General features: G+C 38.4%; 5 long non-coding RNA genes across 8 annotated transcripts; 2 read left to right on the plus strand and 3 right to left on the minus strand.

Moving 5' to 3' along the window:
• The first annotated feature begins 26,856 nt into the window (after positions 1-26,856).
• LOC143694872 (uncharacterized) lies at positions 26,857-63,829 on the plus strand. 2 transcript variants are annotated; one of them, XR_013183606.1, is made up of 3 exons: positions 26,857-27,004; positions 27,802-27,927; positions 63,589-63,829. It is a non-coding gene; the product is annotated as an uncharacterized LOC143694872 (long non-coding RNA). The 2 variants fall into 2 exon arrangements; XR_013183607.1 differs by lacking the exon at positions 63,589-63,829 and adding an exon at positions 50,976-51,090.
• A 6,672-nt stretch (positions 63,830-70,501) lies between these two features.
• On the minus strand, positions 70,502-167,949 carry LOC143694884 (uncharacterized). The gene is made up of 15 exons (XR_013183628.1): positions 167,786-167,949; positions 164,925-165,106; positions 159,078-159,189; positions 155,815-155,875; positions 155,577-155,705; positions 153,099-153,190; positions 147,456-147,543; positions 146,888-146,982; positions 146,194-146,288; positions 121,406-121,750; positions 120,848-120,888; positions 118,954-119,105; positions 94,729-94,814; positions 70,953-71,024; positions 70,502-70,579 (listed from the first exon to the last, which is right to left on the minus strand). It is a non-coding gene; the product is annotated as an uncharacterized LOC143694884 (long non-coding RNA).
• Positions 167,950-177,743: 9,794 nt separating this feature from the next.
• On the minus strand, positions 177,744-200,614 carry LOC143694886 (uncharacterized). 3 transcript variants are annotated; one of them, XR_013183632.1, is made up of 7 exons: positions 200,446-200,614; positions 197,450-197,620; positions 190,517-190,667; positions 189,073-189,156; positions 185,543-185,636; positions 183,145-183,326; positions 177,744-179,976 (listed from the first exon to the last, which is right to left on the minus strand). It is a non-coding gene; the product is annotated as an uncharacterized LOC143694886 (long non-coding RNA). The 3 variants fall into 3 exon arrangements; XR_013183630.1 differs by lacking the exon at positions 185,543-185,636; XR_013183631.1 differs by lacking the exons at positions 177,744-179,976; positions 185,543-185,636 and adding an exon at positions 181,529-181,658.
• Positions 200,615-203,954: 3,340 nt separating this feature from the next.
• On the minus strand, positions 203,955-211,325 carry LOC143694846 (uncharacterized). Its single transcript, XR_013183571.1, has 3 exons — positions 211,157-211,325; positions 205,010-205,107; positions 203,955-204,054 (listed from the first exon to the last, which is right to left on the minus strand). It is a non-coding gene; the product is annotated as an uncharacterized LOC143694846 (long non-coding RNA).
• LOC143694847 (uncharacterized) lies at positions 208,620-213,912 on the plus strand. The gene is made up of 3 exons (XR_013183572.1): positions 208,620-208,946; positions 211,633-211,703; positions 213,817-213,912. It is a non-coding gene; the product is annotated as an uncharacterized LOC143694847 (long non-coding RNA).
• Positions 213,913-288,358: the final 74,446 nt, after the last annotated feature.

The raw sequence follows: 288,358 nt of genomic DNA on the forward strand, positions 1-288,358 counted from the left end.
TTGGTGACTGATTTGATTAGTCCATTTGAGTGAGAATAGGGCAACACAGGGGCTATGTTAATGGAACTTAAACAATAGGCCATCACTAATCAGAGACCTCAAGGTTGAAGTGAGGTTAATTGTTATGCGGGTGGTATTTGAAAAGAAGTGTTGACTGGTGTAATGCACTATGGGACTGTAGCATTTGAACATGCAGCCCTAAGGCCAGAGGTTTTGTTTAGTTTCCCAATGAAAATTTAAAGCTACATTATGTACATCTCTAAACAACAGCCTATATGCTACTGCCTTTTGATACATCACAAGAGCAACAGCTAATTGATAACAGAAATGAGCCCCCAGGCACAAAATTCAGATCCAAATCTGGTACTGGATTTTAATCCCTTTCTAAACTCGGTGAGGTGGGAATTGATTGAGTTTTGATTAAGCCCTTCATGAAATGCACATGAAAGATTCAAATGGCTGCCCCGCCCCCCAAAAGTTTAGAATATTCTAAATTCAGTTTCAGTTTAGTCCTAGAGTGCACATTTGGTGGAAACATATGAGCTGACAACTACAATGTCAATGCAAAAACATTTTGGCATAATTGGGAAGAACTGTTATTGGTATTGCTGTGCAGACAGGGATTTTATATCTCAACATGAGTGGCACGAGTTCTAGCTAGATTTCTGAAGGGATGCAGCTTGTATGAAAATATTGGTATTTCATCCTCCAGAAACTGTGAACCTGTAGAGATGAAGTCCCAATCTTTGTGAAAATAATCTTAAAGGGAACAGAGATTCTTAGTGATCCCACTGAAAGGGAGGCTGCAGACTTGGCAGACATTACATGTACTATAGACATTAAATTAGCCTGCAATTTACTGCAATAGAAACAGATCTTGTAAACTGGATTGATACGTGCTTAGGCTCCTTACAACTCCATTTCATGTGGCTCACAGGACTTATTTTTAATTAAATGGAGTTTGGACCTCTGGCTTGAATGCCTCCACTGCACATGTGATGTAAAATTTTCTGTAAGGAATGTATTAGCTGTGCACTGGAAGACTGGCTGGTGGTGCAGCCCTCCTGGTTGTGACTCCAGTACCACTTTGGTGCTGGCATATGGCTTTAGGCTTAGTTTCCTCCAAAGGAATCTGGTTTGCAACCACAGACTAGTGGATGGAACTGCTCTGGTGTGAATGCTTTCAAGGAAATTAATGAGATGAAAAAGAAAAAGAAAACCAAACCAAGTGAGGGAAGGGGAACAGCTCCAAAATAATCAACAGTAAATATGACTATTGTTTCTTACAAAATGTGGAAAATAATGACAAAGACAAGAGATGGTATAGGTGGAAAAAAGAGACTTCTTCCTTCTTTTGCTGTAAATCAACCTATCATTTTTTTTTCAGAATGCAATTTTTTTAGGAAAACAAATTTCCCATTTTTGTGCATGTAAAGTGGCACTGGAGGAGGGGCAGGGAGAATGTGCCAGCACACATAAAACTCTAGTATGAGCATGGGAAATTAAGGACATTTTAACACAATCACATAAGGAATTTACAAGGTCCTAAGTCATGAATAAGTGCCTTATTCACAGGAAGCCAATATTTTGATGTATTCCCATGGCAGAAACAAAATGATGGGCAAGAAATGGACAGACACATAATACACACTCCAGTTGTCCTTTGCAGTCAGTGCCTTTCCCTAAAAAGAATCCTTTCTCTATTTTCATTTCTTCTATCTAAATAATCACTCTTCCCAAGCATACCCAACATTAGCAAAGTCTTTCCAATGTGATCAGAAGAGTTACTGGGTGCTGTAGACAGAGCAGCTGGGGGCCTTACAAAAACCACTGATTCAAAGTATTTTAGCACAGTATCCCACACACCAAATAACTACTTAAATGAAAGTTTAATTGCAGCCCCTAGGGAAGGATGGAGGAAGGGTCAAACTGTTAGACACATGTGCTTTGTTCTTTGTAACAAAAGCCTTTGAGCGTAAGTAAATGAACTCTGAAAAATAAAACGAAATTGTGTTTTGATGTTTTGGATATCGACTATATGGGAGGAGAACACACAAAAGGAAATGAGGAGCAAGTTAAAAAAAAAAAAGCAGTTTGTTATCTACTGCACCATTTTAATTTGCTTTAAAAATCCCAGTAGTGTTCAAAGTACCTGCTTATATTGTACTCTGGGCAAATTCAGGACTCAGGGTTAATCTGGCAGGGATTTGTTCACTTGCCTGTGTATTACTGCATCTATTGCAATATTTAGAAAAAATCATCTCTTTTGGGTAGTGTCTGAAGTTCCACACTTCCACGAGGACAGAATGTGCTGGGAGCTGTACAGATGCAGAAATGGGCTCCTATTCTCAAAGAGCTGAATGTTCACAAAAGGACCCAGCAGCCGACAGGTGGTTGCAGACTGGTTTTCTCAACAAGCATCCAGCCCAGCCAAGCGTGCCCTACTGAAGATTTGTCCCATTGAAGTCAGATGAGAGTATTTTCAAGTTCAATTGAGCTTGAAAATTTTAAGGGACATTTCTCACTGTGGAAGCACTTTTTTGCTGAAAAAAAAGAGAGCAGAACTGTGCCTCCTGAAGACATGAAATCCTTCTCCCCTGCATAAGGCAGGTGGTATGAAGAATGGGGAGGAAATGCATTTAGCAGAACAGGTGGCTTGTTCTCATTGAGATTAAATCTTTCAGGTCTGCCTTTTGCTTTGGAAACTACCCTTGCTTTCCATTCACATGGCCTCAGGGTGAGTCTGTCTTCTGTTTCTCTGTGATGCTGTGAATTATCATTCTAAATATCATTAATGTCTGAATTTCTTCCACACCTTTTTGCTCTGCCCACCAGTCACTGAGCTGACTTTCACAGGGACACTCAGGAGAACTTAGACTGCCTTGGTTATCTGATCAAGTGCCACTAATTCAACAACTATGGAGATGCCAATTATATCTCTTTGGAATGTATTCTGAATTCCGCTCCCTCTATTTATGCAATTCCACTCCTTTGGCTTTAAAGATGTATACAAACAAGTGTTATCCATGGCAACTGATGGAATAAATAGACTTTATTTTAGAACTTGGAGCCTTTTCAACTTCATAACATACAACAACCCCAATGCCAGAGCCTGAATTCAGAAAGCTTCCTGAGCATAAGATATTTTTATGGCTGGCCTCTGTAGGGCTCTCTTATTTTAAGGACAAAATTTGGGTTCTAAGTTTGTGTTCCAGCAGTTTTACCACTGGTCACCTGGCAATGAGTGAGGGGGGGACAAACCATCTGCCATTGTTATGTACTGTGGGTGTTCTCACGCCAGCCGTGCCACTCCAGCCTTTAACCTCACTCAGCTTTCAGATGTGGGGATACCACAGGAAAGGTTCTTGCCAGTTCTTGGAGCTGTCATTCACTATCTAGATCCATCTCATTACACTGGGAACTGCAGCCTCAGCCAGAACTCCCACAGGATTCAGGGGGGGATCTGATAGTGCTGAATAACTGCATGGCTTGGCCCACGTGTTCATGCTGAAAGGGCGACAAGAGAGGCACTACATTCAACATCCGCACATGAAAGAAGAATTCTGTAGTGTATATGAGCCATCCTGAAAGTTATGGTCCCCTTTCTACCTTACTTTCTTTTGCAAAAAGCTTCAAAATAGAATAATTTAAATGTAACAGGCATCAGAAGTTTATTTAAAGATTTATTTTAATTTGGGGATAATAAAAAATTTCAGTAGTGTAACATCTTTTAAAAAAACAACAGTAACTTAAGAGAGATCCTTCTGATTCACAGCTGAACTCTCAGTTTCCTCAGTGCACACTCACCAGATCTTTGATTCATTGTCCAATGTCAGTAAAAGCTTTCAGATGTTTTAACTAACTAAATATAAAAATTCTTCTTTCAGATCTAGATAGCCTTCTTGAGGCTGGTTTTGGCTGAATCATCTTATTTTTATACCACAATCAACATAAGCCCAGTAATGAAATAATTTTTAGCTGCTGAACTGCACTTGTTGTTACTTATGTCTCATATGTCTGTGTTCCCAGGTAGTACAAAACCCCTCACTAAGCAAGCCAAGTTTAAAATTCCCCCATGGTTTTCAAATCTGCCTTCAAAGATACCATTTTTATCCCCAAATTGCAATCTAAAAGCTAAACAAACTTTTCCCCGAGGTGAAGTAAGCTCACACTGGACAGCAGACATTGCTAAACACGCCAGTGTGCCTGCTATATGGCCAAAGTGTTTATTCAACAGAAGCTTGGACGACAGCCACCACATCAATGTCACAGCCTCTCAGCACATGCGAAGGAAATACATGTGATACATAGCAAATTAGGTGTCCTGCTCTAGAAGGAGTGGAATGGGATTGATTTGCCACTTTTAGCAATGCTCTTTTACTGTCAGCTTGGCTTTGAGAAAAGCATTAAAGATTCTTGTCACAGATGTTTCTTTCATAAACTGTTGTGGGAGAATGACATTCTGCAAAAATGGTTTACTACTCTGCTTTCTTCTCCTGGGAAAACAAAGTGCGCTAGTCAGCCCAGCCAAATGGGCTCAAGGAACGCTCTTCAGTTATACCACAATAGCATTAAGGATCATGACATTTACAGAGCTGATCTTAGAAGCTCTCTTGGCAAATGTACAGTGTAGAGGTATTTATCCAAAGTGTGTGCCATTGAGGTTTTTTTTTTTTTCCCCGTCTTGCATTAGTTCAGTGGGGTAAAACTGGCCGGTTGGGTGTTCAAAACAGGGCAGATAAAAAGGACTGAGCTTACACACTGTGTATTAAGTGAATGGTTCACACTGCATTTGAGTAATTAATCACCTTTAAACAAAGAAAAAAAAAAAGGGGAAAGGGAAAAAAGAGGGAAATCTACTACAGTAGTTAACATATGAAGCCTCACTAGAATTTACTCAAAGTTACCGGATTGCATAAAATATAGCTGTGAGATGAAATCACTTTTTAGATCACAGGGTAAGTCTTTGACCAAAGAAGCATAATTTTAATTGCTTATATCTAGCTGAGAGAGATGGGAGAAGGAAAGACAATGAATCTATTATTTTTAGGTCATAAAGTTTACTTGAAAACATTTCGAGAATGCAAATTTTCTTACTAAAAGTCAAAAGGTTTTGTAGGAGTATTTGCTATGCTGTAAAAAAGAGTTACTATAGCAACAGCAACATCATATAGAATCTATGACTTGTAAAGCACCTTCTGGAGGGAACAAGTTATCCACATGTCACATTAATTTTCATACTTTATATAAAGTTAAATAAGCAAAAAAATCCCATAATGTCCAGGTTTGTCTCCTTTTGCAATGTTTACTTAAAGGAATGTTTTTTCTCTATGAAGGCCTAGATTTGCACAATAATTTAAATTCTAAGGTTTTGGTACCTCAAATGCACCCCTTGTTCTCCATACAGCTCTCTGAGTTACTGAACTAATTCCTGCTAGAATAAAACACCACTAGGAGAACATGAAAGAAATTCCAAGTTTGCTGTGATTATAAGCAGGATGACTGCTTTGCAGAAAGGAGCATCCCTTTGTGTTTGCACAGCCTCAGCACAAACCTCAAGATGTGATCCTGGGCTGCCCAGAATTGCTGCTGCTGAGCCGGGGCTGTTGCTGGAGTGAGAGTGCAGAGGGAGAGGGAGCAGAGGTTTGCAGCTTCTCCCTTTCTTTTTTTTCCTGGGGCAGTGTTTAAATAACATCATCATTAATGGTGCCAAACTGCATGAGGCTTGATATAGAAAGAAATGTTTGCTAAAAGAGGAGTGCTTTGGGCAATAGCAAAAGAAGGCTATAGTAACTGCAGACCAAGCAGCAGCTGAATACTTAGAGGTGGGGTGTTAATTAGGAAGTTGTTGTACAGGTTTAGTGCAGTGTTGCACAGGTATGTGATAAGTTGATGAGACTTGGTTTTGCCAGTAATACAGTCTAGCACACATCCATTTAAAAATTAGTGGTTAAGAAAAGGTGATTCAAAGTTTTCAAAAGAGAAAAATTGTTGGAAGTCATTCTTTCCCTGCCCAACCAGGTGGAAATCCCAAAGGGACCTCACTGTACTCCAACTTCCAGCACTGTACAGTTCTCTATCACCAGCTCTCTAAGAGAGTATCTTTCTTTCTGCAAGCAGATGTGGTTTGCCTTGTTTTTAAATGTACTGCCTGGTGTCCTAGAAAAAGGGACAGTAATAGACAGATTTTGTTTAATTTGAAGCTGTGACCATGTGGTCCTGTCATTATGAACACAGTTATACTGAAAATATATGTTTTAGTTTCTTAGCTGGCCTGATTTCCAGATTGCAATGTGGTAAGGCTTTTGATTTGAGATATTAATCAAATGACAAGGATTTCATGCAAGATTTGCTTCTATAGAGGGCCCGTGTAATCTATATCTTTCTTTTCTACACCATTAATGTATTCAGGGGAGCCACTTTTTTTCTCCATCTAAATGTCAACAAGTCTGATTAAGTGTAAGCAAGAAATCAGTGTTCCTTCTTCAGCAGTATCTCAGCGCAAAGAGGACTTTCCAGAGGAGACAGTGTCATCACTTTTAGACAGACTCTTCCCCAAAACCAGCACTTCTGGAATTCTGTGACAACTCAAGACTGGCTTTCAGACTGGGGTAAGGATGACTCCCTGGCTGCAGCCCACAAAACCCAGCCTTGGTGAAGAATGCCCCAGCCTGAAAATCAGTCTATAAACGCCTATGAAATGGTTGCAGTGCACACTGCCCCAGCTCCTGGGGAGCAGAAGCAAACAATAGCCCCAGTCCTGCCTGTGCCTGCGCCGGGGGCAGAGAGAGCAAAGGGAGCATGTGCATTCCTCCTCCCCAGGCATCATGAGATAACAGCTGACAGTATCTGACATCTGCAGTCACAAGTAACCCCCAGCACATTGATTGGCTCCACACTGGGTGACTCTGCCACGAGAGGCCGGGCGCCACGGCTCCGTGTGTGTCCCGAGCCGGGTGCGCCTGCTGTCACCCCTGGCAGTGAGCTGCCCTGGCACCATGCACCCCAGCATGGGCACTGGGCCCTTCACAAAAATACTGCCAAGGAAGTGCTCAATGCTTAAAACATGTTATGTGTGTTTGTGTGGAGAGAAGAAAAAGAGAGAGAGAAGAGGATAAGAGTAGAGGCTTGGTTACTGAGCAGACCTATCTGGTGACATGAAAGCTGTTAAAGCTGGATTTCTCCATGAATGTCAGTGATAACACCAGGCTCTAAAAACCAAGGAAACTAAATGCTAGCATACTGCTCCTGACAAACCTGGAAGGAACTGGATCACTATTCAGAAATAATTTTTCCTGCCCCATATTTTGATTTTTCTTTTAGTCTTCCCTTATCTATATAGTAATGTTTCAGCAAAAAAGCAAATTAAGTGGGATTGTCTGTCTTAAAAAGTGCTTGAAATGATTTTGTTAAATTAGTGATACAAAGCAGACACTGCTTGTCTGAAATTCCTTTCCTGGTGTGGCTATTTTGTCAGGTAACAGAAAGGGGAGAAGATAGCTATTTGAAGGCTCTTGAATGATATCACCAGTGAAAATAGTGCAGGAGCATCTAAAATAATCTTGGTAATAACATCTGTCTGGTTGCTTTTCTTTTATTAGTTTATTCCATATCACCATTTTGTCTTCAGATTTATAGTTCGTTAACACTTAACATAACATATGATGTTGATAGAAAATTTTGATCCTTCATGTAGAAGAATGGTGTCTATTTTTAAATAAAGTAAAATGAATTCTGCAAAAACACTGAAAATATCCACAGATGTTGTAAATTGTCTTTAATGAAGTTCATAAACTTGAATTAAAGTCCCAAGTGGCTGTGTAGTTTGTCTACAGTCATCTCTCTTTTTGCCTGTGAATGCTTATTCAGGAGGGACTTTCCTGAAGGTAGTATAACATCAGGAACAAATATTCTTTAGCTGAAGGCCCAAATTCTCACATAGTGGCCTGAAGATCATTCCTCCGAACAAATTACTCATTATTAGGCATTAATTATTTATTCATTTTTACAAGTTCCGCTCTTGCAGTCTGTCTGTGCAAACAGCTGAATGTGAATTAGAAAACCCCACGATGAAACAGATACAAATACCCAGCGGTTGAACTTTGAGAGCTCTGCACTTGTTTACAGATTTACCGCTGACTCAGAGAAGAATAGACTGGGGCAAAAATTGCCTGTGCATAAATTTTCTTTCAAAACAGAAAGAATAAGGGATAAATGCAGCAGATAAATTGTTCCCAATGAATGATGTAAATATACATCTACCTCAACTGTATTATCTTCATAGTTAATGAAACCAGATTTCAGGGTTTTGTGTCACTATGTGTGCCTTTTGCTTTCCATGAAGCACACACTGTTCAGTCTAATGCTAGCTGGAAAACCAGCATAAAGTCATAAATGATAGACATCTATATTGAAATGAAAAAGTCCAACCAATTGATGAGTGGGCATAATGCCATTCAAGCAGATGGGTCTGAACAGCAGCAGCCAAACATCAAGCAAGTCCATCAAATGGAGATGTTGAGGCTGGGTACATTTCACAGCCAGCAACATTGAATGTTAAGACTGTGTAATTAGCAGAATATGACACTATTAAACCAGCTCTGGGCTGGATTAATTTGCAAAAATCTAATAAATACCTTCCACATTATAGGAGGGAGGGCCTGAAAAGATGCTCGCCTTTACTAGGCTATGACAGATGGGAGTCAGGATTTCCAAGCTGGGAGTTTGAGGTTTCCCTTTCAAGCAGATTCATAGCACAGTGCTGTATTTAGGTATTTCCAAGGCCATATAAGGGCAAAACCTTGCTTGCCTAAAATGCATGGCAAGATACTTTATGGCAGAGGCTTCTTCCTACAGGAAGGACTCACCTAACAAGAACAAAGCTCTTGCTCCTGGCTAACATTTGCAGAGTAGCAAAGTGTCCAAACACAGCTTTTAGTGATTAAAGGTTAACTTAATATACATGTTAATTTAGTCATCCAATAAGAGAGTTAAAATAAGAAAATGTGACTTTAGCTAAATGAATTGTGAAAATTATATCTGTTAACCCTACAGGAATTCAAATTATATTTCAATTTCATAAATTTGCTGCCCCGGAAACTGTGAATTACTCTGCTTTTCTAACACAAAACATATTTTCTATGAGATTAATGGGAAATGTGCATTGTTTATAATAACTCAGATTTCATAAATTAGCAGTGATCATATTCTGGTTTCCATTTGCACGCTTAGTTTTTTATGCCTCCCAGGGACACAGGGAAAACTACTGCTCAGATACCAGCCAAAATGGCAAAGACATGCACAGTTACTTTGAAATTGCCCCCCTGCCAGGGTTGTTTCTTGGAATGGGAGCTTTGGACTTTGCTGTGACTTTCTTGGAGGAGCACTCAGAAGAACAGACTCAGTGATATCTCCCCCTGCTGCACTGTCCAGCAGAAAGTCCCAAAACCTTAATGAGCGAGTTACAGTGAAACCCTATGGAAAAATCACGAGTGGTCCCCTAAAGAGTGCTTTTAGGAAGAAATTGAGTGCCCAGAGTGTATTGGTCAAATGGGAGGAACCAGATCACAGAACCTCACTGTTGCTGGAATAACTGTGGCGTGAGGGGAGGTTTTGCAGGTGGAGTGATGTGATGGATGCATAAAAACTCTCCAGGAGGAGCAGCAGGCCAGGGAGTGCCTTGATGAGGAGCAATGTGTCGGATGGAAGGATATCCTCTGTGGGATGGGCAACACACTGGGTGGGAGCTGGAGGGTCAGGAGGAGAAGGAAGGGAGTCAGTGACCTGTCATCTTGGTGGGAGTGCATTGCAGACTGACCAGGCTTGGCAAATGCTCAAGTGCAGATCAGAATCCAACATTTTCCACTAGCCCAGGACATCTGTGTGGTGCTACATGGAAAGTAAAGAGGTCTTGGGCACTCTGAGGCGTAAAGCAGGCCTCTGTTTCCCCAGTTCCTGACAGAACTTGGTCCTCTGGCCAGAGTGCAGCCAGACCATCAGACAAGGTCTGTTGCAAGGGATGCTTGTTCTCTCTGCCCTGAGAAGCTGCTGAAGAGTGAGGGACATGAGCTACTCTGAGAACTAAAAAGGCATCGTTACTAAGAACAGCAGCAAAAACCAAAGAAGCAAAGAAGTTTATTCCTCTTTATGTTTTAATGCTTTCCTCCTCCACCCCCAACATTTATGTATATCCTTAGTCATTTAATAGGCTTATAATGTCACCATGGGAAAGCAAGATGATATAGCCACAGTGCACATTAATAGACCACTAATCACAAAGCAGCAAGAGTTTGGTTGACCTGAGGATATTCCAGCAAATGGTGAATATTTACATTTTTCATTATTTGTATGGCATTATGTTCACATGTAATTTTCAGAAGCAAAAGCCAAATCCCGCTTTGGCCCTAAAATGACCTGTTGAAAATGAATTAGCAAGGCTACTCTCAAAGGTGGTTTTACAATATAAGGTGGGAAGTGACAAAAACAAACCTAGCACAGCATGGTGCAGTCTTTATGGATGATGCCATGTTAATATTAGTTTTTGCTAGAAACTGGAAGCTTGAGAAACCAGAGAAAAAAATTGTATTTTTTAAAATTTATACTACATTGTTTAATTTGCACTACATTGTAGGTGGAGGTGAGGTGGGGAGAGTAAATCTCTCTTTATTTTTTCATCCATTAAACCAACCTAAAACATTCTGAAAAAAGCATAATATCGTTACTGTAACCATACTGAAGGATATTTAACCTTTGGCTTTCTATTTCCTAAACTACTTTAGGCGTAGTGATATTTTCTTAGTGTTGTTACCCAAATTTATCTTCTTAATAGCTGTAAAGCTTCATCCCATCCATTGTAGGTTATGCTAATTGTGTGGTTTCTTCAAGAGATGTTTCTCCTGAGTTGTGTGAAGGAGACAGAATAAGGCAGAAGGCTAATTTAGAGAAATTTGAAGAAAAGGGAAAGCTAATACTCAAAGTTAAAATGATGTAACTTATTCAAGATTGCTTTAACAAATATATTTGGAATGACTTTGGGTTTTGTTAGGATGATACCTGTTTTAAACTGAAATGTTGAGAAAGTCAGCTTTTATTTTGAATAATCAAGATGCAAGAGTAAAACCTACAATTTCTATCTTCTCAAGACCTGAAACACACTGTTTTCAAAAGGTGGCCTAAGGGCTTCTCTGATTTGCTGCCACGTTTCTCTTGAAATCATTAGTGGAGCTTTTATACAGGCTGTTTAATATCTGCCATGTGAAAAAGCAGCACCACCCTTCATTTTTTCATTAAGAAAATACCCAGCTGCAGTGTGTGAGCAGCGTTGCTTGTTGATCTTTGTGGGTTTGGGAGAATTACCTTGCCAGCTGTAGTCCTGGCACCTGGCTGCATTCCTGGGAGCCATCCCAGGGTCAAAGTCTCTGTCCTGCTCTGGTTTGCTCAGCCCTGCCTTTGCCTCCCTAAGGCAAACCTGCCTTGTCCAAGTGTATTCTTCAGGGTGCAACTCCTTCTAATGCCACAGTAAAATCTCATCAGAGACTGTCTTTTGAAAATGTTTAGCCACAAGCACACATAGCTGCTCCATCACTTCAATCTTTAACACAAAAAGTGCCTGATTTGTATTAATGGACCTATAACAAGTAAGAAGTATTGTGTGAGCAGACAAACAGTTTTCTGTGTGTCTGCCTTATTATTTCATTTGTGCTAAATAAAATAGGGCTAGCAGATGAGTTATTCATATGAAGGTTGGAAGAAATATCACTTTTAGTTCCAGAACCCCTGCAGATATTCACAAATTTTACCAAAATATTTTTGTAGATTCCTATTGTTTTTTTACTTAAAAATATGGCAGAACTGAACGAAATGGATAGGTTTCTTTCAAGAATAAAAAAAATTCAATTTCATTGCCCAGCATGTAACATTTTTCTCTGTGTTTCAAATATGCTGTAAAACTAGATCTCCATGTCTTTCTAATAGAGAAACTTAGCACTTTGAAAAATCACAATAAAATATGAGAACACTGTTGATGATTCAGCTCTCCATAGCTATACTACTATGATATTTTTCTACTTTGTTTGCATTGTTTTGTTTTCAGCAAGTTTTGCTTTAACTGCAGAGAAAATACAGGCTCTCCAGAATTAACTTGTGCTTTAAATCAAATATGGAATAAAAGCCACATATACAAGGATGTAGGTATAAATGGCTGTTTAGCAGATAAATCCCTTCTGCCTTATGTGGTCCAGAGCTGGAGGCCCAGATGACTTTACATTTCCTGTAAAGGTTATTTAGGCTTACTAACACTTTTATCTAAGATCTGATATATCTCCTAACAGGAAACAGCAACAAGTAAGAAGAAAAAGTCCTGAAATTACTGATTTCCTTTGTTGGATACTCCACTATAGGAACACCCTGATAAGACCTTGTCTATCAGAATCTGCTGTGAATTCTCCAGTGATCTGTGCTAGGAGTTGCACTTGGACTTTATCCTAGGTCAGCTTATTATGGCCTTTCTGTCTAAAGCACAAACTCTGTATAGTACAGGAGTCTGAGGAGTGGGAAAACATGCTGCTCATATCAAGAAGCAGCAGCTATTAAGTTTGAATTACCTGGAATCAGGAATACCTTCAGGTCCATAATCTAGTATCTACAGAAAATTGAGAGTAATCATATTCTAAAAAGCATTTTAGAAAGTAAAACCAGTTTCTCTATAAACACTATGTTTTTCCAACCACATTTGAACTTGTTCTCCTTAATCCATGACCTGTTTTATTTAGTGGGGGATACTTATTATCTGCTGCATTTTGATCTAAAATTTGGTAAGTGACCTTAAAATAAAAACATCTGCCTTCACACTTCTCATGAAGTTTCTTTGATTATGAACTCTGCTCGCAAGGGGTAAAGACAAGACGACATTCACTGAATTTTTTATGCAAAGCATAAAAACTCCCCTCAAAACATATTTAGTGCTTCATGCAGCCATGTCCTCTTTAAAAATAAAACAAAATGCAAAATCTGTTTTGGGTTTGTGCTTTTAAAAGGGGCAGCTAAAGCAATTGCCTGCATGTTGTAGTCCTGCCTTAACTGAGGCTGGGCAACAGTAAGTACAAATCCCACTTCATTATCCCTGCAGTGTCCTCTGAGCTAAGAAAATATTATCCAGCAAAATGTGGGCAACCTCCAGACCCACTCTGTCCTCGCCTGGTCTGTGGCTGCCAAGGAGAAAGGCAGCTCTTGCCAGCAGTGGCATGAGAGGCCCTTTGGGAAATGATCTGAGACTGCTGAACTTGTTTTCTTTTGGCTGTTCCAACCTGTACAGCCATACCAAAGCACAGATTCTTAACTCGTCTGGCCTCTCAGTCCAACAGGGATTAAAGGACAAATAAGATGCTCCATTTCTTGTTTTTTTTTGAGGTGAATCTTGTGGTGGGTGCTTAGTTAAGAGTTTGTTTTGCTTGAACAGCTGTGGATACTTAGCTGACTTTCTAGTTGTTTTTTTCAGCAGTCTGCCTGAGGGTTTACTGTAGGCTATGTGTTTGTTTTTGGTGGGCTTTGGGATACCTGCCCATCCCAGCACTGGATGATGCCAGTCTCTCCAGCCCTGGATGCCTGAGCTGGCCCTCTGTGAGCTGCCTGCTTGGCTTTGTGCTGCTTTTCATAGGACTGCCTGGGCTTAGGTTGCTCTGACTGACCATCTGCTCCATCTCCCTCCATCAGCAGCTAATTTATTCAAGTCTCTTGTTTTGCTTGTATTTTCTCTTCCATTGTTTCCATCTCCTCTCATTCCTGCACTGATTATTACCAAGCACTGCACTAACAATTGAGAAAACTGGAAGATGCTGCTCTTTCAGTGCCCAGTGAGAAGCAGAGATTGGGTCCCACTGCTTTAAAGAAGGAACACACAGGACATTTCCTAGAAAACATCAGACATTGTCTAATGCCCCAGCATCTCTGCTTGGTTAGGGTGTAGTAGCTCCAAAAGGCACAGAGCTTGGATTAGATTCCTGTACCAGCAGCCAATAGGAAAAGGTCAATGGGACAAAAGAATAACAAGAGTCAAACTCCATATGGTCTTTTGAAGAGTTTAAAAATCTACTGGTAGTTTCTAAGATATAATGCTCCATGATGCATCTAACTTATTACCCTGCTGGTTTACAGAGAAAACCACACTGGTGTGTAAACCTGGGAAATGATGAACCTGCTCTTGATTCAAGCCTCCAGTCTGAGCAGAGGTGGTGACTCAGGCAGTGTATGTACACATCAGTCCTTGACTTGCTCTGGAGAACATGACAACTCAACGGCATGAATTTTAGAGTGACTGGATGCCAGTTCTCATTGCTAGGACCAATGATTGCCAGGGTGGCAAAATGTTCCTTGGAAGGCAGTGACAGTGAGAGACCTGAGCCCCAGATAACCATGTCCCCATGACATTCAGTGCCATGTACCTCAGCCATGGCCTGAGCTATATAGGTCAAACTAAATGACTGCAATTCTTCTCTTTGTCTCTTTGCTACTAAGAATGTGAATCTGTTATTGAAATCAGAGGACATTGCATGTTAACAGGAATGAATAGAGAGAGGGGGCAGAACTGTGAAATTTTAGTGGGAAAGGAAAAAAGAACATTTTCCAAATTTTAATTGAGAGGTCTCTATAATGAAGGACCATATATTTTTTAATGTGCAGATCAACTTCCTTCTCTTTTTCCAATAAATTTCCAACATCTTACAGATACAGAAAACTCATACTGTTTATGTGTAAGGATTGTCTCCCTGGATACCGTTTTATTTTATCTACCATTGATCAGGTGGCTAAGATTACATGAAGCTCCACAATGGTAACATAGAGATATGAATGTTGCATCCTAGACCTGAAATAGACTACAATAGTTTTTTCTTATTCCCTGTTTTCCTGTATTTTTACTTCCCCACAGGAAGTGGTTTTACTTGAAGCTGAGTATTTTTTATATGACCTTATTTGAAAATTTGATGACAGTGATAAATTTGGAGACAAAAGGAATTTTTGAACAAAGGTGCTCAGCAATTTTGTTGATTGTTTGAACTATGCATGAGTGCACAGACCTTCCCCTCATTTTAAATCAGATAATATTCTTATAGTGCGTGCAGCAACCACTTCCATTGCACTGCAAAACTGTGTAAGGAAGGATCTGGATATATGTTTATTTCCAGCTCCTAAATGCCGTGCAACCTAAAGAAACAACCATGACAAGGAAGTCTTTTTGTGGACAGACAGTGGCCCCAGACTGCAAACAGAGGAAGCTTTTACAGTATACATTTAGTTTTGTGTGTAAACTTTTCAAGACCATTTCAGCCTAATAGTCTGAGTTGCATTACCTCGGAGGGTATTGTCATTAAGACTTAACGCGTTCAGCTAATAAATTACAGTGATGTAGCAGCTTTTTGTCAAAAGATCCTGAAGTGCTTTACAAACTTTACAGTCCATAGATGCATGAATCACTTCACCCACTATTGAAGTATGGCCAGGCCAGGGATGAATTGTGGCAGCTGTTTAACAGCACACAGCAGTTCAACACAATGGGTTTAGGAGAGCAAAGACAACATGCTCTCCCAGCGCCAGTCCAAGTAATTCAGAGGGACGGTGGAGAACACCTTGGGAGAGAAAGGGAGGGATTTCTCCCTTTTGGAATAGTGCTAGGCATTGTTACTTGACTTTAGTGTCTGGGGTTGTGTCTCTCATCTTGTACCAAACCTGTTGCGAGAAAGTCCCCCATTGGAGCTATAAAGTCTGTAAACACACGTGTAAGCATGTAGGGTCTTGAAGCCATCAAGGAAATTTGTGTAGGTAGAGTCTTCCCTGCCAGACTGGAGCTAATCAGGATTTAGTGCTGCCTCAGTATGGAACATACTAAAAATATGCACTCTTGGTTTAGGCTGTTAGGACTGGGAATCTGAAAGAAAAGCATCAGTTGCTCTCTGTACGTATCTGTACATCTACTTGAACAGAACCCAGATCTTTAAAGAGTTAGATAGGAAATTAATTTAATTCCCACTCCCTTTCTGGTTACCAGCTGTCTTCTAACATAAAGTGATGGTCCCCATAAAGGCCTTCTGAAGAAACAAGCAATTTCCTGAATAAATCAAGTTATCCTTTCCTCCTACTCTTTTTTCTCCCTTTCAGTGAATAGTATCTTTAGTGACGATCCTGAGCAGTCTTGTTACCAGCTGCTCTAATCTAGGGGGTTGTGTCATTTCACCTTGATATTTCTTTCCCCATTGTTTTGCCTAAGTGCACAAAACAAAGCCTATGAGTGCTGCGTGCAGGGCTCAGAGCAGAGGGAGAATTGTTTGCAGTGACACACATCAAACTAAGGTTGGCTTCTTCCATAGGAATAGATTTGTTTTTCCCTTGGAAAAAATACCTTTGGTTTTTAACTTCTGCAAAAGAGTGTTATTTGAAGAATTTATTGTTTCATTTTCCCTTTTCTGTATGGATCCAGGGACACTAGAGAAAGTCAGTGTGAATGTGTGGGGTAAAAATAGTAGTGACTATTGACTTATACAGAGTTGTTTACATTGGGTACTTAAAAGATTGCTAATTCCTCCTGCTTAATAATGTAATATTTACATGATTGGAGACCCTAAAAGTATAGCATTGTGAATTTCTATCCAACAGTTCACTTCAGAAATAGTAATTAAGAGGCCTCTACCTTCACTCTTAGTGCCTCATTGTAAACCTTCCTCTTCCCTCGTGTATGCTACTCACAACCACAGAGCTGAACCCTTGCAGCCCTAAAAACACTGTTATAAGCAGGAAGAAAAGACTTAAGAGAAGAAAATCCACTGATTTCTTTAAGCTGTGAATCCCACCCACAAAGAGTTAAAAATAAATAAGAATCATAGAGTATTATCCTACTTATTTTCTAAAGATTGCCAGAACTAATTCTAAAACTGAATATCTAACCAGGATTTTACATATAAAATTCTCTAGGTATTGAAACTAATTTTTGTGCATCAACCCTGTGCTGAATAGAATCTTTTGCTTGTAAACACACTGAGTCTTAAAAGCAATTTCTATCATATTGCCCTTCATATTCCTATCTCTTTCATCACCATGCAAAAGGAAACACTTTAACTTCAGGCAATGAAAAGCTTTTAATTTAGACATAAGTTTATATGAGCTATCTTCATTACAGTGTACAATGTAAAAAATGAGAAAATTTTAAATCATATTAAAAAATTTAATTAGATAATTTCTTCTGTTTTGCCTGTTTTAAAATATATAATAAAACTTCAATAAATTATATTCTGGGTCATATCAGCTTCTTCTCAAGAAAATGAAGTTAAATCTTTGTAGTAACCAGCAGCTTAATTTTCATTAGGCTAGCTATTTGATAATTAGTCATGCACCATAAATCAAGTCCCCAAGTCTTCTCCAGGTTTCTTAATTGAAAATTATTGTTTCTTGGCTCTGTGGCTAAATGTGCAGCAAGTCTGAGGAGTGATAGATGCTGAATCTAGCACAAACAGTTTGAAACAGTCAGAACTTGATAGATCATTGCCCTGAAGGGGCTTGTAATGGTGGAGAGACTGTGAATTTCAAAATTAAAGGTTTGTTCTTAAAAATCACAAGTGTAAAAGCTAGCTGTAGTTTACCAAATAGCTCCTAACCTTCAGCCACTTTTCCTTTCATTGCTAGCTGGATTTCAGTTGCTTTTCTAGTGACAATTGTCATGGGTTTGTGTGGTTATATTTGAAAAGTTAAAATGTTGGCTTGGAAAGATACAGACCAAGAGTATTTGTGTTCTCTTTTGTTGGTGGTATTCTTTTTCTGGTAAATCTCAGGAACAAATATGGAAGTTGTTTCATTTATGGCATTTTTAAACACTGAATGAAATGGTGGCAGTCCTCTCAGAGCCACTATGAGAGAACAGATGGGCCTGCTACGCATGCCTCAGGTCATAAAATAATTTCAGATATGATGCAATTGCAGCTAAGTAAAATACTTTTGCAAAGTCAGAAATATATTACTTCACTGAAAGAAGGGAACCCTTTGTAATTTTTCTTTGACAGCCCAGCAGACTTTGCACAGAGCTCAGCTTGGGTTTGCCATTCTCTAGATAAGGACAGCCACAGGGTTTTCTGCCATTCATGCCTTGCTTCCTCATGATCCGGTGGCCAAGACCTGATGATGACCACAGCAGGAAACAGTGTGAAATGGTCCATAAATTTAAAAGCAGGAATCAATTGATACTAAAAAAACCCCAACAAACCAGCAAGAAAAAAAAAAAAAACAGGCCTAAGATTCTTAGGTGAAAATCTCCAAACCGCATTGGTAAATTCATGCTGAAAACCTTCTCACACCTTATTTAACTTGATGAACAAGAACAGACTTGGAGCTGATGAGGGCATTTATTTGTTGTCAGGTACACCAAGACTTGCACTGCAGTTGTTCTACCCCGTAGCCCATGACAAAACAAAGCAGCACACTGGGCTCATGGGCAGAGGCTGCAGCCTAAACCAAGTGTGTCTGTCCTGCCCAGACCCTTCTGGGGCTCACAGGGTGCCAGAACGAGCTGCTGAGCTGAAGGTGCAGCACTCGGCAGCTGCTCCCCATGGATGTCCTGCATGGATGTCCTGCACTGTGCACTGTGGTGCATTACAGATGCATTTCTGCTCTTCTAGGTTCATCTCCTTCCAAGGTCAGCTTTGCACTGCCAGTTCCAGGAATTTGGTGTGTGCATAATAGCTTTCTCCATGTGCTACTCACAGCAAAGTCAGGGGTGAATGGTGAGTAGTTAAACTCTGAGGAGGGAGGGATTTAAAAGGCCACATTGTCAACTGGAAGAGAGTTTATTAAAATATATAATCAAGTAATTATTGTATTTGTGGATCATGTTCTTTTTGGGGCCCTGAAGTGACTATGCGTAATCTTATTTTTGTAGAGATTTATTCTCGGAAGGGAAAGTCATTTGCCTAAAGGATATATTGATTTCATTCAGCTGTCACCATTCCTTTGTAAGATGTTACAGACAGAAAGCCAAATTCAGGCCCAACTTTGTTTTATTTTTGCATTATACCAAATCTAAATATGGTGCTGCTAATACAAATGAGAATTGTTTTCCAATTGATTGTTCCAGTTTCACACTGGACAAAATTGCATCACCAGCTGGGTGAGGAGCAGTTGAGGATGGAGACAGGAGAGGACAAGGGAGGGAGAGTGCCAGAGGGCATTTTTGGAGCCTGTCTCCAGAGAGGAGCTCCCTCCTGGTGGGCAGTGTTGGTGGGGGGCTTCACACAGCCCACGTGGGAGCAATGGAAGGCGGCCAAATCCAGTGTGGAATGAGCTTTCCATGAGCAGCCCCCTCACCTGCAGGCTGGCTGGGATGCAGGGAGCAGGCTTTGCACTGGGCTGTGTTCTGGTACACAGAGACACGAGCTGCAGCTCCCCACAATGCAGGGATTATGGTCTTGTAGAGTAAGAAACCAGGAGAGAATATCCAGTGCAGCTGCTGTGTAAACAGGAACTTGCCTCACTAATGGATGGGAATGGCTGATCTGCAGCCTCCACCAGCTCCCAGAGGTGTGGGTGTGCACTGAAGCCATGTGCTCTGGCCTGGCCATGGCTGCTCCTTAATCAGGACCACTTTGGGTGGCTTCCTGCTCACAGTCTTTGCGGGCTGCAGGCCCTTTGTGCCCCTCTAGTCTGGCAGGAGCAACAAAATATTTTACCTGAGGTGTGACAGACCAGAATTTTCTCTGTTGACACCTGGAATGAGCTGAAAGTGTGAAGATCAGTGTAGGGATCACCCTGATTCCACTGAATTTTATGAGAGATCAGCAGATTTTTTTTTTTTTTTAACACAGAATCATGGGAAGAGTTTGTGTTTGGATTCATTGCAAAATAAAATCAGGCAAACTTTTAAAATCAGATTCTGAGGCAAAATTGTAGCAGCATCAAACTATCAGTTCTTGGCATGTTTTGCATTTGCATTAATGAAAACAGTTTTTCTAGCTAGTATGATTTTCACCTGTTAAAACATTAAAATACTAGTATTATCAGTTTTGTCCATCTTTTAGACTGGTACAAATAGACCCAAATTCAGAGTTGAAATGCCTCCTACTATCCCATCCTTATCACAAACACACACACAAATAAAATGGAATAACTGGTTGATTATATTTTAGTTGATTCTCAATTGCTGTGAACTTCATTATGAGACTTCAGGACTACCAATAATATTTTCTTAAGGCACAAAGAACAAACACGCTGTAATTTTTATTGTGGGGTTTGTTTTCAGGATGCAGAGTGTGTATATTCTATTTCACTAACATTTTACAGAACTATCTATAGATACAAATAAGATAAAATCTTTTTCTCCCTCATACTTCAGTCAGAATCAGAGCTGGTGTACACAAGCCAGAGAGGCGTGTGACTGAAATGGTAACCGTACGCCATTAAAATGAGAAAGATCGTAAAATGAAAGTCCTGTAGCTATTGTTTCTCACAAGATGTGAGCTCATTGTCAATCTGTACATCTAGGTAGAATTAGTGTAATATATATGATGCAACAGCAACTAGTGGATAGATGAATTTGAGTGGGGCTGTGTTCTCCGTGTAAGAAAGAGGCAGTGCTTACTCAAATGCTGTTAAAACTCCCTCATTTACAGCTCCTGGAGATGAAACATACAGCAGATTGCCTGTAACCATAGCAATTGGCTCTGACATGAAAGATCTCCAGCATAGAGGTAGTGGTAATGGCAGAAGCAGTGTGGAAGATAAAGGTGTACAGATAGAGACAGTACCAGGTGGAAGTGAACTACAAAATAAGAGAAGACGAGGTGCCCTAGATGGATTTGGGCAGATGTGTGAGTTTGATGGGAAGGTTTGGGCTGGCGAGGTGTTGGGGGAGGGCAGGCACAGCTGAAGAGAAAGGTGAGGTTTTGGAGCTCGTCTGGTGTAGAGGACAAAATCAGAATAGGGCTGGCACAGAATATGGGGAAGATTATGCTGCTGGATCTACCCCTTCAGCAAGGGTAGATGGATTTCAGGGATCCCAGTCAGCTCATGGAAGGACTCCACACAAGTTGTTGGTTCTTGATGATGGGCTGTGTGTGATTCCTGCTGTCAAGGTGCAGCACTCAGAAAGATGTAGATATTCCATATCCCAAAGCAGTGCCAGAGTTGTAGACCTGCACTTTGGAGATGTGGAAGGAAAACGCCCAGAAGAAAAACTTATGCTAAGAGGTGGGGGAGTTGAATTGCCTTGAGTTATAAGCACTGGTGTAAATAAAACATCTAAGATATTTACTTTAATATTTTGATATTTTGCTTGATGTCCATTTTTGGAGCTTTTGTTTTGGGAAATATATAAAAGTTGTTTCCTCTTACTATTTCTGACAAACTTAAAGGGAATTAGTTCTAAGATCAAAGGCCCTTGTACAGTGATCCATAGAATCATGGATGTGAGCAGCTTTTAAATAATAATAATAATAATAATAATAATAATAATAATAATAATAATAATAATAATAATAGAATTGGCCTATGAATTCCAGAGAAGAAGAATCCATTTACAGGAAGAAAACCATATCAATGAACTAAGGACTGCAGGTCAGAACTCTTTAGCTTCATATATACAATTTACATCTATCCAAAATTAATTTATGGAATCATCACAGAGATTGGGACCAAACCTCTCAAAATCCATTCAGGTAATTTTTCACAAAGACTTTTTCAGTTTTTACTGGGAAGAAAAAAGAAAAATCTCACTAAAAGGTCTTCAGTGTGATTATGGTTTAAATCTCTCTGATTAGGGATAACTTCATTTGAGCAACTGAAATGACATGTGGGTAAGAGCACAGAATCCAGCAGTGAGAGTTGCAGGACTGTTCTCCAGGACTGAGCTGCCTTCCTGAGGGAGAGACTGAGCTCCCACACCACAGCCTGTAAATCTACCACATTGTTCACAGCACATAACCCCCTTGGTCTCCCTCACTCTGCCTTTTCACTACTTTTTCTTGGCTTATAAAAGTTATTTTTGGTCAGCCAGGCACATCTTTACAGAAGGCATAGTAAATATTAGATTTATACAGCTATGTGTCATTTTAAATCCACTCAACTCCCCAGGTAAAAAACAGGATCACAGCAGTGAACATTTTAATAAACAAGCAAAGACATTGTACAAAAAAAGGAGAACAGATAGAAAAAAAGAAGTTACAGTTCAACACCTCCTATCTAGGCTGGAGAAATGAGGCTGAGGCTTGCATTCACGTCCCCATTCTGGAGTATTTACTGCCAGTGTTTGGTCCTGAATTAGAGCTGTAGGTGATCAGCTCTAATTCATTGTTTCACTCTCTGATTTTGAAGCAATCAGGAACTCGTGAAACCAGCTGACTTTGCAGGATTTGAAGGCTAAAATCTGATTAAACAAGGTTGCTGGATATTACCCACGGTCAAATCACTGGTTCATCTTTTCAGTGTATCTTTAGGAATGTATGATTGCCTGAGATATCTGCTGAGAGAGAGATTCTTTTATGTGTAAGAATTAGCTGGCACTGTTATTGCTAGTATCTGGCAGAGTTTCACTTTCTGCTATGATTTGTGCTTCTAAATTAAATTTGGAGTGGTGCTAGCAGCTTGGGATAAGCACCAATTATAAGTTTTGATAAAAAAAATCAAACTATAAATATAAACCTGTCTGGACTACTAGCTAAAGATTTATTCCAAAGTTTATCTACACCCACAATGTACCTCAGGCCTAGAAAATTCCTTTTTACATGATCACTTTGCAAATCTAGATACTCTTCAGGTGCTTAAATTTTAACATCTGCTAAATAGGGTTAGCATCACTGTCAAATTGGAATGAGTCTTCAGTGACTGGGTCCAAGTCTGCAATCATCAACTGTCTAATTTGGTAATGGCAACTTCGGCAGAAGCAGAATCAAGACAGATAATTTCTTCCCTATCAAATTTATGTATGTTGTAACGTAATGAAAACATTCCCCAAGGGGATTTCCTTTGCTGTGCATAGCACATGATATCAGTTGAACACTTTTCTTACCCCTTTTTGTATCTTACCTACTGATATTAAAGTGTCCTTGAAAAATACCCTGGCTTACATAGGTGCAAGGTGCTTTAAAGGTTTTTCGCGACCTTGTAAAATGTAAATATGTATTTAATCTTAATTATTTGAAACACTACGGCAATCTTCCCTCCTCCACCTTTGCTATAAAAATTCATTCTACCTGGAAAACACTATAAACTAATCCAAAAATTTTCATTTAAATGCTGTGAATCCAGATATATCTGAAAGGTATTCCAATTCCTTTCAGGTGTTTAGAAAGTCAGTATTTAGAGATTAGGCTTCTGCTGGAAACTGCAGCTCTCTGGTAGAAGAGGTAAATTCCAATAGGGAAAAAAACCCTAAGCTTTTCTGCAAGATGGGGTTACTTCTGAAATCTGTGGGGGCATCAATTTTCCACTCTCGGGTCAAACTGTAGTCAACACTGATGTCAGCCCACGCAAGCACATCCCAATAATGACAGTGTGGCTCAGCCAGCAGTGCTCTTACCTCTTGGCTAGAAGGTCACGAGTTTAAGTCTCCCACCAGGACTTGGGCTGTTTCTTAACGCTGACATGGCAGCGCAGCGCCGGGAGGTGTTGAACTGTTTGAGGTGCCGTCCTTCATGAGATGAGATGTTAATCCAAAATCCCTTTCTCCTGTCCCTGCTGCCTGTCTAGGCAATATTGGCGTGGCTCTTTTGTGAAAAGAGGCTGGCTAAGCCTCCTTCCCAGCCAAAACTGGCTGTCACACGCCAGGCTCGGCCGTCCAAGGCAGAGCACAGGCCATTGTGTTGTTGCACCACCATTACTGTATTTAGTTAAGTACAATGGAAACATTGTTAAGCATTTTAGGATGCACAGGATATGAAGGGCCTAATGCAAAAGCCAAAATCTAACGCAGTTTTCTAAATTCTATTGTTTATCATGTCTCTGTACACAGGCACACAAACACATTATATGTATATTTAGAAAGTGGGGCTCTGTTAAAAATTATATTCAGCTTGCACCCATTCCATTTATATTATGTTGAGTAATTATATTCCTTCCCTCAAACTGATTTTTTACCATTTCGAAATAAGAACTCTGCATTTAATATCGCACATTCTTTATTAAAGAGCCATATTGTTTAGCTTGTCATGATATAGAGTTGCTTTTCCATAAGTACATTAAGCATGGGTACTCAGGGGATATTTTCTTCAAAGCATGTGGAAATTCTGGGAAGAAACGTGTTATAACAACTGTCTATGGTTAAGAATGAGAAATAGTAGAAAGCTTGGATGTTCCCTGAGGAATAGGGTGCTATATGTAGCATTGTGGAAATGCCATCTGAGGATGGTTATGAAGTAAAAGACTGCATGCTCCAATTTATTTAATTTCATTTTATCTTATTTTACTTTATTTCCCCTGACACATTGGCTAGAACTAGAGCGTTAAGTGTTCATTTTATTTACAGTACAACACTATTGATGAATACATGTATACGTGAGCTAAACCTCAGGAACTACATGTAAAGAATTAATGTCGAAAAGATTATTAGGTAGGTACAAGTTTGGAAACATATCATAATAATGTAAGAATTTTCCTCCCCCTCAAATTAGAAGCTCTATGATCTTCTGAAATGAAAGTACCTATTTAGATAAAAAAAAAAAAAATCAGGGAGTAAAACTTCAAAATAATGGAATCTCCTTTTTTTTAACCCCCTTTGCATAATATAAAGTCCTTAAACTCTTTCTGCAGCAGTCCTGCTGGCTTTCTGTTGCTTGATATTCTGACCATTTTTGAACCCTTGAACTCTGACAGAGAGGAGGGACTTGGAGAGGTTGTCATCTGATCTATGTAAGAAGGCAAAAGGAATAGCTTTCTCTTTAATAGCACTCTTTTCTGCTTAACAGTTGGTGGGAGATTAAAATGATCTAGGTGGATAAGGCAGGTTAAAGGTCAAGGGACACCACGACTCCCCCTCTTCCCCACATGTCAAAATATAGACAGGTCATTAGAAGTTAAAATTTTGTGCCCCTTTCCAAAATATTTCCGTTTATATATTATAATTTCTATTATTTATGCACTCATTTTTATTGTAAATTCAAATTCTTGAGGGGGACTGGACCCCTACCAGGCTACTGTCCAGCCTGTATAGTCATCAGGTGCTGACATTCTGAGTTTCAGCCATATTAATTGCTGGATAAAGGCTATAATCCCCTCTCTTTGAAGCCCAAGACTGATTTTTAGGCAGTACTTCAAAAGCAGCACACAACTGAAGAGGCATATTTCCTACTAGCACTGAATCAACATGATTTACTCTGTTTGCATTCGTCTACATACGCCGTGCATATTTGGCTGCACAACAAAAAGGTGTGAGTTGGCTATAATGTAGTCTAAGGAGAGGTTTTTACTCTCCTGAAGTTGATGCATGACCTCATCTGAGACATACCGTTCCAGATCTTTGCTTTAAGCATCATTAGGAAAGTATAAACTCCTATATCATGCTTTTGTTACCAATGAAAAATCTTGCCTTACATTGCTAGAATTTTTTTCTCCCTGCAACATCATATTAAAACTATAATTTAGAGTGAGCCTGCTTCTTAAGCTGTGAATAAATAAGGCCTGTGTTTTGTAAAAGCAAACCTTTTTCGAAACATGGATTTTAATATCTTAAATACTGCAGCTTCTTAATTAAATGTAGCTGTGATCCAGCAGCAAATATCCATTATTAAGAATAAATAAACATATTGTTTAGCTTGTTTTCGGGAAAAGGAAATGGGTGAAGAGGCCTTTGAATTGTAAACAAATTTGTCGCAATTGCAGAGCTCGTGGCTGAGTGTGGTGTGCTCCTCTCTCGTGGCTGTGCCTCTTTTTGTGGCAGGGTGTGCTTGGCTCCTGGCTGGCTGTCCACAGAGCCACACTACGGGGACTTTCTCATCCAGGATTTGCCAAGTATACTTAGTGTTATGTTTGAGAAAGATTAACAATATTTCAGATCAAAGGAGAATCCTGCTGCACGGTCTTACAAGATTGTCATTCACTTCCATTATGGCTCATTTGCACAAGATTTTCCTGTAATGTGCGCCATTGTTTTGATGGCAGTGATTTGACATAAAGACAGGGCCAAAATGCATCTCGGAGCCCCACTCCACCGGGCTCGGGGGTAGCTGGGGCGCAAAGAACTTGCCAATCATAAAATGCAACTTTGTCTCAGTTATATTAAAGCCTTTATCAGGTGGGAAACTTTTGAATGAGCGTCGATTCAAGGAGAAAAACTATCAATGGCTGGTTTTTATTAGAATGTAGGCGCTGTTTTAACCAGGTAAAGTTTTGGTTAACGGGGAGCACAAACCTCACGCAAAGAGTTTCAGTCAGCCACGTATTCTGATGGGTTTTTGTTTCTTTGAAATGTGGAATTTGTTTTGCAAATGTTGGAGAGCCCCATGGCAGGAGTGACACATGAAAAATTTATTTCTCCCAAAATTTATTGTTAAACTAGTAGCTTCATTTTAAAAATCAGATTTCCCAGGTGGATGCTTTCAGACACTTTAAAATGCAGATGCATTAGACTGTACTGCAATACAGGAGTCAATAAAATTTATTAGAGAAGAAAAGTACACTATATCGCATAGTCTTCTTCAATTCCTTTCTTTCAAGTAATAACTTTTTAGATAAGGTCAGATTTTATAGGTAAATAAATGCTGAACTTAATAAAATTGCTTGAGCAGTTTAGTTTGATTTAAAGTCACAGCCTGGAACTGGACAAAGCCTGTTGCTTTGGCTTTAATACACCCTGTTGGGCTTAGGTAACACAGGAAAATCAGTACAGGAGCTGATCCAGTATGTCTGATGCCTGAATCTGTAATTCCCACTGAGATCAAACTTCCAGTGACTCCAGAAAAGGACTGCAGCATGACCATCCTTTCCTGTCCAGCCAAACACCTTAGCTAGAATTATTCAAGTTTAAACCAAAATTTCAGCGGTAACTGTAAGTTTCCTGGCTTTCTGTGGGTCTAAATTGTCATTAAGTTTTCTACCTTTTTTTTTTCCACTTTTCCACTCTTTTTTTTAGGCATGGTAGTTTTTTTTTCCAGCAGTGGGGGGAAAAGAGAAAATGTGAATGCATGAGAATATGTAGTATGTTTATAGGGATTTAGAAAACAATTTACTTCAAAGAGCTATTAATGTCTTTAAAGCTGTTAGTTATATGTGCGGAGGTATAATGCTAAGAAATGCATAGGTAAAACTCAAAAGAAAAGTTATTGTGCAGAAGATTATTTCAAGATGGAAATGGTATATTCTACTGGTTTTTGTGGGTATAGGTAGTTAATAATTTGTTATGGGCAAAACACCTGAAACAACTAGGTATGAACTGCAAAGAATATTTCAGAAAGAAAGAAATGCTGAAGAATGCCACTAAAGTGATGTGTTTCAAATTGTTTTCACACTTTGCAATGCAAGTTACACTTAAACACATCTGGTGTGCTTTCAAAATGAAATAACTGAAATATCCTTATATGAAAATGTGTCATGGAAGGAACCTTGTGGCTGGGTTATGAAATCTTGGTAAATGGACTGTAAAGTGGAAACAGTGAAAAACATTTCACTTTGGCGACGATAGCTGGCATCCCCCTTCTAGACTGCCACGAAAAGGATTTATTTCAGGAAACTCATCACATACTGTGGAAGGTAGCATCTATATGTCAGCAATTCCACTGACATTTTATGGAAACCTTAAAAATACAAACATTAAACTGGTGGATCCCTGTTTTTCTCCCTGCTCAGGAAATGCTTGCAGAATACACGAACAACAGCGCCCTCTGCACCTGAAACCCCTCCGGTTATTAAACCCAGACGTTCCTACGTGCTGGAGGAGCCTTTAATTTCAATTACTGCTTTTTTCAGCTGCTGGTAGGTATAGCTGGGCAGCGGGGGAGGGGTGAGAATATTCAGCTATGTTTTTAAGTGCTATGTAACTTTATAATATTACCTGAAAGCTTAGGCACCCTCAAGTACAAAATTTACAGCAATACATAATTTAAAGTTACGTAGAAAAAAAAAAACAAGCGCAAAATAGCAGCAGAGATGTTGCACTTTTGCATTCCCCACAGCATAATTTAAATTCCTAGTGCTGCACTTTTGCATTCCCTACAGCATAATTTAGTTCCCCAGTGTGTCATTAACAGTGAAGTACATCACAGTCTGGAGTTTTGTTTTAGTACAGGCTGGCTGTATTGTTTTAATAATTTTTGAGTCTTCAAATATTACATAGAGAATAAGAATTATCTGTTTCTTGTAGTGCTAAAAGATTTGTTCTGAGGAGTTTCCAGAAACCAGTAGTAAAGCCAGAGACTGATATGACAGGATTTCAGGATTTTTAGCCATAATGATGAATTTAAAATTGGAAAACTAGCTATTTTTGCAAGGCTCAAATAGAATTATGCAAGGAAATAATTATTACAAAAATGTATTAATTTGAAATAAGTATTTAATTTTCCTACAATAATACATGTAAGAAAAAGGTCCTGTGTGAAAAGTTCTTGCATAATGTTTCTTGATGATCAAAAAGAACAAAAATGAATTTCTATGTGCTATTTATATAAGCAATTAGTACAGCTGAGATGCTAATTAAGCCCATAATATACTTTGCTTATTTCTATAAAAGGCATTAGATGAGCTGTCTAAAAAACTCCCAGCAGAAACATTATATTTCTCTTAAATTAAAGCAGCAGTTTTTAGATACTTTCCACCACAATTTATTTCTTCAAACCAGAGGCAGTGAAATATTAGAATTACTTATATATTTATTATATATATCGATGAAGTATAGGAATGTATCAGGATACTTTGAATTTTTTAAAAATAAATTATCTTTTTTTTCCAGTTTTTCACTGGGAATAATTTAATTCTTTGCTTTTTCTCATCCCCTCCTTAGTCAATAATTCCTTATCTTTAATATGAAAGAAACTCCTAATCACAAGTATTGTGCCTGAAATATGAGTTTTAGAAATGTTCAGGGTTATTTCTACACGGATTACAGTTTAAAAAAAATGGGTGGATTGTATGGAAACTATTATAAAGGACTTTTTTATAAAATTAAAGTAGCAAAGTTAACACCAAAGAGTGGTAATCTCTTGCTTAAATAAAATGGAAGTAGATCTACATCTGCAACAAAATATTAATGTGACAAAATTTGTTTTTAAAATTTACTCATTTAAGAAAGGCAAACTGTCTTTGTCACAGCAATTAGAAGGAGAAAAGTAGAAAGGTTAAAATCATATTGCTTCTGCATATGAAACAAATACTTTCTAAGAAAATTCAAAGACATATCTGAATGCTAATGTAAGCTTAGATTATTGATGTGAAAGGGATTTAACAATCAGAAAACAATAGTTCTTTGTTACATTTATACTTTTAAGCAATTTAAGATGCTGCTTGGAAAGATATGAAGTCTCAGGAAATTTTCAAAGACAAAGCACTAATGGCTCTTAATATCACTATGTTCATTTTAAGAGCAAATTAAAAAAGAACGGTGCAAATAATTGTTTCATATGTTCTTTGCTTGTGACTGCTGTAATCATCCAGGCTGATTTACAAATGTAGACTTGAAGGTTTCTCAGCTTCCTGCAGTGTAGAAGACTGTTACTTTGGCACTCACACTCATGCCCTTGTAATCACCACTCAAAACTGTGCCCTGGTACTTCCAATTCCCAGTGTCTTGATTGAACACCTCATTCTGTGCTAACAAGGTGTCCAAGGTATTTGAACAGGGGCTGCAGTCAGAAAATTGTTAATGGTTTCACTCATTAAGAGTTGCTGCACTAGTTTTGGTAATTTGGTAACTGTCTAAATTGCAAGTTGATTTTTTTCCTTCATTTTAAATAATGATGCTAAAATTTGAGACCAGGAACACTAACAGCTAAAAAACCCCAGAAGGGTGCTTAAATCACTGTATTTGTATTAAAGCAAAAGGTTTTCATAGCAGAAAAGCTACGATTTTATTTTTGAGGTTATGTTTTAAAATTATTGAGAAATGCATAAACAAGTATTAAATAGAAATCTAAGGACAGAAAATGCATAAAAAGGTAACAGTAAAGTGTAAAACAGCCTGAAGATCTTGAAGAAATTATTTAAGAAGCAAAGCTAATATTAAAATTACAAACAAAAAAGTAAGAAAGAATTTGCCTTGAGCTTGGATGTACATTTTTGGTAATTAGGATGAAATTCTTTAAACCAAAAGGATTTATAGCTGCAGGAAACTGTAGTATATGTACCTGAGAAAGGCCTTAGGAGTCTTTAATATTTTTTTGCTGTATTGCAAGCTAAGCAGAAAGTAAGCCAAGATCAATGGGCCTGATCCTGCAATCCATACTCAAATAAGAGCCTTTTTCTTTTTCACTTTTCTATCTTGCCGAGAGCAGCATTTAGAAAGAAATGCATTTCCTGGAAAAAAAAAGCAGTAAAGTATTATTAAAATTCATTAAACAAATGATGTGAAAGAGATTTTTCTGTTTGTATCCTCACTGTCATCTGGGATCAGTAAGTTACTTTCTTGAAATAGGAATATTAAAGCAGGGAGTAGGTTTCGTTTCAGGAAACATTTTACACCTGAAGAAAATTTTCCCCATGGAGATTTAATATTTGAAGTGGAAAGAAAACTTTTCTGAAAAAAAGAAATATCACAGTTTGCAGGTTTTTATGTAGTAAAAGTTTAAGCAACCCCTAAAAAATTGCAAACTACTCCTTTAAAAACAGGATTAAAATTCAGTGAGTTGGCCTCCGCTGCATCTTTTGGCCAGGTTTTGTGGTTTTTCAATTACACATATATATATCTTTACAAATAATCTCTCTGTGGCTGTGAAAGTTCCACACACACACGAAGGGAAACGAAAGGCAACGCTAACACTGGCCACACAGAAAGCTCTGTCAAAAGCACACTATAAACAAACTGAGGAGATATTTTTTTCCCCTGTTGTTTTTCTTCTATTAATTTCAAATATTCTTTGTAACTTTAGAAAGCAAACTACTTTCCAGCACAAGTGTGGATAATATCTTTGTGGTAGGTGGTTTGAGCTTGTTCTTTACTGAACAAGTATACACTTTAATAAAAATCATACCGGAAAATGTAAAAATAATATTGTAAATATTCTGCCAGATTTGAAATATGATATGATTTGGCCTTCACAGGAATATTCTAACCAGCAGGAAATACTCATCTGATTTTGTTTGAGCAGAATCTCTCATACAGCTCCTTTAACCACTGCACTTTTATAAAGTTATGCTACCCACATCATTTGTCCCTCAGCTGGCTGGGATATCTCTCCAAGGTACACAGCTCTTGCTCACGATAGAAAAAAAGATTGCAAGCAAAGGAGCAAAATGAAAGCGGTGTTTACAAGGCTGCCACAGTTTGCTGAGATGTGCTGTGAGCAAACAAGCAAACAGGAGCTGTTGAACACTGCTTGTACATTAGAGAAGTGCAACACGTCTCTGAGTTTTACTTTAATTCCTATCTTTATTCAGATTGATGTTTATAAAAATTTTTGGCATTTCTATTTATTTACTAATGGGAATTATACTGATGCCTAAAGGCAAACGGTCTGTTTATATATCAATGTATCAGATCTCTTCTGTCTGCCTATTTTACTCTTTGATTGCAGCTTGAGTGGGTGTGTATAAATAAATAGATTTTAGAAGAAAATTTTTTTGAGTTTTGTTGTGTGATCGATGTATATTTGAGCTAGACAGTGGAGGGGTTTTTCCTTTTAGTAGTTAGGTCATCCCTCTGGAGCTGATTGTGAAGATAAAATCCTATCTGTATAAATTGAAAACTTGTCTTTTTGAGCTGGAAGTTGAATACAGACCATGACTTTTGCATGGAAAAATTACAGAAATAATGGCCCCTGGCTGTGGAGGCATTTTTTTGTTTTTCATGAATCAGGCACAAAGTTATTTAAATTAATTCTGGTCTCATCACCCTAATAGAATATCATTACTGATCTTTAGAAAAAATATTAGAAATCAGCAGTGTGTGGATGCAATAGCAATAGCTATTTGACCAATTTCCCCAAACAATTTTTTCTTTATTGAAAAGCAAGACTGCTGATGACAATACTCACTCATGATGCACATGCTTCATGCATTTCACACATTATCTTTTTATGTCAATTACATGGATCAAAAGTACTAACTACTCTTTTGCTTCATGATTAATAAGGGCTAATTTATTTACTATCTTTTGAAAGCAGTCATTAAAGAAAAAATCAGAAGAAGAAACTCTGTTAATATTTCCATGTAATTTAAAAAATATATGAAAAAGTAAAAATTCTACTACCCAGACTTAGTCTATGGCTATGCACCACCTAAAGTGTTCTGCTCTTCTGATTGGATCCACTAATACTTGTACTCAGGTATGATTACATGGACTGCAAGAGAACAGATTTAATTTCTCTGTGGCTGCTGCCTAACAGAATGCAGGATATCAGATATCACAGCTACAGCTATTTAAGTTCTAATACTTCCTTAAATGTGAATATTTAGTTATTTTTTCCCTTCCCCCTTCTGACACTGACACTTCTGTACAAAGACTTCTGTACTTCACCAATTCCTGTTTCAAATGTGTGAAATGTCCCTGAAATGAGAGCCCTTCCCCTGAGTGTTCTGGGTTGGTCCCTTTGCCAAGGCACGAGGAAGCCTGAGGTGGTGTGAGGCAGTGGATCCATCCCAGAGCTGGCAGGCTCTCCAGTGGCCCATTTCTGCCTAGTAGTTACTGAGCATGGCCTTCCTACATAGCTCCTCTGCTCCTTGATTAGGTGGGAGTCAGACTTTGCTGGTCCCAGGTGTATCCTGCCTGAGAAAAAGGGCATTCTCTGATTCAAAGTAGGGGCAGAATCCACACTTTTAAGACACTCCTGAATGAAAAAGGCTGATGCCTTATCTTAACAATGAATGCAGCAGCTGAAAGATAGCCAGTGTGCTATCTTAGCACTGCCAAAAGACAGGACATTCTTTCTGACAATCATCAATTCTATAGAAATTTGTCACTAACCAGAGCAGAAAGAGAACTGAGGTCTTCTTCAGAGGCTCCACTCATCTGCTCATCCCACAGCTCAGCACCATGCTCCTCCCATCCAACTCTGCCAGCCATGAGAGTGCTGAGAAGGGCTGAATTTCCCAGGCACAGGCACAATGAAGGAGCAGGGACAATGGGTGATGATGAGAAAGCTTCTTGACACTAAGAGGAAGCACCTTTCAAAACTTCCTCATGCCTCCTCTGCAGCACAAGACTAAAAGGGCTGAGGAGAATAGCAAGAGGGAGGGTTTCAGTGGTGAGTAGGTGGCTCTAATGTGGCTAAGCCCAATCCTTAGTGAGGAAGTGCAGCAAGCGTTTAAGTTCAGCATTATCCTCACTGGTAGCTTCAGCTCTCTCTTTATTCCAGTATCAGATTTCTCTGCACTTCCTGTCTTACTTACGACTACGTTGGTTCATACACAGCACTCAGCATGTGCTTTGTAAAAATGGATCACACAAGATGATGTGGATTTAAATAGGTGCAGTGACTTTTTCAATTGCTGATGGATTCTTCTTGACTGTGCTCAAAACCTCTATTTTCCAGCTGGAATTAATGGTGGCAATGGAATTCATTACTGGGAAAATTCTTACTGGAGTCAGAATGTTGTTCAAATCCATCTGCATTTTCCGTGTTGATTGTTCATTTCTCATAGGGTTTATTTTCCTCCCCCATGTAATATCAAAGATGTGGGCATGATATTTCAGCACAGGAACATCTAGTCCATCAAAAGTGTCCATAAAAACCTTTGCAGCAACTTGTTGAGCCATGGCAATTTCTTTGATCCATACCACAATGACTAACAAGTTCAATATAATAAGTAAACAATGGGTTATCCATCCTGAAAAAACACCATTTGGATACATAGGAAGTAGTTCAGCACTGTCATGGTCGATTGCTTTTCCCCTCCATGCAATTCTTAAATTATATTCATTTTACACAAGCAACTCCTTCCCAATCCCTGATGAGTCCATCTTCCACTAGGGAAAAAAGAGCTGTGGGTCATGAAGTTTTTGGGGAGTCAGGACCACTTCAGCTTCACTGGCAGGTTTCATTTTCTCTCAGGGGGGTGCATATCACTCTAATGATTTGCTATAATCAGAGGAAATGAGGTTCTGGGTGATGTGGGCAGTGGTGTAATTCATGAGGTGCCATTCATGAGGTGAATGAGTATGTGTATATCTTTGTTTACTAAGTTTTTCACCATCATTGCTGATTATATCCTGCTTTGCACCACCTTGTGCTCTGTCTCTCCCTAGTGAATACACCCTTCAAGTTCATTCTATTACTTGCCAGTCTATCTTTGGCCAACATGTACCTAAGATTTTTTTAAAACAAGTTTTCTCACTATTGTGAAATAGAATGGTAGAAAACTTCCATAGAATGATTTCTTTCTATCTGAAATCAATGACAGAGCTCCCAGTTGAAGCTAGTTGAGACCTATTGTTGATTTCCTCTTCTGGTAATATAAGTGATGTGTTTTTTCACCAGCAGATTCTTTTTTTCATGTGGATGGTTTTGTATGTTATATCTGAAACGAATAAAAAGGAAAGACAATATCATTTAGAAAAAGTGTGACTATGTGGATACAGAAAATATTTGAATTTTTTCAATCTTGATAATAAACTTGGAATATATTTATTAATGCATCCCAGATAAGCAATTTCTATTGTGATGTGTTCTCTGAGAGAACTGTACTATGGAAAATTGAGAATAATGGGCCGTGTCATGCCTTCAGTCCATGTGCAGAACTCACACTGATGTCAATAGGAGCTCCCTTCACAAACCAAGGCCTATATATGACCCATGGAGTCACTAGTAGAAGTTTCCCATACATAACTACAAAATTAATGGAGCATTGTAATCCATTTTGAGACCTAATGAAATACACCATGATTTAAATTGCAATTAAACAGAGAGATGTCAATAGGCATTGATGAGTTTCCACATGAAGATAGCAACATTCCTGCTACAAACCTACAGCTTTTGATGGGTAGTGGCTCACAGACTCTAAAAACACATTTTCTCAGAGCATTATTGATTAAGCATCTCAGGAGCCTTAAACATCTGAATTATATCTTTTGTTGTAAGACATAATTTGTAAATCTAAGACTTGATCCATTCTGGAAAGATTACAGATTCCCATGTCATGGAATTCAGCATTTCTTAATTGCCATACATTTAGAAATTGAAAATCATAACATTAAATTATGCTTTTGTAGCAGGGGGAGGTTGGAAGGTTGTAGAGTTCAGGTGATTCAAAAAGATGTTGTTTAAAGTTCATATACTTGATGGTGTTTCATCTGTCCATGACTTTTTAAATTATTTAATGTGATAAAATATTCTGCGTTTGTGTTTGTGTGAGAAATGTCATGAAATAATTAGGGTGTGTGTATTTCACAGCACAGAGAGACCAAGTTTCATTACAATAGTGTTTAAACTGCACCAGAACTTTTGAATCCCACAGTAATATTAATCTTCTAGTGCTCTGAAATATTTCATTCCCTGCTTCCTACCCTCATAAAAATACACAGAGAGCTGTGGCTTATCTTTGAAATTACCCATTGACATAAAATATGAGGAGTATTATTTTCAACTGTGTTTCAAGGAAGTGTTTCTCAGGATGCTTACTAGGCAGAGCAGTTCTGGTCTTTAGCAGGAGCTCCCGTGATCCTTCCCAGAAATCGACCTCCCTGCTTGCCCTTGCCCCACAGACTGGTGCCTTCTGACAGCACCTGGCTGCTGGGAACTGACTTTCTTATTACCTCAAACAATAGTTCATCTCCTATTTTGCAGAATTATGCAAAATAGGATGCCATTATCTGTTGTAATGTAATTATCTCTCACTTAAATGAGACAAGTCTTGGCCAGAATGCTAGAGACTCAAGACACAGCAAATCCACAGTGTCCTGAAGACATGCAATTTTCCAGTGAAGAAAGAGCAGAGTTTGCTGGACTCCAAATGAACTAAATGAGGAATCCATTCCCCTAAGACCATCTGCAAACCCTGTCAAAATTTCATTTGCTTTTCAGAATTTTTTTTGGTGTAATTATATGGACTAGACATTACATATGTTCCTTTTATAAATAAAGTAGGGTGTGTTAGAGTGATATTACTAAGTATGAAGTATGAAATACATTTCTTATTACAAAACCCCCAACAATTATTTTAAAAAATTCAAATGACATAGAAAGGCCCAAGAGAATTTACAGTAGAATTTTTGAGGAATTTGGAGATTGACCAAATGATTTTGCATTTGGGAGTTTTTGACATCTGCTGGTTGTTTTGTTTAGTTGTTTTTTGGGGGTTTTTCTTCTGTGGCTTCTCTACCAGTTATCTGGCCAGAAGGTTTATCAAGGAGAAGGCTGGGCAGCTATTTTGTGATGTTTTCACAAAGCAGCAGGTCTCATTTACTCCATGAAAACACCTCCATTTAATATCCCACTTTAGCAGGGAGATGAATACTTTGCAACTGCATCACTCTGGGTTGAAGTTTATCTCTACACAACATATAAATGCTCCCTGGAAACTATTTATACCTGGAGTACTTATAAAAGCTGTTTTTTCTTATTGTTTCCTGACTTTCTGGACACTAACCAAGACCAGCAAATTCTTAAATCCTATGAATGATTTCAGCCATCTGTAAGTTATAAAAGAACTCTGTTCAACCTCAAATACCTGAGCTGATTTCTGTTCTATTGCAGGTTGTTCGACTGTTGAGCCTTCTTTGGTCTGAAACAGGCTTTGGGTTTTTTTTTTTTCCTTCTTCCTTTGTCTGCTTTTTCAGCTTACACCTTCCCTATGAGAATGGTATGAGATGACAAGAAAAGGTTTCTGACCTCACTATCCTCTACTTCCTCCACACTGCATTTTGAAGGGAAATTTATAAAACTCCACCAGTGTAGCCTGGACACTGCTGTCCCAGTAAGGACTACAGGGAGAAAGAACCAGGATCTTGGGTTTGTTGCTTACAATTTCTTTTTTTAACCCTTTCCCCCTGCCACCTAACAGACAGGTGATCTTTCATCTTATCTTTTTCCTTTGATCAAGTTGCAGTCATCTGCATAATAGAACAAAATTTTGGTCTAGTAAAATGTGAAGCTTGACTTTGGAAGAACTTCTGATTTCTATTAAATAAAGCAATAGTTCTTTGTCACCACAATCAGCGGATTTTTTTCCATAATCAAGCTTGCTAAGAACATTTTAAATAATATTTTTCTGGACTGAAGCTCTCAGCTCCCAGACTCTTCTTCCTTTTACTCCTGTGAACACAGTGCTATACTGTGTGTCAATTTGGTCTTGTTTGTGGGTTCATTTTCCCCTCCATTAGAACAGCATTTCTCTCTTTTTTTTTCCTTCTTCTGATATTGTTCAAAGGCTTCTTGTGATGCCTTGAAAAAAGTTATTGATTGTTAGATCATTTCTCTCATTCATTCAGATGTTTTCTGGTCCCCAGATGGAAACATCACAGCTGCTGCTCTGGAATTCACTATCGACTTCTGTCTCTGGATTATCAGAGCCCCTAGCAAAAAAGCCTGATTCCAGGCACCCTCTTTCCCTCTGTTGAGACTTAAAGCTGTTATTCTTCCAGCTCAAAGGAAGTCCTAGTGCCTTTATATGGCCAGAGTCTGGAGCAGCAAGGTCCTATGATTACTTTTTTGAGCTATTTTTCTAGTGCACCTTTTTTTTCTATATAATTTTTCAGCTCTTCAGTAGGAGCACCAGATCTCAAGCACCAGTCTGATTTCCTGCCTCCCTCTGCTGCTATTTCTGTGCTGGTCATTGTTGTATATTTGAGGGCCAGAATCAACCTGACAAATTAATATTTTTCAAATTCAGCCTTTTTTGACCAGCAGCCATCTGCTCAGACAAAGAAGAAAGTGGGAAGGATTGCTGTGTTTTAAATGCTTTTCACCCAATCTCTCAAGGAAAGCCTCTTTTTTAAATTCAAAGAGTTGTTGTGATTCAAAGAAAATGCTTATTCTACAGACTGTTTCCTTTCCATTAAAGTTTATTTATACCGCCCTCCTTGTCTGAGGGTATAATTATGAATGATCTAAGCCTGTACTGAAAATCCTAAATTAAAAAATACATCTGTTGCAAGGATTCTCTCACCAGAAACCTTGAAAATGTTATTCTGTCTATGCATCCATATATCTGTCTGTCTCTCTGTAGGTTATGGCTATCCTTTATATGTTCCAGAAGTAAGTGAGATTAGATCACTTGCTTCATACTTTAACTGCTGTAGACATTCATGAAAAGAATAAAACAATGTGGAAAACTGAATACATTTTATATTTATTTATAGTCTTCTTTCAATCACATTTTCACTTGTTAACAGCTAAAGGGATTAGATTGTATTATTCCTCTCCTTCTAGATTTAGAAATAATCATAAGTGTAAGAAAACATTATTGAAATGGAAAAAGTTATGTTTAGAAAAAAAAGAGAATTATAGCATGAATGATGTGAAGTGCAGCAGTGTTCAGCCACAGCAAGGTGTTTTCCTGACAACAAAGGGCAATTGCTTCAGCCCAACTTTTCAGCATACCTCAGGAAGCATCGGTGAAACACATTTATTTTTAATTAAGGCCAATTCTGTCCCAACATTTGCTTTAAATATGAGGACCAAAGAGGATCAGAAAAGGACATTATTTCTGCAGTTCTTTGAAGCTGCTGCCTCCTGATATGTAGCACCAGGGAGGGCAACACCACACGGACAGTGGATTCATAACAAAATCTCCACTTTGCAGAAGATATCCAGACAGCACTTTTCTCAGTTGGATTTCACCTGACTAATAATCTTATTTTTCATTTTTTAAACATTACAATGAAATGAGTCCATTAAGATGCCATAATGTTAATTAACATTGTCATAAGTTCTTTCATTTCACTTGCATGCATTTTTCAAAGCTACATTGTGGAAATGATTCTTTTACCCTGCCATTTGCCTATATATCATCTCATGCTAGTACTGAAAGGTTAAATGTTATAATTTATGCTAATTTTAATTTTCCCTACTGCCATAGGCAGTACAAATCAAGCAGCAGCAATTGATTATACATCACTGACAGTATAAAACAGAGCAAACATACAGTTCTGTCAATAAAAGGCCTGTGCCAGGTTAGTCAGAGTTAGGTTGTTATGGCCTCCTGAGAACAGCAGTCAAAGCCAAGCAACAACTATGATATGAATATTTATTTTGTGCATAATTTTGGATCCAAGCCATATCAATAAATAATTTTCCATGGTACTTTTGTGCCTCAAGAATTTTGATGGAAAGGCTCTGTGCCTCTTGAAGAATTTTGTGCAATAAATACCAGATATTTGTTTGGGCTTTGGCTTTTCAGGGAAGGGCTTGATGTTGTAAAGGTCAGACAGAGTTTCACTGAGGTATGTTCCTGTATGACAATATGTAGGTTACAATTACAGGAGAAGGAAGAAACCAAGGCCTGGCTTAGGCCATCAAAAGGCAGAAATTATCACTAGCTTGATATCATCTGGCAGCTAATTTGTTCCCTTGTCACTGCCATAAAGAGTATCTTTGGAGCTGAGGAATGATAGTCAGAGATTTTCAAAGAACCAGGATAAACACCCAAATTGTTCATTTACTTGGGTCTTAAACCCTTCCCTCCTTGCAGCACAAAGAAAGCTACACAGCACCCTGGCTTAGAACCCTTCAGGGCTCATCTTTGCTGTTGCTCTGCTGCTCCAAAAGTATCATTTTCTCCACAAATGTAGCTTCTCCCTAGATAGCAGACACTTATTTTCATGGATAGATGGTTCATTCCTTGCTCTGCAACCTACCTTGTAAGATAATGAAACAGAAGAGAGAAATGATGTCACAGAAGTAAGAAGCAGTGGCTAGCAACTGGTACTTCAACATCATGGGACAGAGGCTTAATTCCCATGAAAGACAGGCTGAGATGACTCCAAGCTCTTGGGCACAGAAGAAAATGCCATTTGGAGGAAAACAGAAGTGATCCCTGTGGCTGTTGGCAGTACAGGAGACACAGCCTGGGCTGGGAAATGTGGTCGGGAGCTTTTCTACTCCTGAACATTCCCCAGCCTGGGTAAAAGGCACTGTGGGCACCTTGCTGGAAAGATCCTGAGAAGTGCAGAGAGGATTGCAGCCTTGCTGGTACATGCAAGAGGATGGTCAATGCCATGTTGCTTATGGTAGAAGGAAATGGAGCATTGACAACGGGGTTAGGGAATTATTGCCTGACTTGAGGCCAAGTGGGTAACCCTATGAGACAAAGACAATTACACAGATCACAGAAGATGGGAAGGAGATTCTTGCAACAAGGCAACAACAACTGAAAGGCAAATGTTGCAATACATTTTTTTCAAAAAATAATTGATAAATTTCAGCATAAAAATCCTGTTGACTTTTAATTGGAAGTCAGTTTGAGTGGTTTCAGCACTTTAAGTACAATAGCCATTCTTGCTGATTTTTATGGGTCCAAAACTTATTCAATGTTTGTGTGACAAAGCTTAAAATAGAAATAGGGATTTAGCTTGTCCACACATCAGCTTTGCATTACAACATGATTTCTGTTAGAGACATATTTGTGAATAAAGCCTTTGTACCAAAAGATAGAATGCTGCTTTTCAAATTCAGTGCTTTAATTTAAAGAAGACACCATTATTTTTTTTTCATTAAGCTGTTGCTTCTTGATTTAGAATTAGTGAAACACTGGTTACTTTAACCCAGATGGTTTCTTCCCCACCCATAAGGATTAGTTACTTTAGCACAGATGTCTCTTTTTCTTCCATAAGGCATATTAGAAGGAAAACAAAGATTCACATTTAAGCAATAAATAATAACAAATACCACCCCTATTGGCTTAGATATGTCCAAATCCAAAACCACAGCTTAAAGTTACTTTAAAGTGTGGTGGGCCACAGCGTACAGTTCTTTCATTTTGCTTTCTTTTTAAAAGATTTTACTTTGTTGACATTTTTTTGCACAGTTTCAATTGATCTTTATTGAAAAAGAATAAGGATGGAGCAGACTGACAATTTTATTTGACAGATGATTAATAACTTTGCTTAGATCTGGCCTGAAGTGTAACCACAAAGTGTTTGATAAGGGATGGATAAAATATGGTTTGCAGGCAGTAGAAAGTTTAAGGGACATAAAATGGCTGAATGGCAATCTTAAAAATGCAAGGTAGAGAGCCATGAGGTCATGTTAGCAGCACTCTAGTGCCCTTTCATCCCAGGATTACTCCAATTTTCTTCTGATTGCTCTTGGCTCATGGTGGAAGAGTCTCCCTTGGTGCATGTGTGGAAATGTCTGTTTATGAACAGATATTGTCTGTTGTCAGTTTATGGACAGATGTCTTCCCTTGTCCACAGGACAGTGGCTCAGCCTCATCTCCCAAAGGCTCCATGTTGGGCTCAAAGCACCTGGGCTGAGTCTGAGATCAGCACAGGCTCTGTGGGGCCTGCCTGGGGCCCTTTGGGCCAGCCTGCTTTCCCCTGCCACAAGGAACTCTTCTCCCCTTCCCTGACGAGCACCACATCAAAATGTTTTCCTTGAAACTCCCCTAAAGTTTCAGCTTCTTGCTTTTCTCCAAAAGGAGGGTGATCTGGCCCAAAGTTAGCTTGAATAAGCAATTGAACACAAAATTCTTTTACGATAACAATTTTTCTCAGGCTTTTTAGCCCAGTCCAGATTTTGTTACTGTGGGGAAAATTTAGTTGTAAGGATTTATATTATGTTTATTTAATTAATAATTTCTGTAAATGAAAAATTAATTCTGTTACTTGTGGTGATGTGTCATGCCAGGAATAATATTTTGCATCTATGGCTTAACACAATACACCATTTTAAAGGACCTTTTCCTAAAATTTAATTTTAGATTTGGGACTATGGAGCATTTAACTTACCTTCAGGAGGATATTTTGAATAAAAATAACAAGAAACTGCTTTACTAGAATATCAACCATGCTTGACTGATATTAACCATATGAAAAAATGTATGGGACATATAGAATTCACATAAGAACTACAGTTAAGCCTACTCATATTTTTCTTTTAAAATGGATGTCCAAACTTTAAAAGTCTGTATGTTATTCTTCTTAAGATCCAAATATATTTTTGGAGACTGAGTTCCTACTGTTTGCAATAATGAACACCTCATGGATGGCAGGGGAAAAAAAATCAACTTTCCTTGATGCTACTGTTGGCCAAAGGGAGAGTGAAAAAATTATAACAAGATATCCCCTGTAGTAGAACTACACTTTTTCTCCCTATCTCTGGATGGAGAATGGAGAGTTTCAGCGAAGTCTTCTCACCTCCCTCTCCTGTTTTCTTGCCTTGTACTCTGGAGGTTTGCCCCAGAGCAAACCCCAAGACACCCCCTGGGGTGCAAAGGCTGAGGAAGATGAAGTAGCTGCTTTCTCCCGGAGTGCCAGGGAGCAAGGACTCAATGACAAGGATCCTTCGTGACTTCACTGAGTACTGGATGCTGCCCAAGCAGTCAGCCCAGGGCATTCTGCCTGCTGGAGCCTGTGGAAACTGGGGACAGCGCACGGAACTGGTCTGATACTGGTGTGACAGCCCCTCACAGCACAGTGTACTGGCACCCCAGGATATACTCTGCCTTGTTAGCTGTCCTGTATTGTCTTCTGTAAATATAGTGAGTAATGCAAAAAGCATTTACTAATGAGGCTTAAAATTTTCCTTCAAATGATACTCTCGCATATTTACATGCTTGTGGTTTGCTGCCATTATATGCACCAAGCTTTGGCCTATCCCCTTCATTCACGCTCTCTGGGAAACATGCTCCTTTGAGAGTCGTGGATAATTTTGTTCTCCTCGTTTTAGCAGGATGCTTCACTAGCTGTGTGCCAGTTGTCTTAGAAATGCTGGTTTAACTGGCTGAGAGGGATTTTTGGAGCTGGGGCCTCTAACAGCGGCACATGCACCTCGTGTGCATCTGAGGGCGAGCATGACGCCTGAAGACAGCCTGTGTCAGGCCTCGGTGAGCGGCACCCTGCCCCCAAAAGTCAGAGGTTACATTTCAAGGACCGGCTCCACTCCTTGGGTTGCCAACCCCTGGTGATAAGAAGTCTGCTTGGAGCAAGGTCACAGCAGCACAAACCACCTGCCCATCGCCCGGTGCCAGGGGCTGGGAGCCAGGTGAGCCCGTGCCAAGAGCGCAGGAGCCAGGAGGGGAGCAGGAGGGGAGAGGCCCGGGCAGAGGCTGCTGCAGCCCTGCCCCTGGCCAGCGTCCACTGGCAGCAGTCCTGGGGAGCCAGGAGGAGTTTTGCAGAGCTGCCTTTCCTGGGGAGCCAGGAGGAGTTTTGCAGGACTCCCTGCACAAGGCTGAGGGCATCAGGACTGCAGCTGCTTTCCCAGATGAACTTGGTGTTTCCAGAGGCCTGGCTGCAGTGAGGTATCTAACATGTCATAAACACAGGCTTAAGTTCTTAAAGATTAAAGCTAAAGTTAGATAATCTGAGTCTCCAAACAGCAGTAGAGGATGGAGTGAACAGCTGTCTGAAGCTGCTGTGGCATGGCACAATGGGCTGGGAGGTGCTAAAGATGGAGCTGGAGGGGCTGACTTGCAGCATGCCTTGAGGTGACCATCAATAAACCAAAGGGTACCATATCTCCTCCTCCTCCTCCTCCTCAGTATTTTGAGGACCAAGCTGTGACCTAACACAGGAGCTACAGTTTCTGCAAAGTACACAACTGCTGCTTCTCCTTGTTTTGTTTCTGCTTTGTTCTTGGTCCTCAAGAAAGGACAAGGACTCTATGACAAATAACACAGATGGAGTGTAAACATTGAAAGAATTAACTGTAACAAATATAGCTAAGGGTCAAACATTTAGTTTTCCTCCATACCTAATTTTTATAAATATATAGTTGCCAAATCTAAATTATTTGATCTGAAATGGCAGTGGACATTCAGAATGACGCAACAAGGCAAATATCATATAAATGCAAGTTCCAGATGAAATTGCCAGAGGAATCATTCTTCAGAAATCCTAGCTGTAAAATATTGCCTCCCAGTTCATGAGACAGCTGCAAGAAGCATTCATGACTTTAATTTAAGAATAAGTTTCCTCAAGGAACTTTAGCCTTTATTTAAGATCTGGAAATCTGTGTATCTGTAAGAAGCTATATGTAAAATGCATTTTACTCTTTGAAGCAGAAGGCTTTTAAGGGACTTAATTAATTCTGGTTTTAACATGGATGATGATATCCGTACGTTAGTTTCATGTTCTCCAGGTGACGCACTGACTTTATTTAGAAGCCTCTGAGTTTATGTGAGCCAAGACAGTCACATAGATGTGCTGATATAACTCTGCTGAGATACCACATGCAGATTGCTTTTTTTATGACTTTGAATATTTATTTGAAGTTTTCATTTCAAGAGATTTAGGTGGAGTCATTCTGCTTGATGAATATAGCTGTGGATTTTTTTTTTTTCATAATGTAAAAGGGTTTGCTTCCCCCATCTGGTCATGTATCCATTGTGTCAATTTCTGCAGTTCTGTTGTTCCAAAAAAAGCACATAGACTCATGTGGTTGAAGTAATCTGACTTCCAGCCATCTATTGACACAGCTTTAGTCACCCAAATACAAACCTACCTCAGACTCTTTCATACTCAATCCCCAAAACCCAATTTTGCTGCCTGCCCTTTCCCAGAGCCATTCCCAGTTTAGACCTGTAAGTGCCTTTCCCACATTGTTCCCCCTGTATCTGCCATCCACAGTCCTTTCCACGACCCCATGGTTCTTTTGCCTGCCCCTTGTAGAAGCATCTCCCACAGCTCTTCCTAAGTCCAGGGAAAGCCAAGAAGCACATCTGATCATCAGTCCTGCCTTCAACACCTTCTTACGTTTATAGCCTTTGAACCTGAATGACCTTTAAACAAAGGTTTTCGGAAGAACTATAAAAGACTGTGAGAGGAAAGCAACAAAATAAATACATTTAGAATTAATATCTCCAAGAGAAACATCTGTTTGTTCCTTTGAGTAACCAAAGGCAAATACATGTGTTCAGAACATGCTACAGCTAATGCCTACAGCTGACAAAATGAACTTTCTGTTCAGTGTCATTAATAATGGATTCAAAACTATTTTTTTGTAGTGCTAATACAGTGCTTTTAGTTTTATTAAATAAGTAATAACACTTTTTTTTTTTGTGGTACATATTGTAGCATTTAGACTGCCTGTATCTTCAAATTTTAGAAGCTTCAGCAGATGACTATTCAAAATGACTTTTCTCACAGGGAGTTCACTTGTAGGACTTCACTTAATTGGAGCAGACTTCTAATTAGTAACAAAATTAATATTTAAAAAAGAATCAGGAAAAATATACACACTGGAGTGTGCAAGAGTATCAAATACCAGCAGTAGAAGACAGCACTGATCAAAACATTACTGGGGTGAGACTTGGCCTACTCTGAGTGCTGCAGCTTGGGAACATGGCCAGGCTGCACCCTGTTTCCCAGAGAGGAGAGAAAGTCCTAAACACTTCTCCTTTTGCCCAGGAGAAGAGAAAATGAAGGGCCAGCAGGGAGCTGCTAGGACTCCAGTGCAGTGCTTGGTTTGGGTTCCCAGATGAGCCATGGAGAGGGGACTGAAATCCTCAAGTCCTCCCAGAAAGCCTCACTGCACGTTAGGACACTTCTCTCTCACCTTGCTGGATGCTTATGAGAAACCTGGCCCCAGGGCTCAAACTGAATTGATGGGGACTGGGAGACTGGGGGAGTGTTTAGAATACTTGAAAGAAATATTCTGTTCCTGCAATCAGCTTTTGCTTCTTGCACTGTGTGTGGCCACACACGTGCAAGCATCTCACCTAGAAGAGGTATGTTTGTGCACTTTGTGACGGTAAACACCTTTTCACAGTGAAACACTTGTGCTCCTCACATACTGCCCTTCTGTGTGCTTCAGGAATTTTTCACTCATCTAGACAGCAATGCAATTTTGAACTTTCCCAGGGTAGCAGTAACCTCCAGTCTTCACTTTTTGTAATATGTTCCATATGTTTCTTGATGATCCCACACATGAAAAATCATAGAGTATGTATCAGAGTATATATGTATGGATTCATCATCCATCCCCTTCTGCATGATAGCTCTCCTTGGAGGGGGGAGGTAAGTTCAGTACATTAGCCACTCAGGGAATGCAAACACCCATTTAATGAGTGTCAGAAAAACCCAGCGTGGGTGAAATCATCCCACACTTCCCATTATTAAAGACAATGTGAATGGGAAAGAAAATTCCTCCACAGGTTCAGTTTTCTGAGGTGTGGGTGAAGCTCCAAACAAGATCTCCCACATCCACAGGCAATGCTTCAACATGCAGTTTAAGTGAGATCTGGCATTCCTGCAGTTAATGATTTGTTGATTAAATACCACATTAGAATTTATTTATACAATAGGAAACATATTTTGCAATTTTTTTCTCAGATTTAAATTTCTAACCTCTCCTTCTGGCAACAAATCTAGTTTAGATCTATTGAAGTTATCTTTCTGTGATGATACAAATAGAGGCAAGGAATATTGATTTCAGTGGGATGTTGAGATATAGCCATCTGTTTGCCAAGCATGATTACTTTCAGTTAATTTCCAATAAAGCCCAGAAAAGCCACCAAAAATAGTCACTTTTGGATGTTACAGACAGCTTAGACTACTGGAGACATTTTAAAAGAACATAGTTTCAAGTTGTTCTCTACTTGGTTTCTGAATAGTTGGCCCTGTGACATTTGGCCAACCAAAAAAATGAGCATAATTTTGAATGGCCTCCTTGCACCATCTACAGGATTTGGTAGGACATTTTGGAGGTCATGATTTTAAAAACAGAAGTCCTTACCTCAGAAGTAGTGCCAACAGAGGCAGCAAGCAGAGAAGAAAGGTCCCTGTCCTAGTTGGGAAGTTGAGTGCAGCAAAAAGGAAATTTGTGTATATGAAACAGTAACAAGTCACAAGTGCCCATCTCCTGTAGTCTCTAGCAAGAGGACTCTACTCTACACCCTGGAAATTGGGCAGTTACTAAGAAAAGACATCAAAGTTAGCAGAAATTACTCCTACATACTCTAGAAAATGAACTGCAAGGCAGCCAGGCAGCTTCTGCAACTTAAATCACTGTGAGTAATCTGGAACTGTGATTTGAAAATAAAAATTTGATCAGTCACAGAAACATTTAAGAAAAAGTCCTTTGCAATTTTGTTTCACAAATGCTTCATATTGCTGTTCATATTTTAAAAAAGGTATTTAAATTTCTTTTGCCCCCTGGAAGTGTTGTCAACTTCTATTTTATGTCATTCTCCTGAGTGAGGAAGGTGCATCTTTTCAATGTATAGCAAAGCAAAACAGCCAATGGAAGATGTAGGGTAATATAAAACTCTACAGCATATGCTCCTTCACCAGGGAAAGGAAGCTTGTCACTCTACTCAATAAAAGACATAGAAATACCATGGGAATTTTCCCCCTCCAATTGGGCCCCAAATGTTCTCATGCTATACTTGTAATGTGCATTACTAGCTGATTAGAAGTGACATCAATTAGTCACATGTCTGTGTTTCTGATGGAAATAAAAATGAGCTTCTGTACACAAAATCTCAAATTCATCTCTACATTGCCTAGGGATTTTTCCTTCTGCAATATCAGTTATCGGTTTAATATAATATTGTTGACTTAACAATGATATATTTCAGGCTGAAGGCAGAAATGCATTTTGCATTAATAAATTGTTTTGAGATGGGCTTAAAGAATATTTCATTATATAAGAGAGGCAGCTATAAAACCTATTTGGTGGTCTTTCAATCATTGCTACCTGTGGCCTATTTGTGTGGATGGCATTCATCAGTATGGCAGGAAATATTAAGCAAGTGCTAGACAGTTATTAGCTCTCCTCAAGCAGAAGTCCTCATACCCTCTATTCATATACCATGGGAAAAATTCACTTGGTATTTTCTTTCTTGCAACTGTTCTGCTGTTCATAATTTGATGGAAAATTGATTAATCACACATTTAACTCAATGCAAGATCTTCTGCACTGTAATAAATTATGGCCATTAATCAATAAGTACAAAGTAATTCCAGGAGTCTGGAGACATGCTGATTTCTAATAGAAAAACTTGTGCTTAGGCCTTCTTGCCAGTGACCACTTCATCTGAGGTATTTTGCACCTGCCTCAATCCAATTAGATGACATAATTAATGAATCTCGGTGCAGTTGATAATTTGTTATACAAAAGAAAGAATGTTTTGGCACATCTATTAAGTCCTGATATACAAATCTTTGCAAAGGGGGGAATACTAGGAAGCCAAGAGGGGAACCTACAGCCTCTGCTACAGCAGAAGAAATCTCTGTTTATTCCAGGGCACTGAGTAGGCAAATTTTACTGAACTTAAAAATCTGCACGTTTCCTTCTGCCATATTTAAAGGGAGCCTGTGCAGAAGCCTTCCATGCCCTCTTGCTTCTTTTGTGACAAATTAAATGGTATGATTCGAGCAAGCATTCAGGAAGTTTTGTTTCCCAGGCAATCTAATCAATGTGTCCCTGGCCGCGTATCGGTTACAGTTTTACATATCGCAATCCATTTGCACCTGTTATGTCCAGCTAACATCGAGACACTCAATAGATTTTGGTGAGAGAAAGAGTGTGAAGATAAAAAGAACCAGTCTGCTGCTAATTCTGTCACTAGGAGACGCCATGAGCAGATTTTATTTAGAGACTTTGAAAAACAATTAGCTGAGGATTATAGGACTAAAAGGCCTTTACTAGCTGTACCTGGAAAATACTTTGCCCATTTAATGCCTTCTAAGCTGTCATTGTGCTTGAACTTCAGTCCTAGTGATTAATGAAAAGCTGCAGGGCACAGCTAGAAGCTAAAGTCTCAATTATGGAAAAGCAGTAACTAGTTTAATGTGCTGATGCTTTTATACTTAAACTGACAGCTGTGAAAAATGGCAATATTTCCAATCACGCTTTAATAATTTATCATTAATTTATTGGCATGTCCAACACACTTTAGTCCTACTGTTCTTTTTCTCCTTTTAGGCTCATGGCATTTCAATACTGGAGAGCAAAATCTGTTGCAAATCTCTAAGGACAAACCTTATGGTGCCTGAGTGATTACTGTTTGCAGGCAGTCAGTATTACCAAGGAGTCCACAGTTTATTGGCACAGATACAGCACGAACATTTTCGTGGGCTATGATATGTGAATGTGTTTCATTAGCTGCTGCTAAATTGCTCCAACTCCATCCACTTCAGTGGAGTTAGAGCAACTGAAGAACATAGATGGCTTTGTGGGACTGGGGGCAGTCAGGCTCACGCAGGCAGTTTTCGTTCGTCAGCCCAGCAAGCTCCCTGGATGGAGAACAGGAGCTGTCTAACTGCTCTAAATCAAAAATTAAATTTGGAAAGTGTCCCTTTTGAAGAGCACAGGCAGAGTGTCACCTGCTATGAAATCTGCAGAAACATTATTATGTTTAATACTTAACAACTGAATCAGTGCAGCTAAGTCAATTTAAACCAGCTGAAGATCTACAGTCCGTTTAGTTTTGAAATATTTTGAATTTTTTCTTTGCTGTTTTGGTTCTTCCTGCTTATTCAGTTTCTCCTGACAAGGTGTATGAACAAAGGGAGAGGAACAAAGTGAAATAATAAAACCTTGTTTTAGTACAATTTCAATGCTGCATTTCCAATTTAGTATGTCATGTTTCATGGCTGTTCCCAGGTCTGCTGTGGACTGGACAAACACTCATGAAAATTAGCAAATATTATTTTCAGTGTTCATTACTGGTTTTTTTGACAGCAGAAGTTGACCCTATTTTATCTTTCATCTGATACTCCTGTCATTTATAAAATATTAGTCATCCAAGTAGGAGTGCCTCTCAATACTTTATTTTTTATGCAAAACCTACATTTCTCTTTGTGTAATGGTTGACGCAGTCTGGGAGAAACTCACTGCAATTTTGGGGGGAACTTGATAGTTCTTGAGCTTTTTGCCAAGCTCATGCAGCCCTAAATGGCAGCTGAGCTCTCCCTGACAGCGTGGTTGTGCTGATGGTTGTCAGTTCCTGGACTGAAAACCAGGCTGACCAAACAGTGGGGAAAGTTATTCTGGACTGTTTGATGTAAACTACTACAAAATTGTAACTGGCTGTCATTCATGACCTGGTTGAATAGGACAGACATGGCTATGAGAGAATATTAACACCAATTGATGTAATGGTCTAACAAGTATAACATATTATATTGCTGGACTGTTCACAAAAAGCTGCAGTGTGTCCAATTTGGATTGATGTGATGGAAAAGACCTGTCAAGTGGGTTGTTCCATACGTTGAGAATTTGCTGTTTCCTATTAAAAAAAAAGAAAGATTTTTTGCCTTTGTTTGTATTTGCTTTTGAGATTTTTGGCTTGACATTTGGATAATTTTGATCATTCTTTTCCACACAGACAGAGTTTATACTAATTAGTTAACAGTTCAATTATTATCAAAGGGAGTTTTGAATGAAAAGAACCAAGTTCCCAGCCCTGCTCTAACAACGTGTTTGAGCACTGAGTGTAGCCCTTCATTAGGAGCCCTGGAAATGGGCAAAGGGATGTGAAGCATTAGAAATACTTATGTCTACTACCGTTTCTTAAGGGAATTGAGCACCTCTTTTGGGAATTTCTGCCTGGAAAAAGGCAGTTTATTCTAATCCATATTATCTGTCATGCTGTAGACCTAATATTGTATGTTAGCAGCATGTGAAAGAGTGGAGGAATACAACAAAACATATACAGGTGACTGGGATGTCTGGAGGTATGTCTGGATTTGTGAGATTCATGTCTGGCTATTGCTGGTTGTACAGTCAGTCACCAGCAATCCCTCTATTACCACTCTGCCACCCTCTATTTTTCAGGCTCCTACTTTGAGGCTTGATTACAGCAATTTGGAGGATGTATGCAAACCAATTCCAGCTACTAATTGAAGGAACTCTACTAATTAGAAAAGGCTATGGAACAAATAACAATTGGCAAGTATGGGGTCTTTTTCTGTATGGAACACCCTTCATACAGTGACTTCTGTCTTGAACAAATTAATTATTACATTTTCTGGATAGGAGACAGACTTTGAAAATCATTATGCATATTGATACTATTGCAAATCTAAAAATATTTGGTATTTTCCCTAAAGCCCCAACTGCTGAAGCTATGTGATTGTGTAAGGGTCTTTGTTTCTATTAAGAAAACTGAAAATAAAATTTCGGTGATTCTTGATAGAGGGAAAGTCCTGAAAGTATGTATCCTAAAGGCCCAACTTGAAAAGGCAAATAAAAAGAGATTTTTTTTAAAATTTAAATTTTAAAATCATCTTTCTCAAAAGTGTCAGTATCTATTGGAAATGACAACAATTTTTTACTTTCTGTAGTTAGTACAGATATGACTGTAACTGCTACCATAGATTAGGTTTCTTTTTAGTGTGACTAAATGCAAAATTTGCAAGATCCAACTCCTATCTCTACCTCTATTGCAATTTTTAGTTGAGATATGTTCCCTAAAGAATGGTTCACATCTTTGCTGAGACAAACATTTAAAACATGTAGAAATGAGTTTTGCAGGACATTTCTTATGGCACCTTATCAGAAACAGTCAATTCTTTCTTAAATTGATTTTTAAATGGGGCTATGTGTCATTGGGTAAACACTGATTATCTAGTCATTGGCTGAACATCTCTTCTCTCTCTCTGAAAGCAAGGCTGGTAGCTGGCTGCTGCAGGACCACATCTCAGGATCTTATCTGGGAGATGCATGGCTGCAATGGAGGTTTATCCCATGCTACTTCCAGATGAGGCTGTAACCTTTTCTGCTAGAGCAATCTTCTGTTTGTGCTAATGTGGGCAGGTTTACAAGAATGCATGCGTGCATTTTTACAGGAACACATCTAATTTATATATGATATTCCATGCATTTGCATTAGTCTTCAAGTAATAAAATAAAAAAGCATTAATTTCATGTTTGTCATCTTAAATGCACTCTCTTAATAAGCTTAAACCTCTTACACTTATACCTGTGCTTTATCTCTTCACAAGCGGCCCCATGCTTCCTAAAAATAGTTCTTTTCCACTATGAGAGAGTATCTCTTCCTCTGCTGCTGAATTGGATAAGAATATTGTCCATTCTGCACTAGAGGGATTTGTCTCACTTTCCCACTGCCTCAATGAGGTATTTTTAGCAGCTATTAATGTTAGCTTAATCCAAATATTATTTACAGTAGAAGCACCAGATATTTTAGTAATGTCATTTAATACATATAAGTCCAGAAAATGCTGAAAATTCAGTCCTATTGACACTTTGATAAAGTCAAGTATTTTCTATTGAAATTCTATGGCTCTGGAATTCAGTATCAGGTGATGAGTGTCTCAGGTGCAGTGCAGGTATTTATTTGGTGTGGTCCTTCACAAAGTGCGTGTGACAAAAATCAGAAAAAACTAGCACACAGTCAAGGCTTCTCAGCATCTTCACTGACACAGACTGCTTTAGGACCTGGTTTGACCATGATCTTTGTCAAAGCCAACACTCAGTGTTTCTGTGGGCATTGCTGCCTGAGTGCAATATTCCCATGAGGAAGCTTTCATGCTACTGAAAACGTTGTCTTGATGGACTTTATAGATTGCCCTAAACTATCATGACAAAATACCACTAACTTCTGAATTTGCCTAAGTACCTTAAAACACAAATAATACACTCTGTGTCTTATGCCAAATGCTGCCAGATTTCCTAGCGACCTACTTTCACTGAAGGTCAAAGCCAGACTTACATCACAGTGGGGTTAGACAGACACCTCTTATTGTGCTAGGGGATCCTGCTTTGCACTTGCCAGAGAAAATATTACAGAGTGGACTTATTCCAATTGATTTCAACAGGTCAAGCTCAACTGTGCTACAAGAGATGTGAGACAGATTCAACAAACGAGAGAAAACAATGGGCTCTGTGCCACCTTGGTAGTGAGTAACGGGTGCTGTGGGTGGGAGTCAGCATGTTGAAAATCTCCAGCCCATAAATGCATGTTACAGTTTAGCTTTGTGTCACACACAGCTTGGTTTGGAACATCACTCACACAGTGGTAAAGCCAGAATACCACTTCTAAGGAAAACCAAGTCTTCCATTTTTCTCCAGCTGGGTCCTTCCTTATTCATTACATTGTTTGCCCAAACTGTCTCTAGAGCTCAGGTAGAAGTTGGGCTTTCCTGCCCAGCTAGAAAGTGACACCTAATGTTTTCTAACTCCAGGAGACATTCTTTGGTTTGGACTGTGTTGGTAAAAATAACTGGGCACTCTTCTTCTGACTGCCAGTCCTGGACTTCCCAGCTTCCTCTTTGTAGCCCAAGAGCTTGTCCCTCCTGTAGTGATTGCACCACCTGCACATTGCCTTGGTGTAACCATAACACAACTTTGCTCTCCCCTGCGGGGGATGGTGGAGACTGCTTTCTCCTGAGCCCAGGCACACGTATCTTACACAAATACTGTTTTGTGGTAGGAAATGAAAGAGTAGCCAATTATTCTTCACCTTTTCTTGCCCCTTTGCCCTTCCCTTAAAAGTGGATCTAGCCTGGAATAGTTCACTAAAAGTCACATTTCATATAACAGTTTTTCAGAGAACCTTTTCTTTTTCTTTTGTGCAAGCTGAAGTCATGCTTGGCCACGCTGTGACACTGAAGCCCATCCCAGATGAATAGAAGTGATTGTGTCCCTGGCCCAACTTGGGGTGTTATGTGCTGGCTCTACAAGGAGGGGTGTTGCATGGCTTACATTACCAGGAAACAGATAGAAGAAAGAATTCTTTTTTGTTTTAAATTTAAAAGAGGGCATCAAATCTGCACAATGAGTCAGAGGGGCTCACTGGTAGGCCCGGCAGTGGGGGGATGCTCTATTAATTGAAATATCAGTGGTGGAAAGTGAGAAATTGTCTTCAATGGTGACTACCTAAATACTCAGAAGTCTGGAGATAATATGTGCTCTGATTGATGTATTGTGAGTGAAGGCACACTCACAGTACCAGGGTAGTGCAATGGGAAAGTTCAATTTCAGATGTCTAGGGCAGGAGCAGATCGTTTGATAGACCCTCTTTAGGAGTATAACAACTTGGAAAGTTATCTCTAAGTTTTGATAATCACTTTGCCTTCTGAGACTGCCAATCTATTTCTTAACTGTTCTTTTTAGTGTGAAAAAGTCTCCCATTTCTATTCTCTGCCCTACATACTTGGGTCAGGAAGCGAACATCCTATTTTTATAGCTTTGAAGCAAAATGGATATATAAGCAGCTGATTTCTTCACAGAATCCTTCTCAGACATTCTTTTATTTTTTTTTTTACAAGAGGAGTCCTCACTCTTTCACCAGTCTTTACCTTAAAAGAAATAGGGCAACACAACTAAAGAAGATTCACAATTTTACCTGCTGAAGGGCACTGTAGTCAATGGTATTCAGCCCTGCAAGGACCTGCTAATGTTATTTAAACTGTGGCCCAATTAGAAAAAAAGGCTCTTTAAAAAAATATTTTTGAATTGCATACAACAGAATAAAAAGATATTTTAAAGGAATGTTCTAAATTTTCCACTAACTGAATTTAGCATTTTTTTGTTTGATAGATGAATAAGGTTTTGTTTGTTTTGAACACTCCTGCATCAAGAACTCATGGAAAGCACATTCAAATCTGTATTACTGCAATTTCAGGCTCAGTTTTGGTTTGGGAAGAGTTCTGGAGAAACAAGATTATAGGAACTAACTCCTATCTGGGACAAAGGCTTTTGATGCACATTTTGCTTTTACAAGACCTTATTAGCAGGCATTCTGTTTCTTTGGTAAAATGAGTCACTTATTCAGCTTCAAGGTACCTTTTTATAAATATCAAAACAGATGATTTCTTGCAAGCAATTATTCTGGAGAAAGAACAGTGAGGGATCATTTTAGGAAGGAAATTAGGGGAGACACTTTAATGTACGCAAACACAACATATGACAGTAGCATTGCATTGCTATGTAAAACAAGTCATTCAGATTTATATATTGAAGTCTCTGTTAGTAGTTAATCTGCTGCTGGCCACCTGCAGAGGAGGAATGGAAAAGGTTCCTTTTGATCTCTTTTGTGAAATGACCTTTAAGGGTGAAAAAATATAAAAAGAAAATAAATGTGAATGAACCTTAAAAGGTTTGGTACAAATATTCTGTTGGGAACTGTTTGGTCCTTTAAAAAGATGTCCACATAGGATATAAAATGTATGAAAGAGAGTAACATCTGTGCTTTAGGTCAGGAAGGCTTATCACCCATTAATGTAACTCAGCTAACTTCTTACAGGTCCCTGAGACACAGTGTTAGTCTGCTGGGTTACTTTGTGAGTGTGCTGTGTCTCAGCAGAGAAGAGCAGCTTTGAATATGGAAATGAAGGAGGTAAGGACAGCAATTTAAACTCTGCTATGCAATACACCTTTTCTTGACAAGGGTTCCATTCAGGTGTGGTGTTTTGCTGACCCCTATGTAGTTTATGCATCTCTGTGCCTAAACTCCTGGTCTTTGTCTTGTACCTGACTGCAGGTTTGGATTCAATTTTGCTGGTAGGAAAAGAGATTTAACCATGATTTATACCCATTTGAGTGGAAGGGGCCAAAGCAGAGCTCCTTCAATCTTGCCTACATCAGCAAACACTATAGATTCACCCATGCATGGAAATAAAACTGAGCGCTTGCATCTCACATTATCTTTGTGTCTAAATGAGGCTAAATGTCTGAAAATCATGCTCATGACCTCTGAGTGGGCAGAGATAATTCTACCTATTATACCTCTCCACTTTCCTAAGATCCTGGATTTCTCAAACTGTCTGTAAAAGCCCAGGTTCTCCTCTGACCCTTGCACATACCCAGACACCAGGAAGACATATGTCTTAACAGATAATGGCTCCATTGTGTGAATACTGTCAGTATCATATCAATGTGACATAAATACAGCAAATTAGCTGTATGTTACTTACATCAGAACTGCTCCAGCTCTTTGTGTGGAATGGAAAAGGTGCAAGTGAAAGCTCTCTGAAGCAGCATGAGTCTTTTCCTTTTTTAAATAGTGCTTCTGTGAAAACTGCACCAAGTTTTAGATTTGGTACTAATTCAAGGCTATTTCTCCCCCAAAATAAGAAAGAACTAAGGTTAATAATTCAACCTAAGCACTGCAAAATTTGCACTTTGGCAAAATTTTCCTTAAGGAATATTATTGCCAGTCTTGACCATACACATGTGAAAATTACATGTTTCTTGTTCATATCACTGTAGGCTTATCTCCCTGCCACTACCATAAAATATCTTCTTTCATTACTAAAAGACAGATCAGTTAAGAGAGCTCTTTGCAATTACCTTTAGTTTTGGAGACTCCAATTCATTGAATTCCTTTCTGTTGTATCTTCAGAGATTGCAAAAATTAGATCTATTTAGTCTCCTGAAAAATAAAATTTTAATTGTGACTCTTTTTCTCTTCTAGGCATTTGCAAGGGGTACAGCCATTGATAAGGCATAATACTTCTTATGTCACTCATGAAATATTGCAAAATTATATTCTGAGAAGTGATAGAAAAAATCAAATGAAACCTTTTTTTTTGACCACATGCACTTCTCAGGTCTAGACACATGGTGTTCTTTTAATATACAAACATATTAATAATAAAAAGACATCCAATAACTTTTGGAACTAAATATGCATTTGAGTTTGTAAATTTTTACTGAAGTGTGATGTAACAAGTGTTATGAAAAATGTTTTTAAGTTTTTCTCAACTTACATCCCTTCCTTAAAGAGTAATTCATGAAACAAGGAATGTGCCCATGTCTGGTTGTGTGTAATCAAAAATGATGCATTACTGGAAATTAAATGTAGGCAATATTTTTTCAGAAAGTATCAAATAATGAATACATGTGCTCCCCTTTTTTGCAAACACTTGAATGTTCATTTCATAAGCTTGTGTTCATTCTCTCCCTGCCCTCTTGTCATGGGAACATCTCTAAACAATGGTTTTCAACAAGTCACTTTTTTCAATTTTTTAGCTGTAAGGTATCAAATTGCACCAGTCTGATTGCATGTGTGTTTTTCTATAACAAGTCAACACTGAACGCATGAACAAATTACTAGGGTACATTTTAAAATTTAAAGAATAGAAATAAAACTTTGCACTAAAAAATTCTCCAGTAGTGTTCAGTAGACTTATTGTCCTCTAAAATTGTAAATATACTTCTGTTTTCAGAGAGAGCAGCCCTGTTATGATGATGTAATTTGTGTGAATTTTGCCAGAGGAGAACTTTGAACAAATATGTTGTGGATTAGTCCAGCAATTTTTTCAATGTGTAAGATTATCCATGGAAGTCTTTTCTGGGAAAGGGCAGGACTTCACAGAGACGTTCTTCCCTTCCAAAATACTAGAGATGTTATATAAACATTACCCTGACAAGAGGCTTTATTCTTACTCTTGTGCTATTATAGCTCTTCAGTCAGCTCTGACTCAAAGCAGTGATTACACTGAACTTGGTGGGATGTTCATATTAATGAATTAAAAGCATATTTGATGCATATTAGAGTTCTGCCTTTCTGTGATATCTTGACTACAAATTTACAACATGACACTATGAAGAAATATAAATCTGGTTAGCCAAATGTAATTTACTAACCTCAGAAATTACAGCAATCAAAATTTGCGTATTTGTGTAAGACCAAAAATATCTATATCTTCCTACTAATAGGAGCACAAAACTCCTATATATCCCTTGGTTTTCCACCAGCTTCTCCACAGAACTCAGCAAGAGCCTTCATATGTATTTGTAAATGCATGCACTGCTACAGCACCAATCTGCTCTGAAAAAACCAGGGTTATAGATTTCCATCTCACTTTGTTACCACTTACACTGACTCACTTCATAATGGATATGCCCTACAACTAATGGGATGGCTCCTTGCTTGAGTTCCCTGGTGCTGAGGGGCTTTGTGAGTGGTGCAGCTGTAATGAAGGACATGTTTCTCAGTCTTATCTGAGACAGCATCACCTTAGTCAAATCTTTTTCTATATGTAATTGCATATGGTTTAATTGTTAATGGTTAATTGCCTGTACTCTACCTAACCCTCTATCTTGAAACAATTCTGATGATATTTGAGATGATAATTGAAAATTACACCAGTGTCTCAGGAGCCTCTGTTAGAACATCAAAATAGGTTGGATAATGTTAAAAAGAATAAAAAGAAGTATGGATAAACTGACCCTTACACTTTGCAGAACACAGGATTGAATTTAATATAATTCTTAAGTACTCTGTGGATTGACTGGTTGCTCAACAATTGCACAGCTTCTGACCCCAGGGCTTCCTGAGCCATAACAAGAGATGGCCACACTTCAAATGATAATAAAAATGCTAACAATAATCAGGACAATAATAAATTACTGGTACTCAGCACAGAGATAATTTATTGGAATTTTAAGACTTCTCTTATTTTATAGCTGAGAAAAAGCAAAGGTTAATTTATAGCCCATTTGTATTTTTCATTTTCAAGCCCATACTAAACCAATTGAACAACTTCACTGTGGCTCAAGGGAAATTTGGTCACTGCTTTATTGGAAACAGAATTGGTGACCTAGAACCTCCTCCTCTCTGGCAAGACTGTGACTGCATCCATTCTAAATCAGAGGCGTGGATAGTGGTGTAAAACTGCAGCAACACCCCGGTGGAGCTGGTCTTTAATCCACCACATCCATGCAAATTGTGCAGACCTCAGAGAACTAAATATTCAGACTTTGTATTTATGCTCAGAGAGGGGAAAACACGCCCATAGTTCATTCGCATAATAAATGTGATGGGAAAATAATTCTGTGGGGACAAACATTGTTTGGTTTGTCATGAGACATACTTGACAGTTACTGCTTTGTCCCTTTTGTGCCATTGCAATGCAGTGGTATGATTGTGCCATAAATCTGAAAGACTGTTTTGCAAAGTTCGTATCTGTGCTTGCTACCTTTAATATTAATAGGAGAATATCTTTAAAGTGAGTAAATTGAGAAAGTGGCTGAAACTATAGTTTATAAAAGAAGATTAGTGGGTTTAATATGCACTGGAGAGTAAAAGAAAAATCTTATTACTGTATGGAGAAATTACCTCATAAAGAAGCTAATACAGCAGGCTAGGGAGTAATTTTTAACAAGGATTTTATGATGCACAAGTGTAGGCAAGTTAATGAACTTATCTTTCTAGTTATTTTCAGATTGTAACAATGCATTTCTTTTCAGTTCCTGTGCTTTAAAAAGTAAAACACATTTAATCACTTACAATAAAACTAACTCATTAGTTTGATAAATCAAGTAAGATCCTATACTGCTCCTGTTGTGGCACTGCTGCTAAGAAACTAGATCAGGTGAAAACATTAAGTATGGAACAGAGCAAACAACCAGGTTTATTCATTATTGGAATTAAAAGGTGTCACACTGACAGGGAATGTTCATTTTTGGAAAGACCTGCTCTGGTCTCAGTAGCAGAACTTAGGAAATAAAACTAAAATAGGGACCAAGGCCAAGATTTTGCTTAAACAATTCCACTCTGCAAAATAGCCATGTGGTCTTTGACATTCATAAAACAGACATCTGAAGAATGTCACATCCAACAGCAAAGAAACCACAGGGGGGAGTTGGTAAATACAGAATGTCCATCTGTCAGCACCCCAGCATGGCATGCGTAGGTATTGTTTAGGAGGAGCATGTCCACATTTTTCTGCCCAAATGCAGAAGACAGACTGCTGAGTAAAACAGTTCAATCTTTATATTGATTAAAGAGATGTGCTTTCCTACCATACAACAATCACTGTACTTGAAATTAATTCAGCAACAATCTGAAGGAAAGACTGAAGATTGTCAGGCACTCAATGCAGCTTTTAATACAGATGTCCTAGAACAGAAATACTGTGGACACACCACAACAATTTGACACTACAGCAGGGCATTTCATCGAGAGTTTATCAGAACCTCATCTAGACCACAGCCATGTAAGCCACAGTCTTGTTGAATGTTAGCATTATTCACAGCCTCCTTCATGTCACGGCATGGGACAGCCTTCCCAGAAGCACACTGGGGAATAAGGGGAGAGAGGAGTGTGCTGGGAAGATGAGTTATTGCTGATCAACTCACTGACATAAACAGATGGGAAGGAAGGATTTCTCCTCCACTGATGAGAACATTCTCCCACATGGATGTGGAAGAACTGTCTGCAAAGAGCAGCAGCAGGGAGATTTCTGCTCTTACAATAGCATCTGAGTGATGAGAAAGTTGCATAGTGCTCAAGGCATTTGAGTGTCCCCACACCCTTGTTAAAGGCCACAGTCGGCAATCTTTACTGCACTGAAATAATTAATCTAAAAAAGCTTATGGTTGGTGGAAAACTGGAGCTGTAATTAGCACAGTGTATTCACCTTGGTGTGAAGAAGTATTGCTTTTCCCAAGTCACATTTTATGGTTTGTACACTGCCGATGAGCCAGTAAATGCAGCTGAAATGATTAATTTACTATCTACGGTTCACTGGTGGGGATTCTTTGTTCAAAGTAAATATCCAAAATAGTTGTTCTGAGTTAAGGTGCATCTACCTACTGTAACAAGCACTGATCTGAATCTGGCTAGAGACATATAGAGAGGTCTATTCATCCATCTGTCTATAAAACCTTTGAAGGGCTTTCTGAAAGAATGTCTGACAGTTATTTTCCTGCTTCCCTGCTTTATGGTAGACTCTGCTGCTCTCTTTTAGGGGTGCAGGATAAGACAAGTTTTACTGAGTTCTCCTTTGAATCATATCTCCCTACAAGTAATTTAGGCTTTGAGGGAAAAAAGTTCTCTCTTCCTTTACTTTTTCCTCAAGAAAATTTTCTATGAGAAAATGCTGTGAACTGCTGAAATTTGGTGCCTAAAAATATTTGCAGGGTGGGGAATATGATTTCCATCTTTCTGATTCCAAGACTCACATTACATTCCTCTGCCCCTATCCAGTCATGAAAATTTTGAATCTACATATTTAATCCTCGGAGCTGGTGATGAGTGTCTAATATAGATTACCCTGAGCTTAAATTAAAAGTCAGATTGCTCCTGAGTTCTGCCAAATTTAAGGCACCTCAGTCATTGAGATTGGAGTGACCTTGTCTCTGGTGTATGGAGCTGACCTTTCCATGTGGTTGATACCACAGTAACTGGATGCATCTAAAGAGCAGGCTTACATCAAAATGATGTGATTCAGTTCAGTCGCTTCTTGAGAAAAAGAATTAAAGCAGAATTGACTGAAAACTGAAATAATAGATGCATTATTTATTATATTTATTTATATATATATTTAATTTGCTCTCTATAAATGAAAATTATTTTTGCTGCAAAATGGAAATATCTGCAGTGCAAAGGTAGCAGATGTTGATCATTGTGATTAGAGAAACACTCTCGGTCAGGTGATGAATGACATGTTTGCAAAGCTGAAACTTTACTGGAAGATTTTAGCTGTTTTCTATACACATTTGGAAACCGATAAAATGACAACACTGAAGTGACAGGATAGAAAAAGTGTGTGAAGAGAATGGGCCAACTTTTGCTCTCAGTAACATTATGCAAATGTAATTGCAGTGCAGACCAAGAACTTTCTCTAGATTTATGTCACTCCTTCCTCTTTAAATCAGAACTACTTTTTGGGGAAGGTGCAATAGTTCTAGGACAGCATTTACCCAGGAAAGAATATTTTGGAAGAAAAAAACCTTGCTGTGCTATTTCCCCCACACTATTAAAGCAATGTATCCTTCTTTAGACTGTACAAATTAATGAGTGAACACACAACTGTGAGAAAACCTTTAACAGCCCAGTACCAAAACCAGCCATCCCTTCCCACAAAGAAAATCTGCATAATACGATCAAGTAGAAATGGTGAACTGTCACAGGAACATGCTCTTACTTTCAAATTTGATGGACTGAACTTGGACAGAAATATTGAAAACCATCATTTTTTTTTTAGTTTAGCTCAATACTTCTGCTGCAGAAAACAGTTGTGTGCAAATAACTTCCCAATAAAATGAGCACATCATACAGAAAAACAAGCTCAGAAGCAGATACTGTTTTTTCAGGCACAAATTTTCAATTATCATGGGAAAAATAGCAAACATTTTCCACCAAAGTTTGTTCATGTTTTGAGAAGTGATTTCATCTGCTGGGCTTGCCTCATTTTTGCATATGTTTTGCATGAATAGCTCAGCTTCACTGGCTGAAACCTTCTCAGGAAATGAAATTCAAAGAGCCGTGTTAAAAGCTGTCATCAAAAATGTCAGGTCTCAGTTTGCAACAGGGGTGTATTTACATGCCTGTGTTCCCAGTGCACATGCTGGGGCTGGGGGAGTGGTTTGTGCACAAATGGGGGGTACATGGGTTTACCTGGCACAAGGAGGGGATACTGCCAGGCAGCTTCACTGACCCCTCAGCTCTGAATGGTGCTGAGGGAAACATTGTTGACTGAGACACAGCAAAGAAAACCATGAAATGCTGTGTTTTAATATATTACGTACCCCCTCTAAACTTGCACTCACTCCCACCTTGGGGATCCAATCTTTCTTGATGTTGGAGGTGGTTACTAACAAGACTCTTCCAGGGAACAGTTGGGGGCACCACTTGCACTTACCAATTAGCCATCTGTCACTCTGACTGATCACTTTGCAATAATGATATAGTAGTGATCAATTTAGTGATATTTCTGGTAGGGGAACTTGCTTGGGCTTTACATTGTAAGCCAAAGAGAAAACCAGCAGCACATCTTGGGAGAATGCCATGGAAATTGTGTTTTGTATTGCACAATGTCCTGCTGGAGTGCATTGTGTAGCAGGAAGAGCTGAGCTCACAGTCAGATGTCAAGCTCTAGATCTAATGTTATCAGGAATATGACTGCCAGAGGAAAGAATTTGTTGTGTCAACACAGTGCCCAGAATAAGGCTGTCAGCAACCAAGTGTGGAGCAAGGATAAGAAAACTCTTAACATTGAATGCTAAAAAAGAATGGACATAAGCCCAGGGAATAAAAGTATGTACTCAGAAGAGCAGCACAGAGCAAACTTGAACTCAACCATTGTTAATGTTCATGTAAGAGAACCTTTGGTATAGAAGAAATCTAACGTGAGAGTCAGAGAAAGAAAAGTGCTAATTGTGGAAAGTCAGAAATGAAATTGTAACAGACAGGTCTGAAATATCACTTCAGGGAAAGCAAAGGGAGACCTGCAAGGACAGGTGGCCAAGAAAAAATAAAACCCTTTCATGGAAACTGTGCATCCATAGTAATGCAACATAAGGCAAGAACCATATTGTTGGGAGCAGGAGTGAGCGTGGCATGGCCCAGCACACCCTCTCCCTTGGAGTCTGAAGCCTCCCAGGGTGGTGGAGCTTTAGCCAGCAGGCCCTGACAGATGCTGCGGGGGGATGGGGGAGCCTTTAGTGAAATCTGATTCTTTATCTTGTTCTCCAGCTTTTCCTGATAAAACCAGTTCAGATGCAAGGGACAGCTGAGTGCTCTTGCCCCTGCCAGTAGGACCATGGCCAGGGCTCATCTCACTGCGGGGCGACCATCTGCTGCCACTTAACAGCACAGGAAACCACCACTGAACAAAAGCATCCACTCGTAGAGCATCCCACCTCCTGCAACAAAATGGAGGCATAAAGGCAGCGCTACTTCATCGCATACAATTTACAGTGAAGAGAGGACAGCAAACAGTGTAAGTAAGCTTATCTGGGAGCTTTCCCCCTAGATGTCACTAACAGGTACAAGGACATTATTATGAGGCTTGATACAGCCCAGGCAGACGAAAGGGAGCAAACAGCAACCACAGTGGTGGAAGGATGGGAGGGAGGGAGGGAGTGTGGCCTCCCCCATGTGCAGAGAAACCCCTCTGCTGTCACTGATGTTGAAAGAGGCTAAGCCTGGTGTAGGAGCAGACAGGGTGATGCCTTTCAACAGCATCACTCCTCAACAGTGCAGAATTTCCTGGTGATCCTCGGCATGGTATTTTGGTGTTTCTGTCAGTCCATGTACATGTTCACATGCCATATTGGGCTGCTGGCTGAATAGAGGATCGTGAACACATACTGCGAACATCACTCACCCAGAGATTTGCCTGATTAAAAACCTACCCTCCATGAATTTGCTTTCTGCATATTTTCTAATTTTTTTTTCACAAGGAAATTTAAAATCTTTATTTTGCATCAATGTCGTGGGAAAAATGTCCTTTCTTTTCATAGAAGATTTGAAGTGAATAGAAAGGTCTGACATTGGTTTATTAAAACCTCCCCACTTTAACATAAGTTTTCTTTTTAAAGGAAATGGTAAAAGTTTTAATCAGGTCAAAACTGATCTAGGATGTATGCCAGCAAAGAAACACATAGAATGAAGTTGCCAGCAATACAAACATACCCATTTATTGCATTTTGACTAGACAATCAATCAGAGAGAAAAACAATGGCTTTATTATGGAAAAATATTAAAGCATATAGAACTTCTAAAGAAGGGGGTAAAAGGATGCAGATGCACATCCCAAATGCAGAGGAACACTCAGTCACTCTTCCTACCTATAGTGACTGCTGACATGTTCATCAAGAAAAACAGATCCTTCTCACAGAACCTGAAACTTCTGGGAAGCAGACTGGCCTGCCAGGGGTGTAGTCAGTGTCTTGTGTAGGCCTTTCTAGAAAAGAGTTCTGAGAGGCAAAACGTAACCAGATGATCAGGGCAAGGAGAAGCTTTTCAGAAGCATCTTTTGTGTGTTCTGGACTGCATTTAGGTCAGCTTTGGATTTATGGCTTCTAGCATAATATTCTGTCTGACCTCTAAGATGATCCCAAGACATGATGTACCCCCAAATGTACACCCAAGTGGTCCTCTGGGTGTATTAAACAGCTCTTTTGGACAGGGACCTGAAAGGATTGTGCAGAAAAGAGGACACTTAAAGTGACTGGCTTACTTTTGGCTTTCCTGCAGAAAGGGCATAGTAGTAAGCCAACGTCTTTGATTACCAGGTCTTTATTGTCCGTGAAGCCATTGAGTCAGTTCTGCTTTTTTATTGTGACTTAATTTTATCAAACAGTAAGGGCAGAAGCATCCCATTCAAAAGAAGCAAAAAATGTTCTGGGATAGCAATGCTGACAGTAAAACTCTAGGAGCATTAAATATCTCAACCTGGAGTTTATATTTAGATTTTAACATTATATTTAGCTGTTAGTTTTCAACTGCTGCTGTAGACTCTCCTCCCCACTCCATTCACCCCTTTGGAAAAGGATATGAGTTTGAAGTACAAACTTTGCATTTGTCATTCAGACTAGGGTGGGAACTCCACCTGCTCACAGCCTTGCTCTCTTAAAAGCTACTAATCCTCATAAAACCAACCTTTCTGCTTCCTCCCCCTGCCCCCCCATCTCTAATTTCCTGCATTCCTCACACTCTATTCTCTCTTTGTGTAGAAACTCATCTTGTTCTCTTTTGAACATACTGATTCATAAACATATGTTCTAAGTTACCTCTCTTGTCTTTGGTAACGTATTCCACATGTTTACATGCCATTTTATGAAATAGTTTTCTTTAACCTTTTTATTTGCCTCAATTTCCTAATGTTCAAAATATATTCTTTTCTTTCATGTTTTTTCTTCATAAATATATTGTACAGCTAAACAATGATGATTTTAATCAAAACCAAAACTACGGAAGGCCTAATCCTTCATTGACACATGAGGCTAAATTCTGTCCGTAGTTACTTTTGCACAACACCAGAGTGGGTAAAGCTCTTCATTTTCACCAGATTTTAATGTTGACAAATCACCTTTATGGCTAAATCTTGACTTATAAAGTATCCAGGGGAAGCTGAGAGGTATACTAAAGCAATTAAAAATTTTATTGCTAAAATGGCAAATTTAAAAATTATGTTCTGGTATAGCTGAGTGCATGTTGTGTCTGTGTGTGCAAGTGTGCATGTGGGTGTGAGCATGTGTTGTTAAATCTAAGGATAACCATGCAAGTTGAATATCCCAAACACAAAGTATGAATTCTTGTCTTTTTTCATTAGTAAGTTATTCAACTTTAATAATAAATGCACTTGGAATTGCAATAGGCAGAAAAATGTACAATATAGGATTTCATAAAAGCTTCATTAAAAAATAAATAAAAAGCAGCAGCAAATAACCCAAATGAAATAGATGCAGTTTTTAAAATCCCTGCACAGATATGCTGCAGAGGGAGGGACATGCAAAGGGAAAACAGAAAAAGGCCACTCTGCAGCCCAAGCACTAACAGGAGATGGTAGAATTCTGTAAATGTCATTGAAGGTGGCTTCTGGTGTTTGTATTTTCTGGCAAAACAGGAGTTAAATTGATCTTGCAAAGAGAGACTATCCATAACTCCAAGGGGTAAACATCTTTGACTTAGAAGGTTCAAGGACCACCAAATGATTAAATAAGATTATTAAAGTTCAGTTTTGCTTAGCTTTGTTGAAGGTGGTGGTCCAGTGCCTTTATAGTCTACTGTCTGCATACTCCAGTAACAGGGACATTAATACTCTAAACTGGTCCTGTTGTCAAAAGCAACACTCAAACAGATAAATTGCCCAGCAATAATTGTGTATTAAATGTCAATTGAAGTAACTTACATGAATTCCTGCTAAGGGACACATAGGTTGCAACCTATGCTTCCATTTATCCAAATCCTATGTGAAACGAATCTGAAATCCAATTAAATGAATTTTTGATAAGAGAATGAAGTTATTAGATGCATAAAAATCTGCCAATGTGCAGTGATTGCCTTAGCAGTAAAATAAAATGCACGGAAAGGATAAACTTGTGGTAAACCAGTTCATGACATGTACTGAACATGTTGTGGAACCCTCACAAATGAATATGTGACAAAGGAATAAACATGAAAGAAATACACTGATTGTACACTAAGGCTGTGCATTTCAGAGAGATTCACCGTATTATCTTCCTTATTCATGTGGATAACAGGCTTACTTATGTCTTCAAAAAATAATTCTTTCTATCATACTGCAACAATTCTAAGCATAGTGATAAATAGGAAGTATGAAAATGCTAATGTATAAGAGCTAGTGGAATTTTAAAGGATCAGGACTGAGCCAAATTTTTAGATGAGATTTCTTGACATGGAAAAACCTCACTGAAGAAAAAAAATGAACACAACAATATGTGCACTGCATATTTATAGTGCAATAATTTGACTCTGAGATTTACGTAAATCCATTTCAGTGGTTTTATTCCTGTTGTACAGCTCACATGGTTTTGGCATCATTTGCTACTTATGAGCAACAATATCAAGCAGATTTATATTACACAGGTTTTTTCTTTTTTAAACTTTAATGTAACTTAAATTTAAAAATGAAAGCAGAAACTTCAGCTGGAACAACCTGTTCTTTGTCAGTCAAGTGCAATGTTTGAAGAAAATAGTACTGTATATTTTTATTTTTAAAAGGGACAATGTTTTTCTTAAAATTAAATGAAAAGTATCAACTGACTAATAATTTCTGGGTAGCACAAAAGGAGAATATGCAAAAATTGTCTGCAGAAATATCTGTACAGCCACTTTCCCCTTCTGGCACTCTCCAGATCATACCTCTAATGCCTCACTCTTCCATGACAGACATGAAATCCGTGATACAACACAAGACTTAAGGGCTGGATCTGCTGCTTTTGACTGCAAGAAATGGTGAGGAAATCTGGTCTGCTCTCTACATCTCTGCAAAGTTTGCATAATGAGAAGCAAACCTTTTATTGCACTTTTGGCATCCCCACAACCTTATGAATATCTGGAGTATAAATGACCTTAAATGCCCAGCCTGAACACAGGGATGAATTTACAGGGGTGCCCAGCAGCTGTGTCCACTGCCTGGCCACCAAGGACCAAGGCCAGAGGGGCAGGAGGCTCTGGGAAATGAGGAGAACCACCAACACTTGGAGGTGCCTGAGGCTGTGAGGCATTTTCACCTGGATGGCAGGGGCAAGGCCAAGGGACTTTGAGGGTCACTGCAGAGCTTGCCCTGCCCATAACATGTGGAGTCAGGAGAACCAGCCATAAGAAACTGGACATGCAGATGCTGCCAGGGGTTCCAGTGCTTTGGAATACCCACTGGTGTCCTGTCAAGCACAGGAAGAACCTTCCTCTTGACTTCCCCTGCTCAGGAAGCTGTAGAGAGCAATGAGAACCTCCCTCTTGACTTTTCCTGCTCAGGAAGCTGTAGAGAGCATGAGGTCACCTCTCAGCCTCCACCAAACTAGACCAACCCAGTGGCCTCAGCAGCCCCCTACAGGACCTGTCTTCAAGCCCCTTCACCAGTTTTGGTGCCTTTTTCTAGGCCTTGATCCCCTCTGGAAATTGTGGGATCCAATTTACAGGATTGTATTCCTGTACTCCGTCCCCTTCCAGTATGGGAATTAGTAGCAATTGGTACAGCTACAGCATATTATTTTGGGGTGTGCTAATCAGCATGCATTTGTCTTGTGGGGTCCTTTGCAAAGAGGAAAAATGGTCTTAAAATACACTGGCTACCAGTTTGTTTGCAAGCATAACTCAAAATATAGACTTTAGCTTATAAACTCTTCCTGAAATCCTTGCTCCTTAAAATTTGGCCACTTTAGGCCTGAGAGAATTCTGAAGTTCTGAAAAATCATCAAAACCTGAAATTATCCTTATTCATATTCTTACTGTGTACATTTTATAGCCTAGTCACACACACATAATAAACAATTTTTATTCTTGCCTGTGTTGATGAAAAAAATATGCCCAAAAATCTTTGTTTTAGTATTTCTGATTACTCCCTTAAATCACAAAGCCATCATTCAATTCCTTCTGGCTAGCACTGGCTGCTGAAAAGAGGCACAAAAATGGAGAAAAGTGTGGTAACCCAGAGCTGCTCTGTGAAGGATTGGCAAGGCTGTATGGAAAGGCTTGCAAAGCATCTGCTCTCACACTATGCTTGGCTTCAGTTAATATTCCCACTATTAATCCTTTAGCTTTATGAGAATAAAAAATAAATAACACTTTAAATAGAAAACAAACAAACAAATAAGCTAAGGGTCCTGGGTTTCTTCCTCCTGTCTGATCAGATCAGAAAATCTGGCTTGAGTTTTTTATTCTAACAGCCTGTTCTGCTCCCTCTCAGACCTAGTAAATCTGTCAGCAGTAGGCTTAGGTAAGAACCTGCTCCATCTCCTGAATGGAAGTGAGAAGCTTTTTAAATGTGAAAGCTGAAGGCCTTGCTCCTGAAGAGAGCAGAAATTCTTCATGATGCTGACCTGGAAAAAAGGGAAAGGAAAGGATTCAGACTGGAGAACAGGAAAATGGTGACTCTTTTGAGGTGACATTGTTTTTAATTTTGAGCTTGATATAGTTACAGAAAGGCAAATCCTGGCTAATGCCAGTGCTGTATTACTGGGATAACTTTATTATTCAAGCTTCTCACCATATGACTTTGCTATGACTGGAAAAAATCTGCCCAGTTTTGAGCTCATGGCCTGCTAAAGCTGCTGTTTCAGTGCAGAGGCAGAGCTGACCCAGGCTACAACAATGCTTGACTGAGCTCACCTAAAAAAGTGATTACTATGAGGGTCCCAAAGGAATCCAGGAGTTACTGTCTAGGCAGAGTAATTCAAAGTAAATGGCATGCCAAAAAGAATGCTATTTTAGCAGAAATCACCATTGCTGTGTGTGAAGTGAGGCTTCTCAAGCAACAAAATGAACTTGAAGGACTTATTTATATTTATTCATATTTGATAGTTCAGGAACAGCATTGACTAGTATTTAAGTTGGTTTGAACTGGTGCTAGTCCCACAGATTGACATTCTCATACTGATATTCACCATGACCTGTATGAAAGATGATATAAAAATTCAATTTCATGAAGATGCAGAAATGTTTGGCTTTTGAATCGAGATCCCTTTCTTAACACAGAAACTAGATGTGATTTGGAAACAAGCATGGCACATGAGAGACTCAGGATTGCTAAATTATTCTCCTGTTTCTCCCATCCTTTCCCATCCTGTGACTCAGCTCCTGAGCACTGACTTTCATCTTAGAGCTGAAACCTATGCTAAGCTCTGCTCAGTCTGGCAGAGCAGTCTGTCAGGCAAGATGAAGGGGATGTGCCTCCATGTCAGACTGGCACAGAAGTACTTGTGCCCATCACCATTGCTGCCCCTCTCCACTCAGGGGCAGCTACAAACCCCTGGCTGGTCAAAACCCACGGCTTTCCCTTGCTGGGGTGGACATGAGGATGGGCTCCCTCTGCTCAGCATCTGCTTCAGTTGCTATGGCTGTGGACTACTGTGTGACCTGGGGAGACTCTCGCTGGTCCTGCTAAATCCAGCAAACAGGAGACCCTCCTGCAAACTTGCCTGTTAGCTGTCAGATTTGGCTGCAGGTATACAACATGATCCAGTGGAGCACCATGGCAGGGTCATCAGGACAGGAACTGTACAGATAGCACAAATTAATGGTGATAGTTGTTTTCTCACTGCTGACCCTGACACATACAAATATTTGGCAACAGCTATGGATTACTTCTCAAAATGCACTAAAGATAAACCTCTACAGGATAAACTACCCCAAAGTGTTGAGGTCTTTGATTGAATTCATCAGACATTCATGTGTATCTGCACAAATCAATGACCAAGGCAGGGAATTTGTCAATCAGGTAAGTGAGGAAATACATTAACAGGTGACAGACAACAATTTGCCAGGACACATAACCCTAGAGCCAGCAAGCTTGTGAAATGGCAGAATTGAACTGTGAAAGACAAATCACTGAAGGTGGAGAGAATGTCTTCATTATGTCTTGCTCTCACCTGCAACTGCAGAACAAAGTCCAGAGAATTTTTTTTTCTCTCATCCTCTGCTGCATTAAAAATGTGAACAACCTGTTAATAGACATTACAAATTCTGTTACTGTCTCACTTTAATAGCGAGATAACAATCGTGTGCCATTTACATATTTTGCATTTTATCGCTCTTGCATAATTCATCATAAGTAACATAACATTCTTGTCAGGAGAAGTTCTGCAAAATTTTAGAAAATGGAAGGAGAGCTGTATTGCAATCAGAAATAGCAATTAGTATTGAAGTGTTTAGGTAAAATAAAAGGAAATTAAGCAAGTAAGAAGCATGAATGGAGGAGAAAAAAATGAGCTGATTACAGTTAGACACAAAATGAAAGTGTGGACTAGAAAGTGACACCTCGCAAAAAATGGGAATGCTTGGCTCACACATTGTAGGCAAGATGGGTTTAATGATGACTAAAATGGATATACTGCAAAAGAGTAATTGTTATGGAAGAACACATGTTTCAGGGAACAATAGCAGTGCTGAATCAGTTAGTAAAGTCTGTAGAAAACCAGAGCTATGACTAAACAGACTATAAGTTTTTGAAAAAAATGGTAATTTTTGAGAGCTCTAAAATTGTTCCATCTAATATTAGTATAGCTGCAAACAATAGTCTGCAGTAGGATAAAAGAGTAGGATTTTATCAAATTTTCTGCATTACAATCACCTTCATTTGTATTGTTAATTTTGGCATGAAAACACCCAAACAATGACATTCAAATGTTCTTCTTTGGATCCAAATTTGATCTCATTTCACATCTGGGCAAACTAAACTAAAAGCACACATACATATAAAATATTTTATTATCTAGTAACTAGGACTGTTAGACAGGGAGCAGAATGTAGTTAGCTGATTTCAATTCTCTTCTGCTTTAAACATGAGCCAGATTTGAGGAGATTACAGTCCTGGTAAGGGAGCTCTAAATGTCCCATTAGCAAAAGTTTGGACTGGATGTGACCTAACTCTGTAGAGTCCAAAGGGGTTTATGGTGGTAGCTGAAACAATTTAAGTCTCAGTAATTTTGGCTCTGAAGAGGACGACATTGATAACTTTGTCATTCCCTTTGATTTCAACTCCTATACAGCAGTAAACATTACACTGAACCATGGTGGGGGGGGACCTGGTCATGAGCAAATCACAAACAGACTATCTGGACTGGCAGAAAATCAAGCACCAACATTTCATCAGTGGAGGAACTCTTGTCTCCAGAGATTTGTGACTTGTGGGTCACGTCCTGTTGCATTTGTGGTCACCTATGTCCCCCTGGCAGCTCTGTGAATGACATAGCATGTAGCAGTATTAAGAAAGGATTGGTTATAGCTTTCTTCTAATGGCATTTAATGGCTGAAGATGAAGAACTGCATACTGGCACATATGCATGAATCACTGTCTGGAAAGTCTATTTTGATTGGTAGGGGAAAATACAGAGATGTTGGATACCTCTGAATGATGATAACTGATGGCAAATCTGACATCTAAGAGCCATTCGCAATACATTGATACATAACCCCATGTTTAGAGACACCCTTCCTCCTGCCCCCACCCCCAAAACAATCTGAATAATGAATCAAATGGTCTCAGGAGTAATTGGATCTTTTTCTGTGTAATTAGCAATTTTTCCCCTTGCATTATAATTTAAAGTACTGTGGATGAATCGAGCAACTCATGTAATGAGTCATTAGACTGAGGCTTTTAAGGAAGTTATTTCTGAAGGTCTGTGGAGGCTAAAATATGTCTAAATTAAAAGAATGACAGGCTGCAATCATGGCTGTAAAATAAAGGTGCTCAGTAAGCAGTCCTATTACAATCAGAAAGAAAAAGAAGCAGATCTCTGTCTTGTGCATGGAAGCAGAGGAAATGATGAATACCTTAGGTAACTCATTCTGTGCAAAATCAATCTTTCACTGTCAATTTTAAATGAACTAATTTGTTCACAAATCTGCTCAGTCAGTTTGGAAGCATACTCAGTTCATCCATATTAGCAAATCCTTTAATCTTGACTAGTCCACTGAGTAAGAAATCTAGAAATGTGTTAATATGACAGGACATATGTAGTAGGATAAGAATTGATTCTTTTAATTAGTGTCTATTCAAGTTATAGTTCCTTCTTTTACTGAACTATTGACCCACTGATATATAAAGAGATTACTGTTATGACTAAAATACCTTCCAAAGTTATATTTAACTCTTTCTTTATTGGTGAATGTGAGATAGAAAAATAATCTTTGAGTTATCCAAAAATAAACAATGTAATCTAATTTGAGGTTTCTTTCCAACATGCTCCCATTAATTCTGGAGATTCAAACTGATATTTGAAATTTAAAAAGCATAAGCCCCAAGTTATTGCTAAAGGAATTTTATAATCCTTTCTTCCAATTTAGATAAAACTATTACATGCTATTTGTAATTCTAGTTTGATATCAAGACAGTCAGAATTTCACCCACCACAATCCAACTACTGTGCTTGGTGGTAAATCCCCACTGAAATTCATTGATGACAAAAGTATTTTCTTAACAAAAGAAATTAAATTAAAAAGACAGAAAGAGATGGCTCCTGTTCCTCTCATTCCTACTCTGTCCATACAGAGTAAACTCTGGAAAACAGCTGAGTATAAACTCACTGTATTTTGCAAACAAACAAGATTACGCTCGCTCTTGCTCACCCATGGAGATGGGACAAACACTAAAAACAATCCCGAATAACTGTACACTGACAACTGAAAACAGCATTGTAATGATCCCATCATGGTCTTTAGTACCAAAAAAAAAAAAAAAAAAAAAAAATCTGGCATTTACTTGTTGCTCTTCACCTTACATTGTAAAAGACCCTCTGCAGCAGGGTGGACCTATATTGAACAGTATGGCTGTGAACCATTTTATTAATCACATGAATAATCTGAGCTACTGCTCTAGAAAAATTCCCTAGCACCCTGCCTGGGTGGACAATCACTTTTAGCAGCTTTGAGATCTTTGCACAGGACTAGACTTTTAAGATTTTCAGAGAGTTTTTTAAGTGGAAGTTGAATATGGAAACACAAGGTGAGTAGGTTTCTGGCTAAATATGGAAAAATGTCATTTACTGAAGCCTTCTTACTGCAAACCAGCAAGGCAGATTCCTCTGTTTTGTTCTGAGCCTGGATAATCTGAATCCTGCTGCCTTTGTCAGATCTATTTGTCCACTAAGGTCTTGACTTGGGGTTTTGCACAGACCTGTCTCTTGCAACAGCACTTTTTCTTAGCTACAGTCTTTAATTAAGTAAATATAAACAAACAAAAAAGATAAAATTTTCACTCAAGCCTTCTATTGTTTCCCTCTTTCATCAAATTTTCACTTGAAGGGCATTCCCAGGCAATACATGACATGACAGGAAGAAGATAGCTGTTGTATTTTGAATTCAGCCTGTGTGGAGCTTTCTGAGCATCCATCTGCTTCATTTCAGACTGTGTCTCTCCTCAGTTTTCAATGTGATGGTTGTTTTGCTCACCTACTTTTTCAGTGGGCTGAGCTTCTGGGGCCTGGCTGGTGGGAACCAGCAGATTCCTGTCACTGAAGGCAGCAAATTAACAGTGGCTTTTCCCAGTCTGCTTTCCTACTGCATTAGGGCTGGCCTTTGCCATCTGAGCTGCTGATTTGTATGAGCTCAGACTTTCTTAACTGGGTCTGTAACCAGTCTGAGAGGGATTAGGACAACAGAACACCATAACCAGCTATCTCATGTGCTCTTGTTCTCTCATGTTAGTGGGACAGTGGGCGTTATGGTCTCCCCAGTTATTGTTTAAAATTTTGGCCAAAAGTGTCTCTATAAACCTTCAGCATTCATTTACATCTTTATGGTTTGACATTTTTCCTCTTAATTTGCCTCAGCAGCACCCATTTTCTAGACTTTGGCTCACTAATTTGTCTCTGTCTTTTACAGTTATCCTTGCAGTGCTCCCCTGTGTCTTTCCACATCCAATTCTTAAGGTCTTTGAAAAAAAGGATTTGAAAAACATACACATCAACAGATGACCCTTGATCTGGTAGACTACCACAAACACATGCAAGGTGAAAATGTTTTCTTTGCCCTGTGCTCCTTACCCAGCAATCCAATTTCAGCTGTGTTCATAATGAGGGCCTGCCATGTGTGGGAAGTGTGGCAGGAGCAGGGCAGGGTGTGCCCAGCACCCTCCTGGGGGTGGGAAGCTCCTCCTGAGAGTCCCATTGGGTCCAATGGGAGCTGGTGTTGAGTACTGGATTTCTGTTCCCTGATGAAAGAGAAGTGGAAATTTCTTCATTTACTTTAATGATTATTGCGACTTCACAGAGAAGTAGCTGATTCTGCAAATAGGTCTATGAAATGATTAGCCTTTGCAAATGCCAGGATACTTAAAGATAACTATGTTGATGTCATATATCTCTATCTCCCTATATGTAATTCTCTGCATATGTTTATGTGTGTGCTATTTTGTATGATCTTGGTGGAGGACAGGAGAGTCCCGTCCAAACCAAGCTTGGTTTGGCTCATTTAAAATACTCATAATGAAGGCCTTAAATGTGAAAATAATAATAATAATAATAATAATAATAATAATAATAATAATAATAATAATAATAATAATAATGACAATTTTAATGTCTAAATTAGTGCAAAACCTGAAAACACTTCTCTTGCTTCCAAGGCACATGTAGGATTGAAGAGAAGAAGAATGGCACATCTCTATCAGCCAGTGCATTTTGATAATTGATCAAATTTCCATATTAATTAGAAAACATGCACTCAAAGTGGGCGGGATCACAAGATTCTATCAGCTCAGTTTTTCTTAATTCTCTTTCCTGAATGAAAAAGTGAAGTGCCTGGTCTTTTGCTAACTCTGAATTCAAGAGATTGCCTTCACCACTGCTTGCTTCAATTTATTTGGGAATGTCTTTTGTGCTGTATGCTCTCTTATTGTCTAAAAATGCCTTTTAATTTCCTGAGTACATATATGTATACAATGAATATTAATCAAGAGCTGATTAGTATCTCTTCTGCCATCACACAAAAATATTTTATCAGAGACAGATTGTATCTGCAATTGCATATATAAAGTCTACACCGGAATGGTTCATGAGTTTGACTGAGTATGGACTGAAGTCCTTCACTAAAATTTTGGATTTTCTCATCTAGAAATAAATTTTGCTAACCAGAAGCATGGAATAAAAAACCCCTCAAAACACTCATGTATTTTTCCTCAGTAGCGCGGTTATTTGCTTGCTTTCAGATATTCTAACCAGCAGAACCATGGGTATTTCTGGTGTTATATTTGGCTAAAATCTCACCACCAATCTCAGCTTCTGGCATGGAAGGAAAGAAATCCTTTCCCAAAGGGCACAGAAAGGATACAAACCTCAAGGCAAGACCCAACCCTTGCAACCTTTGTGTGAGGTGAAGAAAACGAAGGAAGTGAATAAACTGCCCAGCTGCTAAAATTGATGCTGCAAACTGCCCCCAGGATAACTGCCAAGGAATCCAGCCTCATTTTGTCTGGGGAATGGAAGATCTCGACTGTGGCTCCTCAAATTCTGCTTCCATCCTTGCTCTTCTGCCCAGAAAATACCATTTAATGCACATGCCCGGTTACTGCGACAACTTTGAAGAAAGGAAGAGTAAGGTTTGCATTTTAGTTTCTTCATAATAAACTCCTAATTTTAGTCTGCTTACCTCAATATATTTTCTGTTTTGTATTCTCTGGTGGCTGTGGCTCTACCTTGCATGGAGGTTGACAGATTGAGTGCTAATTCTACCACCTGTAGACCTTGTTTATTTCAAAATGTCACTTGTTTTTTATATCCGAAGTGCCAAGAGAGATGTTCTCCCAGGACACCAAAAATCAGTCATTATTACAACACAGCTATTAAGCCACCCATGTCTTAAACACATCAGTCAAAGACGTCTGTCCTGCAACTATGCAGCAGAAAGGGCAGCATGTTATTAGAGAGAAAGAGAGAGAGAGATACCAGGGGAGCCAAAATCATTATCTGAATATATCACTGAGGCTGTCTAATGCTGTAGGACCCATGGCAGAGCCCAGGAAGCTTCAGTCCTCTGTGATCATGTAATTGCTCCACAGTAATTCCTTCTAGAATCTTCAATGGCTCTGAATCTGGGCTCTGAAACCTCCCACACTTGTGGTTGAGTCATTGCAAGAATTCAATTTTTCCAGAAGGTTGAGGAAGAAAAAGCTCTTCCAAAAGTCCAATTCCTTACCTCCAGGCTTTTTGCAAGTTCTAGAAAATGCGCCTAGCCCCCATTAAGCACATCCAAACATTTAGTTCTGAGTCCAATGGTGAACAGCATAGGAGCAAGAAAGGCAAGAAGAGAAAACTTTCCGAGGGCATCTGCTAGGCCCACGTTGGCTGTCTTGGCAAGACATGTCAGGATGCATTGGTAGTGCGCAGTGAGGCTGAAGATTCCCTACTGGCTGGAACTGAGTCATTTGCCAGGCTTTCCTTGTCAGGGAGAGTTAAACCAGTCACTGATCCTAATTCTAACACTGTTGTTGCAGCATTCCAATTTTTAATCGCTACATGACTTGTCAGGTTGAATATGAGCCACAAGAATAAAATTTAAAAACCTCCTAATAATGAGGGTGTCAAAGATGACTAGCACTTGGTGTTCCTTCCATTACCTTTCCATTTCTTAAAAGTGAAACGAAGGTGTAAGCGCCCTCATTTCCAAATGCTCTCTAAATTTTCATTTTCTCCCCAACAGATCTTTTCCTGGAATCCACCAAGATAGCGTAAGTAGCACATTCCTGCACTCCTTATACAGTGTTGGGGGAGCTTACTTTGGGCTTAAGAGCATGATTTGAAAAGGGGTTCCCCCTTCTTCCACAGTTATGGGACAATATGGTGGACAAGTAGGTAAAAAATAAATGTGCCATATGCCTTCATCCTAGGGTGGCAGCCTCTTTTCCTAGCTGCTTTTCTCCCTGAGTTTTGAAACCTAAGAGAAGTGAATTTCCTGCCTTCAGTGAGCAAGAATGAGCTCTCTTTGGTATGTCACAGTTTTGCATATCATCAATTTGTCTTTAAATGTTTGAAATTTGAAGTAATTGTAGACAATTGACACAAGCAAAATGGAAGACACCCAGAAGTGAAGGGCATTTTTCAGGCTAGCAAACTGACACACACATCCCAGTATTCCTTTCCCCATGACAGAAGATGGCAGGGAGAGATGTGCTTCATGCTGTAAGTTCCTGGATGCTGACAAACAAATCAGCTTCCTGTAGGCTCTGAGTTCTCATCTGCAATTGAACTAATTTACCATCTTCATTTGCTGTGGGAATGAAATACAATAACTGATTTCAAAAGACACCAGCATGCTAACAAATATGGGCTGCTGAATGCCAGTCTTTTTCAAAAATTAGCTCACCCTTAGCAGTGTTTCAGTTCACTGATTTCTTCTTGTTTGATTATTTTGTTATAGAATGCTTAAATTCACAGTACTTTTCACAAAAGAAAGTCTGCACTAAAATCTCTAATCACTGCAAAAAATGCAGGATCAGTTGACTTCATCTTGGATTGACATTAGAAGTAAACTTACAGCACATAGTAAAGCTACATGCAGGAATAATTAAATGCAGTTATGATTTTAATACTGATACCTACAACTGGAACAATTCAATATTGGTGGAAATTTAGTTCAGCATCAGAGCTGAGTCAAGAAAATGGAATAATCCAATTAAAAATTGGTGATGTGGTGAACTTGTCCATGTTTGAGATTTTGTGGTTTATTTAAAAGGCTGCATCTTTTGAATTGAACTCAATGACTGTTGCAAAATGTTGTGTTTTCATGAAAAAAAAAAAAGTTTATCTGGGACTACAAAGGCAAGACATAGAAGGAGAAATTGTGGTGTGTGACTCATCTCCAGACAAGGCAGCTGCTGTGGTGGGGCTGTAAATCCATCAATGCAACTTCTGTAGCCAACACAACTTCAGAAATCCATCCCCATCTTCTCTGCAGTGAGGCAGGAACAGGGGCTCTAATTCCAGGTGCATTTGGTATTTGGGGAAATACCCATGCAGGCTCTCCAGCCCTATCAGTCTTTTTCCTGGAAGCACACTGCTGCTCCAAAGAGCTCTTCGTGGCTCCAAGAAAAAGCTATGGTGGAAGCTGTCCTTTTGTTAGTAGAACAGAGAAATTTGAACTGAATAATGCTCCTTGGTGCTTCTTTGGTCCCTCTATTTTACTCAACTGTTATTAAAATCTCTATTCGCCTCAGAAGTTAATCAGTGCTACAAAATCTATGCTACCCCTTCCTTTGGGAGGCTGAAAGGTAAATCATTGAAGAGATAACACAATGAAGGTGTGACTACACAAAAGTAAAATTCATGGGCACTTACATTTATTGCTACTTTACTGATGAATTATCTACTGCAGTGGCTTTCGTGCTGTTCACCATCCCTGTTGCTATCTCTCCTTCCTGTAAATATGAACTGTTCTGGCAGAACTAATAGGACTTTTGAAGCAGAAATAAAATCTTTCACCAAGGAGCATTCTTGGTTCTATGTCCCAGTTTCAGAAATACACAAAACTGGGATTCAACAAAACTTTTCTAACCAAAAAAAGTACCAGGAGAGGGGCAGAAAAGCCACATTTTCTTTTTTAAAACTCAGAATATGGGTAGTTTGAGCCTTTGTTCGCTTTTATTCTGATCATCAGAGGTTGAGGAAAATCACACTTTTTCTTGAGTTCAGAAAAAGGTTTTATTTTTGTCATTTCTATTATGAGAAAACTGGGATGAATGTGATTTTGAGTTGGGCTTGGAAATAGCTTTTAAGTTAAGTTTTGGTTTTGCAGGAAAAAAATCGGATATTGTTGTGCATAAAGCATGCTTATTATCGAAACCATGAACTTGTGTAGACTTGTATAAAAATAAGATTTAGCCTTTTTAATCTTTCCTGACAACCCAGGGTACCGGAACTGTTTGCCTTCTCTCTGAAGCATAACTTGGTCGAGATTTTCAAAAGAGGGAAATAGGATTAAATTTGATTAAGGGTTGCAGTGGTTCAATGTAGGGTAAATTATTTTTATTCATCCTGATTTGACTTTGTATGAGAAACTAAGCTGAGCTTGTACTTTAGCTACCCATGTTTTAAAACAGTGACTCTCTATAGAAAATTTATGCAGACAACATGAAACTCTCTTTATCAACTATTCAGTAAATTATCATAAAATATTTCAGGTGTTTATCTTAGATCTCAATTTCTGATGAATATATTGGAGTAAATATAAATCAAAATTTACCCTACACGTTTCTGTCCTTATACAGCCTAAAGTTGCCCAACAAACCCTCTGTTCATCTCTTAGTTTCCTTCAATTTAGATTGATTATGTCTTTATACTGGGGAGAGGGCTTTCCTGATAAAAGAATGGCTTAATCTTTATTTGCCTAGAGCAGTTAGAAAAATAAGTGAAGCAAGCAGCCTCCTGTGACTGATTTCTGCTCACTTAAGGCAATTCACCCTTGAAACAGAGAATAATTGTTCTCCATCCTTTTCCAGGTACTGTCTTCCCTTTCATATATTATTTCCAAATATTCTTTAAGATTTTGAACATTAGAGTAATACAGGATGAATCAGTACCATGCATCAGGTTAAATTTTGCCTACAGATTCCTATCCAGAGATTTCACGAAATTGAGAAAATGGAAGCCATGCACACATCTAGGAGAAAAATTTGGTCCATAGCCTCCATAAATTCTGAATTAAAAAAAAAAAAAAAAAGAAAAAGAAAAAAGTGAAAGAAAGAGAAAAAAGAGAAAGAAACAAGAGATTACTTCTATTTCAAGCAACAAGGTAATAATATGTGGGCTTTGATCAAACTACTGGGTGTCAACAATCTGATAATATTAGAATTGTGCATTATATAGGAATTGACTTCCTAGATGGTACTCTTCTGGACAAGAAACATGGGTGTGCCTGCAGAAATTCCCTAATTGGGTACCTTTAGCTTCTGTACCTCAGTTTTGTGTGGATAAAGTAACAAATGTTTCCCTTTCAGCACCACTGATACTGGAATGACAAGGTGGGAGGTGGACCACTTGATCTCCTCTTTTATTTAGCCCTATTTTTAAAAAGAACATTTCTTTCTTTCCTGCACCTGGTCAAGTGGTTGGCAAAAACCAACAAGTTATATGCATTGTCTTATTCAGAAGGAATCTAGGAAACTCTTTTTAGCTGGATTAAGTCTAGCCATAATATTATTATCTTGTCAGGCTGAGTTTGAAACTGAAACAACTCATAGAAATCCCAAGTTTAGTAATCCCTAATGTAAACATTTCTCTGTAATTGGATTTAAATTAAATAATTGTTACTCCAATAACAAAACTGTACTAAGGGTGGGTACAGTAATTCACCCTGAAACTTTCTTTTTTAGCGACTTCTTCCTCAGAGCTGCATCTTACAAATTCTTTTCTATCGGTGGAACTGAGGACACAGTGTGATATTGCAAACTTAATCTTAAGAACTGCTTCTGAACTGCAAAAGTTCATCAAGTTCATCAAGCAATTATTCTTAATTTTAGGGTTGAAGAATGATACAAAGGAAAAGTAAACTTTCCTGTAAGAAAATTTTAAAAAGTCTCCCAGTGCCTCCACTGGCAGGGAGACCAGGAAAAGATCTACTTTCATAGATCATACAGCTGGGAGCTCACTCAAAGCTGTAAACTGTAAATACCAAAATGGAGCACAGATAAACTGCTGACTTTATAAAAATCATGGATGTTTTAATAGGATAAGGACTTCAATTGTGCCCTTCTTTTATTTCATCATACCCACTGTGCTGGACAAATTTGTGCTGGACAAATTTGTGTCAGCTAATACAGTTCTCTGCAGGCGATTTGCAATGTGTGTGTTTACTATAAATTTTCACTGGAAACTTCTTACAGCTGAATGTTGCTTCATCATGCCAGGTTCTTTCAAATGCTCTTTAGCAGTGAGTTAGGATGGATCAATTTACCAGCTGACCCTGAGGAGGTGTTTGTAAAAGAAATCACTGTTTCATGCACCTAGGTATGATATCAAGGAGACACTGAGTTGTTGTATAAAAACAAGAGAAAGTATGAAGTTAAAGAACCACCTCTTCATGAGTCTAGACCTGTAAAAGAATGCATTTGTTCATAAAACTCTGAGCAGATTAGAAATAGGTGTTATTAATCTTAGATTATAATATAAATCCAATGTCTGTTTGTCTAAGAGTCCTGAATCAACTACTTTTGACTTCTCAGTCCCTCTGCAATAAAACCTATGACATTTCTATAAGGGACAGTTGGTTGAGGGCTTCACCTGCTAAACTCCCAAGTACCAGTTCTTGCAACTGTACTATTTGTGGTCCTTCCTTTTGGCAGTATTTCCTTGACATAGAATTTCTAAAATACTATGTCCTGTTTTAAAAATAATGATTTAATAAGTAGACATGAATGGGTGAGTAGTTCAAAAATGCAGCTTGCTAGCACCCCATCCTTTCTTGGCCTTTGCAGTTAAAACTGAGATGTAGTTTTACTTTGACACACTGTGAGAATCTGTATCTCATTGTTGCTTAGATCATGGATGGGCAACAATGGCTTTTTTCAGAGTTTCACAGACTAGCAAACTTAAAGTAGCTCCTTTTAATTGAAACCCAGACATACTTTTAGGTAAAAACAAAACTGAGCTGGCTTGAGTTTTTCCCAAGCTAAACAAAAGAGATTGGAACTTTCCATTGTTTTTGTCTGCCAACCATGCATTGTTAAAGGAATCGAAATAAAGAGGGAAAGGGGTCAAGGGTTATAGAGCTCATATTTCCACTCTACATGACCCCATCTCAGCAATAGTGGGACCCTCGTGATCAGTTCCTGTTGGTCTAACGGAACAGCCATTTCTTAAGAAAAGGAATTACTGCGTACAGTACCTTTGTGACTAACAGAAGAATACCCCAGCTCTTCAAAGGTCCTTTCATTACAGCCTCTGAAGAGGACTCTGACATTACTTTCTTGAGATTATAATGAAAACAGCTGTACTTGTACCAATTCCCCTTTTTATTATTTTTTGTAACAAAACAAGATTGATGTTATGCCACTTTCTGTTCTGTCATGAGAATAAGGTATCACAAATGCTAATAACTACCACAGTAGCAATATGCACTACTTTGATCTTTTCACTATTCTTTAATTTGAGCAGCTGGCCACTGAATTTCTTCCTTAAAATCTGTGCTGCCTAAAAAACAAAGGGAAAAATGGCCAACAAAATCAAATGTGCACATTTAAAACCATTCCTCTGACTAGTCCAATTCAAATCCTACATGAGTAATGCAAATACTATACTTTGATTTTGTGATTGTAGGCACAGAAATCTTAATACACATTATTCTGATGATAGATTGTGGCAGAACAAGAAACACCCGAAACAACCAATTCTCATTAAAACCTAAAGTTTGTAATCCCTTCATTCTTACCGGTTGCTTTGCCAAAGACTTCTTAAGAGATTATTGAGCTTATTTATGAAAATCCAAAAGTAATTTTAAGTGACTTTTTCTCCTTCTAAGACAGTAAAATTAAACATGCCGTGGTTGTTCTTTTTTTCCAGTGTCAAAGGCAATGCAAGAAGGCAGGATCTGGCAACAGCAGCTGTCAAGATTCCAAACCCAAGAAATGAAAAAACACCTACTGTCCAAATTATTGTTGTACTGGTAGAAACAGGAGAGTAGCCTTTGATCTTCCTGTGAATAAACTGGAACAGAACTCTGTATTGCCAGCTGAATTTCTTTTTCAGCAACTCAACTTTCACAGTGAATCAGGAGTACAATTTTTCTATTCTCTGCATTTTAGTTTGGTCCCAGCTCTATCTTCATGATGAGCACCATTAGCCTCATTTACATGAATACCACAATGAAAATTATAAAGTGGCTGGTGGTGCTCAGAATTTGCAAGTAAAGATCTCTAAATGAGAATTTTGGATCCTCACTTCCAACCAACAGCAACAATTTAGATACTTAAGTTCTTTCCTGGAAGCCACAGTACAATGTTTCCAAAAGCAGAAAGAAGTGCCTCATGGAAAATTCAGAATCAGCTGAAGATGTAATTTTACTGCATAAATGCTTTTGAAAATATGACTGTTCTGTTCCTTAGTAAATGAAATGTAATAATTTTAGAAAATTTAAAATTTAGCAAAATTTGTACGAAATGGAGTGAGATGAAAAAGTTTAACAAATACAGTCCCCAAAGCGAAAGCATCATGAGAGAACATCTACATGTCCAAGTTAATTCACTGCTAGGAGTGCTTTTATTCTCTGTTTCATTTAAAACAGAAACATTAAAGTTATAAGTAAGGAAGCAACAGAGAAATCTGAATTGTTATGTTTGTGAGTTACTGGGAGACAAGATATGCTTAGAGAAAAAGGAGCCTCCTGAAGTGTTCAAAAAGATGAGAACATTGTATATGCTATAAAACAAGATTATAAAGTGGAATAAAATTTTAGGATGTATAAAATGAGAGGTATGAAATGGGGAGATTATCTATCTAACTATCTATCTATCATCTATCTATCATCCATCTATCTATCTATCTATCTATCTATCTATCTATCTATCTATCTATCTATCTATTATTTATAGAGAGGAAACCAGTCAGGACAGGGGATGTATTGCAATACATTGCAGCTGATTTGATTGCATATATGCTTATGGCTACCCTTATGTTCAGACACACATAACCAAGTGCATCTTGCACATTTGTGAGCAGGCTGGGGCAATTTTTTTTACACTGATGCAGTAGAAACTGCAGTTATTCTGCATGGATATTCTGAATGCAGCTTCAGTCTGGAAGGGGAAGGAGGGATTGCAGCAGGATGAATGGAGCTTTGCAAACAAGCTATTACAGGAATTGATTTGTGTTGTACTACAGGGCTATTCATTACTCCTTTGCAATTTCTCTGCACTCAACATAGTTTTTTCTACTAATATAGCTTTGAGTATGCACACATTTTTGTCTGAGCAGTAGTTTGTGCTTTAGGCCTGGTTTTGCTGCATAAACAATTCCTGACAGTGGTTTGGTCATGCAGCAGAGTAGCTGCTTGCCTAGGTATGTTTGACATACAGAGCAGATGGCAATGACTGTACAAGCCTTCCAGAGGCCACACACCACTGGGCATCTATACTGAATTGTGCAGCTGTTTTCCAGGGCTTGAAGTGCAAGAAGACCAGCAAAATGAGGAGGGAACATGATTGTACAGACTGCAAATCACCACAGTAATTCTACAAATTCAACCTAATGAATTAGGTGTGGTGCTCCTTGTCATTCCAGTATTAGTAAATTCAATTCATGGAGCTATTCTTGCCAACAAATTTATTGAAATTGTCATCTGGAGACCTCCAACCTCGCATTTTGCATCAGTGATTTAAGCTCAGAAACTTGTCCATGAACTTCAGAGACTACTACAACAGTACAGATTTAGTACTGCTAACTCTTTGGAGTCAGCAACCTCTTTTTAGCAGAGAATATAAATGTGTGAGGTATGTCCAAAATATGCTCTTAAATCTGCAACAGGCTATTCATTATACTCTGTAGCTATGCCTTTATCAATTGCACTGGAGCAATGGCAGCTGGCAAAAACTAGGTATAGAAATAGACAAAATAAGGGCTGCAATGGAAGCAAAGAAACATCTTGCATGACGAAGGAATATTGCACAGAACAGGGTAGATATGGGGTAATAATTCAAAACTTAAACAGGATAAGAGTGATCCTGTACAGAGTAATAGCTGCATAGTGTGCCCATGAGTAGAAGAAAGCCAGGGGAAGAGAGCTTCAAATTTGAACTCAGAGGATGTTATAAGATAGTAGCCAGTAGGAAAAAGGATGTAATATAGAAAAAGGGCATTAGTGGGACCACTCTCAAAGCCAATGATTGACTGAAAGGGACAGATATAATGACAGCAGAGCATTAAAGACAAGAATGGTAGAGTATCAGAAAATTCTTAGTTACCTTAGACTGAAAAGCAAAAAGACACATGCAGGACCTGTCTGATCATTTCAGTATATGAGAACACGTTTCGTACTAATCTCTTTTTTCTTTTCCCTTCTATACTAGTGGCTTTTTCTTACAACAGTTTATTTGTGCCTGCTGAGATATGTACACATGCACATGTACATGGCCTCACACTCCTCTACAGCTAAGCATGACCCAGAGTACAACATTATTTTCTGCATTTGTTCAGATTCCTGGAAAAATACTCAAGGGAGGCAGCGCAGATCTGATATATGGATGTCAATTTGTCCCTCTGTCTTAACAACACAGCCAAGGTCTGACCTTCCCCAGCTTCCAGGGGTTTTTGAGTAGAGGAAGGTAAAAAAAAAAAAAAAAATCACCAGACAATTATAGATGAAAAGAGCCCTGAAAATGCAAAAATGTTAATTAATATGTCATATATCCGTAACCCATTTGGATTTTTACTTACCTTTGCCAGCTTAAGATATTCAGATGAGGCACTGGGACTATACATGCTTTAAAGAAAGGTGTGTACATAGCTGTAAAGGAAGGTGCAGTATCTTTTTCCTAACAAGAGATTTAAATTATTTTTTAATATCTTTTGTGAATCACTACTAAAGAAAGTGGCAACTTCTCAAGCTTTTGGAAAAAAAAGGAAACAAAAGAAAAGCCTTTGGATGCCCACAGTAGGTGGCATCAGCTACTGACCTACCTACTAATAAGGCAAATGAAAGGAAAACAGCCTGAGAGAGAACTAAATAGCAGAGAGCCAAAGTCTTGAGGGGAGAACAGGCAAAGGAGGCATACAGTGCTTAATTCTCCCTGACTAAAAAGCTCTGTCAAACCACAAGTTGAGGATGCTACCATTACAACAGGAAAAAAAAAGTTAATTGCATTATACTCCTTTGACTGGAATACTGCTGGAATACACGGCTGTAAAGAGAAAGTCTAATAAGTCTTTAAGAAAATAATATATAGCCTTGGAGGAAGCACTAGGGCTAGTCAGGCTCCTGTTTACAGGAGCTCTGTCCTAGTGGATGATCTATGGGAAATAGCTCTGAAATCAAATTAACTGAGCTGCTCTGGCTTCACAACCAGCACTTTGTGCAGTAAACAGAAACATGGGACAGAATAAATTAAACAGAAAAGTCAGAATCATAAATGCCTTCCTTGGCTGCTTTGGAAATGTGCAATGCTTATTAGAGTTCCTAAACCTGTTCCTGTGTCTTAAAGCCTCCCTGGAATATTTAGAAAACATTTCCTTAGAGCCTAAGTACTTTTTCTGCACTCCCTTCTAAGCAAATAGAGGCTTTTAACATGTCTTTAATAATCATAAAATTTGCTCTTAAGCAGTTCATTGTTCCATTTTTTACATTTACTGAATATCAACATCAGGGTTTTATTAATTAATTAATTTATATTAAATACTTGAGTTGACATATTTTTGATAAATCTATATTATTAAATTTACATACATATATTTAATATATATGTAATATCTGGTGAAAACTGTCCTGAAAAGCCTTTTTAGGAACTATCTTTGACATGGGCCAGTTCTGCTACAACTGGTATAACTCCATGTTATTTTTGGGTATTTATTTTTCACTGTTACTTTGGCATTTGACTCATTTTACATTTATAATATGCATCATTTGGTTTGCTGCTTAACTCTGAAATAATGCAGAAAACACAATGAAAATATTTTTTTAAATGTATGTATTTTTGTGTGTTTTATTGGCTTAAGGGACAAGAGGATTGAAGTGTTGATGTCCTCTTGCAAGTTTCCCAATTTAAAAAAAAGGGAAAAAAAAAAAAGAAAAGACACATCTATATAGAATTCTTGCCTTTTTGTTTGGACAGATTCTTGCAATTTCTTCCCATGGCTTTAGTGACTCGTGGAAATTTCTCATATAGTCCATACCGTCAGCAGGATTCTTTCCCAGATTTCTCACCCTTTTTAATTTGTATCCCCTAGTTACCTGCTCCATCCTTTCCTTCCCCCTCCCTTCTCCAACACTAATAGCCTGCTGGAATCCACCTTCTAAATGAAATCAGTCAAGTCACCTCAGCTTTGATTGCCTTATTCCCATGGTGTAGAATGAAAGCACTTTATTGAATCAAAAATGTTCTACATTCAATTGTCATAAATAACAATGCACAGCAAAGAACTTAAGCTATCAACATAAACAATACAATATGAAACTGTGCTTCAAACCAGATGCTTCCTTATTTCTGCCCAAACAGTTTGAAGAGCCTGTTAAAATGCTTCAAGTTGCTGTTTACAGAGGGTCAAACGAACATTTTTCAATGAAATGTGTCCCTTCTGGTTCCTTAATGATTAAATACAGAGAAACAATAGCCATTTAAAATAGCAAAAGAATATCTGATGATTTTTTGTTGTTAGGATTGTTAAAATAGGAAGAGTTGAAAAGCTTTGTTTGAGGTGAGAGAAAAATGCTCTGACAGGATCTGAGCCACCTCAAACATTTTGACAATTTGTCAAAAATCATTGCACTTGTCAAGTAGCCTTTTTGCAGGACACTTGGGAAAACAAGCAGCATCTTTCCTTCGCTAGGACTGGAAAGGCTTTTTCCCACAATACCCCCAAAATGCTGTGTCATGTGTCTGCCCCACCTCCCTTCACCTCCTCCCCCCAAATGAGCAATCTCAAGCACAGATCTTCCTTCCTGGAGGAAACAACCAATCCAGTTAAAATTTGTGTGCTCTTCTGTTGACAAAGGGTTCTCTGTAACCCCAGGACTCCAGATTTGCTTCCTGGATCCTGCTCCTGCTGTCCTATGCCAGGATTCAGCCTGGTGTAGGTATTTCACTGGGCTGCATACCATTAAATTAATTGCTGTCCTTCTGAGTTTTGTTGGTAGAACTTCAACCTTTAGAATCCACTTTCATCTGGTAAATAGAGCTGAGCTTCACTGAAAATACTCTGTGTTTATGCAAAGACACCCATGCAACTGGAATGTCAAATGGTGACCTAAATAAGATGGAAGCAAATCTTGTTTGATAAGAAACACACCATTAACATTAAAAAAAAAAAAAGGGGGGGGGGGGAATAATGCCTTGATTCTACACACAGTCTGGAATAAAATTGTATTTCTTTTCACACTTTATCAAAGCCTTGTCAGGATCCAGAAAAACAGAGCTCCAAGGTCACTGTATTTCTGTTCTGTTTCTGTATTTCCACTCCATGGAGTATTGGTATTTGTGACCTCATTCTCACCAACTATCTGTACTTAAACCTTGTGGAGCAGTGTTTTGCTGTACAATAAAAATGAAGCCAGCAACATTTCTGTTAAATTCACATTATCAAGTTGGAGAGTCCGACTTTTTGTGTAAACATACACAGCATGCAAACATCAAAACAGTCAAGGAATAGCAATAACAGGTAATAAGTTTTTGCTATGTGAACTTCCTTACTTAGTTACTCAGCTTCCTCATGTGTTAGGATCTTTATAAGGCACATAAATAATAAATAAGATTCTTATTAAACTGGATCAATTTATATCAGGTAAATAAGTGTTGTTTCTTAAGAAATTGCAAGTTTATGGTGATTAATATGATGGGTTTCACAGTTCTTTTTTCTAGGTTGAATGCTTGTTTCAAGAGATAAATTCTTAAAACTCCTTGTCTCCATAGAGGTAAGCTTATAGTCCTGTCTTTCTATATGGGGCAAGAAAATACAGGGAACCTTCTTTCCTACTTTAAAGCCTTCTCAGATAGGACAGAGGCCTTGGAGTCCCTAATTCTGGGGACAACAAGATCTTTCCTATGCTTGGTGTCCTAAAAGGGCCAGGAAGTTACTGGTGGATATCAACTATAAACCAGTCTGCAAAGCTGGCAGGACACAGGGTGGCTGGTGGTGCACAGGTGGGGTTATTCTCATCTGGATTTGACTGCAGGAGTGCCACAGTACCTGTGGGGCTGCTGTGACACAGGGACAGTGGGAAAGGGTTTTCAGTCTCTGTGCTGTAAGGCAGCATGCAAAGGTCTCTGCTAGCCTCTTAGAAGATTCACAGCACTTTCTGGTTATTATGGAGAGAAATAAGTGTACAAAGAACCACCTGTACATGTGCATACATTGATGTATAAGAGCTATATGAAAAGAGCTATATATAAAAATGTGGGTGCTGGTCAGGTGCATGGATCTTGCAGCAGCTGCCCTCTGTCCCCAGCCCCAGATTTATTTTGCAGACTCCCCCTCTTCTCCCTTTTTCTCCTCACTAAACCTTCACCAATGGGCTCAGACTGCAAAATTTGGGGTTGGGATGACCAGTCAGATGATGGCTTTTTTTTGGATGAAAATTAAGCAAAATAAGTAAGAAAAGGTCACGAGCGTGTTGAAAATCCCAGTGACCATCACAGACAGGTACAGTAGCCAGGCTGCCTCTCACAGACTCCATTTCCACAGATAACAGCTGCTGCCCATTAGGCCCAGCTCAGCTGCAGACATTAAGCTCTTTGCACTGCATGAACCCATGCTAAGTGAAGTGCATCACTGTAACTGACTTTCTATATCTCTACCTTAGCCTCTACCTTAGCTTCCCCCAAGAACTATGGTAAAAATAATGGCATTTGTTCGTTATTGTTCCTGCTTTAGCTCCATTTAATTACGTATTTGTCCATCCCAGCCTTTCTGCCTTCGAGAACAAATTCTGAAAGTACACAGGACAAAAAATCTGTAGGTTTTACATCACAGCAAAAGAGTTTCCTGTCCTTAGGTGCTGTATTCCAGCTTTGTTGGAAATATGGAATAAAATATTGGCCTTACAAGGGTTTACTCCAAGTTTACATTATTAAAGTGAACAGAAATTTTGGCTGAGATCCTTTGATATATAGGGTACAAGCCATTTAAGTTTAGTTAGGCTGCTTTCCAAGCTCCAGAAAGGATCTAGTGAAAGAATGAAGCATATTAAGACTGTGGCAGACCCCTGGTATTAGGCCTATATTAATTCTAATATGATTATATCATTCAGGTTGCAGAAAGTTTAGCTAAACACTGAATGGCTTGCTTAGAGGATAGTAACAGGTACTACTAATATTAAAAATCATTTAATAATTAAACAAATAGAATGACAGGATATGACAGTAAATAAGAATTTACTTAACTGAAATCAATCCTGCCTTCAGGCAAAATGATGGGCTAGATGATCCCCCTTTCTGATTATTATAGTATGATTCATTCTATGATTTTCTGATCCACTTTCCTCAATTTCTTTTGGGAAATCATGTGTCTATCTGTGAATATGTACAGAGCACCAAAGAAGTTTTTTCACAGCTTTCCGAACCTTCCATGAAGAGGAAAGAAGTTTTAGACCATGTCCTCCTTGCACAGAGGATGTACAGGCAGGGAACAGAGAAAATGCAGTATTAACTTCTTTCATCCATCCTCCTTTTGACCTTTTGCCACCCTGTGCAGACCTGCCAGCCAGCACTAGCTCAAAGAGAGACTTGGTGGAAGAGAAAGGGATGGTATGTTTTGCTTCCTTTTAGGAAGGTTACAGCACAGTCCTTGCATGCACACTCACCTTTCTCCACTGAAGTTGAAAGTCAGTCCTTTATGAGTTCACATCCAGGGACATTTCATAAGATCATTTTTCTCCTTGATGTTATTTGGGCTTATGGACGTTTTTTTAAAGATATCTTAAGTTCAGAACTGGTAATTCCCTCTCCCTGGGTAGCTTTCCAGAGGATTGTTACTTTTCTGTGCTGTGTATATCTCTGTAAATTACTTTATTTTCCCCTGTGTTTCATGGAACAGTTGGTAAGATCATAAGTGGTGGCTTTTTGCCTCAGAGGTTTGAAAACACTGTCAGATGAATTTTGGACTGCATTAGCTTAGTTTGGGAGTCCTGAGTTTCTGCTGCCAGCAGACAGTTACTGTCTTCAGGATGTTCACTTAAGAACATCCTAAAGATAGATGAAATTTCAACTCCTCAAACTGCCAGCATTAAGTAACAATTTCATAGCTGACCTTTTGAGATATTTGTGTAAGAATGGTTGGCCTAGCCCACACACTGTACAGAAAAAGCTGCACCCATCACTCCTCTGCCTGAATTGGCACAGCTTTTGAAGGAGCTACAGGGATACATACTCAAAGGGTCTTCTGCACATGCAAACTGCTGTCTTTGGCAGCTCCAGCAAAGGCTGGAATATAGGCCTGAACTGAAAAACTTGCACATACAAGGGGAAATCCAGCTACTTTTGGTAACACAGATGTAAATCAGGAATATGCCTTTGACAGCTGGTGGTGCTACAGTGCACGGGCAGGGAATGGGGGCCAGAACAGAGATCTGGAATGTTGCCAAGTTGAAGCAATATTAGGTTGATACCTGTTCTGAAATCCTATAGAAACTATCATCTCCCAGTTTATCAAACCACAACTACAGATGCTTAAATAAAAATGAAAAAACCCCTGTGTGTTTGTGAAATCTGGCCTTTATTTTTTATCACTCTCATGACAAAAAGTGTTAGAAAAATGTCTTAAACCACTACTTGGGGATTTCCTCCAAGCACTATGCCAGCTGCTCTCAGCCTCCATTGTGAAATGATGGGCTGCTGGCATAGCCAAAGTACTTTACACTCCAGCAACCACTGGATGCATAGCAGCCCTTTGGGAGTCATTACCAACTGGTGTAATTTAGGGCAGCCCTGAGGCACCTCTAAGTCACAGTCTTCAGGAACTGGAGGCTATAAAGGTGGCAAAACACCTCTTCTCTAGGTCTATAATCTGCAATAACATTTACAATACAGACTGCATCATATTATTTCCATGTTTAATTAGAGTACAGAATATCAAACATTTTGCTTTAACACTACCCCGTGTGCTGTTACTGGTTCTGTATGTGATTTAATGGGTGATCAATCATTCACATATCAGTGGTGATGTAAACCTGATGTTCATTTGCTCTTTTTCACTTCATGCATGGATCTCATGTAACAAGAAAAGAAATATCTATGAGGAATGTGGTAGTTCTGCATTGCTGTTAAATCTCAGCAAGCCCTCTTAGAATTCAAGAAATAAGGTAGCATCAGTTTACAGACCAGCTTTTCAGTGGCATCATTCCAAGTCTGTGCTATTGGCCAGGCATGGCTTATGCTTTGCTTTCATAGCCAAATATGTGATGCTTGACATGTCAAGTCAGCTGCTGGTTTTTTTTTAAGAGTGACTATTGTTGATACAGCTGTGAAAGAGTCCCTTCTCCTTCCCAAAGAATTATCACTAAATTGCATTAACCAGAGAGAGACCCTCTTCACTGGATCAGCACTTAACAAAAAGTGCCCTGTCATCATTTTCCTTTCACTCTCTTCTCACTACCCTTCTGATCTGGTGCTGCTGTCCACTTATATTTCAAATGGGTATTATCCTGCCATTCGTCTTCATATATCAACAGGAAAATCACCTTCAAGAAATTGGAAGGGTTAGGCCTTCCTTTCCAAAGGAAAAATGGTCAGATTTATGCCACTGTTTCAGGCCAGAGAACTGAGCCCAGCTGAGCTCAGGAAGAGAGAGATAGGGCCAAGGAGAGCCAGGCGTGGTGGTGTCTCCATGGAAGGAGAGATGTAGGAGGCGGATGCCTGGCAGGGGCGTGCTGGGGAAGCAGAGCTGCAGGAGTGCCTGGGTGCCCAGGGGATGAGGGAGAGGCTGGGATTTCCCAGCTATGCTAGGCACAGAGGACACGTGGATGCCATTCCTCTGTGCTGCTCTGCAAGTGCATCCAAATGCTCCTTTCCAGGAGCAAAAGCAGGAAAGCAACCTGAAACCCACCAGGGAAAAGGGAATAACTATTTTGCCAAGTGATAGCAACACAACTTTGTTATAATCGTAATAATAAAACAGAACTGCCAAGTGATGACTTCTCTGAGGTGCTTTTAACCTTAATAAGAGCTCCATTAATTTTTCATATTATTGATAAAGCAAATTAATACATATCTCCAAACAAGCAAAACATAAAAAGGCATCAAAACTAAACTGAAATAATTGAATATTATTTGTAGAGAATGCCATTAAAATAATGTAAATCTTCTTTTGTAAATTAACTTCATGCATAACTAGAAATGATTAGCATGCATATATACCAACCTCTGTGTTTGTAATTTTGACACACATCCTAATAGACTTGGGGTGTTTTATTCACTTACACTCTGAAAGTATTATTCTGTATGAATGCACAGTAACTCAGAGAGAACTGGAGGGAGGACATGAAGCTGGTGGAAGTGCTGTCACTGAGCCTCCAGGCCATAAGGGAGCATCTCCCTCCCATGGCAAGGACAAGTGGGAAGACATTGGCCAAATATTAACTCTTCCACATAGCTGGGGGCATCTGGGCACTCCTGAAACCATTGGCAGTGCATATTTTAGTACAAGTACAAATAGTGCTTTTAGACATCTACAGCTCGTATCCCATGGCAGTGGGAATTTTCCTAAGTTCAGAGAAGAAGTAAGGAAACTTTTTAATTAGTATTTGGGCAGATGTACAGTCTCAATTACAAAACCCATGATCTTTAGCTTCTCCTTGCAAGGGACAGTGTGGAGGAATCATTGCAAATAAATATCAGTAAATAAATATATACTTTCTTAGGCCAATTTTCAAGATTGTTCAAGTCATCTAAAATCTGTGTTTGGATGATTGGTGGTAGGTTGATAAGAAAGTGATGATAATCTAGTGAAATTTTTCAGAGTTTTACAGTAGATTCTCAAGGAAATTAAATAAATTATCCTCAGTTTGTGTAACAGCTCTTACCTGAATCCACAAATATGAGTTACCTTCTTCCTGGAGCAAAGCCAAACAAAAGTCTGATGTTCTGTTCCTATCAGTCCCAACAGCTCCTAAAAGAATTAAATTTTAACAAAATATTTTATATTAATGACTTAATTAAAATAATTCATTTGGTGTTTTCTACTTAAAACATTAGAAATTCATAAATGCATATCTGAATGATAAGTGGCTAGGGAATACTTGAAAAAGTCACAGGAGAAATCAAGATCCCTTTCACCAATATCTTCTACAGCTGTGCAGACTTCAGGTAGTCAGAGCAGATGTGAACCCAGCCCAAGCACAGGCCTGCCATGTGCTGGGAATTTGGAAAGCTCTCTGTATGTACTTGTTTTAAAACTGGGACTAAAAGGCATTGCTGAAAACCTCTGCCAAGCTCTTGGTGTCTTGAAAGCCTGAAAGAATTAAATCCTCCCTCATGTGTTTGTGACAGACTTTGTTTTAGTTCTTGTTCTTGTACCCTATGTAAACAATAATATTTGTGAGCTAGCAGTGGGCACTTGGGAATAAAAGGATAAACAAACAGGAATATTAAATACTGTAGTTTTTAAATTTCTGAGCTACAGATATAAAGCCTTATTTTAATTAAACATTTTCTACTTCTGTCTGCATCAGTATTAAAGTTGCAAATTTATCCAAGGCAATTTAGTGTTTGAGCAGAGAGATAATAATCCACATTTAGTGAAATTAGCCAGGAGGGGAGGCTCCTGTCTAGAATTATTTACATTCTTTGACCCTTTAGGCTCAACTCTTTATCCAATCAAATTTATCTAGCAGAACTTGTAGCCTGACTTGTTTGTGTCATACACATTTGGCATTAAGGCTGCAGCAGAATTTTGCAAGTATCTGGCATATCCTTGATAGCACATCTGGTGAGTATGGACACTGTTCATTAGAATAACTTTGCAAACTGATAACACGCCAAAGCTTTGACAAAAGTACTTATGGTAGATGTCAATCATCTTTCTTTGCCAGTTTAAACATGCACCCTTCTGGGAATAATTTTATCTATTCTGGCACATAAAACATAATGAACAATATCTTCAGGCTTTGCAAATGAATGCAGGTCCCTGTGTTATGTATACTGCATGTGGATCACTAAACAAATGTACCAGCAGGAAGGATGGTGTTTATATATGGTATCAATAAAAATCTGTGAGAAACACCAGGCAGAGTAAATCTGTGACAAGTAAGGACTGTATGAAGGACAAGAGGACTGTGGATGTACAGTACAGCTACAGCAGTCACTAGCACAGCCCTGGTGTGATGGCAGAGCCTGAAATGGGCCCTCTAAGAGGGATGGACACCATTCTGATCTGAACTTCTGTTGCACTGGGGGATCACACTTAGTATAGATTCTCCTGCCTTCATTGCTGTTATTTGCACATAGATTTTAATTTGTTGATTTCCTAAAATACATTTCAGTAGTGAAACCGTGTTAATAATGAAGTGGGAAAAGTCCAAAAAATTTATAAAGAGCTATAAATTTTCAGGAAGCTGCACAAAAAAAGTAGAGTATTGTTGTCTTTCACATGAACACTTTGGGTTTCTTTTAAATATGTGCTGGTAGAATATTTCAGATTTGCTGAATACAGTAGTTATTTATGCTTTTATTTTAAATGGGGATTACAAATTATCCGCCTTTTGTCATGCACAATATGCATATTATGGTGTGGATATTGTGTTACCAATTCACTGTAACTAAGTACTTTGCCACTTTAAAAAAAGCCATTTTTGACCCAAAAGACCATAATGGAGCCTTTCAAACTTGTTTAAGGCAGCTGCCATGAACTGAAAAAGTCATACAAAACAAGCTGTATGTAGAGCAATTTAATATGTAGAAACGTGCATTTTCAGTAAAATACAATGGCTGGCTCAGATTATTTTAAATTAAAAAAGTACTGGACCTCATTATCTTCTGATGGTGAGGAAGGCTTCAGATTAGTCCTGTCAATAGCTACTAACTAGCAGGTGAATTTACCAAATTACTTTGCCTCCTTACTGATGAGGGTGGCACCATGTATGCACAATGTGAGCTTTCATGGGTGTATGAAAGCAGCCTCTTAGCACTGAAAAACACTAAAAGAACCAGACAATTCAACCAAAAATGTATTTTAAAGTATTTTTAGTGGTTTAAATAAAAACACATTCTTGTTTTTTTAATGTGGTTTTCAGTATGTTCCATCTTTTTAAATTTAGCCTATTGCGTCAATATTTTATATGTCATCATGAATGCTGTCCTCTTGTTAATGAAATAATGATTCAAGCCACAAAATTGAAACCAGCTGGTTTGTCTGAGCTTAAAAAGAATTCTGTAAAATGATTATGGAGAAAATACATGGAACCTTGATAATCTGTTGTTGGTAATTAACTGCTGGGGCTAAGGGTTGCCTTCAGTTGCCTCAAACCAGGACCCTGATGCCATCTGGCAAACCTGGGGATGTCACCAGCCTCCTAGTGCCAATTCAGAAGAAAACAGGGCACTACAGACCCTCTGATACATCTGCCAGTGGGTGTTGCAGACACCCTGGATAACACTGGACTCTCCTGAGAATCAGTACCTTGAGGTTTATATCTTTAATTCTTAGTATGATTTGTATGAAAATGGAGGGAGTGTGTGTGTTTGTATGTACCATGGAAACATTTATGAATCCCCATAAATGTTCAGGAATGTGTATGTGTTGATGATTAGATGTGTTAAATAGCTAACTTAAATTTGCTATACAAATTATAATTTTTCCCCCTAAAACTTTTTTTCTTATTATTTTATTTTTAGCAAGAGTACTGCAGCACCCAAAGCTCACAGTATTGCCTCTTCCACTAAATAATCATTAGAAGTTCTAAACAAAGAATCAAATGATGGAGCCAAAGCACACTGAAATCAATAGGAGTCTTTTCCTTGACTTCAATGGGCTTTGAATCAGCATCCAAATACTAACTGCTGCTGAACATATTTACAACCACAACATTTTGTGTGACACTCTGTGGACACAATGGTGCAATTTACTTGGGAAAACAAATGGAAACATACTCTTAGATGGTGTGACCAGTACTACCACACACTCAAAAACTCAGTCTTGTGAATTTCAGTGGTATCACTAAAAAATAATTGATTTAGCTGTGCATGTGAGGGCACATAGACAGAGTCTGTCCAGACCAGAAAAGGACTCATGCTGATGCTTCTGAAACCACTGCCAAAGAAGAAGAGTTGTTGTTTGAGTCAGAGTATTCAAATATTAAAATTAGAATCAGCATTATTTTAAGAATGTACTCATAAATTGTAGCTGCTGCGAAATTTCTAAACAGAGCAAGTTGGTGTTTTTTGTTTCTAACACTAATTAATCAGTAGTAGTCACATTAGACTTACTCAGAGCATGCTTGTATTGGCATGTCTGATTTCAATTTTAGAAACTACCGTGAATTTATTAAGTAATTTGCTATTTCATACTATAACATGTCTCAGTAATATAGAGAGTGTTTGCAGTGTCTGATGCCTGCTGGAAGGTAAGCTGGGAGGTCTTTCCTCATTCCCTACCTCAGATATGTAATACAATAACAGACATTGCACATTACAATGACATTCCATTATGTTGCACAGCATCATATATTCTTAGCTCCCAAGGGAAAAAATGACCACTGCAAATTGAAGCTAGCCCGTGGACTTAGCCAATAATTACTGGATCTCAGCCAGATACATTCTCACTTACATACACCTACATAATCATGAATTTAAGTGATGTTTAGTAGATTAACATCCAATTAAAAATACATTTTGATCCTGTTTCAGTAGCGTAACAAAAATATTTATGTAGCACACATTGCAAAAGAGATTAATTTCAGTGTGCCCTCTTGAAACCTTTGAAGACATTAGCAGCTCTCCAAGCATGTTGACTATCTGGACAAGGAATTATTATATCCTTGTCAAATTTTAAATATCCTGCTGTTAAAAATATTAGTCACAGGAGCTGCTTGACAACAGTGTCGCAGTAAATTTTTTTAGTCAGTACGAACACGGATAACCTGATACATAAAATCGTCTCTTAGTGTCTGGCATTCAGTGGTAAAAGGTGAGCACTGAAAGTTTCCTTGGAGCATTGGCAATACCCTGCCAATAGATATACTGTACGTGCCATTTAAACCAGCTGAGTACTGCTTTTCCTCTCCCTCCCTCCAGTTTTTCCATTCCCCAAGGGGCAATCCTTTGGCGCACAACCCATTTAAGTCAAACAGCTATCATGTAAAAGTGGAGATGAGCAACAAAGCACATCCAAGGGAAGCAAGTTAAGATCTAGGCCCTGAGGTTTGAAGGGGGGGCTAAAAAAACCGAGCCAAAGAAATTCTAAAAAGGCACTTTTTTGACTTAAAAAAATAAGATTAGAAACTGGCTTGTATGAGCCCAACTGTGATTAAAAAAATAAACCTTTTATAGTTAAGACAGAATTTTTTTTCTTTTTGTTCTTTGACTTTTCCTTGCAGAGAAAGAGGCTATCTTCACTTAATCAGAGCAAAGAAAGAGTGGCTGAGGCAGAAGCCGCATCATGTGGGTGAAGGTCAGGCCAATTTTCACCCATGTGATGCTGCTTTATCACTCATGGAACAAAGATTAAGGCCTTTCTTTCTTTATCCTTTTGTGCTTTCCCCCATTACTTTAACAGATCTGAACAAATCCCAGGCAGTTCATCCAAAAGTTCCTTTTAGCTACATTTAGTTCAGATCCTCTAAATTCCACATAAGACTTCATGCTATACCAACATGAAGAGGATATAAAATCCACATGTGTAGGGAGAAAAATGTTATAGAAAAACACAGAAATCATTGCAGAATATGATGACATCAAAGGTCTTTTCAGTTGCAAGAAAATAGGCACATCCAGGAATCAGAATTATCACTATTTTTATTCCTTTTTTTAAAAAGGAATAGGTTTTATTGCTACAGCAAGAGGCTGCATAAATAGTAATGTTTGTTAAAGATAAATTTAACATCATAAAAATCTACTTTAGCCCCTAGGTTCTGATAAAAACCCCCACACTTGAAATGCCAGTTTATTGCTGCCTGTAACTGTAAAAATGGTATATCACAAAAATTAGCTTACATTGTGTATGTTTACACATCTTGTCAGTAGCCACCTTAATCAAACACACCAGAACTGCATCAACTGCAGAAATAGGTCAGGATGTAATTTTTACACTGAGTACCAGGGAACTGATTGAAAGGGCAGTTGCTGGATTTGACTGTGCTTTTCAGCCCTTTGGTTTTATTCTGGTGGGGGAAGCAGCCCTTCCTAGCTCACTGTTTGTTTCAAACAAGCTTCAGGAATGCCTGTTGCATTTATTTAATTTATCAATCTCTTGATATCTTAAAACAATCACTATACACTGAGTCAAATAGTAGCAATTAGTTATGTAATCACAATGACCAGAAGTATATTTATGTCACTTGTCTCAGCTACCCATAACACTTACCCTTTTACATACACTGACTCCACAACATTTAACAGATTAAAAGGTATGGAAGATAAAGCAGTTAAACATTTAATAAGTGAAACAGGTATCCTAATGTGATTCCTAGCATTGTGCCAGTGGTGTTTGTACCCCCGCAGTGATCAGAGTGTGTTTCCAGATTTCAGAGTCCCTGTTTCTATGCAATCAGGGTAAATGCTACTCTTCCCCTAATGTGGTTTTAGGAGAGTGTGGAGAGCCCTGCACAAAGCATCAGCTGAAGCATGGAGCCACTGCAGCTTTTCATACGACGCACTAAAAAAATTGGTTTATTCTCCTGTACCATATGTTATAATGTACTGGAATGTCTCCTGAATTTTTAGAAGTTTTATACTCATCATGTTTACAGAACTAAAGTCTTGGCCTTATGCTGAAGTCAAAAGAAATGTTCTTTGACTCCAATGAGTCCTTGTTTCATCCAGTGAGTCCAAGAGAAATATTTCAGCAGTGGGTCCCTTTTCCTTTGAGTAATTTTGAGGCATGAAAACCGCTAATATAGGTGTGAGGAGTTCAGTGTCTGAAAACTGCTTGGATGGGATAATATACAAATGTGCTCTTACTGAGGCTGACAGGAGGCTAAAAAATAATGTTATGCATACATTTCTTAAGAGCATTGTATTCATATTGTTTATACCAGAAAATATCTTCCTATACATTGTCCAGATTTCTGATGCAACTCAAAGCATTCTCATTGTTTTATCAAAACAATGATAGCAGCAGGTTTTGGATTTTTTTAAACAGAAAATGCCAGGAAACTTCTGTCATGAGTACTGATAAACAATTTGGGTTAAAAAAAGCTGCAAAAACTTCTCCTTGTACCAACCTAAATCCCACCTCCTTTCTTCAGAAAAGACCTTTGAAATGTGTTTCCTCTGGCTCTTTCAGTAGGTTTTCATCAGGTGACAATTCAACACTCTTGCTGAGATTCCTTGGCTGGATATTTGTAACAAAGTTTAAATATCTTTCAAAGTGGTTAAATCCAAATGGGAAATACTAGATATTTCTTAAACTCTGCAAATGCTGATTTCCAGGCAATGTATTTTGTCTCAATGCAAGTGAAGGGCTGAGAGCAGTGGCTACAAGCAGTAAGACACAACAAACTCTGGGACTGAGATTTTGCTGCACTCCATCCACCCTGTGGATTGTACTGTGTGCTTTTCATCCTCTGTTGGAGGAATATGAATTTGACTAAATGCCGTGTGACAGTGTGGCTGCTGTGGAATTTATTCATTTTTCTTGAGCAGGAGATCAATTAGTAATTACTTAAGGGCAGTCCTTATAGGCCATCTAGGTTGGCCCTTAATTAACCAACAAGACATGACAGGCAATGTATTTCTGGGCAATTTAGCACATCTCTTAGGGAGTTTTTAAGGCATGAGGCCGAAGGTCAAGTGACTTTAACCACCTGAGAAGTGCAGAAATCCCTTAGAAATACACTGTCTAGAGTGACTTATTGCTGTTATTAAATGGAATTTGTGAATAAAACTAAGAAAGACTGTCAGCCCCAGGCATGAATAGGGCATTATTAACATGGATATGACATTGTTGACAGCTAATCTAAAGCTCCATTTGTGTCCTGAGCTCTAGACCTATTTCTTTATACTGTATATTAATGCAAGGAAGATATGTTACATTCTTCATATATTTTTACTATAGCTGTCTGATGAGACCAAGAGACATAGGTTGGTTTTTTTTTTTAATTTGCATTGCACATTTCTTTCTTTCTTTTTCTTTTTTTTTTTTTTTTTTTTGAGTGCTGAAGTACAGCAATTAAACCTTGTATGCCTAATATCCCATTTTTGGGCTATATAATAGAAGTCTCTTGTAAGAACAAAATATCCTTCCTAGGACATAAAATCGCTATTCCTGACATACTCTCCCCTGCCATCCTGAGATCTGCCCTGAATTTGTCTCCTCCCTGGCTCAGCTGCTTCCCCTGTCCCCTGCTGCTGGGCTCAATGTGCCTGATTGTCTGTACATGTCAGTGTGTTCAGGTTGAGAAAGTGCACCAGAGCAACAGTCACATGTAGAGATGAATAAACAGAGTCAATTCTAGCACCTTCATCTTACCTATGTTTTTCTCTTTATTTTCTTTTTGTCTTTCTCTTTTTAAATTCTTTTTCCCCCACAACATGAATGTAAACTTTTAAAGTGCATACATGCTTTCCTAATACCTTGAATTAAACGTGTGGTAACATTGCCAAAGCAGAGCTTGTCTCCTGAAATTTGGAGTTGCAGAAAATGGACAAGAAACTGAACATCTGTTGTAAATATTATCTTTCACCAGACTGCTTGTGTATAGATGTAGATATTTTGGCTTCGCTTGTTTCCATTGGCTTGAATTGTTCTTGGGTTTCTTGATGCGCCTGTTATGATCCATATGCTGATACTTGTCCTGCCCTTTGTTGGTTCTGTTTATTGATCTACAGCAACAGCCAATTCCAAAGGCCAGCATCTTTTCTTGAGAGAAGAAGTGGCAGAGTCACATCCTAACCTTGCCCTGACCAGCACAGCTCCATCACTTCTGTGGGAATTGCTGGAAGGCTGCACACTTGTGATCTTGCATTGACAGGGGCTCCAGCTGCCCAGGGCTTTTCCTGCTCTGCAGCCCAGCAGGGCAGGGCAGGGTGGTGGAGGAGATTTCCCTTTCCTAAGCCTGTGGCAGTCTAAGAGTGCTGGAGAGAGCAGGATCCCTGAGCCCTGCCACAGAGCTGCTCCCTTAAGCCTGATGGCTCCAGAAAGTGCTGGACTGTGCTGCCAGGAGGTTCTGACATGCACAGTGTATCTCTGTTTTCCAGGAGGCAGAACAGCTACTTAGCATGTGGTGTCCAGTTCTTCTGCACATTCACAACTATGTCTGGCGTGTTGTGAAAGTAATGGATTTATTGTGCATACCTCAAATATTTTAAGGGTATGTGAATTCACATTTTTGTCTGGGAAATCCTGGGCAGAAATATGGAAGTACTGATGTGGATTCTTTGCTTAGGCTGACAGGAACTAAAGTAGGGCTCTCCACACATGCAGATAATTTGGGGGAATTGTTGTAGGATTAAAATGCAGGAATATTGTGTATATTCCCTGAATCAGTTCTAACTACAGGGGGATAGATCAGTTAGTGCAAGGAAAGGTAAAGCAGGTTTAAGAAATAAGAGGGCTTTAGAGGTATACTTTGAAAATCATTGTTTTTAACAGCAGTGATCCATAAAACTGGATTAAATCAGCATTTTTAACAGGCTGAGTGCACTGTAGTTTGTGAAAAGTTCCACGTACTGCAGTTTCAACCAGGTAACCTGAAATCTAAAAGTACTCTGTACTAGCCTAGTATAAGTGCACTAAGAGAAAATTTCTTATAATTGCTAATAGCGAAAAATGGTGATATTGTCTAGGCACATGGCTACCATATTAAGTTTGAGCTGAAAAATCCTTTTTTTGGAGCAACTTTGAAAATAAATTTTCCTGAAAATCTGACTGTCCTGAAACTGGTGATTTACCGTAAAACAGCAAGAGACATGGCAGCCTTACAAAGCAGATAATTCTGTGTTATTGAAAAACTGAAACAGCAAGCAGCAAAAAATAAAAATGTGCACATGTTCTGGTATCAGTGAAGAAGAAATTTTGCTTTTTGTGCACTTGCTAAGTAATAAAACAATTAAAAAATTAAATAAAAGGCTTGATTCTAAAGAAACAAAGGAAAGATAATTAGTAACTCATATTTCTGGTTTGGATCATACTGAAGGTGATATTGAGCCACAAGGAATGACTAATGAATTGTGGTCCACAATCCAAGACTTCCTGGAAAAAAAAGTAAAAAAAATAGCCCTTATGGCAGCAAAACTACCCCCACAAATGTCTGTACCTAGAGCAACCCTTATCATCTCATATGTTCTAAGACATGCAGGAACTGCTGTCATTTATCTAGATTCAGCATTAACTGGCAGTTCTGAACTAGTTTAAAAATGATCAAAAGCATGCAAAAGAAAAAAAAAAGGGGTGAAGAGAAGAACACACACTTCAGAGCTCCTCACATTTTACTGTGCATTGCTTCCCTGCTGTGTGATTTCTCTGTTTTAGCTTCAGTACTGCTGTGGCTGCTATCTGTCTTAATGGAGAGGTTCATAGCTTTGACTGATCCTGTATCCAAACCTGCCTCTGCCCATATTTGATCAACCACACCTGAGACTGAGATGTGTAAGAGCCCTGGACAGGCATGATGGCTGCTTAATCAAGCAGATGTACCCAAATAATTTTTATATCCAAATGGTTCCTTTTACATCTAAATGTTTGCTTTAGAGGGGCTCACAGGTTCTGCTGAGCACTTGCCCTGCAATCTCAGCTGTTGGCTCCTCCTCTTGTGTCTTTTGGCACCTGGTGCAATCAGCACCCAGGCTCTGGTCTGGCAGCTTGGGGACTGCCAACATGGGCAAGGCAAGACTTTCTGTTATCTTTCACAACACAAAGGAGTGTTAACATAATATAGATGTCCTCATTATAGGGCAGTACTCATAGGTGCTTATTTTAAAAAGTGTGTGATTGAAGGATTTTAGAGCATTTGTAGTTAAGCTTAGTTCTTGTTTTTAATATGAAATCTAAAGTAAATTCCCTCCCTTTGTTTGTACAATCATCCATTCTTTTAAAAAGTAAATTACAGAATTATTGCAGGCTGACCTAATGAAAAAGAAAAGAAAAGAAAAGAAAAAAGAAAAGAAAAGAAAAGAAAAGAAAAGAAAAGAAAAGAAATAGAGAAACTCATTACAATGAGGGGAGATATCATGGTCATGGGTTGAAGGAGATAAATGAATGAAGAAAGGCCACGGAAAACAGAATCAAGAAAAGTGTCTCAGAAAAACAGTGAGAGGAAGGGAATTATAGAGCAATGAAGAGCACATTAAAAAAATGACAATTCAGACATATTTGAAGAAATGAAAATACGGTGATTATTTTTACTGCATGACAAAAGGAAGTCTTTCAATTTGGTCTTGCAAAATTAGACTATCAGTGAAGATATTCAGCATGAATTATCTGGTGTGTATTTCTGTATTGGCACATCTTCTACACCTTATTTGCAGTGCATCCAGTCTAGAATCCAAATAATAGTAGAAGAGGCTTAACACACTTTCTTAATCCTGGTTTATGTTAATTTCCTTAGGAAAAGCTTATTCTTGTCCTTTTCTGAGAACAAAACCAGAACTACTTGCAGTCTTAGAGGTAGGACTAGATAAAACAGGAAATAAACACCAACACCCTATGGAGCAAAGGGCACCAATTCTTGTAAGTAGCTTAATGCAAAGACTTAATACATCACTGACACACATATACTCCTTTTATATAGTTTATATATATTACCCAAGGTAGTATTGGAATATCTACCATAGCATAGATTTTTTTTCTGTGAAAATAATCAATTTCAAATTGTTTTCTGTGAAAATGATTCAATAAGTAACATTGTGTGTACTGGTGACTGTAGAAGTTACTTCTATACTTCCATTACATGCCATAGCCAGTTCATTGAATATTGGATATACTTGCAGGAAGGCAAGTGTATGTGACAGAAGCATGCATGTGAACACTGTCATGAAGGTTAGGGAGGTTGTACAACTGAAATTAAAGACCAATAAATCTATTCATTTCAATATCCATTACTTATTTCAATTAATGCTATGGCCACATGGCTAAGTTTGTTTCCTTGCACTGTATTAAGGTGTTAGAGAAAAATCTGTTCCTTACTGTGGGAAGAAAGAAAAAAAACCAACCCAACAATCAAAGATGGTTGTTGCAATGATTTTTTGCTAAATGATGTGAAAAACATAACTCTTTGAACTTGTATTTAGCTACAGAGGGTTTACACAGCTTTTAAAGAGAGTCTTTTAAAAATAAAACAGCTCATGCTTGCCCAGCTTCAACACACACCAATTATTTGTGCCAACTCTATTTCTCCTTTAAACATGATCTATGCTCAGAAAAGATTTCCTGTGTCTAAAAATGGCTTGTTAAAAAACAATAGAAATTCACTGAAATTAATTATTTGACACTTCTTTTCCTGATATCTTGCAGAGTATAATAGCCATATGTGCTCTTAACACATTTCTGAAACATTTTTTCATTAAATGATGTAGTGTTGTATATTAACAACTATGTATTTTGAGGAAACAATTGTTTTCAGTAAGGGTGTACATTTTTTACAGAGCATTTGGGTATCTTGGCCTTTATTTCATTTTGAATTTCCCAAGACTTTCCATTGAAGTAACATTTACTTTTGAGGTGTGTAATTGGGACTCAGCATGCTCTGTGCTGTACCCTTTGATGTTCACCAGTGCTGTTAAAGAAATGAGTTAGAACTGGGAGTCTGGTATCTGCTAGGGCAATTCTTAAACCCGCAGGATGACTGCCTATTCATTGCTTCTCTTTCTGTATGTATTTATAGCCCTTTTCTTTAGGCTTCCTGAACTGTCATGATACAAGAAGAGTCCCAATTAGCCAGATAAGCAAGTCAGGTTTTTCATGGGATTAAAAAAACATAATAAAGCCAGGCAACTAGTTGGTTAAATTCATACTCAGAGGAACTGTGGTGTATTTAGTTTGGGGGTTTGGGGTTGGTTTTTGGCTTCCCTCCCCCCAACTCCTTTTTGTCTTGTTGCTTAACTCAAAAAAATGTGTCTGATGAGATATCAATACCTCGGGGAATAATACCACATTATTTTTTTCTGCCTCTGGTATAATCATTTGTCTCTTTAAATTGACATCAGCTGAGGCCACTAAGACCCTCACACCAAAAAAACACTTGTGACCCCCTGCACTGCCTTCAAAGCTTATTTTATAATTTCTGGTCTGCTTGTTTTTGATCTGAGGCACAGTACATATTTTGGGGGCAATTTCACATATTATAGCAAACTAGTCATCTCTGTCCCTTCTACTGGCCTCGTTTGAAGTTCTAGAACAAGCCCTTTTTGGACAATAAATTTGCTTAGACTAAGTCTTTCATTAGCATAGGAGGAGAAAGTAATGCATTGACAATGCTTTTAATTCAGGCTTCTTAACTGCTGCTTTCTGTCTGGAAGAGGTTTCTTAGACTGTTTTTCTGTATTGGGTTCTTCTGTTTTATCTCATCCCAAGGCTGTCTACCATATAGCTTGAACTATTCTTCACCTAGGGAATTGTCTGGTTTTGTCTCACTTAGCTTCCATTCAGGACTACTGTGCATCATAAGTTATCCCATAAGATCTACGTTCTTCCTCTGCAAAAAATGTGCTTTTGCTTCTGCATCAAAATCACAGGTCTGGGGCCCCTGAGAGGAACATCTTTTCAGAATTCTCAGAAACTGCAGATGAAGATCACCTTGTCCATCTGTTTTACACAGATGTTCTCACAAGGAATGGAGGCCCAGTACAACAGGAACACAGCGGTGGACTTGGCAAGAAGTCCATAGGAGATTCCTCAGGAAGCAGCTTGTCTAGAGAGTGCTGTTTCCCAGAGTAAAGTTGCAATCACACATTAAATGGGAGGTGGTCATCGTTGAGGTGGGGTTGCCATGCCTATGCTTGAGCAGGAAAAGAAAACACAGCTTGTCTAATCTTTTTTTTCCATGGTAACTCAGCTGATCTAATTAAAATAGTCTCTCCATCACCATAAATGGCAATATACATAAACACTGGCACAAGGGACTCTTAACAGTTAAATATGGCGGGTTTTGTGTTCATGAAACAAGATAGAAACAGTTTTGGCATTCAGCAAAGGGACAGAAAGTTTCCTAGGTAATATTCACAGCCCACTGGTCAGAGACATCCCCAGGAAAAACCAAGATTCAAATTGGTGTACTCTGCTTGGCCTTTTCTGTGCATCAGCATGGTGTTTCTGAACTTGTTCTATCCAGGCAGTGAACACACACCACTCCCACAGTTTCAATAAAGGGGGAGCACCTCACTCTTCTCTTGGTCAGCACAAGGATTGTTTTTAATGGACGAAAGTATCCAAGAATCTCCCCATCATTTTCTGGAAATGGTTAGACAGAACTGGATCCTGACAGGTAGATCTCTCCCTCATCTACTATATATTGTAATTTATTTTGAATTTTGGAAACATTTATAAATCAATTTATATAATATTTATCATGATGTTCTGTATAACAGTTAATGTTGTATCAGTTTTGTTATACAAAACATTATATTATATAATATAAAAAAATATTATATTATACATTTTTGTTATAACATTTGCCATGGTGCTATACATTTTAGACAAAATAATCTACTGGAGCATATTGGCTGCAGTGTTTCAGGCAATCCCTCTGCAAGGAGTGTCCACTTAAAAAAAGGGTTTTTTACATGACCATAAATTTCTAAAATGTTTTGCATTTTTGGTTGTAGGTCTGGTCTGCCCAGCTGGGGTTATTTTTGAAAGTTGAACAAAAACAGGTTAGATGCTAGTAGATGAAATATAAGTAAAAACATACTTCCTGCTCCTTTAAAAAATGAAGCTTTTGTTAAAAATAGAAATTCAGCTGATGTGACTTGGGTATGAAAGCTGTGTTTGGAAAGGAAATAGTCTTCACCAAGGGGTGTGAACAGTCTCATTCCAAAGGAGATGGTTTTGATTTCTCTGAGGTTTTTAAAAAATTGCTCAGGACCTGATGTGAAGCCCATTGACGTCAAAGGAAAGATTCACAGTGCCTTCAATGGGATTAGGATCAAGTGTGAGCTGAGCATGGAACACTGTTCAAGTCCTTTACATCACCACCAGCATTTTGACATCTGATTCTTAGAATGTGTGTTGACCTGGCCTCTGGCTTTGGGACAGTGGGTATAAGTGCATCTCCAAAAGTAACTGCAGGTATAAATCAGTGTTGAATTCTTTTTGTACCTAAATCTAAAGTTTGATCTCAAAATGAAGCCTTGGTGATGAATTCTGTTATGCAGACAGCAGAGAGTGGGACTTTGGGGTGGTTTCAGGCTCATTTTGGTGCCCTGGGTGATTCCGCATTCTTAATTTTTATAGCAACTGCTGGTCCATGAGCCACCTCAGATTTCATTTGGGCAAAAACTTTGACAAGACAAGGGATGCTGAACTGGACTTTAAGTTGCTGCATTCTGTATTTGAAGAGTTTGTTTAGATAAACTGAAGACAACATTCTTACAGGATGAGTGAAGGATGTTGCACTTCAGATGACCATGAATGACATAGTTGCTGGGATAAATAGAGGTGCTTTCCTCTGATAAAGACAGACAGATATAAGCACATACTTTTACTGCCTATTAATGAGTATTTAATCCGCAGTCTAAATTCATGTCAGTGTAAATTAATAAAATTACAGATATGCTCTGCTGGCCAAATGTGTGTAGAAGGGACTGCAGAAATATCTGTAAATGTTTTTCAGGTGGAGAGTGAAAAAACACTGGAATCTCCACCTGGGATAAAGCCGTGTCTTCAGCTGCAGGAACTTCTGAAGAAAAGGGACTATATTAACTGTATGGGAGAGGACAGACAGACAGACAGGGAAAAGACTTTTGACTGAGATCCAGGATGAATTTTTCCATGCTACAATGTGGTCTGGGGATGATAGCCAGATGCCCTCACTTTGATCAGCCAGTTAGCTGCTCTACTTGACTTGTGAGGCTGGGTGCTGGAATGAGAGTGAGGCAACTCAAGACACCAAGATTTTCTCCACAACAGAAAAATGCATAACATAAGAAAGACATAGGAAAAAAAATCTTCCCAACATCTCATTGTGATTACTATTTTTTTCCTTTTCAATAGACTGTCTAAACTGTTTAGCTTCCTTTAAAATCTCTAGAGTGCATTGGCACCATCAATGACCACACTTAACTAGCTGCTGGAAAAAATGGGCTAAATTTCTGTTAAGCAAAATAAATATAATCCAACTGACCAGAAAGACAAATAGAAAATTTTCCCTTATTTCCAATCAAGATTTGATGCAGTAAAAGAGCAGATAAAATTCTGAATGAATTACTGGTGATGTTGAATCCTAAAATTTATATAATTAAATAGTAATCCATTCTGAGACTAATAATGATTTAAATTATTTGGATTTCTAGTACTGAAATATGGGACTGAACTGAGGATAAAAAATGCATCTGCTGAGTACTACAAATCTAAGCTATGAAGAGTTGCTAAGCATATATTTCTTATGTTGTTAGACTTGCCAATCTCATTGTTCAAATAAATACTTATTGCAAAGCTTACTTTTATAACATTTTCTTAATCCTGCCTGCTTATTTTGTTTTACTTTATACAAATGTAAAATCTCTACAAAGAACCGTGGTTCTGCACTTTTTCCAGATCAAATATACATAACTAAATGTTGTTTCTTCAATAGTAACAGCGAACAGCTTATGAAACAAACACCTACTGGTAAGAAAAGAACCTTCAAAAATTAATTTTAAAGAATATTCTTTCTAGTCTTTATTTTCATCAGCTCTTAACAATTGGCCTGCTTTCTCTTGGAACTAATAATGACAATGACTTCCCAAAAATTTTGTCATGATTTAAAAATTTTCCTTTTAGACATTCTTTGGTAACAGTTTCCACTCAGTGGATGCAATCTACAGATCTGTGGGCTCAGAGTGATACTCTTTTCACATTGCATATGAGGATAGTCTAAAGCACTATGTGTAGTCATATTGTGCTGCAAAGCTATGCAGATTTAGGTCACAAGTCCTGCTTAAACTACATAATATAATGTACAGTTGTTCAAGATCCAATAACGAATTTAAAATTGAAAGTTAATACATTACATTAATAATATCATACTGCCTGTGGGATCATTTGTCAGTGTTACCATAAAAGACTGATGATTTGATAACTGAAGAGTATTTATTATAGCAGCAATTTGTACTATTAGACTATAAATAAGAATGTCTTGGCATTTCTATAATAAATCCTATTTTCAGTGGTCTATTACTCGGTTATAAAAAAATCACCCTGGGCTGAATTAGATCTATTGGATGTACAATAGCAATAATATATTACCAAAATGTACATTTAATCCAGTGAGTAATACGGCCTTGAAAAACCCTTAAATGTGTATTAAATTGATGACAGATATTATTTACATAGAGATTGGAATAAATCTTTTGGATACTGTCAATATTCTAAACAAAAGGTCTATAGGTAAGATGCTGATCTTATTTGCATATCTAAAACTACACTAGTGTCAAGAGAGCTGCCCCAGGGAAAAATGATCCCTGATGAAAAATGTGAAGGAGAACAAAATCAGACATGGATATAGAATTATTCAAAATTAGCTATATAGGATGGGCTTAGATAAAATGTAAGAAGCTGTCAAACATCATACATGCTGTCAGACTTTTAAAAGACCTGACACAATAAAAGGAGAAACTATATCCAGGGAATGACACTTGGCAATTTCTGTTTATCCTTGGCCAGGTTGTATCCTGCCTGAATAGTTATCAGCAACGTAAAGGATGTCAGCACCACCTTTCCCTTGGCAGGCAGGAATTGGACACAGGTGCCAGGAGTGTTCCCTTCCCGTTATCCCCTGGGTGGGAACCCCAGCCAGGTGGATGAGGGGGTGTGGGAAGGAGATGGGCCCACAGAGGTGCTGAGCAACATCAGCACGGGTGGCGCACAGCGTGAGCATTTTACTGACATGCTGTGCTGCACTGGAGGCATTGTGCCTCTCCAAGGTATAATCCCTTCCAGAGTTCTTCTCAGAGTGGTACCAAGCCACATCACCCTTTAATTAACGCTGTGCCTAGGAGGCACAACTGAGCCTTTAGTATAGCCACAGGCTTTACATACACCTTAACTTGCAAATTGCAGATAAAAACACTTAATTTAAGTATAAACTGCCTCTTCCTTTTTTTTTAAAGAAAGACCTTGATTTACATATGGAAGAGAAAGTAATTACATTTAACAGATGTCACAGCTCTTAAAGAATATCTGATAATAATTAATCACTAAGAAAAAAACAGAAAGAAGAAAATTCAATTCATTTCAGAGCTGCAGTCAAAACCCCAACCTCTGAAAGGACTCTGTTCTGTTCTACTCAATTATATCCTATTCTACTCTTTCTCAGATTTTACATTACACATATTATTTTAACATTGAAGTGTTTTTCCAGACTACTACATTCAACAATATGATTGCATTCTTTTCCATCAAATATATTCCATGAAGTCAATCAGAACTATGACATCTCAGTGTCATGTGGGACCGCCAGGCATCTTTCACAATTCTCTAGCCACAGGATATATTTTTTAACTTCATCTGAGGTCATCAGAGTTTATTCTCATCATAACATTGAGAAAGTAATTGCTAAGTGAATCTAATCCTGATCTGCCTCTACCCCACCCTCCACCATCCGCATGTCAGAGCACTGGGCTTCTGTGTTTATAAATGACATTTACCCTCCTATCTATCCATTTTGCTTAAGTACTCTCTCAGCAGAGTGCAGAGAAGCAGAATCAGGATGCTCACAAGACCTTTGCTTGAATATCCAGCTCATGATCAGAGACAGACACCAGGGCATGTGACATTTTTATGCTATGTCAGTACAACATCACATGTGCCTACACCAAACTGAATGGTATCTCCATGAGTTTGAAGAGATTTGCCCAGCATTTTTATTCTTCTATATTTTCTTCTCTTTTAACTAACAACTATTAGCAGCTTCTGGTTTAAATGTGATTGTGGCCTGAAACACAAAACATTTTACTCTGCTATTCAATGCTTTGCATCTTTTTCAGCACATATATCCAAAGAAGAAAATGGTTTATTTTGGAGTCCACATCAAAAGAATGTTAGAAGTCATCAAAGAAAGTGGAGAGTAGAGCATATGCTGTTTTAAGGATAGTTTCAGTCCTCTAAAAATTAGAAGCCAGATTCTGCTCTCACTGGTAACAGTGGGAAAATTTCCACTGACTCCAGAATATGAAAAATCAGATCCTGTAATATTAAAACACAGAGAGATATTTCTAAGGGAGAGTGTACAGGATATTTTTACTCAATATCAAAATATAAATGCATACAACATAAGCCTAAAGGATAAGTTTTACTGGTTTTACTGAGAAGAGAATAATGAATGAACCAGAATTTGCAAGGACCATACCATTAGCTCTTTAACCTTTTAACACCATCAGGGTGTTTTTTGCTTGTTTGCTTTTATCACAGAAAGGTTTCTATTGTAAAATTATTGCTACAGATGCTCAAGTTACCTGGAATTTCTTAACTCTGTTCATTTATGGAATTTTGCCAAGTGCTAGCTGGTTTTACTGTTGATTATAGCTTGTTTATTATAAACTACTGTATAATAGAAGAGGTGTTTTGGTCAAAAGTAGTGAAGAGGTGTTGGGGTTGCTAACTCAGAGATTTCTTGCTCAAGTCATGGTGTTGGCAAAGCAAGTGAGCAGCCATTCCTCTCCCTCAGAAAGACCAGGCTATGAGCCTCATTTCTCTCTGAAGTTAACACAAGTTCACTGTCACTCTTCAATGTGCAAGGAATCCTCTGTAAGCACAACTTGGGTCAGTACAGGCATCCCAAGCTGGGACAGAGATGGCAGTGATGCAGTCAGGCTGCTGGCTTGTTTCTCTGTACAGCACAGAGTTCTTGATTTTTTTTCCACAGCAGCAACAGACTGACCTGTAAGTTCAGAACATGGTTCCAGTCTACCTTCCACATAATTTACTTCAATTTGGTTTCTAATGCAGAAAGTAATCTAGCTTTAAAGAAATTCCTTGGAGCAGGTAATGTTAGCATTGGATAGTCAAACCAGGTTTTCCTTCCTATCACAGCCTACCCAGAAGGCCACTCATGGTATCAGTCCCAACAGTCATCAGCACCCAGGAAAACCCTGCCCTCTGCCCCTCAGGAGGCATCCTCTCGCAGGATGTATCAGAATCAGCAGTCATGCTCTTCCTGCAAGTACCTGTGATGGTCTAAAGTACAGGTTTAGGTAAAGGGAAGCTCAAGCTGAACTTGTATCTAATAGGGCTGTAAGTTAATTCACCATTGCCTGATGGTAGCCCATGGAGTTGAATTGGTCATTAATGGCATAGAAACCACAACCAAGCAAACAAAGACTGAATGAGCATAAGAACAAAGAACAGAAAAATGAGCTATTGAAAGCAGTTTGTGGGCCACTGATTTAACATGTTTTCCATCTCTGGTTCCAAATGATTGGGTGAGATTGTTCAGAACCATGAGGGTCATGCATTCATTCAAAACTGGGTGGAAAAATGAAATCAGATTATTTCACTGATGCCCCTGACTAGGGAGACTCCATGTATTTGTTAGGGTAATGTTTTAACCTTCCATCCAAAAACAAAATGACCTCTCATGGCATGCCTGATAATTTAGGGTCTTCTCAGGTTTTTGAACTGTGCTACTGTATGTAGCTGAAAATTGTTTGATAAACATCAGTAAGTGGCCTGGCTTTAAACCAAGCCTGTCATCTAGTGGAGTGCTATGCTATTCCAACTTTAATCTAGATAACTGGCACATATAAAATAAGGAAACACAAATGTGACACAGCTGCAGCTAGTCTGCTGGAGCTAAAATGCTTATCAGTGTTTTATGCCTGTAATATGAGACTGCTTGGGAGAATCCTATGTGCAAAAGAGTAGCAATCAGATTGTTTTGATAAAATTGGTTCTAAAAATGTTGGAGATTTAGAATTTATGGTGCCTTCAGTTTACAGTAAAATGCTTCTTGTGTTATGACTTCAGTAGACATTAAAAATGCTGCAGAACTATGGCCAAACTTCACAAGTTACCACCCAAAATGTGCAGCAAGCAAGGTTTTCAGTAAAGAACAGGTTACTGATCAACAGCCTAAAAGCAAGGCCCCTGACATAACTTAAGAGTGGTTTGCTAAGTTGTTTCTGAATAATGGATCTGAATGAGCCAGGAAAACACAATGTATGAATTAAATTTACTAAATTAGAGTCGGTGTAGTAAATTAAATAAATAGTGTGTGATACAAGTGCTTTTGTTGATAGTGCATTGATTATTATGCCATATACTGTACTAAAAATCCAATAAATACAGAAAGTCAGCTGGATAACTAGAGAATAAGTATACCCAGTTCTGGCATTTGATATTGTTCTGCAGATATAAGCAACCTTATTTGTGTTCTAGAAGTAAAAATACACTATCAATTACCCTACATTTCAAAACAGGAAACAGGTGCTCAGAAAAGAAATAGATCTGCTCCTTTAATTTTGGACCTAGACACAATATGGGGGAAAATCAATTCTGGTAGTGGAAGAGGCAGAGGAAAAGAAATGTAAACCAGAAATTTTTTGCTCAACCAAGTTGTACTGTACAGCTGTACTTAACCTGTTATTAGGTCCATACTATATGCTTTGTTTCTCAAGAGGTATCTCTACAAAGGTGTAACGTGCAGCTGTGATTACAATATTGGTTGAAAAAATCTGAAATAGCTGCCAGATTTACCAGTATATCACTGGGATGCTGAAAAATGATGGCTTTGGCTCCTTGCTTTGCACCAAACTAAAGAATATCGTACAGAGTTGAGTAAACACCCATGCACAGGCTTGCTCTCCTGGGACAGTAGTGTCCTGTCATCCATGAAATGCTTGCAGAGGTTTTCTGTGACTAATGGTCCAACCTGGAGGCTGATGTAACCTCTACAGCTCACACCAGACTGCACAGAACTGCTCAGGCTGGGCAGGTCTGGTACCACCAGCAGATGCCTATGCAAATCAAAGCTGCATAATTTACTCAAAATACTAATAGCTGTCACAAAGCTGTGAGCTAGCAAAGACAAAACAAGGCAAAAATATTGAGGGTGGCTGCTGGCAATGACAGCAGATTCCAGATCTGGAAGTCATCTAACTGGCTTGTTTTTGAAAAGATTGTAGCTTTACATAGCAATTCTCCCTGATTCCTCTTGGCTGTTAGGCACTGTCACCAGATATTTTCAAAGCTGCCATGTTTGGTTTCTTTTTATTGGGTCTCCAAGATAACCTTCAGAAAAAACTTGTATGTTTTCAAGCTATATCAGGATTTTAGGGCTCAGTTGATAAGCATTTGTGACTAATCTGATTTAGGGGAGGATGACATGCAATTAGGCTGATGATCAGCTTGCAGTTTGTGACTGCTAAGTCCCTATAAAGTTGGAATTCTCATTTTTATGACCTGATCACATCCCTCCCCAAAAAATAGTCCAAGAAGCTCCAGGCACAATTATTCACGAGAGTCTGATCCAGAAAAGTAAACATTTGAGAAAGTGTGAAATTTTAAGCATTTGGGTAGTTCTACCAGCTTCAACCTACTTATGTTATGCTTGGATCAGTCTCAGACTAGAGGGAGATATCTGTGAGAATGTAACTACCCAGTATTCTGTATATACCTCTCCAGTTGTGCGATGGTTTCTTTTGCACTGGAATGTAGTGAGTTGAGCATTTGTTTGGAAGCTTGGATGCTAGTGTAGAAGAGTGGCATTTTCCCTCAATTAGATTTATGTAGTAAATAGATGTTGGCTGTTCCTAAAGGTAGAGCATTATTCCTCTACAGTATGTATGTTTGCCCAGAAATATGCATTCCCTCTGTAATGAGAGGCAGGGCACAGAGTTTGGTGAATGTCTCTTTGCACACACAGACATTAATGTATTTTATGTTTAAACTAAGTATATGTTGTAAAGCACAGACCAAAAACTGATTACTTGCAAGGATGGGTAAGAGTATGTTGCTGAAGTTTAGGCAGGCACATAATTGTGTAATGAAATCACTTAGATGCATTGGAAAATTCATTTTCCTTTCACCCTTGGAAAAACTGATCCACATGGGAAGAACTGGAATTTTATGCTGAGGTTTTAACTTCTGTTCCCTCAGCCTTCTCGCATACCCTCTCGCCCTTTCTGCTGGGCCTACAGCTTTTACATGTCTCTCCATGACTCTCTTCCTTTTGTCTGCCTCCTCAATGGCTCCAGAGTCCTAAAGAAATGTTCAGCTTTGAAGACTGGCCTAAAAAAATGGTAATTTTCCAGACAAAGGCCAGGTGTTACTTCCAATTCATTCAGTATGCATCCCTATTATCCTGCGGGTCAGCTCCTGCTGAGCGCGCTCCATGGGTGTTCCGGCTGCGTAAGGCCTGTGAGATTTGCCCCGTGTGACTGAACTGCAGATGGAACTTTCATAGCTCTTATTTTAGCAGCAGTCAATTTGCCAAACTTTCTTAATAGCAAGCTAGAAGGTGATTTCTGTGTCACAGCCTCAGAGCTTTCTCACGCCAGCCAGAGGAGGAGACGAGGAGTCCATCGTCAGAAGAGGGCCGGACACGAGAGCTCCGGCCTGCGGGCAGGGTGGCCATCAGCCACTACAGGGGGCACGGATTTTGGCTCATGGGATTTTGGCTCATGGGATTTTGGCTCATCAGAACTTGGCTCATCGTGCGTTTTCCTGCTCCCCTGGAGAGGCAATATCAGTTCCCCTCAGAGGCAGTTCAGCAGGAGGAGATGCAGGCCAGGCTGTGCAGAGCAGACTTGCCCAGGCACCCCAGGGCTGAACAGAGCCTTTGCAGAGCTCACACAGGCATCCAGTGCCTTGCCAGGATTCCATCACTCCTTCTGGAGGCACCATCGTGTCTGCAGATACCTCTTCCTAGCAAGGTCAGCCATTTCAAGCAAACAAAGAGTTTGGATCATTGTTTACTCTCAGGACAGATTATTTTTTCTCTATCTCTGCGACCAGGGTTAGATGAAAAAAAGAAACAACCCACCCTTTGTCAATATACTGTATCCAAATCAAACTAACACATTTGGTTTCTGCTAGAAAACAAAGTCAAGTTTCAGTTTCTAAATAAACCATTTATGGAGTCATCACTCTGGAATTTTGCCTTTCTTTCCTATGTCTCCTTTCAGATAAAGAGAAGAATCATCTTAGATAAGTAATGCTATCTGCAGCTGCTTATATCCAGTTAAATCAAAATTTCTTTTAAAGAAATGCTAAATGCTGTTGAAAATTCCAGAAGTTAGAAGCTGAGATGTCATTCAAAACCTTCCTTTTGAATTCTTATTGCCTCAGATTCAGCCATTCATGATGATTCCCCTTACATTTTACCACTGGAAAACCTTGCATCATATTCAGTGATGACTAGACTAGATGAGGCTCAGGATATTTTACTGCATTTTCTTAGTCAAATAAAATTTCTTGTTACACAGTGGAATAAATTAAACCATCATGTCACTATGGGACCACTAGAATACTTAATTTACTAGTTTCATACTTAACAGAAATTTCTAGAATAAGCTTAAAATTGTGCATTAATAATTTCTTATTTTTGAGTGAGTTATCACCTTCCTTATGTATTTTTATTATGCATTTTTATTGCTCAGACAGAATGAGACATGTACCATACCATCTAAATGATGAGTACAAAAAGAAGAGAAAAAAATATATTTAAATGAGATTGGGACATCATAAATAAATGGCTCATTGCATTAGAAAGAAAAAAAAGAGAAAATAAATTTTTCTGCAAGGCACCCTAAACCAGCCATGCTATGCGGAGGATTTAGGCAAGGCAACAAAGGTGATGGAGAAGTATAATGAGTAGCAGTGAGGACTCTGGGCTTACACAGACTGTGACAGCAGCTGTGAGTGGGCTCAGCAATTAAGCAGAAGCAAAGGGTTGTGGTTAAGCACAAACCCAAAAACTCCATGTTTAGACTGGGAGACAGATGACTTGAATGCAGCTACTCACGGTTTTTGCTGAAGAGGGTGAGAGGAGATGATCAGCCAAGGCCAGGATGACAAACCACCAACTTCACCTCAATGTTGGTGAAAGACACCATGGAATCTGGATCTTTGGATGTGTTCAGATTTCATTACAGCCATGGCAGCTGGCAGGGGCCTCTGTGTGAAAGTGTTTAGCAGAAGAGAAATGGACTTAATCACGGGCTTGGATGCTCTTCCGTATTTCAAGTAGACAGTGCTGAAAATGAAGGTGATGTGAGGCCTGTAGTTACAGGGTTTTTGAATATCTAAACACTATTTCACAACTTCTTTTTTCCCTGTCCAGGGTGAGTTTTTATAGTTTAGCCTTTAATCTTGTGAAGCAGAAATTTAACGTGTCAGTGTTGACAGACTGTTAACTATAGCAGCAATGATGAAGCTTCTATAATATTAACCTTTCAAAAAATAAAACTGCAATAATGATGTTGTTTCCATTAGACCTTTCAGATCACTTACAAATTATCTGGAACTCCTACTGTTTATTTGTTTTTACTTTAGATTGTTGCCCCAAGCACTTAAATAATTGTAATAAAATAATAATAGAATTAAGATTAGATAAATTAAGTGGAAATGAAACTGAATACATTTTCCATGACAGCTGGCAAGTCCCATTCTGTGACTGCTCAGAAACAGAACTGGAATTTTTATGACAGTAGACAATAAGGCGATCGTGTACAGGATGTAACCCAATGCTCAAGAGGAGCAGTGTGCAAGTGACACATCAACAAAAACAAACTTGTTTCATTTATGTACTATTAATTACCATAACTTACATAATCATGGACATCTGTTCTCCCTTTCTCATACATGTACCTATGCACAGATAATTACCACTATCTACTGGTCAGAAGAGCATGTAGCATAATATAAATATAAATAGATTATAGCATATAATTGTATATTATTATACATATATACTTACATAATACAAATATATATATATATATAAATACAAATAAGACCAGCTCTGTCTTATTTATTCATACATCACTTTGCAAGCAATTTTTTTAGTTCTTAAACTTCACATTGAAACTGCAATAACTTGTTTGAACTTGCATACTTGGAAGAGCATTATAGAGAAAGAAAGGGCAAATAATTTTTAACTAATCAAAAATTAGATATGACAATATCAGTTTAGTATATTTTGTCGTGATTGTTCCAAAATACTGTTTCAAAAGATCAAAAGATTTTGTTCTCCAACTAGACTGTAAAGGCTGATTAGCTTTAATATAGTTGTATTCTTCCAAAAGAAATAGCCACGGTTTTATTGCATTATTCAGATAAAAGAGAAAAGCAACTGGTGCACAAATTACAGTCCTTAAGAAACAGGGCTTTTTTCCATGTTGAGTCTCAAGTACTTAAGGGTGATATTTGTTCCATGAAATATCTTATGACTGTCCCTGTCCAATAACTGTACTTTTGGAACCCAGAAAGCTGTTTTCCTTGAATGTCACATCACAGAATGATAGAATGGTTTACATTGGGAGGGAACTTAAAGTGCACCTAGTTCCAACCCCCCGCCATGGAGAGGGGCTGTTTGTTTTTGTGCCTAAAGTTTTACAGCCACATATCTTCTATATACAAATTAAGGGTTGGTCAAGAGCACAGCTCTGTTAAAAGTGACATTTTATAACAAAGTGGAAATACCCACATATGTAAGTTTAATAAATGTACTTTATACTGATTTATATGTACTACTGTGAGATAGGCAAAAGCAAGAACTTGCTTTAACATACATTTTTAAAAGTTATGATATCTTCAAAGGCTGCTGACATTTAATGGGCCTTATTAACTTTTATATCTAAAATTTTGAAATTTATATGCAATTGTACATATTAATTTAATTTTAAATTTCATCTTACCTAGTTAATGGGCCTGACTTTGCTTGCATTTCAGTAGAACGCTGTTGGATGACAAGTCAAAAAATGGTTATGATATTTTTCTGCAAGTGTCCTGGAAAACACATCCTGAGTTAAATAACCCTAAGCAGCAGGTGCTGAATTAGTGCTCCCAGTTTTGAGGAAGATAACTAATCAAATCAATCTAGATGTGCCCCTGGTTAGAGGAATTCCTGCATGTGACAGAGAATTGCTGCTCCATGTTTAGTTATTTCTGAAAACACTATTAACTGTAGATTTGGATATTTAACTTATTTACTGTCTTTTTTGAGCCTCCCCCCTTTTGGTCAGGGCACGGGGATTGTCCCACCAGCTGGAAGGAACTGGGGACACCAGGATGGTGAGGAAAGCTTACCTTACTGAAAGTAAAAGGAACTGTTTATGTACTGCCAAATACTCATTGGGAAAAAAAGCAAGACACAGACCATAAAATTACTGCATCTGTTGACCATTTAATCTTTTGTTCTGTAAACAACATAATGTAGCACTATATATTGCAAAAGGAAAAAGAAATAAACCTACCATGCAGCTGTATGAGAACCCACTGGACATTTCTTCCTTATTAGCCAGTAGGGCAGATTAGTCTGCATCCTGAGTCCTGAGGATATAGATAACTTCCACTCTTGTTTTTCCTTTTTTTTTTTTCCACTATATATCTGTTTTCAGTCCCTAGCGTAGTAATTCAATAATGTATTCATTTCAATCCTGTGAAACTATTTACATACTGTGCTTCTGTTGTATTTCTTTGGAGAGAAAAAAAGTCGAAAGACCACCAGGCAGAAAGTCAAGTCATCAGTCCATGGTCCCACTGGGCTTGTGGAATTAAGGGATGAAATCTCTGCTGTTGTACAATGGTCCATGAGGAGGCTGATGACAACAGGGAAGGAGAGAAAGATAGGGAAATAATTATTTATTTTATCAGTTTATGACTTCTGAGGAACTGCTCTGCTGTTTTAAACCAGTAAATTTTTCCTCTGCCTTCACACCTTCACATCAAGAGGCTGATATACACTGGAAACAGATGGAAGACAGGATTTGAGGTGATCCTGTGGTTTCTAAAAGCTAATGGGGATGAAAAAAGATTGATATATAGATATAGCTATGGATAGGGATAAGTCAAGCAAAGGAGACTGAACTTGGTTTGTACTAATCCATGTCCCTGAGTTAGGGGGTTGGGGGTGGAGCAGAGGGTTTTATTTTTGTGCCTGAATTGTCTTGCCCAGTACTGCAAAGAAAAAAATCTTTAATTAATTTACTGAGCCATGAAGCTTCCCTCCTCCTCCTCTTCCTCCTCCTAACTGTAAGTGTGCTAAAATAAGTTCTGGTAGAACAAGGAAGAAGCTGTGACTGGGTATGACTGACCTCTGTCTGACCTGGTTAAAACTTATGTTCTGATATATCCGTGTACTGCCCACTTTACACCCATTAAAATCCAGACTAGATTTCCAGGGAAATCTATGTCATTTTAGGACAACCGAAAAAGATTTTTTTTCCCTATTAAAACTTGTGCCAAGTAACACGGGTTTTAATGGTGTAATCTCATTTCTTTAAAAAATATAGTGCCTCCTCTGAACATTTTTTTCTGAATAAAAATGTTTTATCTTTTCCTTAAAAATTGCTGTATTTTAAAGAACATCTTTTCCCCCAGCACCTGCTTAATCTTTTGTTCCACAGATAATTTCTCATTACCCAGGTGTCCTCTTATGGACCCACAGAAAGATTGGGCCTAGTTTAAGTGTGAAATAATCCTGTTGCTTCTATCTGAGAATGAATGAGCCCAGGATTAGATCAGATAAAACACACTTGAGATAAAGTGCACAAGGTGGATTATATGAGAAAAGAGGATTTAGTGAAGAACATATCCACAACTTTTTGTTAACATAGAGAATGGTAGCTTTTGTAAGCAACATTTATGGAAACTCAACTGGAGGTTTAAAAGCTATGTCTTTTGTTGTACATTTCTCTGCATACATTTGCTTTGTAGCTGGTAGCTTTAACTTTGGAAGCCATGCTGGGCCTTGACTCATGCTCATTTTGCTTAATGAAAAGCTAAGGATGTACTTTTACTCATAGATTCTTGTTTTGTTTTCTTTGAAGTTTATTAAGCTATCCAGAAAGATGGGAGGTTCATTAGGTTGTTATTATCACGGCCGCAAATTAAGCATCTGTTCCCTGGGGAGTTATAACCTTCAAGTGGATATCAGAGCCATACTTATTACAATATTTACTTAATTACCAAGTTAGTGCTCTTGTCATATAAAATACAAACATGGACTCTGCTGTCCATATCAGCCATATACTCTCCACCTGCTAAATTTTCAAGATACACTCATTTCATTGAAGTACTCTTTTAAAATATGTACCAATTTTTTTTGGAAAACAATTATTGAAAAAGTTAAACCAAGAATGATGAAACACAGTTATGAATTTAAGGTATCATCAAGAATATTCAAAAATGCTAAGGTATCTGACATTACGAATTACTTTCCTTTCCCATCTAGAAAAAATGTAGTTTCCAGTACCAACAAATTAATCAAAATGTTAGCAAATCATGATTTGCCAAAGCATCTCAAAAGTCAACATCAAGATATGTTTTGTCAAGTAGCTGGTTGTATTTCACTGGACTTGATAGTACCACTCAGACAAATAGAAAGCTGGAGCACAAATCTTTTATGAAAACTCTGGGAATTTCACCTAAGAGGCAAATTGCCAGCACTAATATCTGAAAGTCATTCTTCATCATAATTTTGTGGGTTTTTTTCCTCCTCTTCAGTGCTTCAATTAACTAATGTTGTAAATTACAGAATTACCAGATCTTCCCTCTTTAGTTTTCTGACAGTGTCAAGCTATATAAGCTCAAAAATATTATTCCCTCTTCTCAGACATGACTTGTGTGGACAGATAGGACTCTTGGGAGGATGTCAACAGCACACGACAATGTCTCTATGTTTTGAAAACTCATGTCCATTTTTACTTCAGAAATCCCATTTGGACTTTATAGGGTTGCTTTGTTTTTACTCTGACAAACCCATCATTGTCTTGCCATCTACTACATAATACAAAATATTCACATTATTCATATTTTTCACAAATAAGTGTTGGTCTGTTAGTAATGCACTGTGTGACATGGTGCATTCTTGCCCTTTTCACTGTAAAGAAACCCTGTAATTATTTAACTTTGATGAACCTTTTCCTGGAGATGTGTCTACCCCAGCTATAGAGGGAATGTAGGCTTCTAAATCCAGGTCCCTTCAAATCACATGGCATGGGAACACCCTCCATTGTTTCTATAAACTCTAGTAATATAAGTACCCTCCTTAAATGAAGGCTTATAAAATCCCCAGTTTTGAAGAACTAATGGTTACATCCAAGTCTGGAGTCTTTCTTCATTCTCCCATAAGAAAGAAAGGCCAACTTAACTGAGCAGCCACCTACCAATGAACAAGAATTCTGAAATACAAATCATTCCTGGCTCGCTTTGAATTTTTCAGCAAACATGTTAAACATTTCAGCTCAATAAAAAAGGGATTTTCCAGCCTAAGTACTTCAAGAAAACTTGCAATGGTTTATTAGTAGTTCCTTATATACCATTTTGTAGTGAAATACTGAGATCCTGAGGTCCAGGGTAAGTGATGAAAAAGTTGCACAGTCTCTCTTTAGTAGAAAATATCATAGAAATAAATCTTTTCCTATGAAACTCTGTATACTAAATACAAACTCAAGTGCTTAAGTTCTTGCTGTGCATTTTTGGTAAGTTCATACTAATTAACAAAGAATCTTGAAGCTTTTCCTAAGAAAAATAAAAAGAAATATCAGTGCCTGAAAATATGATGATATCAACCTTTTGGTGACCACTGACTCTCAGTTACTATAGATGAGTGTAAAATTCAAGCTATCATCCAACAAAATCCCAACTCAGCCTCTACATATCTTAATTTTGGTCTTTTTTTTTGAACTTGACGTCTTGAAAATTCATAGCTCATACTCTTTGCAAAGATGGACTTAATTTGTTTTTCATTTAGTTCTGTTAAAAAAGATCACAAAACATTAAAAAAATCCAACTTTGCAAAAGCATTAAAAATTTGCTAATAATTTGAGTCTTTTTTGGAAGGATGAAATAATTTGAAAAATTTAAATAAACTGATTTGTTTCCATCTTGTCATCTAACAATAATTAGAAGCAAAAAACCCAACAATATCAGTTATAACTTCATCCATAAGGGACTCCTTTACAATTTTGCAGAGGGCAGACCGCACTAATGTTATTTATAGTTATATAAATGTCAACAGAATATGACTCTTACTTTGAAGTGTCTGGAGTTTCTCAAATGCACTAAAATACTGGCAAAATAGAACAACATTTTACATAATGTGTAATAATTTGGAAAAATAATAATGAGAATATTCTCTGGTGAATTTTTTTCCTCTACATTTCTTTAAAAATAGATTTGTGATTAAAAATAATTCTGTAGTTTTATCCATACAGCAGTTTAAGCTTTTTTATCACTGTTAATGAAAATATGGTTATACCTTCTATGAAAAGTATATTTCTCAATATGATGTGCTGTAAACAACATGTCTTTAGGCTATTTTTGACCTTTAACCAATGGGAAAGGTCTGTCTAGTTGATCTCATCTAACTACACAGCAGGTACAAGGAATTAAAACAATTTAGGTTAAGTCCTGGTACAATATCAAGTATCAGACAATGTTTTCCAAAAGGAAATACTTAACAAGCTTGCAATTCACTATGATATTTATCTTATGAAAGAGGTAAAAGAGAAAAAAAAAATTTGAGTGTGTTCAACAGTGTGGAATCCCAAGTAAAAATCTATGATATCATTGTTTGTAAAAGTTGGCAAAGAAGATTGTTATAAGCAAATTAAAAGAAAACAATCTACTCTGGATCAACACTGTGTCAGACTTCTTGTAAGGTCACACAAAAAAAGCAAACATTAAATATTGGGCTCCAAAAGCCCTAAGATATTTGCCAGGCTTTCAAACTGAGCTGTGTTTTTCAGTGGGAGAGCACAGTACATAAGAGCTTAACAGTAAAGATTTTTTTTTACTTGAGTTTTTTACATTAATTAGGTCCTTAACAGCACATGCATAATCTAAGGGGAGATCATTGCTTTTGGTAACTTTACAGGCCCCAATTTCATAATTCTGGCTCTACTTCTTTGCTGAGATGGAGCCTGACCCCTCTCCAAGGACTGGGAAGTCAGGATAAACACATTATTTTGTTAGCAAGCGGGAAAACCAGCAAAAGTATTCAGGAAGTTATGTTGCTATCATGTGAGGAATGGGTGTTCCAGAGGCTTTGTGAGAATAAGCCAGTTATTTGCTCTGAATTCTTGCAAATCCTATTCTAGAAATTGTCAGAAACAAGAGGACAGTCCAGAGGGAATGGGATCCAGAGGGATCATCAACTTCCAGTGTCCAAATCTAATCTATATACATATTCAGCTGCTGTTCATTAAAAAGGTACAAGGACAAATCCTTTAAAATGTGCAATTAGGGTAAAAGTTTTCAGACACCTTAGTTCCTCCTTCTGGTGTGATGTGGGAGAACCATGATCCCCATAAATACCCAGGTTTCATCAAATGACCAAAACTGAAATAGAGCTTAAATTTTGTATAGTTTTGAACATTTCTGCTCATAAAAAAAAAAAAAAAACTTCTGGAATTTTTCGTTGTTGCCTTTAACCATTTTCTTCTTCTGATGTTTTTTCTTGGATAAGAATCACCTTAGGCAGCCTAAATATTTATTTGAAACTTTTTTAAAAGGAGATACCTTGTACTGTCATTATTTATTGGTGTATATCCTTAGAGAATATTCAAATGCTTAAAACTGGAAATGGAGCATAATGCAAGGCACTATAGAGCAGATGCTAAGCTTGAAGTGCTTTTAGGAATACATATACCACATTTTAATTTCAACTCCTATTATTATACTAACTAGTCACAAAATGGCTTCCTATTTATGCAATGTGTTATCTGTAATGTCACTTAAATTGAATAGATGAGTGCCTTCTAATAATGTATGTTTACTTCATGAACTTGTGGGCAATTACATTGTAATTATGTCTTTTGTAGGTCCTTTTTTGCTGACACATAGTGCACCAGTGCATTTTAAGTGTAATTGCAGTTCTCCCTACCATTTAGGAAAGCTGAACATTGTTAAAGGTTTGTAAATTACCTACACTTAGACCATAGCAAGCAGGCAAATTAAATGGCAGTGTCAGTAATATTACAATGTAAATTGGTGCCAAGTATAATCCAAGGTAGAAGCATTTTTACAGAATAATGTTTACGTAGCACCTCAAATGCAACAGAAAACATAGATACTCCCAAACTTGTAAAATTACATCATTTTTATCCCTGAGAAAAGATATAGAGCAAAGAATCAAATACATATTTACACAAATTTTGTTCTACTGGGCTACACAGTCGTCCTACAGAAGAGAAAGGTATGCCCAAATGCCAGTATGTCAGAATGCCATTCTTCCACCCATTGGGAATAATGCTTCACCAGAGAAGCAAGAAAATATATTCCCAGCAGCCTGAAAAGCTCTAGAGAGAATCAGGGAAGGAGGGAAGAAGAGAGGGAGACCCTCCTTGCAGTGAAAAATGGATCTTTCCTGCTTGTTTTTCACAAGACCTTGAACTCACCAGAAGGAAGTGACCAACCTCATTGACCACGCTCGTTCCTCCTTTTTTCCTTAGGGTAAAGGTATATGCAGGAACATGGGGCAGTGTGTCCTCATCATGCTTTCAGCTTCTCAACCAACCCATGGAGTAGATCCCCAAGTGAACTTGAGTTTGGAGCCCCACAGTTGATCATGATCCTCACAGAAGGAGGGAACGTTAAAGCCAAGCAAAGAGAGGAATCCTTTATCCCTGTCCTTATTCCTGCCAAGCAGTGAGCTGAATCTCCCAGGCAACTAGAAGAGCAAAGGTAGGAAAAACCCATCCCTTGTCGATGGCATGAGGCCTTATCTTCCACAGCTGGGACTCCAGGACTGTTTCATTGGTGCTTGGAATTATAAAATCAGGTTAATACATTTTCAGCCTGATGCTTTAAACCTGTTGTCTGTGTGCTGTATTATTATTCACCTCAACATCTGGATCACAAGATGGCATTTCACTTTAATTTTTTAACCACCTTGAGGGTAAAAGAGAAATTTCAAAGCAGAGAATATTTTTATTTACCCAAATTTTTCAATGCTCATGAGGCACAATTACAAAAGTACAACTTTTTTTACTACAGACTTGATATATTGGTGCTTTTTTCAAGAACTGAAATTTGGAAGGTTGATGCTGTTTTTGCCATAGGAATTTAAACTATCATTTGCATGGACATGTCACTACAGAATTTTTTTTAAGTAGATTTATGTCGCCCTATGGGGTTTAAGGGGATAGTGATTATTATACACTGAGAAATGTGCATTTAGCTTACAAAACCAATGTCCCACAGAGGTGACCACTCTAGAAAGACCAGCAACATCACTTAAGTAAATTAAATTTGAAGTACTGTCCTGTCACTTCATGCCTCTAGGCCAATCACTCACTGGTGGAAACATCCTAGTTTTGGATTAAACCAGCTCAACCATGCAAACTGTAGCCACTGCATGGGAATGAGCATCTGGGATTGACAGATCACAGATCATGGCAATAGAGGCCACAAGTCCAATGACATAATTTTTATTTAGAGCAAAATCCTAGTGGCATTTTGGTAGAATTCAATCTTCAGTAAATATTTATCAGAATAAACCCAGGGGGATGTATGCTGATCTCATTTGTCTTCCTTGCAACTTGGAAGTAGCAATGGAATTCTACTCATGAAAATCAGAGTGATTTCCCATGGCTGAATGCAAAAATTGGTATGATAAAATGAAAACAATCACATTGCCAGGCCCAGCACAAGTAGGCATAGTAAACTCTCAAATTTTGTGTATTCAGAGCTCCTGGGGATTTAGAATTCCTCTTTCTATTGGTGTTTCTAACTAAAAGTGAGAAATGAAGCAAATCCATTAAGTGGCTAGTGGTCATTTCTCCATGACTGGTGGGAATGAGAGAGGTTTGCTGGACACTGGCACAACATGGACACAGAGATGTTAATTGTGCCTGGCCTTCCAAGGGTCAGCATGGAAAAGGCACAACACTCAGAGTTTGAGCGACTCCATTCTCTTCTTTTTGGTTTCCTGAAAGCAAGAAAATCAGCAGGACACAGCGCTTAAATTGAAGGCTTCTTACTATAGCCTTACTAGGAGCTTTTTTGTGACCAGCTGAGATGGTTCAACCAACTCTAGCCCCATCTTGAGTAACTTCTGTTTGATTGGAATCTACCAATACATGCTATAATTTAAAGAAGTCGATTAGTAGTAGTTTGAAGTCTGACAGTTTGCACAGCCACAATAATAATCTCATGTTCACAGGCCTCCCTGTACTTTTACACCAGTTTTGTTTTCACCTTTTTACACTAAACACAAAAAGATTTTCAGTAAACATCAGTGGTAAATGCTATTCAATTTAAATGGACATAAATTATTCAACTACCACAATTATTGCAAAAATGTAACTTTTAATTTGGGGAGGAAAAAACCCTTAATTGCTATATTCAGTAACTATTCTTCCATACTCACAATGGACTTAGAAGAGAACAGCAAAGCACTGAAGAATCCTGTTGCCAAACATAGCCCTTAAATTACCAGCTTGTCTGTGGAGCTTTTTACTTTAATGCACTTAGGGGGAATAGCTCATCACTAATGATTTGGAAACACAGATCACATAAATCCTCAACTCAAAGTTGAACAGTAACCCAAGTCTTAATACACAAGTTATGTCTCCTTCCTCTAATACATATACAGATTAAAAAAAATAATATTAATAACACCAAAATACCATGTCAAGTGCAATGGTTTCCCCACAAACTCTATCACCTGTTTATCTCTCACCCTCAGTACTAACGCTAAATTGGGCCTCATGAATTATTCATGAGGGGCCGTTTAATGGGATCATTTTTCCTGGCTAGCACTGACACTAATGCTAAGAAAAATCTCTTGACATTAATCTTGGGTTGAAGAAAGCCCCAAATACCTAGTTTTCTTCTGAATGTTCCCTTTCCTCCTATTTAACACATTGCAGAAACCAGTCATTCTACATCTCTGTTTTGCAGGAGTGTGGGCATGGGAGGGTAGAAGGGACGATACAAGGTCGGAGTGGGAATTTGTTATATTATGATTTTCACATTGAGAACTCTGGGGTCTGGTCCAGCTCACATTAAATTTAAATGAAAGTTTCCCGCTTTTTAATTTTTTTTTTCTTTTGTAGATTCATGTTGTCTCTGAAGGAAATGAGAATATCTGTTGAAAAAGACAAGCAAACCATGGATCTCTAACTGCATTATTTATCTAAACTGCCCAGAATTGATTAAAGCCCTTCTTTTCTGCATTAGTTTATAGCTATTCTGATGATGAAGTGATTTAGGGTGTTTTCAGGGCTGATTACAAGAGTAAAGGGCTCTGGTCTTGCAATTGCAAATATGACTGATTTCAAAGCCATAAAAAGTCAGAAACGTGTTTTGGCACATCCTAAAGACAAAGTTGGTTTTAGTTTATGCACTAAGAAGACTCCTGCAAAATATTATCCAAATTGCAATCCCTCCCCTGAAGAAAAATCTCTTTAAATGTCTTAGAGAATAGTGAATTGCAGTCTAAAACATAGCTTGTTGGCAAGTGCTGTATAATAGGAATCCCTCCACACACACTCTTTGGTCATATCATAAAACTACTGACTTGCCTCATTTTTCTAAACCAAAATACCTAAAACGCAATACATTTCTTTTTTTTTCAGTTGTAGCTTTCTGACATCTATAATGGTTTTGTGTCTAAATCTGACAACATTTGTAACAAACTGAAGTGACTGTTACTGCTGGAATGTCCTGGAGGCTTTTTCTGTCGGAGGAGATGACAGTAACTTTTCCCATGCAGATTAAGCTGGTGTTTACAGATTTGCCCTGGGTGTGCATTTTTATCCAGCTGTGATCAAGTAACACTGCCTGATGAGTGCCAGACAGATCTCCTGATACGAAGGGCTTACATGCCCATCACTTCTGTGCAGAACATGGTTCTAATCTGGACACCACAGCAAAGTTCAGTTATTGTTTGATTTTTATTTTCCCTTCATTTGTACACTCAGGCAGAATACTCAAATGAGAATGCAAAAAGCTTTACCATTTGAAAATCTCCTTGCCATTTGACAGAAGCTAGCATTATGTGGATTTAAAGTTATTTTTGTTCAGCCTTTCAGTTCCCCACACTGAGCTCTAACAGGATTTAAAAACAATTAGAAGTGGAGTGGGTGGTTTAACAATTGAGAATTTAGGATTTCATTAATTCTTTTTTCTTTTTTTTTTCTCAATGGATATGTTTCTTTTGTATGTTGTAATAATCTGAAATATGGTAAAATATAGGCTCAATAACTTTTTCCCATCAATGAAAGTGTGAGGTCAAGAGGTTGTTTGCCTTTGTGGGACCTGAAGCTATACACGCATTATAGTGTGGTACTTTGAAAGTAGTGGTGGTTGCATTTTGCTTTCTCAGAATTCCTTGCTACTGAAGATGGAAGAAGTTCTGTTTCCCAATATCTGATTCCCTATTTGGAACCTCTAATACATGAAAGGATAAGAGAAATCATCCTTTGAATTTGAACCTTAAACATATTTCTAAACATTAGCAATATTAACATTGCCTAAAGTACTAGCAACTTACTTCACATCTGTTGCGTGGTTTAAAGCTGTAAAAGCAGTACTTAAACTTGTGGGGCAAATTCAGCTTTTTCTTAAATCAGAATTTCCACTGCTTTCCAAGCCAAATTGATCCATATTCATATCAGTGTATGTTAACAACATTTGCCATTCAGTTTCCTGTTTACATCAAAATCCCATACAATTTGCAGATCTTTCCTGCTCTAATATTAATTTCAGTACAGGAAAGTACTAGGATCCCTCATCCGATCCATAGCCAGTTCTGTATAAATTTATTATCCTCATAAATTGCAAGGCAGCTTTTTCCAGAAGCCAGTATGAGGAGGTACACTTAAAAAAAAATCCAGAAAATCAAAGGTTTCTCCCAAGAGCTGTTGTAGAACATCTTTGTATTTGTTATACAACTTGCATTTGTGCTGAGGGCATCGAAGGTGCAGCAAGCACAGTTGAAACAGTGATTCCAGAATGTGGTGCATAAAATCAGTACAGTCTGAGGAGTGCTTTTCTTTTCAGACTGTGAAATGGTCAGATACCGGTACGCCCAGGGGAAGGCTGAGCTGGAAAACCTTTCACCTCTGTGATACAAGTTCAGATCTGGACAGGTCCTTGGGGACATCACATTACCATGGGATGGTTTCCTGGTGACTTGCATGGAACAGATTGGTGGGCTGCTCCAGAGCCAGTGGGCAGATGTCCACATCACAAAAGACCTCACTTCAGGTTGCTCTCTTGGCAGCTGTACCAGAGGAACCAAGGAATAAATGGGCAAAACTCTCCTCTCTCCCAGCCCTTACTTTCATTAAACTGGCAGGCTATTACTGAGAAACCTGCACTTAGAAACTGCAAGAATAAAGAATACACAACAATTTTACTCACCACTGAGTTAATAAATTACAATATAAGCAGTTTGCCATGCCAGTTTCAAGTTGCTCTTTTGAAGGCACAGTTTGAAGCCAGGCCATCCCAGGGGGGTGAGAAGAGGCGTGCAGCCTCCCAGATTACTTCCCTGTGCAGAGGAAAAGTGCTCTCAGTAGTGCTGTAAATGCAAGCAGCCAGCTCTGAGGCCACTAACTAAGGATGGAGCCCATGGCTCTTCCCCCATCACTAACTCATCCCTGGGGTCCCTCCTGTGCTTTGCAGAGTGCAGAACAAGCAGGGCACAGGGATGAGAGGTTCAGTGCAGTGCACCCATGCAACAGGATGGGATAACAGGTACAGCCCCAGAAACCTCTTGGAGCCTTTCTCCACAACCAGATAAACTCAGCCTGTGTGAATGCATCACACATGTTCATATATATGTGTTTAAATGGAGATATGTGGTATCTCATTGGCTGACAACAATTTGGCTGTTTTATAAAACTTGCAACTAAGTTATTGTATTTTTAAAAGTTTATTAATTTTAATATATCAGCCAACGATTAGCTCATGGAAAGCCTATAGATTTTTGATACTCAGCTTTAACTTGCCAAGTTCTAATAATCATTAAACTTCAAGGAAAAAAAAAAATTGTAACCAGATTTTGAAAAAAACTAAGCTGTTCTTAAGCTACATTTAGAGAATACAAAAAGCTGGAAGACTGCTTTCCTGAGACTTGTTTTTTGGGGTGTACTGAAATTAGGTATCAGACAACCACAGCTGTAATTCTTGAAACAGAAAATAACACTAATAGGCCAGATTTTAAATGACCTGTGGCTAGTTACATAAATACATTAAAAGCTGGCTTTAAATTGCATCAGTATCAAATTTTATTCTACCTGACAGTAACAAATTCAAGAAAGTTGCTCAAGCAGCCCTAAATTTTCTACACAACTTTTTTTTTCTACTGCAATGTTAGCAATTCGGATCCCAATTCATATTAAAATGTAGATGAACATTTTTGTGCTACTTTCTCAGCTGATGTAATACACAAAGCTCAAATAATGGCAGATTTAGCTCTGAAAATTTGTTATATAGTTATATACTGCTATCTGATTTACACAAAATCTGGCTATTGGAGCTAATCAGGTGTACCATTCAGCTAAGGATCTGCTTCAGAATCATTATTTTTTTTTAAAGTGTCAGGAGCATGACAGAAGAGCATATATTTAATTCATTTATTTCTTCATCCATTTCAATGAACATTGGATTTTATCCTTTTGTGCACAAAAATAAATCTCCACAGAGATTTTTATAGCACTTATTGATTTAGAAGGATTTGCTATACAATTTAATTTTGATTTGCTGGGGAAGATGTGTTTTTTAGCAATAACCTGTCTATTATTCACTTAGCTATGTGCCTGTATGAGCTTTGCACTTTTGAAAATCCCTTTCAGGAGACTTAATTTTCACCTGCACATGCACTAGTTGACAGCTCCCTGTTCTTCTTCACTGTCCTGACAATAAACCAAGAATCCCGGTACTCATTTCATTATAAACATTTTGTAAGCATCCCATAAAGATTACTTCTGAGCACAACAGTCAGGGCTAGATATGAGCTTCTTTTCCCTGCAATGAAAGGCTGGTGTCCGATCAAATGAGCCATCCAGGCCCTAAAAAGGCTTTTAAAAAATAGTTTTAATCTCTTCATTGTCTGACTTCACGGCATGGTAGTGCTGCCCTTAAATAAAACTTACATAAAAATGGTTAGTACAGCTGGTCAGAAAATGTGCTTGAAGTTTAGAACCACATATCATTGTTTATACAGATGACTATTTGGGATAGACTTCAATAGAATCTGACTTTACTAGCAAAGGAGAAGGCTTTGGCAATAGCATAGGGTGATGAGCAACAGCAACTCATATTTTCCAACTGAGATCAATGTGGACTTTAATCCATTAATGCAGACCTAAATATCACCAGACAGATATGAATAGATGACAGTGAAAATGTGAGAAAGAAAAGTCTGGAGTAGTCAGATTTAAGAGAGTTGTTTCATATTTGAATTCATTTTAGTACTCTACAGGAAAGCAGCCTGTTTCGAGATTTTCAATTAACATACCCTAGATATGAACTGAAAACACTTCTTTTCTACTAACACAGATGCTTTTTTGTTCACCCATTTTCAGCCCTTGCTCACAGAATTGGGTTTTTACAAAATCCTTGGAAACATGTTAGCAATACATTTTTTGAAATGTCAAAGAACTGGTTTGTTTGGAATGGAAAGCTGCTGACAAACATGCCAAGTCGCTCAGATGCTAAGTTAGATATTTAGATACTCATGGCTGGCTGGGGAGAGAGGAGAGGAAAACCCCAAAACAACAAAAAACCACCACCCAAATTGAAAAAGCTCGCAGCTCTGTGCTATTAAATTAAACTAAAAATAAAGATGATGGCAGTATCTGCAAGCAATTTGGGTGGTCAAAAAACAATGGTGCCCTCTGGTTTGAAAACAGTGTTTGGAGTTTGCACTGTTCTTACTTGTCACAATAAATTTGGACAGGGTTCTTATTTCCTGAATTGACTGAAGCATTTCATTCTTTAAATTTCTAATGTGTTATGTCACATCTTATTGTATTTCATGGTGTCACTTTGCATTATTTTGCATCGTCTCCAAAGCTGATGAAACACAACACAACAGCACATGACAAAAGGAAATAAGCTGTTGGTTATACAGACTAAGTGTTATAATTCAGTATTTGTCAGATGCAGCAGTCATTACAAACTATCTCAAACTTTCAATAACTGTAACTCCTTAGTCAGTGATAAACCTGTTTAATTTACTAGTTTATCATAAAGGAAGGATCCTTTCCTGGTAATCACAGGAATCCGAATCAGAATGTGCTGCTGCTGCTTCTCAACCCCTGCATTGCTAATTTATAACACTAGAATGAGATTTGAGACATACTAGGGAGAGAATTTCTCAGGATGAAATAAGAGATCCATTTGAGATGGCATTAATGGAGCAATATGACTGTTTTGATTTTATACCACAAGTACAGTACAGAACCTTGGGACAATTTCCACTTGTTATGACTAAGTCACATCACTCAACAGAGAGAGAACTGAGGGCTCCCTCCTCCCCCAGTTATTCTCATTGATAGCAATGACATCAAACTGGGGAATTATAACCTCACAATTGTGGCCTGGTTGAGATAAGAAAATATGTATATTCTGAGAAATTAACCAACTTATTGTTATGAAATATAGAGTCTGTAATCCTCACAAGATTCCTATCAATATCACAAGTATAATTCTTCTCTAAGAAGGAACTACATGAATATAAGAACTTAGAACCATAATATTAAGTCATGTAAAAATGGTTTAATTTAGTTTTAAATTTGAAATGTACTTGAGGAACATACAAAAATATGTACAAATATATTGAATGGGAACAAAAAGGCAAAATTAGATACTGTCTTTCAGTGAAGTTCTTAATTCTAAATGTGTTTTTCTGAGTGGATGGGACTCAAGTGCTTACTTTCTGTATGCATATATTTTTATTTTAGATTTTTTGCTTCAATACAACAAATTTTTTGTAGAGAAACAGCCATTCTATTTCTGCTTCATTCCATTGTTCTGGTCATTGCAAGACATGGGTTGTTATTGCTGTTTTCCTCTCAAGAAAGAAGAGAATGGACAGCTAAAGATATCATCTAATATTTGTGTTATATCAAGGAGGTTATGCTATAAAATATATTCCCATAAGTACAACCAAGAATACCACAGAAAATATAGCCAGCCAAGGAAAGGACTGTAAGCAAGGCTGCCTGACAAATAGGGCACAGGGCTGACCAGGAGTCATCAGGTTCAAGCCTGTGCCGGGACATGAATCACATCACATAAGCCCAGCAAATAAATCTGTCTCGCTCTGTGTTTACTCCCACACTCCTTTCCTCCATTTCTTGTCCAAATGTATTCACAGCCACTTTAAGGCCATTTGTTCTCATGTCAAAATTATTGCGTGAATTCAAGAGCTTTTTCTTCTCCCTGGTGTTTACCTCTTTGTATACTTAGAGATAGCAATTTTTACCTCTCCAACCTCTGTTTTGCTGGGCACAGCTTCTTTTCAGACAGGCCATCCTTTCCTCTGATCATCATACTAGTCAGCATACCTTTGCAGCTGTTAAAAAACCCAGAACATTTGCACCTTAACCATAGGGATTTGGAATTTAAGGCGATGTCTAACAAGCACCTTGGTCACTGACATAAATACTCTCCTTGCTTCATTAAAAATATTTTACTCACTATATCTCCAAATTGTGTTCTCCTTTTCTGTGCACTGGTAGTTCATAGTAATTCTGTGATTGACTGTTACAACTAGGTGGTTTTTCTTTCTGTCACTTCCCACTGATGAGCCTACAGTTCATAGCTGGTTCTTTTCATTAGCCCTTAAGTGCATGACCTGGGAGCGCACGACCTTAAATTCCATCCCATTTCTACTACCCCAGTCTTCAAGGTCATTTAATTCTTCCTGTATAATATTCCAATCCTCCTCTGTATTCATGACATCTCCCAGTTTTGTATCATCAGCAAATTAATTAGTACACTCCTACTTTTTCTGCCTAGGCCATTAAGGAAAATATTAAATAAAATTAATCCCCAGACCAATCCTAAAGGAACTCTACAAGCAACTTTCCTCCAGGGAGAGAGAGAAATCCTTTCAACATAACTCACTCTTGTCTCTTGTTCAGTCACTTTTTTACTTATCTTACAGTCCTGATACTTGCTCTTATCTTTTTCAATTTAACTAATAATTCCCCATGTAGTAATGTATCAAATGCTTTACTGAAGAGCAGAAAGGTTGAATCTATTGCATTTGCTTTATCTCAACAATCGAGTTGTCATCAAAATAAAAGGCATGAGATAACAAATTTATCTGAATGACTTCTAAAAAAATAAATTCAATGTTTTACTTAATCTCATTTTCCCATTTTGATCTTTTTATTTTGTTATTGAAATCTTAATTTAGATTTTGGGTCACACCTAGATTACATTTAATTTCTATTCAGTCCTCAGTGCACAGCGATTCTCTTGGTTATTTTCTCCTCATATGACTGAGAAAGCTTTTGCCATCTGTTTAATTTGATTTGCAAGGTCTGATTCTGCTAAGAAGCACCTTTCTTTGCTAAACTGTACTTACCCTGCCTTCATTTCTTGTCAGGCTTCTATTATTTCTCATACACTGTCTGAAGTTGTAATTTATCTGCTAAGGCATATGGTCGGTCTCATGTGTTAGTCCTCCTGGTTTGAGGCACATTCCTCTTTTCTTGTCCAGATTCCAGAAATGAATGTCCTAGAACACTGCCATATCAAATATTAGGAGCCTGCTTTATCCAATTACTTGTCTGTGGCTCACATTAGGATTTTGGCTGTGACCACTATATTACCGTAAGCTGTTACAGTTCCTAGGTTGAACACTCCTCATCTGTATTCTGCGAACAAAGCAGAGCTTTCTCTGAAGGCTGTCAGTTGATGTCACTTGTCCTTGCAAAGAGAAACACATCTACCTGGACAGGCAAAAGCTCAGAACAATCCCAGATGGCAGGAAACATCTAGCAGGCATGTCAGGGAAAGATTACTTCTCATAAAGCCTTCCTAGTGGCATTTGATTTGACATAAACCCTGTAGAGCTCACTCAGTGAGCCACATTGCAAAGACGCTTCCTTCAGCACATCCTGGAATGTACCAGAATTGGGCTTAACTGCTTTATACAAGTATGAATAAGCTCTAGGTGCCTTTTCTTGGGTGGAAAAGGCAGTGAGGGATCAATAAGAGGGGCAAGCCAAGTATTTCAGGGCAGTGTGGAAATGTGTTTGCATGGGGATTGCCAACCAGAAATAGGAGTACTAGAATCAACCACTAGTAGCTCTGGTCATTAAAATCCATGAGGATTTTGACCTTTGGAATTGTTTGTTCTGTGTTTCTGTTTTTCCCCATTGTGGTATTATCCCTACTCTCTTAACTAACTCATACAAGTCTGAATTCAGCATGTGCACCTACTACTCTCCAGAATTCAGCTGCTATCCTGATTGGTTATGTAAAGTTTCTGTGACTCCTCAAAGGTTGTTCTCTTCCAGCAGTTTCTCTAACTCAGTGATGATTTCAGGCTGTTTCTGTTGTTAGAACTGTCAGCATAAGGAGTATTATGAATATTCTATGATTCAGAGTTAATACAGCCAAATATGAGACAATGAAATTTTTTTGAAGGAATCTCCTGAAGGGTTCTTTTGTTTCTCTTAGCATATTATGATTTTCAAAAAATTTATTCTTGGCTTTCAGTGGTATACATGTTGAAGAAGAGACCCTGCCTATTTACTCCATTTATGCTACAGAAAAGCCAGTGCACTACAGGTCAAAAGGAAGGATCTCATAATAAAAATGCAGAATCAGTCTGGTTATGCAGGTTAGACCAAATTTTCCATAGTTGCTCCTTGGCTCTAGCATTGGTCATTGGCTAGAAAGAAGCAGAGAGAGTGGCATGCATAAAGCCAGTTTTCCTCCTGCATTCTAGAAAAGCAGGACTTATAAAGTTACTCAGCTTAGTGTTGCCTCCAGGTCATCTTGTTTAAGAACCACTCATGGACCAAAACTACATTACTTTCCCTTATTGTTTTTTTCAGTCCATCTATACTTTCAACCTCCATAGTTTTCTATAGAAATGAAGTCCACAACTGGCAGCATTTTCTCCATTTTAAACCTTAAAAGCTCATTTGCTCTGGGAGCCTTGCATCTCATACTGTGAGAAATAGTGAATGATGATTCCCTGCTCACATTCTGACATAATTCATGTTTTTTCATAGTTTTCTGTCATATCTCTTTTCTGACATGGCTTTTGCAAGATGAAGACTCCTAATGTACTTGAGCTTATATGAAAGCAGTTACATTCTTCCCATCTCCCTTGTAATCCTTTCCCAGCTCTCTTATATCTTTTTAGAGGTTCAAAGATCAGTACTGAACAGTGTTCTGTTTTATGCAGGAGTATACCCCTTTTTATTTTTTTTAAAATAATGCTTAACAATCAATTTTGACTATTGCTGATGTTTTCAGAGAACCATACATATAGATTTCAAAATCTCTTACCTGAATATTTTTCAAGCCCCTTTTACATATGCCTAAGACTATTTTTCTCCATAAGTTAGAATATATCAGTTTCCCAAACATAGACATGCAATTTCACATCCAGGCACTGGCTATGTGTGTGGCTTCTGCCATCATATGGACATGCCCCACTTCAGATGACTCTAGATGCTTATTTGCTAGAAAATATGGTGAATCACATGCTGAATGTCCTATACTATTTTGTTCCCCATTTGGCTAGAAAATACTATTCCAAACCTTCACAGTCAACTGTAGATATGTCAACCTTAAATAATTTTGTATCATCTGTAAACAATGGGGGTTTCTGAATCATCCCCCTCCCTCAAGAATTGTTATTTATGAATATAAGAAGTGCACAAATCCTCTGTGCTTTATGAGCAACCACTCATTGCTGTGAAAACAATTATTTTATTTTTACCTGTTGTGTCCTGGTTTTTTTATTTGGTTATTAATCCAAACTGGTTTCTCTTATTTCTTAAAAAGTTAGATCTTTTGGGTTAGGGATCCTTTATAAGGCCTTTAAAAAAGACAGATGTAGTGCCTTGATCACACAATCTTATCTCACATTGTTCATTGAGCTCCTACAAAATTATATCTGTTCTCACAGAACCTGAATTCATACTTAATTATCTTACCTGGTATCAGAGTTAAAATTCAGCAATTTCCCTGCTGAATTCTGTCTGGAGACACATAATCTGATACTTATAATTAGATCCTGTTTATTTTCTCTGATTTGTTGCAGAATCTCTTCCATTGACTCTTCAATCCAGAATAGTGTCTTATATTCATGTCCTGTGAGAGTAAACCTGGAGGAGCCTCCTGATAGCCTTGTGCTGAAGGCTCCTTCTAAAGTTGAATTTTTATTTCCTGCTGTGACCTGACATTACTTAAGTGCTCCATTTATACTTTCAACACTGAGCTCCAGGAACTCCTTTCAGGACTTTCAGCAGACTCTGCTGCACCCATTGTATTGATTTTGAAGATGAACAGATAAAAACCCACATTTAATGCATCTACCCAAAAACACAGTCAGGTCACAACCCATCAGACAGAGATTTCTTCTTTGCAAACCACTCCCAGCACACACATATTATCAGTACTAAATTTGTTTTAAGAACATGATAACAGGGGAACATATTTTAATGGATTGAGAAGCCTACTTAGTCTTAATATGAAACATAATCTTGAGTATATCACCAACCTTACTGTCTTTGCTCTAACTCTGTAAAAGATCTTTTTTCTTACATGTGTAGCACTATGATTTTGCTAGATATTCAGTGCCAGTGATCCACTGCCTGTATCACAAATTAAAAAAACCCAAAAGACTACTGTACATATGCTCTTCAGAAGGATGCAAAATGCCTATTAATTATATATCAACCATGCGTATGCAACCACAGACATGGAGTTAGAAAGCAGTTTTATGATAGACATACCACTTACTGAACTGAATGGATATTTAAATCCCAGTTGTCTGAAGAAGGGGGAATTGAATGTCTAGTCTCTGTCTGTAATATCTTATTGAAATGAACAATACCATGCACTTTCAGAAGGAAAAAGAAAATTGCTTGGACAGGTGATACGAATTCCAGACATGTCAGTGATTGCTTTGCTTTGCCATTCCTGAAGTGTCAAGTTTTCAAATCAGTATTATTCACCTCTAATTAATATCAATACCCTGGATCCAAATCTTTCTGTAATTGCTTTTTCATGTGTATTTTCCATATGTTCTCACCCTAAGACAGTATGTAGGCTTGAGAGGCCTAAACCATTTATAGATCAGCTAAGACCTTAAGCTGTGCTTTTCAAGTTTTATTAACAACAAGTTCCAGTTCCATACTGATTTTCCTGCTGTGCATACAAAAATGCCACGAGCATTTTTGGTGGATATTAACAAATGTCAACAGTACAAAACCAATCCTACATTTTTCCAGATAATTAGACCATCTGAAATAATTTTGAAAAGGTGGTTTAATTTGTGATCTGTGAGTAATTCACTTTCATGGACACATATTCTTTCTTAGAACTGGCTAAGGTAATTTACACATTACAAGGCTTCTAGACATAGTTGGCCACTTATCCAGTACTAATAAATTGAAAATGTGTGTGCATGATTTAACAGAAAAAGGAAGATGTGAATGTAATGCAGGTAATTGCTGAACTACAGTTCTACTTCTGACAGCTAAAGAATACATGAATAGACCTGTCTGGAGAACACAGGTTGCTTCGCATCATCTTTCAAAATGTTGATTTTTCTTCTAAATATTTGAAAACAATTATATGACTATTTTTGAGAAAATTCTTAGCATCAAAATGCTGGATTTCAGGCAAAGTGATCCTAGAGGTTAAAATGTGAATTTGCATGTGGGGAGGGATTGCAGGACCACATTCTTCTTCCTTAAGCATCCAAATTGGACATAAGAGGAAAATCAAGCTTCCTGTTAAAACAAACAAAAAAACAACAAATCCCAAACCAAAAAAACAAAAAACCCCAAAACATTTATCTTTCAACAAAATACTGATTTATTTTATAAATAATTTCTGCTATAGCTCATTTCTGCCAGACTTTTCATGTCACCTGCTACTGGCAATATTGGTGTATCCCTACCAGTGTCTGATTATCAAATTAACCTTCCATATTCGGGTTCTGGTTACTAGGAATGGACCTCTGCAGATCCATAAAGATCTTTAGTTTTGAAGAGCTCTCTACTTCCAAGGATAACCCTTTATCTAGGTCTTTTTCCTGCCTCTGCCAGCACCAGGCATTTTGCAAGGTTTGTTACAAAGTCTATGGGGAATACAAGAAGCCTGAGAACTCTTAAAACAGGTAGAATTTTGTAAGGCAAAAAATGTGGTTGAATACAGGAGTGCTGTGTGCCCTGGCATATTGGTGGTGCAGCAAAATTTCCTCATTTTTTCATAAAGACTTTTTCTTTGTTCTTGAAACCCTTCTGTTTGGCTTTTTTGTTTCTGGTTTTGTATTTTTGTTTGATTGGTTTTGGGGTTCTTTTTAACTTTTTGATGTTGGATTTCTCCCATCCCAATGAGATTTTAAACAGACATGTATGAAAAGTAAAAACCTAGACTTAAAACTCTCAAGCAGGAAAACAGAAAGAAATTGAGCTGTGAAGGGCAAATGTGACATTTAAAATAGCAGAATCTGTAGCAGTGAAATCCACTTGCAATTGTGCCACAGCGCAGAAATTAAGTTGTAATTACTGAAAGGCTCAGCAAATACAAGCATTGCAACTCTTATTAAAACAAGCAATGTTAGCCACAGTAAAGAGAAATAGGTAAAAAAAAATAGTCACAGTGCATAGACATTCTTATCTCTACAGGGTTTTTTAGATAAGATATGGCTTTTAGTATGAGCTCAGGATTCAGTGTCTTCTCAAATTATGGACATCAGGAGAAACATCCATGAGGCTGGGTCATGCTACAAAGGCATGAAACAGCTGTAAAGAGAGTTAACTCAGTAGATTATATATCCCCATTGAAAGGAAAATACTTATCAGAAGGAACACTTTTTATGGTTTTGTTTGCTGGCTAAACCCACTCTTGCTAAGACTTGTAAAACTAAAATTTTGTTTTAGTAGTTCATTTTCATTTTTGAGGCACTAGTATCTACACTCTCTACAATTACTTGTAACTGAGCTGACAAAGTATTTCAAACACAGCTCAGCCTCTCCTGCCTTCCTTCTTAATTCAGATATTCTGGAAATGGTGTCACTCTTACCACTCCTCCTATTATTTCTGCTCCACATCTCTGGTGGCTTCAGATCTTCCTGCCACCCATCCAACATGATCTTTTAATATCCCTCAACGACTCACACCAGCCACTGGCATCAGAATCAGCCCTCAGCAGCCCAGCACTACCTTGCAAAGGGAATGTCATTATTGCCATTGATCGCCAGTGGAGCAGGGGATCTGTGTCAGCTGAAAAAGCGCTCAACTCTTCAGTATTGCCTCAGTTCACGGCGGTTCCTTTTCTGTCTCCTGATATTTTATTACAGCAGAATCATTTTAATTGGCACATGCTGGTGGAAACAAAACTGCATCTGTTGAGGGCCAGATTCTAGCACTCCTGCTCAGGTGGTACAAGTCCCTTGTTCTGGAGTGTGTCCATTGAAATCAAGAAACCTGCCCAATTGTTAGAGGTTCAGAGGAACACATTGTTCTCATAGGTATTCACTTTTATTCCATAATATGCTTTAAAAATACGCACTGTACAAACCATTAAAAAAAACTCCTATTAAAGTAAGTTTTGCCATAATAGAGCAGGGAAGCAGCAGGAGGGGAACAAAGGGCTACCCAGCACGACACTTATGCTAGCAAACACCAATTCACACCTGTTAACTACTGTGAATAAAATCTTTGGAATCAGTTCCTCAAAAAAGTCAAAGAAAGAAAGAAAGAAAAACTGTTCACCATGAAAGAAAACGGGAACCTCAGGTGTGCTGCTGAAAGCTTACAGAGTCAGATCAGCATTTATAATCAGTGACTTCTGAGACTACCTGAAGGAATGGAAGGCGAGGACTTGGCAGGTACACAAAGTATACATAAGCACAGAAGAATCCATCCTCGTAATTTTGAAGTGAAATGGAGGATAACCCCACGAGGTCCCAGGAAAGACACAATGTTCTGAACTAAAAGTTCAGCCAGAGCTTTGGTCCTGGGAGATAATTATAAGGCTGCCTGACCTAACTGACCCAACTTAATGAAACGAGTATGTCTGAACTGAGGAGAAAAGAAAAATATGCAGTGAGCATCAAAATGGGGTTCCTGATCTGTCACTGCTATTCAGATTCTCACGAAAAGAGATGTGTTATTGTCAAAGGCTTTTCCATTAATAGATGTCAGCCTTGGCAGCTACACACACAACCAAGCAGAGTACAGGAATTCTGATCTCATTCCTATCTCCTCAAATATGGTGATGGCTACCTGAAAACTGTTGCTAAAGACTGAAGTGATTGAATTCAGGAAATTTGCTTAAGATTGGGCATTTAATCATTAGTGTAACTTGTCAATCTAAAATCTGATTACACATTCTTACCTTTGTGAGGACTTGGGCAATATTGCATCAACATGAACAAGCAGAAAAAATCTGTCTTCTCATTATTAATATTAATATCTCATTCTATGTAATAGAATGCTATTGGAGAGAGACCCAAGATTACTGAAGAACCTATAGGCATACATCTTACATCTTACATATCAGCTTTACATTAGCCCTGGTTCCAAAGTAAGCTTAAACTAGAAAAATCCAGCTGTGGAAGTCTGGCTTGGTGAATTTTCTATTGGTATGACTGTCTTCCACTGCATACCACTGAGAATGGATGATAGGGCTTCTGTATCCACAACCCAGCAACTCTTGGCTCACCATGCAACCAAACAGCCTCTTCATAGATGACACAGCATAAATCCTGAGGCTGTATTCCATTTTCCTTTATTTACACACACATGTAGTCTTAAGGGATGCTTCAGCAGGAAAGAGCAAGGTACAGTACTTAATGTGCAAGTTCAGTTCAGCAGAACTCCGACTAAAGCATGTCAGCCTCAAGGGCTTTTCTCTCAAACAGTGAGCCTAAGTTCTCCACAGAAGGAAACTTGCTGAACTACATTTTTCTGAACTTTAAAGAAAAAAAGTCCTGATTCTAAACTGAATGAGGGAGTAAATGAATGAGCAACTTCACTGAAAGCAGGAGTGGCCCTGGTCTATTCTAGGAGAGCTATAGAGAATCCAGGTAACGAAGCCATGACAAGAAAATGTTCCCACTTTTTTTTTTTAAACTCTTTTGTTGTAAGAACATTATCCATCTCAGTAGCTTTATTCTCAGCAGCAAACCTTAGACTGGTCTTTGAGGACTCTTAAATAACCTCCAGTATGGATGTAAAAAGGAAGCAAACCAGAACAATCAAACCTAAGGTTTACTTTTTACCATATTTCTAAGATACCTTTTTGATTCTCAGGCTCCTGCCTTCAGCCGTTCCCAAGTCAGTTCCATTCCCATCTTTTTCTCCCTGGATGATTCCCTCACAGCAGGCAGAGAGGCACCAATTCCAGGCAACCCCTGCTGTGCATCAGTTGTTCCACTGTAGTCTTTTTCTTGAGGCTCCTTTAGAAGGATCAGTCTCCCCAGCGACTTTGGCCTCAATTTCCACGCTTCTGTGTCATTTAGTGGTTGGCTACAGTGAAATCTTATTTGGTTGGAAGCTGACCTGCTGCCTATTCTGAATAATTTTATATTTAGTCCTGGGATCTGACTGGGATTTGTGTTTTAAGAGTCGCTCCTTTCTTTCCTGGGGTTTAATGAACCTTTTCAAATCATCTTATTTGGTATAACATCACAAAGTGCCTTTGTTTTGCCAAAAATATCCAAAATAATTAGTATTTAGCTCTTAAATATCTCCTGTTTTCCTTATTCTTTGAAACTATGACCACCTGGAAAATTATGATGCTCCCATTCTGGCGTAGCAGAACCCTGATGGACAGACTCATGCAATCTTACAGACTTTGGTCCAGACTTACCTTCAAATTTGAAATAAGTAAAAAATTCTGTAGAAAACTCCTGGTCTTTTTAGAACTTCTCTGTCACTACACATATCTGTAAATGACTTGGAGATCTGCAAATGAGTAAGGAAATGAAGTTCAGAGGAGAGTTTCCAGGCTCAAGGCTGTTTTTTACTGGATATTCTAGACTAGAAGATTAGTCATGGATTCACTCTAAATCTTTAAGACTAAATAAGTTTTATTCTCTGCCTCATCCAGCTCCTCATCCCCCCTGGCTACATCCACATGCTTTTCACTTGTTCAGACTTTTGCTGGGGGAGAAATAAGGTCTGAAGGTTTGTGGAAGAAAATCTGGGATGATGTGAGACAGCAGAGGAGCAGAAGTCTCAATCTGAATGAGGCCAAAAGGATGATTAGTCACTCATTTGTGACTTGATCAAACAGCAGAGGAGTACATCCAGTACTGATGGTAGGAATTGGATGGAGTTGTCCTAGGTTCTATTTGGATTTAATGCACATATTTTTTTCCCTAAGACAAGGGCCCATCAACAGCTTATCATGTTCTTGGTGTTACTGCGAGACAGAACTGCACTGTCTTTGACCTTGAGGTAATCAGGATTTTGTCTTTAAGGTAAGATCTATCAACATCACCTTCTTTCATTTGCCAGGCCCACATTCCTCCTAATATCCATGGAGAACATTTCTGTCTTACCCAACTCCCTTTAGGTGAGTGTGCTTAAACTTCTAAGGGCAGAATCATACGATGTTTCTAGGCAGGCTGCTTTTTCTTTGGTCTTCACAACACTTCTTTTGTGGGTATTAACTTTTTTTTTTTCAGGAAATATTAAAAAAAACCCAGTTACTAAATTGTATAAAATAAATTAATTGCAAAAATTAAGATAAAGCAATTTAAGAAAGAATAAAAAAATTATCTTCAAGAACATTTTCAAAAGTATTTTTTTCCTGACTGTCTGAGAAAAACACCAGTATTTCCTTTTTTTATTGGAAGATTCAAAAGGCAAATATAACCATAGTAAACTTTGATAATATAAATAACAAAGCTGAATATCCTGCTTCGTTGTCTCTATTAATGGTATCTTGTGATATTAATTTAAAAAAGAAAGAAAATTAACATCACATAATTTATTAGCAGATTACTCAAATGATTTATCATCTCAGAGGTTCCTGTAAGTACTGCTGAAAATGTTACCATTCATTTCACTGGACATAACAACATAAAATGACACAAAGTGCTTCTCTTGTTTACTTATACTTCTCACCAAGTTATGTTATCTCTTCATTCTGCCACCAGATATACCTTCTTTCTTTTGCCCTCAGGAGTCTTCTACACAATTTCAATATGCTTATCTGAGGGAGAAAAAGGGAAAAAAATTATTCAATTCAAATTTTGAAAATGTCTTATGCTTACAATTCTTTCCTTTCACATAAAAAAATATTGTTTTGGCAATTTTTTTGGTAAATCTCTCAAAAAGAAGACCTTCCAGGCTCAAGGACTAAAGACAAGACACCCTCACAGTGCAGAGATTCAGCTGAAAATTTTAATCAGGACTGGAAGTGGAGTTGGCAGATTGATTTAAATTAGGCAGGCCTGGCTCTATATTGGGAAGTCTATGCTTGCATATCCATTTTTTTTTACTCCAGTTCTTCTTTTGGATTCTCAGATAAAAGAGAATAAAGTGGGCATTCTCCACTTGATGCAATTTCACTATACAGTGATTCCCATCAATGTATAATTAAAAGTGGATTTCCTTTTCCCTGAGATGGGGGAGGGTCTGCATAAACCTGGTTGATGTGAAGTGAACAAAGAGAACTTTCATGAGTTCTCCTGCAAACAGTCTATCAGTTACAATTCCTAGTGTTCACACTGCTGCACTGTTCAAAAGGAGCTCTAAAAAAAAAGTCAAGCAGGGGGTCCAAGAAAAATTCAACCCGCATGCCAACTAAGGGAAAGAAAGAGAAGGCAGGAAAAAAAACCTAGCTTTTGTTGTAAAAAGAACTAATGAAGCTGCTCTTAGAACTGTCCACGGTGACACAACAAGCCTGTGCACCCACACACATTGTGAGAGTGCCAGTCACCCTCGGTAATGAGAAAAGGAAACACTGTGGGCAAAGGAAATATATGAATACATTGCTTTTATGGTTTAACTGTAGGAAATCACAACGCTGGCCCACAATATCTTGTGCCAACTGCCAAAAGTGGTAAAGTAATACATAAGGTTGTCTACTTAAATTTTTCTTACAGACAAGATGGACTGGTGGGGGGTAAAATCCCATTATCATTATAAATTGCTAATTAAATAATTATCAATTAGATGGGCAGACAGAACTCATTCCAATGAATTCCTTAGAGGGCTTTCAGTAAAGAAAAACAGTAATTTTGATTATTTTTTTTATCCATACTTCCTGCCTAGGGGCTCTAAATAGAGATGATATATGGTGTATCCCATGTTAGACTTTCACACAGTATATCTTGTGTTAGAGCTCAGGGACAAACACTGAACTTTGGTGCATATATAGATCTTTTTTCAGTTTTTCAGATAAATGGCCTTAATTTCATGATATTAATTAGATACCCAGGGTTATTTCCTAAGGAATAAAAAGAATACTTTCCAGACTTTTACATGGCTTTGAGAAATCACTTTTTCCCAAGTAACTGATAATATTTTCTAATATGTCATTGCATTTTCTTTTTCCTTTTTGCATAATTCAGAATTTACTTTTAAATAAAATGTTAAAATATGTAACACAGATATGTATACAGACGATAGGCAGGATTGAACACAGTCCCAGGAGCATTTTTAATGAACTTTGTTCTATCCATTAACACCAAAACCAATGCAAAATTAAACCCTTTGCTTTCAGGTTTTGCAGTCAAGTTTTCAGATCAGAGTCCTGGGCAAAGTTGTAATAGTACTGAGCAACAGAAAAGATCCTGTCCCATCCTGTACCCCTGACTCATATAAGTAATTTTTCTGAGGAGAAGGGTCCCTCTGGCCCCTTAAACAACTTACTCAGCTACAATCAGCCATTACTCACGTGTGCACAGAGTGGTTGCACCCACACTTTTCTTGCCCTAAATCAGTTTTGCAAGACAATTATAAGCTACAATGATTTGCAAGTGCTGTTCAAGAAATCTTCAGCTGTCCGTGATAAGGAATATTTTCTAAGGATACAAGTTATGCAGACTGAACTGAAGAGTCACATTAATGTTTGGGACAGAGTTTTCATTGCCAGCAAACACCAACAAAAAGTGAGGAACGGAAATGGGAACATGAAAGATGGACTTTTAATTCCAAAGCCAGGAACATTTAAATATGAATGGGGCTTGCTGCCGCCCTCTATCTTTTGTCAGGAAATATGAAGCTCTGGAAGTCCTTTTGTTGCCTTCTTTGTTAACTGTATGAGGCTGAAAGGAGTTGGCTTGTTTCATTTTCAAGCCCTGTCACAATGAGGGTCTCAAAAATGAATGCTTATAAATACATGAAAATGCTGAAGGGTTCATAAAGGAAAGAAAACTTTCTTTTTCATAATCATCTGTCATCGGATGACTTACCAGGGACAATCATAATGAAAAACAAACAGCAAGGAAAAATTTTTAATGTTTAGAAAGGGGAACAGAGTTGTAGAATAAAATTAAAATATCATGACATAAAGATAGATATTTGAGAACAAGATCAAGAGATATAAAGTATATTCAGCAACATTGCCTTCCTATTTTCCCTGTTGGTTTCTGGGAGATCACAGAATCCCAAGGTAAGTTCCTCACAGTGATGTTCTCTAATGTGATTTACTTTGAGGAATACTTAATGGAGAAAGGTGCCTACTACATTTAGTTATTGAGTTTTTGTTCATGGTTCAGGATTGATCCACTTGAGTCTTTCAGCAGGGAGTAGTTTTCCAGTGTGGCACAGCATGACTCCAAATCAATAAGGTTAATAGATGTGGTGGCCACACAGTCAGAGGTGATGTGCCTGGCATTTTCCATGCCAATGAAGAAAATTTCTGATGACGAGATGTCATTTTTGTGCCGGCAGTAATGTCACCCTGATTACCTAGAGCACATAGCCAGTTAGTAAGTTAGCAAGACTGTAAATGGCCCATTAATCTGAATTATCTTTACAGGAACTGTTTCAAAAATTTTGCTTGCACCCAAATTACTGGTGCCTCTGTGATTCTTGAAATGCCAACAGCAGACTTGCTATATAAAAACAATATTGCTGTGTAAAAGGGACTAAATGGGAATTGCTAGCTTGGGACTTCACTCTACATTTTTAAACTCTCAACAGCCCACTACAAAACATGAAATTCCAGCCTTAAAAAAAAGAAAAAAAAAGTTGCATGTTGTCTTAAAAATAAACACATGAGCAAAGGGGAAAAAAATACAATGCAAGATACCACTGGAAAAAAGTAATAATGTAGATGACAGATCTACTTATGTAATGAGAATGTGATATGTTGGTGTTCCTGCAGTTCTAATTTTCTCTGACTTTTTAAAATATGCAAACTCTTAACAGTGCCTCCCAGATCATTAATGGGTACACATTCCCAGATGGCCTGCATTGTGAACAAAGTGTTGGACCGGACTGGAAAGAGAAATCTGTTTAATATTCCAATATCTAAATGTCAGGAAGGTGTAATTCAGAGTGCCACTGAAAGATGAGCTGAACAGAATACAATTTATGGTGACTTTAGTTAACAAATGGCATTAAGGGAAGAATTTCCATAATTAAATCATTAACTAATATGAAATATTGATTTCCTCTCTGATGTTACTGGATTATCACTTGTCAGACTTGCAGATAAGCGAAGAGCACTCAGTGCAGTCCCTACCAGGAACAACAATAATTTGCATTATGATAACACTGTCGAGCACTATCAAGCACAGAAAACAGAGCAAGGTGCCATGTGTGCCAAGCCATCCTTGCCCTAAAGAGCTTGCAGATAACATTTTGATGAAAAATAATAGGATGGTTGCAAGGGATGTCTGTGCAAACAGACTGGATGAAATGATGATTTGTACTGGGAGGCTGTTCCCACACGGGCTTCTTCACACTCTCTATTGCGTGGTGACTTATTCAGAGCTTCTCCTGGCCGTCTCTGTCTCTACAAGGCTTCTAGACAGCTGCTTGTCTGAAGAGATAAATTCTGTTGCAGTTAATATCAAGAACTTCCATTTTCTAACTGTGAATTTTTGGGGTTTTTTGGCTGCTCTTTATATACTCCTGTTGCCCAAGGGAAGTTGAGTACCTACCATGGAAGCAGTACAGCACGTTAAATAACGATTTTACTTATATTCCAGTATGCTCATTAAACATGTTAAATAGTGGAACATATTAGGTTAACTTGAAAATGCAGAAGGACTAGAAGAGGCAAGATTAAAAAAAATTTACACTGAGAGGATCCTCCTTAATTGAGTTGTAATCAGTTAGTATTGATCATTAGTCCTTTTATCAGCATGATGAAGATAATGATGATAATGATGACGATGATGCAATGTGCAGCACTTGGATCATAAAGAGAGGATGGAAAATTGTTTAAATATTTGATAATAATTCTTCCTTGTAGGTGAGACAGACTGCAAAACATTGTATATTACTCTCAAATTCATGACAAGCTTGAAAAAAAATTTGAATAAGCAATTTTTAATATAAGTTCCTTGACCTGCTTTTAAAGAAATGTCCACTCTTTGCTAAAATGGAAAGAGACTATATTTTTGAGAAATGCTTTAAAAGAAAATTGTTATTTTCTACTTCAGTCTTTCAGCAGGAAAGCAGTTCTTTTGCCAGTCAAACATTCAAAAATCATGTCTCATTTGAATAAATTAACATATTTTGTGGCAAAAATTAATTCCAAGGAAGGAACAATAAATACGAAAGCAATTTAAATTGTGTATTTTACAGGGGAGGGGGAAAAAAAAAGAAAACGCAACATTGTCATGCGTATGACAGCTCAGCTAATTTGATGGGCTTTGATGTTAATTTAGGGTTTACTTTAATTTCAAAACATATTTTTTCACTTAATAAGGGAAACAAAAGAAACTTTCAACCAGTTTGTTATCTGGGAATGTTTTGGCTTCTCAAATGTGAGAACATGATTGTTTTTATTTCCAGGAGGAGATAATAACACTGAAGCAATAAAAAAGAGTCAAGGCAGCTTGCACAGCACAGGAAGTTCACAGCCAGAGACTTAATTTCCCACACAATGTACTGTGCAATGGGCCCATTAACATAGATGAATAGGCTCTTTAAAGGTTTTTTTTTTCCAGATATGCAGCTGCTGCTGAATGGTGCTATGTTAATAAGGTACTCACTTGCCTATTCTTCAGGTACTCTGGCATTCTCTACCTAGGTAATCTCCATATAGGAAAAGCTATTAGGGGTTGTATCTCCTACCACACCTTCAATTATTTTAACACCTGCACTGATAATCCTGGCAAGGTAAACTGGTAGGGGGCCAAGGGTCTAAGTCCATCCTCTTCTTCCCCCAGAAGTCACATCTCAGGGGGAGGGGCTGAAGGAGAGCAGGGAAGGAAAAAAAGTAAAGTCACTTTTATTACACATCAGTGGGAACATTCTGAAAAAGCTTTCATGCCTAGGAAATTGTTATTTCTTCAAACAACTGACAGCCTGCAGAGGAAACTCTAATGGAAATCCAGCTCATGCATTGTTATGCATGGCCCTCATGTAGATACATGGGGGTGGATTAAGTTAGCTTCCAAAGGGTCTATTGTGTGCAGCATTAATTTGCAGTGCTCTTGATATTTGAGTTTGAAGGTTTTACAACCTTTGTGTTTACTTAGATGCACTATATCCTACATTTGTTTATTTCCTTCCACAATCTCTTATTACCCAGTAAATGTTACATTTATCTTTATTAACTTTCAATATGTTGCTGTAACTTACAGAGAAGGAAATAATTACGACCTCCTTCAAATGTACTTTTACTGAAGAGTTTTGGCTTTTTTTTTCTTCCTGGTCAGTTCTGACTTTTCCATCTGTTAAAACAGTGGAGTAATAGCATAAAAATTGTGTCTTTTATTATTATTATTATTATTATATTAATACTAGCCTATAACAAAATGTATTTCCCTTGTCATATATGACAAATAATTAAACAAACCAACCAATAGTCTGCTAAGAGAATCTGACACTGGTTTGATTGCCTCATACTACAAAGAGATATAAGAAGAAAAAGTGTACCACTCTCCATCATCACAAACTTTCCACCGTTTTCTCAGAATCCATCACAAATTTGTTGTTATAACCTACAGGTCTTCTTCTCCCAATATTAAGATGCAAAGCACAAACAAGACTTTCCCCCTGCTACCTTAGCTTGTTCCCTTATTTTTCTGTAAAGATTCATATACAATGCAGACAGGCACCTTTGCAAGTTGAGCTTTTCAGTGAGGTTTATATTCAGAGGTTCCTAAGTGTTAGTTTTTCAACACTGAACTAAGAACTCAAAGTAACTTGTACATTCAAAGGAAGCTATGATCCTAATCTGAACTAAAGGGCTCAATTGAATAAAAATACCTTATGCTCGAGTAACTCAAGTTATGTGTGGCTCCTTCCCCTCCCCCTTTATATGGAAGTCAGTCAGTTAGGCATTTTTGTATTTTAATAGTACAAAAGGGTTTCTCCTGGAAAGAAATACATGCCTGACTTACAGTAATTAGGCTCTGAGTAGTATCAGGGGCACAGTTTACTCAGGAAAACCCCCTGACACTGAAGGAAGACTTCTTAAAACTGCAGAAAGTTTTGAATTCAGGTTTTGATGCTACATAATGGATAAGAGAAATCTCCTTCTTTAGGGCTCAGTCATTCACTCATTATGGCACAACAGCAAGAACAGCTGCCTCTGGACCTGCCTGCTTGTTAGAACAGGGGAGACTGTTTGTAACCTCTCCCAGACTGACCAAGAACTGCAAACCCAATGACAGAAGACAGCAAACTCAGCTGTTGGAGAAGTGGAGATCTTAATCCAAATTTTTGGGCTTAGGATCTTTTCTAATATCCTGGAAAATTATAACAGCAGGGATAGAAGGAACTGCATTTCACAGACCTGTCTGAAGTGTTATGGTACCACTGGCATTGTATAAAACAACAGCACAGCTTCTTCTAGAATGTGATAGAAAAGTGTGTGAAAGTATGGCTGGTCCAAAAAATACAGATCCAGAGCTTCTGTTCTCCTTGATTTATAACACAAGGAAACGGAGTGATAATAGATGCAAATTCAAAACTAATAAAAAGGAAACCCTTTTTTCCTCACTTTGGATATTTAGGCTGTCAATATGCAATATCACATTATTTCACCAAAGTCAGATTAAATCCAACAGAATAAGCAGAAATCCGATGCTACAAGGATCTCCAGCATGACAATACTTAATGTGAATTAAGAGACCTGGGTCTAAGGCAGTGTTGTCCTCATTTGCTGTCACAAAATTCTGTGATTGTGTCTTCAACTGAGTATGTAGACCCTGGTTCCTGCCATAGATATGGTGCTGCAATAAATAGGCCACTTCCTTCATACAATGAAACAATTATCACTTTGGGCTGGATTCAGAGATTTTTTAAAAAATGAAACTACAAGAACTAGAAAGCAGAAAATGTTTGTGGTTTTCTTTTTTTTTTTCCCCTTTGGTTGTTTGTGTGTGGTGTGATTTTGTGCTGATTTTTAATTAAAAAAAAAAAATTAAGATAGATAACTCCAAAGTTTTTCCAAAACAGAGCAAAGAACTAAGTAAATCTCATATAGCCTATTTTGCTCTTATAAAAGCTGGTAAAGGCCTTGTGGTCAGGTATATTTCTCTAGCAGAGCTGCTGTTTATTTAATAGATGGTGTATGAGCACACAACTTACTGTATTGCTAAGTTTGTGTAGTTTTTTTACATCCTCCCCCTATTCCACAAGAGGAGTTATGTAAAAAGAATGTATCATACTCCTTCATTTTCATCTAAGCCTTCTTTAAGCAATCATTCCAAGGAATATGTGCCCTGAAATTTGGTAATGAATGCTCAGTGTATTAAAGAAGGGTCTGATTTGCCCTTGGTTTCAAAGTGTGCACAGTACTTTGACTTGGTCTCACCAAGCCCTTGACAAGGCAGGGAAGGGAATCTGCTCCAGTGCTCACAGAAACTCAGATGTTCACTGCCCTCAGTGCATCATGGAGAGGTGCAGAAAGGACAGAGCAATCCTCTCTCATTACTGAAACCTTCCCAAGTAGGTATGGAACTGTCTGTATCTCCATTTTCCCATCTCCTTGGAGCCACTCAGGAGTAAGCAAAATGAAAAGCTTTTAACATTTTGTGCACCTTTTAAACACAAGAAGCAGTCTATCTCATAATCTCCTTCTGATTACAATATTGAATATTGAATAAATACCTGGAGTTATTGGTGGTAGTGAGGAAAGAAAAGTCTAAAGTCTACAGTTTCCCATTCAGGAAAGGAGCAGGCACCATGAGTCTTCAGGGTAGGTCACCCTTCCAGAACCTCTGAACATGAACAGTTGACCTGAGGAAACCAGGAAGAGTGATCAAAGGACCTGTACTGTATGGTGGAAGAAGATGAAGACAAATTAAGCTACACAATGTGTACATCTGAGACAGTGAAGGATGCTCACCAAAGCTGAGGAGTGGTCAATCAGAAGCTTGGTACTAGCCCAGGAAAATTATAGGTGCTCTCTAGAGAGTGAAAACAATCAGAAAGGAGTTAGTCAAGTGGAAGAAAAAGTTTAATGAGAAGCATTGTAAGGAAAAAGTAAACATAAAGAGAAGGAAACAGATAAAATCAGATCTCAAAGCAGTGGAAACAATTTGAGAATATTAAATACCTGTGCAAACTAAAACACAGATTGTGGGAACAGGGTGCATGGGTGGCAATGAAAAGTGAATGGAGGGCAATAAAAGGATGCCTGCCACATTTGGATAATGATATTACACTGTCAAAAAAAAAAAAAAAGAAAAGAAAAAGCCCTAAGTTCTTTAGGCTTATATGAACTATAAAACCCATGTAATTTTCTCACTGATTACTCCCTTCTGTGTTCATACACCCATCGCTCAGGGTTCTGAGCACTTTGTTAACCAGGAGACATCACCACTGAAGGCCATCAGACACAGATCTGCTGAGCATCTGCTGGGTGCATCTGCTGCACCCACACCATCCTAGAGGCTGGGACTCCTTGTGATTCCACCAAAAAACCCAGAGGAAAATGACAGCAATAACAGCCAAGCCAGGGGAATGCTAGAAAGGACTGTCTGCAAGGATGCTGAGGCTGTCTCAGTTCTGCTTTGGAGTCTGCATATCACAACACACCCACAGAAAGGACCAGACTCTTTTTCCCTTTCTTTTCCCTGTTTGCCTGGTGTGTACACCTCCAGGCTTAACTTTGGTCCTGCCTTCTCCAATCTTTAGAACAGCATGCTCTGAAGCACAACTTGTTATTAGTCAGATGGGAAAGAGAAGGGACCAGATTCCCTAATTATTTTTAATGGCCTTTCCTGGTACACTGCAGAGCCCAGCACCCCTCTATGAGGGGTGGGCTGTCTTGTGGCTCATGTTGTATAGCATGGGACTGATAAACCACCCCTATTTTAGATTATTTATTGTTTGGTTAATGGAAAGCTGTCAAGCTGTCTTTATAAATAATGTTGAAGCTAATTGATTATCAAACCCTGTGTTTTAAAATTTTTTTAACAGAAAGTGTTTTCTGGTGTTTTACAGGGCAAAAATTATATCTCAGACTTGGAGCACTGGCAGTTTTTGGGATGTATTCTGATAGGAAAACTCAATAAATCACGGTTAATTTTGCACCCCAAAAATTTGGTGTCTGTAAGTGCAAAACAGGCCCCAGTTTCTTTCCAGTCAGGACTGCCTGCACAGACACACCAGAACCAGTTACCTTCAAATGAAAGCTCATTTCCCTATCACTTTGCTTCATATAATGGAATATTGACCCCAATTAGCCTCGGTTTCTAATTGTACCTGACACAGCAAAGGCCCCTGGTGAGGGACATCCCAGAACCATGCACTTTCAAATGCAATATGGGCAAAAATCGTACAAAATCCTTGCATAGGAAGAGGAAACTAGATAACTCGTTTTCATCCCTTCCAAAGAATACTTAAATAATTTCATTTGTTGGGGACTAGTGAAAATTACAGGACCATGGGTGGGTATTTTTTTTTACTTTGTTCCTCTGTAAATACAGACTGAGTCATTAACAGGAGAAGGAAGAGAGTGATCCCCACAGTCTGCCTCTTTAACACTGGAGTCTGTATCTCTCTCTCTGCTGCTCCTGGAGGCAGCTCTTACCAGCCACCTCTAGGATGATGTGGCTCAGAGACAACCAGCCTCGTTGCTGAGCACTGTGATTTTTTTCAGAACCAGGCAGCTTGTTTAAACCACCACAGAGCGGGGGCAGAGCCTGCAAGGAGCTGAGGTAATCATTTTTACATTAACTATCTGGCAAAGATGTGGGCTGCAGACAGGGAGAAGGGATACAAGGGGAGGGAGGAGATGTGGAAAATGACAGTGAAAAATGAAGAAACAGTCTTTTAAAAGAAATCCAGTGTTCCTTGGAAAGGTATGACACTGCAGGAAGACTGAAGGCAGAGAAGGGGAGGTAGAAAGGCTGCACATCTGCATTCTGCACATTTATTTAGCTCTAATGTACCATTTTGCCTTTATCTTTTTTGTTGCTGTTTTTCAGGCCAGCTGCAAAAGTTTTGCAAAAGACTCTCGCTTCCAAAGCAAACCAAAAATTCAGGGTACAGTGGTGGTGCGTCTTATCTATGGATATTTTTTTTCTATTTTGTTTTTCTGAGATCAGCTGCTGAGGAAATAAAACCCCATGCAATTTCCAGCAATGAAAAATGGATCAGTTCTTTTGCTTAGAAAAAACCCAACCTCATTTTCATATTTCCATATTTAATTTTTGCACTTGCATGTACGTTTCTGTTATCTTCCAGCCACATGTTGCTATTTGTCTCTGTAGTGAAAGATTTTTTTCCTTTTTTTTTTTTTTTTAGACTGTGGGCTATGTGAAGCCTGACTTGAATGTAAAAGATCCACAGGGAAAAAATCTTCCAGTCCTTACTGTATTAAAGCTGGCAGGCCACAGGTTTTGTGGGAGCACTCTACACTGAGCACCACCTTGGGTGGCACAAGGAGCACCATGCACCTACACACCAATATCTCATGGCCATTGCAAAGCCCCACCCCAGATCTACAGCCATGGCTAAGGGAAGGTGGAAAAAAATTAGCAGCCACTCACTTTTCCAAAAATCAGCCAGTTTTGGCCAACTAAACACTGTTTAACACAGCTGGTAACTCTGCAGCTTCCACAACTACCCAAACTCCAGCAGAAGGAGAGCTCTGAGGCTTATGAGACCATCCCAGGCAATTTCACTGCATTTAGGCTTTTGTTGATGTTAGTCACCCCTCAGCTATCTGCCTTTCAGTGAGATTCAGGCTTGTAAGATATTTGGGTGCTTTTGAAAAGGTTACATGCAGTCAAAAGCAGGCAGCCAAGGCTCCTGCACTCTGCCAGAGCTGGTCAGGCAGCTCAGCCTTATGTCTTAACCCAGCAGCAGCAGTGCTTGGACAGACATCATTTCTGTTGAGCTTCTTGGCAGACAAGATTTCAGACAGAATCTGGTTATGATTTAGTTTTGGTCTACATGTTCAATGCTCAGTGAAAATTCTTGTGCAGCCAACACAACACAGAAACTGCCTTCAATAGGAGAGAGTAAATGCAATGTTTTCAGTTTGAACAATATTTCAGTTGTTTTGTCAGTGGACCACAGCCAGTCATGAAGTGCTCCAGTTTGGTCCCAGACTGCAGACAGCTCTGGTTTGCCCACATAAAGTGTACTCAATGAACTCACACTGCAAGTTGGCAGAAGGGACACACCTCCAGCTCCTGTGTGTCACTGTTGCTTCTGGTGCCATCATGGGACTGCCAAACCCTTCCTGCTCTCTGACAGGGAAGCTCTGCATCTGCAGCAGAAAAAAATGTTTAACACAAGGGTTTTCCCAGCCCTGATGACAAAGTTGGAACTCAAAAAACACAACAGTGCATATTGTGTTGGTATTGACCTCCCTCCCCTCTCATTCTTAGCTTTCTGTATCTCCATATTTAGAAGTCTCCCCTCCATGGCACCCAGGTGCCAACTGCAGTTCCCAGTGTTTGGAAGTGACTATTGATAAGGGGATTGTATGGGAATTGACAGGTTTTGAAATTAAAGAAGCCACAAGTAAAATGGTGTGTAAGTAAGACTCTGGAAAGCATTTGAAAATTAAGGACAATGTGATGGGCTTTCATGCAGTTTCTTCCAAATATACCTGCAACTAATACTGAATTATCACTACAAGTATTAAACATTATAAAGACACTAGATTACTATTTCTAATTTAAGGGGGGGGAAAAAACATTTTTATTTCTTCTGGGCGGGGGGTGTTTGTGTGTCATTTGGCAGTTTAAAGGTTTAGCTAGCCTATTCCTATCAAAATCTTGAAATTACTTAATTCAGCCAAAGACATCTTGGTATTACACACTTTTCTCCCAAATCTCTTCATGTTCTATGGCAAATGTAGCATTTTCCTCCTGGAGCAGTTAACATAAAAGGTCTTGGTTAAGAGACGCTTTCCCCTTGGAAAAGATAATCTGCCTTCAAAGTTATAAGTTAAACAACTGAGTGGTCTAATTGATTGAACATTTACAAATTATAATTGAATTTGTGCCAAACTATGTGAAAAAGATTTATGTTCCGCTTCCCATACTGTTTATCCCTCATTTTTTTGTGTGTGTGTGCATGTGTGAACTGAATCTTTGGGAACTCCTTTCACTTGATGCATCACTGAGGTGGTTAAACACATTGCATTATGGCAGTCTGTCACATCAGTGTTTCAAACTGAAATACTGGATTTGACACATCCCTGGAAAAGGAAGTCAGACCATCCAAAATCCAGAGTTATGTTTCTTTTGAAACTTGAGATTCTGAAGACAGAATTTTCACTTACTTGACTCCAACTACAAGGGAGTAAAAAAAGGAAGAGAAAAATAAGTTTTAAGTAATTAATTATAATGCAGCTTTTTTAAGATTTAAAAAGAATTTTCATGAAAATAATAGTGTCTTGATTGTCCTGCTTGTGAGTGGAGACAGCCAGCTCTCTGTAAATACCCATATTTATTTTGCTGAACCTCTGTGAAGTGATTATGGAAGAACAATAAAGGGGACAGAATCTGAGTCTCCAGCAAAAAAAATGCAACACATTGCCATATTTCTATGCAATAATTTCTTGAATATGAGGAGTCCAAAAGCACAAGAACTCTTATCTGAGCCCTCGATGATGGTGAAAATGTGCCAATGAACATTCTTGAGAATGTTTCTTTCCACAGGATGTGATCTAAGATGAAGAGCTGTAGTAATTTTGGGGCTGTATATGGTATTTCCAAAGGAAGAATTGCAAGTCCATTGAAATGTAAAATTTAACTTCTGGAGTTGTATAGAATATGCTCCAAAACAATGGCATCATCAACAAAGGGAGAATTTTTTAAAATCTTGTCTTCCTATGTATAAACCCCAAAGTAATTTAAAAATCTTTTACCACATTCTTCAGCTTAACCCATTTCCATACTGTAACCTGCCACATTGCCCAGACAAATTCACTGATCATACACAAGACTGGATGTGATCACCTTCTACTCTTACCAAAGAATATAAAAAATTCTTTTTGGTGATTTCAATAATTAAAAAATCCTCATGATTATGAGCAGCCATGTTTCAATATTGTAGTGCAAAAGGGTAGAAATAGGACCAGGAAATTCTTGTGTTCTAACTTCAATCAGCATACAACAATGTGCTCGAGTAATTAGTATGGAAACAAGAGTGAAAATGGATTATCAGATTTGAAAGAAAATTACTGCCTTCTGGACAATATTGCAGTCTTAAGATTATATCTAAGTCTCAGTTATTTAGTCTTTTTCCGTTACAATGGAGGATATAATATATATTAAGTCTAACAATAAAAAGACCAGGTATATAACCCTTAATATCAGAGACTGCTTGAAAATGTGCCACATTATCACAAAAATGCATTCCATGTATTGTTTCTATTATGTTAAATTTCTAGAGCTTTTTTGAAATTTAATTAATGACTTTTAAGCACTTTGGAGTTAACAATACCATTTGTTGAAATTCCTCAAATATTCTATTGTTTAGCATTCAGTGCACTGTAAAGAATGTATGTTACTTGAATACCCCATGGCATCTAGGATCCAAATTACATGATATTCTCCCCTTCCTTCCATCTCAGAATCATCTGTAAACAACTCTCCCTTTCTATCAACAGTTTCCCTGTGACAAAGTCCTGCCTCCTCCAAAGCCCACCTCGGAGCTCCTGAGTTTATAATACGCGCTCGAGGCCTCATGGGATTCTCTAACATTTACACAGCTGTGGCAAACACTTCAAAATTAACCACCTGACCTTCCCCAAAAAGCTCAAAGAGCTCAAATTCCTTATTGCACACAAAAGAATCAAACACATTTGGAGGGCCTAGGGCCATCATTTTTTTTAGCTATCAGGCATAAAAACACCTCCATCCACTTTTTTAGAAGACTCTGTTTCACCAGTGCCTTTTTTATCTGCTCTCCACATTCTACCCTATCTTCTATCTCCACAAAGAAGCCCTCTCTACCACGGGGGCAATAAATTACCATTGAAGAAAGAATGCAAAAGAGGTGCTAAATCAATACCAAATTCACAGCTGAGACCTAGTCTTAGCCTTTGCAGAGTGCAGACTACAGTCCTTACTGAGCTCCCACGAAGGGGCTCATACCCCCTGTTGTCCTCCTAACTTCAGTCTGATTTCAAACCCACTGCAGGATAAGGCCTTAACTTTTAAAATACTTTTTTTTTTTCTATTTTGATTTATAATTAATTATTACCATGAATACCTTCCTTTACTTTCTATCACATCTCAGGATTCATTTTGCATGAATGAAACTCCTATGAAAAAAGCAGTTTTACCACAGAAATTTGCTCCCAAGACAGCTGTTGGACTGAAGAGCAGGATAAACACTCTTGGTGCTCACTGAGGAGCAGCTCTAGGGCTGTTCTGGGTACACTCCTCTCCCTGGAAGAGGAGAGCCTGGTGGGCACCCAGGTTAGATCCTTGTCACCTTAGACATGTTACACATAGGTTAAAATACAAAATTAAATAAAAGAATTGATACAGTGGGGCTTTGTCCCTTAGCAGGGATGCAGCCATTGTCCAGCTCGCAGTGTCTCAGTGACACAGCACTGCCTTCTTTTCCAAATTGCCTGATAAGGCCACAGCAGGCTCTGGATTTACCCATTACCACAGGGTTTAATGACCTTAAGCACAACACTGAATTACACTTCCAATTGCTATTTCCATCTGATTAACACTGAAAAATGCAGAAGGCTGGGTACATACACAGAACACTGGTAAATGGAATAACACATTGAGCCATAACATGCGGCATTTAGTCCTCATTCAACACTTAACTCATGATTATTTACCAAGCCTTTCAGAAAGGGATCTGACACTGCAAAATATAGAACTAAAAAGTTGGTCTATTTAAAAAAGAATTAATAAATGTTTGAAGCACTTGGCAATAAACTTTAGGAAATTTGTCACTGAAGGGATCTCGTGTAGCCACTGCTCCCACTACCCATACCAAGGTTCACCAAAGTCATGATTTTGCAAATAACTGCTTAGGAATAGGAGAAATGGGTTCAAAGCTTTGCTCTCGGCTGCAATAAATGTAGGAAAAGAAATGTAAAAATCACAGAGATAATTTTGCAAAATAATTGTCTGTTTTACCATCGTGGCACATGCAGTTCTTCCAAATGCTCATCAGCCAGTCTAGAAGTTTATCTCAACTGGGCATCACAGTCATTAAGAAACTCGGTGAAAGGTGGGTTATGGATGTAGAACAATACTACCATTTTTAAATTACTAAAATAGAGCTTTGAGTTATAATAAGAACCAGAGCTAAAAGTTGAATGCCAGCTTTTTTTTTGTTTTGTTTTAGGCTTTCATGTTGACCTCTGCTCTACACAAACTTAAATCTGTTTTACATCAGAAGCTGCAGGGATGGAAGAGTACATGGGAAAAGAACATGTCTGGGAGTTTAGAGAGGACCAGCTAAATTTTTTGAGCTCCAGTGGGATTGGTGACATAACTAAAAAGCAACAAACAGCAGGTGAGAGGGAGGATTTAAATATAAATAAGAACACTTTGAAGCCATAAGTTTTTATTGATCACATTCACATTTACAAATCAAAGTCTCTGCTCTTAGAAAAATATTTAACTAAGAAAGAATCCAAAAGTCGTAAAATACCAAGCAGGGAAAGAAAAAATATTAGAAAAAAGTAAAAGCATGGAATCATGTTGATAAATATTCCCCAGACTAAAAAAATCAACTAAATACCCTATTTTCTTTAATTAAAAATCACTGAATTATTTAAGGATATCTGCCCAGATTAATTATTGAAGACACATCAAGATCTGCCTAGTGGTGTGATTACTGGTTTATATGGCTATTAAGATCTGCCTATTTGGACTTGAATTCAACCTCCAATTAAACAAGTTATTAGAAATTCAATCCCACAAACAACTTAGCACATCCACACTCCATGCTTTAAAATGGTCAAATATTTTAATTCATATCATTCATCCATTAATAAAAAAGCAGAGCTTAGTTTCTTTTTTTCACTTGTCAATGTATACAAAGAAACAATGCTCATTTTATGGCCATGGTTTAGCAGACAAAATTTGCCATCCTACTAAAGGTGCTGCTCACAATCTATCCATGGGATCAGAGTTCAATAGCAGCACATTCAGTCTGGAAAAAAGTGGTGGTTACAATAGCATAGTAATAACAGTTGCAGATAACAATCCGAAAAGCTGAGACCACTGAAACACGATGGTTTGCAGTTAGAAAATATTTGTGTGTTTTACTAGAATGTAGCACAGTGCACTGCCAGCTAGGAGAAATAAAAATCTGCTGGAAAGACACAAAATTAGATCATAGCTCCCTCAAATGAAAAGAAATCCAGTCTTGCTGAACTGAAATGTGATCATTGGGATAGCATTTCTATCAGCTCATTCATTTCAAATGCAATTTAATGCTGTATTAGAAACTTCATTTTAACAAATGCTATTGCATAGGTGGAACTTGGCTGCCAGAGCAGGCCCAGGAGTAGGTCCCCACAGAGACCCCATAACCACACTTTGTGAACTGAGACAGATTCCCTCCACCAAGTGAAGGCAGCTGAGGTACTGAATATGATAAAATAGGTCTTACCAGCTTCTGCAAGATGTGTTCAGCCCTGTTGGCCTTAACAGTGACCACAGGGTTGCCTGGGAATTGATACAAACAAGGAACAAAGATTTAGTGATACTTAGCCACAAAACTTTGCCAGCCTCCAGAAATTTGCAGCTTAGAAGCTTCCCACTAGCAGACCTTGCTGGATTTCTCTTCCATGAACTTTTCCAGTTGCCTCCTGCCCTGCCCCATAAAGGATCAATAATCACAGCATGCAGGCTCACACTGCGTAGAACCATTGTGGTTCCTTCTGGGGCTGTGCATGCTGCCTTCATTTAATCCCCACACTTCTGGTCTCAGAAAAAATAGGGACACTTGTTCATCTCCATGGCAGTCAGGATCTTCAGACCCTTTCTCTTACCTCCTCTGCATTACCTTTTTGGCATGCTGAAGAATATGATATATGTGGATGTTCCTTCTGCAAAGGATGTGAAGTCAGGACTCAGGGGTCTGTGGCAGCTCCTCTGCTCCATGGAGAGTTTTCACATATCTTCACCTTGTATTTAGTGATTCGCCTTGTATGGACTGAACTATTTTCCAAATATTTCTGTTTTCCCCTAGAGGAAAGAGTCTTGATGACAGTTCCAATCTAAGACCTAATTTAGGTACCAGGCTGGTGTTTTGAAGGAGACAGAGTTAGATCAAATTACACTAAATTTTTCAGGTGGAGATCTAAGTGTTTCTGTTTAGAGAGATGCAGAAATTTGTGCCATTAATGTTAGCTATTTGACAGCGGTTTCTTTTCATTACATGAAATGAGAAAATGGAGCCAGTTCATTATGAAGATAGTGAAAGTTTTAATAAGGCAAATACAGGCTGAATCCTACAAGTGCATGTGGGGAAAGTAATGTAAAAAATGCAACATCAAAGAAAGATGAGCAGGGAATGGAGAGCAGAGAAACATGTAATGAGCAGAGTCAGACTGAAGTCTAAGATAATTGCTTAAAGATTGCAGCACTTGGGAGTTGCTATCCTATGGCAGGATTAGAAAATGGGTTGAAATGAATGGGACCCAGTCAATCTGTAACCACATTGTAAGGGCCAAGATAATTTCCTCCATTTTCAGGTGTAGAAGCTGAGGCTCTGAACAGAGCTGGCAGTGATGCTCTCACCTGGAACAGATCTGCTCGATCTGGGATCAGATCTGACCAAACTTGTTCTTTGCCCAAAAACCTCTTCTGAATATTTTTTGTTTTAACTCTGGGGCTAGAGAGAACTTAATAACCTGTCAGTGTGAAATAATTAACTTTCCTAACTGCAAAGAGTGGGGCTTGTGGCTGTTCTTGCTGTTTGTACAGTGTTAAATAAGCCAGTTGATCAATGGGGCTCTGATGATTTATTAACATCATGCTGCCAATGAGAACACACGCTGGAACTTAGGATGGCTCAAGCTTAATTTTAAAATACTGAAGGAAGTCTCAAATAGTTCAAGGACTTATAGCACTGGTTGTATATTTGTCATATATTAACACAGAAAGCAAAATATATCTGAATAATAAGGAATGCATCTTCAACCAGTTCAAAGTAGTGCCAACAGTAAGAGCAAATTGTGTTTCATCATGTTTTCTTGCAATTCCACAAAAATGACTTGATATCCCAGTGTACTAAGCAGTTCCTATGTTGTCTAAGTACCTCTGTTTTTTCAAAACGAGTAAAAAAACAACCTAAATCTATTTTCTTTTGGATAGGAATACTTTAGTTTTTAATTTCAATGAAAACAATCCAACTGACCTGAAATTCTCACTGAAAAAAAATTGAGCATTATTAGGACAGCTGAAACAAAACACTACATGTTTTTGCTTTCGTGTTTTTGTTTTCTCACTAAACATTCACAGCACCAAACTAGCATAGTTAAGGTCATAATTCCTAAAATTTGATTCATTATTTATGCCTCATTTGGGGTGACAGTGCACCTACCTAGTAGAGATTTATTTAGCAGTTGTCTGCTACCTCAAGAGAGGCTGCTGTTCTCCTTCACCTTTCTAAATACACACACAAACAGCATTTCAGTGGAAACTGATCCATGAACAATTAACCAGGCATTAAAAATCATATGGGAAACCAACAAGAGCTTATATTAAGAAGATTTGGCTATGTGCACTGCCATCAACTTGGGTGTATTTCTACAGTTCAGATAAGCAACTTTAAAATATATGTATATAGTACAGAAAATTGTAGGAGGATCCTGGAGATTGTAGCAACAGATAAAATATTACTACACTTTGGACTTGCTTAGGCTTTAATCTGAGATGTGTGCAGTTTGATAAAGATGGTTAGTATTATCCTCCCCATTTCACACTTTAAGGAAACAAACCACAGATTGAACAATTTCTGAAACCATCAGAAAGATCTTTCTACACTGGGAAAAAAAGCTCAGCTGAGCCTTAAGGCTACATCCACTGGCAAACAGTGCAGACCAGAGGAAGATTTTTAGAGCAAAACAATTGACAGTGAGGACCAGAAAGCTGCTTACAAGAAATTTTAGTTTAAATAATTTTCTTTTTACTTTGGAGGATCTTTTGTTTTACCTCATAGACCAAGTACCTATTTCACTCTGGAGTGCATCAGATCAGATTTACTTTTGTCCAAATTAAATTCCAGTTTAAGTTCATGCACTTGAGACAGTCCCTCAACACGAGCAAAAGCATAAACAATGGAAATGATCAGAAGACCTACTTTAGAAGTTCCCATCTGATCCAAGCTAAAATTCAAGGGCAGACTCAGCCTTTGCAATGCCCACTGGATAGAGCCTGATTCAAAGCAGTGTGGAGCCAGTAGTGAGGTGAGGATAAGGGACACTTGCAGAAGTTCCAGTGGAATCAGGTTTTGGGGCACCAGGAGGCAATTTTTTTTTTACCCCTTAGCTGTTTTTGCAAAGATATGCTCTGAAGCTCTTGGGTTGGCACTCTTGCTGAAAACACACAGAACTTGTTTCATACCACACACCACATTGTGCATGAAAGCTATCCACATGACAGGCAGTCCTCCAGAGATAACAGTAATCTTCTGGTGGTGCCAACAATTTTTACTGCCTGACTGTGTGCGGTGCTCTGCAGAGCCCAGCCACTCAACACAGTCTGCTGAGCAACAAGAAAAAGTCTCCAGCTTTGCTATGCTCTGTCAGCTTTCCTTACTGCTTCCAGAAATTAGTTCTGGGGACTTTGCTGATACATTTACATGAAAAGACAATGTACCCCTCAGCTCCCTGATACACATATTAGATTATGGTCACATACTGTGTTCCATGGGAGTCCATGCACATCTCTAGTGTCAGGGAGTTTTCCATACTTCCAGAATACAGAATTCTATGAAGGCAGCAATGTGTTGACTTCCCAAGTTGCTTCAGTGGATTTTTGTGTAATGAAAATGAACACTGAGATATTGCTTGTCATCAGAGACCTGCTGCATCTGTGATGCAAATAATAATAATTGTTGGATAATTGCTCCTTTGTTAGTCCTGCTTTGAATAGATAGACAAGGAGAAAAGATATTTAAAGGTAGAGAAAGCGAGGTGGAAACATACCAGCAAAATTCAAGAAAAATTTCTGGAAGAATATAGCTTTTATATAAAAGATTTGAAGGAGCAATTAGTTTGTTTACACTCATTTAGCTTGAGGGATTGTCCATCATGTGAACACAGCATGCCCCTGTTTAGGATTTTGGACCCAGCTAATTTTCAAGTGTAATGTAGACCGTGAGAACTCTGGCCCTGAGCACTGTCCCAGTATCCTGGAATTCCCAAAGTCTGGATAAATTCTGAGTGGTCTACAGAGGTTTGCATGTGGAAGCAAGGCTTTTTATATGGAGATCCATTCCAAAGCAGGTTAAGGTACACACTTAATATGTAGACACAGCTCTTAAAGCTGTTTTTTAAAAAAATCAAAGAATACAGATGTATCACTTAAAAGTTGAAGAGGATTTAGCACCAAATCTTTAGTCCCTTATGCAACCAATTGCTACCTTGTACTTCATAAAATATAGTAGAGCAGTTGAACTGTGGGCACCATAACTTGTACTTTGAATCTACCTAAATGTAAAAAGTAATAAATTACAGCGAGTGATCCTAGCTTTTTAACTGGCATTCCAAGTCCATTTGCCTTTCTAATGCATTTTGAAAAAGATAAATGCCAAACACTTAAGCTGCATGTAAGCTTCTTGCTCCTTTATATTATTTCCTATAAATAAAAATATAAATGCTTGCAGTCATGCAATTTGATCTTTGAGCACATGGTACTATAAATCTAGTCATGATACATTTCCCCTGAAAATAAATATGATCTTTTCTTTTAAGATGCAGGACAAAAAGGTTCTTTCTTAAGGACATAAACACTTAATAATCCAAGCAGCCACTTAGCCCACAAAGTAGAAACATTGCTCCTGGGCACAGGTACCCACTGGATACATGGTCTCCATGCCAGGCAAAAAAGCAAGCACTTTGACAGGATTTTTTTGGGACAGAACTGTGCTATTGTCAGCCCTTTTCTCTCATATGAGAAAGATTTTTCATGAACAGGATTAAATAGATGTTATATAAAGAAATGTCTGTATTCTGTGTCAGGTACTTACTTTGAACTTATGTTCTCTGCTTCACAATTGAAACTATTCTTTCCCTTTAACTGAAGTTGCCAAAATACAGTCTTCATCAACATTGATTCAACACATCATCATCTAAAACAAGGTGATAAAGCTGGTATTTATATCTGTCAGGGGACTGATTACAGATGATGGCAACAACCATCTCAAAAGGTATAATTCTCTGCCACAGTGTATATCAGTATTTTTCTTAATTATTTTTGACATTTTACCTATTACTCCAAGGACTTTCTCAGAGGGCGGAAATAAAGGGGAAAAATGGGTTTTGTGCCACAGATGAAGAAATACATCTTCTGTAAGTAATTCCCAGAAGAAATCTTGGAAATCTTATGGGGTCAGGAAAGAGGCAAGAAAGTAGCATTTGTCACCCTTGCTGAATTGGTCATCTAAACTTACAGTAACACTAAAGCTAAGTGACTTATCTGCCACCCCTTAGGGAGGAAGAAAAGTGAGACTAAAGAAGTAAAGAGTGGGGGGAAGCACACTGTGAAAGTAGCATGTAAAATACTGCCTAAAGATCCTGATTTTTCAGCCACTTATCTCCTATTTCTCTATAGCAGATGTGGACATCACTTCTGTTTTTAGACATCACACACAGCAAAAATAAAGAACTGTACAGCTGAGGTTATGGCAAGAATAAAAGTTCACCAGGTTTAGGACAAGCAAATAATGTCTGAAAGTGGCTCAGAGAAAAACATCCAGGAAGAGAAATAGACAATGATCACCATCTACAGGGAATATTAAGGTAGGATGAATGACAGGCAACCCACAAAACCAAAAGAATCCCTGAAAAAAGCATGTGAAGAAGCTTGTTACAAGTCACTGCTTTTGACATGAGCTTGATGCAGGATGGACAACGTGCTACAAAAAGCAACTTGTCATATATTTCTAGAAAAATTTCAAGCACAATTGGCTGCTCAGTTTAATGACACCATTATTAAACTCAAAATAGGTAAAATAGGCTATAACAGACATGAACTTTCTGTTTTTATCTTAAAAATCTATGAACACTGCAGCCATTCCAGAGTTATACAACTCATCATTTGGTTTCCAGCCTTGGAGTTAGTTTTTGTACAGAGTCTTGTCTCATCCTCTGAATCTTCCAACATCCCCTGTTGATGACCCACCAGCATGAGCATGGTTAGCAAAACATGAGTTTTACATAGCTATTGGGCCTTCTTTAGCTTGCATTACACAAATACAAATAAAACTAACAGCACTCCATGGAAGCTCCTATGTGTGGAAATGGATTGTTAGGTACAGGATTTCTAACGTGGGCCACTTAAGTCATGCCAAGACCATGTAAATTATTTTGTATTTAACAGAGTGAAACATCTAGCTTTCAGATATTTGCTAGTTATGTTAAGGTGGTTTGTCCTTAATTTATGCCTTTTTTCCTCTACAACTAGTGTTGGCTGCATGGTGGCCGGCCTTTAAGAAGGCATTTACTGCCTACCTCTCAGAGATAGTAGAGGAAGGGTGAGTGATTTTCATGCTCTGGCACTCATTGTAGGCTGTTTAATTTGTCAGGACTACTAGGCCATGGTTTTGTGCTTTGACAGGTTTTTGTTATTCCTGCTAATCCCATTTCTGTTGTGTAATGTGCGTGGCAGCATCTGGTGACAACAGAATAGAACACCTAATTGTGAATGAATACAGAGAGCCCTGTTCTGCCACATTGCCTGTTGCACTATTTTTGCATTTTTATGGCTGAGGGTGGGCTTCCAGGAACTGCAAAGCAGACAGCCCATCGTTGTAATCAAATTTGCCATTTGCATGTGTGTGTTCTCAGCAGCCTTCTTGTTTCCACAGTCCCCAGGATTCTCTGCGTTTGTTTTTCTGGTTCCCTCTTCTGAATGGAGAGTATGATCTTAAGTATTTATTAAACAAGTTCTCTTTAAGTCACAATGTGGAACTGATGGTTTTAAGTGCATTTGGGTGTCACGAAAAGGAGCAGTATGTGAGAAGAGCCAATGCAGTACCTGCACAGCTGTTACTGCCTCCACCCCTTGTATGGCTTAATTCACTTGCTGGACACAAGAACCCAGCCTTTCCTGGTGCCTGGGGTTAATATTCTCCAGGTGTAGGACCCTGCATTTGCCTTTGTTGAGTTTCAGATGCTTACTCTCTGCCCATCTCCTAAGCCTCTCAAGCTCCCTCTGAAGGGCTACACAGCCCTCTGGGGTATTGGCCACTCCTCCAAGCTTGGTGTCACCAGTAAACTTGCTGAGAAGGCATCTGGCCCTTCATCCAAGTCATTGATGGATAAGCTAAACAGTACTGGGTGCAGAATTGAACATTGGGGGACACCACTATTGCCAGGCACCCAACTAGACCCTGTGGCAGTGATTAAAATCCTCTGGGATCTGCCACTCAGCCAGGTCTTAATCTGCCTCACTGTCCACTCATCCAGTCCACACTTCCACTGAGTTTGCCTACAGTGACATTGTGAGAAACAGTGTCTAAAGCCCTGTCAAGGTAGACAACATCCTCAACCCTCCCTCATGCCCCCTGGAAGTTCTACCATAGAAGGCAATCAATTGCACAAGCAGGATTTACCTTCAGTGATTCCATGCTGACTACTCCCAATCAACTTCTTGTCACCTATGTGGATAGACATGGCCTCCAGAATGAGACATTCCATAAACTTTCCAGGAATTGGTGAAGGTGATTGGCCAGTAGTTCCCTGGGCCCTCCTTCTTGCCCTTTTGGAGCTCCAGGGTGACATTTGCATTCTTCCAGTCCTTGGGTGCCTCTCCGGATGGCCACGACCTTTCAAACATGATTGTGAGTGGCCCCGCTGTGCATGGGTACAGCCTGTCAGGGCCCATGGGCTTTTGGATCTCAAGTCTGCCTAGAAGTTCTCTAACCCAATCCACCTAGACCAAAGAATTCCACATATTTTCAGCTTAGATTCTTCTCAGTCACAAGCATTAGTATTGCAAGACAAGACTGACAAAATTCACTGCCCACATCAATCTTGCAAGAACTTTCAAAAGATTAATTAAAACAAAGCTCTAAAACCCAAGAGATCTGAAGTATATGAATCACAACATCAAAAAGAAAAACTTTAAGGAGAGTGCTCAGAATTTTAAATTAAAGTGCAAGCTTAAATTTTCTCTTGTTACCACTTGGTGCAATTTTCCTCCCAGTAAACAACTCTTCTGTTTTTACCACAACAATATAGAATCAAAACACAAAATCTGTTGGATGCAGAAACCAAGAAAAGATCTAAAGCTGGCATAAAAATATAACATATTACTCATAATTTTTTTCTAACTCCTCTGTATTTTAAGATGTTGAATTTACTAAGTTTTAAAAAGGTGGTCAAGCAATACAGTAAATATGAAAGCTGTTTCAGGAGTGAAGCATGAGGCAGCATACAATCCACACATAAAAATAAGATCTTGTCTTATGCTTCCTCTTATCAGCTACAGTTCAATTCTAAACCGAGTTCTAAGAAACGTAAGATAGTGAAAGCAAAAATATTTATGTACGCTATGCATACAGAATAGACAACCAAGGGAGAAACGTTCCTCCTTATCAAAGACTTGTATTAGATGTATCCTTCTTCTAAGCATCTGTGGACAAGTTCCCCAGAAAAGATGCCTTTCATCAACTATGGGAGCTGTTATTCGTTATCATCATCTGTTTATAATCAATGAGAACAGTTGGATGCTCAGCAGTCTTGAAAATTGAACCAATTATTTAGGTCAGTAGTTTTTAACCTTTTTCTATTTGTGGACTCTTAAGCATTTTCCAGTGGATGTGAGGCACTGTTAGAAATTTTGCTCATGTAGATAGCTGTCACTTTCTTTGGCACTTACAACAAACTGTCTAGAATTTATCCCCTCCCTTTCATCTCCTTATGAATATACCCCCAGACTCTGAGCTCAAAAAACCCCAACCATATTAGCTAAGTATATACATTTTTTGTTAATTAAAAAAAAAAAAGTGACCTGAATCCATGTGTTTTTAAGCACCTTGACAAACGATGCAAACAAAACTTTCTTGGTTTGAATCTGTTATTTTGATTACAACCCAGAGAAGGTGCAGACATTATTCTCCACTGGCACAAGCAGCTGCTACTCAGCTCCAGCCCCATGAAATGCTCCCTTTCCCTGGCTGCCAGGCACTGGCCTCCATCATGTGCCAGCCAGTGTTTTTTTTCTAATCCATGAGCTGTACTGTGAGACCAAGAGTGACCACGTAGGGACTCAGAACTGCTACCAAAAGTCCTTAAGTGACACAGTAACCTTTACTTTTGTGCTTTTTTTTTACTTTACAACCCTCAAAAAACTTATGAACATAGTTTTGAATGGAGAGTGAGGGAGAAGAGCAGACACAAGCAAGGGATGAGCACCCTAATTCTCCCATAGCAACACAAATTAAAATGTCCCAGATTTGACTTTGCATTCCCAAGCATGCATTATAGCCAAGCAGAAGGGCCCCCCTTTCCAAGGGGCTGCCTTGGGAAGGAGCTCTGACTGAGGTCTAACCACAGGAATCTTCTGGAGTCCCACCTGAAGGTGCTTCCACCACATCTGGTGAGCAGCCACAGCAGGAACTGCTTCTGGCACTCACACCACTTGTGAATACTGTTCTGTCCACAGATATCACTGTGTCAAAGGAGAGTCACTACAGCCAATCCAACCAAATCCAACAATCACACACTGAGTAGAGGCTTCTTCGTAAAATATTTCTGATGTCATTTTGCTATTTAATTATTATAGTTACTGGGATACACAGCAATTACATATATTTGATCTGATCTCCATTAGATTATTGTTCTGCAGATAAATGTGTACAGCCAGTGAGGAGAACACAGAAAGAGGCAAATTAAACAGAACAGTCTCTTAAGGCTCCAAAGCTCAATCTCTACCCTCAGTTTAGACAATGAAACAGTGTGCCTAGGTCAGCTCTGAAGAGAATTTGGTAATGCCTGATGCAAATGCTTTGGGAAATGCTCTGAACCAACAACTGACAAAACACAAAAAAAGTAACTGCTCAAAAGTTGCCTAAAATAAAGAAGGGTTTGGGAGGAGGTGAGATCCTCACTGGTTTTAATGAAAAAATAATGAAAAAAACCTTTAGTCCTGACTACTGTATTTAAATTAAATCTATTTGCTTTTTGCACAGTTCGAATAGATGCTTTTTAATTATTGCTAATTGTTTAAGATATTGTTGTATCCCCCTGAAGATTTAAACTGAATAAATTTAATTCCTTTAAAATATCCTTCAGCTACAGGCAATAAAGTAAGAAGCCCCATAGGTATGGCAGTAAAAATAACCATAAAGGCATAAGCATTTAAATGAGGAGAGCATGGAATACTTCCCACTAGACCAAAAAAAAAAAAAAAAAAAAAAAAAAAAAGTGAGAGTAAAGAGAAAGAAAAGAAAAGAAAGAAAGGGCTGGGGGGGGGGGGGGGGGGGGCGGGGGGGGGAAGCTATGTGTTTTGGAGACACAAGAACCAAACCATGAAACACACAGTTGAAACATTTAGGATGACTATGAAAAAGGTCTATGTTCACTTGTTAAGGAATGCGCTAAGGCAGACTAAAGCATATGAATGGCCCTTTCACAGGTCACAGATTCCATTCAGTTCTTGGACATTGTTATTATCCGACAGAAATAGATGGGCCTAATTAATATTCTGGACATACCTGAGAGAACATTCGTAAGGAAATCATCCTATGGTGGTTTGGGTTTGTTGTGTTTTGGGGATTTTGTTTTTTGTTGGGTTTTCTTGGGTGCTCTATGCTTTTTGTTTTTGTTTTTAACAAACAGGAAATGTTACAAGTAGCATCTGGTTAAAAAACTGTGAGCATAATTTTGGTGTTAAAAGTTCAATAAAGAGTCTACTTCTAATATACTTGTTTATGCAAAGACTTGGAAGGGTTTTTTTTTTATTTTAGTAAACAATTTTGCCATGTAGATTAAAGCTGAACTGCACAGTCATTTTGCAAGCAATTATATTCTTGGCACTTTTCTGAACATAGTATAACAATTACCACAGCAACTGCATTTTATCAGAACACTCCAAGCATGCAGCAGGTTAATATCAGTTTTCAGCAACTTCAGATAATATTTCTAAGATGCTAATGTTAGGCAGTTTCACATGACCAAACAGCTTCTGATATGAACTGAGCTCTGGTCTTTTAAGATAATGTGGTTATATAGGCCCCAATTTATGGGGACTACTGTCCCCCCTTTATAAAATACTGTTAAACTTAATGGGAGCCTGTGCAAACAAACCCAAATGCTGAGCCTGTTTCATGGCAAGAAAGATAGACTGATTGAAAGGTCAACTTTTCTAAGAAATTTGGGTTGGGATCTTGGTGCTCCCACCTGATGTGGGACAAGCTGCCCCCTCATACAGCTTCTCCATTTACCTCATAACCTTTGCAAGAATCAGCTACTCACTGAGTGTCCTGATACTATTCACTTCTCTAAAATGATTTAGTTCTTAGTCCAATCTATGCCATATTTTAAAGATATGTGGTTTGATTTCAGCTATTTGACTCCTGCTGAAAAAGCCCCAAAAGAATAACCTCTTTTTTTTGTGTCCCAGTTCCCCTCACTGCTGACCCTTGTGACAGTTTTGCTGTTGACTTCATAGAGAGCAGAAGTAGGCCCCAAAAATGTATAATCCTCCAATGTCATCCAAGCTCTATCACTGCAATTTGAATTCAGGACCGCTTCAATACAGTGACTTGTTGTTCTCAAATGTCTGGATGGCATACAAATATAGATAAAAGTAGTTACTAATTATCACATCTATTCTCAAGGCATGCATGGAGGGAGGCAATAAAGAGGAGGGGAAGTTTGTGGGTTACTCCCACACATAAATCCTCTATGTGTCAATGGGTGAATAGACACTACTTTAGCCTATTGTGCAAAGCTGTTTTATAACAACAAAAAGCTGAAACAGAGAAGAAACTATACTAGAAAGGCAAATATCAAAATACATCACTACTAAAATGCCTACAGGTAATCAAGCGATTCAGTTCTGTAGTACATCCAGAAACAGGAGTCAAGATTTTTGTACTCAAACCTTAATATGGCATATGTGGAAAAAAAAATCCCATTGAAATAAATAGACCTATTCATTTCAGAGACAGTGAAAAAGAGAAGAACTTTCTTTGTCTCACCACTTTAGAGCCCCTTGATAGCATTTTCCTTTTTTATTGTCTTTTAGATATAGATGCCCCTCTGCTTAAGTATCACCAAAGCTACTAGTAACAAATACCTAAATATATAACAGATGCATAAGTGCATCTTGGGATAAATACATTATGGACAATTAACTGTCATCATACCCCTCAATTACATTTTCACCCGCTCCTGTAGTGTACACCTGTGGCTTGTTAGTACTGCAATAAGTGTTGGAAAGCAACTCTAAGGTTCAAAGGTAGCGCCGCTAAAATCTGTTTTCCTCTTTTTTCCTAAATGTGTATTATATAAATGTGAAAACAGAGAAACAAACACATGAAAAAAGAACAGTGCCTTTTCATTTACTGGCTGACACTGTTGATTGAGTGAAAATTTTTCACTTTCCTGTTACATCACACAGGAAAGACCATTTGCATGGAATATTGGGCCTGATTCTGAATTCAGAGTAATGTAGAAATCTATTAATCTCTGTAGTAATCTCTGAATAATGCAGAAATTAACCCAGAGAAACAGCAATCAAAATTCACTTTAGCACCATTTGCAACATTATTTTAAATGCCACTTTCTCTCCTGTGAGAGAATAATATAAGGACCACAAGCACAATTTCAGAATATTTTGTAATGCACATTGTTTTTAGTAAAATGCAAAAGAACTTGTTAGAAGCATAGCTAAAACTGATACATAGCTAGGTTACATTGTAATCAAGTCTGCAAGTTTGAAAAATGGATATTTGTGTAAGTTTAAGTAGCTATTGGATATCCTTACTATAACCATACTTAGATTCATAATGGCTCCTGGAAATATTATTTATTATTAAACATGAAGTGGCATAATTCAGTAAGCTTTGTATATGACATTAATGGATTGCCTGTAAAGAAAATTATTAAACAAAGATATACTGTAAAAATAATCTTATAACTGTACCTGAAGGCAAATCCAGCACAGAACTACCTCTCTCAGTGCATATCCCAATGTCAATAACACATTTCTGTGGCTTCCATATTTGTTTATGTATTAAACAGTCAGTGATAGAAACTTTTAATCTGATCCTGTACTTTTCCAACCTTACTTATCTTTGGACTACTACTTGGTTAGGGAGGCAGCATGGAAAACCAGAGGCTTTCCTGTGCTCCAGGATGAACATGATGGGGTGATATTTGAAAAGGTGGCAGTGGCTGCTCCACTGATCTCCATGCATTGCCTGGTCAACTTGCAAGGATCCCCCCCAAAATCTCACATGCTGGAGTGCAGGTGGCCCACTGCAGGACCAGACTGGCTGAAGCACCCAGCTGGGACAGGCTGGGACACCTGTCCAGGTGTTGCAGGCCCCACCTGCCACACACTGCTGCATCCCTTCTGGATGATGGATCCAGCAAGTCCCAGCCATGGTCCCCTGAGCTAAGCTACTCCCACAGACTTACCCATGGACCAGGAGAAGGAAATACCATAATCCTTTGTTGTTCATGGCTTTCTGTGTAGACAGGACGTAACTGGTCATACCTCTGGTGCTGATCCAAGAAAAAAAAACAGGCTGTTAGGACTTGCCAGCTACACTGTCACTGCTTTTCATCTGCCTTTAGTACAGATAAGTTAATCAGCTGAGAAAAGCTAATCTTCCCCATTGACTCAGGTACAGTGAGATGTTTACCTATTCACCAATAAATTTCAGCAGTGGTTCTTAATAATTTGCTTTTTCCTTTTGGCAATAAAAAGTATTTTTTTTCAAGTCTTCACATAACTTTTTCTCAGATCATATATATATGTAAAAGTCAATAACTTTTTCTGTATAATGAACAGTCATGCCAGATGACACCTCTACAGCTTTTTGGCAGCTTCCTTTTATTATATTGTTTTTTCTTTGCTTGTCTTTTAAAAATTCTGTGAAGGTGAGCTGAAGGACAGGACACCCAGGTACTCACAGACCTGGAGCTGCATTTTATTCTACATCCCTTGTGACTTACCTGAGAGACACTGAGAGGCTGGAAGTTGGTTCTCAGAATTAATGAAGAATATTGCAGATGCTTATTTATAGGCAAGAATCAAACACACCTAGTTTGACCAACAGTGAGTCAGGGATTATCTAACAGCAACATTTCAACGTGTTCAAGCAGCCCTCTGAAGAACTGGGTTCCTTCACTAAATGACAACAGTGACTGGCCAGTCAGCATAAGCTGTGATGAGTTATATCATCTTACTTTGCTAAACCCATGGTCTCAAAAGAGTTTAATCACAGTTGGATGACACAAAGCCAATGCTTTGCAATGACTGTCAGCTAACTTGCCTTTTGCAACCACATATGAACAAAATATCATTAAGTGGACCCTAGAACGAGCAAGAGAAGAGACATAAACTAAAATATTTGAAAACTGTTAGCATTAGCTATGGGGAAAATACTTAGCAGAAACAGGAGAGGAAATACTTGTTAAACTGAGAAAAACCTTTCTGATACATGCTATGTGCAAATCCTCTGATGTTTGGGTGCTTCATTGCATGTCTGGAAAAATCTAGAGACAATTAAACAGCAGAAATATGCACTAAAAAGAGCTATCCTGCATGATTCAGGAACTGGACAACATGATCTAATAGGACACTCACTTCTAGCAATGTTTTCCTTGGAAGTGTTATTACTTTTGCTAAAAAGCTGGCACCATTAAAAACAATAATAAAAGCCTGTCTTTCCTGTGTCATGGTTTTTTTTTTTTAATACTATTTTTATAATTAGGAATCAAAAAGCATCCTTAGGATTTTAACTTCCTGAATGATGATAGGAAACACCCTAATTTCTATTGTCTAAGAATTTTCATTGACTAGTCAGGGAAAAATTAGTATCAGTAGCATTTACATTGTTCTATAAATGGCCTGAACAAAATCTCATAACAAATCTGCAGTGTAGTCGGAACTCATCTGTTCTTTGCACTTCCTACTTTGCAGATGAGACAGTCTCAAAAGACTGGGTAGGCTGAAGACTGGTTGGACAACTCTATAAGTGAAGTCTCAAGACTCTTGTCATTCTAGCTGTCTAAATTACTTAAACAGGACTCAGAGGGATTTAAAGGGGAGAAACGACATGACAAACAATTATATTCTAACACACTATTTATAACAATGCCCTTTCAGATTATTGTTCCACTCAGACTGACACATTACTGTAATCCCAGGGATGAATCAAGGGACTTAGAGTTAGATCGTGCACAGCTTGTAGGCATAAAAAAAATATGAATACAGAACTGACATTCAGGAAATATAGAGCGACTCAAGGATAAATTCTGCTGGGATGAGCTTAATTTATCAATGTCAATAACAACGGTGAACACATCGCAAGAATACATGCATATTAATTGAAAATAACTCAGATTAAATCACTGCAGTTTGACATTTTGAGATAGGCACTTTATCTTTTCAAGAAAGAGAGCACTATAAAATCTTTAATCTGAAAACACATCTTAATTGCATGTTATCACCTCCTAATTGCTTCTATATTATATTAAACATTTTGCTAATTACTAGCCTGATCATGGTGTAAATAGCTTGAGGCTAGAGCTCATAACCAGCTGAAGACAACTGGGCACAATGAGGGCCACAAAGAAGTTTATCACTTCGGTGTATTATCGCGGACTTCCATCATTATCAGTGTCTATCACTCTTTATCTCTGCTTCCCCTGTGAGATAAAGAAGAGAGACAATAATGTAGATCAGAGGTTGGGTTGCATTTCAGTTAATCCATCTATTTCTAGCTCTAGATTTCTAATATTCCCTGGGGACAAAAGTTGTCTGCCTACTGCTGTCACTAATCTAGTGCTGGAGGACTGAGGCCAGAATGCTATTTGCTCTGCCCCAAGCCCGGGTAATGGAGGTGCTCCGGGACAGCTGGAAGTGCACGCTGCACCCCAAACCAAAGGACGTGGATGAAATGCACTGCTGTGAGCAATCTACCCACTTAGCTTCAGACACTGGGTAACACACAGATGATACATGGGGAGACTCTGAGGCAGCAGCTTGTGAATTCATCAGGAAAGAAAATTATTTGTGTATAGGCAATGAAAATGCTCATACAGAACTGCCAGGTGACCCAGAAATGCAGGCAGCCACTGGGGCAGCAACTCATCATTTAGGTACAGCACTTGTTTAAACAATTATTGCTATATTAAATGAGCTGACCAAAAGAATTGTTGGGAGTTTTTTTGAAAGAAAAAAACTGTCCAAGATCACATTCAAGAATTAAGAGGCTTTTGGGGTTCCAAACTGCAAGGAAATACACATCTTTATAAAAAATTACTTGCACTTCTCAAAGAAACCAACCTTAAGTTGGAATAAATCTTCACAATGGCAAGCAGCTTTTCTCACTGTTCCCTTGGCAGAACATAATTCTAGCCAGTTCAAAGAGAATGTCATGATGTGCAGCCTATGAATTTTGATCTCTGTGTTCAAAATTAAATTTTGACTACATCTACTTCGTCAGGGCCTGCTGTAAGATGTCAGAGGCCCAAGTTAATCTCTGTTAATAAAAGCTTACTTTTTCGTCTTGGCTACAACAAAGAATTTATGCCTTGAGCTTCATTTGCTAGATGGATAAACCCCACAACTTTCACTGAGTAGAAAGGTAACAAGTCAGGCAGGAAGAAAGCAGACTGTAAATGAGGGAATATGAAATATGGATGAATTTAGGCCTGAGATATGAGGAGCAAAAGAAAAACATTCTCAGCTCCAAACTGTTCTTTATTGGATGACCATATTTAATGAAATTGTACATAATTAGTTAATCAGAAAGTAATGCTTAAATCTGTGGAAATTTTCTACCCTCCCCACAGAAATGGAAGCTTCATTGATGGATAAGTGACACTTTCTCCAGTGAGACAAGAGGTGCTGTCTCTGCTTCACCCTTTACCTTCAAAGTTCCCCCGCTCACAACTCCTGGACTCAGCTGTGGGGATTTTTTCTCCCCACTCCAAGGATGATATCACTCTCTCTTTACCTAGGTTTCTATTTGTCAGAAGCAACATAAAACATGAGATGTGGACGGTGTCCCTGACCCTGGCTAAGGGGTTGGAACTAGACGATGTTTAAGATTCTTTCTAACCTAAACCATATTATGATTCTATGAAATAGGAAGTGCTACCAGCAGCCCTTTGCACTACCTGCGTTCCCCTCCCAGGTGCTGCCCACCTCCCAGGGTCTGTCCCTCTCCTCCCCTGTGCCCCCTGCATCCCCTTGGCTGTCCCATTCTGCACCACTCTCCTGTGGCAGCATGATGGATTGCTTCAGTCACTTGAGCTTCAGCGTGACATTGACAGGGATCCAGGGCTCTGAAAGACTTTATGTCAAAGCTTGAGAAACTGGGCTCCTTGTTAAAAAAAAAGAAGAATGAAATACAGCACAGCTATCCTGAAGGAAGCAATGATGCACAGCTGTTTTATTGCCTGGTACAGGTAAGACATTTTAGGGAATATATTCTGTCTTTTAATGAGCCCACAGCAGAAGGCCCTGGATTTATCTCAGCTGCCAGGATCCTCTCACTCTTTCAGGTTCCCATTATCTTCCTCTATTTCCATCTTTCTTTGTTTCTAGGCTGTGTCTATTTAAAGTGCCTCAGCCTTTCCCTTCAGCTCCTAAGCAGTTTTTATAGGTGCCTGTGCTCTCCCCAAGAATTCCTTAATTTGCCATCTCCACTTCGTTTTATGGCTACAGGAAAGCCATGCTGGATTCTTGTCTTTCTTTGCATCCCAAGTGAGGAGAGGGAGACATTTCCCAGTGGGATAAATATTCTGCCATGACAGCTTGGTGCAAGGCTGGGCCCCCTATGTGGTGGTAAGTGGTTCAAGAGTATCTTGTACACAGGGATGCACACAGCTCAAAGGAAAGTCTGTACCACACAACACACAACTCTTCCAAGGGCTCATTTCTGCAGCTGTATTTTAAGCCCATGCTACAGATGAATTTTATGATATTTGCTTGTTTGTGTTTTCTCCTCTGTGTTAGCGTATATTATCTCCACAGACACTAATTCTTGATATAAATGATGCTAAGCAGTAAAGTATGGTCCATTAACTTGATTTTTAAAAGTATCTAAAATTTACGCAGTGATTTAAATAATAATATAAATTATATTAAGTATGTGTAGCAGCAGAGGGTACGGCCTCCTAAACAGAATGAATTTCTCCTTGGAGAGCACTGATTAGTTCATTTTTCCTAATGAATCTTTTGTTATAGTCAGAAGTTCCTTTTTTTCCCCCTCACTGTCTCACTTATGAAGCATGCATATGTATATATGTATGTTCCATTTATATATTTGATAGCTAGATTAAGTAGTATCCTACTTCACCTCCAGAAAGGGCACAGCACTTCTCAAGGAGGGAGCTGCATTTCTTTGGTGAGGGAAACTGAGGCCAAGGCATCTCACCCACAGGTCCTTGACCTCTTCAGCCCATGGGCCAGCCATAGATTGCTGGCCTTCAGAGCATGAAATTCATGGCTAAAATCCACTCTGCAGAAAAGTGGTTGAATACTGCTGCTTCTCTCCACAAAATTTATCATTGAGGCCAATTAGAAATTGTTACCTGTTAAGACTGATGGAGTTGTTGTGATTGCTTCTGCCCTGTCAAAAAAGTGCAGCAGATGGTTTTGCACTGCCTCCTCCAGCGCCCAGCAATGCCCCCCTGCTCCAGCTCTCCCCTCACTCTGCGTATTACACTGCTCTTCCCCAGGGCAGGGTGAAGAAGAGAGAAGTCCTCCCATTCCCTCAGAAGTGCTCTATGTGCTCCTGGAAGACAGGCTGCCATCTGGCCTAATGAGCTTTGGAACAAACTGCTTTTAAGACAACTTTCCTTTACCTGTGGCGATGCTCCTTTGGTGGCTGTTTACCAGCACCCCGGTCATTTAGGCTGTAGTTTAAGATGCATCACAGTTGTTGGTTTTTTCCCCTAGAAATATCCGTGTAGGTAGTGCTTTCCAATAAGTGGACATTAATTCATGCTGAATTACAGTGGGATTCCCAAGAAACTACATATGAATACTGAAAGAAATCATTATGATTAATGATATAATTTATATGTGCATGTTGATGAAAGAATCATAATCTAGAGTAAATTAGTAGAGATTTATGTACTAATAATTTTGTTGTGCTCTAAGGTCCAGATGAAAACCAACTAAATGATGTTGTATTGACAGAAGTTCATATTAGCATATCTTAAAGGGATAGCATAACAGTATCAAAGAAACAATTTCTAATGCATATTAACTCCATTTCACTTCCCCTCCCCCCTCAATCTATATTTATGGCATTGATAGGAATAAGGCTTCATCTCTTTCATCTTCACCTATGTGCCAAAGAGTCAATGTGGATGACATGACTGAAAATATTTAAACAGAAATAATGGACTTTTAAGAGAGAAAAGTAAATGAACGGACCTGATCCATCCATGCGCTCTTGCAGTGCATGAAGGCCATGTGGCTGCATTCAGGGAAGAGGAATTCCATGCCTTCCAGGACAGCTGGTGCAGCTCTCCCCAGGGCCCCTGGTGCCCCAGGTGAGCAGCACCCCACACACCCCCGGGCACCCCATGTGCTGCAGACTTGGCACCTCCCCATGCACGGCACAGCACAGCCGTCATTATCCCAAATGCTGCCTTTATTGCTCACTGCACACAATGCAGCCGTGGCACTGGGGAGAACAGAGGCCATGGAGAGAATTCATATTTGGTTTCCACGCAGGAAAACACCGGGAGAAGCATCTGTTTTATTGGCAATATTTTTTCAAGTGCTTATTGCATAAGCTGGAGCGCACCTGAAGCTCAGGGTAGCGTGGGCCTTTTCAAAACCCTGTGTGGCAGCGGCCATGCACCAATGTCACAGAGTCACCTTGTGGGGTTTGAAATGTCAGCTGATGGTAAACATGTAAAGTAAAGGGCATTACTTGATAATCTCAAGAGGTGGCTGTGAATTGTTGTACATTAATCACTACAGCAAATGTTTATAAAATGCATCTCTGAATAATTACTAACTGATCTTGCCTCTGAAATTCTTATGGAAAATAAGAAGTGGAATGTGGGTGAAATTTTCCATTCCAATTTATTTTTAAAAACAAAGGATAAATCGCTGATCTAGCAAAATCAGCAATATTTTTTTTTCTAGGGTGCTCTTAGTACATAATACTAATTTTCAAAAAAAATTTTTAAAGAACTGGTAAAATCTAAGCAAAATAGTTGTCCTCCCCAAGCAGTTTAGAGCTTAAACTGTTTGGAATTTCCAAGAAGAAAACATCCCCTGAGCTACGTATGTAAGACTGTAGTGATGTGATCTAACAGCAGCACCACTACTGTATAATAGCAATTTAAACAAGATCCAGAACATTCCCTCCTGTACCTTCCCTTTTAAGTTAGATATTTTAACTTTTTTCTGCCAGGGACATACTTTTTTTGTAGCACAAAACCGAATACCAGAGACAATGATTAGATTTTATATAATCTTGGATATATTTGTTTGTAACAAAGCCTTTTGGAGTAAGTAATTCTCCTCTACAGGGCACCAAAGTCAATTTACAAAGGAGAAACTACTAACAACAATATTTATAATAAAAACCAGACTATGTCTTTGCATTTTACCTGGCTATGGAACCTGTAGCCACCACTAGACACCATGCACAATATCTAACTAATTTTCAAAATCCTCATTTAAACCTTAATTCAAGGGAAAGACCTCTTGATCTTACAAAAGGCATTATTGCCGGAGATTAAACTTCTTGATGCTATGTATTGTTCTAGCTGTAGTCAGGAGGGAATATTAATTGAGATGTTCCATGGATTACAGTGTGTATTCCACAGTGGTTCACATGTTTCCTGGTGGTCCTTCCAACAGGAATAGCACAAATGAGGGGAATAAGACAGATCATTTTGAACTTTAGTTGTTAAGCCATTGTTCTGTTGTGCACAAAAGGTAATGCTTGGTTGATTTGCTTTATTTCTGAGCTGTTCTGATTTTTTCCCTGTGCACCTAATCTCTGCCACTTCCTCTGTGAGTCATCAGCAGCTGGACCCAGTGAAACCGCAGGAACTAGCTCCTGGTAAAGAGCTCTAATGGTGCTATTACTCAAGTTCAATTCTCTTTAAGCCTGGTAAAGAAGCATCATGAGTCATATGGTACAGACAAGAGTTCTTTTGCATTTGCTTCTTTAGGAAAATCAAAACCCATGCCTTGCTTTTTGAGAGTGATTACAATGGGTGTCTCTTATACCTATGTCACTCTGCCTGTCCTTTGCAGGAAGGATGGAGTGTCATTTTCTTTTCAAGTCCTCATTATTTCTTCTTGCACTTAGCAGTTGCACTGCCTAAAATTTAAAAGCAAGATCTTAAAAATAAAACAAAACAAAAATTCCCCACTGTTTAGCTCTGTCCTTTCTGCTCATTTTCACTGCACAGAAGTGCAATGTGGTTCACACCTCCAATTCAGCTGATTTGATTAGTTGTTGCTGCCATACACCTGCTGCTGTCACTGCAGTAGTCTGTATTTGTGGCAAACATTCCTGCTGTCTGACAGAACAGGTGGATATTGTATAGGAGATTGAAAAGAATGGATGAATGGTAATTATTCTGCATCCCTGCTTACACAAACTCAGCAAAAGTTGGGTCTATGAAATGAGTCTCATGATTTGCCTTCAGTAAATAGAGTGGTCAGGTATCTCATTTTAAACTAAAGCAAAATTTTTAACGGTTGAATAAAATAACCTCCTCAGATGAACTTTACAGTGAGATGGCTGGAAAGATTTTTTAACCTTCGTTCATTTCTGATACTCAGGCATTTCTATACAAGACAATTTGAAGACTTCAGAGAGCTCTGGGGGATCTCTTTGACTCTTGGTAGGAGTTCCTTTCCTCTCCTTCAATTAAAACAAGTCATTCTTAACATTTAAAAATGGTCCTTATTAAAAGAATGTCTCAGTTATTATCCTCTCAGACTAGCGTTCTGCCCTCTGATGAAGGCTTGCATGCTGGTTGAAGGAGGTTTACTTGAATTGTAATGCAATGCTGCTCAGGGATGGAGGGTCTGTGACTGTAACACTGGGCAGCAGGAAAAGAAATGGAGTTTATTGTTCCACTTCTTGAATGGACTGAACTATATCTATGGCAGACAACAAAGATCCTCTTGCAAAGTGGACAGGCACCTCTGAGCATACAAAGGTCCCTGAATTATTCTTAAAACATGAAACAGGGAAGACCCTAAAATCCCACATGCTTTCCAAGGCAAAACTATTTCAGTGAAAAACCAAGGGACAGTGCAAGTAGCATTTAATGGGTAGGGAGAAACGGAGAAAGCAAATACAGAAAATATGAAACCTCCCAAAGAGAGGTAAAATGACACTGTAGTCCCTAAATCGGATTGCTTATTAGCACAGTTGCATTTTAATGGATTAAGAGCTTCAACACAGCACTCCCAAGCTGCAATCCACATACCACAAGTGATATGCAAGGGTCTGCTCCCTGACATGTGAGCCTGTGCAGAGCTGCAGGCTGAGGCTGCTGTCACCACGGCTCTGGTGGCAGCACTTGGCAAGAACAAGTTTGAAAATTGTAGTCCTGGGGACTAAACAGTATTCCTTTTCATTCAAGATAATTTTTAGGCAAATAGTGTGCCTCATCTAAAGCACACATTATTCTTCCAGTTTGAACTAAACCAAATATTTTGATGTTTTCATACAATAAATGTCATCTAAATACCAATTTGGCAGCAGCACCAAGATTTAAAATTGTTTACTTCTGCCTATTTCTCCATCTAGCTATTAAATTTGTAGCAGATTGTAAATCATGGTTCTGTAGAAGAAAAATCCAACAAATATTTGAAGACAATATTATGTACATTTTTAATGTGCACTTTTTTCAAATATGCACATCTGAACTGCTGTGTGGTGGAAGAAGGTATTTTTCTAAAGGCAGGGAAAAAACACAATGAGATAAAATTTTAGACAGACTGTGATTCAACATTTTGAAAGTTTCCACAAACTTTTATGGCATCCACTTCAGATTAATATTTCATTAAAATACTTTCATGTGCTATCTTTAGAATGATTAATTTGATACTTTACTTCAGGTTTTACCTTTTATCTATACAGCCCACATTAGTGCTTTGGAATCATGCTACCGATGATTTTTCAGCTCTCAGGTACATAAGAGGATAGGATGGAACCAAAGAGCTTTCAATTTTCATCCAGTTCTAGCAGATGTATTTGATTTATAGTAGAAGCTGGTTTCACATTCTTAAAAATGTTGTAAACAATTTGCAGCTGCTTGATTTTTTGATGCCATCATAAATATTCATGATCATTTTCAAAGATCTACAAAGATAAGGTGACCTTAGACAAAAAAAAATCAGACTTGGGTGGTACAGAGTGTTAAGTCATTACTTTTTTCACCTTTCTAAGAAGTACAGAGACAGCTGCAAAGCCTGCACTCGACATCACAGGCATGGCTTCTGGAAAATGTTTTTCAATGTATTTTAAGCAGAACTGATGAAAAGCCACTGCACTAAAGCTGTGCTAGCAGAGAGTCTGATAACACAGTTTGGCATAAATATAGTGGTCTGGCAAGAAGTCACTGGATGAGTAATCAATAACTTTGAATGTGACTTTTAATCACCTAAGTAAACATTTTTCAGCACATGTCATAGCACAGTTCTCTGGCCATGAGGATGGAAGGGAAAGGGAATGACTGCAGGAAAATGTATGGAAGTATGAAAAAAAATAAGAAGCAAAGCTGTTAGAAAACCTAATCTGTTTGAAAACCTATTAATTGTTCAGCAAATAAAAATGACACTAAAAAATAGAAAAAAACCATTATATTGTGTGATATTTTATTACATGATAGGATACTGTATTATCATAACTGACTAACATTTTGCTCACCCCTCAGCAAAGTTCTGTTTTGTCCCTGGAGATTTTCTTCTTCAGGATTTTCACACACTATCTAAAACAGGTGTGCTTGTGTTTCAGGTGAAATTTTTCTATTTTTTTAAGACTAAAAGTAGAGTGTATATGAAGACAGTAATTGCATCAGTGCCACAAGCCAGTCAGATAAGCCATGGTTGGGAAGGTAGGGGGTCCTGACTAAAATGAGATGTAAAAAAAAAAAAAACTTGAGTAGGTGAAATAATTCCACTCAGGAAGATGCAGGACTTTAAAGGGGGTTGATCTTCAGTGGCATAAATTGCTTAAAGTGATGCTGAATTACACCAGCTTGCCTTAAACACTTGGGTCATCTGATATGTAATTTAAACATGGCCTATGTGACTCAGATCTCTAATGATACAGCTCAGCAAGAAATGACTAAAAATGACACATCAATGGCAAAACCCCAAGATTCGTCCCAAAATTCATAGCACACATTTCCTACTAACACACTGCATCCACAACACACCTTTTTCCTGGAGTATCCACAAAATTTAAATAAATTACAGGTAATATTTTCTTAAGTACACATATGATTTAGATCCATGCCCCATTTTTTAAATTGAAGAAAAATGTTTTAAGTGATTTCAAAGGGACTGAGGTGATGAAACACTATAAAAAGAATCCTACCAGGCTCCTCTTACATTCAGTATCTGACCATAAATGCTTAGATGTCCCTTTGAAGGTCAGTGAGATGTAATGTACCAAGCATCCAAGCTGCTTTCAGAACTGTGAATTAGTCCCCTAACATAAGTAATTTTGAAAATAGAATCTAGCAAAATTCTGTGGACATGTTTGGTTTAGTAAGAGTATCTGAAAGACTCACCTGTAAGTCTCAACAGCTTTAGGAACCCTTGAAAAAATCCCATGTTCTTAATGTATGAACATCAGATGTAAACTGAGTCCAGACCTATAAACAGAAAGAACAATGTAAGTTTTCTGGGTTTTAATGCTTATTGCTAAATGAGCATCCAGTCTGAAAGAAAAGGTAAGAAAATCCAAATAATTTCAGAATAATTCCCATACTCAGAGATGTCAATGTCAAATGGCTGGCTCAGAACTGAGCAGCACAGTGAAAACTGCACCACAACCAACTCCATAAACTTTGCCACTGCTCCTTTCAGGTTTCAGAAAACTTGTATTGAGACTAATGCCAAAACTTTCATACCAAAAAAGAGATGAAGGATAATCTTTTAAGAAGAACTAAAACAAGGTTATATTTTGATGTATTTCTATTTTTTTTCTGATATGAAGACTTTTAAGACAAGACAATGACATATGTGTTACACATCCAACTGATTAAGCATCTTTATGGGATGTGAAAAGTCACCCAACGTGAAAAGTCTAATAATTTCTTTTTTCTCTCTGTGACTTTAATGCAATTTTTGTTATACCTATAAGGTCTGGAGAACTGCTGCAATAAATTAAAGAAACATATTTTCCAAGTAAATTTTTTGACTGTGCATATGGGAATTTTTCATGATAGTGAACAATATCTAGACAACAGAATGATCCAAAGGAAGTATTCATTATTGGTAGAAAATTAAAGGAGAGTCTCTGCTTGATTTTTCCATGCAAATATTAGGTCAGCCTTATTCATCTGAGGATGCTCTGGATGGATGGATGTATTATTTGTTAATGCTTCCTCTACTAAGCAGCATGGGGCACTTGGGTAGATATGTGGTCACTAGGAAACCATTCCCAGGTACCTACATAATTTTTCCCCTTAAGAATCTAAACCATATGTCTATGAAAACTACTTTTGGAGCACAGAAAAGGATTTTATTTTAAAATTAAAAAAGAAATTCAAACCTGATTCACAGCAAGTCACATCCTTTCTACATTTCACAGACATGACATGTCATTAGGAAGTGGTGCTACTCTTGGTTACATTGGCATGTCATGTTACAGTTCATTAGAAAACATGATGTGCTGACATAACTGTGCAAGACCCTTATCCAAATGACAAATTAAACCCTGGCAGTTAAGAAAGAGGCACATTTAGATCTTAGCACAAATATTCTGTATATATCATAATCTGCACAAGCAAAGTGTAAAAGATTGGAAAAAAACAGAAAGGAAATAGTGCAATTATGAAATTAAATCATGTTTTATTCAGCATTTATCCAAATTCACATTTCAGTCTGTCCTTATGTACACACATAAGAGTGAGCACAGTCCTTAATTGATCATGTATGCAAAACAAACCTCAAAAATATATAAATAATTATTTTTAAATACAAGAAGAAAACAGAATCACTTTTTATTACCTCCATAGCTGTTACAGTTGATCTTTATATTTCATTCTTTCTCAACTTTTGGTGTGCATTAACATCTGGGACTCATCACGCTGTCCAGCATTTCAACAGAGATGATGTCATTGGTGCCAAATACTTTGACAAACATGGCTACTGCATAAATCTGAAGAACAGAGAAACCAGACAAATTATGTTTATGATTAGAGGCAAAATGAGTTGTTTGTACCATGAGTTTAAGTATGTCAAACACAGACTTGCTTCCCAGAAGGAAGACATTGACTGAAAATTGTAAAAGCAAGCAATTCTTTTTTCTTCTCTCTTTGAGAGTCTGGAGGAGCTTTTGATCTTCCAGTGTCCGTTACAACCTTGGGAAGGTTAAATTAACCCTTTGAACAAACATTCCTACCAGCATCCAATTCACACAAAGTAACTTAATCACTAGCTAAATTGAATTCAAACTGCTCTAGAGAACATGAACTGACATAACTCAGCTCTGATGACAAGGAAATGAAAAGGGCTGACTTTGCTGCTGAGATGCACTGAGGGGCCCAAACCCTTGTTTCCAGCTTTGGAGACATCAGGCACTGTGATTTTGTTGCCCAGAGGTGCTGGTGCCAAAGCACAAGTTGTGTGCTGTGGTGCAGGGACCCTGGCTGAGACCCTCCCTTGCAGTGCTGCTTGGAGGGCAGCACAGGACAGGGGACAACTGTGGGCAAGTCTGTCCTTTCCCACCCCACCAAAGGAGCAGAGGTGACAACTGCAGAAAGTGCTTCAAGTGCAGTCACTTCTCCCTTCTTTGGAGGACAAATTTCTTTCTCAGGCTTTTCTTCCCATGCACCTATCTGAAACCCAGCAGACCTTTTTCAGAATTGTGTTAAAAGACATAATTCAAAAAGAAATTATTCAATTCAGTATTGACCACTCCCACCAAGAATTCATAAAAGCAGCACAGCTTTACCAGTCTGACAGGGTAGGGATGCAGGAGACTTCAAGGACACAGGTTTATGAAGCAGAATAGCACAACAAGCTCTGCATTCCTCTGCTGCCAGCGTGTACCTACTGTTACAGGAGTTGTGATCAGTGGCTTCTCCAAAAAGAGTGTAAACAAAAGAGGATGATTAAAGGAGGCACAGAAGCACCAGTTCTTGTTATCAGGCCTAAACCTGGCACTGCAGCATTTCCGAGGGGTGATAATTGCACGGGGAATTTCTGTGACATAGACACTAATTCACATTACAGCCAGCTTAATCATGTAACCTCCAAACAACTGCAAGCAATCTGGGATGCATGTAGCAAGGTGTTTTTACTGCCCAAACAGACAGACAATGATTTTGGCTGAGACTTAGCAGTTTCTGAATAGAAAGTAAGACAGTCAAGAGAAAGATGTATTTCAGCTATCATACAAAAGGAAAGATGAGCCTCTACATTATATGGCAAATAACCAAAATAAGACAGCAAAGATTTCAGATAGGGATTTGAGTCTTTTAATCACACCGCTAATAGAATTCAAATAAAATTAAGTCACCCATCATTTATTATGCCAGACAGAGTGCAAGTTCAAATATTAAGTCGAAGAATTATTAACTCAGCTTTCAGCTGGCTCCAAAGGCTTTCATCTGCACTTGATATTGGTGAATACTTTCACACCAGCTACTATTACTTTCAGCCCTCGGGTATAACATCTTGCACACAGAAGTAGCAGGAACACATAGATATTTTTTCCCACACACAGGACTATTAGCCCTGATACAAGTACAATATCTCTTTATGCTTAACTGTGCCAGTATTTCCCTTTTGCTTTCTACCACATGCCTTTGTGTAAAATCTCTGTGATAAAATTAAAAGGAAAAGGAGCTTTATAAAATAGAATAATCCTGCTGGACATGCAATCAATTAACAGAAACATGGAGATGGATATTTTCTGAAAGCTCCTTACAGGGTCTAGACAAACACAGTGAGATAACAATGGAAAATTGTTTGGCTTACTAATTGTAACCAAATGTATGCCATTCTATCAAAACATTCTCAGGAGGATGTCAGAGACTTTTTAAAGTAAACATCTTGTGTCATCCTTTTACTGAAGTGGAACAAGGATCTCCAATAAAAATCCTACATATCAAGGACCCTCCAAAAGGTTTATATATATGTTACTGATCTTTGAAAATGCAGCTTGAGAGGTACATTAATAATTTCAACCAGCTGGGCAATAAACATTCCTGCCAAAAGAATTATGTAAAATTACATAAGCCCTTTTTAAAGAGAATAAAGTTTCAAGAAGACATAAAGTATAGATTTACTTCACTTTTTTACTTTTTTTTTTTTTTTTACAGCTGTGTTTTACAGAAAGCATTTTAGCATGTAAAATACTCCAAAGAGAAGTGAAAATTCAAACCTGTATGTAAAGCAGAATTTTAAAATGTTGGAAAAGTTTAGCAGTGAGAAACAAACAAGCCTCAACCAAATAAAAAAGCTTTTCACAGCTGGAGTAATAAATAAAGTAGCAATGAACAGCTAAAGGCAAATACTTTCATCAAGGCTTACTTTAACCTTTGAATTCAATACATATCCAAGGGGAACTACCATACAGTTAAAGCATTTGGTCATTCTTAAAGTGTGGATTACAGTGATGGACTCCTATGCTGAAAAATTAAGACGAATTAAAACCTCACATTTTTCAAAAGAACCCAAGAATTGTAGCAATGAATGTAATCCTGGAACTTACATTAGCAAAACATTCAAGCATATTTCTATCCAAGCTTCACAGGAGGACATGGTACTTAATCGAGCAAGCAAAAATTAAGAAAATCAAGGGGAAACAGAAGTATTTGAGAGATAATAAATAATTCAGTTTTTCAAGTTTGACCAGGATGACTAAAGATAGTTGATTTCACTCAACTAGGCAGCAAATTTTGCAGTCACAGAGAGTAAATATGTGACTAGAAAAGCATATGCTGCCATGGGGTCTTAGCAAGTGATAAACATAGAGATACAGGCAATTTCAGCCTTGTACAATGCTACAATAATTCTTGGCAGGGATTTCTGAGAATTCCCAGTACAAATACAACTTAAAAAAAAGAGTGCTCCTTTACAACTTCATTTTCAGAATCAGGAAGGAGCTCCCTCAAACAGATTTTTAATGGAAATTCTTCTAATGAACTTGCAAAATACTTTCCATCTAATGTGCTCTAGAGAAACTGTGAGTTTCTCTAAAAAAGTTTAACGATCCTGGAATAAGTTATGAGAGATTTCTGGTTACCAACTAATATGCCATGGTCCTCTGGCAGCTCTGACATTGGAGAGCCAAGCCTGCAGAAAATATTCCTAAAGCTACTGGGGAAGCTGAGCTATAAGAGGCTGAGATTGCAATTGGCTGGATTACCAGCCTCAGGAAAGCAAGGAATATTTGTTCTCCTCTTTGTTTTCTTTCCTTCTTCCAGGCAGTGAAGAGACTGTAAACTGAGAAGTAGACAAGTGTGAAAAAAGAACAGGGAACTTTCTTCTAGTCCTTTTATCCTTCAGTAATCTATCTATCTGCAAAATAGAGAAGAAAAATCAAAGCATAAAATTCAAGCAAAGAACAACTGGATGAGAGCAAGGGTCTCTCTGGCAGAGTCTTATTTCATGCAGCAGCCAGTGGCAAAGGCTCGAGGAAGAGGTGAGGAACCAGACTTGTCTGTTGAGATTCCTGTGCTTGGCTCTACTTTTCCCACAACCAGTTGCCAAAGCACTGTAATGCAGTTCAAATCATAAAAACTTTAGTCAGTATTTTTTTTAAAAATTCACTCTTTTATTATTACTTTTTTGAATCCAAATGCCTAGTGAGTTATTAGTCTTGATGAAGCATAGGCAGATGCAATTTCCACAGAAAACTGAGTAAAATGTAAAATGAGTAGCTCAAAACAAGTCACAGAAGCATAGTAAAGAGAAATAAAATAGTATTTAAGGGCATGACATTGCTAGAAAATAAGATCACACACAGCATTTTTTTTATTATTTCTTTATCATTTAATAAAAGAAAATTGGTAACAACTACAACTCAGCCCTAGAGTTTTTGAGCTTCCCTGGAGCTATGGTATTAGTGATATAACTTTAAGAATGGAAAAATATGAACTGGATAGCTGAAATATCAGAGGGAAGAGAAGTTGGTTGATTTTTTTAAAATTGCTGCTAGCAGTACCCAGTAATAAATTTAATAACTGACTACCTTTGGTTCCTCACAGACAATTTTTTCAGCATCTGCTCTTCACTATTACTTCTTATAGGCCTGGTGTTTCCTTTCACACTTTCCATCCACATCAGAGGTCCATAAGACCCGTTAGTTCAGAGGGACTGTGCAAACACTGATCTAAGTTCCAGCCTAAGTGATTTTACAAACTAAGTGTCTGAGTGTCTTTCAGGTTTTTAACTGACAGCAAAATTCTAGAGAAAATGTCAACAGAACACATAAAATTATTGAAGTTTCTGAAACAAAAAAAACTGCCCTCCAACATTGTGAAATGACAGGTTATGTCTGGTATATTTAAAGAATGAATTTGAAGCAGTTTTTCAGTCTTTTTTAGTGGATTTTTTTTTTACATGACAAAACTGTTTACAAACATAAAATTCATGTACAGTTTTGTAGAAAATCAAAGTCCTTTTCTATAATATACATAACCAGGTAGAATCACTAGAATTGTCTGCAGAAAAAAAGTGTTTATGGGCACAGAGGTGCATAGATGGATGTACACTTGTACATTTCTCTTTCCTACTGGCTCCTAACTTTGCCTGCCACAGTGGAATCACTGCAACAATTCTGCTATCAGACAGGACTTGATCACCAAGCTAGGGCAGCATTTACAGCCCCTTGATTTTAAATTCCTACAGTTTGAGCATATATGTCAACTTTAGCTTGAAAAACGAGTTACTGGTTACCAGAACATTGTTGTGTCAGTTGGCAAAACTTTGCAAGACATGGAGTAGTTATATTAAAAAAAATGTATTTCAGTTAGAAAGGGGGATCCTAATAATGAACAACACGTAGATTTGTATAAAAATATAACTACTCTATAGATTTAAAAGGAATCCAGAACGTGCAAAAAAAACCAAACCCACATATGAGTACACAGAGATAGTGAGACACAACCATGCTAAAATTAAGACTCACAGATACTGACAACCAATGCCTAATTTTATAAACTTTCAAGAGAGATTCAAGATCACTTTCTATAAAATCTGAAATAAATCCATTTTGTGACGTTGCTCTGGGTTGCTCCATGACAAAGAGAATTCATGGCCAAAATATCATTAAAAGCAGAAAGCAATGTTATCTAAGTGGCATGGCTGGGAAATTCAGAATGCTCTTTTACCACAACTTGTTACATAAAACCATTCAAGTCACTGTTTGGAAGTTCAAGCCTTTGGTGCCATACTCAAGCTGCTCTTTGGACAAGCTAAAACTTCACAACTACCATATGATGAAATTAAATATTTTGCAAGGGGAGCTAATAAGAAGAAGAAACTGTATTTGCATGACACACCAATAGAAATGCCAGTCAGAAAAGCTGTTTTTTCCCTAGGTGAGATTCTTCCATGCTTCCCTGTGACCATCCTGACCATTACAGAATTTCTCAGGCAGATAGCAAGCAATATGAAATTATTCATTAAGACAAACTACTACAGTCTTCTGCCTAAATTCATGCAAATTTAACTCCTTACTACATAAATTATTCCACTACATTCATTGCAATTGATTAGAGTCACTTATCAGCCAGTGTGAGTGACAGTGGCAGAATAAGGCCCAATGCAGCTGACAGGAGAGAGGTTTTCAATAGTGGCCCTAAACATACTTTTTTCTTCTCTACCAAAGTTTGGCAGCAACCTTTCAGTGTATTTCATTGAGACATTTTACATGAATGATATACAGAATTTTCTGGCTCACAGTCTGCAATCTCCTCCCCTAGATTTTGGATGGAATTGACAGAATAATTGATGAAAGTTTTCCAGTTGCAGTTTATGCCCTTAAAACACCCTGTTGTAATGAAACAATCTAGGGGTTCATTTTTAGTTTTATATGGATGACAAAATACATTTTAACTTCAGCAGTTCAGGCTATGCTTTCAAAATTTAAAGATTAGGATTCAGATATCATAATTTTCTGTCTTTTCTATCCTCTCTCACTCCTCCATTGCATCCTCTATGTTTTGCCATCCTTCTCAAAAGAGATTTTCTTTTTTCATTTGTTACATTTCCTTCATGTGCAACCCTTCATTCAGCCTGAAGTTCAGAAGAAAGTCCTCTCTTCATACTGAAATTAAAATGCAATTGAATAATTTAAGTAAAATGAAAAGGCCCTAACAATGTTTTCAAATGTTTCTTTCTTTGTTAAGGAGAAAAGATAATGATAAGAATTCTACCCAGAAAGTGCATTCTGCTGCTGTTGTGATCATCTCCATCCTCTCTCTGATTTGTCAGGCTGTGTGTGTGAGCAGCTACTATGATAGCCTTTTTCTGCCTGTTGTGTTTTGGAACAGGTGAAATATTTCAGCTCCACTGTATGGCCAGATTGGAGTCACCTGCCAAGACATGAAGAAATGGCACAGCTCAGGGGTGGCTTCCTCCAGGCATGTCATGGGGTACCCAGTGCAGTTCCAAGTGGACACCCTCTCCTAATAAACCAGTGGCATGTTACATATGGGATATTCTGGATCTATTTTGCAGAGACTTCAGAAATGGCAAAGAGAAATTGTTTCAGCAGGAGATAATAGGCTTTATGACTTTTCCCAAATTATTCCCTTTTTAGTAGCCATCATCTTGTCGGGTGACATCTGGAATGATTAGAAGACGATATTTCAGAGTGACAACTGGGCTGTCATTCACACTGTCAGTCAGCAAACACCCAGGTTGCCCAGGGTTACAAAGCTGGTTTATGCCTTTGTCCTGCAGTATTTAGTGCTGCTGATTCTTTACCTTGATTCCAGCTGAAGCGGGTCTGACAGGCAGCGCCAGAGGCAGGCAGAGCACTCATGTCGAGGGTGGGAGTCCCGTGGTGCCTTTGTGTGAGAGGGCTTTAGAGCTTTGGTGGCAGCCCATCAGGCAGGAGACAACCCCAGAGCATTAGGGTGGGTCTAGCAAGTTCATCTGCTTTCAAAAAAGAGAAGGGCAATGTTTCTCTCTGCCCTAGGAACACATTTAATTATTTTAGCCCTGTGTACCTGAATGGGAGCTTTCTTACACAGCACAGCTGTCTGCAGAATTATTATCTTAAAACAGACCCTGCAAACAAACCAGCCCAAAGCAGCCTTGTGCTCCAAGGATGAGCAGCACCTCTGCATTCCTCAGCAGGCAGAGAGCATCCTCACCAAATTGGCATCAAGAATAAATGTGCTCCACAGAAACAATTTCACATTGCTCAGCCATTCCTTGATAGACAGTCCAAATGTCATTTCACTCACTCACTGTCTGTGCACATCTCTGATGAAAATAAAGACCTGAGACTTGAAATTTTTCAGCATGGGAACCCAACTCTGGATACCAAAATCCTGGTTTTCAAAGGGAAAAATCATCTGCAGTTGTCAGAAAACTCAAAGCAGTGTTGTGAGCATGTACCAGCTCTGATACTCAAGCCCTAGGACAGACCAATAGGGAACCCAAGGAGCAGAGCACCAAAGACAGCCTGTCTGCAACTTCTCCCCATTTCCCTTTGCCTCAATGCATTCTTTTAATATAAAACTAACTAACATTTCTTACAGACATAACGAGCAAATAGATTACTCAAAAAACCTAATAATTTTAAACTAATAAACTAGCTGACAAATTGAGATAAGGAATGCCTAATATCCAGGGTGTTTTCAGTGAGCAGGTAAGGACTCACTGTTGCTGCGGTTTCAGATGTGTAATAGTAAAAGCCATCCTACTGCAGCGTTTCACAGACCAGTTTAAAACTCATAACATGTGTCTGTGACATTTGCCTTCTGCAAACAGGCTTGCAGCCTTGCTGTCAGAAAACATAGGATGAAAGACTGTGCTCAAAGCAAATTTGCTTAAAAAATCAGTAAAAATGCCTTAAAACACTGGGACAAGTTGCATAGCCTGAAGGCAAGGAACTCCTTCAGTAACGTTTCTAGCTAATGCTTCTGAAGCATGCAAAAATGTAATACAATTTTGTTTAAAAGCTGTAAAAAAAAGATGATTATTTTTGTGTGTTGGATGCACTGGAGACAGTAACACGTCTACTCAGGGCTGCATTCTGCCTCCTGTGTAGCTCATTCTTGGTGCTCTACCAGAAGACGCTTGCCAATTACAGCAACAGAGAAGCTGAAACTAGAATTCAAGAAGCCTGTAGAGATGTGTGGACATGGTATTAAAACAAAAGGAGAAAAAAAGCTGTTTGAAGCAGGCTTAGGTAGCTTTGCCCTCGAGCTCAAGCCAACAACTTTCTATAGAGCAACAGGAAAGCAAATAAATCACTATAATTTATTTATACTAACTTTTAAAATAGTTCATTCTGATTCTTTTTGAGTACCATCTCACAAACCTGGTTGTTAAATATAAATTAAAAGTATTTGAGAGGTAATATTTGCAAAGCACTTTTGCATCCGCAGATGAATGCTGCTGTATAATATGAACATTGACATATTTGACAAGGCAACAGAGTTAAGTGTGATACAGAGTCAGACAAAAGATTTTTTTTCTTGTCTGAAAAGCCCTTGTTTTGTTGCTAATATTAGAGCTACAGCAGCCTATTTGACAAAAAGCACCTCCTAATTTGAGAGCTGTAGCTCTTAAGCTCCATAGTAGCAGCTATTTACCTGGTTGGCTCACTCTTCACAAAATGTGCCCATTAAGCTCAGGGGATAAAGCAAAAAAAAAAGCTAACCACTCTACTGAGCATGACTGAACAAACAACTGTGCTGGTATGTGTTTGATAAGAGACAGCAGAGGAAAAGGAGATAAACCTTGGGGTGCAAGACAGGAGTTACATATTCTATTTAGAGCAAAAGGGAAGGCTATTATTGACTTTACTGGGAATAACTCATGGTAGCACAAATTCTGGTTGCTGGTGTTGGGAGGATTTTCCCTGAGGGAAGGTTTATGGTATATATACATACATACATATACAACACCAGTTTATGTCTAGGGAATTTATGCATGCAATCTCAACCAAGAGTAAATTTTAGCCCTTTTTTTCTTCACTGATGTTTTACAAGCATTTTCCCAGCTTGGCAGGGCTAAATTAAATTGGGCAACGTTCTGTGTGTGTTTGATGTCTGCTAAATGAAGTGAGGGTCCAATTCGTCATATTTACTCAAGCTCACTCAACTCTACTAAAAATTAAAATGTTCCAGTTAATTTAACGAGATAATTCAGCTCTCTGAAATCTTTCTTGCTCAACATTTGTTGCCATTTAGAAGTTGAGGGTATGTGCTGCCATGTAATTCTTTGGACAGATCTGAGGACTTAGTAATAAACAGTAGGCTTTTAAGACACTGGACTGACTTTGTATTTAATCTCAAGCAAGTTCCTGAACTGCCACTGGAGAGGGGAAGTCTAGGATCAGACCCTTTAGGTTCATTATATAGAGAAAAGGGATCACACAGAAAAAGCCATGGAATGTTTAGGCAAAAATCAGGCTGACTTAGGTAGCTGTTGGAAGATGAAAATTAAAAAACTGCCATGTTGAGTAACTTGGATAAAAAATATAGAGTAGGCAAGGGCTGTAAGAACCAAAATAATCAAGTATCCACTCATGCTTGGTACTTGGAAACAACAGCTCTGCCTTGAGGTGAATACAATTCTTGATCTTGCAACTCTCAATTTTACGTCACTACAGACAACGGAGCCAAAACATCATGCAGTATTTGTGGTACATATGTGATAAAGTCCACTGAAATTATTACTCCGTGAAACAAACCAAGACTGAGAATTTACAATTCCCCATACCCATAGCACTGAGATCTACTCACAGGAACTTGCAATATTGTCTCTCTGCAAACTGGCAGCACTTGAGCATTCCTCATGGAGGAGGGGAAACCCAGAGAGATCAGCCTCCTGATAGTGCTGGGTGTCTAAAGCTAAGCAGAACCATTCCAAGCAGAACCATTCAGATGCCTTCAAACACCCTGCCTTCAGTCCTTCAACTTCCTATGAGACTGTGGAGGAGACAGAGGCACTTAGGTTAGAATCCATTAGGCATCTCAGCAGCTTGGCAATGTTCAGTACACTTTGAAGAATACACAGGTAGGTGAAATGTAAAAAGCCAGTACACAAATGCAGAGCAATTTAAGCATATTGGTGCTGGGGATTTGAACAAAATTACAGCGATGTGCTACTCTTGCTGCAGAATCAAAAGCAATGCAGAGCACACCTGGTTTCATTAGACAAACCATGAGCAGCCAAAGATGACTATCATTCACCCCTGGAGAGATGTAAGTCAGATGGGTGAAGAGCGACCATGATAATAAATCTATTTTAATGTGCAAATATATGGGTTTTTTTCAGGCTTTTTGTTTTCTTCTAGTGATTCTTAAAATGTTTTCATTTACTATTCAGAAAGACAAATGACATAAGCATTATCAGTGATAGTACTGAATTGCAGTGAAAAAAACAGCAAGTACATTTGAAAAAAATTAAAATATCACTAAATTACTTTATCAATAATAAAGCTCTTTCAGAAATACATCATTATTTCTAATCACTTTTGAGCAAAAGGTGTGATGTAGAGGTAAATTGGAACCTGATAAAAAAATTCGATAATTACAAATAGCAAGAATTTAAAAAAAAACTCAAACCAACTCTCACCTGAAGAAAAGTTAAAAACACAGGGTTATTTACATTAGAAAGGAGACATGTAAGAAGGACATGATCCAAGTATGAAAATGGAATAGCTGGAAAAGGTTAGAAACCTCATGTTAGAACAAGGGGTTTACTGAAATGAAAAGATGGCAAATGCAATAATGATAAAAAGAAACTTATTATCTTCATTCCCTAATTGAACTATGGTAGAGAGCTGAATAAAATATTTTTCAGTTTTCTGTTGTATGGTGCACTGTAGTAAAAATAGGAGCATTTGAAATAAAGTATAAATAACAATATTTACAAATGTTATAAATATAACAAGCACTTTCCAAAGAAAGTAATATATTACATTTAAACTTGAATGTGTTGATTCAGTGTCTTTCATTGTATCCTATATGAGATAAATGGTAAAAAGAAACAATCAAATGCTATTGAAGCAAATTATCTCAGTGATCAACAATTAATATTCTGCAGCAATAATGGGAATGGGAATTCTTGAGAATTTTTTCTTTCAATTTTTCTTTTTATATTTGCGAAATGGAAATTCTCATTTCCAACTACTTTGGTGGTCACTAACACTAGATTTCTTTGAGAGCAATAATTTACCACAGCTGAACGTTAAAAAAGGAAAGAATATCCACAGTGATTGGAGAGAATGGGAAATAATACTTTGTAAAGAGCATTCAATCTCTGAGACTTCCCCTACTTTCAGGCACTCTGACTTGGTTCCTGGGCTGGTTTACTGTGTTTGCCACTAAAACTGTTTCCTCCATAGCAACTGTTGGAAAAAGGACACAGGGCTGGAAGAGCACTGAGTGTAATGGACTCATGGTCCAGCTAGGCCAGCTCCTCAGACATGCAGTGCTGATAGGAACCCATGAGTTCAGGATATCAACCTGTCTTTTCTGTCAACAACAGGGGAAACAGCTCCCTGGAATGATGCTGGAGCCTTGCAACTCTCCTGGGAATGAAGGAGAGAGCTGACACCAAAGGAATTTGGCCAAACGCTGCCCTTTAGTACCCAAGAACTCAAAGCTCGTAACAAAAATGAAAGAATAAAACTGGAGCCAGAAGTGGAGATAGCAGAATAAAATACATTTTCAGTTCTTTAGAGATTGAAAAAACCTATTGTCTGCCCCCTATGCTGAAGATGGAAAAAGAACACACATGAGCTGAGTTCATAGGCTGAGCGTTACTTGCAGCTCTTTCAGATGATGAAAAATGCAGATGAGGCTGATAAGACGACTCAGGGGTTTCTGCTGGGTGCTGCAGCATGAAGAGGTTGCCTTTCATACAGGACAGAAAGCCAAATTAGGTCCATGTAACTGTTCAAAATTCATTAGAATGACCTTAGTTAAGCTTTGCTTCCATGCACGCTATGGTATATGATAACATAGCCTGGAGCAACAGCAGTAGTGGTGGTAACACTTTCTGAAATATTTCCACTACTTGAAAGCCATTGGATTTGTTAAAATTTCTAAAAGGATTATAACAGGATGAACTGGGTTTTTCCCTTTTACTTTCTCAAAGCCACTATAATAATATTACACAGAGCTTTTCATCTTCAAAGATCTTTACAAATCTTAGCAATTCACAGTAGCTGAGCAGTTATAAAACTATAGTAAAACTCATTTTTGCTGTCTTGCTAATTTTTTCATATTATTTTTAAGAATTAACTTTACATAGCAATAATTTCTTTCATTGCACTTGTTCTGCAAATGTAACATGAAACTCATTACTAAGGGAATTTGAACAGTCACATCCCCCATATAATCATTAGTCATAATACTAATAAAAATAAAATATATTCTGACTCCCTGCTATTCCAACAGAAGGTGACACACTTTCAGTGTAGACATTTAATTCATTTCTCTTTCACCATTTAAACCACATGCAGGAATAACATTGAAACAAGCATTACCAAAAAAATCATCTTACCAGGTATGACCATATATAATATCTGTGTAAGGTAAGAACAAAAAGTAATTTTGTTATTCCCCTTTCAATTTCTAAGCAGTTGCTATACTAACATCTAAAATATCGCCATGACATTCGAGTCATTGCTGCACAAACAGGCAATTTCACCACTTAACACTAAAGGTCTGAGCTTGCCCACTGTGGGCAAACACCCTCTGCTCCTGCTCACGTCAGCGGATGCTGAAGGCACCCACCAAGCGACAGGACTGACTCGTCTGGGCTTTACTTCACATCAAAGAAGTGCATTACAGAACATAGGGTGTTTCTCAGTGCAGGGAAGGGAGTCTGCATCCAGGCCTCGATGGAGCAGATTTGTGCACCTGAAGGCTCCCAGGCACCTTTGCCCACTTATTCCCAGCAGCACGAGGGGAGCTCAAAGGCCCCCAGCCTGCTCTGGGTACGAGTGTCCCAGTTTGAACACTCTAATAATACTTAGCAATAACTTCTTTGAAGCCAAAGTAGGGGTCAGGCTTTTGGTGGCCCTAAAACATTTCCTAAATGAGGCCCAATTCTGCAGCCCTTTCTCACACTTAACTAGCACTAGTAGCACTTAACTGTCCCAGTGATGGCAAGGTGACAGCTTGCATGGAATTGTCACTGCAGAGGCAGAGAAAGAAAATGTAAAAACTAAATTTAATCATAGAATAACTGGGCAAGGATGAAATACCTGAGTCTTATGTGTTACTCATTCCTTTGTCTTAGCTTGCTCCACAGTAAGAAGGCATTTCATATCATCAAACTGCCCTTTGCACAAGGGTCCAACAAGGTCCCATGAACATTTCATAAACCCTAGAACTGCCCTAGAGAAAAATAAACTCCTTTCAATGTTCTTCATTGCAAATAGAGTAGGGAGGAGAGAAACAGGATCTCCTGACTTCTGGACCAAGTCTGGTCTTGTAGCTCAATGCAAAATGTGGAGAGGAGCAGAACGAACAGCAGAATACATACCTAAAATAATAGAAAACAGAAGAGTGGCAGGTCATGATCCTAAAAAAGTCTGCAAAGGAAAAAAAACTCTTTTTTTTTTCTCACAACATCCTTGCCAATATGGGTTTTTTCCTGCCAACTGCTTCCAATCCTGAACACTAAAGCCTGGGTTCTGGCCTGCTGGTAATAAGTAATTTGCAAGAGCCTGGTCACACAGACATCAGAAAACCATGTAAATTGCTTGGATGGGAAAGCCTCTTTCACAGGAGAGAGCTGTAGGTGGTAGAGAGGCTCCCTGCCACAATTTTACATTCCCTGGACACAGTGATATAGAAAGAGACAACAGAGCAATGCTGATCTTCTGCCATCGGGCAACCTCCGCCTGCCCTCTGCGGCAGGGATGGGTAAATAGTGTGAGTGGCTCCTGTTCTTTAGAGCAACAACCTCAACACACCTTTTAGAGGTTGGGCTGTTTTTAACAGTGTCCAAAGGCTGAAAATGTTATAGTGAGTTTTACTATATAGTTGCACATATTTAATTTTTACTGTCACTTACCCATAGCAGGGGATTTACTTCCCGTATTTGACAAGGTTTACTCCTAAGGGATTTAATGTGGTGTTTGCATTTAATTCCACTATGAATGCAGTCTGTGATATGAGGAAAACAGAAGCTAACAGAGCATGCTCTAGGAGCTCTTATTTCTTCAGCCGAAGTTATTCTCATCCATATGCAGAACCAAGCTGATGGCTTTATCTGGGTAACTGTTAGAGGGAAAGACCTAATTCATGGAAAAGCAACATTCTGGCACGCTCTTCACTTCTGGCTTACCTGAGAGGACCAGGACCACTTTCCATGGCTCGTATCTCCTCTCCCATGCCACGCTGTTGGCCTCCTCCATTCTCTCTGCAGACCTTCAGGGAACATGGCTGGGTCAATAACGGGAAACCTTGAGTAAGGAGTGGATACTGACATGATGCACAAACCCCACTTCCAGGTTATGCAGCTTCCTTCCACGTCAAACAAATGTCTCACACTGAGCATATGGCAAAATGAGCACTCAACTCTGCCAACTCCATTGTTCAGCTGCATCTCAAATCTTGCTTGTTTGGTGATGGAATTACAGCAACCATATCGAATGAGACTAAAATATTTTTACCTGTCAAGATACATGTCCTGAATATTGTCTTTTAGATCTCACTAAATACACAACAAGCCACAAAATATCTCAATCAGCATTATACATTGTATTACTACCAAAACAGAAATGTCAGAATCAAATGCAGTTGTAGCACAATAAACACCATTACATCTCCCTTCTAAGGTCATTTTTTAACCAACCTTTCTGCTAAAATCAACATGGCTGGTCTGTGTTGTTTAATTATTGTCTAGGCTCAAAGATCACCCTTTTCTTTTCTTTAATTTGAAAAAAGAAAGCCTTTTTTTTGGATTAACAAAAATATTAAACAGCAAGACTGTGGAACATAAAGGCCATCGGTTGCATTTTGCACAGGATAGGTTCTGGTTGAATGAGATCTGGGATGTGTGCCAAATTAATAGAAAAAATCCTGTTCTTCCTCTCCAATAGCCACAATGTTCATTATTAAGAAAAGCATATGAACCGCAGGATTTGATTTTAATAACACCAATGTCTTCATTAATCTGTACTTTCCATTTAGCCTCATTATTAAGTAAATGCTGAGTTAATGCAGCACCTATTATTGTTGGATTTTCCATGAAAAACCTCCTTTCTCTCTTCTTTTCTAATTCATTCAAGGACTATCAGGTGTGTGTGTCATGTTTTTAAACAGGCCATCCTCTGTCAATGGCTGTTTTCTTCCCTCAGGTCTATGCAGCTACTCCACTAACGTGTGGTCTACAAAGCTGAAGAGTTACAAAAAAAAAAACAAAACAGCCCAAGAGAACAAAACCCTGATAAACCCGCTCCTAACTCAAAACTGTATTTGTTTTGGTGGTGTTTTAAATGCTGTCATGTGAAGGAGCCTCTTACTATCACCTGCAACTGAGCTGATCTTCCCTGGATGCTCCACGCAGCCTCCTTCTAAATCACAATTCCTGATGGCCAACACTGCTTTGTATCTGCCGAACAAATAGTGGCCTTTTGTCCAGCACAAGTTCCTAAACAAACTTAATCTCTCTAACACTGTGACAGATGACATTTAGATGTCCTTGTTACCCTTAAAATGAGTTTTATTGACAATCAGAGAACAAAAAGAAGGCCCAGATAAAGCCCAATGTTTTATAGGCCTGCTAACAACATCTTAGTTCTTAGTGCAGAGGGTGTAGAGAAAGCCTGGAGTTGCCCCCATTTTCCCCTGCTTTGCTATATCACCATGACAACAGATATAGAAATCACTTAGTGACTCCTAGAAAGAAAACACAGTGACACAGTACCCCTTGTATGGCGAATCAAACTAAAGCTTGCATTCAAATGGCTATTCAGCTTGGGCATTCATGTAGAGGATGGGGTGGATTTTACACAGGTAACAACAACAGAAAGGCCAGCAAGCACTCCAGCCACAGCATATGGTAAAGTCTCTGTTTAATTAATGCATCCTCAATAGAATTTATCCATTTTAAATTTGTTTTCTTTTACTTGAAACATCATTAATGTAAAGGGCAACATTAATCAACATCTTACAACTTAAAAGGGCATTAAAAAGTGATCTTTCCCCCTCCACGCCACAGAATCTTTTCAAGTACTTTTGCTCACTGCGACTGATTCCAGGCAGTCGGAGTTCTTAATCATAAGGCAAATCTAGAGAGGCCTCTACTGGCCAGCCTCTCCAGCTGCAATTTTTCCATTTTTAAATGACTTGGAAAAGCGAGCAGTGGAGTAGCTGCAAGCTTTTATCTTAAAGTTGCACACAGAACGGATTACTGATAAATATATGGCGCAAAACACAGGATAATTGCGCTTTTTTGAAGCTATCATGTAAGGTATAACTTTGCTGTTTTAAAAAAGTAAGAAGACTAGAAAGGTTTATCCTGGCTGTGATGTGTTTGCCTCCATGACATTTTGAAACATTTTAAGATTATAGGTCTAAAAATTAATGGGTAATCATTTTTCTTTGTGGACAGGGCTCTCCTTAAAGTTGGGGCTTAAATCCATTTACACTTGAAATTCTCACATGTATGTGGCATTTTATATATGCATTTCTCACAACTGGAGTAAAATATACATCAAAGCTCAGAGAAATGAAATCAAGAGCACAAGAAAAGGAACTTATTGAATGATAGAGGATCCCTGCTTCTGTGGGCTTTCCACAGTGACAGGATAAAGACAAAGAACTTTTAAAAACCCCTTTTGGGCAAAATTTAATGTTTCAGGCAATGGTCAGTGTGCTTTGTGCTAATATCAGCAATTTTGTTTGGAAAATAAAAGAGTTTCTGCTGTATCCTTTAAACAAAAATATGCTGTGTGAGTTTGAAGACACTTAAAACTAAATTGACTTTCTTCCTTTAATTTTTTTTAATTCTACTTATCAACCACAAAGCATGGGAATAAAAAGTACCTACTAGGCAGAGAATGCAATTCACTAGGTTATAAGTTATTGCTGTGAAGATAGGAAACTTCTAAACACCAAAACACAGAGAGAATGGGCAAACTGACAGATCTGGTGAAATGAATCCCAAAGTTGAAGAAGACACTGATTCTAAAAACAAACTGCAAAATATTGATGGAAAATACAGTTACAAGGTAACCTACTTACCTTGGATTGTGGTAGGCTGCTCCAAAATCTTAGGCTAACTTACTAAGATTATTTTTTTCTGTGGAAAATACACACCTTGGCATCTCCTAATACTATTATATTTTTTTAAGTCTACAGTCTCTAGTAAATGCTTAGGAATCCTTAGGAATTCATACAGGTTATTTATATTATACTTACAGTTAAAAAATTTTCAACCCATGGGTGATCTGCAAGTACACTTTTTTTTTCTTAATAGAAGAGGATTTAATAAATATCAAATATCTTAAGAGTATTATCTAGTAAAATTTACATTTATAATAAACATATACAAAATGTTTAACATTTACATAAATTCATCTGCCCTTCAACTTAAAAAGTGTTAAAATGAAAGAAAAGTTATAGCAGGACAACTCTTCCCTGACCCAATACAGTTTTTACAAACACCTAAAGAATAGGCAAAAAAAACCCCAAAACAATTATTTTAACAATCCTGGATTAGTTTGTATTTCTCACAGTACCCAGCACTGAATATCTTTTTGTATAATTTCTATATGTCCGTAACACGGTACAAGGCAGCAGCTGATTTACCTGCGGTTACCTCAGGCGGGAAGGGCAGGGAAGGAGGCGTAGCCCAGGGCAGCTCCCCCCTGACGGTCACGGCAGCCGGTCCCAGGCCGGGGCGCTGGAGCTCGCCCGGCCGGTGCCCGCAGTGCCCACAGTGACCCCTCCTGGGCCAACAGTGCCCGCAGTGCCCACAGTGACCCCTCCTGGGCCAAGAGTGCCCACGGTGCCCACAGTGACCCCTCCTGGGCCAACAGCGTCCACAAGTGCCCACAGTGACCCCTCCTGGGCCCGCGGCCCCGAGCGCCGCTCGCCCCTGCCCGGCCGCGCCGGCAGCGCGCCAGGCCCGGGCCTCGGCCGCGCCGGGGAACCGCAGCACTGCCGGGAGGAACACGAGCAGCCCCCTTTAGTTACACCCGTTTAGTGAGGCAAGAACAGCAGCCAGCGGCCGTGGGGACGGACAGTGTGAATGAAACACTAATGTTATCCTTCAGGTATTTCCTTAAAAAAAGGGATTCTGTTTGGAAAGTGGTGTTCCAGGAATAGTTCAGGGGTATGTCCAACAACTGTGCCCACAGCGCAGGGCTAACATGAGACTTTACTGCTTTTAGTGGGTTTTGTTTGGTTTGGTGGGGTTGTTTGTTTGAGATTTATTTTTGTTGGTTTGTTTCTTTGTGGTTTGTTTGTTTCTTTGCTGTTTGTTTCTTGTTTTGGTTTGTTTATTTCTTGTTTTGGTTTGGTTTTGTGCAGTGTAAGCTCACCTATGCAGAAAAGCTGGAAACATTTTAAATGACAATTTCAACTGGTCTCGCAGCATTTCATGCTTAACTTTTAAAAACTACAGGACAAATAGCTTACAGTCTGCAAGTGCAGTTCTGCAAACTCTAGGTAACAGGCACAGATCTTCAAACAGCAGGAACCCAGTAAGGACTGCTCATCACAAAGATTTTGTCACAAGTCACAGTGTCCTGAACACAAATTGATAAAACTGGATTGGAAGAAAAACATATTGCAAATATGCCTGGATTTAGAATATCCTTTACTTGCATTTGAATTAAAACAGAGAAAAAAATCGCAAGTTTGACTCAAGACCACCCCATTGCAAGAGGAGCAGTTTTTCCTTTAGATACTCACAGAATTAATGTTGGATAAAATTATTACCAATCAGTTCATAATGACCAGTGGTCTTAGATGTCAGTCTAATAAAAATAAATCTTAAGAATCGTACATTTTTAGGAATATGGACTGTCAGCATTTCATCGAGGAATCTCTGGCATGTGGTAATTTCCTGGCAGAGATAGAATTACACAGATTTGGTGACATCAAAGTGTAAAAGAGCTCACACAAATTGGTTGAGAGGGTTTTTGTTTTCTTATTTCTACTGAGTTCATTATTACTATTTAAAAATCGAAACAAACAGCATATGAAATACCAATTAATAAACATTTTCAGTATATGAATTTCCAGGAAATTGTGTGAACAAAAGTGATCTCAAAATGATACACAATTCCAGTCAAATCTAACAAGTGATCTGACGGCTTTTTGGGAACTAGCACAATAGAAAGTGCATAGAAGCACCCAGGGGGAAAAATCTCTACAGATCTGCTTTTGCAGGTGAAGCTGCAGTAGAATGCAATAGAATTTTCTGCATTTTTTATCATAATAATTCACAAATATGCAATTTACTAATTATAACAAACAATCCAGAATTAATAAACTGGAAGTTAGAAATCCACAAAGGAGAAGTTAATCACCAGTCAAGAAATGTTTTTTTTTTTTCAAATCAGCTAGGCAAAAAAAGGGAAACAATGCAAAAAATATATAATATTATTAGCTGATTGAATAAAAAGCCCAAGAGTTTTACTTATGAGTATGTTTTATAAATATAATTCTTCTATTTTGTTCAATGAAACATTTTTAAAAGAAATATTTTATATTGGCTGCATAGCAACATATGTATCTAATAGAAGAAATAATGTTTGAAAAGATTTTAAGATAGTTGTATTCACATGCTCAATACAGAATATGCAGAATTACTTAAAACTGTATTTCGTACACCTTCTTTATATTTTAAAGCACAATTGAATTACAGGTAAACTGGGAGAAAAAAAATCTGCCATTTCTGTGTGAAGTACAGAACTCATCTTTTTTTGATCTTATAGTTATATTTAAGATACTGTGTTGACTTTCTGATGGTGTGATGTTGTTAATATATCATAAAGAGAGTACAGTCAAAGTGTTTGCACAAACCACAGATGGAGTAGCAAAGATGAAAGAGTTAAAAAAAAAAAAAAAGCAGGGGTGGGGGGGAGAGGACTAAGACTAATACCTGGGGCTGTACCTGGCTCTGCCTTTGTGATGAATATTACAGCTTAGGGAAACCAAAAATTGTGAAATGGCCAAAGTTTCCCCAGGTACCTGAAGCAGTAATTCACCTAATGTCTACAGCAGCCAGGGAACAGATTCCCTCTCTGCTCTAGAAGAGCCCATTCATCTGTTTCACAGGGGATTTGTGCAGTGCAAAGCTTCCCAAAGCCCATGGGCTGACAGAGGGAAATGGCATCCAGCAGCACAGGGCAGCCCAGGCAGCCCATCAAGAGCAAAGCTACAAAACAGAGCCAGAGGCAGCTCCAAGGCTGCCAACACAACTGCCTACAAAAGCTGCCAACGAGCCAGAAACTGCTTGTGGGAAAATATCACTTACCCTTAGCATCTGGGTCCCGTGATTACTGTCCAAAGAAACACAGGCTGGTAAGATAATGGCAGGATAAACAGCACTTCATTGCTCCTTTTTCTCCCCCTTTACTCCCAAACATTTTTGATACATCACCTCCCAAACTGGGAACAATTTTTTAAAAAATCAGTTGTTTTAATCTTTGTGTTACTCATGAAGTAAAATGAGTCTTCCTGCCCGATCTCTAAAAATAGCTTTCGCACGCGCTTCCCCTGGCTCTCGATGTACGACACATAGTGGGGCCATTTGTTACCATTATTGACATGTTTGTGGTGAACTGCAAACGTGTTTACAGTAGAAATGAAGTCCCTGCTCTCTTGGAGGTAATCCTGGGGTGTCTAAAAGACTCATGGGAGTCCTTGACATGGATTCTCTGAAATGAATTTCTGTTCCCATATAAATAAATTATCTCGGGGCCAAATATTTATATTTTCCTTCTATTTCAGGAAGGCAGCAGATGCGAAGGCTCCTGATGGTTCTAGCAATAGTGCCCTGCACAAGCTGTCTGCTGTTGGATGTAAGGATGAATGGGAGCAAAAGAGGAAGAGGAGGGCTTTGCACTTACCCCTTGCAGTGTAACAGAATGAGAAATGGGGCTTTTGCAGTCAGTAAATAGGGCAAAGTGAGAACTGGCTCCCTGAGGTGATGGGTGTCAAAAATGCTAGGGGACCTAAAGGCCAGAGATGCCTCATGGCGAGTGAATTGGCCCTAACTTCCCCAAATTATCCCAAAGGGTGACCAGAAAATTTTACAGTCATTAGCTTTTGATCGGAGTGGATAGATTGCCATTTCTGTTCACTGCAGTTTCTATTAAAAATATACAATTTTGTCATCTTACCAGCATAGTAAGGATTTTATTCCTGCAGAAATTCACTAAAAGAAGAAAACTTCAACCAGAAGTGCAGTTTGTACATTTGTACCACACTGAAACACACCCAGGCAATCACTCATTAAAGCTGTCCAGTTATGTGTAACATATATGGGACTGTGCAACATGCCAGGTGTTAAACAAAACATGAGGTGACATCATTCTGCAGACTGGGCTATAGAAAATAGAGTCTCTTGGTGATCTACAGAGAAAAAACTCACTGCTTTTTGGGGAATTTAATAGAAAATGACAGAAGAGTTGTTACTGTCTTTATATTTTGAAATTGGGAAAATCTGTTTCTGCATTCACGAATTCATGTTTATAAGCAGCAAGCCTACACTAAATCTGTTATTAAAAATATTCTTTCTACTAAGGAATAAGGAGCTTAGAGTAAAATGAACAAAATGTATAGGAATATCTGTGAGCTGCAGATAGATTTAAGAGTACAGCCAGCAAGAAAATATCCAAGGAAGGCTAACCAATAATATAAGAGGAAGCTGTAAACTGAAGTTCTTGTATAGTAAACAATATGGAGCAATATGGATTCAATGCCACAATCTGTTTTCCTGTGGTTTTTTAATCCTCAAAGACAGAAAGGTGTTTGGCTACAGCTCCTTTGATTGATAGATTATTTGATCAAATGTTGCTGAGAGATGATTATTTCTATTCCTGTGCAAACTAATGAATTCCAAAACCTGCTCAGATTTGTAGTGTTATTAGTGCCTTCATTAAACAAACAGCAAATGTCATTGCTAAACAGTTCAGCTCCCCCTGATCCCTTGGACAAGGACTATATTCAAAACCAAATGTATCTCCACTGTGAGGCCTGAGCTCTGAGAGGAAGTTACTGTGCATATCATTAATATTAGCTAGTCTTGTCCTTGGAAACAAGAGAAGAAATAGATGTGCAAATACATTTGTGTCAGTGAAGCAAAGTACAGAAAACTCACCAAGGTACCCATGATGGACTATGTGACTCTTGCTTTCAATGCTGTGGGAAGATGAGTACAGAAAATGTTGTTTAATAGCTCTGAGTATGGTCAGGAGAAAACATATCTCAGACAACATCACATATATGACAAGAGACAGATGATAGGCTAACTCAGCTCTACATTAAGCAGAGAAGTTGACAGTAGTATAAAACCACTAAAAGGCTGTAGCTGAAGTCAGGCTTTACATGCAGGCTTTTGATGCAGTACCATAGTACTGGATTTAGAATAAATCAAGGAAGAAAAGTAGGTTATTTGTTCCTTTTAATAGGAAGCCACTACACACAGCATTTAGCTTGCTTTTTCTGTTCATGCACACTTTGTTTACTGCTTTTTTTTTAATCTTAGTGTCTTGAATATTTAGTGGTGTACAGATCTTGCTCACATTCAACATTTTCATATTTCATTGTTCATTTTAATTACTACAAAACCTTATGCATAAGCTGCATCGTAATATTATTTGCTTCCACTCCACTGAAAATCATGTTCAATTTCTTGATCGTGGAAATATTTTAAATTTTTTAATATGGAGCTGTCTGAGAAGACAGTTTCAGCAGTGAGGCCTAGTGTTGCAAATGAAACACATACCTATGTTTCAGGACAAAAAAAAAAGGCATTTTTATCTTATGTATTTGAAAAGAATGCCAGTGCCACTTCATCCTTCCAGTCTTATAGTTCCTACATGACCGACAGAAAAATGTTGAAACTGTCACTAGTATTCATCAATAAAAAAAAGATTTTGTCCTAAAATATGTTTATGTTTTTTCCTACAGAAAGACACGCTTCTATAAAGACAGATGTTTCTTTTCTCTTATGACATCAGCTGCAACTGCAGAGTACTAGTTAGCTGCACACACACACTCCATGTTCATCCTGTATTCTTTGGAATAACTGTCCAAATTGTATTAGGATTTTCTTATAATGATGTTATATGATGTCCTTGTGATACCTGCATATGTAGAGATCTTAATATTGATTTACTGTGTCTTTTGCCCATCCTTGAGCAGTGTAGATAGCAATTACAGCTGTTGGTGGTATCTATTTTGTCTGTTCATAATTGTCATTTTTAGCTCTACTTAGGATTAAAATATGAAAATTGCATCACGTGCACATGAGCAGGGCTTTAGCCAAGTTATCAGCAATTTCACAGTAGCATCATCATTTTAAGCAGCATCCTCTTCATCTTGTTTATGAAAACCACATACTGTAACATAAACTTTTAGAAGGAATGTATCATCATAAGAGCTGCCCTGACAAGAAGCCCTCATTCAGATCATTAATATCTTCCCCCAAAAAATCATCAGGGACAGAGAAACACCTGTACAGCTGTACCAGATGTTTCTGAATAGTTCTGCTTGGGTTGCTGAGATTGATCAGTTCAACACTTCTCCTTAGCTGGATCTAAAATCGCTTACAAACTCCTTATTGTCAGCACTTTGCTGAGCTAAAGTTGCAAAAGTGCAGTGGCACATGCACTTTCTTAACTGCACAATGGATTTTTAAAAAGTAGTAAAAACAAACATTCTTATGAATAATAAACATCTGTTCATTCTTCCCAGTAATCAAAATAAAACATATTCCAAGGATGTAGCTGGAAAAGAGGTAGATAATATATGTAAAGAAACAGCAGAAAATATTTTTTAAAACTGCCCAAGTTTCTGTTTTTAGAGCAGTGATTTTCTTTAGGATTAGAGAAAGAAATCCTTGTGCAGGGTTGACTTGGTGCTGGTTTCTGTATATTCTGTTCATGTACAGCACACAGCTGAGATAATGGAGAGCAAACATTACATGCAACATCCTCACAAGCATCAAGTTTGTGTACCAGTTCTCCCAAGCAGGATATCTCCTCACTTGCCAACTTCTATTAAAAATTAAGTGGAACGAAGGAAAAACAGTCTGAGAAGGTGTTTGGTTTTGTTTTTTGGTTTTGTGCCTTTTTGTTTTTTTAAATACACTCTGACTGGTATTTTAAAAGAACTTTTGCACACATTTGGATACAGATGAGAACAATTAAATGCCCTCTAATAATTGATGTATATGCAATCTATAGCGTGCATTCTCTTCTTATTAGAGGCTGTGGGTTTTTTGTTGCAATCTAGCTAATAAAGGCTTTCTTTTCCACAAGAGAATTTTGACAGGGTTGACTCCAGACGGCTTTCCAGCTGAGGTCTGGGGCCTTGCTGAACCTTCAAAATTTTCCCATTTGAGCTGCATCAAAGTGAAGGAAATTCAAGGATCACTAACGTCTCAGATGGTAGCACTTGCCCTAACAACCAAGGTTCAGGAATTCTTTGGAGCAGGCTGAGGTCATTTTTCTCCCCTTTTCTCCTAATGCTTTTCTCTATTAATCAGAGCTCACAGCTCAGATTGGTCTTCAACTTCCTCCCAATCCTTGCTAAGCCTGTCATTTCTAGCTATTATTTACTTTAATGGACTTTGGCTGATCCCTTATGAAGCTTTGGATCTGAGAATAATAAGGCTGGAGAGTAACGGGCACAGACATGGGTGTGGGTTTGCCTGCAGATTAACCGTGGCAGATGGGCTTTATTGCGGTTTCCTGTGTGCCGAGTGTTGATTGAGAGGGTATAATGAGAGAGGTGGTGTCTGCACAATGGCTGCAGCCACTTCATTGCACCTCGCGTCTAAACAACCCCATTTTTCTAAATCTTTGGGTTGTGAAATTTTAGGAAGTCAGAGCACAAGAACAAGTACAAAAACAACTGTAAATAACCATGAATGTTAATCCAACCCTAATTGGTCCCTTCTTTCATTATGGGTGCATTTTGCTGAGCTCCCCCCAACCCCCCCCGCCTTTTTCTTTTAACGAATGATATGGACAGCTATGCATACATTTGACTTTTATAACAGTTTAACACAAATATTACTTCATATCAACTTATGTTATTATTAATATTAATTTCCCATTAGCTTTTGCATTATTAACATCAGCAGCAAAAGCTTATCTTGCGATCATCCTGTTATGCTTTAGGTTTTTGTCATCTTGGGAAAATTTGTTTGAATTAAATTATCTATTGTCTAGAGACTATCAAAAATAACAGCAGGAAAATTGCTTAGTATCTGGCAGAATGAGTCAAAAATATGCTTTTCTAAGCCCAAATGCCATTAACTTTCAACAGCGATCAGATGATAAATTATTTTCAGCTATAGGTACTATCAAAAGATCTTTTACAAATTCCCCATTTTAAGGATTTTACTTAATTCCTCCCTTTCACTGATGGATTAAATCACAACTATTGATTCTTTTCTTCCTTTGGGGCTTTACCCATCTGTCCTAACGCTTTCATCCCAGCACCCCTTGGGCTGAGAGAAGTGTTCTACAAATGAACCAGTGAAAACCTGGAGAAGATTCCAGGTCAAGTTTGTGTACAAGAGTTTAAATTTTTAGTGACAGTCTTCCCTTAGCACAGACGAAAGTTTCCACACAGAGCCGCACAAGCTAGCCCCACCAATTATCCTCCTCCTTTGAAAACCATTATCAAGTTTTTCAAAACTTCTTTCATTTCACTGTTGTCACTGGATGAAAAGGAAACTAACCACCATGTCAAGACAACTCGGCTGCCTGGCAACCAAGGGCCACATTTTAATTCTGACTTGCTTCTGGTCTTGACTAATGGAAAGTGACTATGTTAAGCCAGTCAGAAGAGTTGTTTGTCACTTCTGAAATGCAAACAAAACTATATTGTTTCGAAAGTCCTGGGCGTGATTGATGTAAAGATTTACAGTAACATCATTCATTTGCCCTTGTGTTTTAGTGGGATTGATGTCATATCTTTTCATGCTTTATTAAATGCTTTCGGAGAACGCAAATATATGATGCTTTTTGTCCTAAAGAATCTAAAGAGATTTTTCTTATGCAAGAAAACTGGACTCCAATATAAGAGATTAAATGATTTGACACAACATATGACTGTAATTTAATAAGAAACATCAGTTGAGAAATGTGAATATACAACTTGATAAAAAGAAAAAGAAACCAAGACAGGGAAAAAAAATAAAATCAACAGTTTGGGGGAGGGGAAGGAAAGATACACTTACTTGCCAGCAGTATAGCTTGTTTGGACAGCCATTCCCACAGCTGAGTTAATTTTTTTCACTTTTAATACCAGAAGAGAAGTTCAAATTCTGCTCCCCACCTCTTCAACTATAAATATATGGAGTCACAATTAAAAATATGCGTCCATTTTTCTATAAAAAATTACTGAAAATATTACAAGTAATATCAACATCAATTATCCTGACTAACTATGACAGATTCAAAGAGGTTTAAACAGCTTGTTTCCAAAGTCATTAAAAAAATCCCCTCCAAAAACAATTATATTGCAAATTATTTTTGTAAAGGCCAGGTTGACTTTTCTATTCAATTAAGAATCAGGAAAGGATGAATGAGCTCACAGACAGTTTTCTTGTCTGCAACAGTGAGACAGACTCATACATTCTCTATGTACAGATACAATTTTTTGTCATTACACATGCAAAATATATATAAATAAATATATATGTGTGTGTGTGTGTATGTGGGAAACAGAAAGGAAAAAATAGCTGATATGGCAGTTTCTGTTCTATTTCAAGTATATAAATTACTCTTCAAATGCCTATTATGCTTTAAGGAAATAATTTAATGAATATTTTGGGTAGTAAGCTTACGCTTTTGAAAGTATACTTTTATTAGCATCAATGTTATGCTAGAGCTATTTTCCAAAATGAGTACGATAGCTTTTTGCTGTTCTGACAATACCTGTTAATAAGCAGACCCTTGCCATTACTTTTTTTTTAAACAGATATTAAAATTTAAGCACAGTAATAACATACACTGTAATTACTGTTGCCATCTGGGATTCTTAGGGGTAGTCCAAGAGGACTCCAGCATGCCAATTCTCTGGGCAGAAATTCAGAAGTTTAGATGAATAGAAGGTGTGTGCGAAGAAAGGAGAAGCAATTCAGCCTTCTTGGTCCGTAGTGGATGGTGTTCTATTCCAAGCCCTCTGACAAATCAAGCTGTTATTTACTCAGCCCATGCGATACCAAACCCCTGCCTAGAGCCCTGAGCTCATGAGATGTGGGACTTTATCCCCAGTGTTATCCAACCTTGAGAAACAAATGGTCCAAAATGTGAGTGGTCAGCTCAGCACCAGCACTGTGTCCTACAGGGGGAGAGGATAATGGGTATTGGTTACAGGTGGCTGTCAGGAGCTACTGCATGGCTTCAGTCCCCAGGACATGACAGTGCTGCCGTCAGTGGGGTGAGCAGCTGCCAGAGCTGTGTGAGCAGCTGAGGGCCATGGGGCAAGAGGGCAGAACACAAGCAGAGGGAGCCCAGCACCAACAGCACCACTGCTGAGGCTGACCTGGGGAGAGAGAGGGACTCCTGGCACCAAACCTGTTGGTTTGCTGATGCACATCAATATGGATGCATCTCTGCTTTCCAGAAAATAATTAAGATCTCTGTGGGGCCTGCTACTTCAGGATTGCTCACTGCATGATTAAATTGAAGCATTAGTGACCTCAAGGAAGGAGAAGGAGGAGAAGGAGAAGGAGGAACGGAAGCAGCTGCCCAGTCTTTCCATTGAGGAAAAGTCAGGACTGGCTCGGGCACAATAACTCCATTGAATCAGGAAAATAAATATGCATTCATTCAGAAGATTATCTAATCAGTCTAGGTCTAGATACTAGGTCAATGGGTTACCTCAGTCCACCACCAGTCTCAGCAAGCTCTGCATCTCCAAGAAGAAACGATTTAAGAACATGCACATTCCAGGATCACAGCATTTTTACAGTCCTCATCATAGCCAAAACGCAGAAGCTGGGTGTAAAACTATCTCTCTACAGCCAAATTACATACAAAGCATGTTGTAAATCAGCTTCACTCCAGGGAAGGCAAGCTGTAAACTGCCTATCATTTTACACAGCTACGTCGAACCATCATGGCGGAGGAAGCCTGTAAAGGTCAAGAGATTTTTCTAAACTACCTGCACCTCCGGAGTAGCTCAAGAAGCCACATCATCTAAAGTCCTCAGATAGTATTTCTCTGACTTTTTTTTTCCCTTATGGAAACAACTGTGTAACATTCTGCCTTCAGCTTCTGCTGAATTAAACACATTCCAGCGTCTCTAGAGCAGCACTCAGACAGTTGCACTCCCCTTTGCACTCTCCTGGGTAATCCTTCTGGGGGAAAGAATACATAACGAAGCCCTCAGCTGACAGTTTGGGAGGCCTGACACTGCTTATTGCCATCAGTTATTTTTCAACTGATTCAAAGATAACACAAGGCCTGAAAGCTTGTAGCTATTTCTTTTGAGAAAACAGTCCAAAGAAGCTCCTCTTAATCTGGGGGATTACTCAAGAGGTTCCAATACTCTACCTTAGACCAACTCAAAATTAAAAAAAAAAAGGAAAAGACATTCTTCTTTGCAGTATTTGAAGGCCCATGTTCCTTTCCAAAAACAAATATGCAAATAAAATTGCAGTGCAACTGACTGAAACTTTATACAATTGTTCCAGGTTCATAAACATTTCATGAACTCAGATTAAATTTCAATTACAATACAAGTACTTCCATGAGCGGCAGAATGAAAGATGCTGTTCTCCCTGGCTTTGTGCTCATAGTTAGATTCCCTGGGACCTCAGGGGGTGCAAGTCTCCAATGGAAAGTGTTGCTCTAGGTGGAACATTCCCTGTTCTTCAAGGACTCCTGATACTTTTCCCTCATCAGAAATTATGTACATCTTCCCTTGCTACCAATTTCCACAAAACCTATAGCAACTGCTCAGCAGATTCATTTCCCATAGGGCACAGACCGACACAGACATTAAATATACACGGAGATATGTGATTGTATAAAGCATATTTACAAACAGGATAAAAACTAGATTTCCTTGAGTCTAGACAAAACCAACAGTAAGAAGAGGCCAAGGTTACACAGGCAAGGACTGACACAAACAGTGAATCAGTAGTGTCTATGTCTCTGTCACAGAAAGCACCTTTTTCTCTGGCTCCTGGCTAAGCTGCCCTTCATCGGACTTGTCTGCCTTTCGATCTGGTTTAGCCAAAGCTCTTTCATCTTTTACCTTGCATACTGCTGCTTTCTCTCTGGGAGCCCTGCCTTTCACCGCTGCTGAGCTCACCTTCCCCCTGCACTGCAGGCACAGCGCCCGCTCTGATCCCCTCGCTAATCGCAGCCACGGCCCCCGGCAGGGCAGGCATTCCCTCCGCAGCCGCTGTTCCCGTTCCCTGGGCTGTGCACAGGCCCTCACCTCTCTAGTGGCAATGAGGGCTCTTCAGCTGGGCTCACACTGCCCCCTGTCCCAAGGCAGGCCCTTCCAGCCCCTGAAATCCCCATCTCCGGGAAGGGGATCACTACCTCCTGTAACTCCAGATGATGCACCGGTGCCTCACATTGTGCACGTTTGTCAGCTTTCCATTGTAGGTTCCTTTCAGCAATGAATGCAGCTTATTTGTGTTGCACATAGTGCCATGCAAATTTAGGGCACTATTTTAATGCATGATAAATAATTACTATAATTAACAGGAGGGAAAAAAAAAAGCCTCCTGGCAATTTGTCAGGACCAGACACCTCTTTTCATGCCAGATATTTTCATATGTATGACATGTACATATAAGATCCCTCTTGCCTCTGTGTGGGGACATGCATCTCCCATTAGCAGTAATGGGAATTATGTGTGTGCACTGAGGGGAAACTGTAGTCTACCCTGGCTGGTGTGCTATCTTAGTTGTGCTTTATTGGATCATATGGAGCATGCCATATAAGAAAAGAAAAAACACCTTTCCATCTTCATTGTTGAGAGAGAAATAGAGAGAAAGCCTGTGTACACAATCATGCTTTTAATTAAGTGCTATTTGCAGGTGCTGTTTGTCTCCAATTTCTTATAGCATTTCTGGAAGAGCAATAACACAAATAATCTGCAAAATAACATGATTAGGGATAAAAATTAGCTAGGGTTACTATTACTAGACTGATGAGAAATTTTTCTAAAAATGAGTATTTTTAATAAACCACATTTTGAAACTATAAACATCCTTGTATTGGTAGACGCTGCACTGCAAAATACTAAACTTCATTTCACTATCAATTTTCTGATTCATCTGAAGAAGTTCATTATCTGTTAAATTGAAGGCAAGCCTCCCACAGAGGAATGCTATCTAAAGATGGATGTGTTTGTGTGTGAAAGGATAGCCTTTCTTAGCTGTTTATCAAAGAGGACATTCACAGGGTAGGTACCGTACCTCACTACTTTGTAAATATAAAGCACCATACAAGCATACATACAGTCATGACACTGGTTCATGTTTGTTGTCTGGTTGTAACACATTAACACAAATTTAGTCCAAACATCCAAAGTTATGCTGCTAGGAATGTTACCATCTGGTTTTAATGAATATCTGGGGTCCATTTTTCAGTTAAGCTTTTCATAGTGTGTTTGTATGTTGCTTTTTCCAAGCTATCTGCATAATTGCTTAAAGATTTTACTGCAAAATTAATATCCTCACTGTGAATGAGGGAGAAGGGCAAAAACCAGGATGACAAAGGCTGAAATGAGGTGAAAGGCAAATTCAATTTTTCCTTGCACCATAGAAACCTCGTCAGGACTAGCTTTATCTGGTAATCCACATTTAAACTTTAACCTGTAGGGGGGCTCTTTGTGTTAGTTAATGTAAGCATAAAAAGAGTCTGAACCACTAATCAGATTAATCATATTTTGTGAGACTCAAAAGCTTCATTAAAAGAACCTCGTTTCCAAGCTACACATTTCAGAAAGAGAAAAAAAGTTGGCTATGAAAAGGAAAAAGTAACACTGAAATTCAAAAAGACACAGACTGTGTGTCTCCTGGAATTAAACCAAAGACAGTTAAGAGCTGGAACAATATCCACCTTCATAAAACACACCTTGATGATGCCAAAATAATTAGGACATTTTGCTATTGAAATTATGCATTCTCTACATTTACAAAGCTTTATCTTATGCACAATAGAGAACTATTTAATAACCCTAACTACAATAAATGTCTTTCCTTTCCTCACATTTATGGAAGTCTCCCTCTCTGCTGAAGCAATCGTATTTCCTGAGTACTTCAGGTGACCCCTCAGAGACAGGAGAATGTGAATATCAGAAGAATAAGAATCTGTCATCTCCAGTCAGGTTATTACACTCACACAAGAAGCACTCCACTTCTCTAATGAGCATGAAAGTGAGAGAGCAAGCTACTCTCTCAAGTTAGTGCAGCATTGTGCTCTCTTTCAAAAACAACAGAATATCTTCATTTTCAATAAACAAATAGTTTGCCACAAATGAAGCTTCAATGAGCTTTTGTTCATGCCTATGGCATAAAAACATGGTTTTCTTAAAGTTTTCATGAAGTTTAACAGGAACCATCTGCACTTAGGACAAACATTTTGCACTTAGTGTTAAACTCATTTCTATCTCAGCCTACCCTGCACTGATCTGGATTTAGTGGGCCTTTGAAATCAGGAGATGTTTTGAGGAAACATTAACAAAATTGAAAGTCTTTGGGTGATTATTCAATACTGGGCAAATGAAACTCATCAGAGCAGTTATATTCTCCCTAAAATATATTTAAGTGGTGAGAAGAGAAATCAAGACATGACATCATGGGGAAAATAATTTAAAATACAGACTCATCCATTTTCCAACCTTGGGACTGCAGAAGTAGAGTTAGCCTCACTTTTGTTTTCCAAGTCAGGAGGAGGAGCCTCCTGCTGTATCACAGCCAAACTCTTTGCTAGCTTTTCACCACTATGCGTTCATTTTTCTTTCCCCATAACTTGCCAAGGTAATCTTGCTCCCACCAGCTGCACAACCCTTTGCATGATCTGTATTCAACTGGTCCTTGACTTCTGGAAAAGTCAGGCAACCTAAAAAACATTGTTACGTACACATCTACAGTTCTACACTCGACATAAGGTTATGAGTTTAATTAGTAGCTTTCTAAATGTCTATTTCCAGCTTTGTCTGTAATTGCACTGAGCCTGCACTGCTTGGCATGGTCAGTTATACCTAAAGGCACTACTTGTTCCCTGGCTAAGGTGACAGCAGGTGAGGAATCTTCTGTAGGAAATTACCAGTCACCAAGGAATTGTTGCCACATGCAAAGCTCAGAAAGGAAGGTCAGAGCTTGGGTGGGCCAGTTCCCTCTCCCACCTTCACTCTTTCAGCTGATGTTTTCCAGTTGCTGCATGTGCTACAGAGGCTTTAAAAGAAGCACAATGGCCAAGCTGTCTGCACTTCACAGAGCAGACACTTCACACAAAGTTTTACCACAAGCTGTCATTGTATGGCTACATTTCTGAGCGAGTGCCATTGTGTGCCATCCTGTGCCCTGAGGTCTTCAGTGTTTCTTCATCAAACCAGGCAGCTGTCGAAATGTGCCTCAGCTCCATCCAGCACACATTCCCCAGCTTTCCTGTACAAGGAAAAGGAGGGGAGAAAGGACAGCAAGTACCAAGGTCTTGCTCCAGTGAGGAGCTGGGATGTGGCCAAGGACAGGCTCCCAGGTTCCTAGCGTAGATGCAGACTTTTATACCAATAAATTCTTCAGAGAATATCACACAAATCTAAGTTGTTTACGAGCTGCCTTCAGCATGTCTGCACCAGTGCAAAACTGGAGCAACTGCACCATCTTTGACAGAGTCCTTCTAGGTCTAAGCCAATGCAATCTGAAGCAGAATCTGTCCCTTTAGTTTGGATAATGATCGAGAAATGCTGCCCTAAAAATACCGAAACAAAGAATTTTCCTGAACACAAAGAGAATTGTTCATAGGTCTGACCCAAAGCTATGAATTTAAGTGATCCAAATGTAACTCAAAGAGATTCAATCTTTGTATTAAGAAATATTTAGTAAAGCACTGGGATGCATTAAGACCACCAGTTTGTATTAGGTCAGGTTTTCTCAGCCTTCCCGATATTGTCTCACCTTGTTTTATGACAAGTTCCAGTGACATGCATATAAGTACTCCCAGAGTATGTTTTCATGCAGTGCAAAGAGTTATGGGAAAAAATATCCCCTATCAGGTTGTCATCTGAGCTGTGGTACTTCTCAGACTATAGCAGGGCAGAGTCAGAGGGATTAACTTCCAGCATTACTGCTAGTCTGCTAAAAATGCTGGAAATGGTTTAAGGCTGTCTGTTTGCCTTTGCCCTGAACTGCACTGGGGCTGTTCCTAAGTCAGGTTCTAGCTGACCTTAAGGACCAGCTGAGAGGAAGCAGCTACTGCGGCTGTCCTGAATATGCTCTGCATATTTCCCATTGTATAGGTTGGGAAAATGAGTCTCAGAGACATAAAAATCACACACTTGTGACCACAGAGTTTTGTGCTGGTGACCCTGACAGAGGCAGAGTCTTTGACCTCCAGGTGTACAATTCTTCCTCCTGCCTGAGCACTGTTTGCTTTCTGGGGGTATTGGCACAGGGTGCAGGACACAGGAACTCAATAGGGCAGGTTCATTTCACCAGAGATGGACCTACAGTGGCACAGCAGTCAATCGAATTCAAAGGCTGGGAGGATTCAAATTATACTCAGCATCTTACACTAAGTATGTTTGATAATTTTTTTTCTCCCTCATTTTGATACTACTAGGTTCAGGTAGTGGGCTCTCTAGTGAAACCATATTAAAAACTGGCCAAGTCTATACAAGCTTTCAGCCAGAATTATGTGTTTAGTTAATGAGATAAGTTTTTCACAAAGAACTTGAGAACCTCAGTGAAAATAAGAAAATAATTTATGAAAGTCTGACCCTGCCTTGCTTTAAATTTTTGGGTCTGTTAAAACCAAAACAACTTTTGAGTTCATTACATAAATTAGATAAGGTCCACGTTCCCTGAACTGCATAACATGACTTGTCTCTACTCATTCCAGAATAGATTTTTTCTTTTCCTTTTCTTTTCTTCCTAGAGACACACACACACACAAAACCCCCAAACAAACAAAAACCCCTCCAAACAGAAAAACAGCTTCCCCATTGCTTTGTTTCTATAACTGATAGTTATTTTAAACGGTAGTACAAACATTATAAATTCAAAGAAAGGCAACACTGGAATGCCCACCAGTGCTGCCCACAGTAAAGAAAACACATCCAGAGTTTTTATCACTTCAAATAAAAATTTCTGTTCTGCAAGGAGAAAATCCCCTCTCCTCTGTTGTTCCAGGCTCTACAGATCATTGGGTAGGTAAAGCAAACTTCTGATCTTTTGATCATCCACAGCTCTTTGGAAATAAGTTTCCCACAAGGCTCATGATGCTCTAAGTCACTTTTTTCTCTGTTCTGCAGCCTCCCTCTCTCCAAGTTAAAACTCATGCAGAACAAAACAGCACTGCTGAGCTCAGCAGCATCACGAAGGAGGAATCTGTGGCACCCTAAGGCCTGATTGTATAAAAACGTGTAACGTTACCAGAAAGGGGAGTGGGAAAACATTCCCATGACTGCTTGGTAGGGCTTCACCTCTATGAGGCATGTGTGAAGAGAGCTTCACACCTATGAATATTGTGGAGTCCAACCCTCATCTCTTCTCTGAGATCTTAAATAATGTTCCAGCTGGGGACCCAACTATAAACATTTTTTGCACTTAGAGAGCAATAAAAAAAGAACACATGGGATTGGAAACACTTGGTTAAATTTGCAGCTTTTCTCTTCATTATAAATAATGAGGATGCATCTTTTCCTTCCTCCTCCTGTCAGCCACCTTCTGTTCCCTTGTTTCTGCTGTACTGCCATCTAAACACTCCCATCTTTAATCTTTTAAGTACCTGGATTAACTTATAGCATCTAGAATACTTTGGGACATAAAATTGCATATGGCAAACTCCTACAGGAGAAGAGTAAACTTGACTCCCTCTTCTGTCAGAGCTGTCCCAAACACAGAGAGGATCCCAACCTATAAAATTCCTGTTATATCTGACTCTGCACAGGGAACTGCAAGATTTTTCCATCTCACTCAGTGAGATTCTACAGAGAAAGTCTAAACCTAACTTGCCTAGATTGAGTTTGGGTGCATGTAATTACAAAAATGCAGAAAGATATTGTTCCTTGAGTATCATAAAAGATTTGAATGGAAATAGAGTACAAAAGATCAGACCAGGTCCTTAAATTGTGGCTGCAGTACAAACCAATCTGCAAATGTTTGGATTTTTGTTTGCCATTTCAAATCAGAAGAGGCATTTCACCAGAGAACCTGTTGATTTGATACCAGAGAACCTGCTGTATTTCAGAATGTTACTTCAGCTGGACAAACAAGCATTTTTGCAGCTGCAAACATGTTGAGTATCTTAAGGTTTTAGGGACAAAGTGGCATTGTGTCCCTAAGACATTATATTCCCATAGTAGAGTATATATTCCTATAGTTTTATTCAGATTATCAGAGAAATAAAAGAATAGTTTTCTCTTACTGGAATTGCTATTGAACCAAACAGCTCATTTCTCTACTCCTCAATGAAGAGAAATAAGGTATTTTTTCCTGTTCTTGGCACTGGAATTTTTGGGTATTTTTAGAATGTTTCCAGTTATGGACCCATCTATTGCACCATTACTGCACCAAGGAAAGAGAAGTAGAACTGCGTAATAACAGAGGGACAAAGAAATTTCTCCTCCTATGCCCTCCTATCTCTTAACATGAAAACAGATTTCTAAGTATTATCACCTACCATCTCATTTGAGAGGCTGCACTTCACTAGAGATGAATTTACTCTATTGAAATCACAGTATAGGCACATTGCTAAACTCAGGTTTGCAAGCTAGCATCAACTAAATTACAGTTTTATGACACAGTATTGGAAAAAAAGGTTATGAACAGTGAACCTGATTTTAACTGGGAATGTAATACTCAATTTAGTAGGGAAATTTGGTCATTGAGGGAAGTGTTTTTAAAAGCCATATTGTCTGGAGGAACAGATACATCCCTATCGTTCAAACTATCTTCTCATGGGTCTTAATAATAGTACTTTTCAAACAGCTTTTTGTAATGAAATAAGCATTAACCCACATGCATAGATTGAACACAGGTCTCACTTTTTATAGCACAACCCCACTCTCCTTCTCACTCATCTCATATTGCAACTTTCCTGCTTTAAAGGGCTAGACTTCTCCATAACAGATTTGATTGTAAATCTATTAAACCCTTTATAACACAATGCTTCAGCTAGGGGCTATATCTTTAGCCCGCTGCACATGAGGCCCCAAAAGGCTGAACAAGCTGCCTGAGTTTATACAGTAAGTTAGTGTGAGAATGGAAAGATGAGGTTTATTTTCCTTCCAGTTCTATACTTAGGCTACAGTTTCTACAATAACATAAACAGAATCTGTGCAGAGCTTAGACAAAGTCTGCTGCATTTGCCTGCTAATTCATTTTGAAATGGACAGAGATTATTTGTCTCTCCTTTCCTACAGGTACAGTTTGAGATGATCTTAAAAAGGCTCAAACTAAATTTTTGAAAACTTTCCCTAAAACTATCTTTATTTTCAGTTTGAAAGTAAATACTGGCTTCTCTGTGTGCCTGGTGGATCCCTGATGTCAGTAGGTGAATCCCCTCTCCTCCCTATCCCACCAAAGCATTTCTCTATCCTTTGGTGAGAGAACAAGTGAGAGCTGTGCCCTGAATGTCACATGCCAGTGGAGGAATAACTCTTTCTTCCAGGAAAATATGCACTTCCAAATGTACTCATGCAGAGTAAGCCAAAGACACTAATATTGATACTGATGGTTATGTGACCTGTGTGAAAACATGTTTAGTTCAGAAATTAGGATAATGAAGTGTTGCATGAATGTTAAGTGTTGTTTTATTATAAGAAAGAAATATAGTTTGGAATCTAAAGGACATTTCTCTTACCCTTCACCAGTAGCTCCCTCAGCTCTCCATACAGGTGAATCTTCTGTCTCCTTGAAACAGTAATCACAAGGGTGAATTTTCCAGTGGCTTTTCAAATGATTGCAAAACTATTTTGCAAAGCCGTCCTGAGGGAAAATGCATAAATGGTCTTTAATGCAGCACAAACTTTTATACCTACCAGAAAAACAAATACATTTCTGTGAAAATCAACAACTTTACAGTCAGGTGTGAGCATGGATTTGCTCAGCTGGCTGGTGGTGGATCACCCACAAAAGAGTTTGAAGGGTCTCTGTTAAGAACTGGGAAGTTAGGATTAGAAATGTGTCTGACTTAAGAGGGAGTTTTAAGCAATTAACTCTGCAAACACACAAAAGTGAAGCACAAAGAAACACTAATGGGAAGAGATCATTAATGCAATCCATCCACATTCTCCATCTATACGCTCATTACCTGCTGACAACACCAATAGGATTTGCCTATATGAGGAAATTGGCCAAAATAGCTATTGCAGAGTAAGCCATTCTTCAACAGCTTTCTGTTTGTCCCTGTGTAGACACTGTAGGAATAATTAGTGCACTTATTCTGTTCTAGAATAATTGCTGCACTAATTATTCCAGACTAAAGTATCTTTTATTCCAAAACAATTTGTCCACAAGGGGAGCTATTGTGAAATTGCTTGTGCTCCTCTGCTCAATTTCCATGTGTAAAAAGGCCGTAATCCGTGCACTGGGAATAGCTGTACCCCAGACTCCAGGAGCAAATCAAACCATAGACAAGTTCCAACTCACATTGCTCAGGATGGTTTTCTTAAAGTAATTGAATACATAGAGTTGTTGTGTAAACAGGATTCAGCTGTATGGCAATGAGTAAGCTCTTCTTTTAAGAGCTTTTCCTTTATAAAATTATTTCAGGCACATTTGCATCCAAGCTTATTGGACTGGATTTAAGGGTTGTACTGAGTAGAGGCTGACATGGTAGATGGGACTTCGCCCACTCTTTTGCAAAGTGTGAAATGCTGAAATTGGATAAGCACATAGTGTAATTAGCTAATTTGATGGGCTAGCTTTATCCAGTCTGTGTGTTTAGAAACACCACTGATGTCACATTTTTTTGTGATGATTTGCAATTAAACTAAAGACAGATATGCCTAGACAATGACCCTACAACACTGTTAAAAACCTTTTAAAATGAAGGATGGAAATGGTGATGTCAGATCTTCCTAAACTGGAAGGAGAGTACCAATTCTCTAGTCTACTGCTGCCCTCCTTTCTGACAGATTCAAACCTCTGTTTCTGGGCTACTTTTTGTTTGGTTGTTTTTAAAAAAATCTTTCCATTTTCTCAAGGGAAGAATAACCTTATCAGAAAAACCTGTTCCCTCCCTTTAGCTCAGGAAATGGCAGAAACAAACAATGAAATAGGTTCCCCCAAACCCTACCCCACACAGGAGAACTGTATACCTACCTGTAATCCTACCCCATATTTGAGAACTGTAATGGTCAGATAGCAAGACTGTGTAATACCCTACTTTTTCTGAAACTGCATACAAGGTATTTATATGCAATAAATATAAATTTTCCACTCCAATATTTCATATGGGTGGCACTGTTCCACCATTCAATCTCTGCCTTTTCTGCTCTGGAGAGAAATCAAAACCAATTTGGGATATGTTTCAAAATAAGTGGCATTATTTTTTAGCATGTATTTTTAATGACATTGGCAATAGTCATGGGGTATGGTCTGCATAGCATTTTCCAATCTCTCCTGTGTCTAGCTAGGTCTAGGAAGTCTTATAATAACTTTCAAATGATGTTTTGAAGCATCCAGCCCCTGCTCACTGTATTATTTTGCTATAAATCCCTCAGCCATTGGTCTTGAAGTTTATTTAAGCCAAGATATAATGTTAACCAATAATTGCTCAAAATTTACTACTAAAATTTCTTTCTGCAATATTCTAAGAATGGACTGACGTGCACTGATTTCTATCATAAACAGAATTCAGCATAAGAAAGTTCTCATTAAAATGCTCCTTAACAGAAGAAAATATTGTCATGTTCAACATCTGTAGCTACAGAAAGCTCTGCTGATGGATTTATTTTCACTTTACCAATCTAATAGCATGAATTTGATTTATTACAAATAACATTTGTCTATCAAAGCCTCATAAGACAGCTTTTTGAGATTCTTGTGATAACTTTTTTGTCAATTAAAGTTTCTGTTCATTTATGAGATGGATGCAATTAGAAATACAAGATGTTCAGTATTCTCAGCTCAAACTCTTTTATTATCTTGTGTTTCTCATGTGCTACTGTAGCTGTTCTACCCTGAATTGAACTAGATTATGATTACTAGTTAAGAACTGAAAACACTACCACTTTTTACTTTTCTCTGTTACTTTGTAAATAAATACTTTCAATTACAAAATTGCTCCCAAAGAAATAGGAATTATGTTGAAAGTACCCCACTGCTGCTGTAACAGTTTCAGATTTATTGAATCCTTCTCACTGTATTACAATAGCTCCTGCTGTTTTACCTGGACTGCAGCAATACCAGACTCCAGCCTTGTATTTTGCAATGTTTCAAACCATCTGGGACAAAAAAACACCCCTCAGCTTTCTTCTATCTTCAAATTTTTTGATTATAATCTGAATGGAAATGCTATGAAGAAATAGCAAAGAAGTTTTACAGTTATCTCAGATTTTACATGCAAGAGTCTAATTTTATTTGTGTTTATAAAGGGCAACTCTAGCATAGCAGCACAGGCAATACAGCTGAGTGAGGTTGGTGAGAGAAGCAATATGTTTAGCATTAAAATGATGCTGAACTTGGAGAGACATCCTTCCTCATCTGCAGCTTTCCTATACCTAGTGCTCTGCTTTTAAAGTCATTCTTGTGAGGAAGTTTCATATCAGGTTTCTTGGTCTGATTGTCATAATGATTAAAGAATGCATACAGGCCCTGGATATGGGCTCTATCACTATATGAAGGTGTGGCAAAAATTCAGATGTTTGGACAATTTCACCATCCTGTTGCTTTAGTACTGGATCACTCTCATTTCTTTTCCAACACACCAATAATTTCCAAATAAAAGCTGTGTGACGATCCTCTTTCTTCCTTATCTATACTGACCTTTGTATTCAAACTCTGGCTCAGTCTTTGAAATTGCTTCTTTAATTTAGGTCATGGAAACTGCAAGATTTAGCTTGTTTACTGACCACTGCATCCCAAACAGCAAAGACAAAAATCCAAACTAGCAAAGGTTCCAGAATGCAGAAGTACCAACTTGGTTTTACATTATAAATAACTCCAATGGACCCTTGTAGTGCACCAAGATGAACCATTTTATTTCTGTGTAATCTTTGTAGTCCTTGTTGTATACATGCATGGAAGAGAGGAAAAACCTGTTCCCACCTGCTACTCCTTTGTTCTTTCTCATTTGAGCACCTAGTAATCTAAAGCCAAATATTATTCTCCTATTTTAATTGTATCACTGAGTTTAAAGGGATTATTTACTTGCCAAAACTGGTCCTAAGTAAATAAGAGAACTAAATGATACTTAGAGATTGTTCCAAAACAATATAAACAAAACCAGATCAGCTGTCTCGCCAGTTGCTCACACAGAGATTCCAGAAAAGCTATCCATAACACATCAAATTCTTTCTTTTTATTTTCATTTTTGACAAACTATTCTTTCATGAACACAAGGGCAGGAAAAAAAGCAAATGCCAGATGGTGAGCTAGGGTATCAGCTATTGGATCCAACGGCACATTGAAAGCAGCCAACATTCTCAAGGAAAGACATTTAATGGTACCTGAAAGAAAAAGCACCCAATTTCAGGGAAAAAAGGAAAATAGAATCAATGAAATAGAAAACTGCAAAGCAAATCCACAAAGAGAATCACTGTGTAAGCCGAGATCAGAGGAAACTGAAATAGATTCAAGAAAGCTGTTTGGACAGTGACTTTTATAATAAATTACATACACAGAGCAAGTCCTGCAAATAACCAGCTTTCCATGCCAGGACAACAGGGAGTCTGTATAGAAATTTAGGCTGAATTTGTCAGAAGTGCATGACATCTTTGGCTTTTGTGACATGCCTGTCCCTGTTTTTCACTGGAATTCTCTTCGCTCCCAAAAGCATTACAGAATGCTTCCTCTGTTCCATCCCTTGCCACCTTTGCAGATGCATTCACATTACTGAAACTAGCCCTCCATGAGATCCTGGCAGTTTAGAACAGCCTCAAGCAGAGAAAGAGATAAACACATATTTGTATAACTATGAAATGCCTCAGTTGAAGGTAAGCAAAGAAATTAGACTTGGAGAGTTCATAAGGGGAATGCAGATCGTAAAATCCACAGACTCCCTGAGATAAAAATAATGACCAAGCACTTTAAGCCTTTAAAACACAGAAGATCATACAAAATGAGCTTGGCAAAGCACAATACACAGAACAGTCATTTGCAAACACCTTACCACGCTCAAATCAGGGAATCATTCCATATAACCTCACTGATTTGGTTATTTGTTTTATGGTGGGATATAGAGTGAATTTCCAAATGCATGGTGAAATCAGACCCTCATCTCTATTTACAAGCTGAACTTGTTTCCTTTTTGAGTTTCTTACCAAATCCCAGCTCCCTGCCTGAGATTTAAAATGGGTTTAGATTTTCTTTTTGCAATTAGGGGTTTAAAATTTTTTCCCACCACTCAAGTGTAAGCAGTGTCTTCAAACATAGTAACTCAAGCAACTACAATGGGGTGACTCCAGACATCCACTAGTTTAACCAAGACAAACATTTGGCCTATAGAGAACTAGTAACCCTCTCACAATCTGTTTTGAAATGTTTGTTGAACTTAACAGATGCAACGTGAAGATACCTCTAGACTATGACAATAGGAAGTTTGAGAAAGAAACCAGCTTCATATGAGAATCTCATTTCTGTCTCTTGCATGTCAGAGAAAAAAATTCTCAGAGTTCAGTTTATTGTCTGACTGTTGATGATAGAGTAATTTACTTTCCTCTGAAACACACTCCTCTGGTTCCTTCCAGTCATTGGACTAAGTGTACCACATGTGAAATAAAAAGGAAATAACCTGGATATTTACACACTTCCATTTTCATTTATGGACCTAGCAAGAAAATGACCTTGTAAAATTACATTTTTCCAATCGATATCTAATGCTTTTTACTATTCTTTGCACAGTCCAAATTGAAGACCAGCTGACATCCAGATTTCCCACAGAGTTACATATATACCATCAAAGAATAGGAAGGGAACAGGATCCATTGTTATGTTCTACTTCGGTGGTACATAAATGCAGGACAGAAAGGTGGAAAAGCAGGACCATGGCTGAAATTCTCCCAATGTTTTGGCTATCAGAACTGGCTGACAATATAAACAGAAAGATTTTTCATGCTCTGAAGTGGAGCAGCAGAGTGACAACTACTTTGGGCTGCCAGGACACCCAGTAGGGTTTCTGCATTTCGAGACATGAGTCCTTGAGGCAATATGACTGAAGGGATCCGGCTCCCTCCAGTGCAGGGTTCTGCTTAAATGCAACACTGAGCCCTGGAAAAAGATATTAACTCATTCCTCATTTGAGCTGCCAAACGTACCAGGAATACCTGGCAGCAGCTCCCTGCCATGCTGCCAACCATTCTAGGTACACAGCTGGCTCTTTCAGTGATTTCAGAAGAACCCAGAGGATTTACAGCACAGCAGCAGCAGCAGTGGGAGAACAAAACCAGCATTTGATTTCTTTGCATAGAGCTCTATCCCAGAGAACTTAAACCGACCCAGGCACCGACCTCCAGAATTAAGCAATGTCCTGCATGGCCCAAGCCCAGGCTCAACTCCCTCTCTATAAATCAGATAATTAAACAGCTCATACCAAACAACTGCCTCTCCCATTCTCAGAATGTTTTATGTTCACATCACAAGCAATCCTGCAAAGCCTTGATAGGTATATTCATTATTTATGGTCGGACATAATTATATTTGGTACTTCTAGCTTAGCCTGCAGGAGGCAGTGTCATCTGTGCAAAGCAGAACTTGTCAATGCTAATGAACTTTTTCAGGGATTTTAAAAACTATGATTTCTCTTAAAACCAAGAAATTCAAAATGGCAAGAAATTTTGTAAGAACATCTGGTCTAGGGCAAAACCAGAAAGGGTGCCATGAGTTTAAAACATGAGGGTTTACCCTCAATTTCTTTTCCCCTCCAAGTAAAAACTGCAACCAATCTTGTAGTTTCTACTTTTATGGTGTCCCTGTTCTCAGTTCTTTGCATAAATTTGCACAGACTGCTCTGGAGTTTCTTAATAGCAAGATATTTAGGCAGAAGCCAGTGCTCACCTTTAGGCTGGAGCTAGCTACCACTCACTGGCAGCATCTAATCTGCCTGCTTTTGAATGTTAAAAACAAAATAGTGGTAAATCTGGATGGAGATATCTCTCTATATTTTTCCTAAAGAAATTTCAGTGAATAAAATTTAAGAAAGTGGCTGGCAGTCATACAAAAAGCATTGTTCCTATTGGTATATATAGGCCCAGTGACACCTCTATAAAATTATAGTTATAAATAGTTTATAAAAGATTATATAAAAGATTATAAAAAGTTGAAAAGCATTAAGGTCAGCAGTGTAAAGAAGGAAGAGGGCTTCAGACTACATGGTACCCTATGGCTATGGCAGAAACTGTTCAAATCAAGAAGCTGGCGAGACAGGTAAGGTTTCAAATACAAACACTCAGCTTTGAACTGAACCAGTGAAGAAAGAGATGATAAAACAGACACTCAGCAAAGGCTCTTCACAGAATGCCAGACAAAGTTTCAGATATTCTTTTTTTAAGTCTGCTAATTTGTGTTTATCATCATAATGAAAGGTTGGCATGGAAAGATACTCAGAACTTAAAAGCTAAAACTGGACTGTCTACATTTCATCCTTTTTTTATTAACCATCAGCAAGTGTTCTGCACAGACACAGCCCATGAAAGTAATAATAGAGGTAAATTAATTAGATGACTATATTTCAATCATGGGGTTTTCTTGACATTTTATACCAAAGGAATGCAGCTCAAGCAGTTTGTAACTGACAGCAATGCCATGAAATTGCACTACAGCCTTGATAATTATCCTCTTCATTATTTTTATAATATATAAAGAGATAAAGTACAACATTCCCCTTTCATTTTATAATAGTATGCAGTATAATGGAAGCAGCTGAAGGGGGATGTTTGTCTTACAATGCTACAGTTTAAATCTAGTGACAAGAAGTATCACATTAATGATGCACAGAGAAGAGCTCTACAAGCAGCCATCCTTTATATAATTATTGTATGAAAGCTGTAAACATATGGGATAGATTATATATCCCAAACTTTTTTCCTTCCTCTTTCCTTAACATTCAAGAAATATCAATGGCAACTCATTAGAAGGAAAAATATATTATTTCATTTACAAACATTTCCTTCATTGTTAAAAGTTAGTGTAATCAAAGCTGAACAAAACATTAATGACACAGAAAAGCTGATAATTTCTTTTGTACAGCAGTACCAAGCACTTGTGTACTACACAAGCCCAGATAATTAATTGAAAGGGGAAGAGTCCTTTTGGATCCAGATGGAGACACTAAAAGAGTAGAGGTCTTATCAAGTATTATGGATAACTTTAATTAGGAAGAGTAGTAGTAAAGCAGTAAGAATTCCATAAAATGGCAAACTCTTTTGGATAATATGCAGAAAATGTAGTTAGGGAAGTCTCAGCTGGAACATGACAAACATGTACAAAAAGATGAGAAGTTACTCTTTTCCTGTCTGCCACAGCATCAGCTGAGCTTGGTATATGAACAACAGAAGTCAGCTCCAGATGGCTACAAAAGAAGTCTGTTATCTTAGTAAGGCAGAGCTGGAAAATAGCAACTTTGCAGGTAGTTTCAGTAGAGGCTTCTGAATTAATCCTGTAGAGATATGGAGCACTTAAAGCAGCTGTGGTGAACAGGAACCTCCTGTCTCTGAATGAAGTTTGGATATTCTCTTGGTGAAACCCAAATAAAAAGTAAAATTATTGAATCTAGGCAACATCAGGTTCTTAGTCTGAATTAATTTATCCTAATAACATGATGATACATGGTTCCTGTTGTAGATTGCCTGTCTCCAGGAGAGGAGCTAGATTTTTATTTTACTAATTCGAGTATCTTTAGAATTTTTTTCTTTAATCATTGTAAAGGAGCGTGGCTTGCACATAACTGAAAATCCATTGGTAACTTTATAGTTTTTTCATATCACAAAGGAATAGGAGACCATGGTATCGTGACTTCAAATAGGAGTGTTTGCAGCCACAGAATACAGACTTGGACCATATTTGCTGCATTATAAGGGCTTTTACTTCAGGGTTTCTGACTGAAGCTTGTTTTCATTATCCTTATGACATGCTTGTATGTGGGTGCTCTATGCCACTGTCACATCACTCAGTTTCCCTGAGGTTTTTTCCATATTCAAGCTTTAAATGGATCTTTTAAAACTGTGGAAAAAAAGCCAGAAATATTTGGCTCTTTGCCCAGGTATTGTACCTGTCATAAAACATATCTTTCTGCATTTTCAAAGCAGTGTGTTCTTTTAAACATACCTGACAGCTCTAAGTGTTTTGGCACCACATTTTTGCAGTGAGTTTTGGGTAAATCTACAACTTTAGTCATTCAGTCATTGGTTTGTGTGTCACACAGCCCAGCTAAGCCTGTAGTTTTCTGGAAACACAGAGTCTAGGGGCAAGGACAATGTCTGCTCTGCATTGCTTGTCTCTATAGCACAGAAATACAGCACAAGGGATAGGCAGGATGCTAAACACAAATCATATATGTAACCCCCACATCCATGGCACTGCCAGTGTGTTCTCTGCACAGGCAAGACAGAGCTGATGCTTCCTCACCACAAAGGCTCACAGGGCACGAGATGCAGGGCCAGTCCACAAGTGTGTGCTGAGTACAGAGCTGTCAGATCTCTCGTGCATGCAGAGATCGGCTCAGTGCGAGCAGCACATCTCTGACACAAAATGAACCACTGCAATCTTGCCCGTGACACAGTGGAAGACAGCTTTAAACATATTTAGAGCCAACTTTATCACTAGGGGAAAGAAGTTTTCTGTTCTAAAACACACTATGGCTCTTCAAGAATGCTCTGTTCAGTTGGGTGTATACACCAGGCATCTATTTTCATCGTTTTTCTATGGGTCAGAATAGATGATGACATTTTAGGGCCTACAAGGAGCTACAAGGAATCAGGCAATAGCAGCTTTTGATCCTAAAGAACAAAAGGCCAGCATTAACCTATGTGCAAAGACAGAAGAGCTGACAAAATGGGGGGGCGGGAATGGGGGAGAGAGAGAGAATCTGGCAGATCTTTGAAGTAATCCAAGGTCAAAAGTTTCCTCTTAAGAATATATGAGCAATGTGAACTTACTGTACCCAGGAAGCCACCTCACAAGGTAAACACTTTCAGAAGACAGGTCCTTGAAACTCTTCATAGTGTCAAAGGTTGAAATGAGCAAAGCGGCAGCTGGTTTAAGGCATTTGTCCTTTGAAATTTCCAAACTTCCTTAATTTTCTGAGACATTTGGCAGATAATGACAACGGTTCCTTAGGTATATTTAAAAACCCCAAAACCCTGCACCCTTGAAATAAATAAAGGGATCCAAGATAAACTTAAAGGAAAAGAGAAACCAGAAAAACCCTCTGCACCACTCCAAAAAAAAAAAAAAAAAAAAAAAACAAAAAACAAAAGCCCCAGTGGTCAGATACTTCTCAAAAATTAATGTAACTTGTGTATCCAAAAATGTGAGCTATCAAAATTGCCCATTAGACCACAATCAGAGAGTGCTTTAGAAGTAGCTGAAGCACTGAAGACCTTCCCACCCATCAGGTATTCATTATTTGCCTCAGCTGAATTTCCAGAGCAGCTCCCATGAACTTGCCAGTGCCCAGTGCTCACATCACTCTCTAAGCAGTTTCTGCTGAGGGTGAGTTTACACAGAGCTGACAGCAGGTGTGCACACAAACCCTTTTAGCATTTTAGCAAAGAGTTAATGAAGGTTACCTGGAAGGAACCAAAAGATCCTCCTGTTTTAAATTGTAGAATTCTGTGCTTTTATGTATAAACATAAAAATATTCAGCCTTATGGGAACAACAGTGTAACGAGACTTCCAAACAGCTGTTGCTTACATAGGCATACATTGTTTTCATTTATTAAAACTAAAGTTAGTATTTTCACATTTTCCATTGCTGAATCAGTAGGATATTAAGCACATGAAAAGCCTTTAGCACATGGATAGGACCATTTGATTAGGCCTGTTCACATAGGTACTACAATTTCCCACTGACTTAAGTACTTAAAAGAGATCTACAATTAGAAGAGAAACAAAAAGAGGAAGTTTCTTAAAATGAAAGCTTGAAGGGACATAAAGTATACAGCAGATACACTATCAGATTTCTTCATATGGAGACACTGCTGCAACTGTATTGTTTCTTCAAAGTGATAACCCCTCAACAACATAAAAATATACAGATTTTCAAACACAGTGAAATATTTTCTAATATGAACGTCCTAAAAAGGGGAAATCAATAAATGGCATGAAAAACTTCAAAGACAGACCTCCTGTCAATGACAGAGGTTCTTCAGCAATGTAAAGTCTTTGAAGAAGGACTCCCAGTGCTGGGAAAGCTTTGAAGTGACAGAAAGCAGACATTTATAATTACAGAAAGGTGCGGTGTCCAGCAGAGATAGTAAAAAGATATAACTGGGGTATGTGTGGGGGAGGTTGAGCAGTGGCTTGGGCCCTGAGTGACCCTGTTCACTTGAAGCCTAAAAGCCTGCAAGGTCAAGCCTATATCCATATGAAAGAGACAATTTGTGAATTGGAGATGTGGGTAGGGCTTAGAAACCAAATTACTGCAGCTTTCACACTTCTGGCATATGTTTATTAAACAAGGCATCTCTCTCTTCTCACTACCTCAGATTCCAGCACACACATACCCACACAGCCCCTTCTCACTTTGCAGCCACAGTTCCCTGAGGAGAGAGTGAGGCTTGCTATGTCCATTGGCTCAGAAGCTGACTGAAAGTGAGGCAAGCCAGCTTTACTTATATTTATCTATATGATTTTCATGAGTATATCATTCCTGAAATTTTTACTTCATTCTTCTCCCTGCTTCCTGGTTATTTCTTGATAAAGTGATATAGAAATCCAGAAAAGTGAAATATTATATTCTGGAAGAAAACTGAACTGTCTGGATTCTGGAGTTCTTTGAATTCTTGTGTGCTTGAAAGGGAAAATGTGAAAGTTTAATTTACATTAATAGATTTTTGTCTTCCCCTCAGAGTACAAGGCAAGTCTCTGCTGTGTCTTTGGAGCAGAGCAGGGTCTGCCCACACTCTGAGAGCAAAGTCATTTCAGCATGGTATTGAGCTCACACTTTTGTGCCCAGCTGAGAGACAGAGGAATTGGCTCACACTTGTCCATGCCTTTTATATATTCACAGATGCAGCTTCTCCTGAAGCACAGGGTCAGGTCTTTTGCTTATACCACAAAAATCACACAGCTACATTCCAAATATTCACTTTTAGTTATTTTCAGGTGACATGCTAAATACATAGCATTTATAGAAAAAAAACAAAACAAAACAAAACAAAACAAATCAGCATCTGATGCAAGCCAAGATTTCCTGGGAAGATGAAATGAAAGACAAGCAAATGAATCAGCAGGTGTTGTCATCTTTTTGAACTCATCTGTTCTTTCTTGTATAAGAGCAGGATCTGGAAGCAGGACTGCTCAGAGTGGGCTGAACTGGGACCACAGTCGAGAGCTCTGTATTCCTGAGGAGGACACCAGAGAATTTTCTCCTCAGTGACCAAGAGCTCCACCTGTGAGCCTCAAATCCATACAGTCCCTTGGCCAGAAGGAAGTGAGCTATCAAAAAAGGAAACACCAGCTCCCACAGTCTTGCACAGCTAAGAACTTCCAAGCAAAGGCTGGTAGAAGGTGGCACCCTTTAAACCCTGAAATAAACACATGAACAACGATGCTGCATTACTTTTACACACATGTGACATCCACAGATTTCAAACCAGTGAGTAACCCAGCTTGTGAGTGGAAAAACTGAGGCACTGGAAAGAAATTCAGGCTGGCTTTGTAGAAAATGAAGTCTTAGCATAAACATACCAACATTTATTTATGAAGGAAATTTGGAATATTCAGCATTGAGACTATTTTTGTCTTCACATAAATTCCAGTCCCAGGTCAAAGTCAGAACCAGAGAAAATAGTACCAAAGTCCAATGGAGTCTTCAGAGAATTGCTGAAGCTTATTTTGTTGAACTCTTCTTTTGCTGGCCAGACAGCAACCACGTAATTAGGATAATTATGCAATAGTGGTTTTAAGGGAGAGCTATAGAGAAAAATTCAAACTACAGTACATATAAAAGCACTGTATTTGTTTTCTCATGCATCAACAATTCAGTTTTTCTTCTGTTCAGGAGGTTGGCCCGGAGGGAATGGAAATCACAGAGATTATTACCTTTTTATAACTATCTTTCTAAAAGTTATGGCATCGGCTACATGAGGTGTGTAGTAAAAAGGAAAAAAAATTCTAAATGCCAATGGAGAGACCGTATGGAAACTCAGAAGCAATTATCATGCAGACAAAATTTTTAAGAGTAGTGATGAAATTAAGCATTATTGCCAGAAGATGTTTACTAAAAATATCTTTCAGGTCTTTCAAAATTTTGCTTGGAGGATTTGGCATGACAAAGAAAGCAGATGTCAGATAACACATAACACATCAAGAAAACAATAATATATTCTGAGCTTAAGAGTCCTGCTGGTGATATGGGACAAAAATATGCCTGGGCAATCTGAAATAGCTTTTAAATAAAACAAAATCAAAACAAATTGAGATGTTTTGAAGTGCCTACATAGCATGTAAATTTTGTGCTAAAAAAGTTAGGCAACAGACAGGATAAACTCAGCAAAAACTGATATTACCCAAATGCAACAGATAAGTGGAAATTATTTTCTGATCTGTAGTATTTGCTATCTGTGTAATATGCATTGTAAGATTCAGATCATTCTGAAGCAAGGTACACAGTGTTGTTTATAGCACAAGTGTTAAATGCCAACTCTTTCATATAATAAGCCCCCTAAATCCACAGCTGGACATCATTAAAAGTGGAGGGTGCAAACATAAAGAGCTTTTCCAACTGAGAAGTAAGGATATGTTCCTCATGGCTGTCAATGATGAGCCTTTTGCCTGCATAGCAGTGCCACATTCTGGGTGCTCTGGCACAAGACACAACATGGCAAGATCCACACCCTTCCAGACACCTGACTTTTCTCCTTCTGTCTCTGTTACTGGGCTCCTTCACATACAAGATGTTCCTCCCTGTCACATCCTGGATTCTAGGATATTTCTGTGGTCAGTTTAGCAGAGCACAGGTTACTGAGAGCAGCAGCTTTCCCCCTGGACAATGGGGACACAGTGTCTGCTGGTGATTCCAACATCCAGTATCCAATATCCCAAAGTCCAATGGCAGCAGCAGTGCCCCTTGGACACCAGCACAGAACCAGAGGTCATTGTACCACCACAGCCAATGGGGCAATGTCTCCCTTGTAAATAAGGCCAGAGAAAAACAAAATTATGTTGAATGCACCAATTACACACAGGGGCATCCTATATTTTAAGAAAGGGTGACCATCCACTGAGGAACCAGTCCTGGGGTCTTAAAAATAGGAACAAAACCAACCTGAATTTAATAACATAAAACAGACTAAGAGCAGAGAGCACTATGATGCAGAAGAGGGAAGTTGCAATACCACTGGTATCAGTATTTCTGTCAAATGGAAAAACCTCCAGGCTCATTTCCAGGGCAGACAGCTGCTATCATTTGTGTTACAGGTAACAGGAATTTAACAGGCTCAGTGGGAAGATAGGAGGGACTACTAATTATTCATGTATTTAAAAGGAAAAAAATGTCAAATTCCTTTTCCAAAAATGTCACAGTCTAAAAATCAAGAGAAAAAATAGCATAGAATGACCTAAAGTTACATGCCTGGTTGATATTCCAGGTTTTTGTTGTAGATGATAATAAGTTTGGCGAGTTTGCCAAGATGTCATCTTTGTCATCTTCCTTTTTGCTGTTCTTTCCTTATATTTTCCCAGAGAACACAAGAATCAGATTTATGAAAAATGTATGCTGTTGTCAAGTACATACAAGTAATTTCTGTGAAGTGTTAACTAAGAAGGACTTAGCTGCCAAAATTTAAGTATATGTTTGTTTTTAAGCACTTTTTATTTTCATTCTACTGTGGGAATCATCAAAATATGATAATATATTGTTTAAATTCCAAACTTCAAATATAATAAACTAACCTGAGACAGGACTAATGCTGAGAACTCAGTAATTCTTCTTATACCCATTGCATTTCAGGCACCTCTCAAGCTCCAAAATGTACTTCAGATTCTAGAGATGTCTCACAAAAATAACAAACAATCAAAACCAAAACACAGACTTTTCATTTTTTTCAAATATCAGTCAGAATACTTTGTTTACTTCATAAGATAGTTTTTTCCAAACATACAGGAGCTGCACATAATGAAATATTGAAATGCTGTATTAGCAGCTGACAGTGTAAATCTATAAGAAGCAGACATTATAAAACTTCTCCAGCACAGAGACATCAAATATATTTAATTCTATCAGGTAACACCTATATACAGGTGTCATAATAAGTTCTTTAAAAAAAAATATTGCTGAGAAAGAAAGACATGGGTGAGACATCTAGACATGACAAATCACAAACAGGAGAGAATCCCTTGCTCTGACAAATGCATCGTGTTTTAGTCTTATGTGATCATCACAAGGTGATGCACATGTGAAATCCAAAATCACTAACTGTGAAACTAATTTTATCAATATTAATGAAATCTACTTTTGAATATTAACTGCTTAGCAGGATTGACTTAACACATGAAACAGAACAGAAAGGAGAGGATAAAAGTCACCATGGAACAGAAAATGTTATTCAGTTTAGTTGCAGCTTTCTCAGGACTTTTGCTGTTTCTGTCTCCAATCTGTGTGTCTCCCATGCAAGACAAGCATTTGAAATGAAAAGCAGTGGACAAGAGTAAGACTTCAAAGACTACAGCATCAAGATTTCTATGGCTTTTCAGGCATTAAGTATTAAATGGATATTCAGCTCTTTAGCAGTGAAAAGGAAGCAGAAGATGTCAGATACGATATGGGACAGGTAGATGTCAGAATTTTCTGGAACAGCAGACAGGTCAGCAGAACATGGCTTCTTAAATGGAACTAACCTGCTGTGTGGTGGCAACTGAATGCTCCTGCAGCATGTGGGGATCCAGCTCTGAAGTGCAACCCAGAAAATCTCTCCAAGTCCCTGTAAGCACTGATGTGTTTTACCTGCAAGTTTCCTGTGAACTCCTTAAGCCTTGTCCCTTCGCTCTGGACATGTAGAGTGGATTGATTTAGGATCCACAGATTACAGGGTATACTGTGTAACAAATTCAACATGCCAATCTCACTAAACATAGGAGCTGCTGAAAGTTCCCTCAAGGACTTGAACAATAAAGCTCACTGTCACTTTTAGTCCCACAGTGTTTATTCAGGATTTGGAGGATCGTAACATTGCTTTTTGCACTGAAGTGATGCCCATTGAAGCCCCCTAGCTACTGGCATTATTTAGGAATTAAGTGATTACCCACTTGTATATGTCTAACTATATTTATGTGCTTTTATGGAGAGGGGCCAGGGACAACACTCTCCAGGTCATTTAATTGTTGTGCTGCTCCCTGAGTGTCCAGTCCATTGCTCAGTCAGACTCATTTCTCTCTGCCTGATGGGTCACCCTTCCCTCCAAAACCAGGATTCAACATCTGCATGACAAAAGCCTGAACCCAACACCCTGAATGAGTCAGACCACAGCCTGGGTGTGCACTGATGTCCCACAGCTCAGGTGACACGGTCACACTGTGTCTCAGTGGTGACAACTCCCCCTCCTCAGGCGTGTTGGGGTGGGAACAGACCCAAACAATTAGGGGGTTGTAGCTGCTGGGATGAGGAGGGCTGTCTATGACACCAGGCAAAATGAATTCAATTCCCACAGCTGCTAAATGGCAAAGACTTCAGAGACACCACTCCTTCACTTTGAAGGATGGCAGGATACTGAACAGGAGGGGAAGAGGTGAGCCTCATCCTACAGGAAGGATGGCCACTTAGACTCTCCTCTCTGCTATTTTATTTCTAAAAAGAAACCACAGGGACCAAAAAGCCACAGGTGAAAAGTAAACTAATAGGGAAGAGAAGATTTTTTTCTGAATGCTCTAGATTCCTTGAGAATAGCAGAGTTTTGTTGTGTTACAGGTAAACTGGGCATCTGGCTGGAGTCCTCTGGCAAAAGTCAGAACCTGAAGTGTGTAAGTCTTTGACCTTAACTGATTTTCAAGGTTATTTCTCTCAGCTCTTTTGCAAACTGTTATCTCAATTTCTGTGACAGTATCAACCTAAATTCCCAAGCACAAAATTTAGATATATCCTAGACTGTTTGCTTTTTTATTTTACTGTCAATATTATAATACAATAGATTCAGACTCTAACTTTTAGAGGGTTTAGAATTAACCTGTTCAAATTGTTATTGTTTGAAGAACATGCATTTTTCCAAGAATCACCTGCCTCTCATATCCATAAACTATGCATAGTATGGTGAGCTGGATAACATCAAAGGAAGCAGATCTTTTTCAGTAATATATCTTATTCCGTAAATCAGCTTGAAAGGTATTTTTCAGCTCATTTTGATTTTTATGCTTTCTTTTTCCTGCTGCTTGATGTAAAACTGACAAAGTAAAACTGACAATAAGCTGCAGAGAGATGCAAGCTTCCTGGTACAGAGGAGTAAACATTTCTCCTAACAGATGGAGTAATTTTCACTTCTATTATCATTAACAAACTTCAAAACTCTGTGCAAGTGGAGAAGCCAGCAAGCTAGCATTGTACCCCTGGATGCTCCTTTACTGCTATATTTTTACAGATACTTGTATCTTTAGAAGATCATGTAAGTTAAGAATTATCAGCTACATATTGGGCATCCTCTCAGCCTATAGTCCAACGCTTTAAGCAGCATCACAGTAATTGGACTGTGAAGGACAAGACAGACTCTTTGAGTAACTGAACTCTCATCATTCAAAAGGCAGTGTTTTCCACCCCACAGCAGCATTGGGCTGCAGTTATTGCCTGCTCTGTCACAGAACAGCTGCATTTTCCTGTGGAGCAGGGGTGACAGTACCAATGTGCATGTGTAGGTGGCCAGTGGGGCAGCCACACAGACAGAGCCACAGCTGGCGTGGGGTGAGGAAATGCTTGGGGGAAGCAAATCCCAGGGGAGACCTGATGCCTGAGCTGGCAAAGCTGTGCAACTGAACTGCATTTGCCCCAAAATGTCCACAATTTCAAGTTTTCTTTGACCCATGAATCTTTTTGAATCTTCCCCATGTAAAGCACCCCATTCCTTTCCACAGCAAAAGAAGGTTCTTATTCTCAGCCCACAGTCTATTGCTAGTAATGTGTGTGTTACTGAAAGCACCATCATACAGTGATGAAATTCTTCTTTCAATTAGTAAAATTACTATAAATATTCTCTTTTTTTTTTGCTGTTAGCCTTTTTCTGTCTACAATACATGTATTTTTTTCTAATGCATAAAGACATCTAGCACCTGGAGTTGTTTTACATAAATTATTTTTGAAAGGAATACACATTACGAATCAGAGGGGCTTAAAACTTTAACTGCATTTACAGACTCATTGAAACTGTCCCAAAATTTAAATATAAAAGCTCCTTATACAGTGTTTTCTTTAAAAAATCCATTATTTTATATATTCAAGCTGGTGGTAAATTGTAAACATGGATAAAACCTGTTGAGATCTTTTTATAAAGAGTTTAAGAAGCCATTAAAATTTTAGACATTTAAGACATTATTAATTTATTTCAGTATTTGCAAGATGTAGAACTGTGGCTATAGCACTTTGTTTTCATGTGAAGTTGTAGGCTTTACTCATCATAAAAAAGGGGCATTTTTGTATTCACAACAATTTTCCCTCCGCATTTCTTTTAGCTACAGAGTAATCTGTAAAAGCATTTTGTTTGACTGAAATGGGCAGCAATTTAATTTTCTTTTTGCTTCTTTAATGTATCAGCAGAATCAGCTAGATGCTGCAAATTACTAAGGAACAATAATATCCAGAGAAAATTACCAAAATAAAGAGTAAATAACTCAGTGTTAAAGAAGAATTAATATAATGGGATCACTCAGAAACTATCAGGATCATTAATGAAATTAAAGTATAACCCATACTAATTTAAAAATTCAGTTAAAGGCTACATTTAAAATTACTGAGTGTCAGGGGAATATATTTAAATTATGAAAATTATTATAAAGCTCTGACTGGAAAGTACCCATTTACACAAGCCTTGAGTCACTCATTGAGTTTATATGCATTGATACACTATATTATTGAGCAGAAAATTATTAAGGGAAATGGCTTAGTTCCATTTACTTTTAAATATAGTTACGATACAAATACAGATACAAACACAATTCTAGTGTATTTCTTGCATTGCTTCCATCTGAATTTTATGAAAAATACTTTTAAATTAATTTGGCTTTCTGAAATATGTGCAATTGTTCATGTACTCAGGGGATAGATTTACTAACAACATGTTGGGTGGTAAGGGGGTTGTAGCTTCCTATTGGGGATGAGGCTGAATTGCTGCTGGTTCTTTGAATTCCTCCTCCTCATACACTTCACACTTACACCCACCCCCAACCCCCCTTTAAAGCCCATGCAAACACAACCATCTGTGGTGCACTGACCAAGATGTCTGTGCAAATACCAGCAAAATTTTCTAACATGATCTTTAAAAACTCACAAGATTTTTTTGACTGTACTCTACAAGGAGGTTGGCAAATTGTTAAACTCTGAGAAAGGGGGCTGGAACTCCTGCTACAGAGAGAGACTAAAACAGCTGAAGAAATGATTAATACCTGTCAGGTTCCCAAGGTGACATCTTAAGCCCATGGATTGTTGACTGATGTTCAATGGAGAGAACCCTGGATTTTACCCACAGTTTATGGGAGTTTAGGAAGAAAAGCTTATAGACAGAAGTAGCACCAGTTATTTGATAAGAGTCACTGAATAGTTGAATCTAAAAACGCTTTCCTTTCTTTACACAACCACTGGAGGATTTTAAGCCACTTGAAGCCCATCAATCAAGTCTGTGTGTCTTCACTCAGCTCCTACAGTTCAACCAAAGCCAGTGTCAATAATGGAGAATGCAGGCCAAATTCTAGGCTGTGCTCATGCAGAAAGTCTAAGAAATTCTTTTCAATCCTTTCTGTTAGATGTAGAGTCTAATTCTGATACTTAACTCATAATTTGTTTCACAGACATGGTGCTGTCACATTTTGAATCCTGGAAATGCTACCAGTAGATCTACCTTCTTCCTTAATGGCCCATGTCTTCCCTAATTAAGTTTATGTTGTTCCCCATGTATTTCCTATTTGTCCAAGAATAAGTGTGGGAGAACTGAAGGTGGCAGCAAAGGAGTTGAAAAGACCATACCCTTCAGGGGTTTTATAAAGTCCAATGACAAGAACAGAGTAAATAATGCCTTTGTGCACTGTACAGCAATTACAGTATTTGCTGTCAGTGACAGCCTTCTGGCCATCTCCACAGTCATTCCACAGTTACAACAAATTGCTAAGACACCAAAAATCAGACATTAAACATGCCAATAAACATGTAACATTTGAATTATCTTGCTGACCACAATGGAGGTATTCCAATGTTAGAACAGCAAAACTACAGCCAGACTCCAGATATACATGACAAATTAATTTAAATAATATGTTTCAGAAGTCTGGATGCACTCTCTGCTACCTCTTCAAATGTAGTCAAATGAGCACTCCCAGTCAATTACAGCACTATTAAAACATACAATCAGAATGATCATGGTCTCTCAAATATAATTGATTTTGTCCAGTTTGTGGAAAATGTTTTAGGAGATAAGTTGAGAGAGGTTTTGTGTTGGATTTTTCTGTTGTTGTTTTAAGTGACCTCATGATTCATTTCCAAATCTGGAACAGTTTGTTCTTTTCCTTTGAAAACAAACTGAAAAACAAACCACTCTAAAAACAAAAACAAATCTACAGAAAGACTTTACTGAGTGTGTTTCTCCTTCATTCTATTTGAGATGATCAAACGGCAGTTTTTCTTTGAAAGTGTTCATTGGCTCTTATAGCTGCTATATTTGGTAGTATTTAATGTACTTTAAAGGTACATTAAAAATGTGGAACAGAAGAATGAAAGGAAGGGAAAGGTCTTTACCCCATTGCAGATGAGTCAAAATTATTTTGGTGTCCAGGGAAGTTTACAACTTGAATTCTTTGATGGCACTTTAAGAAAAATAAAAGTAGTTATTAACACAAGCACACATGCACTCACACACACAGAGATATATGTATATTTGGGATGAATCATGTGTATGGATATAATATATATGTAGATGGAATTTAGTGATATCAATAAATAAATAAATTCTTGCTATCAATTACTGAGATATTTTGCTTGCCTTGTTGTCAGTATGTGATTCTATCCCTGTTCCTATAAAGTTTTTACAAATGCAACTTCCATAAAAACAGTGGAGGCAAAAAGGAAAAGAGAGAGAAAAGGAAACAATAACACATTTTCTTTGCAATATGCAAACCTAGCTAGAAAAAAACCCCAACACAACACCTCACTTGAAGCCAGGTTTTTTAAATGTAACTGCAAAATACCAAATGCAAAGTCCAGACTGTTCAGTAAATCACCTCCAGCCCCTGACAATCAGAGAGCAAGCAGAGCAGGAAGCAAACAGCAAGAGGCTTCTTTGTTCACAGATCCAAATGCTTCCTCGCCAGGGCTCATCTCACATCACTCTGCTTTCTCCTTCACTCTCTTTGCTCTCTCCCAGAGCAGCACCAGCAGTGATTCTGCAGAAAACAGCCTGGGTTTTCATCCTTGTTTCTCACTGCCCATGGCCCAGCTACTCACAGGCATGGTCCTGTCAAATTGCCCTGCAAAATCCTTCCACATATATAACTCAGCTTCTCTCTGATCTGCTGTGTGGTTTTGCTTTTGCATTCCCAATAAATTCAGGGTTTTTTACTCTAAATATGACTTTTATTATATCTTCAATTCACTCTTCATTGTCAGGTAGCTGTCAGAGGCTGCTTTCTTTAAAATCACTGTTCAAACAGTGGTGCATGAGAAGAATAAAGCTCCTTGCAGGTGTGTTTAGTAACAGACTGAAAGCAGGTCTTAAAAAAAGAAAAATATCTAGAGGGACAGAGTTTATGAAATCTAATTTAAAAAAAAAAACAACTTGCATTTTAAAATGTTTCAAGTCGCATGGGCCTCAGAAAGAACCAATGCTAACATTTTCAAAAGCTCCAGGTTAATTTTTAAAATACTACTGGAAGCATATATTACTTTTGAGCTCTTAAGATGTAAAATATGGAAAGGTATAAAATATGGCTTAACTTGTTTAAAAGGCAGTTTAAATTTGTTAAAAGGCACTAGTGGTAGCTTTTCACTGAACTGCTCTGCAGCTGAGAGCCAAGAAGGACTGTGCCTTAATTCCTGAGTTTCTCCTGAGCTTTCTGGTTACTTCACTAATTCCTGCCTGAGTTTACTGCTGGGCCACTAAAAGGAGAGAGCCATGTGGATTTTTGTTGGACCTCACATAATTCCTTACTTAAGAGATCTTCCACTGGATTTGAGTTCAGGGATCAAGGGACAATTTTTCCCCAAAGAGTTGGCCTATAAGTAGTTGACAAGCAAAAACACCTGATAAGAAGTTCTGTTATTTCAGAATGGGTAGGGGATGAAACAAGTCAGAATAACTGGATTCACTGAAGAGAATTTGGTCAAAAGACCACAGGTGAACAAGGGTAACCATTTAGTGTGAGTTTACTTGAAGCAAAAAATGCCTGTATGTAAAGAAGCAAAGTATAAAATAGCAGCTGCAAAAATCACTACAATGTGGACTCCTCCATGAAAATTATTACTACCATGATGCTAATATATCTATAACATACAAGCCCAATCCATGCATTTGCAGTAGAGCAAAACAGATGGGAACTTTCTTTTCCTTGCTTTAGCAACATTAAAATAATTACTTATAATAATCATGTTTACCAACCTTAATGCATGCATGGTATATTAAATATTGCTCTGCCTCATTGTGAGACTGTCTACCCTTCTTCCTTCATCTCATCCAGCCCAGACTTTTTCTCTGCCCCAGCCCACAACTACTGCTGCTTTACTACCAGCAAGGCTCCAGCACATCCTGACCCCAGGATTTTACTATGGAAATTTTTCTCATTCCTATCTGTCTGGCGTTTCCTTGTCTCTTTGAGCTCATCTTTATCATAGTCCCACTGTGACAGTCCCCTATCTACAGGAAGTCCAATTTCTACAACTACACCAACTTGTTAGTGATTACTGACCTGAACTCAGACTAGATCTGCCATTTGTGAAGTTTCTCTCCATGTTTTGTTCTGCCAGCAGCCATTTCCTCTACTGATTTCACTGTTCATTTGACTTTCTGTGCCACTGCCCTCATGCACAGAACTCCTTGACAGCTTACAAAGAGAGGCCTTTTTTCCACACCACCATAATTTGCAGACTCTCCTACTACCTTATTCCTCCAGGGGCTTCCAAACATAGCAGGCATCTAACTTCCCTAATTGCCCTGTCATAGAAAAAGCAAAGGCAAATGCCTTTCAAACTGCTGGTAACTTTCCCATCCAAGGGAAGTAGTCAAGTTGCTATTGCCTGAATTGTTCAAACCGGACAGGACAAAGCATCACACCACACACATGGGGAAAACCAAATATTCACAGGGGACTAATTTGGCAACCTAAAAGGTGTTTTCTGTCTCCGCTTTTTGTGATATCCTGAACTGCTTTCCTGCACTAAGCTAGAAATTGGCACTTGGAGGTGAAGCCTTCTTCCAGTATAAATAATGGCTCTTGGTTCCTTCATGCAACTTTACTTCCTTGCCTTAGGTCTGCATCTGCAACTGTCAGTTCAATTATCTTTAGTGATTTTATTAGTTACTATTCCTCTAGTACCTGTGAAAGATCATCTTTTGTTTCCTGCTCAGTGGAGTGATTTAACAGAGTAAAATCCCATCTCTGAGGCCACCTTTAAGAAACTGGTCTGTCCAAGCTCTGCACTGAATGTCACAGCGCTGGTCACCTCTCAGAGCATGTTCTGCCTCTGCCAAATGCTGAAAAACTGGCATGCTTCCATGAGTGGAGGCAGGACAGCACTGTGGGGAAGGCATGGTGAGCAGGCACATTTGTGTACCACATGGGAATGTAGATGCCTAAGGAAACACAGAGGAGGAGGATGAGCGAAGTCAGGATCCGTAACCAAGCCGTACCTTTTTTCCCCATGGAGCTGGAGTGCAGGAAGAATGCCTCCAGGTCTCTTGGCTCCACAGCTCCTCTCTGACCAGATGGGTGCTTTCTTCACACATGCAAACCTTCAGGCTTTAGCAAAGTATTCACCCTGTGACCAGAAATAGGTTAGACCTGAACTGTAACTCCTACAATTAGCCCTCAGAGCCTTCATTTTATTGTATTAAACCCTAATATGTACATTTGTATTCGACTCAACCAACAGGGTTCTTCTATTAATTTGTGCACCAATTTTAGATTTTTCTCTGAGGTAGTTGAGGAATTTCAGCTGCTGGTGGAAAGAAACAAACAAAAAAGCCAGTGAACATGCCAAGGGGAGAGCAGGGCTAATATCCTGTTGCCTTTTTACATCTACTGAGGGTCTGTGTAAATTGTAAGGCCTCTTGTTTTACTGCACACTGTTGGCATAGTTGGAGACGGAGTCTTGTAATGTCAGCCAAGAGGACCCACACATGGACACTGAAGCCCCAGGGAGAAAAGAATTAACAGCCTTCAAAAGTGGAAAAGTTTTAAAAAGAGATATTTAAAAGGTTTGACTTGCAGCCAAGTGTTAAACAGTAAATACAAGTTTTAAGTGTCTTAACGATTGAGATGAAGTATCATAATTCAGCAGCATGGAATGGGACCTCTTACTGGGAGAAGCTAAAGAAGAAAAATGAACCAGCACAAAAAGGAACCCCCTCTAGGGAAGATCTCACACATTTGGGTCTGGAGTCTAGTTAGAGTAGGCCAAAACCTGATACTTTTATCTCCAACCTTTGACCCTGACATCTGGAAACTTAGTTTGAGTCAAACAGAAGGAAGTTTTCTTTTCTATTTCAAATACTTTATAGAAGAAAAACTTCAACTATCTACAGTCAAGTCTGTTAGTACAAACTACTTCTATTTGTGCACTTGTAGTGAACTCTAAAATATGGAACATTTGTGCAGGAAATGCATGCGTCAGAACTTTTGGGAAAAGAGAGTAACTTGGTGAGACTGGCACATTGTTCGATGCTTGTATGGGATCCAGACAACAGCCCAGATAAACATCTCCAAGGGGGTGCTGAAGAGTATAAAAGGTCCAGTTCCTTTGATGTTCTTAGATGTTCTCATTTAATAGCTATCAGCCCTGGTGCCAGAAATAACAACATGTTTAAACATTCTGTATCAAAACACAAATTAAATTCATTTAGCGTAACCTGTTTCCAAAGTTAATTTTCATCTTTAGCTGGAACACTAAGTGTGATGTAACTGATGTTCTTCCTGGCAGTTATTTTCATTATTATGTTTATAACTCATTTAAGGGACTTTTTTTTTTTTTTGAACAGAGGGATTAATGAATTTAGACTGCACATTATGACATCAAAAGCTTTGGTTTCAAATAAGCCCATCTGAGCTACAGGAGATTTTCTCCCCTTATACGAAGCTAAACAGCAACTTCAAAAACATATCTCAGTTATAGTATTATTTTCTACTTGAGTGAAGTCATGGGTTTTATGTCAACCTGTTATATTTGCATATAATAAATGACTACTTATTTGTATTGTCCAAGTGACTCCTCTGACTCCTTTAACCCACAATCTGTTCAGGAGTCAGATGCTTTCCACAGATACCAGCTCTCTCCTCAGGAGGATTTCTCATAATGTGAAAGAACAAAAATAATAATAAAGCAACCTCTTTTTCAGGATTCAAACAATTGTTTGAGATCAGATGATCAGAAGGGGGTAAGACACATGCCAGCATTTTAACATCATGTTGTTCAGGCAATAAAAATAATAAAATAGGAAATAAAGAGCACAATACATAACAGTTAGCAAAAGTATTTCTTCCCTAACATGATGCTTTTTATCACTAAGTCTTCTGTTTACAAGTGAAATTTTTTTCACTCAGTATTGATTAACATCAAACTCTCATAGGATATGCGTACAGAGGTCTCAGAAATCCACCTGGATTTATAAATGAAGGCAGAAATCTTCAGAATTTCTGTTTAATAGTGCTCTCTAGGATATCTGAAGTCCCTTGTCAGTTATTTTACTAGAAATAATAGAATATTGCTTAACATGCTGGCTGAATTACTTTATTTTTACTAATTAATACTAAGTTACTGCATACAAAATATTTTCCTAATTATTTTCAGTGATTATAGAGAGGTTTGCAGCACTGCTTTTTAAAGAGAGTAATGTTTGAGTTAAAGGTTCTGCCTCTGCTTTTCCCCATATGGACAAAATACCTCTCACATCAGTGGAAGATACAGGCCTCAGCTAAGGAAAAGATTTCTAAAGCATCACTTTTTATTGTGCTGAGAATTTCACAGTGTTTGAAGGGATTCAGGAAGTAGGAAGCAGCAATACACATCTTCAGTGAAAACCAGGGTATTGTCTCTGAGACTGTTTGAAATTCACTGATATATCTGGAAGTCACTGTGGATAAACACCACGAAATACAATTTTTTTTAGAAAAGACCAGCAAAGTTCTCTTTGGAAGGAAGTGCATGCATAACTGTTTCTGCTCTAGAAAAGGCACCCTTGCAGGGAACATAAGCAAGTGGAAAATAGCTCTATCATTTTGAACTACAAAATCAGAGTTCTGCTCCATATTGTTTTACTCAAGACTGCATGAAACATTTGCAGTGGCTGAGTTCCATCATGCTCTCAAAATCACCTCCCATACTAGAACACCCAATACACTGTATGAAATGCCCCTCATGATTTCCTCCTTGGTTTCAACCTGCCCCCCATGATATCTCTCTTCATGCGCAGTTGTCCACTACATCTCCATTTTCCATAAAGGTGGCCAAACAGACGAAAGCACACAGTCACTAAAATATTCACTCTGGCAACATAACCAGACCACCCCAGTTAATATTTACATTATGGAAGAGTAACATTTGTCTTATCTTTGGGCACATCATCTCAGGTAGCAGAATGCTTCTCTCCTCATCTCTTTGGTCCTCAGGAAAGGCCACCCATGTGAGTGGGGTGCTCTCCAACCAGCAGCCTGTCCCCACAGCCCTGGCTGGCATGGCATTTCATGGCTCATCACTTGTAGGTGACTCAGGCTCTAGGAGGAAGGCCATGCTGTTCAGATTAAAGGCTTTGGTTTAATAAAACAGCACTCACGGTTTCCTTGTTGAACCTAGAGCTGTGGCAGATGATCATTTCCAGGTTTGCAGGTAGGGCTGCAGCTATTGATGCACATATTCATATTACCCAGACCTCTTCCCAATCCTTACAATGAATTCTTTTCAATTCTTACATTAGCATGCTCCAATCTCACACTGCACCAGAAGATTTAAGATCAGGTGGCCTTTTGGTCAGTGGTCCATCCTTCAATCCTCTCACACAAGCAACCTGAGTGGCTCAGTTGGCAAAGTTTTATTTTACATGTAAGTGTTGGAAGGAAAAGGTTAATACAGAAATCAAGGCAAGTAAGGGGAAAAACACATAAATAATTTGATATTTTAGTATGATATTTGATAACTTGATAGAAATTGATAAAGTGACATTAATAAACTGATATTTTAGTATGCAGGGAAAAAAAAACAACCAAAAATAGAGAGATTTCTTTGTAAATAAATATAGATAACATCTATATTTATTTTCTTTGTAAATAAATAGCAGGAGTGTCAAGGCAGATGGGTTTTTCAGTTTTCTAAATTTTCTTACCTCTTGACTCTACAGTACAGCAAGGGGCATATTCTCCTTTTGAAGCCCAGACCTAGCATTAACATTTATGGGAGCTATACATACACCAAAAGACACACATTAGCAAGACCTACATTAAGCAATTTATAATCTGAATATTTTTTCTCTGACCAGTGCCATTGCAGGATTTATCTAAAGGAAATTGCAATAATTTCTCATGTTATTTCTGCTGCTGAGTACCTGTATGGTGGGAGAAAGAGAGGAGCTAGAGAGCAAGTATGTGAGAGAGAGTGAGAGAGAGAGAGAGGCAGAATGAGGGTGAGAAGGAGGAGACTGAGAGAGAGCAACACGCTCCTGAGATCTGAAAACTACTTAGAACAGTTTCTATTCTTCTTGATATGTTTTCCTTAGCCTTTGAGGGACCCAAAGCATATTTGCATATATTTAGAACTGTATGTAGAAGTGCTTCCCTTCCTTACAAGACTTTTTCAATTTTTTTCCTCCTTTAAGGAATGTGCACATGGCACAAGTTCACAACATTTAAACCCTTTGTACATAATGCCATGAAGCACTGGTACTCCCATTTTTTCAGTGTCTTCTGATACAACAAATTGATGAGTGTTCCCATCACTATTTTGTGATTAAACCCCCTTGACCTTTACATGCAAAAAAGGATTCCTTAGTCATACTTTCCTATTCAAGAGGGCTGATTAAAGGAGTCCCTTTTTCTGATCCATTCTATGCCTTTCTTAGTGAAATAACCACTTCCTTTTCCTTGCTTCTTCCTTGGTTATTTTTGACAGATTTTGCCATATTCTATTAGATTTTAACATATTCTTTTTTATCTGATGTATAAATTTAAATTCAGCAATAAAAGTAAACTTCAGCTCTTCCTTTAGAGGAGTAAGGTGTCTCTGTCACCATTAAATAAATTTTACAATAAGTTCATATTAAATTTGTGCTTGGCCATAAGGAAAAAATCCCTGGTGAGAATCTTTTCAATCTCAGCTTTGGATTAATAGGGTTAGTGAATCAGAGATGCTTCAAGAAAACTTTCTAGGATTCACAAATACATACTTTTCAATGATACCATGTTGCTGCTATTAAAGACAAGACTTGCAATTCTGAGACAGGATTATATGTGAGTTTTCAGTACTGCGAGGGACCCTGGTTGTCTTCTCTGTCTGTAAACCACATCTCACCACCCATACTCAGACCACCAGTTAGTATTAGGTTTTTATGCATTTGCAGTGCTAAACCCCACAATTCTCCATTCCATTTCTCACTATATTGTTTAGTCCCTCAAGAGGGGCTTTATTTCATGAGCTGTATAGTAAATTAACCCCAAAAAATATTGGAATGCTGTGGCTGGGGTGATGTGGTTCCTGATAACATCTCAGGGGTACCTCCACATTCTCCTGCAACGTGGGCCCTACTTTAGCCCATAGACTCAGGCAAGAGATCTTTCCTATAAAATATCTTACCTGTTACCACCTATTTTTAGAAAAATGAGACCTGATGCATGGTCATTTGAACATTTTTGCACTGCAGATGTTTTCTATACCTGTTTCTGGCTGCGAAATATTATTTTTCCATCAAGCAGAAAACGAAAGCTGGCCAAAGTATAGCAAATGAGGTGTTTCCTCAAAATATGACTGATGTTCACATGAGGTTTGCTGCTCTCTTAAGAAATAGTGACAAAATATTAACCAGGCTGTCAGATATACAGGGATATGTTTTGCATTACAAAATCACTACATAAAAATATGAAGATTTCCTTGACAAAACTTTGCAAATCCAGGACAAGTTAACATATACAAGCCAACTAATAAAACAAAATTACAAAAGTAGTAGTTGGCATATTAGTTGCTATTTGGGTGCTAGTGATCAGATTCTATGAAATAAAAAAGAATTTTACATGTAAGTTAAAACATTTATTACAGGTGCTTAATCATGAAATCCGCTTAATCGGGACATTTCCCAGGGAACCAAATTAAGCCTAATGATACTTAATGGCAAGGACTGCTGCTTAATTGGGGTGGTAATTCCAGTTAATTGGGATTCCTGCAGGTGAGTAAATGGTACTCAAATAGAGATACTGTATCTGGCCTTCATGATGTTCCAGTATTGGTGGTGCTTTGTCTTCCCTCAAACAGCCTCTCCAGCCACTGGATCAGCAAAGCAAAATTACTTCTGTGCTTCCATTATGGTCCTTTCAAACATTGCTTAAAGTTACAATCACTCTCTCTGGGCTGGAAATACAAGAGGACTGCTTTGAAGTTCAGCAAATCTGAATTTGTGTATTTATTTGAATTCCACCAGGATTTTGGAAAGATTACACTCAACCTTTTGCTTGACCAAGGAGAAGCTTTTTAATAAATCTTCAGACATCATGGAGATGCCACAAAGATATTTGAAGACTGTTGGTCACAACTTCCACTGCAGAACAGCATGTCCTGATTAGGTTTCTGCACTGGCTTATGAGAATAAATATTTTAGTACCAAAAAAACCCCTAATATACATCCTTTCTTCAATACTAAGAAAGTGAAAGACATTCACTGTCGTGGCACACTGCTCAAGGTTTTAGTTTAATCCTTTACACACACACACCACATGCTAAAATACTTGAATTTTTTTTTTAATTTTATTTTACCCATTATTAAAATATGTTTAAATATTATTCAGGCTTTTACAGAGCACCAGAGACTCTGAAAATGAAAACTGCTAATGGCATTCAGCTTATTAGGAAGATCTGTTTTCATCATTACTTCTTGAGGTGCTGGTGCTCTCGGGAGGAGCCAGCGCTCAGTGCGCTGCGCTGTCGCTGGCTGGGTTGGAGGCAGGCAAGCTGCCAGCCCTGGGAGAGGGAGCTGGAGCTGCAGTGCCTGCAGCTACCTGGGGACAGCCACTGTTCCCTGTAGGTCTTTACAAGCACAGCAGAGAGCCTGACTCCAGAGCTACTGCGTCTCACAATCCACAATAGGCTCCGCAGCTCCTGGGCTGGCTTGGGAATTTTGGGCAGAGAGGAAATCTTGTTTGCTCTAGTTCCTGCAAAACCCAGGCTGGCACTGAGCCCGTGTTCCCCAGTGTGCAGGTGGGGCTGCCCAGCCCTGCCCAGCCCAGGGCTGCTGGCTGGAAGGAGAGGATCAACTGAAAGAGGTGGTTGCAAGACCCAGGCTGCTGGAAAAGAGCATCCCCAGGTGAGTTCAGGCTTCACTGGAGCCAGGAGATCCCCAGACAACAGACTTTGGCTTTTCAGAGTGACACATTCCCCTTTGTGAGATTGAGGGGGACTGCTGCAGCTCCAGCAGTGCTGACAAGCAGGAGGAACAGGCTATTACCATGAGCTGGGACCCCAGAGCCCCCATTTCATACAAAAATGAGGATTGCACCTCTGTCAGAATCAGCAGCTCCTGACTCCAGGCTCCTGCTGAGATCAAAACCATACCTGATTTTCCCCCTCCACTTCAAGCAGTGGTTCATTTTCTCAAAACCTTTCACAACAGAGGTGCTCTGAACAGAAAAGGAAACATTCTGAAAATACTTGGCAGAGCTGGTTTTTCTATTAGCACAGTGTACCCAGCTCTAAGGACTGGTACATTCCACTGCTCCCATGGGTGAATGCCAGCAGGAGCTCCAGTTTGTACAGCTAGGGAGTAGTACCTCTGCACATATTTCCCTGAGCCTCTGTGAACCTCCTTAGTCCCAAACCAACACACAATACCTGATTTTGATTTATCTTTACAGTGGAGTTTCAGAATGAGAAGTCAAGACTCAGAGAGAAATGCTATCCAATGAAAGCACCAAAGTCAGGTTTCAGGAGTGCTGTGCTTTGTGTTCTCAGACATCTTTAAGTTGCAGATATATTTGAAGTTCTAGCAATCAGCACTTGCAAAAGGAAAACAAGAATGATAACTTCAGAACTAAAACAATTTGATCTTTGTGGTGGAGCTGTTTAAATGCTGTCGTTAAAACAGTGAAATTCTCAGGTGAAGTACGGCAAAAGATTTCGCTTCAGTTTTTCTCCCTCACATCTCTTTCATGTCACTACAGATAAACTAAAATGACAAGACAATGAAATGATTGGGCCAAAATTAGGAAGAATGTCTGTTGATCTACTGCTAAAAGGTCTTTCTTCAGTACAACACATAAAATCTGTACTGTAACAATTAACCTCGTTCTTAATTTATACCTAGTCATGTGTACTGCATCAAATGAGCAAGAGCACAGTTATGAAATAGTGAATACACTCAGGGAAAGCTAAATGGAAGCCATTTTTCATGCTGATCTCATGCTTGAATTTACAGATTCTTCACAAAGCTTATCATGAAATATTCACAGAACTACAAGAATATCAGTGTTAGTGAATTATTCAGTCAAACCTTGACTTGAAGTAGCAGCTTTTTCTCTTCTTCAGAGCATCCAGGCACAGAAAATGAGTCACTGTGTAAACCAAAGATCCATCTTACACATGGGACTACCTTTGATGCAGGATTTGACCAACAATATTGCCCTACATTTCCTCTGCGCTGGCAGAAATCAGAGGATTGCTGCCAAGGTTCCCATCAGAGGCAGAATAGCACCAGCAGAGATAACATCAATACACAGCTAAAACAGTGGAAACAGAATGATTTTTCTGTTTGAAATTCCTGATCAAACTTAAACTGTTTTCTACTGGTTCCTGTATGCTGCCAGTTCCAAGCCAAAGATATATCAGGATTACTTAGCCTCAAAAAATGCTACTCTAGCAACAAGAACTTGCATAGATTGCCAGAACCCACCAGGAATTAGCTGAGGGATTTTAATGGACTCTACAGCAATTTTCACTGTTTAAGGGGAAGAAATGATATGAGTTTAAATAAGTAAAATGTAAATTATTAATCATCATCATCATGAAAAACATTGAAGTGTCAGAAAAAAATTCTGTAACTGAAGATTAATGAGGACAACAAAAGAAAAAGGAGAAAAAAGAAAATAAACAATTATTAGAAAAGTCAAGATTGTTAGTATTAGAAATTAGTTATTGCAATGAAATACCAGGGCTCAAAAATGATTGAGCCAGCAGGTGATCAAAACCATAAATGAATATTAAAATAATGAAGGACAATAAGTCAAGGTGAACTAACTGAAAATCAAGCCAGAATGATTTTAAGGCATTAGTAATGAAGGAAAGGGGACAGCTCCTCAGCAGGTAGAAACCCACCAGAACTATGCTGATTTAGACCAGCTAAAGTGGTGTCTGTGGGCTGCCAGTGAATAGGAAAAACCTCACCTCTCACTCCTGCATCTGAAATGGAAGAAAGAAAAGGTGGCAGCCACCCAGATGAATTTCTGCCAGGAGTACAGCATGCTAAAACTTTTCCATTTGTAATTTATTCACTCAGAAAAGCAATCAGGTCTGCCATACCTATCTGCCAACTTGGACCTCATTCACCAGGCAGCACTGGTCAAAAAAATTAAATCCAGAACCCATGCAATTCTGAAACATTTTATTTCAATGTTTCTGAAAGCATTATTGAGTTTTTTATACAAAGTATTTTAAACTGACAAAAATTAATATCAGAAAGAAGTTAAAAATCCAATTCAGGTTGAAAAATGTTTCACTTGAGCTAAAATAATTTGGGTGGTTCATTTTGTTCAGAAAATTGAAAATCCATTCTTTTCACAGCTCTGTACCTTAGACCATTTATGGAGACTCATATTTGCTCTAATCTCAGAATCATCTAAAATACAATCAAAACCTATATATTTCCAGTGTGTACAAATGATTACCCTTTAAACAATGCAATATGCATAAATGGAAAACCCTACTCCAACAAAGAAATTTATTTTAGGAACACGACTTCTTAAATAAATGGAAGATTTTGTGCTGTGAACCATGAATAAACTTAGCATAAGATACCTCCACATATGGAGATACTTAGCAATGTAGACAAAATTATTACTGAAAAGTATTTTGCAAATTAGAAAGCACAAAATTTACATGATATCACTTATGAATTTATTTGAATTTTTGAATTTATTACTCACATCATACCATATAGTAATTCAGTTAAGGAATGTCTTTTCTAATTGGCAACACTACCAGAGTGGCAGACTTAATTTCATTTAAAGGCTTCAAACAAGGAGGGAATTAAAGCTGGGCATGGCTTTCCATAGGTGCTTACCTAAAGATTTTGAGAAGCTTCTCCAAAACACAGTAATAAAGTAATTATCTAATACAGGGCAAGCATAAGATTCTAAACTGTTGTTGCCTTGGAGTCCCAAGTAAAAAGCTGAGCAAAAGACTGATCTGGCCACAAAAAGGAGTTTTAGACAGTAAAGAAATGGTGTGAGAATAAAAATAGTGACACTAGCTATCCTGAGAGGAAGAGGGCCAGCAGCACAGTGAGACAATCATTCTTCTGTGTTCTACACGGAATTTCTTTCTCTTCTCAAGCCCCCTGGTGAGCATCGTGAGCAGTACCACTGACACCCAGAGCTGCAGTCCATTTGAAACCTGGTGTGACTCACCAGGGAACTTGCCTCCAGTCCCTGACAGCAAGAATCAAGCTCTTCTATCACTCACATGACTTAAGTCCTCAGCTCCCACCTGACACATTGACAATCACTTTTGCCAGCTCCTTGGCAAAGGTGTGCCAGGTTGTTGCACCAGACGCTGCAACATCTCAGATCAAACTTTGCCTTGACTCTGTCACTGCCCCAGGGAAAAGTGTCCCAGCAGAGAGGCTAAAGCAGGGAATCAACAAACCTAGACTTTCTTCTCACTACTAACTACTTTACTATGTGTTCCTGTACTTTCAACACTGGCATGCTTCGTTTTTCAAAAGAAAATTCATTAAATGCTTATAAAGAATTCTGGGATTCTCTAAGGGAAATCGTTACCGACATTCAATATTATTAGAAATAGCATGTAGAATAAGCTAAAGCAATCTATCTCAATTTAAGTCAATATACACATTTTTGTATCAGCTCCCCAGCATAATCTCCCTGCTAACTGCTGGTAAATGACTGCTTTCTAAGACTGGTTTAAAAAATTGTTCACACAATCAGAACTGCATCATGTGCATTTTAAACAAGACTAGAGCCAGAAGCAAACTTCAATTCCACCCTCCCCTGCCTCACCCAGTGAAGTCCACAGTAATGTACATTTTCAATTACTCTCCATTCAAAATTCAACAACTCAACAAACTGTCATATTAGAAACAATTGTAGCTCGTTGGCAAAACCTAACACTATTATTACACAGAAACTGTCAGCACAAAAATAGTGTCATTTCTCATTGAAAGAAATGTTCTTGTAGAGGTCCATCCAGCAGCAATGGATGGTACAATTTAGGCTATATGGTTTCTAAGCAGAGTAGGGTCATTTAAATATCATTTTCAAGCAATCACTATCTCTGCCTCAGAAAATATAGTACTATCCAATATCTAATCATTATTCTAAAACATTCCACACACTGTATCTTGGAACAACATGAAAACTAACTTCTTTTCTATTCAAACATTGCATAGTTTAATGTTATGATAAATCAGACTGAACCGGAATTAATAACTACCAGGTGCAGAATATTATTATCCTAATTCATAAAGCACAATTCACATTTTCCAGTATGATGAATTATCTTGCTAATGAGGGCTGCAATATAATAGAGTAGCTAATAGACAGATTCTTTAAAGTCATGCAATATAAGTTACTTCCCACTCAGTTACTTAGTTTAATCAGGTAAAGTATTATTGTATTAAATTTCCAAGTTCCCTGGGGAGATTGTGTCTCTTTTGATGGAAAGCAAGGTTACTTTGGAATAACAGATCATCATCAACTGAGGACATAATCTAAATTGTCTCATGGCTTCTACAAGTTTGGGAACACAACAAGCAATTACTAACAGCCAGCTGACGGGTGGTAACTTGCAGAAACACTGCCTGCACAGTTACTGCTTCTAACTCCACAGTAAACAGAATATAATTTGAGATTATTTCTTAAAAAGAAGGGTAAATTGTCTCTGGTATACTCCATCCATAAGCACAGAAGGCTGATCCCCCATTTCTTCTTTACATGGCCGTACTGTGTATTCATTTTATTCAAAATGGGAACAAGACAGGGAGAAGATTGGCCAGAATCTCAGAAAGATGCATTCCCTGTCTTAGGCCTTGGGAAAGGCCAAATCACCATGCTGGGAATGGGACAAAATACAACACAATTTAGCATAGTATCATATTTGATCAAAACAAAAATTCTGCCTCAGGATTGTGTGCAAAATTTGCAACTGGATGTGATAGCACTACTCAATATGTAATGGACATCATGTGATGTCACAAATTTGCACATGGAAGAACTACTAGAATTAATGGAACCCAGTTTGATAATAGCCAGGGTGCACGGTTGTACACATCACAGCACAGTTCTGTTCCTAAATCAGAGAGACTTGATTGTATTTTTCAATTTCCTTGAACCCCAAGCTGCAAGCTACACTGCTGTCCACTGAAAGACACTTACAGAAATGTTTCCAACAAGCCTAACAAATGAAAACCACAATACTCTGCACAGCTCTTTTCTGCTAATGCAGTCCCAGTCACATCTGGTGCTCCTTTTATCCTAAAACAAAGATAAATTCATATGTGAGAACAAAGAGATATCCATGTCATTTGGTGTTATTTTACAAAAGAGAAAAAAAAAAGAAAAAAACAACAAAACCTTTCTGGTTTTCCCATGTCAGCAATCAGAGCTTTAAATCCATGAAAGGAGATTTGCATTCATTATTTAACCACAAGGCAAGACAATATTTTTAAAAAGCATCCAAGATTGACTAAACTTCCCCTTGGGTCTCCTTTCAGACATATCTTCTGCAACCCCTCACACTACAAACATCACCCTAGAAAAATGCATCTGCCAGGTTTTAAGACCTCTGCAATGCACCTTATTAGCATACTATTTTCCTAGCCCACCTCCAATCAATAATACTTACCTTTCTCTTACAGCATTTGATAGTTCTTAATCCATCCTACAGTATCTCAGTCAGCCTGCAGCCCTGGATGTGTCCTGATTTCAGAGTTTGTCATCCCTGAACATACCTCAGATAATTGTTTGATTCTCCTCCTAAATCCACCTGCAATTTTGGATACTTGCGTTACAAAAAAAAAAAAAAAAAAGAAAGAAAAATAGGAATTTCTTTAGCTTCAAAACTGCTGTTATTAATTATTACCATGGAAAATGTTATTTAGTGACTTAGGGCACAATCCTGGACCCACTGAAGTCAATTGAAAAACTCCCATCACCTTCAGAGAAAGTAGGATCAGGTTTTAACTTCCAAAGGCTTAAATATTTAAATTAGTAGAGTTGGAATAGACTTTAGAGCATATTTTTGCTTTGCTCAGGAATCCTATAAGAGATCAGTACGTTCAAATGCTGAACTCCAATGCTGAGACATTTGACATTGGGTGAATGCTGTAGGTTATTTTATTTCTGCACTCTGGTGTGTGTCAGTGCAACGGCTGCAGAGAGTGCTGAAAATAAAACTGCTGCAAGTAACTCCTGATGCACAGTTTGGTACTGGGCAGAGTCTCATAAACACTGCAAGACAACCTGAGTAATCTAAGAATGAAGGAGGAAATGGGGTGGTGGGGTTGAAATTTCCTGGCATCACATGAGTCTGGAGCAAGACTCTAAATCCCTTCTTAAACTTTTCCTTGTTCTGTAGAAACCATCACAAGCAAGGCAATACTATAGAAATGGTATTACTCCCCCAACAAATGAAGAGGGAAATGCTTCATATACAAACATTCAGGGCATATTATAATTGGCCTTTGCACTATGAAAATTTGTGTTCTGTTCTGGAAAATCATTTCTCACATGCTTGTTCAACTGTGTGCACCTCTGTGCCCCACTGAATTCAAATGTGAAGTTAGGTATATGTATAATTATGTTTAGGATTATCACTTTGACTTTAGGCTCCCTGGGCCAGGCTGTGTTTACATCGTTATGTGTTACAAAGTAGAGTTTGTAGTAGCAAGCAATGCTGTGATCGTTGTGTGCTGAATTATAGAGCTCATGATAGGGAAAATCACAAATTCTGAGTTGGAAGGGACCACAAGGATCATCAAGTCCAACTCCTGTCCCTGCTCAGCACCATGCCCAAGAGTCACACCATGTGCCTGAGACCATTGCCCAAACTCTTCTTGGGCTCTGCCAGGCTGGTGCTGTGACCCTGCCCTGGGGAGCCTGTTCCAGCCCAACCACCCTCTGGGGACAGAACCTTTTCCTAATATCAACCTAAACCTCTCCTGACACAGCTTCAGGCCACTCCCTCAGGTCCTGTCACGGTCAGCACAGAGAGGAGATCAGGGCCTGCCCCTCCTCTTCCCTCAGGAGGAAGCTCTGACTGCAGTCTCCCTCAGCCTCCTCCAGGCTGAGCAGACCAAGTGCCCTCAGCTGCTCCTCACACGGTTTCCCCTCAAGCTCCTTCACCATTCACAGCCCTCCTTTGGATGCTCTCTAATGGTTTGGTGTCTTTCTTGCATTGTGGTGCCCAAAACTGCCCCAGCACTGGAGGTGAGGCTGCTCCAGAGCAGAGCAGAGCAGAGCAGGACAATCCCCTCCCGTGCCCAGCTGGCCATGCTGGGCCTCAGACATCCCAATTAAGAACACGGATTCTGTTCACATATTATCATTGTTGTTGTGTTTATTTTTAAACTATAAGGACCTTCCACACTAAGCTACTCAAATGCTTAAATTTGTCCCTGGATGAAACATGTGAGACTTGATTTACTTAACAGATCTATTTCATATGGTTTGGATTATATCTGGGGGCTGCACATTTAGATTCCGATTTGGCAATCAGAGTCACATGTGCTGACATGTAAATTTACACAGGCTTAAGCCAGAATCTCCTTTTTTGGCAAAACTCTACATCTGATCCCCTTTCCCACAAACACCAATACAACTAAAACCCCCCTGAGTAGAGTGGAAACTACCTAAGCCTTATCTCACTTAGTGATAGCTATCAACATTACAAAATGCTGGAGGGTATATCTACATCAGCATTCTGTTTCAAGTCCAGAATTCATTTTTCTCCCTTGTCATCCCCATTCACCAGATTTTGCCTCATACTGCAGGGAACTCTCAGGCTGCACAATCCCCTGGATGAAACCCGAGGCATCTCCTGTGCTCTTGCTGCTAAAGGGCATTCAGCCCATAGGACCTGGAGGGACAGGCAGTCCAACTGAAATCCCCAGCACTTGTGATGAACATTGGGGCCTTACCTGTATCACTCTACGGATCAGATTTTACTTTCAGAGCTCACCAGAACACTCAGGTGTTCATATTTAGTTCCCTATCATATTGCTCTACACCAGGACTTGTATTGATGTTTCCTCCAAATATGGGCACTGATCAGAGGGTACACAATGAGCCTAAACATTCAGTTGTATAGGTATTATTTCTTTCATACTTCAATTTCAAGTTCCTCTGCAAAGACATAACTAAAAACTGGTGGAAATGTTCAGGAGCACTACATTAGGTTATGCTAAACTGAACACAGCTTTGTACTAAATTTCTGGGGTTTCTTACTGTTTAGCACCAACTGTTAATACAAATACCATTGCAGCCTTTCTACTAGCAATGTAAACATTTGATTGATGATGTCCCTTAAACCAGCAGTTCTCATACCATGATACCTATGAGGAAATGAATGATATCTGAATCAGAACATCCTTTCCACTCACTACTCTTTGTGGCAATTTGCAAAGCCCAATTTGTCTTTTTGCTCAGTTTCACTAATCCAAGATGAAGATCTTAAAATCTCCCAAGAGGCCTTTAATTAATGACTGACATGAATACACAAACACTCTCACTCAGACTGACACTGGAAGTTAACAAATATATCTGCAGTCCCTCAGGATTTATTGACAGTCTTTTCTTTAGTTGCAGCTTGCTGAGCTGCTGCTTATTTGCCCTCTAAACATTTTGGTTCAAATGTGGCCAGAATGCCTCCTCCTTCTTCAAACAGCGACATAACTTCATGAAGGAAAACAGTTAGGTTTTAGTTCACTTGTCTTCTGTTCTACTTTGTAAAGAAGCACATCAAGTACATCTGCAGTAAGGACATGTACTCTCCAGTATGTTTAGAACTCAAGCTTCAGCTCTTAAAATGCTTTCTCAGGAAAACCCTTCTTTCTTACTTTCTTTCTATCTCTTTTCCAAGGATATATCATCCCAGACATGGAAAGACAGGCCTCATACAAAAATGGAAAGATAATTTGTATATTTCTGACTGATTCATAGATGTCAATGCAGTGTGTACAGCCACTCTGCTGCAGCATTACACAAGCACATGATGACTTTCTTGACATCTGCATTAGTTAACAGAGATGTCAGAGAAATGCATTCTTGTGGAGTGCTGTTGACAGGATCAGAATGTCATTGCTAATGCTTCTCCTTCCTTCCCACAGTTCAGCAAAGCTGTTTGTGTTTATAACAAAAAAAAAAATAAAAACTATTTATAAGAGATCTCTAATCCCTCTTTCTTCACAGAAGCTCACATCAGTAAGCAAGGAAATGAATATTTTAATAGGCTGTAGTTGGTGTTCAGAACATGCTACTTCTTTGCAGGGATCCCACTCAGGAGTGGAAATTGCAGCCTTTTCCCCCTGGTAGGCTCACCCCAGAACTGCTCTGTGCACTCAGGGGAACAGGTCCCTACTATGATGCCAAGAAAGGGACCAAGCCACGTAATACTCACTTCACTGCTGTCACAATTTAGCACACATCAAATACAAAAGTGGCTTTAAAGCAGCAGCAAGATCCTACAGAATAAATCTTTATCACCTTATTCAGCATGACCTGAAGAAGCAAAGGGCATTAAGTAAAGGAGGAATATCTAAAGCAGCGTGGGATCTGCCATGAAATATAAGCAAAATACTGTTACAATAAGTAACACTTAGTGACTAAGCTGGGCAAGTGAGGTAAAGAAAGGGTCCAAGATACTGAAAACCTCAGTTTCATCCTGTGGGATATGTAACCCAGCACTTTAGCTTTATGGGTACACCTCAGCCTGGGCTTCTTCAGCTCAGCAGCAGGAAACTAATTTCACAGAAAGAATGTTTCATTTCTCAGAAACTGCTCATGGGGAAATGATTACTTGCAAAAGTTAAAAAAAAAAAAAAGGTGTGGGTGTTCTTTTAAAACAAAAACCCAAAAAGCAAAAAAAAAGCCAAAAAAACCCCAACAACAAAACACACACACACACAAAAAGAAGTGAAAAACCTGTAATTACTTCATAGCAGCTAGTATAAGTAACAATACTGAACAAATTGCAGTGATTACAAAATCCTCTATAAATATGGGTAGCACTATTCTTGACAATAATTAGTGTACAGCATCTTCTCAATAGTATCATGATTAATATTTATTCTGATGTCGTTTTTGTTCTGGGAGCTAGGAGGGGAGAAAGGGAAGGGAGACAGCATTCTAAGAGAGCTGAGTATGTTTGAGAAGCAGAACCAAAAGAAAAAAAATCTGCTTTATTTTTCTGCTTACTGTCATTTCCCCTCCCCTCAAAAAGGCAATGCAAATGGTGCTTTACTGGTTTTAAAAGTAAAGACAGAAATTATGTGGAGTTGGGACTGCTGAATTATTCATGAGTTCTGATTGAATGGGATCATTATCTCTGGCCTTACAAGCTAATAAATACTGTCTAATGCCTGGGTACTGTTTTGATCTAATAGTGTCAGAGAAAAAAAAAAGACAAAAAAAAAAAAAAAAGACTTCTTTTTTGCAAGCTAGAGCCTAAATTAGGGAGGAGCTCCCTGATGAGCTCATTGCAGGAAAACCATGGGGTTTTTTTCCCTTCCATTGACTACAAGGTTCACTTTGCAGTTCTCAGTCTCATTTGCTGCAAAGGCATTTTAACTTTGGCATGAGGTTAAGATGTTGCTCAGTGGTATCTACACAATTACTCATAAATTTTTATTCCTTTCTTATCCTCAATAGTCTTATCCTCCTCCCCCCCCTCCCCCACCCCAAGGTTTTCCAGTCTCTTGCACCTTGCAGTAGAAAATACCCAAAAACCAGAGTACTTTCAGAGGCAGACACAGCACAGGAAATGATTATACTATCTAATCATCTGCCTGTCAGCAGTCAAATAATCTTAAATTGCATTGTTCTGTGATTTATTTCAGGATTGATTGTCCTGAGTCTATACTCACTTGATTTAATAGCATAAACTAAACATTTTGTATGGAACCTGAATTAAGGTTCTGCTCAGAGAGCCATCAAAAAAGAAGAGGAATTTGTTAGAGTACAATACAAAACAATATTTTTGATAACATTTGAAACAACAATAACAAAAAAATAATGGTTCAAAGCCCATGTAAATTAAAATTAAAGCCAAGGTATTTCATTGAATATTTTTCCATATGCTTTCTTGAGGATTACTTTTAGAACAAGACTTGTTTCAATAAGAGGAAATAATTAGGATATTATTACAAGTTTAAAAACCCCTCATAATTAGATAGGGATTAGTAACTTCGTTTTCATATGATTAACACAATAAAACCCATTTTTCCCCAAAGTAATCTGAGGCCTATTAAGCAACATGAGATCATATATCAAGGGGCCTTTTAGTAATTCAGCAGTTTGTAACATTTACGCAGAGTGAGAGTCTTCCACAAAACAGCTGGCTTCTTTCTATCAAAAAAACATGGTTTTGGGCACATTTATTTCAAGGTCTAACACAGTCCTTGGAATCATAATATTTAATTAAGGATTTTTTTTAACACCAGTTAGAACTGTGTGAACAGCTAGGGGGAAAGTGTGAACGGTTTCTCAAATTGTGTATAAATAGTGGAGCTCTCTGCTCTTAGTCTAGCATGGAAAGACCCACCTAGTACATCTGGATTTTAAGGAATATCTCCTAATAATTGGCACATTTAAGTTTAAAAATGCCCAGTTTTATGGTGTTTTTTAGTCTAATAATGTTAAATGCTTAGCTCCACTATGATAACTAGGCTAAATATGAAGCAAATTATTGACACATTTGCCATTTGCACACACAACTCATAAACAATAAGTAATAAAGAACAGATGTGGCAAAAATTTAGGTTTGTGGGTCTATTCAGTGGAATAATTCTCCAAACATTACCTTTTGAGTCTGTCTTTTTAGTGCTTTTATCATCAGCAAAACCACAGAACTGTTCCTTTTGTTGTTATTAAGTAGGAACATGTTCACCCATCCTGGCTTTTCCACATTTTCTGCATGTGATGCCAGTCCCTGCAGCCAATGAGAGCTTCAGACAGTGGCCATTATCTGTCACACTCCTGGACCAAAATAACAAATAATATGCCTGGAGGTGCTGCATTTTGTGACTGCTAGTTTCCCCGCATGGCATATGCCTAGATAGACTCAGATGAGAGGTGATTGCACAAAACTGTGATTGTGAGATGACTTAGCAGAACCCGTGATGATGTCCTAATGGCCTCCTGCAGAGGGGAACAGGGGTAATTGTTTGTCAGGGGAAGGAACACATCTGAAAGGAGGCATCCTCTGCAAACCAGGCAGCCATGTGGAAAAAAGAGAGGAAGAATCACAGTGCGGCAAGGCTGCATTCAAGGCTAATAAAATGAATAACAAAGAGGTGAAAAATGAAACAAAATTACCAGGTTAAAAAAACCTGGTAATGGTGGGCTCTGGGTTAAAAAAAATAAACAAGTCACATCCAGACAACACAGTTCTTTTAAAATTATTAAGTTAAATTCTGTGACTCCCAGCAAGGAAAGTTAGAGCAACAAACCCAGGGAATGCAAATGCATTTCCCAACATCAAAAATAGGCACAGAGAGACCCCTCCTTCCTGTATGTTCTCACCTGTGACAAGGTGGCTTGATAGTCACCAACCATTTGCTGTGTCATTTTCTTCTTCCAGCTCTTTAATCTTCCATTTAAAATATTTGATTTTCCTGTGATCACTGCTTAGAAAACTGACATCATCCCAAAATCCTATCTAGAGCAAAGCAATTGGAGTTGAGAAATGAGAAACCATCAATGTCAACCCAGGCAATTAGGGCATCAGTGGGAACTTGCCTTTAATGTCAGCTGGGGCAGAAACAGACCCTTAGAGCATATTAAGGACCTTATTTTATACTCTTTCAGCATCTTCTATTTGATCAAAAATAAACTGGAGAAAATAAGCTTATTAATCACACAGAGAACAAATTCCCATGTCTTTCCACCCCCACCTCCTAATTATTTATTTTCTAACTACAGAGTAACAAACTTACGAATCTCAACAGAAATAATATTAGCTACAAATCAATCAACTGATTATAGCTTCATTCTCCTTTAGGTAAGAGCCACGATTTTTATAATTTCATGCCATCACATGTGCTCATATTCCACTTGTTATACCTTACCAATGGGCATCTGGTGAAGAGCCACTCAAACCATGACTTAGGTGGAGTAATCCTTGACTGTCCTGTGTTTATTCAGCTACACCAATGTCAAAAAGCTTTTATTTTTTGTTTTCTGAACACAATACCTTCTGAATTCTCTGTAAAAGAAGCAGAGCATTGAAAAATACCTTCAACTCAGATCTACCTACAATTGAAATAGCATCCACTGCAAACAATTAAATGAAATTTGCAAACAGAATTGGATAAATTATACCTCTTTTTTGCTTTGACGGTTAACTTGGGCCTAATAAAATTATAAAAGTAGTTTAATAAATAAATATTACAGAAATTAAAATAACAATTTACTCTGCATCAACCTAGAGATTATTGTTTCATTTCATTTTCAAATAACCTATTTTTAAACCTTTTTCCCCAATTTGAGGTTGATTTCTAAACAGGAGAGGAGTCCCACAAAAATTTATTTGGTTTAAAAGTGTTCAAATGAAACATTTTAGCATATTCTAAAAAAAAAAATAAAAATCAATATTCTCATCTTTTCCATTCATTTTTTTCCTACCAAAATTTTCCGCTGCAATTCATCAAAACTTTCAATTAACTCTGATCTCTTAAAAATGCTACTTTTTGTAAGCTTATTTCCCTAGAACAAATGTTATTTAGTCCCATTCACAAACATTTTGGATAAAGTTTTGAGTTTAAGAATCTCTCTTCAAAAATAAACCCAAAATATGCTAAAAGCCAAAGTCTAAGACAGGGAAGAACCTGGGAGCCTCAGCTGAGCAACAACTGTCAAGTCCTGACCTGTTTGACCACCAACTGAAGTGTGTAAAGGCCCTTCCCCTCGCTTTGGAGGGTTTCTCCTCAGAGGGGAAAGAAAAGGAGAACAAAGAGACCAGACAACAAACAACCTGTTTTGTTAACTAGAATTATTCCACAGTCTTGATAGAGAAAAATAAAGTTGTCATTAAAATGGCAATATGAGGGCTGGTCACAAATTCATCACAAAACTGTTTTAATGGGAAACTGAGTTTTCAACAAAACTAAATTATCTTCTTGGGTTAATTCTTTATTTACCAGGAAAAAAATAGAAATTGAATTGGAAAAGGAAAATTGATTTTTTTTCCCTGAAAAATGGCAGGAAGTGGGGTGAGGGGTGTTTGCTCTGCCTTTGACATTCACAAAAGTGAGTTTCCTATGGGCAAACTGGTCTTGGACACACTGAAGAAAGGGGGAATTGTTTGCTCAGTGACTTGCCCATTTTTCCCTCAACTTCACCAGAACTGCTGAGATGAGCCTTCGGTCTCAAAGGAGATCATGCAGTAGCAGAATTGATAATAAAGATAGATAGGTTACCTGAACAAAGAGAACCCAAATCTGATTAATAACTTCCTAAACAAAAAACCTAAAAAAACCAGGTCTACATACCTCCCAAGATGTAACAAATATAATAAACATGAAAATACAGAGTGCGGTGTGAGGAGAGACTCATGCTGGGTTTTAGATTTCTCTTGTTGGTTCTGTTCTCTCTTTCAATGTTCAAATTCTGAGCAATTATCCTTCTGCTAAATTCAGAGTCCATGAAAATCTGTAAATTTTCTATTCTATGCACAATGTGCTACAAATTCTTATGCTTATAATATATTCAAATTTTAAACAGCTGGGCAAGGTGATCATTGTAGGTCTCTTCCAACTGAAATATTCTGTTCTATACAACTCCTTGAGATAGCAGAAGTCTTTTCTAGTTCTATTACATTGTGTGCTCAATTGAAGCTTGAATCTTTTTATGACACTGGAGAATCATATGAGATTCTTTAAAAAACATTAAAGTGACAGAAAAGATAAAAATCACCATTTCTTTCCTAAAGCTTTTACCATGAGTTTTACCAATAGGATTTTAAAATACTTTATTACACTACTTAATTAGTTTTTAAAAATTATTGAAACTGTAGTTCTGAGTGAATTTCCTTCTGTTGTAACACTGGAGATACAGGTAAATGCCAGAATACCAGAATATGCTTTAAAACAGAAGAACATTCAAAAATTTTAAGCACTGCTTTTATCCTATTAGTTTTGAAAATGATAAAGGTCAACCAAAAAAGTAAACTGGCTGCAAAGCAATGCTTTTGCAGTGATTCCCAGGCAGCACGAATTGTCTTCCTTTCACATTTAAATGGCATTTAAGTACTCCTACAGCTACCCTCATCCTTAAGGCAGAGCCCTGAGAATGCAATTGAGTCTTCACACACGCTGGCATTTGGGGAGCTTTTCTACTCAAAACCACATGAGAAGCAATTGTTGGAGCCTCCTCCACCTTCTTCAGAACAGCTTTTTCAACTGTGTTGAACATTTTTTACTAAATCTTTGGAATTTGGTTGGAATAAAATAAAATAAAATATGCCATAGACTAATACTAAGGACAAAAGTCAGGAAACCTTCAGGAATGGACAAAATGCCCCAATATCTTTGCAATTGAACACTAAATATTTTATACTTAATAAAGAAAGGAAAATCTATTGAAAACAATGGAGGAAATTGCTAGATAATTAAATACTCTAAATTCCTATGTATGATAACTCCAGGCTGAACGGCTGTCATTGTTTCTTTTCTGTATAAAATAGAAAAAGCAGTAAGACATAATTAGTCCTGAAATGCAAAATAATACAACTGTCTTACAGTGTCTTGAAAAAAACCACATCATTATAAAACAGGGTGGGAGAGAAAAAGACCCTGTAAAATGTGCTGGAGGTACCAGCCAGACTGTATGATCCCTCACGAAGAAACCTCAACCTACAGAGAGGTAGGAACACTTTTGAGAGGAATCACAGCTTTAGGAATTTAATGCAAGTTTTATTCTTGTGACATTGGACAGGATTTCACTGCTACTTCAAAATATAACTTTTCAACGGGAAATCAAAACAAGACTATTTTGAAAAAGAAATGCTGTGCTAAATGAAGTCTAATTTCTCTCCTATGTGCTGTACTTCAGTGAGTATATTGAAATACTCTGTACTTAGTGTGTGAATAATAATTTTCTGAAATGTGTCCAAGCTGGTTTCTTACCTGAACTAAGTCAGATAAAGTAGACGTGGGAAGCTCAAACTCAAGAACAGCTATTTTTTTTCATTTTCCTTCCTTAATTTCAGACATCACACCTTGTTCAGTTTACACCCCTGGCAGTCTGCTAAATCATTCTTCTTCAGAACAAAAATAGCATAACAGCATAAATTCCACTTTACACAGAAGTGAGAACAGAAAGTATTCAGTTTAGCAGACACTTAAGTGAAATATTTCCCCTCCTACCAGGCATTACCTCTCCGTTCCAGCTGTATCTTTCTATCTTACTGTATACTCCTCTGGTAGAATCTTGTTGCCTTGCTAGGAAAACATAAAATGAAATTAGCAACTGGCCAACAGTGAATCACAGCTGGTAGTGACTGCAGGCAGCTCTAAAGATGGCACCATTACTTGTCCATGCAAGAGAGGACACGAGGAAATGGCCTTAAGCCAGGGGAAGTTTGGATTGCATATAAGGAAAAATTTCTTCACAGAAAGGTGAAGGTTTGTTCAAGCTTTGGAGGCTGCCCAGGGATAAGCCATTGAGCCTCTATCCCTGGAGGTGTGTAAAAAACATATAAACAGGGCATTTAGAGTCATGGTTTAGAGGTGGGTTTGATGGTGTTGGGTTAATTGTTGTACTTGATGATGTTAAGGGCTCTTTCCGACCTAAATGATTCTGATTCTATGAAAAATAAATTGTTTTGTTCTATGCATCTATCTTCTATAAGCTTTCCTTGACCTCAAATAGAATTTTTGCATTGTAACACACATTGTATCTTGCTGCTATATTATATTGTCATCTTTAAGTGAATGCTAACCAGCAAACACACATGTGATTATTTAAGGGCAAAGGTGGCACTTGTTCCAGAAGGTGCCTGCTCCTGAGTGCAACTGTGCTGCAATGTTGTCACCAAGTTAGTAAGACTTAACCTTTTTTCCTGTTCTAACAGCTGCTAACAAAATATTGGAGAGGTGTTTTATGGAAAGTTAGAGTAAAATTATCAAGATCTGTCTTGTCTAATAGATTACTTTTCTATTCTAGAACTTGTCCACAAAGGTTTCAATTAAAGCTACTCCTTTTCACTTTTGACACATACACCAAGGGGTCAAGAGCACTAAATAATCCCTGATGTCACCAAGAGTAGAAGAGATCAGGGACTTCACAAGGGATTCAAACAGGATGTGACAACAGCACCCTGTGGGGATCCATCACCTTGTGCAGAATTAGCCAGGACTGGCCATGCTGGATGTTGAGCTGTGTGAGACCCTTCAGGCTCATTCCTGGTACGGATTCCTGAGCCAGCAGAACTCCAGAAGAGACCATGACACAGCCCTAGCCCAGGAACCAGGTTTAAACTGTTCAGGAGGCAGATGTTGGCTGTGTGCCTGTCTCTCTGAGCCAATGGATAAGTCATAGCCATACAGAATGGAATTTCATATTGAGAAATCTCTGTGAGAGTCAAGCCAACCACCTGAAAGTCCACAGTTTGACCAAGCTAGGGCATGAATTTGAGGTCTCCAAGCAAGCATTCTGAGTCAGATGATTCATAATGTGCAGTTTCACTCTCAGTCTGAGAAAGTATCAACAAAACTGGTATTGAAAAAACTCCTTCCATAAATGAGAATTTTGTTGGAAAAAAAATTAAGCATTTTCCAGTTAATCCACTGTGAACTAGTCTTACTTTCTCTCTGGCAGATATCCCTAAGAAATGGCATACAAAGGAGAAAAATGTTGATTAGCCATGTTCTACCTCAGTCTGATTTAGCATAACACTGCAGTATTTTCCTGTGTCTTTTATGTTCCCAATCACTTGATTACAGAGTTGCATCATTGCTGAACCCTGGGCCATAAAAAATAAAGGAACACAATGACAGTCAGCCAAAACAACACAAACAGCTGCTTGTCTAGACATATTAGTAGTGTCCTGAAACCTTGGCAGCCTGGTGATATAAGCTAAAAAAATTTGCACCACTATTCTTGAAATGTCTTATTGTGATTATGTAAATCTAAAACTCATTTATTTTCACTGGAAAACATAAAAATCCAGGCAAAGGAAATCATGAATCATTTCACCCTTGGTTCCTAACAAACAGTATGATTCAAAGGGAGGTATCTGCAAGCTTTCTCCTCTAGTGAAAGTCTCCTGTGACCTGCATATTCTATAACATGAAGGGACAAATTAATAACAGTGTTACAATGTAATTGTTTTCTTTCAGTTATATGTGCTTACTTTGCTGTGGCAATTATTTGTTGATAAGCCATTAACTTATTTGTAAAATCTATTTGATGTTCCACCTCTGATTCAATTAGTAGAAGACAGTCCCTTTGCAATTAACAATACAGGTTAACTTTTTATAAAATTCCCAGTAGAATTTAACATTTCATTTCTTAGGGGTTTTTTACATCCACTTCTAATTAAAAATAGATGGCATTGTTCAATTAAAACATGCACATAAACACCACAAAACATCACCACCAATAAGAGAAGGTATCAATAGTTCCCATGCAATCACTCTGTAGTCTCAGTTCCTGGTTCCTCAAATTCTGAAGGAATTAAAAACCCACATAAATGATTAATGGGCTCTGGCTTGTCCTAGCCATAAAAGACATTAACATCTACAGTTAAAACAAGGAAATTCTGAAATAACAGGCCAGAATTTTGGGTGCTTCACTTCCCTCCAACTTGCTTTTGGGACTTTTCAAAGTTACATGGAGTGGTTAGTGATCCAGCTGCAATTTTTCTGGACTTCAGCTGCATTACATGTGTGAAAAAACTGAGCACCTTGGAAAAAACGGGCACCCTTTAAAGACAAAGCCTTACACCAGATGTCTGAAGTTTCAAGAGCATTTAATGGTTAGAGATATTTCTACTTTTTTGGCTGCTCAGAAGGGGCTGAGAGGTAGGCAAGATGAAGAGGGAGATCAGAATTTGACCCTCTGATTCTGTCACTTTAATATTTGGCATTTCTGTGGCCTAAAAAGACTGGGGAAATCATTTAAGAACTAATGAAGAGCTATTTACCTCCTAAATCTTCTTCCCTTGAGTAATGAAATAATTACCCTCCCATAATCATGGAAATATTCAACTTGAATCTTAAATTGAGCTGTTGTGAAAAGTGGTAGTGATGTTACATAGGTGATCACCATGGTAACGTTTGGAAACTGCACTGTCGTCAGCCAAGAATATCACTCTGCTTTTCCCACAGCAGTACAAGAGACTGGAAATGAACTCTTCCAAGATCCCATATTGAGAAGGGAAAGTGAACATTTATCTGTCTTACCTGCAAGGACACACAAACCCATCAAAATCACCAAAACAGCCAACCCCCTCAAAAATCCACTCACCAGCACACTGTCCACACATTGAATTACTTTGCAATATTATATTACTGTTTGCTAGTTTTGTTTTGTTTATTCTCTGTACATTAAGTCAAGACAGATCCCAAAGGAACAACGTGGTAGGACTAAAAGGAAAAATCAAAAGATTTTATTTGCATAACTTCGATAATTAGACATCCTACAAACTATTAGAGCAGTTACCTTTTAACTTGGCTCTTTTACAAATGAGCCCTCTACTTCTGCTTGAATCTTTGATTTCTTATGCAGTTTGGTTTTCTACAATGGCAATAGTAGTCACTGCATCTGAAGAATGTTCACTTCAGGCTACCCAGTCCACGTACCCCAAGAGTAAATCTGGCTCCCTACTCAAGGGGCAGCTCAAGGGAATCTCAGTACTAAGAACATGGTTTTTACCAACAGTCCAAGAGATACAATGAAGGACCATACTTTGAATATTCACCCCTTACAAAAATGGTCTGATGTTAAAACATTTCAGATAATGTAGAACACTCAAGGCAGAGAGATGGGTAACTTTTGCTACACTTTTGCACATGAAGGGATGAAGCTAATGTGCACTACTAATAAGGACTGGAGGTTCTGTATCAAAAAGCCTGTGAAGGAGTTACACATCTCCCAGCTCTAAGATATCATGATTTTCACTTTGATAGTTGTTTTTCTGCCTTAATGTTGAGTGGTATAAAAGCATAACCATTCAAAGAGGAGATTAAGTATCTGGGATACTAATTTTCCATTAAGCAGGATAGAGAAATTGAAGTGTCAATGATGCTCGAGTACACGCTGCTGTGGAGATGGTAGATAAGATGCCCAAACCGCATTGGCAGTTTACAGCTAGGAATGATTCTATGAGTTTTTGCTAAAACGTAAAGTTAATTAAAAACCCAAATCATAAACAAGAAAATTTTCAGAAAGAACTTATATGCCTAGCAAATTAAAAAAAAGCAGAGGATTACATTCTTCTGTTAAGGATGGTCTCTCTTCTGAAGAATTAATATACCTGAGGAACTCATTCACACTCATTGTTCAGGCAGTGTAAGGAAAGCTGCCTTCCAGGCTGCTGCAATAAAACAGCAAGCAGCAGGTGAGGTGAGAACAGTCATAAAGGCAACATACCCAGGCTCTGAAAAGATTCTCAGTTTCACTTGAACTCACAAGTAATCTATGGAGTTCATAGTGGATTTCTAAAGGCCTAACCTTTATCTAGTGGTTACTGAATTAAACTATTCTCTGATAATGATGGGCTTCATCTCTCCTTACATTAGCAACCTAAAACCTTGGCAGGCATCTAGTGTAAACTGGCTTTCTTTGTAGGCAGTGACAAATGGTGCTTGAGCATACAAAAGGTAAGATACCTTTTCTTAAACACCTCTCAGCATTCAGAGGGCAGCTGTCATATCTTCACTCTTCTTTTCCATGGAACAGAGTTTTATATCCTAAACTTGGCATCACATCTTCTAAATTCTTAATTACCTAAACAGTTGTTACAGCACATGAATCTCAGTCTTAACCAAAGAGCCTGTTCACACCTGCTCATCAATGATATCAAGCCTGGAATGGTACAAACTGGAGTACTGGAAACTTCTGCCCCATGGAAATGGGAGCAGAGGCCACAAAGGCTTACTCTGTCTGCTTAGCACAGAGGCAGAAGATGCAGATCCTGCAGAAGGAAGTAGAGCTCAAGATCACTTTGACAGATGTAAAGAGGTGCTGAGGCAGAAACAGCATGTGGTATTCAAGTGAAAAAAAACCCACCTGCTTTAGCCAGGTACAGATAAGGACAAATCACAGACTTTTTGACTGCTCCAAAGGCATAGATCAGTGCAGTGTTAGACTTTGAGCAGCACTTCTTTCTTCTGTGGGCAGCAGGGGCATCTGGCTCATGCAGGAACACCTACAGCTCACTCTTGGATACTTCAGAAGCTGTAAGGGGCCTCTTATTCCCAGAGAGCCTGGGATAACCATTTCAACAGATGACACATTCATCATAGACTACGGTCGTGTGAAGGAAGCAGCAGATGTCTTCCCTGGAAGAAGTTCTGAGTCAAATGTTCCTTTCACTGACTCCACTGTCCAAGCCATTTTAAATGTGCTTGCCAGTCTGTGGTCAGCCATCCTTCTCAGAACCTTTCCCACTTTCCTAAAAACAGAAGTTCCCAGTCCCAGCCCTGTTGGTCTTCTTCCTGTCACTGTGATCAGATGGATTATCCTCTCCTGACCCCTTCCCAGAAGTGTCTGTAACAACCCTGGTTCTGGTCAGGAGACCAGCATCCCAAATGGTTTGACCTCCTCAGAGCCTCTCATTAAAACTGTGGAGACAAGAAACAGATCTTTCAAAAGAAGAGTTTCAGGTCTTTGCCAAAGAATACACAACTTAGGAAAATTGATCCAAAGCACAGAAGAGCATTATCTAAATATATCATTACCTCAGCACAACCACATTATTCCAAATGAAGAAGGATCCAACTCATTCCTGCTTTCCCTGGAAGACACAGCTTGTTGTGTATCGTGTACTCCCTCTCTGCCTGTGTTTGACTGTTCAACTGGCTCACAGAGCCTGATTTCCTTTAATGTAAAGTTAGGATTGAGGGGAAAAAAAAGCCTAGTTCAGGTCATGATTTTTTATTTTTAGGTCAGGTAGATGCAAGCACAAGCATTCACCAATTGATATCTTCCCCACTGTGTACACCAGAAGCATGAGTGCTATATTTTAGTGTCTTTCCAGCAACTAGCTGTTCTATAAATTCCTCACTTTTCCCACTCTTTCTACATAATCATTAAATTTAGATTTTCTAGTATCTAGGTAACTTGTTTGCCCCTCAGAAGTTCAGGCAGATAACTGTTGGAGTTTACCTGCAGGATAACTAGGGCTCTGAGCTCTAGAGCTCTGAGAGTTCACCAACCAGCCCATTAAGCACCAAGAGCAAAGTTCACCTGCCCAGCTGGCATGAAAACATCGACATTTTATACACACTATCAAACCTGTGTCTTCCTTATTCTCTCCTGTTGGTGCTGGTGTGAGGCCACCTTATTGCAGCTGACCTTTATCCTGAAATGCAGCAGGAAAGGCCCTTCCAGTGTCCCCTCGGCCAGCTCAGCCACTGTCCCTCTCTCACGAGCAGCTCCTCTGATTTATCCGCGTGCAGTTTGCCGTAGTGAGCTGACCTAGTTTCCCCTTTGTGCAATCCTCCTTCTCATGTCTGAAGTATGGGAAGTGCTCTTGATTAAGCCAGCTCAGGCTCCTACTGTATTTCCTGTCCTTGCCCCTTGATGGGATAATTTGCACTGTACCTTAGTAGGCAGGTCCCTTCTTACCTTCTCTCTTAGACCAGACTCTAACAATCCTGCCTCTGCTGTGCACACAGTAGATGTATTTAGACTAAAGTTATTCCAAATAAGGACATCAAGGGTCACAAAAACCAGCTCTGTGCTGCTATTTTTCATTTCAGACACTAAATGTACTGTTGGATTAGCAGATTTTTCACTTCATCCAGGAGTGGCTAAATTTACCTACATTCTTTCACATCTTCTAAACAGCAGATTTTCTTCCAAAAATTTTAAACTGATTGATATGGAATTCATGAACAATTCAAGTAGTAACTAGTCATGACCTCCAGTAAAAACATGCAGATACTTACAAGTGATATTTGTGCATCTTATTTTTCTTGAGATGCTAGTCTAATGATTCCAGTCTCAGTTTTCTTGGGTATTTTTGCTTCCAACTCATTCAGTGTTTTTCCTTGACATCATTCTGGTAAATATTGTAAGCTTTGATAACTGTTGTTTTGGTACACTGTTCCCAGGTCTTCTATGCACCTGTAGCATTTTTTGTCATAAAATACAAAGAGCAAGAAATGTGGCATGCTACAAAAGTGGAATAAAAGTCAGCCTTTCAGACCTGCATCCACTGAGTTTTGGGGTTTGGGGGTTATTATTGATTTTGATAATTTTATTCAACTGTTTTTGATGGACTTGCTAAAGTTTGGATTCCCTTCACTTTGAAGTGATCCCAAGCTCTTAACTTGAAGAAAAAACAATTTCTTTTTACCAATCATGAAATAGTGTGAATTTTTCAGTACATAATACAATTTAAGGAAAAAAATGTCTTAAACTATTAAACAACTAGTGACTACTTGAGAAAGAGGGATCAAGATATTATTATAATCCATACACATTATAGTGAAGGAATAAGAAGAGAATGAAACCATCTCAACTTTTCAAAACAACCTAAGTAATTTAGGGAGATCTGTGTCATTGGCCCGTGCTCTTGTTCTGTAACCACCTTTGAAAATTCCCACTCTGTAATTAATGCTCTCTGTCTCTAACACTACTGAAATAAAAGCATAGCTTGCCTGAAATTGGCCTGCTGTTTATAATGCAAATTAGTAAGCAGTTTCCCTCCATAAAAAAATCCTTAATTTACAATTTTTAGCAAGTTTACATTCTGGACCAGACAAGATAAATCATTCACACAAAATTATACAGAAATCCAGTCAACATATCTTTAGTAAATATGCTTTGAAGTGTTGGAAATAAGAAAGCTGACAATTTTTAATTTTTTTCCCCTTTCAAACTCTCAAGAGAATGATACCTGTATATACCAAGCTTTCCTAAAATACCATTTTCAAAGAGTACACAGGGTAAAAATAATGTAGAATACCTTGATCACAAGTGATTGTTGAAAATGAGCTTTATGCTAACAAAAGTATTCAGTACTTCAACTATTCAGGGTTTAAGCCCTGAAATTAGTTCACCCAGTGAAATTCTAACATCAAGACAGAGCTAGACAGGAGAAAAAGCTATAGCTATGAAAGGCATTTCTTTCTATATAGGGATTGAAAAATGTGGATTATCTTTATACACCAAGCTTTTTCCATAAGAGGTGACCTAATAATAATGCAAATTTCTCATAAAACTATAATTATAAAAAACCCTGTTATTCTAATTATCTGTGATCATATACATGTATTTAACTTAACACCATCTTCAGATGCATGTAATGTCCTCAGCATGCTGTGCCATTTTGTAAATAGGTGGTACATGAATTTGATGGGCCAATTTGTCCCAAACCTCACATTCTGTCCTGAAAGAGCAGCAGACATAACTGCACCTACTCAGACAGCACCCAGGAATCAACTGAATCTCAAAGTAGCAGCTTATGTACCATTTTCTCATTTGTCTGAAGAGATAAGGGAGAGGGAAAATTTAACTCTAACACCAAGACAGTCTGGTGAGCAGAGAGAATGGCACCATCTCTCTCCTGGCCGTCCTTTGCCCCCACAGAGAAAAACAGCAGTCAGTCTCATACGTTCTCCTTGTAATTAACTAAAAATTCAAGAAGGGCAGGATTAAAAAAAAAAGAGGGGGCTCATTTACCTCTACTTCTAAGTGAGGCAGATGAAGGTGCATATTACATTGCACAGTGTATAGTCAAATATAATGAACAGCAACATACAAGCAGCTGCTAAAATTTCAAGTTATGTACCTATTAAATGTAATCTGATAATTAGCTTCATGTTAAAGATATAAACAATCAAAGGCAATCAATAACCAGAGACACCAAATATTATACACCAAGCAGTTTGTCCATATCATAATCTAAAAATCTGTGTTCTTTGCTAACAGCATAGGCAATGTGAATTTTCCTGGATTTCCTGCTGTGACCAGGACAAGAGGCTTGGAGTTGTTCCTGCTCACTCTTCTGACCTGCACTTGTCCAAGGGCTCAGCAGTGACCCCGTGGGAAATGCCATTAAGGGTGGAAGTTACAACAGCAGCAGTGCCACATTTCCACATTGTAAATCTGGCAACTTTTGTGCCTGCCTTGGCAACTCCTCTATCCTAAATGTATTCTGTATTTCTGGCAAATAAATACTGCAGAGCTATGCGATGCACTGCAGAGAGGAGGAATAGGGCTTCAGGTGAAGGTGTGCTCCTCACAGAAAACAGGAGGTGTTCCTGTGACCAGGAAACCCAGAGGAGTCCCTCCTAGCCTTATTTCCAGGCTTTGTGCAGCACTGGGATAAACTGTTCTAGCTCAGAGGTTTTTAGCCTGGGTTGTCAAAGGAAAATTTTGGAAAGTCACCTGGAGACTAGAGAGCAACATTATTGGTTTACACAATTCATGGCTTTAAACCAGGATTTTTCTTTCTGATTAATTTCGTTGATACAAGAATCTTGTATTATTCCCTCATGAAAGTTAAGAAAGAACACCACATGGTACTTGAACTCCTGCCATTGGCAATACCACAAAACATTAACTGGAACAGCAACAACCCACTAGCTTATAGCACTGGCTGGCAAACATGCTGGACTCACTAAATTTGGTGAAATAATGTGCCTGGGGATGAAAAGCACAGTAAAAAAGAATAAGGCCTGAAGCAGGGTAGTTCAAACTGCAGTGGGAGAGTTGATAGCTTGCGTCGTTCTTGTGCAGAAAATAGTTGGCCGTGGGATGCTTGCTTGTTATCCATGCATTACACCATCTTTGGATGGCTCAGCTGTACAGGCCAGAAGAGGCAAAAGCTGAAAACAAATTCCTGCCAATTTCTTGCCTCTACTCACTCATTTATTATGGGAAAAACATCCATAGATGCATTGCCTGTTCCAGATCTTCTGGCTCTCATGGCCTTAAAAGATTGGTGGTTATTCAGATCCATGAGTCCTTCTTCATAAGCAAATCCTGATGTAACTCGTTTGAAGAGACAGATTCTGTAAACTTCATCTAACACCATTCACTCAGGGAACAACCTTTGAAATGAGCAGGAGAAATTCCTAAAGCACTCTACTTCTTGGTATCAGTGAAATCCCACCCTGGATTATTAGAGGCAATGCTTCATGTTACACCACTTTCATGCAGTTTAACCACCTGCCTTGCAGGAGTCAGACATCACTATTCCTATGTGGACATAATTAAATCTTTACTGAAAAAGGTAATGCATCATGAATTTGTATGGAAATTCTGAGAAAAAAAAAGTATAAAATATAAATCAGCCTTTTAAGGTCTAATCATATTAATTCGTCGCTTTAAAAATATTCTAAATTAAACAAAGCACAAAGAAAAAAAATACGGAGAATTTCCTTGCATGCCTAGTTATAAGGAAAATAATATTTATAAAGTAAATTCTTGTCTACAAAACAGTTTTATTTGGAGATGATTTTTTAAAAATAAGCTCGTTGAGCTTGAATATCATTCTTGTTAATCCATGCCCTGTTCATAAGCAGAAAAATCCTTTTTTTTCTTCTTGAGTTTACTTGTCAGTTGAAGTCTTCATGGACTGATGGCTAATATAAAACTCGATAAAGATGACAGATTCTTTAAAGAAATAACAGCTTTTCAAAATTTGCTAGGTACTGTTTCTGATCTTTTTTTGATTTATGGTTATACATTTTGATTGACTGCTTGACTGAGAACTGTCCTGGTTAAGACCTATTTGATATTCTCAATCTTTTCTTCCTGAGGTCCCCAGAAAATAAAGTGGTGTCTTCTGCTGTTCTTTTACCAAGCCTCACAGCTCTGTGTCTCTCTGTGGCATGAAAGACTCCAGATCTGAAGATAATCAAGACCACATGACTGCAGAGGGAGCCAATTGTGTGCAGCTCCAGGATCCAACACTGTAAGGTTAATGCCTCCTTGTTGAAAGCGTATAATCATTTTGAAGTACCTTCTTTGTTTTGTGCTTTTGTTGTGGTTTTGTGTTTTGGGGTTTTTTTGTTATGTTTTGTTGGGTTTTTTTAAAGAATGACAAAAAAACCCAGAGCCTAATTTTATGTGCCTGGGAGTAGCTATCTGAGCTTCAGGCAATACAAACGCTGCTATTACTGGGGAGTAAAAGCTCTGCATAATTAACAAACATCATCAGCCTTACAGTTCCTGTAGAATGTAGTAAGTTCCTTGCCTGAAGGCTGCTCTCAGCCTAGTAAGTCTGTTTACCCTGTCCAAGATTAGATTAGTTTAATTATTATGAAAAAGACTGCTAAGATCTTACAGCCTAATTATGCAAATGTTTCTAAATGTTCACAAAAGTAATTTATTTATTTGGAGATAAATGAATCTGTTTTGTCATAAACCAGATTGCAGTCCTGGCAATGTACAAGCAGGGTTATGTGCCCTTAGGCATATCCTTCACCGCAAATATCAGTGGGACCCCTGGATTACAACATTTATAAATACATAAATGTTTTTTAGCAGGTTTTTATTGTTTTTATAAATTATAGTAATCCCAGAAAGAACTATCACAGGTTTAATACTCACCAACCTTGTTATGAAAACAGGGTTTCTCAGCAGAAGCATTTAAAAGATGCTAACAGCTAAAACATTCCTGGTAGACCTATTAAGATGCACCTGTTTTATTATGCTTTGGAACTGATATCTTCAAAAGAGTTCTCCCCTCCTAGCACAGACTCTTGCTGCTAACATAACCTGCATCAATACAGTACTATTATTCTAAATAAGGTGGTAGTGTTCTTCTCAAGGCATACAGTGCTAACCTTAACTGGAAACAACCCCTTTACATTAGGAATTCTCTAAGTTTCCTCATAAAGCTCATTACAGGTTAGAGATTTAATTCTTCATCTATTTGTAATTACATGACAACACATGAAATAGATGCAGAAGAACTGTTCTATATTTAGCTACTGCTCCAGTTTTGTTGCTATTATCATGGAGATAACACCTAGGCAGCTCACTGCTGCCTTCTCTGAACTCCTGTGCATTCGAGGCAGACTATTTAAATTTTGGACTGTTAGACACTTAAAATCTGATCTTGACCACAAATACAACTGAAAAAAAACCTAATGTCTTGCACAGCTGCGTGAAATGAAGTGAGACATAAGCCCAGAAGAAGACTGGCCTTTACAGAGGTCAAATCTCACCTTAATGAGACAACACATCTGTAACTGGGGCTATTCTGTGCACGTCAGAGCACACATCCCTGATTCCCACAGGCATCAGCTTCAGAGGGAACTGAACTACAGGCACCTTTAAAACAACAAACACAAAAGGTTTAGCTGGATATTAGCAGCAAAGCAGGTGAAGTGCAATTCATATATTTATCAAACTCAGATATTTTGAGCTAAGTCCCTTTACACTGTACATCAAATTGATGCAGTAACGCCTTTCTGCCATCGATGTTTATTTTCTACTGGAGACAATAGCATGACATTTTACTGGAAACATATTGCAGTAAAATCAATGCAGAGTGACTTCTTGATTTGTTTATAAATTAACCATTCCTTAAATAAGCAAGGCAATAGCTCTATATGGGAATTATACCCACAGTTCTCCTGTGTATTAAACGGAGGATGTGAGCGATTATTTTAACTGGCTGCTATGACATCACCATTATCATGGATATTCAAGACATTAGAAGCTGTGTGCTGTCAGTTAAATGATCACATCTCAAGTGCACCTGTGTTATAATTATTCATTTGGAGCAGGATCATTAACATATTCCTTAAGTCATTTACAGGCAATTTGACTCTACAGTAATGATTTTTTCCCTCTTTGTAACAAATTAATGAGATATATATAAATACGCAAGTACAAATGAAATTCACACAATTCATACCATAATTAGCGTGCACCAAAGGTCTGAAAATTGTCTAACTTGGTTTTTTTTTCCTGTGGTAGGCAGCTATTCAGCACTATATATGATTCCTTCAGAAGAAAGACCCCTGTCAATATATTTTAACAGTCACAACGAGGTTAGCAGTGATGTTAGCTGTTGGCACTTAGCAAGCAATACTTGTAGTCCAGGCTCAAGAGTTTAAATTGTGAAAGTAGAAGAGGAGACAAGATGGAGATTTATTAAATCTATCTATTGATCTACATGAATAAGTTACATATTCAGTATCACCAATGTAATTAACTTGCCCTGGTTTCCAAAAACACACAGTTGTTTCTGGCTAGACAACTTTGAGAATCCTGGAGCTGATCGATAAGTGTGTACAAGTACAGTGAAGCATGACCACATATCTGCCAAACAGCTTAAATATTGATACCTTATTTTAGGATTTTTCCCCATGTCCATGCTGACAGAACTTCCCTAAAATGGTAAAATCTCTGTCATTAGTGCAAGATAGTGCTGATTTCAGCTTGCATACAAAGCTCCTCAGAGAGGACATTGCTGGGTGAAGGCTGCTGTAAGAACGTCAGAAAACTGTAGTGCACACTCATTTGGACCCAAAGAAACCTCTAACCCATAACATCCAAGATGCAATGATTGCCTACTCCAGGCAACATGCTTTCCTCACTCACAAGGTGTGGTGGACTGAAAAAATTCACAGCAGCATTTACACAGATCAGTCCTACACACTCTTCGCCCTTACCATGCCATTAGCTGGTATCACTGCATTTAAATAATTCTTTTATTTGACTGCAAAACAATTCCCTCAATCATATGCAGGAGGGAGGCA

This window comes from Agelaius phoeniceus, chromosome 10, assembly GCF_051311805.1.
Source record: "Agelaius phoeniceus isolate bAgePho1 chromosome 10, bAgePho1.hap1, whole genome shotgun sequence".
NCBI classification, from domain to species: Eukaryota; Metazoa; Chordata; class Aves; order Passeriformes; family Icteridae; genus Agelaius; species Agelaius phoeniceus.